At 35.7% G+C, this 288358-nt stretch overlaps 2 protein-coding genes across 9 annotated transcripts; one reads left to right on the top strand and one right to left on the bottom strand.

The window, feature by feature from the left end:
* Positions 1–69820: 69820 nt before the first annotated feature.
* On the bottom strand, positions 69821–250203 carry Vps13c (vacuolar protein sorting 13 homolog C). 8 transcript variants are annotated; one of them, XM_021727149.3, is made up of 85 exons: positions 249984–250202; positions 238515–238558; positions 236618–236660; positions 232500–232595; positions 231401–231502; positions 227486–227548; positions 221642–221707; positions 221258–221367; positions 217812–217871; positions 215051–215110; positions 214156–214236; positions 213298–213355; positions 211573–211700; positions 209630–209736; positions 208724–208895; positions 208153–208215; positions 207060–207186; positions 206444–206538; positions 187084–187226; positions 186092–186284; positions 184502–184616; positions 183741–183877; positions 181328–181451; positions 179599–179716; positions 177189–177318; positions 176288–176366; positions 175517–175656; positions 173645–173798; positions 172147–172226; positions 170588–170647; positions 168813–168972; positions 167963–168079; positions 166874–166977; positions 166514–166681; positions 166042–166346; positions 164140–164287; positions 163326–163434; positions 158664–158797; positions 156798–156954; positions 155737–155816; positions 155159–155218; positions 154220–154382; positions 152368–152484; positions 151212–151315; positions 150527–150694; positions 148611–148915; positions 147220–147367; positions 142700–142850; positions 140561–140673; positions 137631–137800; positions 135959–136206; positions 134585–134814; positions 133279–133371; positions 132150–132515; positions 131645–131731; positions 130188–130337; positions 129761–130025; positions 129192–129352; positions 128138–128259; positions 127119–127413; positions 125453–125842; positions 123581–123685; positions 122718–122882; positions 121104–121232; positions 120696–120829; positions 116776–116902; positions 112815–113050; positions 107755–107896; positions 106611–106751; positions 105673–105754; positions 105493–105562; positions 104773–104884; positions 104530–104643; positions 95556–95695; positions 93644–93725; positions 92550–92663; positions 91777–91852; positions 91339–91502; positions 90021–90066; positions 87055–87178; positions 86468–86582; positions 80886–80974; positions 74715–74838; positions 72059–72142; positions 69821–71743 (listed from the first exon to the last, which is right to left on the bottom strand). In XM_021727149.3, the coding sequence occupies exons 1-85, from the start codon at positions 250081–250083 to the stop codon at positions 71642–71644; spliced, it is 11253 nt and encodes a 3750-aa protein (XP_021582824.2). In that variant the 5' UTR covers positions 250084–250202; the 3' UTR covers positions 69821–71641. The 8 variants fall into 8 exon arrangements, with proteins under 8 accessions (XP_021582824.2, XP_077905653.1, XP_040131709.2 ...); XM_078049527.1 differs by having other exon boundaries at positions 227482–227548; positions 249984–250036; XM_040275775.2 differs by lacking the exon at positions 221642–221707.
* LOC101968084 (C2 calcium-dependent domain-containing protein 4A) lies at positions 250127–257989 on the top strand. The gene is made up of 2 exons (XM_040275295.2): positions 250127–256150; positions 256662–257989. Exon 2 carries the CDS (start codon positions 256706–256708, stop codon positions 257816–257818), a length of 1113 nt encoding a protein of 370 aa, XP_040131229.2. The 5' UTR covers positions 250127–256150; positions 256662–256705; the 3' UTR covers positions 257819–257989.
* The last annotated feature ends 30369 nt before the right edge of the window (positions 257990–288358 follow it).

Here is a 288358-nt window from a genome sequence, read left to right as displayed (position 1 = left end):
TATATCCTAGAAGCAGAAATCCATTTAGCTCAACCAAAAAGTGCAACTCCAGGCTCTTCTGGAACCAGAACTTGTCCTTTTATTGGCATTGTCTCCCTGCTCCTCACAGCCTCCAAGAGACCACCCCAGGGACCCCATAGAGAATCTGCTCTTCACCTGAGTTGCTCATACCTATTCGAACTTTTCTGAGTGTCATTCCTTGGTATATGGTGTATCCCACAAAAGTGTCTCCCTCCCGTCCCCCTCTCTCTCACAAAAGTCTTTGTCTCTGTCTCTGTCTCTCTCTCTTCCCCTCCCTCCACACACACCAGAATACCAGGAATAAAGCTCATCATGACCTTCAGTGATCCAGGAATGGTTAGATAGACTATGATTCTCACTCAATAGAAGAATATACAGTCATTAACATGATGTGTTTAAAGACTACAAACAACACAGTGAGAAAATATCTGCATCATGCTGTTGGCCAGAAACAAAGTTGTACATATAGTATTGTTACCGCTGTTGACCGGTGACGAGTTCTTGCTTCCCCAATGTTGAAGAATAACACCAAAGAAGCACGCTGAGGCAAGGTCAGAGTAGAAATTAGAAATTTATTAAAGGACAGCAGAAAAGATTTCTCCCGGAGGAAGAAGGGGACCCAAGAGGTGGAATCCGTGGAAGTGCGGTTGTCTCCCCTTTTTATAGTTTTGGTGATGAAATGTAGGTTGGAAGGACTGAGGGGTGGGACACAGGTGGGCCTAATTATCACCTTTTGGGATGGGATTATCACTTCTCTGGGATGGGCTATCTCCAAATCTGTTGGGACTGTTGGTTAACACTTCTTTGAGGTGGACTTTGGCCTAGGGCCTTTTTGGGACTTCATTAACATTCCCTGAGTCATTCCCAGCATGGCCTCCATTTTAGATTTCACTCGGTATTAGACCCGATTTACCTAACTACACTGACTACCTAACTTTAAATCTGGCTTCATTATTGTCACAATTAGGTTTTAAAATACACATATTTATATCAAAATGCATAAGAAAAAAAGACACGAAGGCACTACACCAAAATATTTGCACTGGCTAGTGTAAACAAAAATGTCATTTTAAAATTTTTTACTTATTTGCTTAATTGACAGATAAAATTTGTATATATTTATCTTGTACAACATGATGTTTTGATAAATGAGTATATTATAAAATAGCAAAATCAAGCTGGTTAACATATCCATTCCTCCAAATGATTATCATTTTTGTGATAAAAACATTTAAAATCTGTTCTTAGCAATTTTCAAATATACATCATTAGCTATGGTCATTATGTCACACAAAAGGTCTTTTGAACCTATTCTTCCTGTCTATTAAAGTTTGGTAGCCTTTTTTTGGGGGGGGGGCAGGGTACCGAGGATTGAATTCAGGGACACTCAACCACTCAGCCACATTCCCAGCCCTAATTTGCATTTTTATTTAGAGAAAGGATCTCACTGAGTTGCTTCATGCCTTGCTACTGCTGAGGTTGGCTTTCTCCATTCTCCTGTGTCTCAGCCTCTGAAGCCACTGGGATTACAGGCATGCGCCACCACGTGAGGATAGTTTGGTATCCTTTGGCCAGTATTTCCTTAATGTTCCTCCCATCTCCCATCCCCAGGCTCTGGTAACCATTATTTCACTTGTAAGTTTAAGTCTGTAGATACAATATATAAGTAGGATCATGCAGTTATTTGACTCTCTGTGCCTGGCTTATTTTGCTTAGTAAGATGTCTTCCAGCCTCATCCATGTCACCCTCATCCGTGTTGCTGCAATGATGGGATTTCTTTCTTTTTTTAAGGTTGAATAGTATTCCATTGTGTGTATATATACCACATTTTCTTTATCCATCCACCCATCCACTTAGGTTGTTGATGTCATGCATTGGCTATTGTGAATAATGCTACAATAAACATGGAAGTGCAAATATCTCTTCAACTTATCAATTTTATTTCTTTTGGCTTTGCACGCAGAAGTGAAATTGCTACAACATATGGAAGTTCTGCTTTTAATTTTTTGAGAGCCCTCCATGATGTTTTCCGTAATGACTGGACTAATTTATATTCCCACCAACAATGTAGAAGGGTTCCCTTTTCCAGAATCCTCTCTAAAACTTTCTCTCTCTCTCTCTCTCTCTCTATCTCTCACTCTTTTTAATAATAGCCATCCTAACAGGTGTGAGGTGATATCTCATAATAGTCACTTTAACAGGTGTGAGGGTTTTAATTTCTATTTTCCCAGATGACTGCTGGTGTTGTACATTTTTTCATATATCTGTTGGACATATGTATGTCTTCTTTTGAGAAATGTGTCTTCAGGTCTTTTGCTCAATTGTTAACTGGGCTATTTGTTTTCTGGTAAATGAGTTGTTTAAGGACCTTATATATTTTCGATATTAACTTCTTATCAGAATGCAAGTATTTTTCCCGTTCTGTGTGTTATCTCTCCACACTTTTGATTGGCTGTATAGAAGCTTTGTAGTTTGCTATAATTTCATTTGTCTGGTTTTGCTTTTCATGCTTTTGGGTTTATTTTTTTTAAAAAATTAATTACAGTTTCAGGTCTTACATTTAAGTTGTTATTTTGACTAGATTTTTGTAGTTGGGGCAAGACAAGGGCCTGGTTTTATTCTTCTGGATGTGGATATCCAGTTTTCCCAGCACTATTTATTGAAAAAACTGTCCTTTCCTCACTGTGTGTTCTTGGCACCTCTGTTGGAGATCAGTTGACCCTAAATGTGTGGATTTATTTTTGGGCTCTCTGTTCTGTTCCATTGGTGTATACATCTGTTTTTGTGCCAGGGCCATGCTGTTTTATTACCATAGTTTTGTAGAAAATTTTGAAATTAGAAAGCATGATGCTTTCAGATTTATTATTTTTGCTCAAGCTTTCTCTGGCTATTCAGGTATTTTGTGGTTCCATATGAATTTTTGGATCTTTTTTCTATTTCTGTAGAAAATGCCATTAGAATTTTAGTAGAGATTGCATTGAATTCATAGATCATTTTCAGTAGTTATAGACATTTTAACATTAATTCATCCAATCCAAGAACACAGGATAGCTTTCCATTTATTTGTGTCTTCTTCATCTTTTTTCATCAAAATTTTATAGTTTTCAGCATACAGGTCTCTAAACCTTCTGATTAGATTTATTCCTGCTCTGATAATATTATAAATGGGATTGTTTTCTTGACTTATTTCTTGAATTTTCTTTAATTTTAAAAAGAGAATGCTTATTTTTAGAACAGAAAATAATTTGGAAAAAAAAATACAAGAAAAAAGCAAATATATTCCTCATCATTAGAGACTCCAAATAATAAAGTTCAATCAAGGCTGAGGTTGGAAATTGGAACTAGGGGACAGAATGCCTGAAATTTAAGGGCAGAATCTTGGAGTCAGCTGGACTCTGAGGACTTTATTTAACCACTGGGTGTGTCTCTCGTACACACACCATGACTGTGGTCAAACTACTGGTGGAGTTTGCTGCAGGGTTGCTGTCCTCCCCATTATGCAGAGACAGGAGTGAACCTTGGAGAAACTGTCCTTATCATGGTCACCAGGCTAGGAGAGACAGAAACAATGGGACAGAAAGCCATCATGTGCCACTGATGTCCAGCCCTGGACCAACCCCAGGATGATCCAGGCTTGGGGGACTCAAATCTAATACAGTTTTCTTAGCACAAGCTTGAGAATACAAACTTAAGAATAAAAAAGAATGTCTTCATAAACTAAGAGAATTCATCAGAAATTAAATCTCAGAAATTAACAAATTCAAAGCATCACAAAATCCAGAAAAAAATGATTTTTTTCGCTTACTGCTTTCCACACCTCTATAATGTTAATTTTCCCACAGCTCTGACTGTACACTCTTTCATTACTTCTTCATATGACAAGTATATTTTCTATCTAAAATTGGAAAGATAGTATTCTATCTTTCCTCTAGCATGGTTAATTAAAAAATTTTAAACATTTTATTGTGAAATAATTTTAGACTTGCACAAAAATTTCAAAAATTGTACAAGTATTCACCCGTCTTTCCCAGATGTGAACATCTTATGCAGCTGGAGAAAAACACTCAAAAGTAAAAACATTCACCATTAGCACAATACTATAAACTGAAGTAGAGACTTTTTTTTCTTTTTTTTTTTTTTTTTTTTTTTGCTTGGCTTCTTTCTTCACTTATGTCCTTTCTCTGTTCTAGGATCCAATCCACATTGCATTTAGTAACTCTGCCTCTCTAGTCTCCTCCAATTTGTGATTGTTCTTGATCTTGACCCTTTTGAAGAACACTGATCAGCTACTTTGCATAACACCCTTCAGTTTGAATTTTTCATAATTATATTGGGTTTATGCATTACTAGAAAGAATTCCAAGAGGTGAGATGTCCTTGGTATATCATATCAGGGGGACATGATGTCACTGTGTCTTATCACTCTTTTTATGAACATTGATTATTTGGTTAAGATAGTGTCTGCCAGATTTCTCCCCCATAATTATTTCTCCTTTTTATTTAATAAGTATTTGAAATGAAGATATTTTTGTGAGAATGCAAAAATCCTGGCTTTCCTTAAATTTTCAGTTACTAATTTTATTATCCACTAGTAGAGCTTGCACACAGCAATTATTATGACTGGATTTTAATGGTTAATTTCTATTTCTCTAATATTTTCTACACTCACGAGGTGGAATTCTTCTGTATGGAATAGTTATACTTTTTATATTTACTTTTCATATGAATCTGAACCTATGGATATTTAGCTTATTCTTTGGATTATGAATCAATACTATCTTAATTTTCTTATTTCTCAAATTCTTCTAGTTTTGACCACTGGGAGATTTTTCAGATTGGTTCCTATGCCCTTTAGAGGTGCCTGACCCCACCCCTTAGGCTCATATTGTCTTTTTCCTACACTAACTGTGAACCAACTACTTCTGCAAGGAACCCTGGTTCCTTTTATTGAAGAATGATGTTTAAAAACTAAGATGTAGGTCTGATTTCTCTCATTTAGCAAACACATTTTAAGATTCACTCTTGTTGTGTAAATCAAGTTTCTTTTTATTGCTGAATAGCATTCCAAAATATGTATGTATCACAATTTGTTCATTCATTAACTGGTTGAAAGACACCTGTGTTGTTTCCAGGTTTTAAGAATACTACATGCATGCAAATACGGCTTTGAGTATCAACATAAGATTCATTTATCTAGGGTAAATACCTATAGCAGGATTTCTGGGCCATATGGTAAATATATGTTTAACATATAGGAAAGTGCCAAAAATTTAGCTATACCATCAGCAATGTAGAGTTTTAATTGCTGCGCCAGAATTCCATATTGGCCCTAAGTTTGTATCTTAGCCATTCTAGTATCTTGTAGTTTTGTTTATATTTTCCTAAAATTAATGATGTTGCACATTTTAACATGCATATTTGCTATTAGTGTATCTTATTGCTTATTATTGATAGTCTGTTTATATGAGCTTTTGTGTCTGCTTCACAGTTCAATATTGACACTGTCTGGTAAATTTTTAACATTGTTATAACACTTGGAAAAAACTACTTTATTTTATATATAATCTCTAAGATTTTGGAGACTTTCAAGTTTTCTCTGGAATAACTAATCAACTAATTTTTCAATTAATGACTTTATTGGCCATTTACCATCCATGTCCTTGTTGTAGTAATCTATAGTAAATTTTATCATCTTTGTTGATCCCAGTATTTTAATCAAAAAGATTAAATCTTTTTTTCATTATATTTAGATGACTTACATCATTAATTAGGTTAGCAAACAATTCAAAAACTTATTCAGTATTTCTTTCCAAAATGCTCCTCTTTTTTTCTTATGGAACTACTGCATTTAATAGAGTATGAAATTTGGTTACAATTCTGACATCAGGAAGTGAAGAATTTGTATTGATTTTATCATGCCTCTTACTGCTTTCACTTCATAATCTATTAGTCTTCACCTAAATTTTCTCCCAGTTTTTTAATAAAGATTTTTTAAAAATGTTCCTCATATAGGTTCAAATCAGGATTCTGTAACTTCTTATTTATTTTATTGATATGCTTCAAAAGATCTTTCCAAATTGTGGTCAGATTGGCATATTCCCAGTCAAACTTCCTTTAAGAAGAATCCCCAAATCTCAATGGCTACTCCATATCACCTGGACACAAAGGTAAGGATGGAGAAGAAGCTGCACTAGAAAGAGACCTGATCTTCATTGTAAATTTTACAAAAACATGTGAACACATTGCTGGAGCCTTGCCTAGGACCTGGGGTAAGATCTGAGATGAAGAGATCTGAAGTGTAAATGTCATTAGCTTCAAAGTACGTTCTTCTCCAACAGAGGCAGTAGCAAAAAATCCAGGGGATCTCAGAGCTTGTGGGTCAGAGGAGATAACTCTGTGTTCAGAGGTGACCCTGGAGACAACAACAGCCACAACAGTTAGACCAGAACTTCATGAGCCCTTCAACACACACAAGGAAACTCCACAACATCTTAATTTCTGAGTGGCCTCTGCTACATAGCCATCCTATCCACACTAGCCCCCTGACTGGCCTCCAGAGGCCAAGGCAAGGGTGACCTTGCAGAGAGGAATGGGAAGTAGAATAGGTGCTTGAAAGAAGGGAGCACATCAGAAATATCATCATCCTAAATATTGTGATTTGAAGTCATTTTTCACTGCTAAGAAAGAAAAAAAAATAGTAGTCAAGCCTCTGAAGGCAATGTTTACTCTTGCAGGGAAGAGGACATGCCAGAGAGCTTCTGACAAGGCTGTCAAAAGTATGCTTGGCAATTTAACTATTAATAATAGTAAAAAACAACAAATACAGCTTTGAATTAATCCGGCATCTTTCATCTTCACATATCAAAGAGCCTTGCCTATGTCCCTGATAACAAGATGTCTGTGAAGCATGGAAGTGACAGGCCTTGTCATTCCTCAGTGACAGATGAAAGAACAGAGAAGCTGTGACGCTCTTCTCCAGTGAACCAGCTGGGGCTTCTCCGAGGTATCCCCACTCCCCAGGGCTGCAGCAGCACTTGCTCTAAGGGATTCGGGTTTAAGAAGGGCTTGAACAAGAGCGATACAGAGTATCCATGGAAGGCATCCAGCTCTTCTCCAGAAGTGTGGCAATAAAATGCATATGCCAAGGTAGCTCTGTGTCCATGCTGGCGAGTTGGCAAAACACTTAAAGATCGCTCGCGGTTCATGGACCTGCAGAGGTGGCCCTGGGAAAACCATGGACCTCACAGAGCCAACCTTTGAAGAGTTCACAATATATGGGAAGAAAAAGGGGACAGATGCAGGCACACCCTTCAAGCCCTACAGCCCTGCCACAATAAGCAGCCTGTGGCTTCCCCAAACAGAAAGGCGTGGGTCTCCAAGCCCTTGTCTACGCTGTTCTCTGCGCTGAGCCCTACCACGCAAGCGCACCTTTCCTCCCTTCACATTTCACTTCTGGAGTCTACAGATTTCTTCCTGAAGCCCTAGGTTATAAGCTTTTGGGGTAGACTTGCTTCCATGTCTTTGTTCCCTACCAAGCTGTCAACTCTTTTTTTCAGGAGGAATTTCTCAATTTATATCCAAAACCCAGCACAGCTTTCAGTTCATACTAAATGTTCTGACATTGTTTCTAGAAAGAGGAAGAAGCAAGGAAGGAAAAAAGACTAATATTTTTTGAGCATCTATCCTTTGCCAGGCGCCATGCCAAGCAGATTCCTGTTCAGCATTTGCTGTGTGCTCCTAATCTGAGGGCTTGTATCTTTTCTTTCAATTTCAGTATCTTCTCAGCTTTTATCTTTTTGAAAACTGCTTTTCTCCCATCCCCTCAATTGTCTGTTTCTGAAAGTCCTATTAGACAGACACATGTTGGAATCCCTCAGTCTGTCCGCCACGTCTTTTGGCTTTTCTTTCATATGTTTCATCTCTTCATCTTAGTGCAACATTTCGGGTCAACTCCCCAGTGTTATCTCCCCATTCACTGATGTTATTTTGGGCACATCCAGTCCAGAGCTGATCTGGTCTCCTAAACTATTTTTATTCCAATTACTTGTTTTGGTCTTTTTTTCTCTCATTTCTGGTGTCTAATTTGTTCATTTTTCTTATGCACCTGTTCTTGATTTCTACCTGCCTGTTTTTGTTTCATAATTTCTTGCTCTTTCTAGGTGTTATTCCTTCCTTTATATCTTTGAGATACTTAAACATACTCGTTTTAAAGTCATTTCCAGATTGCTTTATTCTTCTCATTTCAATGGGAGTGAATTCTACTGATTTTTGAGCTTGATGGCTGTCTTTATTGGCACAAGTTTTCTCCTGTTTTGAAACTTTCTTTAGAAGGTTCATCTGGAGTATTTTCTGCTTCCCCCTCACCCCTATTCCTCTCCTCTCACCCCTCCCTTCATGAGAGCTGCTCAATTTCTGCTTTAGGATTCATACCAAGGTCTGGTGATGATGGTGGCTGGGTTTTCTTGCTCTCGGGTGACTCAGGAGTCATACTAACCTAGTCAATGAGCCAGCAGGTGCTAGTTGAGGTCTGGTTCCTCTTTCCTCTCTCTCTGGCATTCAACAGTGTGCCATAACTCTGAGCACTGATTGACATTTCTTCCATCTTCTGAAAAGGATGCAGAGAAGCATCTGCAGCAGCTCCCAGTTGTACTCAGTGATTTGGATACAGTCCTCAGCTGTGAGTCCAGAGCTTTTTGTCCCTATCATACCATGGTAGTCACCCCTGCCTGTTTTCAGGTCCCACAGCAAGTCTATAGCCTCAGTTGCTATCTACTACTGTTTTGTTTCTGGACCCCAAAGGTGTATACCTTGTGTTGGATGCATGCATGTATTAATTCTTTTTTAATTATTTATTTCATCATGCAATGCATTTAAAGTCAAAGGGTCATTTAACGTGTGAATTCTCAATACTGTCTTGATATAAAGAACCAGTCTAGACATTTTCACAGCATCAGTCTGTCCTTATATAATGATTCCCAGCTATTCAGAATGTACCGTTTCAGGCTCAGCTCTTTGGACTCAGGTACTGGACCCATGAAAGCCAGACTTAAGACCATGCATAGCCCCAGCCATGAGTTAGCAAGGCCTCTCCTCCCTGTGCACGTCAGAGCAGAGCCTGCCCCTGAGCTCTATAAGGGTAGTAGGCCACAAGTCCTAATAAAGCAAACACTTCACATTTGAGACCACACTGCCCAAGTGGCCCCTGTGGGTGGTGGGACTGAAGCTGAGACTCAAGGCCTTACCTAGAAGTTTCACTTTATTGACCTTTTAACCCCCACTTTCTTGACCTTTTAACCCCCACTTCTCTAGATTTGTATTTTAGACCCTCACTAAAAAACAAAGTAGACTCGCATCTAATGCTTTCACTTTAGTCTCAAGGTATGTTCAGACCTCTCCAATCAGACCCCTTTGACATGGCTCTTACTTGCATTGAACTTGAATCAAATATTCACAGATGGGTCAGACTCCAAGCCTCATTGCAAGCCCACATCACTCCTCCTGGCCTGTTCCCAGCTTGTGCATTTTTCCCTGGCAGGAGCTCTCACCCCCACCCATTTGGGACTGGGCATAGGATATGACCTGAGTGCATTTTCTTATGTCATTCTTATCACATTTGTGTAAATGGATCCTATTACCACTTTTATCTTTCATAACTATAATAATACTATATGCTCTCTGTTCACAAGCAGGGAGCAAAGTATCACATAATCCTTGCAATAAACCAATAAAATGGTTTCTATTAACATCTCTCCATTTTTTAGATGCTAAAAATGAGTTCTAGATATGAGACATCTCCAGGATCCCAGAGATACTAAGTACTGGAACCAGGATTTAAAGCCCAGTTCATCTCCATCCAAAGCCCATGTTCTTAGCCAAAAATGACCTTCCCAGATGTCTTTTGTCATTTGACACTGTCACCAGTTCCTTCCTGCTGAGAAACACCTCCTCCTCAGGCTTTCAAGACACTTCCCTGGTATGAAGTCCCTCTAATCTCTGTCTCTCATGGGTCCTCCTCATCCCACCCCCAAATTCTGGTGATCTAGGACCTGGTCATCTTTCTCCATGCCACTCTCTCCAGGCAATGTGGCATACACTTCTGCACTCAACTAGCTCCAAAGGCTCATCACTGTCAAACCTCCTTCTTCTTTATCTCCATCCCACCTCTCTCTCCCAACCCCCCACATTCTTAGGTGTACCACAGACTCTTCAAACTCAGCATGGTCAATTCTGAACTCACTAGGTACATCCTTACAACACCATCCATATAGTCTCCTAAGCCTGAAGCCAGAGTCAGCCCTACTCTTCCTGCTTCTTACCTTCTTCCCTAGCAGAGTAGCTTTTCTCTCCCCTGAATGCTCTAACTGAAGCTGTCCCTCCATCACACTCCTATAACCTATGGAATAAAGTCTACCACCCCCTCCCTGGAGAGGGTGGTAGACTTTATTCCATCCTTCCCTTTATTCATCCTTCCCTTCCACCATCCACATCCCCTGTCCTCATCTTCTCAGTCACCTGCCACTTCCCATGTGCCAGGTTCTCTGGCAGTAGCAGCTTCACCCAGGCTTCCCAACTTCTAGCACATGCTCATCCCTTGGAGATCCACTAATACGTTTGGCATCCCCTGCTTAGTGAAGTCACCATAAAGCCTTTCTCTCAGGTTCTGAGCAAGGACAAGTTGCTGACTTCTTTGCCTCAGCACCCCAAGTGGCCTTTCTGGACTTTTCTAGGACCGGCCTGCCCCAAGAGCAAGCTCCACCCATCAGGAACTCACCACAGGGAGAGTGAACACATGGATTCCCCTCTCACTTTGCACCCTGGCTCCAGACCCACTTCCAGCCTTCATCAGATATTTAAGTAATTAACCGGCAACAGAAACAAAAAGAAAACCGTACTTCCCCCCAATGGGGGTGTGTAATGTTCAATTCTGTTTTTTCAAGGAAGTGATCAGAAGCCTGCATGCACATAAGAGACATTTTGACAGAGGTGCCAACATCTGAAGTCAGCAAGGAGGCTTAAATGAAAGAATTGAGAGAGACGGATCTCAGCTAAGGAACTACACAGAAGGCAATGGTGCTACAATTTGCATTTCATGGGGAGCATGTGACAAAAACCTATCTGTCACAACTTGGACAGGCACATGCTCAGGTCAGTGGTGAGTGTCCAGGAACCCAGGCTGTATCTCTCTCTACCTATGCACACACACACCACCCTACATACACAGCCCAGACTTAGAGGAGCCACCACATCTCACACATGGGCACCCCTACATTGAGCCAGTTCAAAATTTTGGCCAACCCACCCCTCACAAGTGGTTGAACTTCATCTCTTACTAATCATCAGCCTTCCATCAGTGAGAATCTAAATGCTAAAATATGCAAGTAGAAAAGGAATCAAAGAACAAGAACAAAGTGCTATAGTTTGGGTCTTAACTATTCCAAAAGGCCCACATGTTGAAGACTTGGTTGCCAAACTGTGGCCCTATTGGGAGGTGGTGGAACCTCTGGGAGGTCGGGCCTAGTGAAAGAAGTAGGTCACTGGGGCATGCCCTTGAAGAGGTTATTAAAATTCTGGCCCTTCTTCTTCCTTCCAGCCACCATGAGGTGAGCATATCTCCTCTGCCACATGCTCCTGCCATGATGTGTTATGTTGCCGCAGGCCCCAAACAACAGGTCCAAGTGACAATGGACTGAAATCCCTAATCATGAGCAAAATCAAAACTTTCTTCCTTTTAAGTTGATCATCTCAGACATTTTATCACAGTACAAAAAAGCTAACTAAGACAAGGGATCAATAAATATTTTTAAAAATCAACCTCTACAGTAAAGAAATACAAATCAAAACAGGGTACCATTTTTTATCTATCAAATTGGCAAAATAAAATCAGTGATAAGCCTCCTTTCTGTTGGAGAGGTTGCTGCCACCTCTCAGCTATATCAGGTAGGAGTGCTAAAGCAAGCCTCCAAACCCCAAGGCAAAGAATGTCCTTTCTTTTGTCTCTAAGAGCCAACTCATTTGTGTCCTTAGACATTTCACTTGTTGGAAGAGCCTGGTTGAACATGGGGCAGGGTCATGTGTGTGAGAAAAAAATGGAGAGAAGAGTGGAGGGAAACCAGACCACCCGCCCACACTGTAGGAACATGAGTGGCACCATGATATCTCCTGCCTTGCCACACTGATAGACCAACGAGGGCACAGCAGCATCCTATCTTCATAGGTGTATTGCTGAGTAATAGAGTCAAGACTCATATCTGCATCAGCAGAAAACAGGCAAACAGAACTAGACGCTATCAGGAAAGAGAAAGTGCTGGGTACTTTCAGAAAGGAGATTATTTCCAACTAGGCCACTGGGGGTGAGCAAGATTTTGTCTCAGGTATGGTAAGAAAAGTATTCCAGAGTCAAAAGAAAGATTAAGTCATAGACAATGAAATATCCTTGTGCATTAATCTCATCATTGGGGTCCTGACAAGTCTATATTTTCCTAATCTGATACTTTCCCCCCTGTCTATTGGTGAGTTCCCACACTCCAGGAAAAGTACAGACACTACAGCTCCATGCCAGTCATTGTCCCCGCAGCCTACACAGGAAAACTCACCTGTAGGGTGAGGCCCCTTAGGCATAGTTCACAAAGGAGGAATGTGAAGCTCAAAGGGGAAGATGGATTCTCCAAGATCACAGAGCTGGTCTGTGCTGGGACTTCCGACATGAGTGACATCCCCATCCACCTGACTTGGAAGCCTCCACCCTCTATTCTTCCCCTCACTTCCACACCACTTACTGTTTTTAAGTCCCCAGACATATCTACACATTTAACACAATCCCTTTCGAACTCTCAGTAGGTTTTTCCACTTTTTCCACACAAATTAATGAGTTGGTCCTCGAGTGTATGTAATAATTCAGAGGATCCAGAAGAACAGAGATGCTCTTTAAAAAGAAGAACAAAGTTGAAAGACTCACACTTTACAACTTCAAAACTTACTACAAAGCTACAATAACTAAAACCATGTTGAATAAATCGCTGGCATAAGGATGGACAGATAGATCAACAGAATAGAATGAGAGTAAAGAAATCCATAAATTTAAGGCAACTGAGTTTTGATGAGGATGCCAAGACAATTCAATGAGGAAAAGAATAATCTTTTCAACAAATGATGCTGAGACAGCTGTATATGTGTGTGTGTGTGTGTGTGTGTGTGTGTGTGTGTGTGCGCGCGCGCGCGCACACGCGAGCGCACATAAGAGAAGGAGATTAGAACTTACCTCATACCATATGCAAGAATTAACTCAAAACAGACTAAAGACCTAAATTCCGTGTAAGAGCCAACACTACAAAACACTTAGAAGAAAACATACAGGTAAACTTTTATGATCTTGGATTAGGCCAGGGTTTCTTAGCATGTAATAAACAAGGAACCAAATAACTAAATTGTACTTCACTAAAATTAAAAACTGTTGTGCTTTAGAGGACACTATGAAGAAAGTAAAAAGACAACCCATATATCTGACAAGGATATAGTATCAAGAATTTATAAAGAATTCCTATAAGTGGTTAATAGAAAGATGAATAACAATTTAAAAATGGTCAAAGGATTTTAATAACTGTTTTACATTTCTTATGGTCCATAAGTACATGATATGGCCCTCTATATCATTCGTCACTGGAGAAAAATGTATAAAAACCACAGTGAGATACCACCTCGCATCCATAAGAATGGCCAGAATAAAAAAGATATATAGTAACAAATGATGAAGAGGGTTAGAAGAAATTGGAACACTTATACACTGCTATTGGGAATGTAAAGTGGTGGAGAGATTTTAGAAAATAGTTTTGGAAGTTCATTAGAAAGTTAAATACAGAGCTACCATATGCCCAGCAATTCCACTCCTAGCTACATAACCAAAATAATTGAAAATATATGTTCCCACAAAAAAATGTAGAAAAATGTTTACAGAAGCATTTTATAGTAACTATTATATAGAAATAATCCAAGTGTCCAACAAATAAAGGTGGATAAACAAGGTGTGGTACATCCATACAAGGGACTATTATTCAGCTATAAAAAAAAGTGAAATACAGACACATTTTATGACACAGATGAACAGTCACAAACGACTGTTTCTTATATGATTCATTTCTTAAAAATATCCAAGATAGGTAAATTTACAGAGACAGAAAACAGATGTGGGGGCAGCAAGAGAAATTCAGGACAACTGCAAATTAGCCCAGGAATTCTTGGCGAAGGGAACGTAAATGTTCTAAAATTGTTTGTGTGACAATTGTCCAAATGTGAGTATGCTAGAAAACATTGACATGTGCAGGTCACATTGGCGACTTACATGGCATGTGACTTATATCTCATGACATCTAGTTAGAAATAAATGGGTTAAAACAAAAAAAGAAAGGGAAAGGTGCACCTGCTCACTGAAAGTTGGAATATACAGAAAATTCAACAAAGGACAACCATGTCACTCTCCGATCCCAGCACCCAGAGGTAGGCATTGCTAAGATTTAGGTTTCTTTCATTACAGAATTTTTTCAATCGTCATTTTTTATGGTTGGAATTTGTGTATGTAGATACTATATTATGAGAAGTCATTTCATGCCTCAGAATAGCTATGGGAGATACAGTCCCTGGATCCCCTTCATCCTACCTCCCCTCACATACCCTGCCCCAGCCAGCTCCAGAGGACACATGTCCTCACCTATAATGGGGCCCTCTATAAGGGCCCTTTCCTGCTTGCTGGCTATCACTGTCCACCCAGATGTCCCCTCCTTATGGAACCTTCTCTGACTCCTTTAGGCCCCCTGTAGCCACTGTGTCCTTGGTAGCTGCTGTTATTAAGCCTTCTTTCACTGAATCGCCCTTCATCCCTGTAACTGGCATGTGCCCCTTAAAGCAGGTTCCTCGGACATCAGTTCCCTGTGTATTTCCACTTTAGGAAGAAAGGGGAGGTGGAGGGTTACTCTGGGGATGTCAGCTCTTCTCAAGCCCATCCTTCTACCTGATTGAGGCCCCTTCTGGGACACCTGAGAGCCTGGAAGCCTTATCCTTAGACCATCTGTGAAAGAGTTGAGTTTCCCTCCCTCCCTCACTTCTTCTTCCTGGATTTCCTACCTCGACCCCAATGCCCTTGGGTACTGCAGCCATGGCTGACAGCCCCCTTTCTCAGCCTGGCCTCCTCACCACCCTTACCCTCCCGCTAGGGCAGATGCCACTCACTGTCCCAGGGATGAACCTGTTGGGGTAGACTATGAAGAACCACAACCCAGGCTTGATTACCCTGCAGAGGTTACCAAGGAAACCACCCCTGAGGTTCCAGGAAAGGGGCCAGGTCAGTCACACAGGGAGGCTCCTTGTGTGCTGGCCTACCCACAAACATCCAGGTACAGTATATTAGGACCAACCCAAAAAGAACAGTGTCTCTCTACTTTCTCCACAGAGATGGACTTATTCTCAGATTGCAGGATGCAGGAAATGGAACCATCTCCTTGTTATCAATGTAAAAACTGAGCTGGGCTATTTGTGATCTAAATCAAAATAGAACTGTGTCTGGCAAACTCATTTTTCTCAGGCCCCAGCAGCTCCCCTAGATACATTGTCTACTGATGGGGGGGGGGGGAGAGAGACAATGGCAACTGCCAGGAGCCATTGATCACTTGTTTTAGGTGCAGAATGAATCCTTAATCACTGTCGCTTTGGAAAGAAAGGGGAAATTGAGATGGATTCTCAAGTGCCATAAGGCAGAGAGCTTGGTAATTGTAGCTCTTCATTAAAACTTTAGAGTGCAGTAAGTTCACTCATGGCTGTTTATCTCCACCTTGTAGGGCACAGACCCCACTGTGGCTCACCACTGAGGGGCCACCTGAAAGTCACTAGGGATCGCTCCTCATCCTGGGCTGGGGCTTGAGAAGCTCACACATTGGCTGGAATTGGACCTCTCAGCCTGTCCCTGGCAGGTCTGCCCCCGGGGACCAACTTACGCCTCCCCACATCCCTACTGCTCTTACCAGGTCTCCTCTTCCTTATTTGTTAATGGGGGCAAAACTCTGCACTTTATCTCTCACCCTATGCTATTTTATTCTTCTGTCCCACTTCTTGAACTAGTTCTTCTACCAACAATGACATTTATTTATGTGTTCATTTAGTTTGCAAACAATTATTAACTGCTTATTATGTATTTGATGGTTAACGAGAAGAGTTTGGTCTCTGCCTGCCTGAGGTGCTTGATCCAAAGCCTGCATTCTCAATGAGGGACAGTAGAGCCCCCCTTGGTTCTGATGGTGTGAAAATATCTTCCTGTTTTATATATAATGCATGGATATATGTGTAATATGTAAACAGATGTACAGCATGTTTTAAAATTTCATGGTGGGCCAGGAGGGAATGATTAGGAAAAAGATGTCTTAAAAGGACTCTTAGAGAAGCAATAATGAAAAAAGCCAGCTCCTGTGGCTCCCCAGAGCCTATTACATTTGCAGGAACTTTATGAGCCAGTTGTTAAATCATTAACAGTTTTAAGTTGGCCATGATGGAAATATTTACACCACTGAAATTGGCAAACATTACAAATTAGGACTTTTATTTCCCCCACCCCCGCTTTAAAACCAGGTTACCAGCATGGCACTCACTCCATGGCTGGCAAGTGACAGCCAGGGCAGGAATTTTTTTTCCACTGTACCATGCTGCTTCCTTACCATAGGGAGCCAAAAAGAAATATCCTTTTTTGCATCAAAAGATTTCATGTAGCATCTCAACTAATACCCCCTTTCATTTATTAGAACAGCTTTTCTCAACATTAGGTAAATTATTGTGAGAAAGGAAACTCAAAAACACTACCACTCTTGGAAACTTTGGGTCACTACTGCTCTCTAGGAGGCACAAGCTCAAGAGCCTCTTCAGAGTGCACTGCCCAAGGCCTTCCAGTTACCCTGCAGGGAGTCCTGCAAAAGCCTTACCAAGGCATTGCAATCTTTTGTTTTCCCATTTCTCTTGCAAAGACAGCTTTCATTAAGGCAGAGACCAAGGGTTCATTATCCTTTGGTCTCTAGAATGTGGCCCAATGCCTAGCATGCAGTTGGCAGTCAGTGGTTGCACCCATTGAATGAGATAATGCCCACCCCATCCAGACACAGCTCTTGAGGGGTCCTGAGAAATGCCCTCAGCAGATTTCAAACCAACTGAGTCAACCTCTAAACTCAAACAACTCGCCTAAATCCTTGACCCTTTTTCCTGTTCTTTAAGATTCAGGAAAAATTCCAATGCCTTGAGTGCTCTGGTTCTATGTTCCAAATGTTAAACATCTGTCTATTAGACAAAGGAGTTTGGATGGAACTCCTCTAGAATACAGATCTTCTCATAGTAGCACGAGCTGTAGCTGGTGTTTGGTCATGTCACAGTGTCATGAGGAACCAGTTATTCAGCATGTACATTTTACCATCCAGTCTCCATTTTCTGACTGCTTGACAAGCCAGGGAGGGAAAATATAGATGGCTTCCAGTGCATCTGGTTTTCTCTCACGTTAGGTTCCATGATGGGACCCCTGATTTAAGACCAGGAATTCAATCAAGAAGCTGTACGGATGGCACAATAAATAATAGGTAGATGTCAAGCCTGAATCGGTGTGCTGTGTTTGTCTCGGACCGTGTGCTGGGTCATTATTTATAATCAAGTAAATAATTATTTGGGTTTTCAGGAAAGGGCATCACGGAGGGAATTAATATTGAAAATGAAAAGAGAAGGGCTTGTAGGGGAGAAAGACTGTTCTCGTTGTGGAATAAAACTCAACAGGTTAAAATATTTTCAGTAGTTGTGTTCAAAATAGTTATAAGGGATAAGGGAGGTTTCCTTTTTCCTGGCCGCTTTTGCCATGATCTCTCCACCAAGGTCCTCTTGCAACTGGTAACAAGAATTGCAAGGATTTCTTATCATTATCCACAGTGATTAAATAGCCTAGACTTGTTTTGCAGCAAAATTCTGAAGACAGGCTGCTAGTCTTAGAAACAAAGATCAACCACTCAATTATACCAAAATACAATTTAATTCTGTAACTTTGTAAGACATATCAGCACATTCAAAAATCAGGGGGAAAAGTCTGTAGTAAACAGCAAACTCAATTTAAAAAAAAAAAAAAACTACTATGGTCTTCCTGTTTTTATTGACTCCTTAGCCTCTCCTTTACCCTTTTTAAATCTGCGTGACCACCCGTGCTGTACTCTGAGAGTCACAGATGCAGAGAGTTGACATAAATCACACAGCCTTGGGTCTGGGTGTCAGTCCCAGGGTCTTGTCTCTCAGTGTGGTGCTTCCCCACCCCTCCACTGAAGCCCCTGAGAACTTTCAGCCCCACTTCTGACACTAGTTCTGCCCCAGAAAGCTTTGCGCAAAAGGGTTCCCTGCACATACCCCTCCCCTCTTCCTCCTGCCGTGAATTGCACTTTCAGGGAAGCCAAGATTGTTCCCCTTAGATTCTGCCAACACCTACTCTGACTGGGAAGCCATGGGCCTGGGTGGCAAGGTAAACCCAGGATGGAAACTCAGTTCCTAGAGGGCAAGGGAGATCTTCTGGATGAACTGTCTATCCCACTACCCTCCACAAAGTCACCAGTATGGGTCAGAGTGGTAGGGGTTAGCATTCGTGTTATCCAAGTTATCTCCCAAGATGTCTACTGAGGAAGTGGAATCACCCCCACTTTTTAGTGTGAAAAGAAAAACTTTGGATGAGTTAAATTCAATGGAGTTTAATTGAGGAAAGAGTGATTCGCGGATCAGGCCATCCTCAGACCCAGAAGAGGTTCAGAGAGCTCCCTCCACCTAGTGGGCAGGCAGCATCTATGGAGGAAAGCAGAAGGGAAGCATGGACATGGCTCATTGGTTACAATTCACATTTGCCTCATTTGAATGAGTTGGCCACCTGTGGTTGGCTGAGTCTCTGCTATTTGTTACAAAAGCATGCTCCTTGGTTAGGCTTTTAGTTTGCACACCAAGGTGCATTTCATCACATAAGGACACCAAGTATGGAGATGTCTTCAAGAAAGTTAGCTTCATTTAGCAAACACATAAGGCAAATGAAGCTCACCAGTGTTAAGTAACTTGATGAAGGTCACAAAGTGAATGGCAAACCCACACCTCAGATCCCAAATTCCCTTGATTCTTCTGCAGGAATGAGAAGTCCTGGTATGGGTGACTTACAGTCTCCAGAAGCTAATTCTAAAGATCTGGGCCATTAGAATAACAGGGACCTCAGATGCCTTTGTTAAAAAAAAAAAAAAAAATGACTCTACTTAGACCTTCAGATGCCTATGAGCAGCTACTAGCAGGATAAAGCTTGACATTGCTGCCTTCATTTTGTATGTCTCCTTTATCTCCTTAGATTTTGGATTCAGTCCCTGCTCAGCGATGCACATAGATGTGATAGTCATCTAAGGAGTGTTCATGAAAGACCCAGAATGCAACGTTTACTAGCCTAAATTTATTGGACCTATTTTATCCCCCTTGAAAACTGAGAAAATATTTACAGTGTCCTGTTTCAGACTCCTGAAGTGGTGCCTCAAAATCTCCAGTTGTCACCCTCTTTCAAGATCACAGGTGGAATAGACAGACATCCTGAACAGCAAGTGGAAATGGTCCCCATTAAATAACAGACTTCTCTGGAGCCACCCCACAGAACCAGAACTAGAGAATGGTCAGCGAGACCACAGGTTGACAAAGGCTGCTGAATTCTGCACACTTCCCCCACCACCACCCCAACTCCTCCTCTGTTTAAACTTAAAGCTCTCGTCAGCACCCCAAAGATGGGGCTGAGGTGCTGGATCTCCCTTCGCCTTCCCAGTACGGCCATATTGATTAAAGTTCCCTTTCCTGCTTTACACTATTACCTTTCCTGCTTGTGTTTTGGGGGCAAGTGAGTGGATCTGGTTAGTTGAGACCCCCCCCCACCCCAGAGGCAGTCCTCTGGCCTTGGTCTCTAGAAGCAAGACCAGAAATGCTAAAGAGCCCTGGCTTAGAATGGTGGCAAGATCTTCCACCTGTTTCTCAATTCCTTCATTTCTCAAGCAAAGTCCGTGCCAGCGCTGTCATGAGGCCTATGGCAGCGTGCTGACCTCCCAGCGGGCCAAAGGGTGTGGATGGATGCTGCTTTCAGGATTTGGCATCTTGTTTAAAGCAGTAGCTCGTGGGACTCACCTCGTAAGGGGCAGGGTGGAGACGTGGAGATACACACACACACACACACACACACACACACACACACCCTGCACAGGGCGCCTGATGAGGGGCAGCCCCAGCTTATCCCCAGCAGTTGCTTTTATATCCAAGGAGAGAAAGTGAGGAAGCAAAGGTGAAGTTGACTGGGGACAAAAAGCTGGAGATGTAGCCAGTCATCACTTGAAGCCCAATTACCCAGCAGTTGAAGCACTGGTGACATCTGAGATCCCTATCAACCCCGAAATACTTTTGGATGCTGCCCAAGCTGGAGTTTTCTATCTAGGCAGTCAAATTAAGCAAGGTACAAGTACTATGGTGGCCTCCAGGGGCCATTTCTAGTACAGACCCACTAAGTCTCTGGCTCCTAAGAAAAGTACAGGCTCAGGCCTGCAGCAAAGAGGCAATATCAAGCAAGAAAGATACAGAAACAGAAAACAGGATCCTGGAGTCCATCCAATTAAGCCTCTAATTTAACAGGTGAAGAAAGCAAAGCCAGCAGCCGGACAAGCCTACCATAAATCACACAGCAAAAATGCAGCAGAGCTGGTGCCACACCACAAGGCCCGACCTTCCACCAGACCCCTTCCGGCCCTGCATGACCTCTTGCCCAGCTCTAGAAATGTGCTTCTGTCCTGTCATTAGCAGAGGCCTGGACTCTCTGAGAAGCCATTGCCAGCTTTGTAATCACAAATACTTGCTTTACCTGTCACTGTTTGCCCAAACTTCCAACATCTCTTTCATTAACCATTTGCTGGGGACTGACTGACTGAGATTTGTATGTTGAACGCCCAATCCTCAATGTGATGGTGTTTGGAGGTGGGGCCTTCAGGAAGTATTCAGGTTCACATGAGGTCACCAGGGTGCAGTCCCCATGGTGGGATCAGCACCCTTTGGAGAGCAGTCTACAAACCAGTGAGAAGACCCAGCACTTGGCCATCTGGCATCCTGATCTCAGAATTCCAGGCTTCACAATCATGAGAAATGAATGTCCATTGTTTAAGCCACCAAGTCTGTGATAACGTGTTCTAGCAGCCCTGACTAGGATGGTGCTCAACAGGACGAGGGGTACAGGCCAGCACACAGGGCTGCCCTTGGGGAGGCTCACTCCAGCCTTCCCAGCCTTGGTCATCTGTCCTATTCATTCATTCATTTACCCATTCATTCAGTATTTACTGACACTGAGCACTAAGGATCAAACAATTGAGAACAAAACTGCTTCTATCCTCTAAAATCTTCTAATTTATTGCTAAGAAATAGTCCTAAAAACAGGTGATTCTGATAGAGTATATTCAGGACTAGAAAACAGATATTCCCAAGGAAATATGGAAACCCAGACAAAGGATCCAATAGGAAGAGGGAGGCCACTTTTAGAAAAGTCTTGCAGGAGGAAGGAGGCCTTCCTGAAATTTTGAAGTGGATGTGAGCAAGTGAATGGAAAAGGCACCCAAGCAGGGTACAGCCTGATAAGAGAAAGGTGTGGAGTTAAAATGGAAAGTTCAGATGGGCAGGTGACATCATCTCTTCACCTCTGCACTCTGGTGACTCAGAATCTAAAGACACAGGTTCTTCTAGGTCACTAGAAGAATAGATGGTCCATGAGGGGCAATCCAAGAACCCCAGGGTTGCTGGGACACTGGAGTGCGGTAGGTGGACATAACCAGAGACCAGGAGAGGGGTGATGGGTCAGGCCAAGAAGGGCCACGTGTGCTGTGCAAGAGTCTGGAACTGGATCATGCAGGTCAAGGACTCAAAGTCCACAGGCTTCAGAGTCCCTGAAGTTGTAAGGAAAGTTCTATGCATTAAATCAGTTTTCATCAGGTTCTAAAAAGAAATCATGACCCAAACAGGTCCTTAGATCACAGGAACAAGTGTTGAAACAAGTGTATGAAGGCTGTGAGCCAGAGAGGCCAGTGTGACAATCTATTATTTATGTGGATCCCACTGATATGTGAGTACAGGGTCCTTGGCTATGACCAGACTTGGTGCGCATAGGCCTTCAACAGGGAAAAGGGACAGCTGTGTAGAGGCTGAGCTTGAAGGGGAACGACTGGAGACAGGAAGACTGTCAGGAGTCTGTTGGAGTGGACCTGGACTGGGGATGGGGCAAGTTGGTTGTTGGTATTGAATGAAAGTGATAATATATTTTGGGAAACATTTAGAAGTAAAATTAATAGAATTTGATGGTTTAATGAATATGAGAGGTGAGGGAAAAAGGAAAGGTCAAGAATGACTCAGTTTTCTAACTTGACAGCATAGCTAAATGGTAATATCATCACTGGAAACAGAGGAAACAGGAAGCAGTACCTGTTAGAAGTGGTTGGTGATTAGGCCTGCCACCTAGTGCCTGAGAGACACCAACTGGTATGGATCAGTGGATAAATGGATAAAGAAAATGTGGTATATATCCATACAGTAGAGTATTATTCAGCCATAAAAAACAAAATAATTATGTCATTTACAGGAAAATGGCTGAAACTTGAAAGCATTATGTTAAGTGAAATAAGCCATACCTGGGTAGTCAAGGGTCATATGTTTTATCTCATTTGTAGAAGCTAGAGAGATAAAAAGGTGTAGGGAGGATATCATGAAAATAGTATAGAGACCAGTAGAATAGAGGAAGGGAATCAGAGGGAGGAGAGGAGGGACAGGTGAGGTGTTATACTGGGGAATGAAACTGACAAAATTATATTTTTATATTATATGCACATAAAAATATATAACAAATTCCACTATTATTTATCCTCTATGATATGATACAATACACCAATTTAAAAAATCAAAAAATGAAAGAGAATTCATGTCAAAACATGATTTTTAAAAAAACCCTCTCCCTCCATGGTATCTAGTACAATCTGCTCATAAAATATGAGCATTCACTCACTTATACATTTAGTGTTTATTGAGCATCTACTACATGCCAGACACTGTTCTAAGCATTTGGACTAAATCAGGAAACAAAATAGACATATAGCCCTGTTTTCCTACTATCTAATTCTAGTAGCAGTGGATAAATATTAAACAAGGACGGTAATAACTAAATAAAGAACATAGTGTGGGAAAAAAAAGTGGCAGATGCTATCACAACAGTAAAAAAAAAAGCAGTACAAGAGGAATGTGGAGGGGTGAGCTCCAGAGGGAGCGGGCCTCACTCAGAAGGTAAGGTGTGAACAAAGTCCTGATGGAGGGAAGGAGTCTTCCTAATTGGTATTGGGGGAACAAGTGATCCAGAGACCAACTGTCTTAGTTTGTCTGGGACTGAGGGATTCCCTGAGATGTCACACTTAAACCAGCTCTACACCCCTCAGAAAGAGAGCCTAAGGTCCCCAAAGCAAAGCATGGCAAAGGTGTCCAAGGAAGAGCCTCAACCCAGGGTGGCTGCAGTGGCATGAACACTCCACAGCCAAAGGGTGGTCCATGCATCCAGTGCTCCTCAGCCCTGTGTGCCAGGTGCATGCACTGAGCCCAGGGAACATATAACTTAACCAAACAGAGGACAATGCAAGTACCAGACGGTGAAGACGGACTGCAGTGACTCCCAGTCCACATGATCACCTGGCAGCAGCCCTCTCCCGCCCAGGGTTCCCTGGACCACCTGCTACCCTCAGGAGCACTGCTGTACCTCCCCGACAGGCTCTCGGGGAAGAAAGTCCTGGTGAGCCAGACACAAAGACAAGCGTGGGACACCTGCTGTCACAAAATCGTACCAGCCACCGCCATCACCCTGACAGAATCCATTCTGCCGTCACTAGTTGCCCTTTGGGGAGAGACCTGGCTTCTTACAAGGACTCTCCAGACACTTGGTGGCCCATCAAGATGGTAATGAGGAGGGTTTCTTCTGAGCTTTCCAAGATTTCAAAAATGCCCCCCAAATAATACCCGAGAATTGTCTTCTGTTTTATAAAATATAAAGTTGTGTACACGTGGAACGGATTCCTAATTAGTTAATGAAATTTGCTTCTTTCAGAAACCCTTCCTAAAGCACAGGGCTGGCAAGGGGAACCGTAGTCCCCAGTGTGAGCAGACTGGGAAATTCTGAGTCAAAATTTCAGCAGCAGAGAAAGCATGTTCTCTGAGGAAAGCCATCATATTAAGCTCTCATCATTTTTTAACACTTGAGTGTAACTTAGCTGGCAAAATTAGCTATTCACCAATCAAAGATTTGAGGGGAGACCAGGAAGGTCAGCAGGCATGGCAGAAGAGACTAGGAAGCCAGGCAGTCCTGAGCAGGGAGCTGGACAGACACAGACCCAGGCTCAGAAAACCTCAGATTAAAATCCCATAAAAAGGATCACACTGCCCACAAAGTAGTTACCCATCTTCAACTTCCTCCATTCACCTCTCACAAGCCAAGACCAAAGAGTTAGCCTCATCCACCAAGAGGCATTGGACCTGCCAGAGCCAGACTCTGAGTTCAAAGTCCATTCTGGAGATCTACTAGCTGTATGATTTGGGCAACTTACTTAATCTCTCTGTGTACATAACATTTTGGTACCAATAGCACAGGGCCACTGGTAGAATTTGATGAGTTACTTCATGCAACTCTCTTAGAACATGTTTGACGCATCATAAACACTCCATTAGTGTTAGCTGTTATTGTATAAATGAGGATAACGAGACTTAAAGAGGAAAAGATACTTGGCGAAGGTTGCCAGCAACGACACAGCAAAGCCTAGACCAGTGTGACTGCACTTTTCCTGGGCAAAGAAATTGTCTTAGGAATGTAGCTATAAAATGCAGATTCCCCAGCTCCATGCTGCATATTCTGATTGGGCAGGGAGGCAGAGTGTGGGATGGCAAGAATCTGCATCCAGAACACGCACTGCCTGGGGGATTCTCAGGTAGGGGATTGGCAGGGGACAGTTTGGGAAGCACTGGTTTGGGACTCAGAGGCAACTCTGTCTTTACTTGCCCACTGTCCAGGAAACCCTGGGGCCCCACATGGCCCTTCTCCATCCGACTCCCTGACCAGCAGCTGGCCTGCAGGTTGACCACACAGGCACTCGCTCCTGGCTTGCCATGCATTTTCCTCTCCCCAGTTTGTAAGAGGGAAAAATCCCTTGCACAACCATCTTAAGAGAGAATGAGTTTTCTCCAAGACCAAGAACTTTAAAACCAAGCTGTGCTTCAAGGTAGATTTCACCACGAGGTTCTGCAATGGAAATGCTGACGTAATCTTAATTATGAGAGAGACTTTCTCTGGGATGGAAATGCGGTGACCTAGAAGACTCCATTTGCAAGTCCTCCTGACCCGTAAGAGAAGATGCCTGGTGGAATATTTTGAGTAATATATTATGCATCTACTTATCCTATGATCTCCATCTGTGGGCTTAGCGAGGCAAGTATTTTGAAGAAAGGGAGGAAAAAAAAAATATGAACACCGGGCTCGAGAACCCTCTCTTGGATCAGAGACCAGGGTGAGCTTTCTCTCTGCAGTGTTTTGCATTTCATATGAAATGAAATCTATTTCAGGTGCTGCTGAAAATGCAGGAAAAGTACCAGTGACTAGAGTCCTAGGAATTCAGCTGGCCTCAGTTCAGAGACGTGGAGTGGTCTCATAACCATCTTTTATGCATATTCATAATTTGTCAATGTGAAGAGGTCTTTGCTACCAAAAAAAAAAAAAGGAGAAAGAGAGAGAGAGAGAGGAGGAGGAGGAGGAGAAGCAAGAAAGAGAAAAAAAGACAGAGTTCCTTGGAAAGTATCATCTCATGGGATGAGGCAGTGCCTTCCCACCAACCTCGGGAGGCATCAGCCTGTGTCCTCTAGTGTTTGACCTTATGCCACCGCTGCCAGTCACTTTCTTGCTCAGATGTGAATGGTGTTGGCTCAAGGGTAAAAATATTACTCAGGCGCCCAGAAGAGGTGGTGTTTAGGTATTTAGCTTGTGGCTGGGATGAGAGGGCAGACCCCTAAGCCCCAGATGAGAAGCAGCCAAACCAAGTATCTTAACAGAAGGAAAGCTCTTAAGGTGGCTCCCTCCTGCAAGGGCTGAGTCCCTGTGGGATAGCGACAGGCTACCATTTGCCTGTGAATTTCTGACTACCCTCACCTATGGTCATAGCAATGCTTTTTTAAATGTACTATTCAATTTATTTTGACAAACATATACACCTGTGGAACGACACTCTAATCAGGACAGAGATGGCTTCCATCTCCACAGAATGTTCCCTCACGCCCCTCTTCAATATCCTTCCTCCTCCTCAGAGGCAACCACGCTCCTGATATTTATTCCTGTCGATGAGTTTTGCCTGTTCTAGAACTGCAATAACAGTGGAATCATAGAGTGTGCCCTTGCCTGGCTTCTTTGGCTCAGCGTCACGTTTCTGAGATTCAACAGGCCGTCACATGTGATCCTAATTCACTCCTGCTGTAGGCTGAATGTTGGTGCACCCCCGAAATTCATACGCTGAAACCTAATTCCCAGTAAGATGGTGTTTGGAGGAGGGCCAGTGGGAGGTGATTGGCTTCTGCTGACAAGAGTCCTTGTGAATGGGATTAGTGCCCTTATGAAGAGACCCCAAGCCAGGTGCGGTGGGTGGTGCACATGGATAGTCCCAGCAGCTCAGGAGGCTGAGGACGAAGGATGGTGAGTTCAAAGCCAGCCTCAGCAATTTAGGAAGGCCCCAAGCAACTCAGTGAGACCCTGTCTCTAAACAAAATATTATAAAAAGGGCTAGGGATGTGGCTCAGTAGTTGAATACTCCTGGATTCAATCCCTGGTACCAAAAAAAAAAAAAAAAAAAAAAAAAGGAGAGAGAGAGAGAGAGAGAGAGAGACCCCAGAGAGGTCCTTCATCCCTTCTGCCATGTGAGGACACAGCGACGGAAGGCAGTTGTCAATGAACCAGGAACTGAGCCCTCACCAGACACCACATCTGCCAGCACTTGGTTTTGGAAAACCTCCCAAACTGTGGGAAATAGATTTTGGTTGTTTATAAGCAATTCTGTCTGTAGAATTTTGTTACAGCAGCCTGAAGAGACTCAGACGGCTCCTGGTCACCATTTAGGCAGTGGGAACTCGCTCAACAGCTCCCCCACGCAGGGAGGCCTCCATGTTCCCTGTTCAGAGGCTCAGCTTCCCACAGGCTGGTACCTTCAGCAGCTCTTCCTCATGGGGGTTATGGCAGACATGGAGGTCTGGGAAGCCCATCTTTCCTCTCAGCAGGAGGTTCCTAGGGGTCCCTTCCAGTCCCCAAATGGCTAATGACCTAGGCCAGGGGGATGTGGTGAGGTGTGCAGAGGAGCTATCGGCCCTGACAGTGAGAGGTTTGATTAACTTCAGCGAGAAGGCGGCTAAGGGACCAGGGAGGGCCTATTTCCCGAGGCCTCCAGACTCTGCTAATTTATCCTTCCTCTTAAATTGCCTCCAAACTTGGGTAATAAGTACGCTCCTAGTTCGCTGATGAAACACATTCTTCCAAAGCAATTTTAAAATAATCGTACTGTATGCTAAACCTTAAAAAAGAAAAGAAAGAAAACCCTGCAGCCAAGTCATTCTAGACGGAGCGGTAACGACAGAATTTCATAATTAGGAAATGCAGTGTCATTTCTCAACGTTATTGCACCTTTGAAAAACAGTATCAAACCGAGGACTGAATATTTGATACCCGATTGATTTCAGATTTCAAGTCAACTGCAGCAAAATAATGAGCTCCCTCTGTCGTGAGCTGCTGAGCTCCGGCTTGGAGGGTCTTGGAGGGAAGGCTCGGAAGGGGGACGGGCCCCAAGGCCTCTGAAGTGCAGCCGAGGGGCTGCTGGGCGGGAGGACAGGCGGGATCCCACTGCCTCTGCATGGATGTGCTTGCCCGAGGGGCTATTTTTGAATTCTGCCTCTAAGTGATGAGTCCTTCTATTGTGCTCAGCAGCCCGATGCTGGGAGTCAAAGGGATCACAGCCTGGACAGGAAGTGGCTTGCTGGGTGCCCCTCACTTCTCCAGGGTTGGCCTCTGTGGAGGCAGAGCCTGATGCACAGTATGACTTCACAGACTGGGAAAGGACCCGCAGCAGCCCCCATTTCCAGCCCTTTACTGTCACCTCCACACTCTCCTACTCACCACCAGTGTATAATGGTCCATTAGTATTTCAGTCATAAAATTGAGCCTCTTGGACCCAGAGAGGAACAACATGTCACTCTCTTCAACCATCTCTTCCCAGCGTGTCCAAGACCTGGCCCCTTGAGCTCTGCTGCTGGGGATTGAACAGCCTTAGAAGCCACTGATTCATGGAGCTTTGAGAGTTAGGAAAGGCTTCTCCCCCTTCACCCCAAGTTTGCTTCCTGTCATTTTTATCCACTTTACAGTTCTTCATACATCTCAGGAATGTCACCCACAGCACACGTGCTGGGACCCCACCCATACAGTCTTCTATTACCCAAGACCTTGTCTCTGAGACCGGAATTCTGTTTGAAGCCTTGGAAAGACACCTGGACAAAGTCCTCAAAGAGAATGGACATGCATAATTGCCCCTGGACCCTCACCTGTGGGAGAACTAAGAACCTGTGTACCATGTCCCAGAGTTTCTTGCAGCATTAAACCCCAGTCACTCACAGAGGGAGCTGGCTGGGTACATACCCCTTACTCTCTTGCCTTCCTTGTCTCCCCTTCTCACACTTCTAGTATTTTCTGTACTTCTCAAATAAAGTGAACTCACCCAATCCTTGCCCCAGGGTTTATTCCAGAGGAACCCAACAAAGATAATGTCCTATTTAAGTTCTCTTCCCTAAGCCAACTGTTCCTCATGCTTTCTCTCCCACTCCTCATGTGATGTTGTTCCCAGACCCAGCAACCCTGGCTCGGTTTCTCCATGGTCATCTTACTTGCAAAGGTCTCTCTCTTAACGCCTGGGGCAGGATCTGATGTTGCCAGCACCTCTGTCCCATACAATGCAATTCCTATCATTTCTGTTGACCAGAGCACTACCCTGCTCTTCTTAGTCTTAATACTGCAATTGCTTTTTCGCTACATCCCTTTTTCAGATTATAATCTCCTTCTTGATAATATGAAATGCGGTGGCCCACGCTGTAATCCCTTTACAGAAGGGAGGTTGAGGCAGGAGCATCACGAGTTTAAAGCCAGCCTCAGCAATTTAGAGAGGCTCTAAGCAACTTAGTGAGACTCTATCTCTAACTAAAAAATGTTTAAAGGGCTGGGGATGTGGCTCAGTGGTTAAGAGCCCTCGGGTTCCATCTCCAGTACAAAAAAAAAAAAAAAAAATGCTCAGGTCTTCCAATTGGAACTGCTAATGCTTATTATTACTTATTTTACTTTGGACTGGATAAGCATGTTCTCTGTATTTTTATCCAATCATTTGATGTAGATGTTAGACAGGACGGGCTCAAAGGCCTGGCCCTACAGCATACCACTGGACACCTTTGGTTGGCAGCAATTCATTAATAAAGTCCTGTGGGCACAAGTTGATCAGCCACGACACATATATCTCCTCGTTCTCATCAAATCCACATTCTCTCTATTAGATCCGCAAGGATATCATTAGAGATTTTGCAAATGTCCTACTGAAAGCCAGACTCACAGTCCAAAACACTGAGTTTCAATTAAATTAAATCCCAGGATCTTTCATCATCCTGCCTTTTCCTGTCTCCACGTCTTTTGTCTTTTCCCGTGCTCCATGGTACTGCCTTGCTCAAATCATGCCAACATAAAAATCATTTCTCATACCATTTGCTTTCCAGGTTCTGACACATCTCCATATATCTGTTAACATAGAGCCACAGAAGAACTGGCCAAAAGCCTGGAGAACAGAGACCACCAATCTTTTTCTGTAAAGAGCCAAATACTAAATAGTCGAGTCTTTGAAAATCAGAAGTCTCTAACATAGCAACTCCACCATTTGAGCACAAAAGGAGCCATGGATGCTGGTGTATAAACGAAGGGTTATAACTGTGTTCCCATGAAAGTTTATTGACGGACACTGAAATTTGAATTTCATATCATTTTCACATGTCACCAAGTATAATTCCTTTTTGGTATTTTCTCCACTACCATTTAAAAATGTAAAAGCCATTCTTAGCTCCCAGAACATACAAAAACAGTTGGTAGGCTAGATTCAGCCCATGGCTGTTGTTTGATGGTCCTTTCTGCAGAGCAAGAGAAAGAATGCAAGCTCCACTGATGGCCTGAGTCCTTTTATTTCCAGCCACGGATCTTGGGCACACCCCTTACCCTCTGGCTCAGCTCACTTGCAAGGAGGAATAATATGGCTAGTGAAGGCAACAGAGAGCCCAGGGCTGGGGTGAAGCATGCCATGCACAGGTGTGCGAAACATCTGAAATCGGCTACCCCAGGACAGCTCTCTCACTGTGACCCTTTATCTCTAAGTGCTCAGACCACTAGCTTGTAATTTCTTTTATACATTGGCTGGGGATTTGTATGCAGTATGTTCTCTTTATGAGAAGCCAAACAGCTAGTCTATAAAGCTCTGACCCTTTGGCTATGTGTGATCTCTGTAAAATTCCTGACGGAGGTTCAGTGTTCACATCTCCAAGAGGTTCCAGGACCCTGAGCTGCAGCTGGACTCATCCTAGAGGACAGTAGATTTAAAGGTGCTCTGGGAAGTCTCTCTTATATACTTAATGTTTTACCTCATTTGGGCTAGAGCTATTTCTCCTTGATGAAGAGGAGAACAAGTGATCTGTACCCTAGTATACCGGGCACCCCATCTGCTATGGTCTGAATATTCGTGTACCTCCAGAATTCCTATTGAAACTTCATCTCCATTGTAATGTTATATGGGAAGAGGAGCCTTTGGGAGGCAATTGGGTCATGAGGGATATGCCCTCAAGAATAAGTCCTGTGGACACAAGTTGATCAGCCATGACACATATATTGAATAAGGTTGGAGTCCCGACAAAAGGGGCCCAAGAGAGGCCTCTCCTTGGACACATGAGAACACAATAGGAATTTAGCCACAAACCGGAAAGCAGGTCCTCATAAGGCACTGATTCTGCTGTCTTTGACTCTCCAGCCTACAAAACTGTGAGAAATACATGTGTATCCTGTGTAAGCTACCAGTCTATGATGGTATTTTGTTATCGAGTCCAAACTGACTAGACACCCCTCATCCAGTGTATGCTATGTGTTTCCACCATCACCTCCTGATGGCTCTCCAGTCTTCTTGGGACTCATCTTATAGGGTTTTAGTGTTCTTGTTTTTGCCCTTGGCCAAATACATGCCCTTTGTGGTGGTTAATTTTTTTATTGATTTAAAAAAATGACAGCGGAATGCATTACAATCTTATTACACATATATACCACAATTTTTCATATCTCTGTTTGTATATAAAGTATGTTGACACCCAATTCAAGTCTTCATACATGTACTTTGGATAATGATTTCCACCATCCTTGCTAATCCCCTGCCTCCTCCCTTTCCCTCCCACCCCTCTGCCCTAACTAGAATTCATCTATTCCTCCCATTCTCCCCCTCCCTACTCCACTATGAGTCAGCCTCCTTATATCAGAGAGAACATTTGGCATTCGTTTTTTGGGGATTGACCAACTTAGCATTTTCTTCTCCAATGCCATCCATTTACCTGCAAATGCCATGATTTTATCCTCTTTTATTGCTGAGTAAAACTCCATTGTGTTTATATGCCACATTTTTTTTATCCATTCCTCCACTGAAGGGCATCTAGGTTGGCTCCACAGTTTTGCTATTATGAATTGTGCTTCTATTATGAATTGTGCTTCTATAAACATTGATGTGGCTGTGTCCCTATAGTATGCTGTTTTTAAGTCCTTTGGGTCTAGTCTGAGGAGAGGGATAGCTGAGTCAAATGGTGGTTCCATTCCCAGATTTCCAAGGAATCTCCATACTGCTTTCCATATTGGCTGTACCAATTTGCAGTCCCACGAGCAATGTATGAGTGTACCTTTTTCCCCACATCCTCACCAACACTTATTGTTGTTTGTCTTCATAATAGCCGTCATTCTGACTGGAAAGAGATGATATCTTAGAGTAGTTTTGATTTGCATTTCTCTGATTGCTAGAGATGATGAGCATTTCTTCATAAATTTGTTGATTGATTGTGTATCCTCTTCTGAGAAGTGTCTGTTCAGGTCCTTGGCCCATTTGTTGATTGGGTCATTTTGTGTGTGTGTGTGTGTGTGTGTATGTTCTTAGCTTTCTGAGTTCTTTATATACCCTAGAGATTAGTGCTATATCTGATGTGTGAGGGGTAAAAATTTGCTCCCAGGTGTAGGCTCTCTGTTCACCTCACAGATTGTTTCTTTGGCTGAGAAGAAACTTTTTAGTTTGATTTAATGTTTCAACTTGGTTAAGCTATGAGGCCCTTGCTTGGACAAACACCAGTGTGGATGTCACTATAAAGATGATTAAGATTTAAATTAGTAGACTTTGGCTGAAACAGATTTCCTTCCATAGTGTAAATGGGCCTTGTGCAATCATTTTTAACCTAAGAACCAACATTGAGGTCCCCTAAAGAAGATGAATCCTTGAGACTGTAACATAGGAACTCTGCCTGTGTGTACAGCCCAGTGCTCTGCAGAATCCAGACATCAGATCACACAGCAACTCTTTTGTCAATCTCTGTTCTACGGGTTTCTGACTCGCCAGTATCCACAATCATGTGAGCCAATTCCTTAATATGCACAGGTCCATCCTATTGGTCTCTTTGTCTAGAAAACCCTGATCAATCCATTCTTTATCCCCTCTTTTGCAAGACTGTTCTGGTCCTATAAGAACATTCTCCATTTCTTTCTTTTTCGGTAAAAGATATGCTTTTTTGTCTGTTAACTTCTTCCATAATAAAATCTGGCCAGGCTTCCACACAGCAATTCCTACAAAATATATGTTCCTCCCTTACGAGATTTTTATTTTACTTTGTCATTCAATCCCTGTTGACTAGTATCTCTGAGGTACTACAGATTTTTTTTCCCTGACACCATTAATTTAAATGTAAAAGTATGGGCAAATATTTAGTCAGATGGTGTGAATCTTATAAAATCTTGCAGAAGAATTGCCAAGGGATTTCTGAACAAGATCAAGAGTGATGGTGAACATAAGTAGGAAAATGTAACAAAAAGCTGCCCCAATCAAAGCAGTAATGACAGTCTAATAAATAAGTGGATCAATGGGAAAGCACAGAGGGCATAGAAATATATCTGAGTCTCTATGGCAAGCTCATATATGATAAAAGTGGCATCACAGTTCCTGGGAAAACAGGATTCCTCCTCCCCCCAAAAAAAAGAAAACAAAATTAGACACCTGCTTTCCCATGGACAAAAGATCTAAATATTGCTTAAAAGCATAAAGTTATTAGAATACAATTGAGACTAGTTTTACATTATAAAGAAAGTCTTCTGAAGGGAGCAAAATCTGAAATGAATGAATAAATTTTTGCCACATCGAAATTAAAACCCTATTTGAAAAAAAAAACAAAAGAAAATAACAGATAGGATATAATGTTTACAGGGTTTACATCTCATGTAAAAAATATATGTAACAAATTTATAAGAAAAACACAATTCCTTTATAGAAGAACTAGGTAGAATATATGAACAGAAGAAATAATGGCCAATAAATAGGTGAGAGGGTGAATAAATTCACATGAATTAGATGATCAGTGAAATAAATATGAAAGTAACAGGATACCACTTTGCACTCATAGGTCCAACAAAAAAAAAATTAACAATAGCATCTAACAATAGCATGGGTGTGGAGACATGGAGTTGGAAAAATGAATTGGTGCAACCCTTCTGGGTGTCGGCTTTGTGGTATTTATGAAGATAAAAATGTGGATAAACTCTAATTCCAACACTTCTAAAAATATATTCAACAGAAAAGTTTGTACACATGTAGAAAGATAAGCTATAAAGGCCTAATAGCAAAGTGATCATATGTGAGTAAGTTACCAATAAGGGAAACCTAGAAAAATCATGCTGCATTCATCCCCAGAATGCTAGGGCGAAGCTGAAAGATCAAAGATCAGTACCAATGAGATGGAAGAAAGGAGGTCTAAATATATAGAGAAAGCAGTTGCAGACCCAAATGCACAGGCTGATTCCATTTATAAAGATGATTCTGTGTCCACACAGATACTTCTGCATCTCATGGGAGGAAGTTGGGAAGGACCCACCCCACACTATGGTCCCCTTGGAACCAGAGACTGCACAGACCAGGTGAACGCAGAGTCTCCTGTCCTATGTGATCATGACCACTGCCACACAATAGCAGTGGAGTTAGAAGACATTTTTCCCTTTTTGTCTTTTTCTGTATTTTTCACATAGATGTTTAAAACTAAAATTTTTCATTATAGCACCTGGTACAAACCAACTGTTCTTTCAAAAGGAGTAGCTATTATTTTGATCATTATTATGTGCTGTGCCCTGGTCAGTTTCCTTCTGTCCTGTTCTTTTAGTCAGCAGTTGTTATCCAAACTCTGCTCTTAGTTGGAAGTGGAGGCGAATCTCCCACCTTTCCCTGAAGATGCTGAGTTTCTGATTTGCCTTCTCCCTCCCCTACCACCCTTGGAGTTCATGTCCATTTGGCTGGTGGCATTCATTTCCCACATATCAGAAGAAAGGGTGGGTTAGACGACTGTGCCAAATGAGGGACACCCTGCAGAGGGACAGCTGACCTCCGGACAAACTATGCCAGTATTATTTGAAGCCTTCGTGAAGCCAGCCACCCACCACTTTGGGCTCTTTCTCCTGAGGCTTCTCTAGGGACACTGAAGATACCCAGCTCATCCCAGTTTGCCCAGTTTTAGCACTGAAAGTTCCACATCCCAGAAACACTCTCAGCCCCATACAAACCAAGACCTCTGGTTACTCTTTCGAGTAGCTGCTGTGTGTCTGGTGTCTGCTAAGCTTGGGCACAGGGAACAAAGATGAATAAGACACTCTCCAACTGCAAAGTCCCCTTGCAATGAGAGAAGGACAGAGTGATGAGCTGTCCACCCTGCCCTGATGAACTCAGGCGTAGGGGCGTAAACCACACGCTCTGGGGAGAAAGCAGAAATGAACTCTGCCTTCTGAGGGCTGGACACTCTCCACACTGTGAGGAGTCTCCTTGGGGCAGCACAATTTCCAGGGATCTGTTCTGGTCTCTCCTAGGCCATGCTCTCCCCTCCCCCCCGCCCACTCCTTCTCTTCTGATTTAGCTCCCAGGCCCCTTCCTGGCCCCTGGAGCTTTTCAAGAGCAGCGCCTCTCATCAGGCCAATCTCTGACAGGAGAGAAAAAGGCACTAGAATAGGCCTTAATTTCTAGAAATAGATTCCTCTGAAGGGCCACCCTGAAAACACTGCCATGGCAAATTGGTCTTTGGTCCCCAAAATTTCAGCTGGCCCAGCCAGGGTCCACCTTCCCCTTGGAAGCACACTTGACTCATTTGCACCACCTCCTGGGATCAAAACCAGCTTTCTTTAGCAAGCAGCTGCCCCTCTGAGCCTAGGCAGCAAGCTTTTCAAATGCATCCCTCACCTCTTGTCCTGTGTGTGCTGCCCTTCTCCTTGACCTTCCTTGTTAGCAGGGGCTCTCCTGGGGTCCTCACGAGATGCCTGGTAAGAGCTATCAGCCAGGCCCATGCTGGAGCTCTGCTGGCACCTGCACAGATGGGGTAAGACTGAATCTCACAAGGCACTCAGCACTGGTATCATTTAACAGCTCCCCAGGTGATTCACTGCTCACCAATATGGGACTCACTAGCCTTAAGCTGTTCTGCTTTGTTTAAAGGGTAATCCATGTCAGATGTGGGAAGTATAATTCCATAGGAGAATGGCTAAGTGTTCCTTCTCTTATTTAAACACTGTCTCCTTATTTATAGATCACTCCTAATGGCAGCACTTACCACGAATTCATTGGAAATATTCAATGAATCGATATAAAATCACCTAGCCCAATGCCTGACATACACTAAAAACACCACAATGTTAGCTATCAGTCACTCACTCTTTAGTATGAAACAATGCATGTTTGCCGCCTGGTGGGTGGTCTTGGAAGGGGAGCAAGAACAAGGAGTTTGTGAGTCTTGAGGATGGTAGTCATCTGGACCAGGGAAAAGGAGAGGGAAGGACCGAAGCCCAGATTTGTTGATGTCATAGACTTGGCTCAAGGATGTGACTTGCACTGATTTTTTTGTCACCTTTGGGGGGTCACCTTTCCTCTCTCTTTCCTTCTTAAAGGTAATGGTATTACTGTCCCCTTTGTAGCTCAAGGTGGGGAAAAACATGAGAATCAATGCTTTTTCTTAGGAAAATTATCAGCAGTCCTATGTTCGGGGGGCTCCTCATTCCTGGTTTGTGAGGTCATTCCCCTGGACAAACAGAGGAAACCAGGACTTGGCTGGAAGGGACCTGGAGGCACCAGGCCAGTTGTGAGCTCAGTTTAATTTCACCAGCCACAAATCTTTCTCAGTGTTGTCCAGTCTATTACAGGCACTTGATGAATATTAAACAATTACACCACAAATCATTCTCTTTATCCTGCAGAGTCTCCCCTGAACACCAGAGCCAGAACTTGCCTAAGGAACTTTTGGAAGAAAATCCTGCCTATCTCTTTCCCTCCTGGCAACCCACGCAGTGGGAGAGAGATCGCAGGCTTTGGTGAGCTCAGACTCACTGCTTCTACCACACCTGGTGGGCTCCAGGCCCCTGCAGAAGTGGGACAAGGCTCAGGAAGGAAGCAGGAGAAAGAGAGGTGGCAATGGCCCCCAGGTACTGACACACATGACCAGAGTCTTCATGCCTCGCAGTCAGTCCCCTGCCACCACCAGCAGCTGAAAGCCTCCTCCTCCCCTGCAGCATGCTGCCTCAACTTCCCCACCATCCAGGATTCCCTTGGCCTGTCCATCTGACCCACTGATTGTGATCGCCTTGAGAAGTGCATCAAGAAGGACTGTGGACTGGAGGCTGAGCTCAGTGGCAAAGCACCTGCATAGCATGCACACAAAGTCCTGGGTTCCATCCCCAGCACTCCAAAGAGAAGAAGAAGCAGGGCGAGGGGGAAGGAGGAGGGGAGGAGGGGGAGGAGAATTATTTGCTGGATAAGGCAGCATGAATCTGTAGTTCCAGCCCCAGCCACTCTCAGGGTTGAGGTAGGAAAGTCACTTGACTTCAGGAGCTATTAGCTGCCTGGGCAACACAGCAAGACCACCGTTCTTTGTGGGTAAGGGGTAAGGGCAAGCAAAGAAATAATGAAAAAAAATTGTGGGGTGCTTTCTTTAAGGTGGGATGATGCATCTCAGGAGCCTTCTGCATGCCCTTTTGTACCTGTTGGAATTTAGGATGTTCCCACGTATTACCTTCCCAAATTGGGGGAAAAATAAATTTAAAACATTTTAAAGGGAAGAGAGAGAAGCTGCATTAGGCTGCAAAGAAGGGAGAACCATGCTCTATTAGCCAAGTTGGCTATTGTGGGGAGATGGGAGTAAATGCAAATATAAAGAAGAGTTAATCCAAGACAATTTTTTTAAAAAAAATATTCAGATAAGACAGAAATCTAGGGAAACCAATGTTAAAAGGATGGAAAATGGAGAAATGTATCAAAGAATCAGGGTGAGGGGAGAAATTCAGCATTAAAATCAGTGCCCTCAGGCATCCAGGACATGCAGTGAATCAATGCAGTGAATGGTTCTAGTTATGAACAATCCTTGGAGAAACTGAGGAAATCATTGCTCGGATCCTCCTCTGTGTTCTGGGGTTCTGATGAGGAACCCAGTACAGAAGGACTGCAGCAAACAATCAAAAAGAGTAAATGGGCCATGTCCCAGAAAGACCAAGCCAGACACTCCCAAGGAAACAGCCCCACCCCTAGTGGCCCAGGACAGAAGCAAGGATGGCAATGGCAATGACTTAAGGATTGCCGCTTAATCATCCTTGCCACTTTAGTTTTCCTGTTTCTCCACTAGACTGGAAACTTCAGGGGGAAGCATTTTCTTGTTCAGGGCCCATTTCTCCAGCACCCAGCCCAGCCAGCACCTGGCACAGAGGAAGTGCTTAATAAAGACTTGCTGATGGGAACGAATGACAGATGGGCACTAGTGGAACCCGGAACCACCAGGGATGGTTGGTAGTGCTCAGCTGAGGGACTCCAAAACCTGTTTCATGAAGTCAAGAATGAGGCCTGATGTAAAAGCCAGTCTGACTCCCCCTGAGCTGATGAGCCCCAGAAACGCCAGGACCTCGTTCCAGCCACCACTATATACAGCAGCCCAGTCATGACATGGAAGCAGGAGACATCCAAGCGTGTCTGCTGACCTGCAGGCAGGTGAGCATCTCTGCATTCTGAGGAGACACCCAGGGAGAGGGGACATATTACTGTAAGTGACCACCTAGTGCTCAAATGGAGCAGGTGGAGAGTGACCCACGGGCAGAGTATCCTGAGTGTGTAGTTCTAAGGGGGAAGAGGAATTTCCAGCCTTCTTGGTTTTGCCATGGTACCCAAATATTAAGTTTCAGGCACCAGAGAAAGTATGGCAAGGTTTGGGAGCAAGTTAAGGTGCTTCCCCCACAATGCCCACATCGTCCCTTCAGCTTGATGGCCACCTCAGGAAAACTGAGGAACCTGTGGGTTGGGGAGAAGGGAATGATATCAGGAAAGTTGAGGTGACCACACAGGGACTCTGTGTGAGGGAGCATCTGGGCACCTGTCAGGGGCAGGAAACACAGGTAGGGCTGGGGAAGGGTGAAGTTTGCAGAGGTCAAGTTCAGTGACTTCAATACTGATGTGGCAGTGAGAGGGAATGTCCTGGCCGAGTGTTGAGGATGGATACCCTCTGGATGCTGCCAGTTGCTCCTCGCCCAGGGGAAGAGACTTGGAGCCAGAGGAAGGGAAAGGACTCCTGGACAGACAGGCTCACAGAAAAGCCTGTCTTTACCAATTCCCGTGTCCAGCATGGCCCCTAGCACAGACAGAGCCCAGCAAGAGAGTCAGCAACACCCTCCTCCCTGTTTTGCAGATTTGAAACCCCAGGCCCTGAGAGATGTGCTCACCTGCTCAAGGTCACCTGGCTAACCCAAGTCCCTGGTTCCTAGTCTTGCTCCTCAGCCTCCTGTTGTCCCTGAGGGCAAGATGTTGTGTGCTCATCCTCACTCAACTGTTCCCTCCACCTGTCTCCCAGGAAGGTCCTTTCAGATTGTTCCCTTTGTGCCTGGCTCGGGAACTCCAGGCTTGGGAACTGAACATGTGGCTGCTCCCTACACGCTTTCATCAACCAAGCAGGAAGAACCTGCGGGAAAGCACAGCTCCTGGAAGCCACCAGGACCTGGGCAGGATACCCATTGTCTCCAGGCACCAGCATGGACCTGAGTCTTGATTACTGGGCCAGGCAAGGCAACCTGGGGTTCCATGACCAGGGGTGCTCCTACACATGGGAGCTTGGAGCAGAGGTAGAAGAGAGTGCCCATGGCCCAGAACCCTCCAGGCAGGAGAGGGGTCTTTCTGTGCCTCTAAGGGCAGACTTTCCTCCAGGAGTTGATGATAAAACACAGCAGTGGTACCCCAGGAGGACAGTACCCCCGGCCAGGCAGAGCCACAGGCCACAACCTGGTCTCCTCTATCTTCATCCCACACTCATTTGACCAGAGTGATAGGTTCATTCAGGTTCATTCCAGCATCATTTACCCTTTCTGGGGCCATGATGGTGTGTGTCCCATCTCTTTAGGGCTGTGTCCACTCTCCTTTAATTTCCCACAGTAGCTGCTCTATAAGCACGAGATAGGTATTTGTAAGAAGGTATTTGTACATAGCTTTCTTTGGTTGATGGAGACAAAGGGATAGTAGCAATGGCTGTTATTCCTTGAGTTCTTTCTGTGGGCGCCGTGAGAAGCCCCTGTGCTTGTTTACTCCATCCCTGACCCAACATGCTGCTGTGGGCTTTGCCTCCGTCCACACACTGGAGGCACACAGATCCAAGAGCCCACATTCATGGCCATCTGAGCAGGGCCACTTCCCCATCACAAAAGAATGGATTCCCAGGGCTCTGACTTCTTCTCCAAATAAGCATGACTATTTGGTCTTAAATTCCTGGCACCCAGTGGGTGTGCTATGAGTGTCTATAAAAGAATAACTTCATAAATAATGCAGATGTCAACACAAAAACAAAAACATCAAATGAAGAAAGAAGGTAAATATGACACACGTGAGCAGATATAGCCCCTCAAATGTGGCATGTGTTGTGCATGGGATTCAAACACAGACAAGAATATACATCCCACATAAGTCTATGATCTTGAATTTGAGAAATTGAGAATTAATTTCTTCTATGAAAAAAATTCAAGGCTTTTCTATGCCTCTGGGAATGCTTGGCAATGCTGATATTCAACTTGCCTCTGCTAATCTTGCCAATGCTACTTAAACTTCTGTTATCTATACATCATGGCATCAAGGGTTTAGTGAAAGGCCACAGGTCTACCAGGTCATCAGTGCCATCTCCACTTGCCTCTGGGCTCATCAGCCCTGTGTGTAGAACCAAGGCTCACACATGCATGGGAGACAAGCAAGACCTGCTCCCTCAGGCTTAGAGGTCACCCTGGTCCTCTGTGTGTGAGTGCACAATACAGCCTGTACATCGCAGAGGGTCCAAACTCTTCCCAAATTTACATATTTTCTTTCACTAAATATTTTTCCCCTAAGTATAGGGGTTCAGAAATGGATTGTTGCCCCTTAGACATTATTCCCCCAAACTTAAATGATCCTTTTTAAGAAACAGTGAGTGAAAGAATGAGGACTAACAATCTGTAAAAGAAAATCTAGTTAGAAAGGGGGATAAAAGCAATTATTTTGCAGTTCCCAAGGTGAGCCTTGGCAGGACAGAGCTCCGTCATCCTCTGCCAACTAGTAGGGCCAAGGGGTGGATTTGATTTTGGCTGCCCAGTCCTTCTGAAGCAGCCACTCCTATGTCTTCAGAACTTAGCATCCCCTTTCCTCACAATCTCGGAATACTAACATTAAGAGTTTTCACAAACATCAAGCACACATTACTAAGTAAACTCTTCATAGGTTCATTTTGCTGACAGGAGCCAAGTTTCCTGTCTTGAGACCAAGAGGGAGGGAGAAACTTGAGTCACTGCGCCATCGTGTGGCATAAAGAAGAATTGCATGCTTTGCACAGGACCCAAAGCCAGGCTCTGGAACAATGAGCTCTCAAAGCCACATACAATTTTTAAATCCATAATAAGATGAGCACCTCCGAAAAGGCTCCACGGTAGCAATTAATTGGACTGGAAATTTCCTGCTTTCATACAATAGTATGTAAGTGTTCCTGTTTAAAGGAACTGATTCATCTATTTCTGGGTGCTTTTGTTCTACAAAATGTGTTAGAATCCACCCCCAGGTTTGTCTAATTACTCCCCTCAAGGAAGGACACCCTCATTCCATCTGGGAAACAAACATAGTTTCCATTTTATGAAGTGTATTTGGAAGGAATGTTACAATCTCCTGATAACATACCTGTGCATTTGAAGGTCAGGGACTCCAGTTTTTTCTAAAGTCAAATTCAAATTCCCACTGATGCAAAGACCTGAAGAAAATGTCAGCAATCCCTACTGAATCACATGGTATGAATTCAAGTTCCAATTTCAGCACTTTCTTGCTGAGCCTTATTGTTTTCATTTGTGAAGCGGGAGGGATGTGCATCATAATTTCCCACTGTGCCCTGGGCCTAGGGGAGTTTCAAATGACCTCACTTGTGCAGAAGTACGTCTTAAGGCTTTTGAAATTGCGGTGGGAATATAGTCCCTGGTTATTCTTAGCAAATGTTTCAAAGTATCAAAAGTAATTCATACAGGGCAGGTTGCTTAAAATTAGAAGGAAACAGAATGGGGCCTAGGAAATAGGATGGGGCAGGCTTAGGTTAAGGGGACTAGATATATCACAGCCTCCTGCTGGGCTTGGGGGTTACAGAGCACTGGGGAGGGGGAAACAGCAGCGCCAGACCCAGTGACCTGATGTTAAAATTCTTAGATCCGTGCTCTCCTTACCCATACAATGCCTGTGCAGAGTGACTCACGGACAGGAAGACCTGGGACTCTGTGACAGCTTCTCCTTTATCAGGGAAACTAAATTATGGATTTTTCTGGAGTTCTGGTTTCCAATGCTCCAGGCTGTTGCTCCCATGAGGACACATGTCTTGGCTGGGTTTGACATCTAGGGTTCAGGAAATATCCCCAGAGCCCCGGATCCATCATAACCCATCCCTGCAGCATCCTTTTGAAAGAAGAGACACTGAGGATAGAAAATGAAAAATCCGGGGCTGGGGATGTGGCTCAAGCCGTAGCGCGCTCGCCTGACATGCGTGCGGCCCGGGTTCGATCCTCAGCACCACATACAAACAAAGATGTGAACAAAGATGTTGTGTCCGCCGAGAACTAAGAAATAAATACTAAAAAAAAAATTCTCTCTCTCTCTCTCTCTCTCTCTCTCTCTCTCTCTCTCTCTCTCTCTCTCTCTCTCTCTCTCTCTCTCTCTCTCTCCCCCACTCTTAAAAGAAAAGAAAAGATCATCAGGGTTTTAAAGTCTGGTCCTGTAACGTGGGGGTCTCACGGTCTCCACCCTCTCCAAAGAGTCACTTCTGGAGGTTTCCCTGAAACCCTGAAACCGAGGCTGGGCCCTATCCCCCTGGGTCTGTGATTGGCAGGACCTGTCTGCTAGGCCCCAACTCCAGAGCGCAAAGGGCAGAATCAGAGGAGATGCCTCCTTGGAGCACGAGCACAGCTGGTGGCCGCGCGCCCTCTAGTGGAAGACTAGAAAAAGACAACCTGGTGAGAGGCAAAATGAAATGCGGCCAGGCAAGCCAAGTGGGTTTTGCAGCTGGTTTTTCTTTCCTCCGCTGCAGGACTGCCAGCATACATCTGCTTCCACGTTGACTGGGGGGCGGGATTCGGTGCCTTCGATGATCCAGTCCAGGGAATGACCTTCAATTCATAACAAATCACAGGAACCTTGGAAATTTTTCTAACAGCAGCTCTCTCCACCTCCAAGAAAAACAATGAAGTTTGGTTTGGGGGAAGCCTTATTCCCTTGATGCGTTTCACACATGGTTCTCTGGGTTCAGGGAACTTCCAAGTCTGGGCATCTAACCCAGGCAGAGCCCTTTCAAAAAGGAGGTCTGAAAACCAAGACAAGTAGTGGCTATTCCTTTTAAAGAGTCTCACTTCGTTGGCAGGGCATGTGGTCTTTTTATTAATCCCTTTAAAATATAAAATCCATTCTGCAGTGCACTTCCATTCATATAAACTAGATTCCTCAGAGGCTTCCAGCAGATGCACACAGTCCTATTTTGTGGTTATGTCCAAGAGGTGGGCCTACACTTTCACATAAACTAAAAGATGAAACCAAGATGGAATTATTTATGCACTATATAAGGATGATTTTTAGTTGTTTGTGATATATGCTTTGTAATTAATTTTTCTGTGTTTTAGAACTGATACAATCTACAAATATAATAAGGGTATGTGAATGTGGGCATTTAAAAGGAAGTTTGAGTCAAACATTATAAAACCAAAGAGCATTAGCTTTAAGGTATTAGCTAACTTTTATTTGGTTCCTCTGAGCATTAAGCATCACACTTTACACACATAATTCCATTTAATTCTCCTAACACTTCCATGAAGTAGGTGTTATTGTTAAGGAAACTAAACAGTTGCAAAATGACTGGGCAGGGATTCATACCAACCAGTCTAGTTGAAGAGTCTATGGTCTCTCCACCTTGCTTTATTGCCTCCTATTGAAGTGTTAAAAGTACTGGCAACAATAACCCACTCTGAAGTACCCTATACTTGAGAGTACGAGTAGAATTGGGAAAAAAGTATATGACAAATAGAATTTCAAATAAAAAAGGTCAAATTAAAGTAAATGCTTAAAAGGAAAAGAATGTATATAAACATTCCCCTAAAGGTTTTCATACAAAGATGCTTCTAATCCAAATTACATGAATATATTTGGAAACTTGAAGACCAAAATAAACTTGTACATAAAACAGTGGTAAGGAATCCCAGAAAGACACAAAATATAAATTTACCAAAAGCACAGCTTTTGAATAACAGATTTGAAAACACAAATAGACACTCTCTGCAAAAAGACTGACTTTCTTTGGTAAGATTTTAGTACTTAAAAAAACCTTCAAATGATTAATTAATCTTACACTTTACCTTTCCAAAATTAAATGCCTCTAGTTTCAGGGCATGGGTTCTGGGTCTGGAAAGAATTTAGTTAGCATTTATAAACTGTCAATGTAAATATCTTTTCAAGAAATCCATATGATTATTTTCACTCAAGAAGCCAATTCAGCATTTATAAAAGGTAACTAAATCCATCAGCATGCCTATCCATTTTTCTTTTTGCATTAATAAGATTTTGCTTCATAATTTAACTCTGAAGTACACAAATCAAGTGTGTTTAGATTAATAAAAATTGTGCATATATTAATATGTTTATATATATAAAACATATTAATATATATATATATTAGATTGTAAATTTACTCTATTACAAGAGAATTGAGGGAAATAAACTTTATTCTCCAGATTTCAAGAACAATCAAAATTACAAAGTTCAGTTCAATGTGACTGATTGTTTCTTCCTTACCTTGGTGCTCCATGGAACAAAAGGCCTGGATAAGCAAAAACAATTACTTCTGTGTTCCTAGTCTAGCATGGAGTTGAGCAAATGGTCAGGACTCACTAAATGTTTCTTTAATTGACCTGTGCTAGCAACTGCTAGGTTGCAGGTTTGATCACTGGAGAGATGAGTTCTAAATTTCACCAGGACAAACAAACATACCTGCATACGTGTCAGTCTTAAAAGAAAAGAAAAATACCTCTAAGCTCACTGCAACTTGTGTTCTTTAATGTGTGGAAGTAGGGCTTCCATTGGAACCAACCTACTCCATTCTCATGGACACAGACAAAGAGAGGCAAGGGTAGTTCCAAGAGCCCTGCCCAGGCCTGGTGCTCCTCTCTTCTGCCAGCATAGCTAGGGTCTCTCAGGGTGCCAACAGCACAGGATAACCATATCTCTTCTCTGCCTCCGGTGATTAGCCAACTGTCACATCCTCAGAGTGGCGTGTTCCAGGCAAACAGAGTAAGCAGCCCACTGGCCATACTGGATGCCAATTTAAATGACTTAGTCTTTCCTCCTGAGCAACTGAGAATGAGGGAAGGGGTAGATACAAAAATGGAATTTGGGGAATGTCTTAATTTAGGATATTTATGATGGAGAACACCCCTTCAAGAATTAGGAGACAGAAGATAAAAATAAAGACTTTATTGCATACATGTCCTGGGGTTGGGGTGGGAGTACATGGCATACCCGGAGGACACATGGAGGTCAGAGAACATGTGGAAAGAGAGAGACACCTGCAGTCCTATGCCTTTATTGGGCCCATACAAGTGTCTCTTGGGGACTTCTAATTGGTGGGCAAGTGGGTATGAGTTCCAGGAAGTCACACTGTGACCTAGAGCTTTCTGTGTCATATCTGCTCAGCCCATGGGGAGTTCTAGAGTGAGCAGGAGCAGCCAAGTAGCCTGTGCATAGCTGGCCCATAAGAACACTGTCACCAGAAGGAAACTGTATAAGGCAGATTTCTTCATGGACCACTCAGAGGAACCGGGTGGGAGATGGAGGGTTGAACTAGAAACCATGTCAAGGGTGACTAAGCCCTGCTTCTGGTATGGGAAAGTTAAAACTTGTGATGGCAACACACACCAAGACAATATAAAATTTTAAGAATCAGCTATAGGGGGATGGGAGGGAAAATCTAAAGGTGGGATTCAACAGAGAGAATGGGTGCTCTGTCGAAGCCACTCCTTAGTCTAGCCACTCCAGTGTGGCCTTGTGTGTCCTGTTGGGTTTCTCACTCCGATAATTAGCTCTGTGAAGACCAGAGCCCCTCTGGAGGACATCACAGAGTATCTCTGCAGAGCAACTCCCTGTGTCTCTCAGAAGGATAAAGCCATGGCAGAGTCCCCAGAGCAAACGTGTGGAGGCTTATCTTTCTCTAGGCGGCCACATCATCCCTGCTTATCTTTGTTTTGACAAAGATGTAGAATCAAAAGAAAATGTTACCAGAAGCAACAAGAGAACTGCCCAGAGCTCTGCTTTGTTCTTCTTAATTAATTAATCGGATCAGCCCTCAGTCATGCTGGCTATGGATATCTGGTCCTGCCTTAAAAGGGGGATTTCCAATCAAAATGCTTCATTAGTGGTTAAATGTTATCCGTCCAGGCCTGGCTGCCATAGGTAAATGCTAAATGAGTGTCCACAGAGGGTCAAAAGCGTTCAGAGTCTGAACTACATTCCTGTCAGGTGTGCTCAGGCCAAAAACATTTTTTTTTTTTTTTTACCCAGGAAACCTCATTAGTGTGAATTGCCAGAGTCATTCAAGCTAGGCCTCTGCTCTATCAATGAAATATAGAAGTTAGGTAGAGCTAATTAATAGTATAAAGTACCACTTAAATTACCTTTCAAGCATTCTCAATTACCTTAGAAGGAGCAATTGACAATCATTTGGTATATGAGATATGAATCAACTTTGTCTAATTCATTAAGGCGGGTCCCCCAGAGCCCTGAGCAGACCACACTTTGATAGCCTAGTTTAAGTGACTGAAACTATTTGTACCTGAAAATAATAGAAGTCGATTGCTTTAGAAATTCCATTCTGCACAGTCTGATTTTGTGTATTCTGCTATACCCTATAGCATTTCTATCTTAAAGGGGGAAAATACCTGCATTAATGTGCAGCTGAATCTCAAGTCTGACTTCCTTTCATTCCCCTCCCAGGTAGGCCCCTTGCTTGCCTGGGACTCAGCTCACCCTTCTGTCAAATGAGGGGCCTCTTCTTTGAAGTTCGTTAGCACTCCGAGTCCGTGTTCCCCTCATTGCAGCGGCCCTCAGATGTCAGAATCAAACCAAGCCATCTTGTTGGGAGACTCTCAAATGTCAAAAATCTCTAATGTCAAAAATCTCAAAAATGTCAACAATCTCTTGGGCAAATCAGTTTCTCCAGAGAAAAAAATACCCATGTATCTGACTTAGATTCTGTGCCTGACTTTCCAAGCTCAGAGCAGAGAGTGTGAGGAAGAAAGGGAGACTAAGGGTCTCCTTAATCACAATCTTAATTTTTCTTAAAACATTCCCACTTCCCAGGTGGCTCCTCAAACTGCCCACCCTGGGCCTGTGTCCCAGAGCACAGAAACCCAGGGCCGATTCCTCCAGGGTGACTGCCACCCCATTTCCCCACACGCTGCTATGCTGCTATGTTACCTCCTTTCCCCCACCTGCCCTCGCCAAGCAGGAGGAGCACTATTAACTGTGGGATGCTAGGGTGTCTTAAAATTGCACATTAAAAACTTTTAATCATATAGGTGACTGTATGACCAATGTGATTCTGCAACCCGTACAACTAGAAAATAGAGAAATTATACCCCATTTGATTCAAATGTATGAATTGTCAAGATCATTGTACTGTCATGCGTAACTAATAAAAAATTAATTAATTAATTTAAAAAACTTTTAACCAATCCTCTTATTTTCCCTTCCACTCACACTTGGCCTTCTCTTTACTTCATAATTAGCTTGTCGCTTATTCACACTAACACCTCCAAAGCCTTTGTTTCCCCATCTTCTTTGCTGGCTTCTCTACCTGCTCTTGCACCCTAGAGGGCATCCTGCTGTCAGTCTTTCCCTGGCTTTTGGGTGGGATGTGGGAAGAGCACAGGTAGAATAGGATGGCTTTTGTTTTGTATAGTCTCAGGCTTCCAGGGTCCTTCCCTCTCCCATCTCTCCCTCCTTACATTTGCCAGCACACAGAGTGACTTCAATACCTGCTGTCTGCTCTAATAGCCCCACCCTCATCAGGAGCTCTGGCTTACCAATGGATGCTTCCTCAGACACAAGGCCTGACTGCCCTCTGGGTTCTGCGCATCTATGAAGAAGAGAAGGAGGCTCAATTCCTGCATTAAAGTACTTCCCTGACAGTGAGGCCATACATTTCTTGTCCATCTCTACCTCTACCTCCATCCTTTAAAAAAAGAAAGAAGACTACAAGATGAACTGGTCATGGTGGAGCATTCCCATAGTCCCAGCAACTTGGGAGGCTGAGGCAGGAGGATCACATCTTCAAAGTCAGCCTCAACTTAGTAAGACAAGACCCTCAGCAACTTAGTGAGACCTTGCATTAAAATAAAAAATAAAAATCACTGGGGATTTAGCATAGAGGTAAAGGACCTCTGGGTTTAATCCCAATACTAAAAATAAAATAAGAGATGTTTCATGTACAGAACATATATAAAATAATCTTATAAGCATCTGTGTACTACCACCTAGATTTAACAGCTGTCAACATTTTGACATTTTGGCTAGCAATTTCATTCTTTTATTTGATGAACAAACCATTGCCAATAAAACTAAAACCCACCCTTCTCTGACCCCATTTCTTCTCTCATCTTCCCTTCTCAGCAATAATCACTTTCCTCAAGTTGGCATATGTAATTTTCATGTATGCCTCATGTATTATGTGCCTTAAATTTGCAAGAACTATATCTGAACATGAACTATATTGGCAACTGGTACTTTACACTCGCACTTTTTTTTAGATATTCTCTTTCTCTCTCTCTACACATTCTCTTCTATTCTTTAAATCCCCTCAAAGCTTATTTATAATACCTAATACAATGTAAATGCTATGTAAATAGATGTGCTATATTGTTTAGAAAATAATGACAAGAAAAACATCTGTACATGTTCAGTCAGTGCAAATACACATTTTCCCCCAAATATTTTCGATGTGCAGTTGGTTGAATCAAGAGTTGTGACAGTTAGCTTTTCATCACTGTGACCAAAATACTTGACAATATAAACTTAAAGCAAAGAAAAGTACATTTTGGGGCTAATGGGTTCAGAGGTTCGGTCCATAATTGGCAGGCTCCACCACTGAGCCTGAGGTGAACCAGAACATCAAGGTGGAAGGGCATGGGTAAGGAGAGCCACTTAGTTCATGACAACAGTGAAGCAGAGAGAGCATGAGGAGCCAGGAACACGCCCCCAGTGACGACTTCCTCCAGCCACACCCCACCTGCCCACAGTTACCACCCAGCAAAAGAGTCCTTCCAAATTATTAGCCCATCAAATGGATTAATTCACTGATTTGATTATAATCTCTCATAATCTATCATTTCTCATAATCTATCATACATACTCCTGTATTGGCTACCAGAAACTTTTAGGAGATATTTCATATCCAAACTCTAACAGATTTGTACCCCTCAAATATGAAGAGCTCATATATGGGACAGTCTCATAGTCTCTCTCTCTCTCTCTCTGTCTCTGTCTCTCTCTCTCTCTCTCTCTCTCAACATATTTTATTGCTTATGATGAACCTCCCTATTTTAGTATTCTTTTGCATATATTTAGTCCACTACCTATAGATAGCGGTTTGCACATTTTTGGTTTTATCTAAAGTGTTGCAGAGGAACTCAGGTGCTTAATTATTTTTGCTTGTATGAGAACCTCCCTCAGTTGGACATCTAGAGGGCACTGATGTGTTTACCTGCATGTGTTGAGCAGCATGTAGACACACTGGAAACCACCCTCAGAAAGTAATTTACCTCCCAGCAGCAGTGTTTCCTTGAGCATGTGTCACTGCATCCTGTGAAACACCAGCTGTTCTCAAACCTGACAGATGTAAAATTACAAGACATCTCATTGTTTCAATTTGCATGTTGCTGTGACCTGCGCAGCTGAACCTGAGAAACCAGCGAGAGGTCTTGGAGATTAAGAAAAACACACACACAGATATTGAGATAAAGCTGGGATCAGGCGGAACACTGCACTCTGATGGAGAAACAGTGACTGAAAGCTGGCCCAGCAAGTTTATTTATATAGGTTCTCATAATCAAGAATTTAAGGACTGCAGAGGCATTGTTCTTGGGGCATAAGAAAGTTAGAGGGCTAGAAACAGTCTTGTAGCTATTTCACTGTTGCAATGCTTGGGGCTTCCTATGGTACCCAGGAAGCCCATTGTTCAAAATCTCTAACATTGTAGTTACCTTGCTGTGCTCAGAATCCTCTATCTTTGGGAGCTGATGTATGAAATCTAGGTCAAGTGCTAAATGGCTCTGTGGCTAGCACAGAACCTCCTTTACAACAGGGCATCACCATGCAACTTGATAGGTACCATTGCACAGAGAATATTCCCAGAGGGGCATAGCCTCTGTCACAGGACGGTTACAAAACCCATCATTCAGTCACTGCTCCCAACAGCATATCCTTGAATAACTTTCAGGTTTCCTTTTCTGTGCATTTACCCATTTTCCTATTGAGTTGTTTTCATTTTCACATTGAGTTAAATGAGTTGTCTTAATTTGGATCTGTAATGTCCCCCAAAGTTTCATGTGTTGAAATACCATGCAGCGATGTTCAGAGTGGCTTTTTGAGAAGTGACTGAACCACTGGGGCTCTGATTTCATGAACAGATTACTTCATTGATGGGTTCATAATTGAATGGACTACTGGGGAGTGGTGGAAACTGTAGGAGGTGGGGTCTTGGAGGAGGTAGGTCACTGGGGTGTGCCCTGGCAAGGAATATTCCCCCTCCTCCTGCACTCTCCGCTTCCTGGCTTTTAGGCAGTCTTCCTCCGTCATAGACTCCTGCCACCATGAGATTCTGCCTTGTCTCAGGCCCAAAGCAATGAAGCCAGCGACCTTGGACTGAAACATCTGAAACCACGAGCCAACAGAAATCTTTCCTGTAAGTTGATTTTCTAAGTAATTTTGTCACAGTGTTGAAAAGCTGACTAACAGGAATTCTTCATATATTCCAGACAACATCTCTTTGGCAGTTGTACTGGTTGCAAACAGTCCCTTCTGATTCATGGCTTATATTTAACTTTTAATGTTCTCTTTTCTCCCAGAAACTTCTAGCTTCTCAAGACCATAGAGGTATTCTCTTACATTTTGTTCTACAAATTGTAAAGCACTGTTTTGTATTTAGGATTTTAATAAATCTGATGTTTATTATAATCTGTAGTATTAGGGGGAAATCTTAATTTTACTTTGGCCATATGAATAAAGCACTATTTGATGAACGCTTGCTGATTCAAAAGTTTTTTCTTGAGGCAAAATTCACATTAACAATTAAGCCAAAGCATACAGTTCAATTCACAAATTACAGTCACAGTGCTGTGCAGCCACAACATCTCTCTAGTTTCACAAGTTTACCACCCCAAAGAACACTTTGTACCTGTTAAGTAATCACTTCCTGTTTCCCTTTCTCAGAGCCCCTGTCAACCACTGGTCTGGTCTCTGTATGTATAGATTTGCCTAGTCTGGATGTTTCATATAAAAGGAATCACATAAGATACAGTTACCTTTCAGGTCTGCCTTCTTTAATTTAGCACATGGCTGAATAATATTCTATTGCATGCAGTTGCTAAAATTTGCTTATACCTTCATCTCTTCCAAGAGATTTGGGTTATTTCCCCCTTTTGCCTATTATGAATAATGCTGATAAGACTGAGTAAAATGTAATGCCACCTCTGAGGATAAATGAATTAGAATGTGTAAAACACTTTCAGAGTACTTTTAGAATAGTGTCTAAAACTTATCTAGCAGGAGCCATATAAGTTTTAGTTACTATTCTTATTATACTCCATATATATTGATATTACTCATATATAATAAATATATTTTATATATATAGTATAAATATAGATCATAAACTACTATATGACTTTTATTAGTCTCTATTTTGTTCCATTTTCTGCTTATCTATTTCTCTGAAAAAAGCACATTGTTTAATTACTTCAGTTTTATAGTAAATTTTAAAATCAAAGAATCAGAATACACACTCCATTTTATCTTACTCCCAAAATTGATTTGATTATTCTAGGTATTTCACTTGTACTTGTGAATTTTTAGAATCGCTTCTCAACTTCCATAAATTCATGGGATGGTGATTAAAATTGCAATTTATTGATGAATTTTCAGCATTATAACTTTTTAATTACCATCCCTGAACATTGTATAGCTTATCATTTAGGAAATTTAAACTTTGTTTCAATAGTTTTATAATTTTATTCAAAATCTTATAAAATTTCAATAAACTTCTTATGCACCTTTGTTACTATTCTAAATGGTATTTTAACTCTATCATTTCCCAATGTTTTGTTCCCATTGCTTTTTATGTTTTAGTCCCTCTTTATTGGTTCTATTTATGTTTTCCTGAAGAACATCCTTTAGTAATTTTTGAAGAAATTATCTGCAACTGGAAAACTTTGTCTTTTTAATTCTGAAAATGAGATTAATTAGTCCTCATATTTGAGTGGTAAATAAGCTGATTAAAAACAGCTAAATAATTAGGTTTTCTTTCAATAGTTTGAAGATATCCCATTTTCTCCTGAATGCTATTTTTTTTCCATAAGAATTCTTCTGTTAGTCTTAATTGTTGATCCTTTGTCAGTAATCTTTGTGTTTTTCTAATTAGTTTTTCTCTTTGAATTTTCTATGTTACAGTTTCAATCCAAGGCCTATTAGGTTTGGATTTACAGTACATGGTTCACTTTTTTCCCTGCATATATCAAATCTTATCTGTCATAAATTCTGGAACTTATCAGTTATGTCCTAGGATATGAATTAGAGTATGCTAGATATTATCATGTATCTTTTACATTGCTTAACTTTTCTATCATATCTTCCATCTCTATGCTGAATTTCAGTAAATGTATTAAATCTGTCATATTTTCCAGCTTACAAATTCTCACTTCAACTACATAAAATCTAATTTATGGCTGTCCATGGACTTTTTATTTCAATAATATTTTGATTTATAGAAGATATTGTGTATCTTATTTAAATCTGCCTCTTTTTAAAGAAATAATCTTATTTTAATCCATCTAAGTGTATCTATTAAATATTTTGAGTAGTTCTTATTTGAATTTCTTGGCAATCTAACAGCATTGAATCTGATGTCTTCTGCTCAAGAGAGCTGTATTTTCATCTTCAATGTGACCAAAGTGTGGAAGATGTGTATAACCTGGGTTGAGGGTTTATCTCCAGTGAGTAGTTTTGATTTTACCTTTGTCATTTATTCCAGGTATATTACTGTCCCCATATGTTTTATTTTTTATTGGTGCATTATGATTATTCATACTATTGGAATTCATTGTGATATATTTGGACATGCATGTAATATAATTTGTCAATTTAATTCCTCATTATCTCCCCTTTCCTTTCTTTCCTCCTTTTCCCTAGTCTTCATCTTCTCCTCTACTGGTTTCCCTTCTGTTTTCATGAGATCTCCCATTTCTCTCCTGTTTTTGCTCTCAAGCTTCCACGTATGAGAGAAACATATCACCTTTGATTTTCTGAATCTGCCTTGTATCTCTTAACATGGTGTTCTACAGTTCTATCCATTCTCCTGCAAATAACATAGCTTTGTTTTTCCTTATGTCTTAGTAAAACTTCAGTGTCTGTGTGTGTGTTTCTTTATTCTCCTCTGTTCACACCTAGGCTGGTTCCATAACTTGGCTATTGGGAATTGTGCTGCTATAAACATGGTTGTGCGTGTATTTTATAGCACTGTAATATGCTGACTTCAGTTCTTTGGAATAGATAATGAGGAGTGGTAAAATTGGGTAAAATGGTAGTTCCATTTGCAGTCTTTTGAGAAATACCATTACCAATTTTCATAGTGGTGGTATGGATTTACAATGCCATCAACAATGTATAAGTGTTCCTTTCCTACCCATCTTCTTCGGAATTTATTATTATTTGTATTCTGGATGATTGCATTATAAATGGAGTGATATGAAATCAGTGTATTTTTGTTGTTGTTTTGTTTGGATTGGGAATTGAACCCAGGGGCAATTAACTGCTGAGCCACATCCCCAGTCCATTTTACTTTTTATTTTGAAACAGAGTCTCACCAAGTTGCTTAGAGCCTCAATAAATTGCTGAGGCTAGTTTTGAATTTGCAATCCTCCTCCTCCTCAGCCTACCAAGCTAGCTGGATTACAGACATGCGTGAACTATCAGTGTAGTTTTAAATTGCATTTCCCTAATTGCTGAAAGTATTGAGCATTGTTTTTCATGCATTTATTAGCCATTTTTGTCTTTTGAGAAATATCTGTTTAGTTCAACCCACCATTTATTGACTGGCTTATTAGCTTTTTGAGTAGTGAGTTTTGGGGGTTCTCTATATATTTTGGATAATAAGCTTATGTCAAAAGAGTAGCTGAAAAGTATTTTCACCCATTTTGTAGGTTCTCTTTTTTCTCTAATTTATGTTTTTGGTATTTTCATCAAGGACTAGATGATTAAAACTGTGTGAGTTTTTTCCTTGTGTCTTCTATTCTTATTGTCTGTTTATCTGTTCTTATGCTAATATCATGCATATTTGTAATTAAAGTTCTGTAGTATGATTTGAAATGGTGTTGTGATACTCTAGCATTGCTCCTTTTGGTCTTTTATTCTTCTGTATGAATTTTAGGGCCATTTTTCCTAATTCTGTGATAAATGTCATTGGTATTTTGAAAGGAATTGCATTAATTTTTTAGATTGCTTTTGGTAATATGTCTATTGTATTAATTCTGCCTATCCAAGAACGTGGAGGTCTTTCCATCTTCTAATGTCTTCTTCAACTTTTCTTCAGTGTTCTATAATTTTCATTGTAGAGGTTTTTCATTAGTTAGACTTATTGCTAGAATTTATTTATTTATTTATTTATTTATTTATTTTGAGGCTATTGTGAATAAAATTGTTTTCCTTATTTCTTTTTCAGCATTCTTATTATTGGTTTAAAGAAAAGCTATTGGTTTTTGTATGTTGACCTTTTATCCTGATACTTGCTGAGTTTTCTTATCAAATCTAGGAGGTTTTTATATTATTATTATTATTTTTATTTAAAGTATTGGCTATCATCTGCAAACAGTGATAATTTATCTTCTTCATTTCCTGCTTGCATCACTTTCATTTCCTTCTCTTAATTGCTCTAATTAAAATTTCAGATACTAAACTGAATAGGACTGGTGTGAATGGACATCCTTGTCTCATTCCTGATTTTAGAGGAAATGATTTCATTTTTTCTCCACTAAGTATGATGCTGGCTTTGGACTTGTCATACATAGATTTTATGATCTTGAAGTTCCTTTCTTTTTTTTTCTTTTTTTATTGGTTGTTCAAAACATTACATAGTTCTTGATATATCATATTTCACACTTTGATTCAAGTGGGTTATGAACTCCCATTTTTACCCCGTATACAGATTGCAGAATCACATCAGTTACACTTCCATTGATTTACATATTAACATACTCATATCTGTTGTATTCTGTTGCCTTTAGTATTTTTATTATGAATGGCTCCTGAATTTTATTAATGGCCTTTTCCATATCTATTGAGATGGTCATTTTGTGATTTTTGTCCTTGATTCTATTTTATGTGATGAATTATATTGACTTGTTTATGTTGAATCATCTGTGCATATTGTAATGAAATCGACTTGGTCGTGATGTAGACTTAATGTGTTTGGAATATGATTCGCTAATATTTTATTGATTTTTTTTTACAGCTATGTTCATCAGGTGAACATCTTTGTTCACTTTTGTCTGGGTTTTGGTATTAGAGTGATACTGCTTCATGGGAAAAAATGTAACTGTTCTACTACTTTCTATTTCATGGAATAATTTGAGGAGCATTTCACAGGAGTTCTTTGAAGGTCTGGAGTAACTGAGCTGAGAATCTATGAAGCCATGAGCTTTTCTTTGTTTGAAACTTATTATTACTAAGAACAGAATAGGGAGGAAGAGCATGAGAAGAAGATCACCATTAAATAGGGACGAGAGGGGGTTGGGAAAGAGATCGAGAAGGGAAATTGCATGGTAAAGGAAGGAGACCCTCATTGTTATACAAAATTACATATAAGAGGAAGTGAGGGGAAAGGGGAAAAAAGAGAGAAATGAATTACAGTAGAGGGGGTAGAGAGAGAAGAGGGGAGGGGAGGGGAGGGGAGGGGGGATAGTAGAGGATAGGAAAGGCAGAAGAATACAACATACACTAGTATGGCAGTATCTAAAAAAGTGGATGTGTAACCGATGTGAATCTGCAATATGTATACGGGGTAAAAATGGGAGATCATAATCCATTTGAATCAAATGTATGAAGTATGATATGTCAAGAGCTTTTTAATGTTTTGAACAACTAATAATAAAAAAAATTAAAAAAAGAAACTTATTATTGCTCCAGTCTCATTACTTCTTATTGGTATGTTTAGGTTCTCTATATCCTCTTGGTTCAGTTTTGGCTGGTTCTATGTCTAGAAATTTATCTATTTCTTCCATATTTTCTATTTTTTTGGAGTGTACGTTTTCAAAATAGTTCTTAATGATCCTCTGGATTTCAGTGATATCTCCTTTTTCATCTCCTATTTTATTACTTTCAGTCTTCTTTCTTTTAGTTAGTTTGGCTAAGGGTTTATCAATCTTATCTTTGCAAAGAACCATTTGCTACATGGATCTGCTTTATTTTTTCTCATTGATTTTAGCTTTGATCTTATTTCTTCTACAGGTTTTGGAATTAGTTTGTTCTGAGTTTCTAGGATTTTGAGATACATTATCAGTAGTTTTGGATCTTCCTGTTTTGTTTTGTTTTGTTTTTTAATGTAGGCACTCATAGCCATAAATTGTCCTCTCAGAACTTCCCTCATAGTGTCCCAGAGATTCTAGTATGTTGTATACTTATTCTCATTTGATTTTAGGGATTTTTACATTTCTCCTCTGATTTAATCTATGACTCATTCATCATTCAAAAGTGCATTGTCCAATTTCTGTGTGTTTATGCAGCTTCTAGTTTTTCTTGCAGTTGATTTTTAATTGTGTTCCATTATGAACTAAGAAGATGCAAGAATATATTTATATTCTGCCTATCCAAGAACTTGGAGGTCTTTCCATCTTCTAATGTCTTCTTCAATTTTTCTTCAGTATTCTATAATTTTCATTGTAGAGGTTTTCATCTTGGTTAGACTTGTTGCTAGGTTTTTTTTTTTTTTTGAGGCTATTGTGAATGAAATTGTTTTCCTTTTTTTCAGCATTCTTATTATTGGTTTAAAGAAAAGCTATTGGTTTTTGAATGTTGACCTTGTATCCTGATACTTGCTGAGTATATATATTCTTGCATCATATATATATATACATATATATATATTTGGAAGTGAATTCAGGGGTACTCAACCACTGAACCACATCCCCCAGACCTATTTTGTATTTTATTTAGAGACAGGGTCTCACTGAGTTGCTCAGTGCCTTGCTTTTGCTGAGGCTGGCTTTGAACTCACAACCCTCCTGCCTCAGCCTACCAAGTTGCTGGTGCCTCTGTGCCTGGCAAGTATTTGTGTGTGTGTGTGTGTGTGTGTGTGTGTGTGTGTGTGTGTGTGAGAGAGAGAGAGAGAGAGAGAGAGAGAGAGAGAGAGAGAGAGAGAGAATTGCTTTGTGACCTGAGAGAGAGAGAGAGAGAGAATTGCTTTGTGACCTAAAATATGGTCTATTTTTGTGTAGACATTTCCATGAGCAGCTGAAAAGAAAGTGAATTCAGCTGGTTTTGAATAAAATATTATATAGATGTGTATTAGGTCTATTTGATTTATAATACTTTTTAGTCTAAATAGAGTCTTTACAGAGCTTATATCTGGGTGACTTTTCTATTGGTAACAAACTTGTGTTGAAATCACCAGTATCATTGTATTGGTGTCTATCTGATCTTTCATATTGAGTAGTATTAGTTTTATGTAATTAGGTGCCTGGAAAATGGGACATGAATATTTACTAGTATGATGTCTTCTTATTGAATTGTTCCCTTTACCAGTACAAAATGACCTTTTGTCTCTTCTGTTAATGTTGGCTTAAAGTCTTCTTTTTCAGATATGAGTCTTCACTTCTTGCTTTTGGCTCCATTTTCAATGAATATCATTTTCCATCCTTTTGTTTTCATTCCATGAATGTCATTGCCTGTGAAATGAGTCTCTTGAAGACAACATGTTGTTGTTGTTGAGTCTTGTTTGTTAATCCACTCTGCCAGTTTATGTCTTTTAATTGGAGAAATTAGCCCATTTATATTGTTGTTATGATTTGCTTATTGTTTCCTAATATTTATTTATAATGTTTAATTTGGTCCTAAATTTCATTGTTTAACTACTCTTCTATGAGATTCGTCCTTATGTGAGCTCTGAAATTTTTTTTTAATTTTTTCTGTGTGTAGCATTTCTTTAAGTTTTTTCTTCAGTTCTGGCTTAATAGTCATGAATTAGTTTTGTTTATGACCATCTTGAAAGGTTTTTGTTTCTTCTTTGATTCTGAAGGGTAGTTTTGCTGGATATAGCAATGGTTAACAGTTACTTTCTTTTGGGTCTTGAAACACATACAAATCCTCCTTGATTTTAGAGTTTCTGTTGAGAAATCAGATTTTATCTAATTGGTTTACCTATAAATGTGACCTGACATTTTTCTCTTCAGGCTTTTAAAATTCCATCCTTATTCTGTACACTTGGAATTTTAATCATAATGCTTCCTGGAGAAGTTCTTTTTTCAATATTGTCTATTTGGAGTTCTAAATCCTGTATACAGATATTCATTTCATCCTGATGTTCTGGAAATTTTCTGTTATTATTTCACTGAAAATGTTATCAATTTCATTAACCTGTATCTAGGTTCCTTCTGAGATTCCAATGAATCTTAAATTTGGTCTCTTAATTCTTGAGTATTCTGATCATGGTTTCTTCTTATTATTTTTGTTGTTGACCGATGTTCAAGTTCATATATCTTGTCTTCAGGGCCTAAAATTCTGTCTTATATGTGTTCTACTCTATTGAGGAAACTTTCAACTGAATCTCAAGACTCATTTATTGAGTCTTTCATTTACTTTTCTCTTTTATTCTTTTTATGAATCTCTCTTTTGAAATGCCCTTTCAGATCATGTATTTTCTCTTTAGTTCATTACTTACATCTTCTTTTAGTTCACTGATCATCTTAACAATCAACATTTTTAACCTTGGGAAATTACATCTACCTAAATATTTGTGAATTCAATTATTGGGGTATTATAACCTCTTGGAGCCATCTCACTGGCCTGCTTCCTCATGTTTCCTAAGTCCTATATTTCTGTAACTAGAGAAATATCTAGAGATAGACTTCTATCTAGAGATAGACTTCTCTTCTTCTTTTATGTGGGGGGTCATTTAAGGTGTGGTTATCTCTTTATAATAATCCTTGGGTGGGGGGTATATGTTAGCTTCAACCCATCTGATTAGCATAATAAAACTATTAACTGTAACACAAGTACCAGTTTCAGAATAGTCACCACAAACCATAATAATTTAAGAGCAAGCCATACATCAACATATGCTATAAAAGTTATTGTTAATAGCCAGGCACACTGGCACATACCTGTAGTCCCAGTGGCTTGGGAGGCTGAGGCAGGAGGATTATGAGTTCAAAGCCAGCCTCAGCAAAAGTGAGGTGCTAAGTAACTCATCAAGACCCTCTAAATAAAAAATACAAAATAAGTCTGGAAATGTGGCTCAGTGGTTGAGTGCCCCTGAGTTCAATCTCTGGTATCCCCTCCCCCCAAAATTTATTGTTAATAATCTCCACAGTTCTATTAACCAAAGAGACAGGTGGGTGAGAAATAAGGTAGAATAGGCTGAAAAGATTAAGGATAATAATAGTATCCTAAATTGAATTAGAAGAAGGAATACAAAGTAAGAGAAAAGAAGAGAAAGGAAAAAGGTAGGGAAGGGAAAGGACAACAAAGATATAATGAGGAGAATAAAGAATGGGGAGAAAAGGATGGTGATGGGAGAGGTACTGAAAGATGATCCAATTAATTTTAAAAATCCATACAATTAGAATGCCAGCAAAACAGAAATGTGGGGAGACCCAGGGAATCCATATACATCAAGCAATTAACACAGTAACTGTCATAATAAATTGTTTGTTGTTGCTGAAATTTTTAAAGTGGAGACTTTTCTTTCCACAGTTTCAATTTTAAAATCTCCCAATTATGAGTAAGTTATGTGGCACACATATGGAGCTATTTGTTCTCGGCTCTGAACCAAACTAGCCAAACTTGTTAGGGGAGTCTGTATGCTGAGCTCTGTCCTTCCTTTCTTGGCAGCTTTGTTAGGTGAGCACTGTGATTCAGAGCAGACTTCACCATCAAAATGGCTTTGCTATTGTGACCAGGGTGGGAATTTAATTCTGACAGGGCTGCTGGCCAGCCCTCTCACCCCAGATGCCAATAGACTAATCTGGATAGTTACTCCTCTCTTTTGGAGAGCCTCACTTTGTGTGGTGGTGGTGGTGGAAGATGTTGGATATGTTAGTCTATCCTCCAGACTTTTCTGGACCTAGGGAAGGTGGCATAGCAGAGTATCACAGGATCACTACTTTCCATCTGACCCTGATCCATCCCAGTTCCATCCCTTCAACCATGCTCCTTTTCACAGAGATCAAACCACCAGTTTCAGATAAAATTGTCCTTCACTCCTCTCCTCTGCAGATTGATAGACCAGCAATCAATGCTTCCATTGCTTACCTGAGCTTCTCCCCCAGTCTCTGATACAGTCCCACTGCAATGCCCAGAGACATTGGGACTCAATGTTCTAGTAAAAAAATCAAGCTTAAGCAGTTGTCTGACCATAAGTATTTGAAAAGTTAGTATATCAACAACAAGACAAATAAGAAAAAAATAGAGAATAGAAAACAAAGTTTAAGAAAAAAAAACTATGAATAAATGGCAAAGAGATCAATAAAGGGAAGGGATCAAGGGGTGGGGGAAGAGAAGGGGAAGGAGAGCTACTAGGGTCAAAATTAGAATATCCCATACTTATATAATTATGTCAAAATAGATTCTACTGTCATGTGTAACTAAAAGGAACCAATGAATGTTTTTTAAAAGAAGAATGAATGGTGTAATAGGCTACATTAACTTTGAGAATGGAATAAAGAATAATATAGAAAATTAAACAAAAAGAAAGAAAAGAAAAAAGTAAACTGCAGAGATTTCCAGTTTTCTGCTCAGAAAGTCTAAAAAGTCTTTTTAAGTTTTTGTTGCAGGAGAGTGCTGGCTCAATTCACTGTATCTGAGCTTATTTTCTGCTCATACTGTGAATTTGTTGGACAGCAGCACCTGCTTATTTTTAAATGAGTGTGAGAATTTCTTTTGGCTCAATGGAGGGGCAGTTTCCTTCCTGCACTAAGCCATCATACCCCCAACAATGACACCTATTCCTTTTACTAATTCTCTTTCTATTCCAGAAAATGGTATTTTTGGTTTTCACCTGGTTGCTAGCTTAGTTGCCAACCATCATTGTCCCACAGTCTTCTTTCTTCAGTGTGTGGCTGCAGCACTGTTTTAATTCAATATTGTAGATTCCCCTGATTGAATCCCTCCAGATGCTTTTAATGTTAATGTGTTTACTTGGGAGCTCTAGGACCACACAGGTACAGATTTTAATCCATAAACTCATGTGGAGGAGTGCAATGATTACACTTCTCAGAGGATAATTTTATTTTCACTCAGAATGCAGGCAAAACCATCTTTCTAATTTCCCAATGCCAGCAGGAATTTTTTTCTCATCTAACCTTGTTCTATAAAGAAGGTTCTAGACTTTATATGGGGTTCTGTTTTAGCTTTCATCACCAATACAGACTACCTGAGAAAAAAACAACTTGGTGAAAGGATTTATTTTGGCTCATGGTTTCAAAGGTTTAAGCTCTACTTGACTGACTCCACTGCTTTGGGTCTGTTATGGTTTGGATATGAGGTGTTCCCCCAAAGCTTCTGCATTAATGCAGGAATATTTAGAGGTAAAATGATTAGGTTATGAGAGCTGTAACCCAATCGCCCACCATGGGTGGTAACTTTAAGCAGGTAGTGTGTGGCTGGAGGAAGTGGGTCATTGGGGCCTGCCCTGGAAGTGTTCTTCCCTTTTGCCCTTTCCCCCTTCTTCTCTCTCTTTCTAGCCTCCATGAATGGAGGAGCAGCACTCCTCTTCCACACCCTTCCGCCATGATATTCTGCCTCACCTTGGGCCAAAGCAATGGACTCAGCCAAGCATGGGCTGGACCTCTGGAACCATGAGCCAAAATAAACTTTTCCTTCTTTAAGTTGTTCTTGTTAGGTATCACAACAGCGAAAAGTTAAGAGAGGGTGGAGGTGAAGAAAAACATCATGGAATTAGGGCATGATGGAGGAAAGTTGCTCATCTCATGGCAGCCAGGAAGCAGACAATGTGCAAGGAATGGGCTGGGAACAACATATACAATTCAGGGAATGCCCCCAGTGATCCACTTCATACAACTAGGCACCACCTCCTAATAGTCTATTCAACTATGAATTCCTCGGGAATAATCCATTGATGACGTTAGTGCCTTCAGGATCCAATCACCTCACAAAAGCCCCACCTCTGAGCATTGTTGCACTGGAGACAAAGCCTTCAATACACAAGTCTTTGGGGGAACACTTCATATCCAAACCATAACAAGTTTTAAGTTCTCTTCACAGGGTGCAAGACCTCGTCTCCTAAGTATTAAAATCCAAGCCTTGAAATTAATAAAATTGGGAGATCCTTCAGTACTCTGGGCTGCAATAATATCACATTTATTGATTTACTGGTAACTTCCCTTTAGAGTTCAGAGAGAATTCTTTTATATTCTTTAGAGTTCAGCTATTCATTTCAGGAATGTTATTGTCTTTCTTCTATTTCTGTTCCATACAAATGGCTTCCTTGTTTTTAAGCATTACTGTTTTTTTTTAAGAGAGAGAGAATTTTTTTAATATTTATTTTTTAGTTTTCGATGGACACATCTTTATTTTAAAAATATGTGGTGCTGAGGATTGAACCCAGCCCCTCACGCTTGCCAGGCAAGCACGCTACCGCTTGAGCCACATCCCCATCCCATTACTGTTTTTTATTTTCTTATTTTACACTTCATCTACTATTACCATTTGTTTGAATCAGATTGAAGAATTTAAATTTCAGACAATGCCACCTTGACTGAAAATTCTAGATTTCTATTGTTCATTATGGCCAAGGCAATAATAAATTTGAATAAGTATCCCAATATTCCCTAAAGTAAGTATGTGGGTATGTGAATTCCTAAAAAAGGTAGAAGAGGACTATGACAGACAATGGTGGTTGGTTACCAAGTAGTAGCCATCCCCCTTATTTTCTTACTGAAAGATACTTGGTTTTGTTTTGTTTTTCCACCCTTCCCTCGTTGTCTCAAGGGTAAATGTTAATTTCTCTATGTCATTCCCAGTAATACCATTTGCTTTGCTAGTGGTAGATTTTTAGCTTTGCTAGTGGTAGATTTTTAGAAAGAGACGATCTTGAACTATGGAGTCTGAGAGAGGTCTACTGGTGCCTTCTGAGAAATATTTCTTTGCTCTTAAGAAAAATAGGCAGAATTAAGCATTTGCATGGTAAATGCATCAGAGGATATTCAGATATGTTGTCTGAAACTGCCATGGGCATTCTGAGACCATGAGAGGAGATGCTCACCTAGCTGGGATGGCAAAGCAGAAAGATTCTGCCTTCTTAGATGGTGGTGAATTAATAACAAATAGATTCCTATGTCTTGAGATGCCACTTTCCAATGTTAGATAATAAATTACCTCTTTATTAAATCAGAATTTTCTATTACTTGCATCTGAAAACATGCTAATAGATTCAACATGGTGTAAACTTGTTACCTATTATTGGTAATAGTCTAAAAAGGCAAAAGTGAGCATGAGTTCATGACAACTGAGAGAATGCTTTAATCAGATGACTGGTTTAGTGGTACATGCATTCCTCTATGAAAACATATGTACTGACCTTGATAGGAGAAAAGACCCGATGATATAAAGCCTAGAGAACATGAAACTTTCCTATGGAAAAAGGGTAACTGAGAAGTTGAAGCCACAAGAACCACAGGATAGCTTTTTATCTTCTTGTGAAAGAAGTAGGTCAGATGAATACATCCTAATGCATGCATAGCTAGAATCAAAAAAATATCTCAAGCTGTATCCATGTTAGTTATAATTTGCTTCATCTATCTTGCTTTCTTCAAGCTTAAAAATGGTCTATGGCTGCTATGCTTATAAAGTAGTGAAGTGTGATAGAAAAGGACTGGTCACTTGGACCAGTTCCCAAGACCATACTTCCTAATTATGTGAAGTTGAGTAAATCACTTCTACAACTTTGTTTTTCATCTGTAAAATGGAAATATTGTTATCTGACATATGAGAAAAAATCTGCTATTAAGATCAAAAGAGTGAAGTATTTATAAACTATAAAACTCTTTACTAAGGCAACTCTTTTCTGATTTTGTAAATTAAACCATGGTTAACATTTGCATTACTTTATCCAAAACAATGATTCCATAAATTTCAAAAGACAGGGCTGGCCAGCAAGAAAGCCTTCTGAGTGGGTGATGTCTTATAGAGGGTGTAGGGGTGCAGGTTGGTTTAGTGTGAGTTACAACCACATAACACAGCACATATCCTCAGACACCTAAAAGGCACAGGTGAGCTCTGCCTGAGAAGGGAGAGCAGGATCCCACCTTCACAGCAATTGCCTGGCTCCAGACAGCAGCTACCTCTGCTCTCATGCCTCCTAGGGACTTGCTGCTGGGACTCAATTATACTGTCTCTACATCCAGACATGTTCACAAGAGAGGGCTAACAATCTCTCAGTTTCTCCTTTTCATTTAAAGGCTGCATTTAAAAAAAAACTAATTAAGAATATATATTTAATGTCTACTGGAATATTGTGAGAGGGGATAAAAAATTTTTCAAGTAACACATCTCACACCTTAAAAATAATTCTACAACTAATCATTTTATTGATAATTTTAAAATCCATGGGATCACAAAAAGGCACCCTTGGCCTAAAGATCTTATTTTCAAATGAAGAAACAGGCTGAGAGAGAGGTAAAGGGATTTTCTCAGGGTTGTCTGATTTTTAAATTTACAGTATCAAATTTATTTCTACTTTTAGTAAAAGTGGTAAATCAACAATATTACTACATAAAAGCTATGATATTGACAAATTATAATGGGGACATTTCACTTTATGTAAGTGTTTAAATAGGTTGAATTTTTACCATCAGAAAAGTAGTAACAAATATGAAATTATGAAATTGTTCAAGTATCACTCTTCCTCAGTGGAGTCCTTCATCACTTATGCTGATCAAGGTACCATATCCTAATATGGTAACATAATAAAGTACGAAAAAAACAAAGGGACACAATTATTATTACTATTTTAGGGGAAAGCCATCAAATATGTGGGATGACTCTTTGAAGTTATATCTAATTAGGGATGGCTTACGTAAAAAACAGTGAGAACTTAAATACTTACATGTTTGCTAAATGACTAGTAGGACATAAGGCCTGCCTTCAGTTCTCCTCAGGAACACAGCTACATACAGGTTTCCATATACAGCAAGAGTCAAGCTCAGTCTGATGGCCCCCCAAAATTTAGAATCAAGGGATGAATTTCACAAGAAAATATATGGAATACAAGGACCTCCCCACCATGAACTATTCCTGTAATAAAATACAATTAAAACATTATTTTATTTTTAATTAAAGTACAATTAAAAATAATTCCCAGGTGAATTATTATCTCCAAAAATGATAGTGATATTAAAATTAATCCATTTGACATAAAACACACAATAGTGTTTCTAAAAGAGCTGCTTTATAGTTGTACACTAGTCAATTGAGCATTAATTTTAAGTAGTATATACTCTTATCAGTCTAAGTCATTGGTAATTAGCCATTATGGCCCTTATCAAACAGTGCTTTCAAAGGTATCCATTTACCATTTACACTGTAATATTTAGACTTGCAAGATTTACCCTCTGTTTTTTTGGGGTCAACTCAAAAGGAGCATTTTCTAGGTCTCCAAACTTTAACTATATGAATATTTCACATAAGCGAGCAATTGTCTCCTGCTGTCAATAATTCCAAATACATTTGAATGTTCTACAGAACTTAGTTATTCCTGAACCTCTCAGGAATACAACTCTACAACTCCCTTATCTTGATTTAAAGAAAAAACAACTCCTACAACCATAACATAGTTGGATACAGATTACTCAAATAAAGAGTGTTCAGAAAATAATTTTTGAAAACATTAATCTTCTAATTCTTTTTTAGTAATATTTTTTAAAAGCATGAATCACTCTGAATGGAATGAAATAGGAAAGTGATTGGAAATATTAAAGTAGGTTAAGACTCTCTAATACGACTCCACAGGGAAAGGAAAGATGCCATCTTCAAATATGGCTGCTTAATTTAAACCATCAATAACTACTTGCCTAACTAATTTGCAGCAGCACCCTCTGGTGAAGCTAAAACTTTATAGCTACCATTCAATTGCAATTTCTGAACACCTGCTCATTTGTTACATTACTATAATCTATAATACCAGTACCATGCTCAAAAATAATCATTTCTTCTTTGGCAAGACTCTAGCCAGTTGTGATCAAGTTCATATCTTGGGCATATTTTCTCTGCTCTGGTAGCAAAACAATCTTAATGGTTTATAGTAGAATCCCTTATATTTGATTCTTAATTCTCAGAGTATATCAGCAACAGAGACAAGTTTTATGTCTTAAGTGAAAAAAAAGTTTTCCTCATTTTTATACCTCAAAAGCCACATATGTTATTAAACTGTAGTGGGTGATGTCTTACAGAGGGTGTAGGGGTACAGGTTGGTTTAGTGTGAGTTACAAACACATAACACAGCAGTAATGTTAGATCACATGTAAGAGTTCTCCAGGAAAAAGAGTAAGGTTTCGTTTAGATTGGAGTGTTACCATGGGAAATACTTATGTAACTGTTAGGATTAAAACATACACAGGGAGAAAACATGTAGTTGGGGAATAAGTTCATAAAGTTCTAAAAGGAATTCAAGAGGCCAACATTGGCCATATTCATTTCACCCAGATCTGAGTGTCCCTGTTTCTAGGTAGAGGAAGGAAAGGTGGAGATAGAGAGGGATGCTGATAAACATTGTTGGATCTTGATTTCAGTTCCAACTTCAGGATCTTCAATAAGTCACTTAATATCTATTTCTGTCCCATCATGTGATCAATTATATGGTAAATATGGGATAGGTAGACTTTTTCTGTAAAGGATTGGACAGAAACAGACACCACTAGTATAATAACTACTTAATAATGATAACTGAATAATTTTAAAGAGGTATCACAAAAATATAAATAAATTTAGCACAGGAAGACATAAAAGATAGCAAAAAGGAAAGTAGTTTAGCTAAGAGAAAAACTAGTATCATAAGGTAAATGTCCTACAAAAACAAAACCTGAAGACCAAGAACTCCAATTTATTTTGATGACAATTACATACTAAAATTTTGAACTTCAATTAAGAAATTTTAGACATTATAGTCAATCTCTGGGGAAGTCATTTGGAGTTTAAAAGAATTACTGCTAAAGAACTAAATCCTCTTTGTAAAGCATTCATTATCATCCTAGTGAATACTATTGACCCAGCGCACCATGTTGGCTTATTTTACCACCATTCTAATTATTTTCTTTCTCACTAGAGGTCAATTTTAAAAATCTTTCACCCAGAAGATGATATTTATCCAATATTCAAAAGGAATCGAAATCATGAGAGTCTTGTTTTATACTTTACTCTCCTGTCATAAATCCTTACGATTCATGATCAAATAGCAACATTTTAATCTTCTATATGTCAACATTAATTACTTTAAACACTTTTAACAATTTACCAGCATAACTGTAAAATAAAATAATGACATGGTCTGAAAAGGGAGAAAATTCTGTAGTTTCCCATGCTTCTCCTATAGTCTATGACTTTTCTACAATTTGAGAAGCAAATTTAATAAAGTGAGAATTCTGAGGATATGCAGATCTACAATCTCTTAATCTGAACCCCCTGGGGCCAGATGTGTTTCAGAATATAGAATTCCAAACTCAAGAAAGCAATGCAGTTCATAAAACATGCAGATCATACATCACCAGTGAACTCCAGAGCACTATTCCATAATCACATATACTGACATTATTACATCTTCACTTGTTTATACCAAAGAGAATAAAGAGTATGAGTGACCTCACATCAGTTTAGTACAGATTCGACTGCCAAAATAACTTTGTTTCAAACTTGTGAAAAATGTTTTTGTTTTCAGAGCTTTTTGAATTTTTCATTTTTAGATGAGGGAATATATATAGGCCTGTGGTATGTAAAAACAAAACAAGTCTTCCTGAAAATTTTCCAGTTCAAAAGGAACCAATTCAATTACTTGAATGACAAACGATAAGATACTTTCCAGTATGAATTCAAAAATGAGCTTAAATTCTTCCAGTGGAGAAAGATCATCAAGAGAAATGTGCTCCCTCTGCTTGGATAGTCTCAATGTCTATCCAGAGCCAATACACATGGTACTGTACTCCCTGGCATCAGCAATACTGGTCATTCTGGCAGCAATTCTCAACCAAACAGGTTTGTACTCAAGGACTTGGGATTCTAACATAAGCAACCACCTATCCTTTAAGAATCTTTGGTTTTTCTCCTCAATACAAAGATGGTTCTTGTAGTTCAAGTAGTAAGAGCAACTCTATATTTTAACTGGTACTATTCTCAGTAGAGCCCTTTGAGAATTTGACTATTTTATGAGCATTAATTTTTAGTCCTGGTTGTGTTTTAAAAATATACATGGAAGTTTGTTAAAAAATACAGAGGTCCAGGTAACAGCAGATCAATACATTTAGAGACCCAAAGCATCAAAGAGACAGCATTCTCATTTGTAGTTCAAAATAAAACAATACTATAGATAATGAAGTACATGTAAGGAAGTCTCTATTATATTGGATTTTTCATACAAAGTTTGCACTCTCTTCCAATGTTTTGGTCCCTTTTGACTTTGATGCTCCTGCTTTGTTAAAGTGCTCAGCATGAATCTCTTCTTCCTACTAGACAGTCTAGTACTAGATGAGCCTTCAGATTTGTAGTCTGAGTCCCCAGTAGGAGAGAAGGGGAAAAAAGAAAGAAACGGCGGGGCTGGGGTTATGGCTCAGTGGTAGAGTGCTTGCCTAGCATGTGTGAGGCACTAGGTTCAATTCTCAGCACCACATATAAATAAATTAATAAATAAAATAAAGATCCATGATTAAAAAATATTAAAAAGAGAAAGAAATGGAGGAAGAGAGGAAGGGATGGAGGAGGATAGGGAGAGCAAGAGAATGGGCAGAAGCATCCTAGGCTGCCATGCAATGTGTGAAAGATTCTGCAAAGTTCCTGAAGTGTCCTCAAGTCAAAGTTGACTATCAGGAGTTGTGAGTCTCCCAGGATGGGATGTTTAGTACTGTGCCACACTCTGTGGGAGATGAGAGAAACCACAGAAGGCATGGCCTCAATACAAATGATGCACTAGGCCTATGCCACAGATCACTGGTGTGCCCAAGGGGCTCAGAAGCCTCAGGAAAAAGCTTTTCCTGACTAGTGTCTTTTAAAGGCCTCTGTAACTATCAATCTACCTTCTCACTATTATAGGACTGCTTGAATATTTAACACAAACCCACAAAGTTTCACAACTGTAATGCATCAAATGTTTTATTTCTCTCAGTAGTTCATGGACAAGTAATTGACTGAAATGCGTTTTTAAAAAATGCAATATATATTACTAATGGATTACTTCTGTCCCAGATTAAATCAAACAAAACTGTTACAAATACTTGAAAGTTTAAGACAACTCAGATAATGAGTTTATAGGTTTCTATAAATTTCCTTAATTTAATGTGCTATACCTGTGTTTTGAAAATAAACCATCAGTGCAATATAATTTCTTCAATATTTAGGACACTATTAATAGTGGTGATTCATATGAAAAATCTAATTAAATATCCCAAATTCCTGATTAGGTCAGTTTTAAAGACACAAAATGCCAGAAATATTTACTATAGAATTGTTTATAATGCTCTTTTTAATAAACTACAATCAACTACTAACACAGAAATTATGTTTAAAACTAGAAGTTTTATATATGATACTTTTATTCACCAAAATAAAAAAGAATGTTGTTGAAAAGGCAATGTCTACCAAAAATCAAACACTCTGGGCATTAAACAATGCATTCTCTTCTGAGATTTAACATTACATATCACTAGGAAAATTTTTAAAAAAAATTATAGCCAGGTCTTAAAAAACATGAATAACACTAATAATTCACACATCACAAAAACAGCCAACCAAGTGAATCCACATCTTGAATTCATCACTGACTCAGTGATTTGAAATAAATGCTAAGTTCAATACTATGAGCACATCTAAAGGTTCATCCAAGGAAATTAAATACTTCTTGAGTATTTTGTTAAAGTTTTAATAAGCAGAACATCTCTGATCAGCATAGATATACAAAAGGCAAAAATTACACTGAATTGATTCTCATCATCTTGCTCCTCAAAGAATACATGGAACATTTTCTAATGTTGTTATACATTTATACCTTATTTTACTTATATAAAGCAACTGAAGATTTTTCATTCTTCCTACTAAGTATTTAAAATACATTACAAGTATGTATTATAACAAAATATTAATTTATGATGCCCTTAAAAGTCTCTCAACTTTTAATTACTATTTCTAGAAATACAAAAATATTGTATTTTACATATCTGAGTCCTGAAAAACTTAAAGTGCAGTGTTATCAGCAAATTTTAATTGTACCATATGAGCTCATCTTGAAAGAGCCTATAAATATCTTTCAAAATTTTATGACTACTACATCACAGACAGCCAAGTAGAGCTATTTAAAGGTTTGATTGACAATATCTCTTCTATTATAATGCAAGGAAGAAAAACAAGCACCAAAGTAAAAGTTATCTCATTAGGAGAAAAAACAATGTTTTCATGGGGTGGGGTGGGGGTGGGGGAAACATGTCATTTCTCCATTTAGTGGTTTTTTTTCCATCAATTACCTGGTTTACCAAAAAATGTTATCTCAGTTCAATTAATGAACAAATTACCTTTAGGCAAAATGTCAAAGTGTCCAACATTTTGTGGCTAAAACCATTCAAAGAACACTAATCATTCTAAACTCTTTCTCATTCTTTAGTTTAAAAAATTAATTAAAAATAAGTCTATTGCCATTTGCTTCACAATTTCAATATTAATGAAAATTTCATTCTGAGTCTCAAGTGGCATTTCTGCAAAGATCTCACTCACTTAAGCAGCAGTGTACAATGGGTTGCTAACACAGGCATGGTTATAAAATTAAGAGTCAAAACTATAGGGGGAGAAAAAAAAACCTAACACTAGCTATTCTATTACATAAAACTAAAAAGTTGCTTGCAAACTTCTCTCTACTATGGTAAATATGAATGATTTTTCCCCCACCAGCAGCCCTCTGGGATCTATAATTATGATGGTGTTTGAGGCCTGAGAAGTTTCTGTGATGACTGCTTCATCAGCTTTTGTTGGTGTCTCAATGACTGTGCATCCTCAATGGCATTAAATGCTCTCTGTAAAATAAAATATGTATTATGAACTGTGAAAACAAGTTCAGGTTTATCTGGTAGAAGAGGAAGGTACAGAAGAGATGGGACTCTCCCCACAGATCCAGTAGCTGAGAACAGAGCTTCTGTTCCATGTATCAATGCAAGCACTAACCTTCTGCCCCAGTAAGTCCACAGTTTATTATTTTTAAGTCTATACATTCATCCAATTTATAACTACAAGATTTGGGGGGATAAATAACATGTGTTAGTTATAAAACAGGCTTTAAAAAAATCTTTCAGCTCAAAACCTAAGGGGTATTCTTTAAATAAACAGTTTACCTCTGCTGTGGTGGTGTCCTTCAGGTAAATTTTCCGAAGACAGCCTAGATTGGCACTATCTCTTTTGTGGAACAGACCCTGCTCCTATTTCAAAAGAAACAATGGAAGAAAAGAAGAAAAAGAAAGCAAAACCTTTAATTGGATGTTTGAATGTCATCTCTACTTTATAACCAGTAGACTACCAGAACATACATATTCAAGAAAGATATAAAATAAATCATCTTGGTACAATGAGAGTGATTTCATATGAGTTTTTAGAACTTATGAAATTGGATGTGTATACATCTATCTATAAAATAATGGCTTTCTGCAGGCAATAATAAATAGCCTACAGAAACACCACTTGATAACTAATCACATCTGACAAATCAAAAAGCCCTTCCTTCATTTCCTTGGCTGACAGATAAAATTCTTATATAATGTAAAATATATTGAATCAATTCTCACCACTGATATGAAAGCAGAGTGATAACTGAGAAAACTGTAAAATATATGCAGAGTGACACAGTCTGCCCTAGCATGAAAACTGTTTCAATACACCAAGGTACTCTTTAAATTCTAGTACTGCTGAAAAAACAAATGGGTAGGGGAACATGGTAGTTCCTCTTACCTGTAAATTTCCATAAAAAGCAAAGTAAACACAAACTAAAGGTAAACAACCCAAAGTGGATCAAAGACTTAGGCACTAGAACAGAGACCCTGCACCTAATAGAAGGAAAAATAGGCTCAAATCTTCACCACATTGGCCTAGGATCTGATTTCCTTAACAAGACTCCTAAAGTGCAAGAAGTAAAATCAAGAATCAATAAATGGGATGGATTCAAATTAAAAAGCTTCTTCTCAGCAAAGTAAACAATAACACCGAGGAGAGAGCCTACAGGTTGGTAGAAAATCTTTACCACATGCACTTCTGATAAAGCATTAATCTCTAGGATATATAAAAGAACTCAAAAAACTTAATAACAAAACCACAAACAGCCCAATCAATAAATGGGCTAAGGAGCTGAACAGACGTTTCACAAAGAAGAAATACAATCGATCAACAAATATATGAAAAAGTGTTCAACATATCTCTAGCAATTAGAGAAATGCAAATCAAAACTACTCTAAGATTTCATCTCACTCCAGTCAGAATGGCAATCATCAAGAATACAAACAACAATAAATGTTGGCGAGTCTCACTCATACATTGCTGATGGGAGTGCAAACTGGTGCAACCACCATGGGAAGCAGTATGGAGATTCCTCAGAAAACTTGGAATGAAACCACCATTTGACCCAGCTATCCCACTCCTTAATTTATACCCAAAGGACCTAAAATCAGCATATTATAGTGACACAGCCACATCAATGTTTATAACAGCTCAATTCATAATAGCTAGACTATGGAACCAACCCAGGTGTCCCTCAATAGATAAATGAAAAAAGAAAATGTGGTATGTATACTCAATGGAATATTACTCAGCTTTAAAGAAGAGTGAAATTATGGCATTTGCCAGTAAATGGTTGAAGTTGAAGAATATCATGCTAAGCAAAACAAGCCGCTTCCACACAACCGAAGGCCGAATGTTTTCTCTAACATGTGGATGCTAATTCACAATAAGGCGGGGGTAGAGGGACACTAGGGAAGAATAGTGTTACCTTAGATTAGATAGAGGGATGTGATGGGAGGGGAGGGAAGGAATGTGGGAATAAGAAAGATAGTAGAATGAAACAGACATTATTATTCTATGTATATATGTGACTGCATGACCAATATGATTCTGCAACATGTACACTTAGAAAAATAAGAAATTATATCCCATCTATGTATGATATATTAAAGTGCATAAATACATTCTACTATCATGTATAACTAATTAAAACAAATTTAAAAATTTAAAAAAAGAAAAACAATACTCTCATCTTACTAAAATTTTGTGATAAAAACTTTCCAGAGCATTTCAATAATAGAGATAACATCACTATTATTTAGAAAAAAACAAAGATACTACAGAAATTACCATAATTAGAATGGAAACTATAAGTATTTTAATAAATGTAAATACATTTATATTATATGTATGTTATAATAAACATGTTTCAAAGTTAAGTGAGTCTGAGAATTAAGTAAAAGATGAGGTATCATTTTTGCAAATTACTAGGTGATTAAATAAAGTTTTTAGAAAATGATGTGGAGATGAGACAAAAAAAATTGCTTAAGTTGTATTAGCATTCTGTAAATTCCAAATAATATAAAACATAGCTATTTCTGACATATTATTTATTTTCACCAAGCACCTTGTAATCTTCTAAAAGAAGGATATTTTTCAAGAAATGCCTGATATTATAGCAAAATGGGTATTCATATGAAGTAAAAACAACAAAAACACCTCAGTTTCACTATTGCTTAAATCTACCAAAAAAGAAAGTATCTGTACATCAGCATCCTAACTTTTTTGTCAAACTGATATTTCACTCTATGCAATCAAGGATTGTCAGAAAATACAACTACACAAATAAATGGGTTGTAACTTTCTTTATATTTCAGCATAAAATAATAACAATAATGTTCCTTTTAATGTGTTGTGTAGTTAACTGAAAAATAGAGTCAGAAAGCGCTGGTTTCCACTCATAATGAATGCCTGGCTCTAGAGGTGTAAGTTGTGTTTTCTTACCTTAACTGAAATTTTCAGCAGATTTTCATCAATACTAGGAGGAAGTACAAAATCTTCAAAAGGACATTGCCAGTCTATGGACATATGGCCAAGGATTTCAACTTCTTTTATATATAGTACTCGCCTATTTTGCAAAAAAACAAAAAACAAAAACACACAGGTAGTGATAAAGACAGCTAATTATTCTCTCTACTAGTTCAATCTGTACATAGTACATGCAGTGCTCACTCAGTAAACAATGAAAACTGGCACTGAAAAGAGTATGCTTCCCATTAAAAGTCTTGATATCTGTCAAATGAAGAGAAATATGACACCTGTCATCTAACAAAGTAGACTCTCAAAAATTCCCCTTCTGCTAATCTTGCAGAATTCAGAAAAGTAAAACATTCTCTAATTGACCAAAAAACTGATAGTGAAATCAACTTTGAAACACATAAAGGACAGGCTGTACTCTCATCTGGGAAGCTTTAATGGCAGAAGTCCCTGAAAATGTTTTACTTGGGGAAATTTTTAATTATTCTTTACTGTCAGTCATTTATGCCTTCCAGTCACGAAGGAATGTGCAGGAAATGTCACAAACCTCAAATGTCAGCAAAGATTCACTTGAAGCCTACTAATAAATATCAGACTTGAACACTTTAACTTTAATGCACTGCATCACAGAGGGAGTATCTTATTTTACTCAATAGTAATAGAAAAAAAATAACAGAATCCTTAAAGGGCATCCACATTGATTTCCCAGTCTGTGATTCACATTAGTTACCAATACAACCATACTTGATTTTAAGTTTCTATTACAGAAAACAAAACTTCAGTAAAGTAATTGAATTGCTAATTCAACAAATATCTAGGGTGTAAGAGAAACCAGAAAGATAAGGTTTCTCTTTGAGAGGTACTCAAAGGCTAGAAGGGGAAATAATCATGTCAATAAAAGCCCCTGTACAGCAAGACAAGTGCTGGTGAAGCAAGTGACATGCAAGGAGATTCTCTACTTGAGAAAGGGGAAAGAGAGTCCAAAGGGAAGTGCATGCTGACAAATATAAGGATACAAAGAAGGGAAGACTTCTTTAAGGAATGTGGGGGTCTACAGCTGGAGTATCAGACAAAATACAATGATGAGACACTCCGGATGTGAAGTTTCTTAAGAGTCCAATCAGGAGGCAATGAGAGCCTCAAGTAGGGCAATGGCTGTAAGAAGGAGGTGTTTGGAAGGTAGAATTAAATGAACCTGGTGACCACTGGAGTGCAGGAAACTAACTGCAACAGGCCTTTGGAACTGCATTTCTCAACTGAGAAGCCTTTAAAACATTGGGCTTGTTTGGGACTGTGTTATGCCCTGAAAGAGGCTCAGGGACAATAGCCCCCAGCCTACCAAGTGCTATAATGCCAGGACACCAAGCTGCTCAAATAACTTTTAACAATCCCATTTGTTTCCAAATGTCTCTAGAAAGTAGATCCCACTCCCCCTACCCTAGGCCCCAGTTGAGATCAAATGATAGAGCTAAGAGTTAAAGCTGGCTGTTACAAATCCTTGTGCCCAATGTAACTCACTATTCTGTATATCTTTAAACTCTTCTTTTGACCACCAATATTATTGCTCTCCTACCACCATAAGTCTCCTTCACTCTCTTAATCCTGTTTCATGTTAATCAAAGTTTATTAAATCTCAGTCATTTTCTACTTTTACAAGGGGACTCCAAGATCTTGACTCCAAATTTTTAACCAAATTCCTATTGTTTGTCTACCTTTGTTTCCTTATCTACTGAGGCATCTCCACTTTGATGTCTCAAAGTTGTCAAAACCCAGTTAAGTTAAAAAAACAAAAATAAGACACACACCATTTTTTCCCTCAAATTACTAAATATAGCACCACCAATCCTTCTGGTGTTCAAACCCAAAGCCAAAGAGTCCTTTTCTATCCCTTTTTCTTTCATTTTCAGTCACCAAGGCCCATCTATTAAGCCTTCTCCTATTCAATTCTTATTCTTTTAATTTAGGCTCTCATCACTTTCTACCAAGATAGCTATCACAGTCTCTGTGGCAGATAAAATTCTAAGATGGTCTCTAAGATTCCCTATCCCTTCATGTATAGTTCTGAATAATCTCAGGACCATGAATATCACAGATTTCCTCCCATGATATAGCTTTGGTTATTAAGGCACAGATAACTAAGTAAAAATAATTCATGCAGCGGGCCCGACTTAATCACATGGACTCTTTAAATATAGAACAGAGATTAAAAAGTCAAATTCAAAGTGCCCTTTTTGGCTTGATGGAGGGAGACACACAGCAAGGAATGAGGTGGCTTTTAAGAGCTCAGTACAGCCCCCTTGCTGACAGAGTTCAACTGAATTCTACCAACATTAAATGAGCTTGGCACATTGGAATATTTGTTGTGCAGCAACAAAAACTACAAGCCACTGATTTCCTATCTACACAGACTCTTCCAATCTAGCATCTAGAGATGCCAGAGATTTTTAAACTACAAACCTTATCATATTACTTATTGTTTATAAGCCTTCAGTGGGAAAGAAAATAAAAAGCAAATTTTCATTTGTGTGCTATGTTCAAAAACTTGTGTGAGAAGCTGCCAGTAATACCACACAATAAAATAAAAGGCTATATCTTAAAAGAAAAAAAAAAAGAACTAGTCATTCTCCGTCACACTAATAATAACACCTAAACCTTAAGATAACAGAAGCAACCACAAATGACTCTAGCCTCATACCCCAATACTTTTCTTGCTAACACTGGTCCATCAGGCCATTGCCCTGATTTGACTCTTCCAAGTACCATTCCACTTTATATCTTTGCTTTGCCTCTTGTTACCAAGTGGCAGCGGACACATACTATAAGACTCAGCTCCAGGACCTTCTCCTACAGAAAGTTACTACTCTTCCCCTTGGCACTTTGGTCCCCACATCAATGTAATCAGAACTTTTCCTATGTCTTCAGAATCTCTATACATCACTTTTTCCTAGCACCTATCACACACAGTAATGTCACTGATGGTTTGTAGGTGCCCCTTCAGATAGTAGAGAGATACAGAGATGCCCCTTCCCTAACAGTTAAAAAATAAGTCAGCCCAAGGATCAATTTCCTAATAAAGATTACCAAAATAAACAATGGGGGAGTTAAGATCAATTAGCGGAACTACAACCTAATAAATTTAGGTTATGAAACGTGTGCTTTGTTTCTAAAACCACTAAGTAAAAGAACCTTGAAACAAATTTTGAAAGAAAACTCAATATATATTGGGAAATAATACATCGGGCAGAAAAAGCTAATCAATAATTTTTGCAAAAAAATCTAACCCCCAAAATATCCTTTATCCAGACTGGCAATAAGCAATAAAAATAAGCTATTTTTGCCAGTCTGGATAAAGGATATTTTGGTAACAATAATTTGCAAAGTAAATTCTAAATTCAGTGGGAAAAAATAAACCATTGAAAAATTAGAAGTAATTCACAAAATAGAAAATATAACTGGTTGATATACTAAAACATTCATATTCATCAATAATTAAAAATTGGTAATAAAAACCAATTATTTTCCACCATAACTAGCATCACTTAAGAAAGGACACATACAGCTGCACACAAAGCTAACAGAAACTTTCTGAAAAATGACTTGGCAATATATAAAAAGGCCTCAAAAACCTCAAAACTTTTAAGCCAGCAATCTCACTTTTAAGAATTTATTCCAAGGAAATAACAAGAAAACGATTTTGCTGCAAAGATATAATACACTATTGATAAAAGGGAAACTGAACAACAAATAGTAAGGGAATACTTGAATAAACTATGGTACATCCATAAATACAATACTATCTAGTCATTAAAAGTCAGGTTGTCAATAAAATTTAATGGTTTGAGAAAATGATTATACTAATATCGATATATAAAAACCTAGATTACCAAAATGGACATAATTCATTTTTTGCACATAATTTTTAAAAAATACATGTACTATAACAATCTGATAAGTCAGCTAATAGTGGTCAATCTGGATGGTAAAACTGTTGGTAAAGAATATTTTGTGGGTTAAATTTATTGTACATACCAGGACATTCTAAAAATAAAAGAGATGGCTCTTAATAATTATATTGGGACAAAAGATATAAACAAGAATGTCTAGTTAACTTTAATTATTTTCATCTTTTAAATTATCTGTATTGCGGGTAGGAAACTATGGCTGTGGAGCCCAATCTAGCTCAAAGCCTATTTCAATAAAATTTTACTGGAGTGTAGCCATGACCATTTTTTAGTACACTGGTGGTCATGGCTATCTTTACCATCACAAGGGCAGAGTGATTCAAAAAGCTGAGAAAGAAAGCACAGTCCTTGTATTTATATCTCACCCTTTAAAGAAAGTTTATTGATTTTGTTCTGTATTATCTATAAATGGATAAATATAATTAGCAATTTAAAAAAGCTATTTTAAAGAATGCTGTATTTAGAAGAAATGAGATAGATTTTTTTGGGGGGGGTAATCATAGGGTCAAAGAGATCAACATAATGATAACTATCTCAAAGAAATCCATGTTAGAATGTTCTAAAACTAGCAGGGGCAACTATGTCACTATAGTGGTCAGGAATACTGTTTTACTAACAGCCTCATAAAAAGTTCCCTAAGAGGGGCTGGGATTGTGGCTCAGTGGTAGAACACTAATATTATTATTATTATTATTATTATTATTATTATTATTATTATTATTATTATTAGGCACCAGGTTCAATTCTCAGTACCACATATAAATAAATAAAAAAATAAAGGTATATCAACAACTAATAAATATTTTTTTAAAAGTTCCCTTAAGAGACTACATAAAATTACTATTATTCTTCAAGTTTCTTGATGCAAAAAACAGGTACATAATGTATACAGTAATATTTCCACAGAACGCCTTACATCAAACAAATACTAAAAGTAATAATTATCACACACACACACACACAAAAAAAAAAACTGGATCCCCTTATCTACATAACAGGTATAATAATTTTAAAATTAACATACTGCCACTGTCAGCTAAACACAATATGGAGCAAAATAAACATTGTTTTTGTTTTAATCTAATGGAAACAATAACATCTCGGGCATACCAATGAGTGATTACTTGTTGAATTTGTAAAAGCTGTTTTTTAGATGAATTATTTTGTGTTAATTTTTAATAGATGTGAAGACTGGATAACATTCTCTTACATGACTGGTTAAACTTCTCTTTAGACAGACTTGTTTATCTCCAAGTCCTTATATTCCTTCCCATCCAGATGTATTTAAAGGCAATTCTGAGGAATCGAAGGCAGGGTCTTGTCTATCTTAAGTACTTTGCCTTAATCACTTAGAAAGTTCTGAAAAATTATTACTCCATAATAGTCATTTTGCGATAAATTTATTTCTAGGGTAAATTCCAAGAAAATAAGCAGATAGTTTAATACAAATCCTTTTCTTTCTTTCTTTCTTCTTTTTTATGCTGTTTTTTTTATAATTTTATTTTTTTATTGGTTGTTCACAACATTACAAAGCTCTTGACATATCATATTTCATATATTAGATTGAAGTGGGGGAGGGGGGATAGTAGGGGATAGGAAAGGTAGCAGAATACAACAATTACTAATAGGGCATTATGTAAAATTGTGGATATGTAACCAACGTGATTCTGCAATCTGCATTTGGGGTAAAATTGGGAGTTCTTTCTTTCTTTTTTTTTTTGAAAAAGTATCTAGCACTTAAAAAATGCTTAGGAGAGTGTGGGACAAATACACAGAAATAATGTCATCCCTTTAAAGAGATATAGTAATCACCTCAAATAAAACCCAGTAAGAATAAGTCACTCATGTTTTCACCTCTATAACTAGAATTGTAACTCATTTACAATGGTGCCACTACTGCTGGTGTAAAGCCCACTGCAGACTCCAATCTCAGGAGTCCTCTCATCTGGATTACTTCATAAACCATGCTAAGTCTCAGTTTCATCATCTCCAACATGAGGGCATTGGAACAGATGATCTTAAAGGACCTATTTAAATCTGTATTTTTGTGATTCTATGGCAATTAATATTTTTCCACTGCAGTACAGTCCTTTAAATCCTCATCCATTTCACCCTTAAAAATTCCTATGATCTATACAACTAAGTTGTACTTGAAAAATGTTGCCTAAAATAATACCTATTTGTAACCATCAGTACTGTTCTCTTGCTTCCAGGAATAACACAGTGGTATCGGTAAGTCTCTCCTTCCAACTTTTTGATATGATTCTGAAAAGGAAACAAGAGTTAAGATTTGGGAAGTTTATATATTCAAGTAATATTTGTGTAATAGCTAATTATAATAAGAACGTTGGAAAAATTTTATTAGGAACAAAAGCACAGTTCTACATATTGGCACACAAAGCTAGAAAAATACCCATAGTGTGTTTATAAGTTAACTTCCATTGCTGCCCTTAAAGAAAAAATATGTATTAAGTGCTTACCAAGTGATCATCTGGTATTTTATTCTGTGGTGACACAGAAATTTTAAAGTATCTATTAGAAATAATCACACATTTTAGGTAAGAAACATAAACATATGCTAATACAAACTGCTGATTTAGCATTACTGAAGTTCACAGCAAGGACTTTCAGGTTGATCTATGAACTGTCTAGCATAGAATATAAAATTTTTAAAATGTGGTGCTGAAACAATTTTCAGAGGACAGATCATGTGTCTCATCAGAATTTTTTGATGGAGGTCTAAAATCCCTCTCCAAAGTTAAGACCCAACCAATGATTTACAGAGAGGTAGATGTTATACCAATGATAAAATTCCAAAAGAACTGATGTTCAATGTTTTTAAATACTTGGTTGTATAGATTAAACATGCATTGAAAAACAGATTTATATGTAAAATCATATTTCTTACAAAAAGAAAATATAATGATGATATTAACATGAACATGGAGAATTTCTAAGATTTCAAAATAGTTGGCATAACTTATTTCTGAAGATGAATATGAGCATCAATAATATAATTCAAATACAATCATAGCACATTAAAATATTTATTTTCCTTCTCACTATCTTAAAATTATTGAATTAGTAAATATACCTTAAAAACAATAAATATTTTTATGATGTATGCTAATAAAATAATTACTGAATGTCTAGAATTCATGATTAAAGATCAGATGATAATATATAATACAGAACATAAATAACTGAATAAGACCATAATGCTTTACAACCAAGATTATTCCACTAATATTATTAAAAAGGACAATATAATCAAAATCATCACAAGCAGAGAAAGCACATTTGACATTATTTTAATGCTTAAATATACATTTTTAAAAGAAGTCTGGTTCCCAGTCATTCTTTGACAATTACAAATAGCCATGAACAGGGAAGAGAAATCCCCACAAAACTGGGGTCTCATCTGTAGGATGTATCTCACAGAAGAGCAGTTTTCACGGCGATGGTCACTTGTTTCAAGCCCTCCTATGGGAACTAGCAAAAAGCTTTTGCTATTTATAAAATGCCTCAATTTCTTCAAAGAGCAAAATGGGGAAAAACATAATAATATAGTGTATTTTTTTAGCATGAAAGTTAAATGTTAAAATATTTAGATATGCAAGTACAAGAAAGTCTACCGTCTTTTTATCTTTTATGCATTTCCATTAGTTCTTAGACTACTGTGCTTCAAATTAAGAGTTTTTAAAGTATAATTTATCACCATTAACACACTTTAGAAAACCATCTTTTTCATACACTAAAAATCCACTACAGTCTGAGATTCAGATTAAGATATTCAGTCACTGATGACAGCAGTGATTGAATATTCACTCCCCTTCTTCCCAAAATGCTACTTGAGTAAATTAACAATACTTTCAAAAGGCCATTCTCCAGTAATTATTTCTTAAAATTAATTATAAGTAAATAACACAAAACATGAAAAAGCAAATATGTTATCATGTTTATCAGAGCATTATTACTATTAGTAACATGAACAACTTTAATGTCAACTGTGAAGTATACAGTGTAAGGCTACCTCAGCAGATGGCAATGCAAGGGCTTAGTGGTAGAGTACTTAAGTAATTAATGTACTAAGTACATTAGTACACTAATGACTTAGTGGTAGAGTACTTGCCTAGCATGTGTGAGGTGCTGGGTTTGATTCCTCAGCACCACAGAAAAAATAAATTAAATAAAAAATTTAAAAAATAGATGGTAATACAAGAATTTTAAATGCTAGTGAAAAGAAAAAGCAATGAACACCATTTCAAATCTTGTATGATCACTAACATCTAAACCAAAATAGACATTAAATTTAAAAACTTGTCACATGGTGTGCAATATAAGCATTGTATGTAATATAAACAGTAAGATCTTAGGATAGCAGACAGGCAGAAGAGCATATCCTATGACATAATGGCATATGATTTAGGAATCCTAAAAGCTGAGTATTAAAGAACAAAGCAGGACTCAGCAGAAAGAATAACTTACTTAGAATATACCTATATTACAATAAGATCTAGGATTTTATTTACTCATTTTATTATACATGGTCCCTTAAGGTCAGAGTCTTTTTTTTCTTCTGTATATCCAGCATAGCTTTAAAAAAATCAGTAAATACTTTTTCTTACCCAACTAGCCAATCACAGCAAGATGGGTAAGGGTGAAAAAGAACACATATCTCAAGTATCAAATGCCTATACTTGCTACCCATGAAAAAAGCTACTAAATCCTCTTGGCAGTAAACAATCTATTTCTTTCAGTAAATGATAATACAGTGTAAAGGGCTGCGTAATCTTTTTTTTTTTTTCTTGTTAATGGGAATTTAACCCAGAGCTGCTTTACCACTGAGCCATATCCCAAGTCCATTTTATGTTTTATTTTGAGACAGGAAGGATCTCACTAAGTTGCTGAGGCTGGCCTAGAACTTGCAATCCTCCTGCCTCAGCCTTCTGAGTTGCTGGGATTACAGGTGTGCACCACAGCGCCCAGTAGGGATGTTTAATATCTTAGCAAAAAACTAATAAATACTACTATACATATGACTATATGTAGACAATGTGACTATACCTTTAGCTAAAATAACAAAGTTTCTTGAAGTTTTGTGCTTACTGACATATAATTGTAAGAAGGGAAATCACAAGGAAAGGTTTAGTAACAAAGAGATAAACAAAGTAAACAATAAGAAAAAAATCTTAAGTTCCCAAAGTTCCCAAAAGTTGTCTCATTTAAATTGCAATACACCAGGAAAATAAAAAATTACTGCATTTATCCAAGAGCTTTGGGAAGGGTAAGTATTGGTGATGATCAAGAAAGCATCTTTAATCATTATTGTGCTTGATTCTCATACAAAACTGTACATGTCATGACCTGCTTGCCTCACTTCAATTACCTAGGCACAGGAAAAGCCTGTCAGCTACTCTTAATACTTACATGTTTGTTATACTTGGTCTCTTACAGAAGTCTTTCTTTCTTTCTCCACCTCTCTCTCTCTCTCCTTTTTTTTTTTTTTGGTGGTGTGCCGGGGATTTAACCCAGGGCTTTCTGCATGCTAGACAAGCACTCTACTACTGAGCTACATCCTCAGCCCCTAGGGAAGAAGTAATATTTCTTCCATATGTCCAGCACAGGCTGGTCTTTCTTTTTTCTTTAAAGTGTTTGTTTTTATATGTGAAGTATTTAATTATTTAAATAATTGTAGTTATCAAAAAATATATAATCCAATTGATAGTTTCACTATCTTCAAATTTACAACACATTAGAAATCTAAGTTTTACTTTGGTTTCAATTTTGGGGAGAGTGTGAAAGTTGTGAGATAAGATATCTTAAAAAGAAATTCAAATGTAACTTACAGAATTAACTTATGGGAGTAATGATTTTAAAATGATAATCTATAATCATTATTATTTTGTTCTCATTAGATGAATCTTCCCTAAGAATTTTAAAAGCAAAAAGGTTTGGTTTTTAAAAATAAATACATATTCAAAAACCACATAATTTGCCTAATTACATATTCTACTTCTATTTATAAAAAGTAAACCAAACAATTCTGAAATAAGCATAATTGACAAGGAGATTTTTAAAAAATTTTTTTAAAACTCTAAATGCTTAAGGCTGAAAATGTATGTAACATAATTAAAAATTATTGCTATTTATTTAGCAATAGTACTAAGGGATTATAAAAGAAAAAAACAGAGGTTGGGTTGGGGATGTGACTCAGTGGTAGAGTGCTCACCTAGCGTGTATGAAGCCCTGGATTTGATTCTTAGCACCACAAGAACCAAGGGAGAGGTATGGAGAAATAGAAACACTGAAAACACTGAAAATAGAAACACTGAAAGAACATATTCTCAAAATTCATGTGCCATCTCTCATTTGAGGATGAATTCAGTTCAGTTTTAAAAAATGTACCCCAGTCATAGTCCCATCCTTGAGCAAATTTAGAGTGACTTGTGAAGCTGAGATGGGTGTAATTCCATCATCAGGACTCAAAAACATAAAAAAGTTATTTATTAGACTGGACATAACAACTATCCGCCTTTTCAACTTTACATGAAATGCACATGAACATCACCTGAAAAGGTAAGATTTTCAAAATAATAGTATAAATGTCTACTTCTGGACCCAGTAGTCTTTCTCCCATTAAATGGAGAACAGAGATTTCCTGTATTCTCTTATTTTTTATGGGGGCTCTCTTAACCCTGTATAAGTATTACCAGATATAATACAATTTTCATTTGTAGTCATTACTACAAAAAGTTGAGAAGGAGGTGAAAGCCATAAAGAAAATTTCACTAAAGTCGACTCTCAATCAAATTCACACACAATTAATACCACAGTTTGAGTTTTAAGGATGAAATCAAGTAGTAGTATAGGAAACATTTACTCCTGTATTTCCAGTTCTTGCTGTGTAGGCAGAAAAAGAAAGAAAAAAAAGTTAGAAACACACAAAAAGTTTAAACATAGTCATATATAATAAAAAGCAAAGGTTAAAAACAATTAAGAGGAACATATTTATCAAGAGGAACATATTTATTTCTTTTGGGGGAAATCAGTCATAGGAGAATAGCAGTTTATACATGTATATATTACTTTAAATATAATAAAGTTAAAACTAAAACAAAATATAAAAACTTTAATTTTCAAGGTTTAATGAGATTATAATCATATATACTCTTTTTTCTCTTCCTCCAGTTTTATGTACCTAAATAAACCTAGATGTACAAAGTAGCGCAAATAAATTAATTTGGTGGTGAGAAAAGAAAGAAGTGACATTCCAGTATTTACCTACAAAGCAGGAAACCAAAACTAACACCATTAACTACATGAGTTTCCACAGAAATAGATATAGCCTATGACATCTTCTGATGTCATCCTTCCTACACACACATAAAAAAGCTTTGTTCCCATTATTTCCATTTAAAGTGTTATGTTAAAATTAAAAACAGTCAAATTCTACTCTATAAATCATGTATAATCCTTCAAAAAAGTTCACGATTCAGGGACTTAAAGACCCACCCATGAATTCTCACCCTTGAAATCTTTCTTTTTTTTTTTTTTTTTTTTTTTTTTAATTAAGTATCACTCATGGGTTTGGGTTGTGGCTCAGTGGCAGAGAACTTGCCTCTCACATGTGAGGTACTGGGTTCAATTCTCAGCACCACATGAAAATAAAACAAAATAAAGATATTGTGTCCATGTATAACTAAAAAATATTTTAATAAAAAAAAATCACTCATGACTGTGAAGAATAGAATTTACCTCAAATAAGTCATAGCCCTCAGATTCTTGTCTATCATATGGACGAATGATACCATCTTCCTGAATCAGGCGTGGGGGACGGAGGCTAGACACTTCCTCAGTTGATTCTGCTGCCCTGAATAAGAAAGCAGAAAAAGGGTAAGAAACTAAGTGAGAATCTTTCAAAATAATATAATTATACATGCTGATTAGACACATAAATATTTTATAAAAATTATCAGTAATTTTAAATAACTTGTCCAAGTTAAGACAAAAAAAACATTAAATCCATGTTTATCTGACTCTAAGGCCCTCTTTTCTTAAGGAAAAGAAAATGTCAAATAGTAAAAGCACAGATTGGATTATTTACTCTTTGTATCCTTTGTACCTTCGAATCACAAGTATGAGCAAACATCTACTGAATAAAAGAGAAACTGAGCCATAAAAATTTTTTCTTATTACTTTCTGGTAGCACTTTACCTTGTAAAGCTAAAAAGCTTCCAATGAAACATACAGCCTTAAGAGCAGACAAAATATCTCATCTATCTATGCAGTCCTAGTACCAATTAGAACACAGAAACAGCTCACACACAACATGCTCTCCATACCTCTGAATGCCTTGGAAAGTACTACTGGCCATATCTATGATTCCACCAGTTGGACGAGCCACTGCACCCACAAGCCCTTTTCCAATTCCTTTAAAGAATCCAGCAGCTCCCTCCTTTTTGGCACCTTCAGAAAACCATAAATAATAAATATAAGATATTTTAAAATAAGCAAAGACCTGAGCCAAACTTGAAGTAGGACAGAAAAGCCTGAACACCTAAGGAGTTTTCAGGAAGCAGGTTTATTGACTGCAGTCAGTCCAAATTCTCTGATCAGAGATTTTGGCAATTCTTTGAACTTTATAGCTAGTGGGAGGAGGGGCTTGGAGTTTTTACATGACAAGTGCTTTACTTCCACATCCTCTAGACCAGGAGTTTTGCAAGTTTTGTTTTGTTTTGTTTTTTTTCCCTACAAACCTGGCATTTACAAAAAGAGGAAACTACCAACTACCATATCCTCTGCATGCAGAAGTTTTTTCTTTTCTTTTTTGGTACTGGGAATTGACCTGGGGATGCTCAACCACTGATCTACATATGAAACCCTATTTTGTATTTTATTTAGAGACAATGTCTTACTGAGTTGCTTAGCACCTCACTTTTGCTGAGGCTGGCTTTGAATCTCAATCCTCCTGAAGCCTAAGCCTCCTGAGCTGCTGGGATTACAGATGTGTGCCACCTTGCCTGGCTAGAAGTTTTTTCTGACATCCCATGTAAGAAGCTTTCTGAGAAAAGGGGGGGATTTACAAGCCACAAATATGGTGGGGGTTTCTGCTTAATTAATGGTGAGGGTCTCTCGGTAGGGGGTCTCTGACCTACTTCAAATCCAGAAAACTTCAAGAATTTGAAATTCTGAACAAGTTAAATTTAATCTTAATGTGATAAAATCGTGGTTCTCTAAGTGTTAAATGCAAATTCACCCTAGACCTCCTAAATCAGAAATTAGAAGGTGCGGGGACAGCAATCTGTTTTAATAATCACTTCATCAAATCCTTAAGGCATGCTCAAGTTTCAGAACTATTGACCTAAGAGTTTAATCAGCATTAGTGACTGGAAGGTCTAAGAACTGACAGGAAAACCTTCTCTCTCTCTCTCTCTCTCTCTTTTTTTTTTTTTTTGTGTGTGTATGACAACCATCAAGATTTTTCAAGCAGTGTACTTTTAAAAATTATAACAACCTTATCGCAAAAGTTTTCACATGAAAGAAAGCCTATGGCCATTAACAATCTTCCTCCATTCTCCATTTTCCCCTACCCTTCCTCACTTGATCCTACCACCCAGTTTACCTCCTTTCCCTGCTCCCTCCCCAGAGCTAGGAAACCATCTAGAGAAACTTCCTATCTTTATGAATTTTCCTATTCTGGATTTCAAACAAATGGAATCACTGAACATGTAGACAGACTACTGTACCTGGGCTCTTTTTGCTAAGTATCATGTTTTCAAGCATAGGTGTCTTTCATCTTGCAGCATGTATTAGTACCTGATTTCTTTTTATAACTAAACCCTATTCCATTGTATAGATATGCCATGTCTTAATTTATTCACTCATCAGGGGAGAGACATTTAAGATTTTTCTACATTTTGGCTACAGTGAATAATGCTATGAATATTCACATACAAGCTTTTGTTTGGACACCTTTTTCAGTTCTTTTGGATATATATATATATATATTTGAGAAGAATGACTGAGTCATATGGTAACTCCAGGTTTAACCTTTTGAGGCAAAGCCAGATTATTTTTCTCCAACGTGACTGTACTTATTTATATTCCCACCAGCGGGGCATGAGGATCATATCTCTCCACATTCTCTTTAACACCTGACTTTAGTAGTAAGTGTAATGTAGTATCTCACTGTGGTTTGATTTACATTTTCCTGTGACCAATGAAATGTGTTTACTAGCCATCTGTATATCTTCTTTGGAGAAATGCCTATTCATGTCCTTTGCCTATTGAGTTATAAGAGTTCTTCACATACTCAAGATATAAGTCTCTTATAATTTGCAAAAATTTTCTCCCATCCTGCAGCTCTTTTCCTTTTCTTGTTGGTGCCCTTTGAGAAACAAATATGTTAAAATTTGATAATGTCCAGTTGACATCTAGAAAGGCTTTACCTAACCCAAAGTAATAAAAATTTATTTCTATATTTTCTTTTGAGTTTTATACTTCTGCTCTTATATTTATGCATTTAATCTATTCTGAGTTATATAGTTTCTCTCTTAGATTTATGAATTTAATCATAAATATACAGTGTAGGTAAGGGTTCAATTTCATTTATCATGTGGATACGAGATGTCTCAGCACCATCTGTTAAAATGATCATTCTATTCTATAGAATGGACACAACCTAGTGTTCAAGGAATAGGCTTATAGTCCTAAAAGGAATGGGAACCCCTGTCAAAGATCAATTAACCATAATTGTAAGGATTTATTTCTGGACTCTCAATTGTATCCCATTGATCTATTTGTCTATACTAATATCAGTATCAAGCTTAGCTTACTGCAGCTTTATACTGTAGTCAGTTTTAAAGTTGGAAAGTGTAAGTCCTTCAATTTTGCTCTTTTTTTTTGAGATTGCTTCTGCTAATTTAAGACTCTCCAATTTATACATAAATTTTAGATTCATCTTGTCAATTGCTGGACAGAAGTCACATGGGCTTTTGATAGGAATTACAACAGAGAGCACATTATTTTTTTTAATGGGAATAAAAACAAATTAAAAAACAAGCCAATTGCTATTGAGGGCCCCAAAGAATCTAGACTGTCGATGGAATTGTTGAAAACTGCACTCAAAGTCTAAATCACAGACAGTACTTAATCTTTCTGCTTTCTGAGGAAAATATATTACAGTTGAAGACTATGTATATAAAATAGAGTCCGTACTCTCTCCATTAAACATCTAGTAGTAACAACATCTGCTAGTCAAGCATCAGCTCTTCCAGCTCTGTACAGGAAGGAGCCCTTCTCAACCTACCTTCCATAGGCTTTGTTATTATTCCCGTCATTCCACCAACAACTCCCTGAAAAAAAAAAAAAAATCAGTCACAGCCTTGACTGAATGAAGGGAAGGTGCTTTATTTCAAACCAACACTAGGGGTCTCTACACACATACTAGAAACGACTGCTTCTTAAAAAACAGGACTTGATAATGTGAACAACATGCACATATAAGTGAGCACTGTGATTTTATAAATATTAAATCACAGAAAATTTTAAATTAGAACACCTTACAGAAGTAAAATCTTATAATAGAAAGAGCAGTAAATAAAAAGATTCTAACTCTGGTTCTGGTAGGTTCAGCTATATAATCCAGGCAGTTGATTCATTATCTTTAAGCCTCAATTTCTACATCAGTAAAAATGAGTAGAGTGAAATATCTCTAAGATCTAATTACAAATTTTAATGAGATTACTTTACAAATTAGTGGAAGTGTAGAAAACTGAAAATAAAGGAAACTCCCAAGAATAGCAAGTAACCCTGACAAAGCACTTTAGAGTATATAACAGACATTAAAAGTCACTGGCTCAAACACAGCAGTTGCAGTTTCCTAAAATTATTTCCAAACTTAAAATATTAAAGTACTTACATGTTCTTAATAATTTCAAGTAATGGTAATAACTAAAATTACTTTTATATTCTGTAAACACATAGAAAGAGAACTGGACACACATTAAACTGAAAAGATTACATACCTCTAGAAAGCGGTGAGGGGTGATAAAGAATACTCTAGCTTTATCTATGTTGTTTTAATACTTTTTATTAAAAATAGAACTTAAGTGTTCTTGTAATGATTTGTAAGGAAAGAATTCACTCAGTACCTATATAATTAAGCAATAGTCATATGTTATCTACATAAGTTTAGAAGTTTTAAAAAGCAATGAAAGGCAGTTCCTGGTTTATCACTTAAGTTTAATACATTCCTTGCACAGAAATGGATGACTAGAGGACTAAATCTGCTTCTCAAGAGCCCTTCCTCCCTCTAATATCACCATTATCATATTCCCCTGCTGCTCACTTCCTCCCCTTCCACACTAGGGCTAAGGTGCCATCAATTAGAGATACCCCAGTCCAAATGGAAAACTATGTTGGGGATTTGGGAATAGCACTGGTGGAGCCAGGGAGGAAGGAGAGCAAAAAGGAAACCACAGCTCCCAAAGTTATCACTATTGCTACTCTGACAGACCTAGACTCATAAGTGGCATTCTAAGTTTCAAATGATAGCTAGAGTGCATATTTTAAAGTATACATATATAAAAGTCGAGGGTTTTTTGAAGAGTCAGCTGGAGACTTACTCGCAGAAAGCCCTTCCCTCCTCTGGCCAGGCTGTCTCCAAAATCTTTAGGCTGTCGACCCATCTCTTCTCTTCTTTTTTGCTGATATTCCTTGTCCATTGTAATTGCTGCCAAACCTTTCCCAACAGAACCTGTGATTCGAGATACAACTCCTGCTGCACCACCTACAAAAAGGCCCAGGAGAGTGAGTCACATTGTTTCTTTAGAAAACCACCATCACAGTACACAATATACAACTGTTTTAAACTAACAGGTGCTTAAAATCCTCATATGCAAAAATGTAGAAATTATTTTTTGCCATTTATCAAGAAGAGGAATAAACTTATTTAAATAAAGTACAGTGATTCAACACCATCAAGTTATACTAAAAAATCAGCAGGCTACTTTAATTTTCCATTTAAAAATAAGAAAATATACACACACATAAGTGATACATACCTACTGTATGTCCAAAGAGACTTCTTACTCCAATCACTAATCCTTCAGCAAATTCTTCAGGGCCTTGAACAGCACCCTGGCTCAAAGAAAAGTTTACTACTTAAAATTTAAATTAGTTTAAGACTTTCAATCTAATATTTCAGAGTTTCTGTGAAGACATAGAATGTGTTATGATCCATAAAGACTGGGATGCAACAATTTTTTCCTATATCCCAAATAATGACACCACATCCACTGTGATAGAAAATATTTTAAACACACATGACCTCAAAGGATTCCATAAGATAACAAATTTAACAGGTGTGAATCATAGGCTTTAATTACAATCTGAAGTTGGCCTTCCAGTACAAAGTTCCTTTAGAATGCTCAAACTGACTACACTAGCAATAGACTGAGTCCACATATTTTGGACTCTTTGTTCTTTCATTTATTCTTTCTGTGTTGTCCTATTAAAACTCTCACTATACTAGGCTCCTGAATAAGTCTGTTGAAAGCTTGAATATGAAGCAAAGTCAATTTTTAATGCCCCATTAATCCTTTTGTGGAAGACATGGGCACATTTATTGCACAGAAGAGCACTAGACATGCTCATTTAGTTTTAAAATAACCTTTCAATATCATCTCAAGTACTTTTAAATAAAAATGTAAAAATTGATTTTAAGTATTTAAACATTATTCAATTCCTAGATACAATTAAAATACGAATTATTATTTGTCAATAAAAATAGAATATCCATTTTTCTATATGTATACTGAAATTAAAAAAACAATACCTGGAAGGGTTCATAGAACAATGCTTCGACTCCTTCAGACAGACCTCTAATTAATCCAAATGGGTTTCCAAGCACATCTAAGCCCAATACAAGGACATACATCTGTTTTAAAAACTAAAGAAGAAAAAAAAACAGTAAATTGAGTTATTTACTGTTGACAGAAACAACATCAAGCCACACTTAATAGGAAAAAAGTGGGGATGCTGACTAATTAGGTTTGTGTTTTCAGGCAAGCTGTGTAGAACAACAACTACATACATTACCAGATCTTCAACATTGTAAATACAAGGCACTGTGTTACACTTTACATGGAACTCTCAAATTAGACAGAACTAAGTTTAAGGAACAGTCTGTTAATAAGCAGTTATGTGACCTTGGGCAAGTCATTTAGTCTCTATCATCCTCAGCCTTTTCATCTATTAACACAGGAGGTTATACTCATGTTGCATGGTGAGAATATATATTAAATGAACATGTAATTCAGTAATTGTTAGTTGTTTTTATTATTGTATTATCATCACTTTTACTAATGAACTCTATGAGGAATAATTATTAACTGAAAAAAATGGACAATATAACTTATTTGAACATATAATAATAATGTCTATACTACTATAGGTGAAAAGATCTTCCAGCACAAGATGGATAAAGAAATATCACCATGCAGCTCCATGGCACAGCAATGGTACCTGAGTGGCCTGAAACAACTATTTTTTGTATACACACCCAAACCATGAAGTGACTGATGCAAAGGAAGGAAACTGCTTAGAATTCCTCCTACAACTCCACTAGACTACATTTAGAAACTGCTGTCACCGAAGAATTTAAGTTAATGATTCCAAAGTTACTATTATTTCCCAAAGTTGAAAAGGTATTACTGCAAAGGGAAAATAGCATGGGAGTAAATTTTTAAAAGGTATATAAAGAGTGGTAGAAGAAAGAGAAATTAATCATTTAAGAAATCACTAAGTATTGAGATTACAAATTGAGGTAAATATGTAAACATTACCACACACTATACAATCACATACAAATATTTTGCTTAAATATTTTATGAAGTATATTCCTTATGAGCTACTACGATGGGAAATTACCTGCTCACTGTAATGCCGAACAACACACCACATAAGCTGATCTCGCTTGTAAAACTGGTATCGAATTTCATAATAAGCAAGTCTGGGAGGAGAAAAAGGAAAGATTCGATGATATTAAGATTATTTTCTGAACAAATGTATGATATATGATATGTCAAAATCAATGTAATGTTTTGAGCAACCAATAAATTTCTGATGTTTAAAATTTTAAAAAAGATTATTTTCTGAAAGAAAAAAGGATTTGAAATTTCAGCAATAACTGAAATAACTAGTCATAGTTATTTCTTTCACAATTAACTTTGTATATCTGCCACATACAATTTATGGTTGATGTCTTATCATTATGGTAACAAAATTATTATAAATATAGTATGGTCTCATAAGTTTGTCATAAACAAAAAGAGTAATAGTCTTAAAAAGTCAACAATCATCCACCCATACCATAATTTTTAAGTTTATTCTTCTCATTTCCCACTTTGAATTCTTTCTTTTCTGTGCAACTATAAAGTATCTAAAACATTTTATATGCCACTTTTATTCTAAACATTGTGCAAACATATTTCTCTATATCTTTATTCAAAACTCCTATGTCATCATTTTGAGCAGATGCCTAGCATTCCATTTTGTGGTGGTGCCATAAAGAACAATGGTCAGACATGCCCAATTTCTGGTTTAAAAAAAAACAATGTTACCATGTGTATATTTTATGTAACTCTCTGGTTGCATTTCAAAGTTTCTTAAACTGAATTCCCCCATGAAACAATTACTAAAGGAAAGATAACAATAACATATGTGTGATATATACAATGTATATATTTATGATGTAAATATAATATATCTCAACAGACACTCACATCCTTGCATTCATACCAAGAGAATAAAAAAGTGCACATTTCTTAGATCCAATTCGCTCTAGTACTAGGATTACTCATATTTTGAAATCTCTGACAAATTATATATATTGTAAAAATAAAGTCGGACAACTCCAATACCTGTCAATCATGATCTGTTTTGTAAATTATCTCTTATTTTCCTATGGCTATTATCTTTAAATTTTTTCATCAATGCTCAATATTAAGACGATTTATCACCTCTATCGTAATTATCAGTATTTTCCAGTTTTTTCCTTAATTGTTTTCACCAATTTTGCTATGAAGTGGTCTCTCTCTCTCTCACTTTGCAGCGATGGGTGTCAAATGCAGGACCTTGCACAACCTAGGCTAGAGCTCTACCATTGAGTTATATCTCCATAATTTTTATGTAGTCAAAATATCTTGTATTTTTTTTCTCAGTACTTTTAAGCTAGAAAGGACTTCTCAAAACTTGATAATAATTAACTTCTCTTAAGTCTCCTCACTTTGAATTTTGTATTTTATCCTTCATTTCTTCTGAAATTTAGTGCACATGTCAGATGAGAATACTCTAAATGGACTTTTTTGTATTCCCAAGTAATACAAAAAATACCTTAGTTAAATATTGAATTCAAATAATGATTGAATGTACATTTATCTGTCACACATAAACATTCTCACATTAAATGTAGCAAGGAGTTCTTATTTCCAACTTTGCTAAATGGTTATACTGAAATCTTTCCCAACTGCTACATATTTCTAAATATAACTATTTTAAAATACAGTTCCTTTACAATATTCTATACTAAAATAATTCCATTTTTATTCTACATTCATGCATTATCTAGATATGAGTATCGAAAAAAATTCACCCTTAATTGTAACAAATAAAATAAGCATACCTAAAGCACATAAAGAAATGAACCAAACTCTTCAAGTATGAGTAGTAAGAGTCATCTATTTTCTAGTCTAATGTGGTACAAATGGAGAGGATATCCAGGAACATAACCTTGGCACAAATGGTACAAATGCTTTCCAATGAACTTTAACAAAAGTCTTACTTGAATATAAGGTCATCCACATCAGTTAGAGTAGCACCTATGCTTTTCAACAGCAGGTTAATAGAATGAATTGCAATCATTTCCTGTTTTTCTTTGTCTGATTCTTCACCTCCAGAACCCAAAGACAGACTCAAATGCAACTGAAAGAAAAATCATGTTCAATAAATGAAACATAAAAACAAAAAAATTAAATACTTAGGTACCAGACTGACTGATGCAACCAAATGTATCCTTCAAAATTAATTTGATTCCCAATCAATCTATTCCTGTGAACATTACACAGAATATACTTTTGATTCTCATTTTTTGGATAAAATTACAGACTAACTCAAAAAGAAAGCTCTATTTGAAATATAAATACCATTTTCATATGGAGGAGAGCTTTCACAAAAATGGCATAATCATCTTAAGAAGAAAAACATGTCGCAAGTAGTCTGCCATCAGAACAATGGATATTATTTATTTTCAATTAAGGTAAATCATTTATGGAAAAATTAAGATAATAACTGATATAACTATGTCACAACAATAACATGACAAATATGGTAATAGTTAGCAAGTTGCCAAATAAGCTTTTAAAAGAGTAATAAGGTTTTCAACTTCCATAGATGCTAAGAGCCACAGCCAAGTAATATGATGCATGGCATTTTTGGTTGAAAGGTGATGCCAGCTAGCCATTGAGATGATATGATTATGTTAAGATTTGCATTCATATGGATATTGGACTCCTGATGTTCACCTCGGCCTGCTACAGGACTCCTGGAAAGTTCCCATTGGTTGGGGAAATGCAGTAGGAGGGAATTCCAGGGGAGGAACTTCCTCTGGGGTTCCGGGAGAACGCCGCGTGAGTGGATGGGCAATCTTCCCGGGCGCGGGCGCGTGCGGCGCATTGGCGGGCAGTTTCAAAAATAAAGTTTGTTCCTACTTGAGTGGCTCCTGATTTTGTGCCCAGCCAGACTGCGGCAATTGGTGGCCCGTACGGGGAACGCCTGAAGCTTGGAGGTGAGTAAAATTGCTCACCCCTGAGGGAAGGCAAGAGAATGGGTGACGATTTCAAAAAACAATGTGTTCTTGTTTTGATTTATTTTGTTTTTGTTTCAAGCTGCCTATCCCTAGAATTTTCTAAGGCAAACTGGGAAAAATGGTTGGCTCAAGGTTTGAAGTTGTTCAGCCCTGAGAAAGAGAAAATTGATACAACTATTTTTTGTTCCACTTTTGTTTCATTCTGTTTCGGTTTTGTTTTATGCTATCTTATTGGGTTGCGTTACCTTTATAGTAGATTAGAAACTAGTAAAAAACAAATCGAAAGACCGTTAAGTAAATTGTTAGAGGTCCAGACTACGGTAAAAAACATGTTAGGTCAAGCAAAAGAGAAGGTCTCTCGAGCTAGTCAGAGAAAAATTTGAAGAAAGCAAGCTTAGAGGAAAAACAACCATCAGGCGGGGAATTACAACAGGAGGCTGCTACTAACTCCGTTCTATCACCAGAGGGCGTAATTCAACCAACAGCTCCATCTATAGCTGAGCGGCCCTCAACTCCCATAGTTGATGGATGGAATCCTGAGGCAGGACACCAAAGATTAGTATGCCCTGTACTTGAGCAGGCAGGAGGGCAACGAATTCACCGTGCTTTAGATTTCAAAACAGTGAAGCAATTAAAGGAGGCTGTAACAACCTATGGGCCACAAGTACCCTTCACTGTGAGCATGGTCGAATCCATTACCAACTTAGACATGACACCAGCAGATTGGGCTAACATGTGTCGATCTGTGCTAAATGGAGGACAATATTTGTTATGGAAGGTTGCCAATGAGGAATGTTGCATGGAGACAGCTAGGCCAAATGCAGCAGCCGGTTACCCTCAAAGAAATCTGGATATGTTATTAGGAAAAGGACCTTATGAGAGTCAACGGCAACAAATTAAATATGATCCTGGCGTATATGCACAAATTGCTGTAGATGCGGTTAGGGCATGGAAAACTTTACAGGGGCATGGAGATTTACAAGGATAATTATCTAAGGTAATACAAGGAACTAATGAACCTTATGCTAAATTTGTAGATAGGCTTATTCAAATAGCTTCTAGAATATTTGGAGATACAGAACAGGCAATGCCATTTATAAAACAACTGGCTTATGACCAAGCAAATCATTGCTGCAGAGAGGTCATTAGACCATGGAGACATGAAGATTTAAACACATATATTAAATTATGCAGAGACATTAATGAACAAGGGCATGTCTTGGCAGCGGTACAACAGGCTTTAGATGCCAGGCCAAAAACATGCTATAATTGTGATCAAACAGGACATTTTAAAAGGAGTTGCCCCATAGGAGGAGGGTTTAACAAAGCTACGTATCAAAGGAATAGAATACCGGGTATTTGCCCACGATGCCGTAGAGGGAGACATTGGGCTAATGAATGCTGTTCTCAAACCACCATAGAGAGTATTCCGTTATCAAAAACCGGACAAGGACCAAGTGTTTACCCACGATATCGTAGAGAAAGGCATCAGGCTCCACTGCCAAAAAACGGACTGGAGGGCCCAATGCTCCGGGGGCCCAAAACCTCAAATATACGGGACAATGGAGGAACCCAGCAGCACCATCAAGGTAGTGCCCAGGACACATTATCCATTAAATCCCTCATCAGACAAACTAGAGGGAGCGCAGGGTTGGACATCTGCCCCTCTGCCAGAGCAGTACTAACTCCAGAGATGGGAGTTCAAATCATTCCCACAGAAGTAAAAGGACCTCTTCCCCAAGGAACAGTAGGCTTATTATTGGGACGCAGTTCTTCTACACTAAAAGGACTTATGATAAGTCCTGGGGTAATTGATCCCGATTATGAAGGTGAAATAAAAATTATAGCTAGTTCTCCAAGAGGTATATCAGTAATTTCACCAGGAGATAGAATAGCACAGTTATTAATAATACCCAGCCTACATGATAAATTTTCCAGTCGTACTGTAGAAAGAGGTTCCAGGGGATTAGGCTCCACAGGTGTAGATTGGGCTATGCTATCTTTAAATTTAGATTCTCGCCCCATGCTAAAACTAAATATTCAAGGACATGAATTTAATGGGCTACTGGACACAGGTGCTTACCTTAGCATCATATCTCGTCAAGAATGGCCAAAACATTGGCCATTACAACAAGCCACTCAAAAGCTTTGAGGCCTAGGAGTGGCGACTAATCCCCATAGAAGTGTAATGGTATTAGACTGGAAGGATCCTGAAGGATGTGAAGGAACTATACAGCCCTATGTATTGGATCATCTTCCTATAAATTTACGGGGACGAGATGTCCTAGATCAATTAGGTTTGACATTAACAAATAACATCAATCCTAACGTACCCACTACTAGGGCTAGACAAGGCTTTAGGAAAGAAAAAAGATTAAGAGAACAAGAACAAGGTATAAAAAATTCAAATAGATCAAGGAATAAATAGACATGGATTGGATTTTCAGAAAGGGCCACTGAGACAATCAAAATTACTTGAAAATCAGAAAGACCAGTGTGGGTTCCTCAGTGGTCCCTAACTAAAGATACAAGTAGCCCATGACCTGGTCAAACAACAATTAGCGGAGGGACATATACAACCTTCCGTATCTCCCCATAATACTCCCATTTTTGTCATTAAAAAGAAATCTGGTAAATGGAGATTATTACAAGATTTAAGAGCCATTAATAATGAGATGGTTATTATTGGACCTGCTCAATCAGGGATTCCCCAATTGTCTGCTTTACCAAAAACCTGGTATGTTTTAGCTATAGATATTAAAGATTGTTTTTTTCAATTCCAATTCATCCTGAGGATAGTCCACATTTTACATTTACTATCCCTGCACTAAATCATGAAAGTCCTGATCAGAGATATGAATGGAAAGTACTCCCTCAAGGGATGGCTAACAACCCAACTATGTGTCAAATTTATGTTAACAAAGCAATCCAGCCACTTAGAAATCAAAATCCTGAACTATAAACATTTCACTATATGGATGATGTATTATTGGCACATAAAGATAAAAACACATTGCTAGAATGTTATGCCACACTTACAAATTTATTAAAAAATTATAATCTAGAGATAGCAATAGATAAAGTACAATTAAATCTTCCAATTAATTATTTAGGAGTTCTATTGTCCTCAACCATGGTCCGTCCACCAAAAATTCAAATACGAGTAGATCAACTCAAATCACTTAATGACTTTCAAAAGTTATTGGGAGACATAAATTGGATAAGGCCTTATCTAAGCATACCAACAGGAGAGATAGGACCTTTATTTGATATCCTAAAAGGTCCATCAGATCCAAATTCACCCCGCATGTTAACGCCTGAAGCAAGAAAGGCATTAAAAATCATTGAAAAATATATGGAAAATATGCATTTGGATAGAATTGATATAAGTTTGCCTTTATTACTTATTGTACTACCAACAAAAAATATTCGTACAGGAGTATTTTGGCAAGAAGGTCCATTATTGTGGATACATTTATCTTATTCTCCTAACACTATTCTTACTAGATATCCTGAGACTGTAGGACAATTAATACTCAAAGGAATAAAAGCAGCAAAGGGAGTGTTTGGGATTTCTCCCAATAAAATTATTACTCCATATACTATGGATCAAATTGATGAGTTAGCTAATGAGTTAAATACTTGGGCAATAATCACATGTAAATGTGATGTTTCATTTGATAATCACTGACAGTCTAATCCTTTGTTGTCTTTTTGGTCTAAGCATCCTGTAGTTTTTCCAAAAATGACAAGAAAAACCCCTATCATGAATGCTCCAAATATATTCACTGATGGGTCAAATAATGGTACAGCAGCAGTAGTTACCCCTGATCAAACTTTTACATTTTTAGTACCCAATCAGCTCAAAAGGTAGAGCTTAATGCAGTATTACAAGCTTTTATGATGTTTAAAGATTCTGTATTTATTTTCTGATAGTCAGTACGTAGTTAATGCTTTAGTATCCCCTGAAGATGCTGGTAGGATTTCCCCTTCTTCTACTGTTTGCTCTTGGTTTTCCACTTTACAAAGTCTAATCTGGGACAGAAAAGATCCATTCTTTATAGGACATATCAGGGCACATACAGGATTGCCTGGAGCTCTTAGTTTGGGCAATGAATTAACAGATAAATCTACACATGACATACATATTTTATCCATAATAGAAGAAGCTATAAATTTTCATAAAAGGTTCCATGTCAATGCTAATACTTTACAAAAGCACTTTAAAATAACTAAAGAACAAGCCAGACATATAATAAAACAATGTCAAAATTGTGTAACATTTTTACCACAAGCTAATCTTGGAGTCAATCCTAGAGGACTGATACCTAACCACATTTGGCAGATGGACGTCACACACTTGCCAAAATTTGGAAAATTAAAATATTTGCATGTTACAATTGATACTTCTTCCGGATTTTTGATGGGCTACCTTCATGCCGGAGAAAAAACTAAAGATGTTATAGCTCATTGCTTACAAAATTTTGCCACTATGGGCATTCCAAAACAGTTAAAAACAGATAATGGTCCTGGTTATGCTTCTACCTCTTTTAAACAATTTTACTCATTATTTGGCATTAGTCACATAACAGGAATTCCATACAATCCACAGGGTCAAGGCATAGTTGAAAGAGCTCATCAAACTATTAAAATGTACTTATTAAAACAAAAGGAGGGAATTGGAAAGGGGTATATATCCCCCAAAGATAAACTTAAAATAACCCTTTTTACTCTAAACTTTTTAAATTTGGATTCATCAGGGCTTAGTGCTGCAGAAAGACATTTGTATCCAAAAAATGTACATAAGCCCAAGGTACTTTGGAAGGATATTCTAACAGGACAATGGAAAGGTCCTGACCCAGTGATTGTCTGGAGTCAGGGCTCTGTTTGTGTTTTTCCACAGGGAGAACAGCAGCCAATTTGGATTCCAGAGAGATTAACCAAAACAATTTCTACAGACCAAAAAGAAGATGATTTGACTCAAATCCATATAACAGCTGATATCCAGAACTCCAGCTTGGCTATTCTTACATCTGTGACAGTGATTAATCAGGATGCTTTTTTCAATATCTATTTTATTATTTCTTTTTCCCACATCATAAAGTTCTATTTTATTTTTGAACTCATACAGACCTAGGTTAATGTTTCTCTGATCAGTTTTATTTTTTGACTATGGAGTTTTTAAACATTGCAATGGAGATTTCACCTAGGTAAAGCTACAAGGCCTTTACTATTATCTTATGTGTTGTATGTTATGTGTGCACACTTCTGTTTTGTGTTGTTTGTATGTGCGTATGTCCATATATCATATATGAGGAGCGCTCATGAATAAATGGATCCAAATTTTTTTATTATTCACGTTATTTTAATGGTTTAATTTAAACTGGGTAAACAGCTGTTGAGGATTGTTTTAATATGTGTACAAATAAGCAGGTTAACAGATCTGTTTGTTTACTTTCACCTTTCCTTTTCATTATATAATGAATATTTCAGGATAATGTAAATTGTTCAAAAAATTGTTTTCTTACTACCTGTTGAAATGTTACATAATTTTTTTTTAGCATCATTGTCATAATTCCTATCTTCATCCCAGTGCTGGTGAAGACAAGATGAAACCAAACTATAGTTTCTTCGATAGTTATCACAACAAACTGTATAAATTGATGCATCAATGAATAATAACTCAACAAGTAATGCTCAATCACTGAGTCGATTTATTTTGGGAGGAAATGGACATATTGATAGATTCCTCTGCTTTGAACTGCTTACAAAACTTGCCTGGACTATGTATCACTTGTATGCATTGTGCTCTATCTGTTGATGCAATGAATTATGGTAGTGCTGGCATATCTTTGCTGATGTGTCACCAGTGTTGCAATTTTTCCTAAAGAGCCATCAATTGACTTGGTGTCATGGCATCTCTGTATCCTCCTCCCTTCTACTAATGATGGTCTAATTTTGGGGGCCAACAAAAGTGAGGCAAAGAACCTCACCCCACCCCCACTGGTACATAGGCCTATCCACAAGTATGGCTATATGCTGGACCGGTAGTCAGTGAAGGGTATGATCCAATTACAGTGGTATCAACCTAAGACAGGAGGCTGACGCCTAGAGGTCAGTTTTCCGATGACGGGTAAGAACCATATGTTGAACTGGACAAACCTAACAGGCACGGTCCCTAGCCACATTGCTTGTTGCTTAATTAAACAGAGGGGGGAGATGCTAAGAGCCACAGCCAAGTAATATGGTGCATGGCATTTTTTGGTTGAAAGGTGACACCAGCTAGCCATTGAGATGATATGATTATGTTAAGATTTGCATTCATATGGATATTGGATTCCTGATGTTCACCTCAGCCTGCTATGGTACTCCTGGAAAGTTCCCATTGGTTGGGGAAGTGCAGTAGGAGGGAATTCCGGGAGAGGAACTTCCTCTGGGGTTCCGGGAGAACGCCGCATGAGTGGATGGGCAATCTTCCTGGGCGCGGGCGCATACGGGGCATTGGCGACAGTTTCAAAAATAAAGTTTGTTCCTGCTTGAGTGGCTCCTGATTTTGTGCCCAGCCAGACTGCGGCACATAGACACTCCCACTGATTACTTAAATGTGGGTTTTTCCCATTTCCATCTGGCTTACATTCTTTGCAGTATCAACACTGGTGTATAGTGCAAGAACACATATATAAAAGATAATTCAACATGACAAATAAAGTTGATCACTCTCCTTTCTCATTCTGCATTTTTCAGGCATTTTACCTAAATGATGTAGAGCTCGAGTAGAATGGACATAGGGTGAGGCCAGGAAAACCTGGTTGTTTTTTCTTTAATGTGGATTAACCATGTGTAAAGTCAGGGAGTGTTGAGGTCCAGGAAGATAATCTCAGGTGGAGAGAGCTCCTACCTTTCCCTAAGGCAAAATCACTAAGCACTAAGAAAATAACTGTGGCTCATTATTCGACTTCATGGCACAATTCCCAGTGTGCCTAAAAACATGAGTAAGTAAATCACCTTTAATACTCCTCAAGATTATAAATTCCATGAAGTTATTTTGTACCTCCATGGCAATTTTATAACAGGCATTCAGTAAAATTTTGTTGAAGGTATTGTTTAACCCCATAAATAACTGATTTTCATTTACTCGTAAGAAATTGTGTATAATATATCATATAAAACAATATAAATCTTACACTTGATACTGTTGCTATGTCTGATACCATCAAACTAATATATAAATTTAAAATAATTCTATTTTATAAATCCATTCATTTAGCTGAATAGATTAGAAATGAAACTGAAACTGGTATCAACAGTTTTTGAGAATGTAAAGGATCATCAATATTTTAAAGAGTTACTTAATTGTAAATCTGGCCCATTACACAAGCTCAGAGCATTATGGTTGATAGCATTTGTATATTTGCTAGCTGTAGTCTTCCCCTGTAAAAGCAAAAACAACAAAAAGGGAAAAGGATATGGGTTCATAAAGCACAAAATCAGGCAAGTGAAAGGTATCCAATTTTCCACTTCCTTAGTTACAAACAAATTCTGGAAATGAGAAGAACACCCCATGAACAGTATACTACTGACTTCAGCGTTTTCACATTCTGGTCAGAGCACTCATAGCTTACTGTTTAGACAGTGCTAGTAGTTACAAAGTGCAACCAAAACATTAAACCTTGGTGAGTACTGCTATGCTTAATTAAGAAGTGCCTTTGTTAGCTTCTTCCTTGAATAAAGAGGTGATTAATTCAAGACTAGAGAACATGATCTGATAGTTTTTCTGTGAGAATTACGACTGACATATGTTACAGAGAATTGTCTTAATTATTATGATTAATCAAACAAAGTTCCTGGCAAATAATGTGATGAAACAAATAAGAAGCTACATTTAAACACAGACCCTTTAAAAGTTCTAAAACAATTTCACTAAATTTTCAAGATAATTATTATAACAAACCTTAACAGGAGATATATGGAAATGTTCAAAGAAACTAAGAATTGACATATCAGTCATTGATGTCTCCATTAATTCTGTGTTTAAAGCATCGATATCTTGTTGGATTAATTTTGTCTGAAAGAAATTAAATAGAAAAATGTAAAATTTTTTATATACTATAATTTGCTTAGAAACTTTTTATCTACTATAATTTGATTTAAATTTTTTAACTTTATATTTTTCCCAAAGAATAAAAATCATTACCCGTTTTCTTTCAGCTTCTGGATCAGTTGTTGGGGTGAACAGTGCAATAATAGCTCCAAGAAATCCTTGATCAACTTTTAAGGCCATTTCTTGAATAAGGACCATAAAATACCTTTGGGAAAAAAAATTAAGATGGAAAAGGGTTTCAATCAATCCTGGTGATTTTCAATGTTGAAACTATGATTTTATCAAAGTCCATAGTAAGATCTTATTTCTTTGTCTCTTAAAAACCATGTTAATAAGATTGAAGTCTACTTAGATTGATACTTTCAGTACACTAAAAACTTCACTGAGGTAGTACAGAGGTACTGAGTAATACTGAGGTAATATACGGTATTAACATCACTCAGAAATCACAAGCATTCAAATGTATCATGTCACAGTAAACATAATTATAATTAGAAGATGCAGCATGAATCACCCAGTTTTTAAAGTGTATAGCAAGTGCTTGAAAGAAGACAAATACATACTTCATTTCTTTTTCACTATTTTATATTCTAATTGTAGTTACAAAGAGGAGAAGGTGTTTGAAGGAATTCTACATTTTAAAATATGTACAATTATATAAATATTTATAAAAAATTACTCAACCTAAAGTACATTAATAGGTTCAGTTGGAAAATAATTTTTATACAGAAGTCATTTTCAAAAAGAGTAATATTTAGTTTCAAAACAGATTGTTTTAAATTCCTTTAGATAAACAGCAGAAATCTTTCTTACTTGAATTGTAAGACTTTGCTGTACTCATTAAATCGTGTGATGATACTCACATCAATGAAAGGTTTGGGCTCTAAAAGAAAAAAAAAAGAATAAAGGTGAAATTATCAAAGCTTAATACTAGGTCAAACTAAGGTCTAACTTCTATGAATAAGGTATACCTGTATTTCTTTTGTTTTTTACCTGAGTCCAAAGCAATAGATTTTGGAGGGGCCACAGGATGAAATACAACAGGGAACATTGTACCTGGTAACTGATTATCAACCTGAAAGAAAAGGAAATCAACTGAGCAAAATTTAAAATTATTTAGACATAAACTTTCAGTTTCACATGTGTTATGAAAAACATTAATTTAATCTTAACTATCAGCACATACATATGGTACCAATAAAATTTTTACTTTAAATCTGTAAAACTTTTTATACACTTCAGAAAGGACAAGCCATTATATAAAATAACAGCTTAAGAATTGTACATCATTAATGCAAATATCTGTATCTGGATCACACAGGATTTCAACGTTCTATAGTTTAAATAAAATACAAGAACAGACTGAACATGAAAACATAGGATAGGCAGAAATAAGAAAAAGAATAAAAATGTCCTAAATAATACTTAATGGTTAAAAGGAAGTACAGAAGGGAGGCTTTGAGACAGTAAGCAAGCAAGTCCCCAAAAATAACTTCCAATAAAGCCCTGCTCTTTGGTAGGAAGAATGAGTGAACAAAATCTTATTTGGAATCCCTTAAAAAATTTCAAGAAAAATTTAAAAATCACATAATTTCAGTCTAAGAAAATACTCTTGGCAGGTTAAATGGTCAACTCAGTCTCACAATGGTTACATGGTCTCTGGACTTGGACTGTGGGTGAGATGCTAAATCCATGGAATATAAAAACGAAAAGATACAACTTATGGGTTGTATTATGTATGTATGTATTTATTTATTTATGTTCGGAGGACCTCACACATGCTAAACATGCACTTCACCACTAAGCCACACTCTCAGGCACCCAAAAATTGCCTATTTCAATATAGATTATAACAATATAAAAAAGAAATTTCATTTCCAAGATTCCCAAAGTGATTAGAACATCCATTTAATTGAGGATGACAATCTTACCTGAAGCCAATACAACCTGGCCCTTAAACTTCTCTGGTGAGGAGACTGCTTAAATTCAACTTGAATTCCTGATAAAAAGTCTCGTTTAATAGGGCACCGAATAGGGAGACGCATTTCCATTGGAACTTTACCAAAATTAACCTAGGGAGAAAAAAGCACATTTTTTTTTCTCGGATGAGTTACCCTATTTTAAATATCTGTTTCTTCATCAGGCAGAAAGAAAAGGTTTTTTTTTATCTCAACAAAAGAGATAACTATATTAAGGTGATCTATTAAGATTTCTGAAGTAGAAGCCACCACTTTTCTAGCAAATTACTAGAAAAAGAAGAATTCTATAAGTTTTCAATTATAGAATACTTAAAAATTATTTATATAAAAAATTTAACAGTAAAGGAAAATTCCAGCTAATTCTAAACAACCTTTGTTACACAGCAAATAATTAATGGCTTATTTATCCTTGACACTAGTGATATAGTTTATTTTTCACTGAAGCACAGCCAATACTAATTGGGGCATTCACAGAGAATGTAACAAACTCAATCTTCAGATATTAAAGACAAAGAGAAGCCAAAGTATATGACTAAACCAGATTGAGCTAAAAACCGCTGTCAAGCTTCTGGGAGTCTTCTTGGAGTAAAGATGACATTTTATTTCAGCTTTGTAAGGTATCCTGGAGAGCACACCTTTATTTGTGGATATCTACCCACATCCAACAATCATTCAGTAAAACAATTTAATTGAGCAGGATTCATTATTTTTCATCAATGAAATACATAAAGCAGTCTTTATTTAACAATATACAGGTATCATTTGAAATATAAGAGAAAAAAATTTCAATAAGCAATCATGATTTCCCCACAGTATTACTAAAAACAAGTTCCATGAAAATGATTTGTAAATAGAACAAATTGTAAAAACAAAGACTTAAAGCATGCTTAATAGTATGAGTTAATAACATTTTAATTCAAAATACACTAGCAATCCTACTACTAAATAAGAGTTTATTTACTAATATGTAAATTAATTTCTGCACACAGTGAGCTTTAAAGTTTTCTTTATTCCAAACAACAAAATAAACAAAGAAAAACTATAAAACTATGAACTACAAACATATAATGCTTAAAACAAAAGTCATTTGGCATACCTCAAAATTACTGTCTAGCTTAATCCAGCCACGGTCTCGTGATACTTGATATTTCTGATATGACTGTTCCAGTAAGATTATCTGCTTTTGACTAAAAGGCTTCCATTTCTGCTTTGGTTTCATCTCCCAAACAACACCAGAACTAAGATAATTCACACACAAAAAAATTAAATTAGAAATACATATATTTAAGTTTGTGGAACTACTATTCAACTCCAGATTAATGTGACTACTAGTTAACCATGGAAATTGTATTCATACAAGAGATTTTTTAAATACCAAATTATAACTGTGTAAAGATACATAAGGAATAGAGTCAGGAGAAAATATTTTTCAATCACACTCTGATATTAATCAATTCAAGTATTGGCAAACTTTTTCTTCAAAGGGCAATGATGTTTTTAGGTATTGTGGGCTGACACAAAATCAAGATTATAATGTATGTAGTTAAGTATGAAGAAAAAAAAACTTCCAGAAATTTTCTGAGGAAATTTAAAATATAAAATAACAATTGAGTATAATTTTTTAAAACAGAGGTCTATTAGATAAAAATATTATTCTATTAATGTTTCTTAATATTAAAATCTACTACAAATATTCATCTGTTAATGCTGATGTGTAATGAATATCTACAATGTCTTTTCACACAGATATTGCTGAATACTGATATTAATATTTTATTTTTTAATTACTTTAATATATTACCTGAAAGGCATTTAAAAATTCTACCTATTTCTTTCTCTTGATATTTGCTTTTTTAGCCTATTAATACCTTACAGGTCAATCATTTCCAGTGGAAGATTAAAGATTCTCAATTGCAAAAATTGATTCTGAAATGTAAAAATTTTTTTGAATTTATATTAAAATCAGAAAAAAAATGTTGCTGGAACTGAAGGTGCAGGTCATAAATTGAATCAGACATGATTCAATTAATTCCTTGTTGGTTAAAAACTTCATGGGACTGATGATGATTAAGTCCAGGGCACTTCATGAAGTTCACTATTGGACACTACGAGTTTGACAACACATGGCAGTTTCAAATATTTTCCATAAAAATCTGCTGACAAATATGTAATACAAAACATACACTTGAAGTGCTTCACATTTTGAAACCTTTGTCCAAGTCCTTTTCTGCTCCACACATCTTTTCCCCATAATAAGTTTTATCTCAGAAGATTCTACCTAAGTTGTACTGAATTAGTATTTCTTCAACCTGTTTGAAAACATTCTTGCATATAAATATTCTATGTGAACTACTGATAAAGAATAAATCTTTAGTCACTTCAAACTCAGCACTGACTTCTCAAATATACAGCAACTGAGTAGTACTAGGAACATCTGTTGACTCATCGGGAGCCATGGAAAAACACTCAGTATCATTTGCCCTGCTTTTTAACTGACTATTGATGTTGCTCTGAATGTCCTCAATTCTTTATGCAATTGTTCTCATGGAAAGGCTAATGGCCTTAGACAAGTTTATTTTCTGTGGACACATTTCTTTAACTGCCACAATCAGACATGATTCAATTAACTCCCTATTGATCAACACAAATGAGTCATTCAGAAACTTACTTTGATTATAGCCTCATTTCTGTTGTTTTATTTTTGTGAAGAAATTCTGCTGCTATGAGATATTCTGTCATAAATTTTCTAATTTTTCTGGTCCTGGTTTTCCTGTGATTTGGAAATGCTGTCATGTGTGCTTAGTATGAAAATGTCAATATATTTGGTATTACTTTAGCACAGCTATAATATCATAATTTAAAAAAAGCTTTTGATTAAGAAGATAATCCATATTCCACTACAATGTAGAAGAGTGACATTCAAAGTCCACTATTCTTATTTTTACATGATGGATGCCCATTGAGCATCTTTATATGCAGTAAAAGCAATGTGTACGTCAATCACTCTGATCAGTAGTATACTGTGCAGCATGGCTATGTTCCAGTAAAATTTTATTTATGAGCAAAAAACTCTTCATATAATTTTCATGTATTACAAAATATTTTTCTTTTGGTTAAAAAAATCTCCTTTACATTGAAGGCTATATAAAAATATGCAGTGAACTAAATTTGGCTTACTGACCATACTTTGCTGACATGTGCATTAGAGAATACCGTTAGCAATATGGCAAAATATGAATTAGTAAATTTTAATTTACATTGTTGATATTAGTCGACAGAAAGTAAACAATGTCTTCATTATATAATGTGTTTAGGGCATGCAGTCAGTGAAGGTACTGAGTAAATATAAATTTGTTGTAGTTGTTGATATAAATCCAACAACTACACATAATAAAAACTCTGAGAAAACTAGGAATGGGGGGGAACTTCCTCAACTTAATAAAGGGCATTATTAAGATCAGGAATAAGGCAAGGACATTCATTCTCACCCTCCTATTTAACATTGTACCAGAAGTCCTAGATAGTGTAGCTGGACAATAAAATAAAATAAAAGGTCCAAATAATCTGAAGGAGCAAATAATCTGAAGGGAAAATAATGCTACCTTTGTTCACAGATGACATCACTGTAAACACAGAAAATTTCAAAGAACTAACAAAAACATTCCTGTAATTAATAAGAAATTATAACAAGGTTGACAAGAAACAAGTTTAATATTATTCAAGTCAAATGCTTTGATATGTTTCCAAAAAAAAAAACAACTGGAATTTCAAATTAAAAATAATATGATTTACCCTAGTACCAAAGAACTGAAATACTTAGGTACAAACAAAATATGTACATGATCTATATATGAGGAAAACTACAAAGGCTGGTGAACAAAGTTGATGATCTAAGTAAACAGAGAAATAAACATGGATATAACAACTCAAGATTGTTAAGATGTCAGTTCTCCCAAATTAATCTACACATTCAGTCCAATCCCAATCAAAAAAGTATTTTGTGGATATCAACAAACTGATTCTAAAATTTATATGGAAAGGCGAAGAGACTTAAAAGATAAAATACTAAAGGAGAGAACAAAGTTGGAAGAATGATACCCTACTTTAAGAACTCAAGACATGGTATTGGCCAAAAAAATAGATGAACAGATCAATGGAAGGGAATAAAAAGCCCAAAAATAGACCCAAACAAATACAGTCAACTATTTTTTTTAAAGAAATAAAGGTAACTGTGGAGAGAGAATAGTCTTTCCAACAAATATGTTAACAACTGATCATCCATATGCAAAAAAAATGAATCTAAACATAAAGCTTTATCTTTCAAAAAAAACTTAAATTGGAATGAAGAATTAATTGTAAAATGTAAAATTAGAAAACTCCTACTGGACAAAAGATGAAAAATCTAAGTGACCATGGGTATAGCAATAACTTTTTATACACAGCAAAAGCACAAACCATGAAAGAGAAAAATGATAAATGGACTCCATAAAATTTTAAATTTTTGCTCTTTGAAAGATACTATTAAGAAAATGACAAGAAGCCACAGACTAGGAGAAAATATTTGAAAAATAGATATCTGACCAAAGTCTGGCATAACAAATAACCAAAGAATTCTTAAAAATCCACAAAAAGATAGGAAACAACTGGTTAAAAATGGGCAGAAAAGATCCAGAGAGCTGAGGAAAAATATATTCAGTTGTCAAATAAGCCTATGAAAGGATGGTCAACATCAGGGAACTGCAATTTAAAACAAAAAGGAGATTCCATACGTATAATTTGAATAGCTAAAGTCAGTAGTTTCCAGAAGTTCAGGAAGGAGAAAGCCAGAGACTGACAGGCTGAAAATAGGAGAGGTTAAGGCACTATATGACACTATAATGGAGAATATGTTTCCATACATTTGTCACAAACAATTCAAAGAGCAAACCCTAATGGAGACTATGGACTTTAGATAATAAAAACATATCAATATTAGCTGTAACAAATGTGCCACACTCTTGCAAGACCTTAATAATAGAAAAAACTTGGGAGTGTGCAATGCAGAGAAACTCCATATTTACACACTATTTTTCTCTAGTTCTAAAACTGCAAACAAATAAAACCTATTTTAAAAATTATACAACTTAGTATTCCTTTGAAACTTAGATGTTACTGAATTTGTATGATGATTTTAAAAATCAAGTTATTAAGATGAATTTTACAAATGTCCTTTAAAAGGTCAACCTAACAAAATATCATAGTGTCTATAATACTAAAGTATAAAGAAGTTATATCAAAGAAATAAAGAGAAGGTAAAATTGAATATATAAGACTAAAAAAATATTTTCATATTTAGTTTAAAAATTCTCTGTAATATTGAAATGTAAGGCCTTAATGGCATATGTGATACCATGTATAGTTCTCATAGGTGTTTTGCAAAGTATGTTACATGCATTATCTGTGTTCTTATCTAATTTTACTTCCTACTTAGGGTTAGGGTTAGGAAAGTAAAATTCTCAACCTATGCTGGTTATATTTGGTATCATAACTATCGTAACTATTTCATTTAATATCCCCAGGAAAGAATGAGTCTTTTATCAAACTCAGTGTGATTAAATAATAATAATAATAATAATAATAATAATAATAATATAATGTTTTTCTTAAGTAGGTATAAACAGAACCAGAAAAAATAACTGTTCCATAAGTATTAAAAGTTCTCAAATGAAAGATTACCCATATCAAATCCAATTTCCTTTATGAACCTTTTTTCTAATTTATTTCTGTTGGCTTTTCCCGACCCATGCCATTTTCTAGAACCTCTGACAAAAATGAATAAGTTAGTTCCACCTGTTTACATTGCAAATATATATAATTCTTTGTAGCATTTCTCAGTGTTTTTATAGTTCATTTAAGAAAAACCACTCAATAAGGAAAGAAGAAACTACTTTCTTCCCCACCAAATGACAGTGAGTATTGTGACAGTAAAAACAATATCTTACTCATCTTTCTATCTTTGGGGATTTTCAGCCAGCTGTTTAATTATTTGGTAAGTTTTGCTGCATGAATGTACAGCATAACAAATTCAGAAAGAGTATGTTTACGCTTATCAAATTGAATATTATGAACTCAGTGCCTTTTAAAGATTTCTGATGTTTTATCTTTCTTCTTGTATACCTGGTTATTCCAATGTATGAAACTTCCTGCTTATTTTCATTGTTCACTAATGAGAGCCCAAGACTGTGGAGAGACAAGGTAATTTCATGATCAGCCTGTTCCATTTCTTCTGCCTGCAGTGCTTTGGAAACCAAGGCAACATCATCGGTGAAAAGCAAAACTCTCTGGCGTCCATCTAGGAATGATACCCAATGTATCTGGATGTTTGCATCATATGGAAACTGTCCACATTCATCCTGAAAAAAGAAAGACTTTTCATTAAGGCCACACATATTTATTTTATTAGTTGTTCAAAACATTACAAAGCTCTTGACATATCATATTTCATACATTAGATTCAAGTGGGTTATGAATATTTTTTTTTACTATTTAAGGTCAAATGACAGTAACTGAGAAAGATTAGAAAACTGTTGTCAAACCCAGCGTCCAATATTGAACTTCATGAAGTCCCCTGGACTTAATAATCATCAGTTCTATGAAGTTTTTAACCAACAAGGAATTAATTGAAACATGTCTGAATCAATTATGACCTGCACCTTCAGTTCCAGTAACATTTTTTCTCTGATTTTAATATAAATTCAAAAGAAATTTCTACATTTAGAAAACTTTAAAAAGCATGCTCATAAAATGGAAAACTCTTAACCAACAAATTTATAAATAAAACTATAATCTATGTTAAAATGTACCATTTTTTCAAACAATGACAAAGATTAAGAGTACTTAGCATTTTTATATCTTAGTTTGTGTTGTCCACTTAATGCTCAAAGGGCACTGAGCAGAAGCAAGAGAATCCTTTGCTGGCACCAATGCCACAAGATAATTACTTGTCTTCAAGCTGGAGAACAGTCTAGTTCAGATGTTTATTAGAAAAGCAACCTGATGCAAAACTAGCTTGATCTATTTTTATGTTTTAATAATTTATAACATAGCAAATATTTATGTAAATCACACTGCTAAATAGTCTAACTATGGTAATCAGTTTGAACTAAGTTTAAGAATAACCTTCGTGGCTAAAGGTTTTATATAGCACCTAAAACTATGAAGTTTGATTGGTTAGTGTTTTAGGAGACTAAATTTATATATTATTAATAAAATCCTTTTCAAAATTTTTATGCTAAACATAAACTTAACAGTTCCTTTCAACAGGCAATAAAAGTTCCTATTATGTGCCTTTTCACCTTGTGTTTTGTTGGGGAAAAAAAATGATTTTACAAAAAGCACATTTTGTTATTGTTTAAATTTTATTATTACTTTAAAAATATGTTGTATGGCAAAATTAACTTGTCCAATTTTTTTAATGTAATTTTCAAAGATGCCTATTAATAAGATGAACTCTTTGCAAACTATGAAATTTGATATGTATTTTAGTTTCAATCTCAAATTATCATTCCAATGTTCTGTTTTCCATCTACATTATCTGTTAAAAATTAAATGAAAAAAATAAATAAGGTATCTTAAACTCCAAAAATGTGTTTAATTAACTTCTAGCATTTTAATGCAATGTTATTCACGGCATGAATACTTGTGGTGACCCCTCATTTTCTGTCATATTATGACAATCCAATAGTTGTGCTTTGGATTACAGTTCATCAAAACTAAAATGCAACAATTTGCCATATTTTTTTACTTCAGTTTGCCTAATAAATCTTCACTATCTTTTCATGCTTAAAATTTTCTTGTTGGTTAGCTTAAGACAGATTTCTTATAATTAGAACATAGTTAGATACAATATTCTTTTTAAAGAAACACCATCTTACTGTGTTGCCCACACTGGCCTTGAACTCCTGGCAAGTGATCCCCCTGCATCAGCCTCCCATGTAGCTAGGCCACAGGCACAGGCCACCACAACTGGCTTCAGTGTTACATACTGTTTTGTTTTGTTTTTTTCCTTTTTTTTTTTTTTAACTTAATCTGAGTATCTTTGTGACTAGAAGAATTTAAAGCATTTTCATTTACTGAAATAACTGCTGGGAAGCATGGTCTAGAAGGAAAAGTCTAGGACTATGAAGCCAGACAGAGCTGATTTTGAATCCCAACTAGCAGTCCTAAGTTATTACTATAAAAATTAATGATAATACATGAAAAGTATCAAGATATAATAGGCATTCAATAAAATGTTATTTGTCACTTACTACACACTTTCTTACATTTCTTTCTTAGAGCAAAGTTTTCTTCATTGTTTTAAAATCCCTTAACTCAAATGATTTTTTTAAAAAGACAATCTTTACTCCATAATTTCTCTAATTAAAATTTAGGATTAAATGATATACATATTCTATGCACACAATATATTGTTTCCCACTCTGTTTTCATTTTAATTTGTTGTCATTTTTAAAAAATTTCCCCCTTGCGTTCCTCTTACTTCTGTTGTCATATCTTTATAACTTAGTTGAGAAGGTATGGCATATATTTTGAAATTTTTCTTCTGGTAAACAAATTTTCTAAGGTCTAACTTACCTTCTCAATATGTATGATAATGATTCATTTTTCTTGTAAAGTTTTTTTCCATAAATCCTATTGATTTTTTTCTGTTTATTCATACTCAGTTGAGAAAATATCTATTTATTTACTTTTTTTTTGAAAGATATGTTTATACCTTATCTAAGTTTGTCAACAATAAATGGACTTTCTTTGGACTCCCTTTTCAGGACCACTTACACCTGGGCAGAACTCCCTTCTCACATCAACTTAGTGGACAAAGAAACGGTCCATTTCCTTGTTTCTAGATCACTTTTCAATACCTAGTAATCTATCTACTGAGTAGTACCATCTGCTTTTTCAACTGCCTGCTTCACTAACAAAAAATAGAAACAATATTAAATAGAAACTGAAATCTGTTTAGAAACTGACACTGTCCCTGGGCTTCTTCCTAGACCTGCCTCTGTACACAGACCTTCATAGCCTTCTCCATAATGCTTCTGCCACCTTCTCTCTGTGTCTGCATGTTAGTTCCTAAAAGTTGTGGTTGTTAAGCAGTATCAAATTTCAGGAGAGACAAAACAATCCCAGATAAGCATAGGGACTCCTGGTAGAGTTCCTGAGCATGAGTCAGAAAGAAAAAAGGATGGGGCAACTAAAGTCTTGTTCTTCCGATGTAAACCTGAGAATTTGTTATGAAAGTAAAGCACATGCAAACCAACAGAGTGCCACCAAACTGTCTCAGTGAAAATCACTCCAAGAATCTCATAACATAGGAACTAGCAATCTTATTTTTCAAAGATTGAGTCTTTATCTTTTATAGACATCTCTGAGAGAATATAGGAAAAGATAATCCAGTCACTGTTGCCCAATTACAACTTCAAAGTAAACATCAAGAAAGCCTTCTTAACAACTAGCATTATTGGACAATGGAATATGACACTATATGAACCTTTCGTCATGGAATATATCTCTACAGAAACTGGATAACGTATCACGAATGTAAGAGCAATTCCAACATCAAATAGGAGGCTGGTAGATGAATTCTTAGGTTCTTTCCAGAGTCTTATATCAGAAACATATTTGATTAATTTAGCTATCTCAATATTACTTCAACAAATATTTCTTATGAGATAATTTATATGCTATCAAACTCCACTGATTTTTAAAAAATAGAGCCTTATTTAGAAAAACATGCTGAAAAACCTCAGTAAACAGTGGTACGGACATGTTTAAAATAAAGTTGTTTTTCACCAATCTTAAAATTCTTTCCTTTTAAAAAAAGCTAAGAAGGTGCTTTACTTAACTTGGACAGGAAGGAACAGAACTACTTTTTAAATTGTAAATTTAAATTATTTTGACTCATCTACGATAAAATATTCAGTATAAACTGTTTGCAATCAAAAGTTACAAAGTAACTTATTCTAAAAATATTTCCAATTCACTTTTAGTTCAGTAAGGACCAAGACAACCTGGTAAACTAGCTTGTTTATTTCCCAATCATCAGGAAAACCATATAGCACCTGATCCCATCAAATGATACCTTTAACAGATCATGTTCCCCAAGATTTGCTGCATATCTCCATGTAAGTTTTCTTGTGCCAGTTGGATCTGCCCAGGCAAAAAGTCGAGCTTGTTTTGGCAGCAATTCTACTTCCTCCTGTGATCCACTAAAATACAATCAACAGAGGGAAAATTAGAATATCTTGGCCTTTAGAATCCCAGATCTGTAGTTTATTGAGAAGGGGATTTGCATACAAGTACAATGAAAGTGCTTCAGTTAATAAACAACAACTCTACCTAAAAATAAATACCTGAAAATGTCCAATAGACTAATACTTTTGAAGTTTGGGGAAATGGAATACTGTAGTATAATTTTCTTTCTAAAGGTTCATTGAACTATGAATTCATCCAAGAAGAAACATACCAATGAAATCCATTAAGGTAAATAAATTGGTACATAAGTGTTCACCTACAGAAATGACTGTGATAGTAAATATCTTTAGTAGAAGAACTTCACTCAGTGCTGAAGTTTAAACTTTTGTTAATCAAATGCATACTTAAGATGTATTATGGGTCTCAGCATTAAAAAAAAGAAAGGTCCATGTGAAACAGCAGCATTTCCTAGGGACTTGCTGGAAACGTAGCCTTGCAGCCAACCCATAAGTTTAGAAACTATTGGTCCATATAATACAAAAACATTTAGAGAGAAGTGAAATAAAAAGTAATCCAACCAGATTTTGATCCTTTCTGTACTTGTAAATCTGTTCCTGGATTCAGATTATGAGAAATAAGAACAGAGAAATCTTTAAGGAATTTACATACTACATATATATACATATGTGTATATATATATAAATATATATATTTATATATATATATATATATGCATGAATGCATTTATAAAAGTATTACTATGTAATTTAAAGGCTTAAATTTATTTGTTATAGCATTAAAGAAAGACATCATCAAAATGACAACATAAAAGTAATAATAAAATTCCAGATATAATAATAAATTCAATCTCTCTCTCTACTCACTGACCTCCATTTAACCTTTTATTATCCCTAACCAAAAAACTAGATTTCATTTATAGGACAAGACTAACTGAGCATTACCAGATTGCAAATGGAAGGTAATACTTTAAAGAGTTTGTAAATATACTTTGTATACAACCAGAGATATGAAAAATTTGTGCTCTATATGTGTAACATGAATTGTAATGCATTCCTCTGTCATATATAAATAAAAAAGTTAATTAAAAAAAAAGAGTTGCACAGTTCTTTATCAGCAATCCGAAATTCAAAGGCTCTAAAAGCCCAAAAACTTTTCTGTAAGTTTGTTGTCAAGAAAAGTTGGCAGCAGAAAGAGAAATTAGGAAAACTACCCCATGCACAATAGCTTAAAAAATAAATAAATAAAATGCTTGAAGCCAGGTGTCTGTAATCCCAGCAGCTTGGGCAGCTGAAACAAGAGTTCAAAGCCAGCCTCAGCAAAAGCAAAGCACTAAGCAACTCAGTGAGACGCTGTCTCTAAATAAAATACAAAATAGGACTGAGGATGTGGATCAGTGATCGAGAGCCCCTGAGTTCAATCGTCAATACATCTAAATAAATAAATACATAGTTAAATAATTAAATAAATAAATAAATAGAGTACTTGGGAATCAATCTAACAAAAGAGGTAAAAGACTTCTTCTACAATGAAAATTACAGAACACTAAAGAAAGAAATTGATGAATACCTTAGAAGATGAAAAGACCTCCCAAGCTCCTGGATAGGCAGAATTAATATTGTAAAAATGGTCATACTACCAAAAGCATTCTACAGATTTAATGCAATTCCAATTAAAATCCCAACAACATTCTTCATAGAACTAGAAAAGGCAATCATGAGGGGCTGGGGTTATGGCTCAGTGGTAGAGTGCTTGCCTAGGATGGTTGAGGCCCTGGGTTTGATCCTCAGTATCACATTAAAATAAATAACCAAACAAACAAACAAACAACAACAAATAAATAAAGATTAAATTCTTAAAAAAAGAAAAAAGCAATCATGAAATTCATTCAGAAAAATTAAAAACTCCAAATAGCCAAAGCAATCCTTAGCAAGAAGAGTGAAGGAGGAGGCATCATAATACCAGATCTTAAACTATACTACAGAGCCATAGTAACAAAAACAGCATCATATTAGCACCAAAACAGATACGTAGACCAAAGGTACAGAATAGAAGACACAGAGACAAACCCACATAAATATAGTTATCTCATACTAGACAAAAGCACCAAAAACACTCAATGGAGATAAAAAAAAAAACCTGTTCATTAAATGGTACTGGGAAAACTGGAAATCCACATGTAACAAAATGAAATTAAACCCTTATCTCTCACTCCACACAAAACTCAAAATGGATCAAAGACACAAGCACTAGACCAGAGACTCTGCACCTAATAGAAGAAAAAGTAGGCCCAAATCTTCACCATGTCAGCCTGGGATCTGACTTACTTAATAAGACTCCTAAGGTGTAAGAAGTGATTCAATCAATAAATGGGATGGATTCAAACTAAAAAGGTTCTTCATAGCAAAGGAAACAATAACGTGAAGAGAGAGGCTACAGAATGGGAGAAAATCTTTACCACACGCACCTGAGATAGAGTATTTATCTTAAGGATATATAAAGAACTCAAAAAACTTAACACACACAAAAACCACAAATAATCTGATCAATAAATGGGCTAAGGAACTGAACAGAAACTTCACAGAAGAAAATACAATCAATCAACAAATATATGAACAAATGTTCAATATCTCTATCAATTAGAGAAATGCAAATCAAAACTACTCTAAGATTTCATACTCACTCCTGACAGAATGGCAATCATCAAGAACACAGGCAACAATAAATGTTGGCAAGGATGTAGTGAAAAAGGTACACTCATACATTGCTGGTGGGACTGCAAATTGCTGCAATCACTATGGAAAGCAGTATGCAGATTCCTCAGAAAACCTGGAATGGAACCACCATTTAACCCAGCGATCCCAATCCTTGGTTTTTAACCAAAAGACTTAAAATCAACATATTACAGTGTTGCAGCGATATCAATGTTTATAAGCAGCTCAATTCACAATAGCTAAATTATAGAACCAATTTAGGTATGTTTTAATAGATGAATGAATAAAAACAATTTTGGTATATATATCATATGTATAATACATATACACATATATATATAATATGATATGTGTGTATATGTGTATGTATATACTATATATATAATATAATGAAATATTAATCTTAAAGAACAATGAAATTATGGCATTTGCTGATAAATGGATGGAGCTAGAGAAGATCATGCTAAGTGAAATAAGCTAATCCTAAAAAAAACCAAAGTGGAATGTTTTCTCTGATATGAGGATGCTAATTTGCAATAGGGGGGTCGTTGTGAGAAGAATAAAGTTACTTTAGGTAGACAGGAGTAAATGGAGGGGAGGGTGTATGGGGTAGGAAGAATAGAATGAATCAGACTTGATTACCCTATATACATATATAACTATACAACCAGTGTGATGCTACAACATGTACAACCAGAAGAATGAGAAATTATACTCCATTATATATGATGTATCAAAGTGCATTCTACTGTCATGTATAGCTAATTAAAACAAATTTTAAAAATTAAAAAAAAGTTGGCAGTAGAACCTAATTTGAATTGATGTGAAAAAATTAATAGTTTTAATTTATCCCACCTGGTGTGAATATTCCCAAGTTTTCATGCATAAATATTAATGTGTTTCATTATAGAATACTGTCTGTCTCAAGACACGACCAGGGTATTAATTAGAAGCAACACATGCTCCATACGACCTTTCTAAAATCTGAGACCATCTGGTATGTGAAAGCTAAATGTATCTCAGAAGGTACTGTGGCCCAATAAAAGCCAGAGTTTCCATCAACCCCCTTTCATACCTCTGTTTATATGTGAGGATGTCCCATGGTGTATGGTTTATTATCAGGGCGGGTGCAGATCCCTCATGGTAATCAGAAAAGGTTATGACAGTTGAATGTTCAGCAGTGTTAACATCCACCAATATACCTCCATTCTGTTGCAGAGGAAAAAAGTACATATGTCATGTATTGGTTTAACCTCACTTACATATTTAATTTCAATCAGTTATGTAAATACAAAGGCTTTTTCTTAAGTTCTCACTGAAAAGCAAACTGGCTCTGATTTCTTACAAACATACATAAGGCATTATATATTGATATAGCAGCATCTTCAAGTAATTAACACTAAATTTTTATAGCATGGTTCAGTGAAATGTGTGAAGCAAAAATTTTTAAAAAGACATTTTATTTTAAAATATAAAAACTTACAAGATCTTCTAAACTCAACAAAGTGCCATTATCCTGTTGGTTATAAAAGAATGGTTTGGAGGATCCTTCACAGCCCACCACTCTCACACAAAGTTTGCCTGACAAATTTTCGGGCCAAAATGGAAGGCACTGAAAACACAAAAATTAATATCAGTCTTAAAATAATGCTGTGATATAAATAAGATATTGGCTAATTAAGTTTTTACCTCTGAATCTGATCTTGATTAAATGAACACCAAGTTCCTTAAAACATTTCCTCTATATCTCATATTAAGACCATTGACAACATAATGACTATTATGTTCTATTTATGACTATTAACATTTACCAGAATACAGATAAATTAATCCATCTATATATAATGTCATATTAACTCTATCATATTTATATGTTAAAATATGATAGCCAGCTATCCATCCATATGTACAATATGAGAAACCAAAAAGCATGTTCAGTAAGCATATCTCAAATATCTTGAATAATTAAAAATTATAATATTCATAACATTTACTTTTGTGCATATCCCATTTTACTTCATTAATGCATGAAGAATTCTTTCATATACTATTTTATCTGAGATAAACCAGAAAGAGAATAGAAGACAGAGATCATCATTAACTTACTGAAAGTCCTGATATCACCTTCCTAGCTATTTGAACTTAATCAAAAAGTCATATAGTTCTTTGAGCCAGTTTCCCTATCTATAACACTGGGGTTTTCATTCCTAACATTATAGAAAATGTCCTTCTGTTATAGAATACTGGGTAAATTTTGCTTCTGAATAAAAAATACTACTGTTGTCAAATCTACATCAAAGACAAAAAAATAAAATAAATAGTTATTGCTAATACACAGAGATCATTTGAAGTGTCTTGAAGAGACCATGCATCTTAGAGCTCTAAATACATTTTTACTGAAATAAGAATCCTTCCTTTTGAGTCTTTTGCTAAATACTTTTAAAAATAATTTCAGAATATTTTTTGAGCAGTACTAAAAATGAACTTCAGCTATCCTGAAGGTCAGCTAGTTGTTCAGTTCAAATCCCAACTGTTCCACAAAGCTCAACCTTTTGATACAGACCACGAATGCCCATCAATTCAATTATCAATGACCTTGTTGATCCTGGAAAAGTGTTAACCTGATTTCTTTTCTGTAAAGTGAGAGAGCTGAATTGCAAGAAAATTCCATCTTCCCTACTCAGAAATTCTATAACCACTTATAACTTTGTTTACACTATCTTTCTCTCCATTTGTTAATTGATATACAGCTTAATCCTTGCCTATAAGATTATAGTTTGAGTACAGAGACATCATCTTGACAACTGAGACTATATAGAGTATATTATCTCTGTGTACTTTTCACAATACATAGCAATGGTTTATATAAGGATTAGAGAAGGACAATTAATCATTTAGATTGAGATATGGGCAAATATCAACAATTATCCTCTTTTTTTAAAAACACATACATATAATATAAAAATCTTTTAAAGCTGGCCATCATATTTTAACACATAAATATGACAGAGCGAATATGACAAAGAGATACACAAAATCCTTATTTACATGTCAATACTGATTTCTATACTGTAGGAATATGTAAAGGAAGACTTACCTCTGAAGAAGCAATATAGTTCCATTTATTAGTTGGTATTGAGCCATCAGATGCAATTTCACCAACTTCTAGTTCTAATGATGACTTGTTTGTAATGGTACAAAAGGGAGTTAGAGTAACTATTCGTGAAAGATTAAAACTGCTCATTTTGATGCTAACACCAACCTGTAAGAAGGAAACAAGTTTATTTCCCAATATTTTATGCAATCTCTAAAACCTACACATATTCCTTATTCACACACTGATTCTTAAAATATTTTAAAATAAGAATTCTTACATTAAGTAATGAACATATGCTATGAACATAAGATAATGAGTATCTTCTCACTAAAAAGAAAATTTTTTGTTCCCTAATATGACTCTATCAGAAACCAATTCAAGAACTTCAATCAGGAATTTAATGACACCTTGCAAGGACAGATTTAAAGTGTCCTCTGTTATTTATTAGACTCTTTAAATATTCCAAACATAGACTGATTTATAATTAGTGGAGAGGCTCAAGTTTTGTGGCTTTATTATCTGTCATAAAATAAATAAAATAAAAATTTTGAAGTAGTCATAAAACAGTTCAGTTGGTATCCAATTATTCAAATTTATGCTTGGCAGGGACTGTACAGAATGAAGATTCTACAATGCCATCAATATTTACCAAACTACTCACATGGGTAGATTCAACCCACTGTATTAATCTGTGACAAATTCTACTTCTGCTTTATTAACAGTGATCGAAGAAACTGGTAAGAGAGACCTCTCCACATAATACTTTCAATTCTGATATCTGTACTCTTTAGGACCTAAGCTATTTAACTGAATTGTGGGAATGGTGAATGGAGTCCAGGGTAAATAGGCAAGTCGACTCTTACCAGGTATTCCATATTGCTGGCAGGACACTTCACACACCCATAACTTCCCACTGTATCCAATGAGAAACTATTGGACCAAGAACTAGTTGAAATTTTTAACTGAACCTGTAACAGAGAATAAAATCATCATAAATTTTGTATAGCAAATTATACAAATGAATAATTTAAATGCATTTAATATTACTTTTGATATTATCTTATTTCATTATATTTTAGGATCATTATCAACCTTTATCAGAATGATTTTAACTAATGTATGAAATTAAATCCCAATGGTAAACTTACTTTTATGAATAATGTTTAATGATTTAGAAGAACAAATTCAATTATAGAAAAATGTTGTATAGAATATATTTTTGAAACAATATTAAAATCACTGTTAATAGAAAAAAAATTATCATATAAAAAACCTGAAAGATGATATTCATTTGATTTGATGAAAAGAACTACAAGAAATTTCTTCAGTATCATAGGACACAAAAATACAATGATAGCCATACTGCAAATGAATAACAGAACCACAGAAAACACTATGGGATGACAACCACAGCACAGCTCTGATTTTCCCATTTACCTAAGCAATGAGTATAGTGAACTGAAGAGACTTTGTTTTTTTTTTTTTTTGAAGTTGTAATGCAAAATGATATGTTCCAGTGTTAGATTTATTATATAGAGTTAACAGATTCTTAACAGTTTGAGAACTCTGAGAATTCATCTTTAATACTATTCAGCAGGCACTAAATGAAAGGTATTGTGAAAGTAAGAATGGGAGAAAGGAGGACCCACTTCCTGTCTTCAATGAGCAACTGGACCAAACAGAGAACAAGAAATACACACGAGTAATTATGATGCAAGACTCAATGTGACAAGAGCCATACAAAAGGTACAAAATGCTATCAAGGAGAAGATAATGACACTAGGATTTAGATAATGTCTTACAGAAGAAGACATACCTGTGCACCAGATTTAGTCTCACCCATATCTACCCAACTAGATTATTTAAAAAAAAAAAAAACTGAGGATAACCAGAGGTCAGACACATAAACAGATAAGCACCACTCCAAAACAGTGGATCTCAAAGTGGTCCTCAGACCAGCAGCATCAGCATCACCAAAGTATTTATTAAGGATGTGGTCTCTCAGGCCCTACTCAGAAAGACTGAATCAAACTCACTTTGGGGGACATAATTCAGTAAATAGCTTTAAAAGCCCATTCTAATGTATAATGAAATTTGAGAACTATTCTGAGAGAACATGAGTGGTATGTCCAGATTTATTTAAAAGAGTCAGAAAATCTTCACACATTATCAGGCCTAAGCAGAATGCCAAAGGTCAAACTATAGATAACCAGGAAAGATGAGGGAAACAGGAAAAGGGTAGGGGAAGAGGCTGTCTAGGCAGAAGGTGAGGCATATGCAAAAGCCTAGAAGTGAGCACCTGGGAAAGTAAAGAAGGCAGATGTGCATCTGAAGAGGAAAGAAGGGACCAGGACATAAAAGATCAGGCTCAAGCTTTAGGCTTCTCTTCCCTAGTTTAATGCTTTGCCCACCGAAGACTCAGCTAATATAAGTAAATTCAGTCACCGTATCTTTAGAAATGCCTTATCACCAGAAAAGTATATGAAATAAAACTATTTTATCTGTCATGAATTTAAGAACAGAAGTAATGCTACAGATAGGAGAGAAAGAGCAACTGAGTCTTAGCAAACTGCTGTTGTTCCTACCATCACACTTGATTTTGCACTCCTTAAAGTCCCACTGGACTTAATTCATACCAATGGTACTTAAATAAACAGGGAAGCATAGTGTCAGGTTCCCAAGTTTCTAGAAAAGAGATTCTCCTATTTAAACTTGCTTTATGAACAGAAACATACCTTGTTTTTACTAAAAATGTTCTTCTTCTTAAAAGAGAATAAAATAATGTCCCTAAAATCAGCTGGATGTTTCAAGTGAATATCTTCTGAACGATACTGAAGAACACGAGAAGTCTTGTTGATCAACCAATAGGGACTAAACACAGAGAGCACCAATCGGCTGCCAATTCGCCTGACATGTATGGACAGATCGACTGTCATCACATCTGTGGAGTCGGAAGAAAAGCACACAACAAAGAATTCGGGAAGTGTATCACATATGCGGAAATGTCCATTCCAGTTTTTGCCCAGGTATTTCACCAGGACTAATTCCATGATCTCTCCACTGATTCGTGAATGTAAAACATCAGCAGTACTGCCTTCTGTTAGTTCATGAGTTTCTGCTGTTCCCTAAAAATAAACACACAAAAAAATTTGCTCAGCAATTTTTGAAACTTTTGAAATAGCAAAATCCATGTTTTATACAAATGCTAAATTAACTACCAACTCTTCAAACAAGAACCTTGTTCATGTGTAATGTTTTGAACGACCAACAATAAAAAAATAAATAAATAAAATAAAAAAGGATTGGGAAAAAAAAAAAAGAACCTTGTTCAAATATTATGACAACCCAGTAATTATTAAGGACAAAAAAGAAAACACTATGCCATAGCCACAAGCAGCACTGTCTTTTGGCCATTAATAGGCAAACAATCATAAATTTTGATAAAATACTCATATCTATGTCAAGAATCCTGGGCTAGATTCAGAAATCCTGGCTATTGTCCACCAGAGCTACATCATTAAATAAGCCACTTAAGTGCCTGGGCTTCAGTTTCATCCTCTATTTAAATATTACACCTGATGGTTCCATAAGGATGGAATATGGAAAGTGATATTGAACTACTCTGACAAGTTATCTATGGTGTAATTTTTTCAAAATAAATAATAGCAAAATATAAATCAGGGTTTCTTACTAAAACTGTCTTTTGTATAAATACTATTTAGTTCATTTAATTAATTTTTGTCTGCACAACTCAGGAATAGCTCATTGTTAGATTAAAAAAAAATTGAGGTTCCATACACTATGACTTTAAAATATCATAGCATGTATAAATTCGAAAGTATTTCTCATACCCCACTACTAGGGAAAATATTTCTTACTATTTAAGGCAGTAATTATTTTTGTATTCATTAGAACTATAGAACAAATAATCATAATATTAACTCTTTTAAATAAAAACTTTAAGATGAAGTATTTTCTCATTGACTTTTTCACCCCTTTAGATAATAAAATTTTACTTAATGAATGAAAAGATGACTATGGTTCTGACAGATGTAGTAAGGACAAGTATTAGGGATTGAGGAACTAAAGTGCCTAGGTTTAAATCCTGGCTCAAATACTAAGTGGATATGGATTGGTGGGCCAATCATTTAACCTCTCCGTAACTCAGTTTCCTCATCAGTATCTACTACAAAAAGTTACTGTAAAGACTGAACATGCCAATACATGTAAAGTACACAATACAGCTCCTGACATATGAATGCTATGCTGCTTTTTGCTATCATTAATATTATTAAAGCATTATCAACTATGCTATATAAAACACGGACTTCAACTAAAAATGCTATAAAACAAAACTAGAGTTCATTTTATACAATAATAAAAGTTAAACAAGAAATATACCTCAAGTAAATATCTTAAAGAATAGGGGAGAAGATTCCGCAGAGTGAGAGGAGGGTAAAGATGAATAATGTAAGCTGGATCCCAATCTTCCCCATGTGTGCTGATATAGCTTAATTCATCAGGCACAGCAACTGTATTCACTATGAGAGGTAGGAAGTTGACTTCCACTGATGGACACTGCAACCTGCATCTGACTTCCCTGCTTCTGTGAAGTTCTTCTTTCCAGGAAATATAAGTGGTAGATTCTTTGTACTGATGCTCTAAGATTCCAGCTGGTTGAATAAACAATTGACATCTGCAGAAAAAGAAACCAGGGAAGAAAAAGTTTTAATTGAGATATAAGAAAAATAATCTCATTAAATCTTCTTGATAACTCTACAAAATAGGTACTATTATTCTTCTCTTTACAGGTTAGGAAGTCTTAGCTAAGAAAGGTTAGGAAACTTGCCCACAGTCACACGTCTAACTCACAGAGGAACTTTCTGGGAAAAAGCACTCTGTAAACAAGGGCAATGTAAAATTTTTTTCATTTCAAATACAAAGGTAGTCAGATAAATATAGATCTCAGATAATTCTAAAACATCAAATATATATAAAAAGAAGGCATTTCATCTTGCAAGTTCATTAATAATATAAATGTGTTTTTCTGTACTTAAAAACTGTCTTAAACCTAAAACTGCTTTTATAGCTCTTACATTATAAAAATATAAGGTTATTTTTTTCCAGAAAAAAGATGCCTAGCCAGGCACAATGGTGTATGCTTGTAATCCCAGAGACTCTGGAGGGTAAGGAGGATTATCACAAGGTCAAGGCCAGACTCAGCAATTTAGTGAGACACTGCCCCACAATAAAAAAAGAAAGAAAAAGGACTGGGGATGTATTTCAGTGGTAAAGCACCTCTGGGTTTAATAACCCATACCAAAAACCAAAAACCAAAACAAAACAAAAAAACAAAACATAAAATTCAAAATATATATTATAAAGTTTTTAAAGCTTTATATATTCAATGAAATATCTACCTATATGAATTTAAAGGAACATGGAACTCCTCTTCAGGTCTGGCTATTCCAATGCGCTCCAATAGCTTAATATTCTTGACAAATTTATAGATGATAAATGCAATAGAGAAATGGTTTTTAATCTGTTAGACAAAAGGACATACAATAGTTTAAAAAGGATAAACAAATTAAAAAGCTGCACATAATTACTTTTAGGTCTAGAAGATTTCAAACCCAATATTGGAATTTTCATTGGTAATTGAAAATTTTAGGATAGATAAGTGCAATTTATGTATATTAAACTTGAGATCTAAATAAAAATTAAGATATTCACATACTCCTATAATTACATGCTTATGTTTATTTTAGTTTATCATACTAGCTTTCAAATATGCATTGCTCTTTGACAATTTCAGTCAGATTTTCTCCATTACAACCATTTATGTATGCATCATATGACTAAACTAAATAGAAGAGCAAAAGCTATTTGAGAAGTACAGTATAAGTCTATTCTTGACTACAGTATATTTTCTGGAATCAATAATAAAGAGAGATTAATTGCCAAAATTTGAAATCTTTTCAATTTTATCTGATGTTATGGAAATGAAGAAATGTCCTTTTGCTGATCATATATTGATCAGATCCCAAAATATAATAATGTACAAAAGAAGAAAAATGTTTAATAAAGCTTTAAAAGTAAAAAATATTTATAGATTAAAATGCTAAATTCTTTTCAGGAAAGTAGATAATTCTAATATTTCTTCATATGCACTTGAAAAATGTGATTCCAAATATTGTACAAAGAGAATGAAATATTATCCTATTCTACAACTAACTATAATTACAATATTCCTCAGTTCTGAATTTTTAAAAGAATACAAAACAATTTCATTAATTTAAAAGCAGGAGATAACAAATGTATCAGACATTTAAAATAAAGAATAATACAAAATCAAGTTATAGAGTAGGAGCCTTTTCAGTGCACTATAATGAAGTTCTACTATATATTCTTCTATTTGGCTAAACAATATTTTCTGCTTTAGAGAAAGTGACACAATTCACTCTAAAGCATTACCTGCAGGGGAGAACGCAGGGTAATTACTTTATTCCCTTCAGTTGCATCAATCTGTACCAAGACTGAATCAGAATGACTGACATTGGGATTCCGTACATTGTACAATCGTCGTCCAGGTCTGGCAACAGGGATGTTTCCAACTTCTGTGTATCCATGCGGTACTAAGACAGAGCATAAGTGAAAATAAGTCCAAATATTTACTCATTAATAATCATCAGCACCTTAAAATAATGATGAATATTTTATAGAATTTGAGAAAGTAGTAATTACTGTCAATATTTTAGAACTTCAGAATATCATTATTTTCTCTCATTGAAATCTTATTCTTTTTGAAGCATACTATAAGTTGTATTACTAAAGAACATTGAAATAATCTAGTTTTGCAAAGTATTTCTTGAGTTTAATCTTTTTCAAGTTTAGAAGAAAATAAGACATTAGTTTATTAATTATTTACTCTAAGCCTTTAGAAACGTTGTCTCCCAAGATATCTGCTGCAAAATGTTTCTTTATCTCTTATCAAAAATAAGCCCACAGCAATTCCTAAGACACTCATAAAATAACTAGCATACCAAAGGTCAGTGTGAAGAAGGAGCTTTCTTGACGGTTGAGTACACACACTTTCCCCTGATGTAAAGGTTCCATGCTGGCATATTCCAGCTCCAAGTTCTGACCAGCATCCACATCATAAATGCCACTTTTCTCAGGGGGGCCCATCACTCTGAGATTACGATTTGGTTGTACCTTAATGGGAACACCTACAGCATTTTTTACCATAAAAGGAGCCCTGTCTTTTAAGGAGTAGTCAAAAGTAGAAGCAGCACCCTGTGAAAAACCCTGAAAAGGAATAAATCATCATCATTTTTACAATATGTATATTTCTTTCAAACATTTTACCACTACTACACATTTTTTAACTAATTTTGATGACAAAAAATATCCATACATGTTTCATTCTCAAATTCTATTTAATATATTCCAAACAAGAATCAAACATACTTTTGCTAAATTGTTGAAAACACTAAGACAACTTTTGGATATTGTTATATTCATTGTATCTCCTGAAGAAATATGAATTGCCATTTGTGGCTCAGGAATAAAATCATCTCCTGGCATCAAACTTTTATCTTGTATTGGGTTCTTCTTTACCTGTAATTAAACAATATAACAAATTTAAGTTATCAGTCAATAATAAAATTAAAATATAGTATTAAATTCCTCTAAATTGGTTGCTTTACATTAATGCTTTTCAAGTCTCACTTTTCAAAAATATTCAGAGCTTCCCACTGACTTAGTGCAGATGAGAAATCTTTCTTTCAGTGCATAATCCATGGGAAGATGCTTTTTAGAACCATAACATGAAACACTCAAAGTCAGCTACTAGATTTGCCTCCTGTGGATCTCCCAGAGTACAACTAATTACTTAGTGTGGCCTAAGCGATGATTATGTGTTGATTAGCAACCTAAGACAGCCCCAAAGTCTACATTAGTCCTTATATGGTGGTATCATCTGGAAATAAGTTTTTTCCTTCTGTTTTCTACAATTAACACATATACAAAAGTAATACTAGCTTTCAACCAGCCATCAGATTCAACCTGCTGCAGTATCACAATCATGTTTTTATTCTAATAACATTTCAAAAGGCTGTAAAACATTCTTTGTTAGCCTCTTTACATCAGAGAGACAAATACCACTTCTACTTCATTCAAAGAAAACTGGGATTACAAGTTAAGTGAGTTCTCAACTTTAAGAAAAGAATTGGCTATGCCAGTTTCAGTGCACAACTCCTCAGTCAGGAGGCTTCCTAGGGAGTTTGCATTGACAATTTATTCAGAGTATATAACACCTTCCCGTTATTCTAGAAAAATGTGCTTTGGTATATAGGCTTCTGAAGTGCTCTCAAGTAATACCATAAAGAAATAATACAAAAGACTTGTTCATAAATAATAATAAAATTCTCTCTCCACTTTTTTGGTCTGTCTCTTAAAAATCACTGAATATCTCAAAGAGCTTCTAAATTTATCTGAGTTACATCTACCTATATCCACACTATTCAAAATGAAAATATAGGATTTTAATACACATTTGAAAATATTAGATTTAATTATTTAATGAAAAATAACTATATAAAATATATAAGTAGTGAGAAATGGGGCATTTACAAATCTCTTCAGCACCTGCCTTAAGAGATGAACTCTGATTTCTATTGTACTCAATCAGGCTCAATATTGTATTCAAGAAGTCCCTTGGAAACTCCATAGTTCATTCATGAGAGAATGAAGACAAAAATGATATGTTATGCCTGAGTATTACCATGAAAAGAGTTTTAATCACATGGACCCCTTGAAATGGCTTCAAGGATCCTAGACTGCATCTTGCGAATCCCTGAACTAAAAAATATTAATAAATATACAGAGTGTCACTCTATACAAAAAATATTTTATGGTTTCCTTACATTAACCTTTAAATTCCATTGTCGCTTCTCCTCCACTCTCTCAATCAGTGGCTCCCACACAGCATGGATTTCATTGTAATAGTGAACCTGAAAAGTCAGAATTATAAATTAGTCTTTCAACTTTAATTATGTAACTCTGTAACCAGCATAGAAAAAAAATGTCAAAAACCATTTATAAACCCCACTGAAAGATACAAAAAGTGTCAAGTGTATTTCCCTTTATTCTTTCTTTATTGTCTTAAACAAATTATTTAGCCAAAGATTTCTTAAAATCAATTCTCACAATACAATTATACATAAATTTATACAAATTAAATGTTAAAATATATTATCTATTCATATATGTATTTGTTGTTACCATGCATAAACAAAAAAATATATTATCTATTCATATGTATTTGTTGTTACCATGCATAAACAATAGCAACAAAAAATCTCATCTCTTGATTCTGCAATTTTACTTTCAAGAAGTTGGCTCTGAAGGTTCTAAATGATGTAGCCATACCTGTAGTGTCATGTCAGCAGCAGCAGCCATCAGAGAAGTCCAATTTTTAATACTGCCTGAAAACTTAGACTCTGCCAATAATAAAGGTACTGTTCGATGCCCAAGGCCACATTCTAAGGTAATCTGAACTGACTCCACAGTAATAGCACAATTTTCCTCTATCCGTGGTTGTTCACTGTCTCTGAAATTTTCTGTTAATTCTGTTGCGAAGTCAACACCAAGAAACCAAGAGTTATAATCACTAATAGATCTGACATCCCAAAGATTTTCCATTTCCTTAGATATGTCTTTAGATTCATCTTCTTTTGCCTTTGGAGACATAGCAGCCATGATTGTCATCACAGTATTAAGAATTATGGGTGAGATCTTTATAAAGGAAAGCAGAAAAACATTTAGAACAGATTCTTTCCCAGATGAGAAGAATTAATACATATATGATAGAGCATTAAAAATTAATTAAAATTTTAAATACATTAAGTTCACAGCTAGAGAAAACATATTATTGGCATCAACTATCTAATTTTTGTATCCTTTGGAAAGAAAGAAAAATGGATTTCAGAAAACATTCTGAATTTCCATTTGTAACTGGGCACAAAGTCATATTTAAAGAATCTGAATGCCACTGAAGAATAGAGAATTTTTTCAATCCTTTAAATTAAAAAAGCAAAATATAAAAAGTTATTTCTAGCACATACCTGTCATTACAAATACTTTGTAAGTCAAATAAAGCATTTAATCACTCACTTATTAAACTGATTCAAATTTTATATCAAATAAAAGTCTAAAAGTAATTTATTTCAAATGAAGTAATGGCAACCTCATCTCACCACCCTTTCTTCCCTCTTTTTCTCCCCATTTCTCCTCTCCCCTCCACATGCATGCAAATATAATTGAGAAAACCACTCTGATCTTTAAAAAATATTAAAAAGTATCCTTTCAAAGGAAATCAAAATAAACATTTACATTAAAGAAATGTCTTTTAATGTTAGAGGTCTTTGATTTTTCAAGATGACTAACACAATGCTGGAGTGTTAACAGACATCAAAAGATACCATTTTAAGTAACTGCAAATACACAACATCGTTAGAAAAATAAGAATTTACACCCAAAGAACATGATAGGTACTAACCTTAATTATAAATTCTTTAACCATAATGTTTATGTTTTGTTTTCCTGAGGCCCATGTACATTTTTCCATAAATAATGAGCAGGGCTGTAAGACCTAGAAACAAATAAATGAAATTCACACTTCCTCAGTAACAGTTTCAGTAAATGTGTAACAGACCCTTATGAGAGCTACCTCTTACTCAAGCTTACTATTAAAAGCAAAAAAGGAAATCAAATTAACTAAGAACTTTGTAGGAGGGCTTCTGTGAACTATGACAAACCTATGAACATTGTTAAAGAACACTTAACAGTTCTCATAACTTTTTTCATTCTAAATTGTTAAGTAACAATGCAACTTTAATTATTAGAAGTTTAAAATGTTTCCTTTTGCTAAAATATTTTCATTGATACCCTCTGTAAAATATATTTTTGAGATATCTATAAAAATGAACTAATAACTGTAGTAAGGTAGATAAATGACCATTTTCAGATAATTAACAATTTAGTCTTGAATACCACCAAAAGTCCTTATTAGAATGAATCTCAAATCTTCAAAACTGATTAAAATGATGAAGTCTATATTCTTATTTACAATTAAAGAAACAAAATAATTTTGCCCCAAACTAAATGGGGTAATTACTATGGCATAATAATTTTGAAAAAATTAGGATGAGCTTTCAATGAAGTGATTACTATAAGCCTTCTGTGACATATCAAAAGATGATCTGTCAAAGAACATTTCATGATAAAGTATAGATGAAGCCTAGAACTATATTTTTATGCAAATCTCTCAGCCCACAAATTTTTAAAAATTTAAACTAACACTGCCAATGAGTCAAATAACAGTGGTCCTTTTATCATAAAAATTATCACTAACATTAAAAAATAATTGGTGTTAATTGTTAATTAACTAAAATCATATTTTTCAATAATGATATGAAAATAACTGAAATTAATTTTTAATAACAGAAGAACACCATCTATTTTGGTTCTCTGACTCCAACTAAATTTTTCATTTCAAGATTAAATACTCATTCATTCTCTTATTGGGCATACCACAGCGAACAAAACAATAGCTAAAACAAAAAATACTGATGTGTACTACAATTCAAATACTATTTAATAGAAGATAATATAAAGAAAACTAGTCTGAAGGCAACTCCTATTTTTATTACCAGCAGCTATAATTAAGTTATTTAACATCTTTGGAACTTAGTATCCTTATCTGAAAAACCCCAAGGTTTTAGTAAATAATCTGTAAAGTCCTTAAGAGCTCTCCTACTTAGGATTCTGCCCTTCTCAAAATTATGATCCAAGGTAATTCTTACTGTGGTAATGTTTTTCCCTCTCTTTTCTCTGAGGAAAGGGCAAGCGAGTACTTTCAGATCTCTCACAGAAGCTTCCATCATTTGCTCAAGTTCAGATGTTGACAGAGAGAGGTTACACTGGAAGGAAGCTGTCAGAGCAGGAGCATCAGCCTTTGTCAGGTTGGCAACAAACACCACTTCCGGATCTGTGATCATGGCCTTTAAAGTTATATTTGGTCTTACAGAATCATCTGAAGAAACAAAAAAGGGAACAAAAATTTTTTTAAGTAAATTTTCACTTATCTACACTTCATTTACTAGTTACTAAGTTGTTCTCAATATTCTTAACATGATGGATATGTTGAAGTTAATACTAGTAATTGGTTTATCAACACTAATCATTAAATGATATTATCAAATGCTGATTGTACAAGAAAACATAATTTGAAACCTGTTTAAAAAAGATCATTCTCACTTTGATGTTTGATTTAGTTGGGAATAATGGTGTTTTGGAATTCTTGGGCCAGAATTAAGGTATGTGCTCGTATCACATATGATAATGTATTATGCTATGCTGAAGCAGCAAGGAGGGGAAAACTAGAGAAAGAACTATCAGGGGAAAAAAAGATGCTGGTAAAGCAGTTAAACTGTTGTCATTTGGTTTCATCCCAAACTATATAATCAGTATCATATAATGTATAATATAAATATATTTAATGGGGCTAGAGATGTGGCTCAGTGGTAGAGCACTCATCTAGCACATGCAAGGCCCTAGGTTCGATCTTCAGCACCACATAAAAATAAAATAAAGGTATTGTGTCCAAATTACAACTTGAAAATAAATAAATAAATTTAATATGTAAATAACTACACAGTTATCAAGAATGATTACTACTTAAGAAACATTAAAAGTAAATGGAAAAATAACATTTGACCTTGCCAATAAAAGTTAGTTTTCCAATCTTGTTGGGTGCTGCACTGGAAGAAAAAAATGCCTGATCTTAAATAATTATAAATGAATACAGAAAATCACTGATTTACTTGGTAATGCTAGAATATAAAAAATTACAGAGTTGAAAGTGACTTCAGCATACATCTAGGTCTGACACTGGTAAATTTTCTGACACTTTAAAGTATTAAAAGGTGATAGGGTAGTCATGCTAGGTCTCATTTTATCTTTTCAATTGCTCTTCAATGTGCTACAATTCTTTAAAGTCCAATATATTTCTACTATACCTTGCTCTTCAAAATATTTTCTCACTAAAGTTTTATATAGAATATGTTTAAATTAGAAAGTCTAATTTACTTTCTCAAATCCTTACTACTCTTTCCTTCTGTTTGTAACTTTTGTTAAAAAGCACAAGTAGTCATCTCTAACAGGTAAATTCTGCTAACCTTTCTCTATCTTGACTTTTCCTGTGGCAGTCTGTCTTGGTGGAATCTGTATTTCTTTTGCCATGTTTTCAGGATTCTGTGGCATGGCTTTGATAAAGAAATCTGCCACAGTCATCAGAAACTCCACACTGGCACATACATATAGCTTGTCAAGAACAGCTTCAATTTGACTTCCATTTTTGTCTTGTTTGTAACTTATATCAATCATAGAACTGTTATTATCTTGGTCATTCTTTTTGTCTATCATCCTGAAACAAACAAACAAACACCATTCATTATTTTAGTTCTGCTGAAATAAAAAAGATGAAAGTTTTCCTATACATTTTAATGATCTTTCTTTCACCTTTCAGTTTATAATCTGAATAGAAAACAGGACAGTGTTAACTGGTATGTAATTACCTAATCAGCAACCAGGACATGGTATCCTAATCCCCAAAGTAAGATTTATGTGATTAAGCAATAACAGAATATTTTAATTAGAATGCAATATTAGAAACACCAATGATTGGGGCTGGGGTTGTGGCTCAGAGGTACAGCGTTTGCCTCCCGCACATGGGAGGCTCTGGGTTCCATCCTCAGCACCACATAAAAATAAATGAATAAAATAAAGATATTGTGTCCAATTAAAAAATAAATATTAAAAAAATAAACAGCAATGATTGCTGGAAACAACTTTAGGCAATTAACAAAACATATCAATGTGGTTCATAAAATTTATAAGACAACCTCTATTTTATTAAATAAAATCTTGCTGAAGGAATTTATTTCCAAAGATTATCCTATGCACTTTGATTTGAAAGTATTCATTGCAACTCAAATCAGCAAGTGTTTATTAAGTGTCTTCACAAATAGTTCTTACACATCTTCACATGGTCTAGGAAGACCAGACTGCCAAACAGATGGTGGCATTTATCAACCTTACCTACAGAGTTGTAGACTGCTAGATATGAAATTTAAAAACTAGAAAAGGTATGTGCATAAAAGCACTCTTTCTTCATTTATTAATTTCTCAGAAAAATAAAGAACTCAGAACTATCCAGTATACATTCAGTGAAGTCCAAGTTTAGTAACACAGGTTTTTTTCCGTTAAAAAAAAAAAAAAATCAAGTACAAAGTATTATGTGTCACATTAGAGAAAGGAATATAAATATAATTAGACTATTATAGTCAGGTATTTTTCCTCTTTATAGCAGGCTGATCTATAGTTAAACTTTCAAAAACTACGTTGATAATGTTATCATGTTAGGGATTCAATTCCTATTAAAAGTAAAACAAAATTTGCAGAATTGTTTTGAAAAACACAGGCCAAAAAAAAAATATATATATATATATATATATATCCATAGCTTTAAGACTGCCTATAGGAGATAATTTGGGAAAATATATTACCAACATATCACTCATATGGATTTAACAATTAAAATTCATATTTTCTTAGTCCTCATTTTCAAGATGGTACTCCATTTTACTAATAAACTTCCCTTTCATTTAAACGAAATTAAATCAAATCTAAAGCTAAATCTGATATCAGCACTACTTCTTAATGCAATTTAAATCACAAAGTATGACCAGAAGACAGAGATCTCTTTTGATGATCCCACGCCCAAATGCCTGGTAACAATACCAAATGCAAAGTCAACCTTAATATACAGCAAATTCAGGCCTGACAAACCTTGATGTTGCTCTCTCAATGCCTTCTCTGAGATCATCAAGAGTGCATGTCTTAAGTTTAAGGCTGACATTCACTGAACCATCCTTGAACATCTTCCCTGCAGAGGCCATCAGATACAGTCTGAGCTCACCAAGACGGAAACTGTCATTATGAAATGCAAGTTTGGATTCCTGTGGTGTATTTTTCAAGCAAAAAAAAAAAATTATCTTTAAATATTACAAACTTATTTTTAAACATATTTCTTAATTCAGAGCCTAAAAACAAATAAATTTTACAGATTTTTAAAAGTATTAGTGCTGGAACACACAAATGGATCCAAGAATAATATGCATGTTTACGAATATAGACATGTATACAAGTAAATACATGTATGTATGTGCTGACATTCAACAATGGTTAATATATAAAATTAACTTGATACACAGTCTGATGGAAATAAAAATAACCATGAAACATTTGTGTCAGTTAATCACATGATCTACTAAATATTTAAAGAGCTCTTCTATTTAAAAAAAAAAAAGTGATAAGAACTATGGAGTTTATGAGAAAGGACCAGGTTGATAGGTGATCTCCATGAGCTTGCAGATTAAAGAAACATCACAAAAACACAACTGTAAATTGTGAATGATAAAATACCTTGTGATAAATAGTAATTTTATTATTATTTATATATTTCCACATTTCAATATTATCAAACATTGGATATTAATTCCAAATTTATTCAATATTAAGTGACTAGGTAAAGAATATATATAATGAAAACTAAAAAGTCAAATAGATCATTATGGGATAGGAAAAATTCATGGAGAAAGTGAGAACTTCACTGCACATTGGCGGCTAAATGGGATTAAATAGCTAAGAGGGTAGAAGACATTCTACATTGGGTAAAAACAGTTGATGTTTCAAGATGCGTTTCAGGGCACCAAGTAGAGTGATTAGGCTTGAACATTCCAATTAAAGGATGCGAGGGAATGAAATTAGAAAGAAAAACAGAGGCCTAATTAAGATCTCAAATCTCACAATAAAGATTTAAACTTTTATTTATAAGAAAAGGGGTCTCAGTTCTTACTCCACCATAACACAAAAGTCTAAGTACTCTAAGAAAAACGAGATTTCATAAAGAACAGATCCCATCTGAGAAACCAAAAGCAAAAATACTTCATGGAAGCAAAGGACATCAGTCACAGCTTCTCAGTTGGGTCCATGGCTTTGGTGAGAGGTATGCTAGTGACATGCAATCCTTGGCACACTGGTTACTCTACACTTTCGCTATTCCAGACAGTTTATTACATGCAAGTAGGTCAGAATGACATCATTATTGGGAAATTTCTAATACATTTAACTTATAAAAATGGAAATAATTCACAAACTTCTGTTCTGTAATTATGGTTAGAAATGACCTGTGACAATATAATGATCACAACATATAATGTTTCCTAATACAGTTACTGATGTAGACAATTTAGAACCACTGGATGTATCTTTGTTGTTGTTGTTATTTGTTTTTTTTTTTCCTTTTCATAAAGGGACACATACATAAACACTGAATGTTCCTATGTAGAACGGGAATTCGCAAATGGTTCCATGGATTCACTTAGGACACTGAACTTGTACCAGTGTCTAGGATGGATGAAAGGAAGCTACTGCAGTACATGTGTGAGCCACTAAGGGTCTTAAATAAAGCAATGTGAGAACTGACAGAACAGAACAACATTCAGTCAAAAAAAAAAAAAAACTGATAAAACTCAGTGTTTAAATGAATAAGAAAAGAGAACAAAGAAGAAGCAAAGAAGATAGCAAGATTCTAAGTCTGGGGAACCAGCAGATGACCATCCTTAAGGGAAATGAAGACCGCATTTAACTGTCCATTTTCTACTAGGTCATTTACTAATGTTTTCATGAATATTAAACATTAGAAATGAAGGCAGTTTACTGCACAAATGACAGACATTAGCACAAAGCTCAACAGCAACAATATATGAATACTATCTAATTTTTAGAAAACATTATGAAATATGAATTTGTGTATAAAAATGAAAATTAACAACAGATACAATGCCCATACATTATATGACATATATTATGGATATTAACATGATATAATTAACTGATATAAAATGTTTTTAGAAGACTATATATAATTAATAACTTTCTAAAATACCAACAATATATTATTTAGTTCAAATCATTATGGCACTAGACTTCCAATTTTTTAATTGGAATCCTTTTATTTTTTTTTAAAGAAAGAGAGAGAGAATCTTTTTTGTAGATGCACACAACTCAATGCCTTTATTTTTATGTGGTCTGAGAATCGAACCAGGGTCCCGCCCATGCTAAGCGAGTGTTCTACCACTGAGCAACAATTCCAGCCTAATTGGTATTCTTAATATAAATCTACCATATATAACATCTATTCAATATAAACATAATTAATGCTTATATCATAGATAATCATTAATTTAAAAATAATCATCTAAGGCTCCAAAGCCACTACTAAATTATTTTTATTAAATAGGTTTATATACATACAAATAAATACACAACCTATGTAATAAAATTGAGCGTATAATTAATCACTCATAAATAAAAGTCCTCCGTTAGTAACAGTGCAAAATGTGCTTTGGTGCTGATGTTACTTAAGAAGAAATGAACCCTGAATGATTTTCCTTAGCATAATAAACACTAAAACAGTGAAGACCTATTAAAAAAATTTTAAAGGGTCATATAAAAAAAATGCCAGGGGCTAGGGTTGTAGCTTAGTGATAGAGTGCTTGCCTCACATCTGTGGGGCACTGGGTTTGATCCTCAGTACCACATAAAAAATAAATAAAAATATGTGTCCATCTAAAACTAAGAAATAATATTTTTAAAAAATGCCAATATTCTAAAACAAAGCAAAGAATTTTTCTCTACAGAAATTTAATACACACCTGATTGATATCATTGTTATAAAGGACAATGGAGAGAGATTCAAAATGAAAGTCATATTGGAGAGTAACATTCTGGCCCACAGAAGGCTTCGAGTCTGTCAAATGTTCTTGATCTGATAGAACAAAAAGAAACATGAATATGAAATCTAGCAAGATTTTAAGTAGGTATATTGCTTTGTACATATTTAAAAGCTGGGACAATGATTTATTATTCTTAGTTTATATCCAGCTTCCTAATGTTCTTTAACTCATATTATAAGACAATAAAAATGACAAGGATTATTCCACATATTTAGTACAGAGCAAAGTGGCAGAGGCAAATTATTCACAGCTTTAAAAAAGAGACACTATCTTATACAAAATAATCAAGACAACTTTTTAAAAAGTCCCTCCAAAGTTAGACTTACAACAGAGGTATAATTATAAAGGCACTTTTATCTAACTGATTCAAGCCATTCTCATACTTATAACAGAGTTTATAATTATAAAAGCACTTTTATCTAACTGATTCAAGCCATTCTCAAGTGATTAAGAAGCTGGAGTACAGAAAAGCCAGATTTTTTGCCCTGTATTAGAGAGCAAAAGATACTCTGCTAGTCAAGCACTCTTCTCATTATCTTTATTTATCTGTATTACCTATTACCTCTATAAGAACAGAATGCAACTGTATTACCTATTACCTTTATAAGAATAGAATGCAACTCAATAGCAAAATATGTCAGGTGGGGAAGCCTTTGGAATTTAGTGAAGACATTTAGGGAAATATTTTAGTCTTTTGTCTCATCTTCAGACAGATAGGACAGATGAAACAGATTCTGCTTTCAAACACTTTTATAATATGATTCTATAATCCTTTTGGAAATTGATTCTAATTTTTCGATCATTCTATAGAAAAGGCCACTCTTGTATAATTTTAACAATGTAAGGCTTCCCCAAGATGGGAAACCCTAGTTTTTTTTTTTCCTCTACTTTTCCTGAAAATAATGTATATTCCAATCTTCATTATTTTGCAGCTTCCACCTGAATTCACAAACTTTCCCAAGGGCCACATCAACCATATAATAAGAACCAGATACAAAATTTGATCACAGCTGAACCTTATAAGATCATTAATCACATAAAGTCTGCCTGTCACGATTTATTCATCTCTACATAGTTTTGGTCTATAACAATGATCTGCTCATCTAACATTTGTCTACATGGTAGCACAAACCCAACCTGGTGAGGAAATGCTGGCCTCACCAAGCTTATGTAACACCACTGTCTACCAGAAACCTTATTTTGCACACTGTTGTCATCATACGTTTGTGTAATTCCAAAGTATGCCTGGCCTTTCTATAGAAGAAGTAGTGTTGGTGAAATTCTATTAAGTGGCAGCTTTACCAAGTAAGCTGATGGTATGAAAGCATTCTAAATGCTCAAGGAGTAGCCTGTGACCATGTTAAAGACAAGAAGCATTTCATCTCTTTTTAGCCATTTAAATATTAACCTATTTACAGTTTAATAAAACATTTAATAATACCAATGACTGTCAATAAAAAACAAGTAAAAGCATATTTCATGTAATTTGCTTAAGAAAGAAGAAACATATTTTAGAAAAATTATCATTTAAAAATGGTTGAATTTGAAAGCTTCAGTAACTTTTAAAAGTTCAGTTTTAGTAATCTGAAGATTCTCTGATATATCTGATTATATCATTTTCCCATAAAGTCAGATCTAAAGCAGTTACTATGAAAGAATGCATTCCTTTCTCATGGTTCTGACCTGTTAGGATGATTATATCACACAAAGGGCCTTTTCTCTCTACATTATTTTCCGACCTTACTTCACTGTATGCCCACTTTGATTTTTCTCTCAAGGTATACACTACCTCAGTGCCTACTGAATTCAGCTTCTAACAACTATATGCAAATAAGCATCATGCAATCAAGGACAGATAACCTTTCCTCCTGTAGCATACAATGGGCATACCCGCTTCTCCAGGGGCTTAAAGAAGTAAATCTGGCCCTAGCAGATTTTCCACGGTAAACAATACGATAATGAATCAATTTATACCACATTATGCTGGACAACTAAAATATACTAAATATAAATATCACATGGACAATAATCACTGCAAAAATCTTCATGGATTTATACCTTTGAGGAAGACAGGACCACTCAGAACATCTTTCCTCACTCTTACAGCCTCCTGTACAGATTGTGTAGGGATTGGCTGTGAAGAAGCTTCTCCAAGATTTTCCAGCAAAATTTTCATTAAAACTGTTAAGTCATCTTCACTGAGAGCAACCTAAAAGCCACCAATAATTTGTTAACAGAAAGTAATAAAAAATCCAGAATATGATGTCTATCTCAATGTATGGTTCCTCAAATTAAACAACTGTTCATGTCATTTATTTATTTATTTATTATTTTTAGTACAGGGGCACTTAACCAAGCCCAGATTGTTGGGTTTGTTTTTTTTTTTTTTTTTTTTTTTTTTTAAGAGAGAGTGAGAGAGGAGAGAGAGAGAGAGAGAGTTTTTGTTTGTTTGTTTTTGTTTTTTTCTTTTTTGAAGACAGGGTCTCGATAAGTTACTTGGGGCCTCCCCAGATCTGCTCATCTGTCTTAAAAAGAAAGACAAGAAGCTGTGAGAACAAACATCAGGAAAAAAAAAATGTGATCTTGTTTAGTATGGGACTTCCTCTCTGTGTAAACAAATTTTTGCCTCTTCCCACAGCCCAGTCCTTGCCTCTGCCACTCCCACACGCTTCCTGCCTGGCATGTGACTCTGCTGCTCTGTTCCTAGACATGAGCTGTTCCCATTCCTGTCTCTCCATTCTGCCTCTCTTCTCACCCAGGACTAGCTCCCTCTTCTGCATTATTTACTCCCCTCCATATTCAACATCAGGAGAGTCCTGTTCAGTTTCTCCTGTTATGTGGTTGTATTCTCAGTACACATTCATCTTGACATACAAAAACAATCTATTTAATTTATTAAAAGTAACACCTCTAGAATAATAACAAATACAACTAACAAGTATTTTTTTAGACCAAAACATACACCAAGAAGGCAACATCCTATTAATCTTTTACCTTTACAAAGGGTATGAGTGACCCCCCCCTACCAAAAAAAAAAAAAAGGACAAAGCTGCCAAGTCAGGTAGATCCCTATCAGCTTTACCAGATTCAAGTTTTGCTGTGGCCAAGATTCTCAGCTTCCTCAATTCAAGTCTTTTATTCTTTAAAATAGGAATAAAAGTATCTTCCTCACAGGTAGTTGCAGAATAACGGGAAGTAGCTCGAAATTTCCACGTCCATTAAGACTCATTAAATTAGTATTTCCTGTGAAGCTGCTTATCCTTCCACCTTTTGTAAATTTTCCCTACAGACACAGTGGTCCAAAAGGTTTAAGTTTTCATACATAATTTTACACAAGCAAGCATACATGCACAGTACTTTCTCCTCTGAATGCCACAGTAAACTCTGTCCCCAGAGTTAAACTCTATGGCCTGGAAAATTGGTACTTCATTGCTTAATGGAAAATAGAGAGATATTTTAGCACAAGGTAATGGTCAAGAATTTGTTTGTAGCAAGCCCCAGTCCTCAGATAATAGTTGTGACACTGGTACCTCAGAAATTCCATTCCTGAATTTGAGCCTTGCTCCCTTTTCCCTGTCTCCTGTTTCCCTATCTCCCCACCTCCATTCAGCCTTTCCTCTCAGCAAGTACCAGCATCTTCTACATTATTTATTCTCCTTCAAATTCAAATACAGGGAGAGTGCTATTCAGTTTTTGGCTCCCACTAAGAAGTAAAAAGATTTTCTCAATTTCACATTGCTACATGTAATATCTTGTGATACCAACCAAAATATTACAGCTGCCTGAAGCTACTTCAGGATTTCCAGTTTGCTGTGGATAAAATGAACAACTGTATTAGATGTTAGACTGACCTTCAGTAAGTACAAATTACAATTATAAAAGGTAGCCCTACAGTTCTCTGAGAAAAGTCAAGCGGATTCACTGGAAACAACCTGTTGGTATTGGTCACCTAATGCTCTTTCTTAGCTACTCCTCAAACACAGGAAAACTATACAGTCCATGAACAAAGAGTATTTAAAGAAACCTAGATCATTGACAATTTAGGCAGTGAAAACCTTATCTGCTGTGGCTGCATTGTTGCATTAACAAGGGTTATCTTTGGGCTGAGGATATACAGCTCAGTTGTGCTTGCTTCAGAGTGCTTGCCTCCCATGCACAAGGCTCTGGTTTCAATCCCCAGCACCACAAAAAAATAAAAAATAAGAAAAAAAAGGTCACTTCGGTTAAAGTCATAATCACACTTTGATGTTAACATGTTCTGCTACCTTTTTTGTTTCTTTTAGAATATTTCAAGCACAAAGGAAAAGACAGAGTACACTATAATCAATCCCTATGTATCTACCACCTAGCTTTATCGAATCTTATCAAGTTGCTAAATTTCCTTCAGATCTTTATCCCCTTTAAAAATACAGTTGAAGTCCCATGTGTACCTCTGTAAGATTATACTCCCTTCTACTTTCATCCCCATGGGAAGACACTATGCTAAATAATTATTTACTACTGCATGCCTTATAAACTATATATGTACATATATATGTCATATGTACCCATACACACACACACACACACACACACACACACACACATATGTATGGCATTGCCATGCTGCAATTTTTAAATAATACAGAACTATCTTATCATTTTGCAATTTCCTTTTTTTCATTTTTGTATTTAACGTGTATTCATCTGTTTCATGCAGCTCTTAGTCATTCATTTTATATGCTTTACAATGTGCATACAGGGAAAGATTCTCCTACTGATAAGATATTTAGGTCTTACTTTGGCTTTCAGTAAACTTATAACTACATAATTTCTGCAAAGAGGGGTCAAATATTAGTCCTGGAATCTACTTTCTTCTAAGAGAGGATACTTATACTATGAAATAGAAACTATACAAAGAATATCCCCAAAAGACATAATTCAATAAATTCTTTCCATATACTATTTTGACCAATACATACATACAGAAACTTTCATTTCCCCAAGATCCAATTTTAATTTCTTTCCTAGTAGAATTGTACTACTTTCACTCTTCCTATGTTATCTCAGAATCAACTTGAAAGTAATCACAGATATCAAAACTACTAAACTACTAAATTTGCATACTGTTCAATCACTCTCTTATCCCAATCTTTGCTGTTTGGCTTCAAACTGTTTCACACCTAAGAATCACAGAAATCTTATACTTCCATGATGACCTTTGACCAGGCTCACCTACTTCTGTGAGCTGAACCTAACCAGCTAACTTACCATCAAAAATACTGCTGCATTTATATGGTTACCAAATAAATACACTTGCCTATTCAGCATAATGTTCACTTTTCTTACTAAAAGGAGGTTTTTACACATAAAAATACTACAAAATCACTGTTCTTAATAAGTACAAATATTTCCAATCAAAAATTTTTTTTAAAAAAACACAACTAAAGTGCTTTTGAATGTGTTTTATGAACACCACTCTGCACTCTCTTACAATTTAGCTATGTTATGACTTTAGTAAAATTTTCCAAAATTTAGACTAATATTTTCAGTAGACTCCAATAGATCTGATTTATACTTTTGGCTGACTTTACCAAATATCTAACTAAAATGAAATAAAGAAAGTCAGAATGACAGCTATTATGAAGACAAGCAACAATAAGTGTTGGCAAGGATGTGGGGAAAAAGGTACACTCATACATGGCTGATGGGACTGCAAATTGGTGCAGCCAATATGGAAAGCAGTATGTAAATTCCTTGGAAATCTGGGAATGGAAACACCATTTGACCCAGCTATCCCTCTCTTTGGTTTATACCCAAAAGACTTAAAAACAGCCTACTACAGGGATACAGCCACAACAATGTTTATAGCAGCACAATTCACAATAGCTAAACTGTGGAGCCAACCTAGATGCCCTTCAGTGGATAAATGGATAAAAAAAAAATGTGGCATATATACACAATGGAATTTTACTCAGCAATAAAAGAGAATAAAATTATGGTATTTGCAGGTAAATAGATGGCCTTGGAGAAGATAATATTAAGTGAAGTTAGCCAATCCCCAAAAAAACAAATGCTGAATGTTTTCTCTGATATAAGGAGGCGGACTCACAGTGGTGTAGGGAGAGATAGCATGGGAGGAATAGATGAATTCTAGATAGGGCAGAGGGGTGGGAGGGAAAGGGAGGGAACAGAGGATTAGCAAGGATGGTGGAATGTGATAGACATCATCATTCAGAGTACATGTATAAAGACACGAATTGGTGTCAACATACTTTATATACAACCAGAGATATGAAAAACTGTGCTATAAACATGTAATAAGAATTGTAATGCATTCCGCTGTCATTTATTTTTTTAAAAAACCAATTAAAAAAAAGAGAGAGAGGGAGGGGATTTAAGCTAGGGACAGGCCGTGAGAGGCACAGGAATAAACAGGGACTCAAACAAGAAAAAAAAGAAAGAAAGAAATGTGTGGGAAACAAGAATGACCTCACTTGCAGTTAACAAAATATTCCTTTTTAATACACACTAGAACTGCAGTATGATCAATGATAAAAGCCTATCTAGCAATTTTATATTTAATACTACATACAAACCTGCATAGGTTTTAGTTTTCCTTTTATCTCCATCCCTGGAATCTGTACATACCACGTTGCTGATAAATTTCGTTGTACAGACAAAAGCATGTTGACTGGTTTTAGAATTTCAATGTCATATGGTGGCAAGCCAGACTGCAAAATAGTTCTGAAAGAAAAACAAAAATTTATTATATATTTTAAATATACATTTTTAAATGAGGACTTTCATACTGTGTAACAGCTTCTACATAGACCTTTCCTAAACACTTAGAGACTGGGACCATAATTCTTTTAAAACATATTTCTTTAAACAAATCAGAATAAATCAGGTTATATGCAGTTATCTAAAATAAAGCCTATATAACACTGATTTCAAAGACATGATTTCCATAGTTTATTACATTACTATCTTTTACAAAGACTGTTTTATATAGCAACTAGCACAATGTTATACCAATAAAATTTAACTCTTCTAAAATCGAAGTATAAAGGAAGTATTGGTATATGTAGCCCATATATATTATTGCTATTCTCCAAACTCAAAGGAAAAACACACCAAAGCTTAAACTAAGTGAACATATGGTAATAGTCACTTTTAGCCTATCTGCTAACAACTATTTCCACAATCAAATAAGTACTGTTGCCATTCAACACAACCAATACTCTCCCATCAAGAAGCAACAACCCTTTAGATACCTCATTCAAAATTACCAAATGTGACAAGATTTGGGAATGAGAAATCTTAAATCTTACATAATTTAGGAAGTTTTATCCCACCTACAGAAAAGGAAATAGCTATGTGTTTAAAAGAAAGAAAGAAAGAAAGAAAGAAAGAAAGAAAGAAAGAAAGAAAGAAAGAAAGAAAGAAAGAAAGAAAGAAAGAAAGAAAAAAGAAAGAAAGGAAGAAAGAAAGAAAGAAAGAAAGAAAGAAAGAAAGAAAGAAAGAAAGAAAGAAAGAAGACAAACCATAACAGAAATAAGGAAGAAAAACCATAACAATAAATTAAGTATTACTAATTAGCCATATTTTCTCTATTTTTTTTAGATGAGGTCTTGCTATGTTGCCCAAGCTGGTCTTGAACTTGTGAGATTCTCCTGACTCAGTTCCCAAGTAGCTAAGAACACATGTGCACCACCATGCCCAGCCAGTAAACTGTAATTTCATAAGTAACTTCTATAGAATAAAAAAATTCATATTCTGAATTCTGTAAAACAAAACACAGACTGTGAGGCACACTACTATAAGCCACTGGCCAAAAAAAAAAAAAAAAAAAATCAATGGTCAGGCTTCCTTAGTTAAAATAAATAAGGACTGGGATCACAAATTATTAGACCATTTTACCTCAAGCCAAAATTCTATGAAAATCCTATGCTTAGTTAAGATTCACAATTGGATTATATATTTATACCTGGACAGCTTCAACTGAGTGAGCTGTACAATCATCGTATCAACAATGGGGGGAAGAGAATAATGTTCCATAGGAACCAAGCTAAATTTGTTTTCAATTCTGATTAAACCCAGATCTGCTATAATAGCATTAGGTGATACTGAAGACTGAGGAATAATGATAACTGGTGCTTTCAAATTGATATCCATCAAAAGGCGGAAACTCTTTTGAGCCAAGTCTTTCATGCTGGAAGCAGCTCTTTCTGCAGCCTGGACTGTGGCTGTGCTCAAAGCTTCTTTGGCAGTTTGGAAATTGTTGAGAAAGTTCTGTTGGAAAAGAATGATGATCAGATAGTTCCCAAAAAAAGGCTTATTTTTTTTTGTACCACAGATTGAATTCAGGGGCACTCCACCACTAAGCCACACCCCTAGCCCTATTTTGAATTTTATTAGAGACAGGGTCTCAGTTGCTTAGCGCCTCGCTTTTGCTAAGGCTGGCTTTAAACTCAAGATCCTCCTGCCTTTGCCTCATGAGCCGCTAGGATTACAGGTATGTGTCACTATGTCTTGCCATGAACATTCATTTTTAAAGAAAAAATTTCAGAAAGTATTTACTCTTAAAAAAAAAAACTAAACAAAAGAGATAACATAAAAGAGATGTTACTTGTGACTATGTATACAGAGAAGAATAAAGTCATTAACAGTTATCTCCAGGAAAGAAGAGTTCTTTAACTTTCATTTATATTTTTCAAAATTATTTGATTTTATGATAAATTTTCCAACTTCTCAAAAAATCTTTTTTATTAGTAAATGTTAGTCATGTTAAATTCAAAATTTAAATGAAAGGATTGAGAGAAAGCACCTTATTGCTCCAAAAGTGGGTTCCATTCTATTACTCTAGATCACAGGAATAAAGATTATTCTTAGAAACTAAGGATCTGGCAGCTTTAAAATTTATTTTAAATGTACCAGGCATGAGCACACATTGTTAATTATGTATTACCCTGGAATCATTAATAAGAATCAAAACTTCTTTGTTTATATTAAGAAGCATTTCATCTCAATTTCAACTAAAAACAGATTTTTCCCAATGGAGAAATGATCATTCTTAGAAGCAATATTCTTTAAACTTTCTTCTTTCTCCCAATACTAGGGATTTAACCCAGGGACTCTGAGCTACATCCCTGGCCTGCTTTATTTTTTCATTTTGAGACAGGGTCATACTAAGTTTCTGAGGCTGGCCTTCAATTTGCAATCTTACTGCCTCTGTCTCCTGAGTTGCTAGGATTACAAAGATGTGCCACAAGCCTGGAAAAGCAATATTCTTAATGTTCATCCATTGATAATACAACAGAAACTTCTTCCTAGCTCAAAATAAATGACTTTCTAGGAAAGTGAACGTGATGTTTTGGAAAATTCATGACTGGTAAGTTGTAGTTGGCAGCTCTGTTAAGAGGCACAGGCAGATTTAAAATCTTTAGTCCATGACACTTACATGGATATAGTAAAAATGAAACAATTTCATGGTCTTGTTGATCAGAAATACAACCAAAATCTGTAAGTTTCAATATTAGTTTTTCAAATAGCTGATGAGTTTTATTAGAAAGTTCTTCTAGCTAAATACCCTAAGGTATTTCATCAAACAAGTAACACTGAAAAGCCCTAAATTAAAATTACAAAAATACTTTTAAAATATGTAGCAATATGTTTAAAATATGTAGTTAAAATGTTAGAGAATGGCAGTTTCTATGTTTAAAACAATGATTTAAAAATCAATTTGGTTAACATTATATAAAAGATCTCCTTAACTACAGAATTGTGTTCGGCATCAGGGTGTTTAGTAGATAGCCTGAGAAGTGAAGATTTTGACTATCTAAGGTTCAGGTGTATAGACAAAATATTTAGGTCTCAATAAGAAATAAATTCATATAAACTTACCAAAAGAGACATGAAGAATTTATGAACATAAACAATTTGAATACAGCCCACTTTGAGACTAAGTTTGCCATCCACTTTAGACATATCTGCATAAGCCTTTCCTTCTGTGGCATCTGGATACAGAGTCATTTGAAATCTGAAGACTTCATCTCCCAAAATAGAGACAGCCTAAAAGTATGCAATACCTAGGCATTACTGCAAATTCCTTATTGCTCTATCCCTTATTATGCAATCCTTGATATATGAAGAAGCAATATATCAATGTAACCCTAAACAATTTTATGAAAAACATTTTATTTAGCAAAAGCTTTTCCTATTTCTATAAAAAACACTTTTTTGTTAATAGAAATATCTTCGTTTTTGTTTTTTTGGTAGAGCTGGAGATCGACCCACAGCCTCAGACATACTAAACGAATATTCTGTCACTGAGCTACACTACACCCCTAGCCCTAATTATAAAAATATCTATCTGTTACTGAACTGTTCAGAAGTAACTTTTCAAATCACTGTTTAGCAGAAGGCCTGGTATACATACAACATGAAAGCCAACTGTTATCAGCTGTAACAAAATGCCCAACATGTGACAGACAACTAATAAATGTATACTAAATACACTTATGAATATTAGCATCCCAAAGTCAAAGAAGAAACTAAACTTCAATACAAAAATCTATTTTTTAATTACCTTTTTGTGAATGGACAGCAAATCAACATTTGTAACTATGATATTCTGAAGTCTGGCAAACATATCAGTCTGCTTTGGCTTCACAGATACAGAGGCATCCATTCCTAAGGGAGACATATTATTTATAAACTTTTTACTCCATCTAAATGAACCAATTCAGTGGCATTTTAATTCAATAATATACTACCAAGATATAGAATGAATAAAAAAAATACTCATTACTAAACATATTAACAGCATCAACTTCCATGTATGAGTCATCCAAGAAAGTTTACAAAACCTTTAAATGCTACATGCATCTCATATATAAAAGTTGTGGAAATGAAAACAAAAACTGTACTTTTTAAAGTACAGTCTTCTAAGATTTCTCTTCAAAAAAATCTGTCATCATAATGTCTAAATGTCTCATAGTGTCTTAAACTGTCCTGCATCTGTATTCCCTATAAAACAGATATATGGTGATATCTGTTGAACCGTGCTAATTTTTTTTAACCGTTTAAAAAACTGCTTACTGTGTACCAGTCACTTTTCTAAACATAATGCATAAACTTTTTTAATGCTCACCAGAACCCCATGCATAATTATTACTGTCTTCATTCTATAGAAGAAGAAACTGAGACATAGAAAAGTTAAATAATTTGCTCAAAGCTGCCAGTATTAGTTAGTTAGTTAGAACCTTGGCAAATTCTCCAGAACCTATGGACCATAATAACATGCTACCCCATTCTTATATCAAACTAATATAATGGAAATCACTCAATCACTCAGAAAACATCTTTCAGAAACTTTTCCAATTCTATGTGTGTACAAAAGACAAGGGGAAATAATGCTAATGGTATTCTTTTCAGTCTGTGAAATGTTATGATATTCATTTCTCTGTCTAAAGTGATATTATTTTAAAAATGCACACCAAGAAGAGACTAAGCCTCAGATATTCTGAATTTTTTTAAGTACATAAGGAATGCCTCAAGTCAGTAAGGAATCATAAAAAATATACTTCAAACATTTGAAAGTACACCTTTACAAAGCTTGCATAAGTCTTCAACATAAGTAAACCATAATATGGCTCAGAAGAAATCCATTGTGCACAAGCTCATTTTCCCTGGATACTTATGCAAAGAAATATAAAGACCCACATCAAAAAATAATTACTTACCATGTATTTTAATATCTGCTATGTTACACTTCTGATCACAAACAAAGATATTAAATGCATTTAATTCAGCTGTGACCTTTAAATCAAACACATCTTCTTTAGAAATAGTGCTAGATACTGAAAATCAAGAGAAATTTTGTGATCAGCAAAGTAGAAAGCTGATAAAAGATGCAAAATAATATCAAATCCACCAAAATAAAACTACATAAAATATTATAAGAAACCCAGAAAGATCTCTGTTAAGATAACATAGTTAATATGAATTTGAATCAATTTTCAAATACTAATTAGACAAAAACTAGCATGTTCCCCTTCAAATGAAGAATAAAGGCAATAATAAGACCTTCATGTACTATTTACTAAATAAAATTTTTTTTTCATCTTCTAAGAAAAAGATAACCCTCTAAATTCAAATTCTAGAATTATTTTAGTTGAAAACTTTGATTTTGAGCTCCTTTTCATATCACATATTACAGCAAAGAACAATTAATGAAATATTATAATACTGATGAAGTTATTAAAATTCATAGTACTGTTATTTTAATACATGTTATTTAATTATAGAACCAATTCATTTCTCTATATTATAAGCTACTGTTACTGCTTCATAAAAAAATTGTACAACAAACTCAATGAAACATGAACACAAAAAGGCTGACGATTAGGGGGAAAACACATAAAATAAGATGTAAGAATCACAACTGAACTGATTACCTTAATCTACTTTAGTGCAGGTCCTGATTAATAAATTTAGAATATACTTTCCTACAAATCTGTCTTACCTGAAGAAAACAGAACCTTCCCACAGAACTGCCAGAGCAGGGGGGTATCAGTCCTGAATCACCAATATGATGACAATTTTTTTCCTTAATATTTATTTTAGCACAATCAAACCATAGAGACCAAACATGAAAAAACAGATAATTTCTTTGGGTTAATAGTATTTGTAATTCATTCTGAATCTAAATACTAATTTTTCACTGAACTGTACTTTGTATATGTCATATAAATGTTAAATAAAGAAGAGGTATTTCTAAGGATATTATCTCTTAAAGATATTACTGTGGCAAGAAAATACTTAAAGACAAAGAAGGTAAAACACTTTTACTGCAGTTTTAACAAAATAATTACTCTGTTCCATGATTTTAAAAAAATCAGATCCCTGTATCAGATCTAGTAGTACTAACAGTTTTATACTTAAGATGCCAGTAATTCAGATGTCAAACTGGTAATGGTCTAAAAATTAAATTATTCGATGCTAGACATTTAAAATATACAATATGAAAAATTAATTCAATGATATTGGCCTAAAACCAGGCCAATGTATCTTTATTCACTCAGGATACTTCCATCTCTAACATTTCACAGCACAAGTCATATGTCTGAGGAATATGTGCTCAAATTTATGTGTGATCAAAATATGGATTTGGTTAGAAACCAAAGTGAGTGTCTTTCTTCTGTGACATTCCTTCTTTGGTACCCAAAAAGCCCTTATAATTGTTGAGCACAAGGCAGGACTAATGGACCTTTGTTCCATGCATGATTGTATTCATATTTTAACTTTTCTCACTTTCATTGAACTAAAAACTGCAAAAATATGTCAATGCAAATTATATACAACTTCTATTTAATAAAAAAGCTAAACAGTAAAATTGAATATAAATGATTAATACTAAACATTTATTCAAAAATCCTTCAATAAATTGCCCTATAATTCCAGAAAGATAAAATTTGCTTTCTCTGAAACTAACCTGACAGACCAGTTATAATATCAAAATGTTGAATATTTATCTTAGCTTAAAAATGTAAGTTTATATATGACAGTATTAGACATTAAGGCAAAAATTAATACCAGTTTTGATGGCAATACTTCCAGATTCCCCCACAAGTGGTTTTTGCTCAGATTCCTTCTCAGAAAAGGAAGACTCAGAGGATGGAACAGCAGATGATAGAAAATCCATAAAGGAAAGTAAAGCTTCCAAATGAAGTACTAAGTCCAAGGATGAAAATGAAACCTAAGATAATGAACAATTAGAGAGGCAGATTCCAGATATGCAATGCTTTTACCTTAAACCTCAACATATACGTATATACAACTAATTAGCTTAGTTAAAGGGCTTTAAATTTTTTTTTTAAAGAATCACTATTACCATGTTATTCCTTAGGATTACTATTGCAATGTTAATCCTTATCAGACAACAACCTGACAGCCCACTCCCATGTGCCACTGCAATTCTAAACTCAAAAGGATTTGATGAGTTTTAAGATATAGTAAGCATTCCAAGACTGAGTATATATTCAATAGACTGTGAGCAATGTCTGAATAAGGCCATGCTTTATTCTTGTGCCTAGACTTGTTCTAATCCTAAAGCAATACATAATTCAAATGTTTAATATGTCCATCAACACCAAGTCAAATAACCATGGTGAAAGAAAATTCCCTTTAAAAATATACAATCAACAAGTAATAATTCACATCTGAGAAACAAATATTTTTCTCAGAAATCAATTCTTCATCTACCTATTTTATTTATTTTATACTACTTTATTTTACATATTGTGTGTGTGTGTTGCTGCATACTAAACCCAGGGTCCTGCACATGCTAGGAAAGCACTCTACCACAGGGCTACTTCTCCAAGCCCATCCACTTATATTATCTATAAAATTAAATCTATTATTATTGTCACCCTTATTCTAATTTTAGAACTTACAATCTTCTAATTGAAAATGGCTGTAAAGCTACATTTACTCATTATGAACCCAGCCTTATAGTGAATTATAAAAATTTACCTTCAGTCTCTGTTTGGTATTGTCATGAACAGTGTTAAATTCTGGCCCATCACTGTCCGCCTACAAATAGTGAATAATTAAAGCATTAGGTTACAAACACTAAAATGTAATGCATTAAAAACACTTTATTTTTTAAAACTGTTCAAAGTGTGCTATTAAAACAGTAAAAACATACTACTTACAGGAAAAAAAAAAAAACATGTCCCCAAAACTGACCACATAAAGCATGTCTCACATTCTACAGATGCAAAAACTCAAATTCCTCACCCTACTCTGGAAGAAATGCTAGTATATGTAGATTAGGTGGACCAAACCTAAATGCAGGAGAAATGCTAGTCTTCTAGATTATAACACACTTCAGAATACAGCAGAACTACGTATTACTCATATTTATTCAACACCAAAGGATAACTCAGAAGGCTAATAGAGTATCCAGGATCTTAAGATGGTTGGAAAATTCACCACAATCAACCAATTTAGAATGAAAAAAAATGAAAATTGGAACATTAAATATGAGAGCAATATATATTACTTCATATACTTAAATATTTAAGAATTCTAGAAATGAAACCAGGTACCTTGATTAGCAACATTTTCAGGAGAGGTTCATCAGTTACATTAGAAGAGTTAACAATGTGAAGAGGTTCTCCTTTAGAGTCTAGAAGGGAAAAAGACAAGGTAACATCTCTTCAACACTTCAAACCATCTTTTAAGACAGGACCAGCCAGTTACAAATATGTATGCTTATCAAAACTCACAGAAAAGGATGAATTAGCTTTACTATATAGAAATGATGTCTCAGTAAGCCTGGCTTTGAAAACAGAAGCTCCATAAAAATAAGAGATAACTGAACAAACCTAGCAGTAGTCAATTACAACTGTTACAACACTTGGTACTACTGATATTACTCTCATTTGAACAAATCATAATATATTAAGGAATGAACCTAAAAAGTTTATGAAAAGTAAGAATTACTCTCAATGTAAGTTTGCTTGTAAGATATTTCAAGAGTTTCTATAAACTTTAAATTCTCATAAAAACTCTGAAAGTTGGCTTGCTATAATTCAGAAAGTGAATTACAAAGGTCCAGGATACCCACTAAAAAATAACTTATGTTTATTTGGGAGGAAAGGAATGAGACTACAAGATAATGTTAAATTGTTCCTTCTTTATTTTTCTGTATTATTTAATTTTCATTTTTACAAGCAAGCATTAATGTAACTAACAACAAATTTAAAACCTCATTTAATTTAAACAGATTTTTAAAATAAGAAATCATGTTTCCTTGTAAATTAACTTTTCAAAAAAGTCCATGGGGTCTGTACCTGGTTTCTGATTTCCTAAAATGTCAGTTCTAATGGCATAGTTATGTTGAAATGGTGCCTTTTATAAGTACTGAAGTGTTATATACAGACATGGTTAATTTTTTAGGTATATTCCATTTTACGTTAAATATATACTTAGATATATTCTTTGTTTATGATAATTACATGAGGTACATTTTTTAAATATCAAATTCCTTGTTATCACTGTAATAAATTTAATCTAAATAACTATGGTGACATAAATAAATGTTTAATATTGATAAAAGGACCATCTGCCTAATGAATGATTGACACAAATAAAACTTCACACTCACCAGTAAAATCAAAGCACCGCATACTAATTTTTTTTAGATAAGCTTTAGCAGTCATTTCATATGTTTTAACTCTAGCTTCTACTCCAAGCTGCAGAACATTGAGTTCATGGAAAGGCCTTCCTTTCTTTTCTGCTTTTTTCATCAGAGTAATCACAACCTAAAAGGATGCATCAGTATTACCACAAACAATCTCATTAATATGCAATGTAGATAAATCAAGAATTTCATAACCATACAGAGTGATATGACCAATAGATTCAAACAATGTAAAAACATTTATTTCCATTTGTGCCTGAAAATTGTTTATTGTTATTTACCTTAGGAGGCACATATAACTGTTAAAACTTTTGAAGCATCACCACTATTTTCTAGTGGTTTTCAAAGGTAAAGTACAAAAATGACAATAAATAGCAATTTGGCCTAATTCCCAGATAATCTAGTCTGATGGATGGCTTTCATTTGAAAGTCTGAGATTAACAGCTAATTTGTATAGAACTCCTAAGGCAAGGAAATCTCAATAGTGGCACTGCTGACATTTTAAGCTAACAAATATGCATAACAGGGGGCTGTTACAGTCCTGTGCACTTTAAGATATTTGGCAGCATCCCTGCCTCTATCCACCAGTTCCCAGTAGCAGCCTCCCACTATGTAAGTAAGAACCAAAAATGTTTTCAGACAACATCAAGTATTCACCTGGAGGATGCAAATTTCTCGCCCTCTACCCCAATCACTGTCCCAAAGGACAGGAACTATCATAATATATATTACAAATGATATTAAAATGACTTACAGGTTTTTTACATAGACACATTAATTAAGAACTTTGGAAACAGAATTATTTATCTAACAATGTTTGAATTGTCAAAACTTAAAAATCTTTAGCAATTCTGATATTAACCAGAAAAAACACTGGAGGTTTAATATAACAAAGTTAGTTTCAAAACCCTTTTAGCAACACTACAAGCATGTATTTCAGTTCAAAAACACAGAATCCATTTGTATAAAAAGCTTATAATTTTTAGCTCAGAGAACACAAATATTTAATGATGAAGGGATTTTAGAGGAAGGTGCTTGCAGGTCCCTAGATCTACTGCTTTCTTACTTATTCAAAACTTTATGCCTATTCCTTTCTATCCCTACCCTAGCCCCTTTTCTGATCCCCCATTTTTAGACTATTTATTTTTCCTTAAAAACTCAACTCAAATGTCACTTCTTCTAGGAAATCTTCCTAACCCTATTAGAACATCCCCTCGCTACCATCCATACCACAAGCTCCAATGTCATACACTACTCTGAGTACATTTTAAATGAAAACATAAATACTTCAATTGTTTGAATTTGCATTCTGCCTCTGCTTCTTTGGCATCTAGCACATACAATTTGTTCAATGTGTGAATAAAGAAGAGGAAAATCCACTTATTCTTTCCTCAAGAATCTGTAAATGGAAAGCATATGCTATATAGTAATAAACATTTAAACCATATAGTATTAAACATGTTTTAAAGTGTAGACATACTGTATTTTATTCCATAAGAGTTTCTAGCATTTGCAAAGGATTTCTCAATCATTATTTCCTTTTCCTGCCTTTCTTTTATGGAACTGCAAAGCAAGCCACATTCCAACTGTCCTAGAATTATAATAGTGAAAAAGCAAGTTACATGAAATACTATCATTTTTAACTATGAAATAATATACACCCTATATATACTCATTCTTAATAAACCCTCAAATTTGAAAGCACCATTGCTACATGAAAACAAATTGTGTAAGATTTTTCTCTGCCTATTATTTACAAGTTTAAGAGGTAATTCTAAGTATCCATTATTTATCTACCTCATTTTACAAGAACATATGAAAATTACATACCTCTTTAATTTCAAAATTCAGCAAAATATTAATGATATCTACAGATCTAATTTCTTCCATTCCAGCTGTTAAAGTATCTTGTGAAGCATGTACATCTTGTGATATAGAGGTTTCACAGGGCTCTTTAATTTTACCTAAAGATGTTCAAAAGAAACTCATTTCAGACATTTCTTTCACAGGACAAATATCAGTACTTTGGATCTGGCAAAGGCCTAAAAATACAGAAATCAGTCATCTCTCTAGCCCTTAGAAAACTCATGGTATAGTACAAGACACATATATTTAAAACACAAGCAAAACAAGCAGACCGCACTTATTGACATTAAGAGGGCAAATGTTAATAAAAATATATAAAATGCACAGAAAGCACAGAACAAGGTTTAACACCATTACAAGTAAGTAAAGAAAGGTTTAACACAAGAGGTACCATCCAAGTAGAGCTCAACGACTTGCACACAGAGAAGATATTCCAAGAAAAAGGTAAGAAATTGGGGAAAATCGCAGAGTAATGACATGGGAGAGGTTTTATAAACAACAACTACAACAAAAAAGAAAAGTCACATGAATATGATGCTGTCTTTCTCAAATTAGCACATCCTGAAATACAGTAAAATTGCTTTTTAAATTGTAATACACAAAATAGCAGTTGTCTCTGCTATGAGTATACTTGGGCACCAGATATTGTACTAAGTCTTATACAGGGATGGTCTCATTTCGTTTTTTTTTTTTTTATTGTTGGTTGTTCAAAACATTACATAGTTCTTGATATATCATATTTCACATTTTGATTCAAGTGGGTTATGAACTCCCATTTTTACCCCGTATACAGCTTGCAGAATCACATCAGTTACACTTCCATTGATTTACATATTGACATACTCATGTCTGTTGTATTCTGCTGCCTTTCCTATCCTCTACTATCCCCCCTCCCCTCCCCTCCCCTCCCCTCTTCTCTCTCTACCCCCTCTACTGTAATTCATTCCTCCCCCTTGTATTATTTTTTCCCTTTCCCCTCACTTCCTCTTGTATGTAATTTTTATAATATTCCTTGAAGGTAAAACTTTATTGTCCTCAAAATGCACATAAAAATTGTATGAAATATGATATGTCAAGAGCTATGTAATGTTTTGAACAACTAATTAAAAAATTGAGGGTTTAGACTGATTCAGTACCTTACGCAGTGTCACACAGATTACAAGGGGTGGTGTCCAAATTCATCAGTCTGATTTGATTGCTTTCATTTCAACCAACCCTCAATATCATTACATCATTCCTAACATTATCTTGATCACTGAAAGAGCAAACCAGAACCCTGAAATCTCACCTACACCAGAAACCCATATAGAAAACCACTGCTATTTTTACCTTTAAGAAAGCAATGCCTATGGCAAGGTTTCTTAATTTTCATTGTTTTCCAGCACTGCTCCAAACATAATTAGCCAGGAGTGTGGGGTGGTCCTAACAAATATTTTGCTCTTACAAAACAATTCCAGGAATACTCAAAAATTTCTTAAATATTAAATACAAAGCACTGATCATTTTTAAGACAGTAAATTGGAGTTTATTAAAGTTAACAAAGTCTACTAAATTCTATTAATCAAAGGACCCATGAGAGTTAAAAGGAAAAAACATTTCTACACATATACCAACACATATATTTAATACAAAAAACTAGCAAAGGACTCGTGTCCAGGATGAACAACAATAACAAAAAACTCCTACTTATCAATAAAAACAATGAACACCTTGGTAAAAATGACAGAATAGACTTGAAAAGTCAGGTCACAAGAGGGTATCCAAATAGCCAATATCACCGCCCCCCATACACTTTTTTTTAAAGGTGTTCAACTTCATTAGTTATTAGGGAACAAATAAAAAACATAGTAAAATATTACTGTATATCCACCAGAACGACTAAATTTTAAAACACTGACAATTCCCAAGTAATGGTGAGAATACAACACAAATGGGACTCATATATTACTAAAAGTAAACTGGTACAAACACTTAGAAAACCATTTGATATAATATGGTATAAGTTACTAGAGTTAAAATGAAAACCTAACATAGAACCCAGTACTTCTACTCCTATCTACATATCCAAAAGAAAAAAAAAAAACATGTAAGTAGAGTAGCCTCTCCTCCTCTGAGGGGGATATGTTATAAAACACCTAGCAGGAGCCTGAAACCACAGATAGTTCTATACATAACACACCTATGATAAAGTCTGACATGTAAATTAGGCACAGTAAGAGATTAACAACAATGATTTAATTATTTTTTTTTAGTTGTTGATAGAAGTTTTTTATTTTTTATTTAATTTTTTGCAGTGCTGAGAACCTAACCCAGTGCCCCACACATGCCAGGCAAGTCGCTACTGCTGAGCCACAGCCCAAGCCTGATATAGATAATTATAAAAAATAATCTGTAATAAAATTGCCACCAATGAGTTTCCACTACACTTGAACTTCGTGGTCATGTTAAATACTAAGGTCATTTGAATATAAGCACTGGGATAGCACAACAATCTGCCTGATAACTAAGACAGCTATTAAATGAATGACAGAAAAGTAGCATATATCATGTGGATATGCCAAGCAAAGGGATGATTAACGTCCCTGGCAGAGCAGAATGCAATTTATAACTTTTAAGTTATTTATTTATGCAACTTTCCATTTGACACTTTCAAACCACTATTGATCACAGCTAACTAAAACCCTGGAAAGCAAATCCACAAATAAAGAGAATTACTATATGCTAAAAGATATATACAACAACATAGCAACTTTATTCACAGTAGTCAAAAAATAGAAACAAACCAAATGTTCATCAAAAATAGAATAGATAAAAAACAATTCTGGATACATTTTTATATTTGAACATTACATAGGAATAAAAAGAGCCAACTACTATTAAGTACAGTATCAAAAGAATTTCAGGAAGTGTTGAAAAAAAGCAGCCACATACAAAAGAGTAATTTATTCATAATTCCATTTACGTAAAACTCAAGAAGAGTTAAAATAATCTATAGTATTATAAGTTGGAATGATAGTTACATCTGGTTGGATTTGGGGGCACATGGTACTGACTGGGAAGGGACATCAGGGAGGCTTTCTGAGATGCTGAAGACATGCAGCATCTGTATCATGGTGACAGAATAGTTGTATCTACATGTAAAAGTTCATTAAGTTGTACACTTAAAATTTTTGTACATATATGTTATGTTATAGTAAAAAATTAAATGATGAAAAAATGTAGTGAAATATCATCTTTAACTCAGCAAATGAGCAAAAATTTTAAAATCTGACAATACACTATATTAACAAGTTATAGGAAAACAACCTGGTGCCGGGCATGGTGGTGCACACCAGTAATCCCAGTGGTTCAGGAGGCTGAGGCAGGAGGATTGTAAATTCAAGGCCAGGCACAATAACCTAGTAGGCCCTGAGCAACTTAGTGAGACCCTATCTCAAACTTAAAAAAAAAAAAAAAAAAAAATGAAAAAGGGCTCATTGGTTAAAACACCCCTGGGATCAATCCCTGGTACCAAGGGGGGAAAAAAAGGAACAACCTGGTACAAGTACAAAACAGTACAAGTCCTATGGAAGGTAACTGATAGATCTATCAAAATTTTAAATTATGTTTTTTAAATTGTATTGATTAAATTACTAATTAAATTTAAATTAATAAAGATTACATACCCTTTAGCTGGTATTACCCTACAAGTACTTGTAAAAGTGCATGTACAGGATATTGAATGCAACATGGTTACAGTGAAAAAATTGAAAGCAAACTAAAATGTTTATAAAATGGAGACTTGCTAAATCATGAAATTTCCACAGACTCTAATACCAGGTAGTCATTAAAAAGAATAAAGGAGATCCATACATAGAACATATACCAATATAAAATGAACACAAGACATAATTTAGAAAAAAATGAGCAAATTGCATATACACACAAGTGCTACCATTTTTTGAAAAAAAAATTATATGTGTGTGTGCATGATACATTCATGTATATACATATGTGTAAAACAGCTTAAAATTTGTACTATAATTACTTAATTGCTAAATCAAAAGGGATGCAACTAATAATTTAAATTCTCTTCATTTTATTGCAGTATAATTTTTCAGTATCATCAGGGAATGGTACTTTATCAGCAAGTGCAATTCTTAAAAATATTTTACTACTAAGCCTTACTTAAAAATCACAAGAAGTATGCTACCATAAACAAGGACAAATTAAATATTTTTTCTGTACATGTAAATATAATAATTATCCCAGGAATCCACAACTGAATATTGACCCCCTTCTTAATGTTCTTCAACCAACTTATATAATTTAAAAAAAATGTTAAAATGACAATGGATTGACTGCTTAACTAAAAAGAATCAATCATCTCCAAATATAACTTCTTGTTTGCTTTCTTGGTAATACAAATTACAATTTGTAAATTATATTTGTTTACTTCTCTTATATTGTCTCTTTCAGGCTAAGGATACATGTAGATGAGTGATATAGACTCTGTGCTTTTAACATGCACAAGACTCTAGGTTTGCTACCCAGCACCACAAAAATAGGAAAGAAAGAAATTATTATCTACTAAATTATAAAATAAAATAGACACATTTACTATGTCACCTATTGTCAGACTCTTACCTGTCTCTTGTATTCTTGGTTTCACTTTATCTAAGTCTTCAGTAGCCTCACCAAGATTTTCTCCTAATATTCTAAATAAAAGATTAAGATCTTCCTGATTTAGACTAACCTGTGAGATATTATGTTAAAAAAGAAAAAAAGGCATTTCATTGTACAATGAAACAATTTAATGCAGAAAACAAATTCTCAGTAATAAAACACAAAGGACAATATAATCTAACAATCAAAAATTTATATAATTACTATCCACTCAAGTATTTCACTACACATTTCATGTAAACATTTTTATTTTCAAAGAAAATATTTATAGAACAATTTATAAGTCAATATGAACCACAATGACTTATCTTTATAAAAAGTTAATTATGATTCAAGAAATCTGATCTTTTAAAAGTGACAAATTTTGAAAATGCACACACTTCACTTTTTAAACAATAACAATTCCAGTGAAATAAAGACTGTTCTTAATATTAAAAATAGGCATTTCCCTCAATGCTATAATTATCTTTGGAGAACCTTAGGTATTCTAAAAATAAAAGTATATGTTTATAATAAATAGTATCAAAAGGAGTATGTTAATAGTTTACACACAGATCTCTGCAAATGCTTATAATAACAAATATGAAAGTTAAGTAACACTATCTGAAGATTAAATTGTACTGAAAAGAATAAAATAACCCTGTTGTATATCATCTGGCTGGAATTGTTCTTATATCATTCAGTAAAATATTCTACCTTTTATTTGAATATATACTAAGAAAGTCTCCAGAGTTTACAATTTCAATGATGAAGGATTTTTCTCTCATGTACTCACATTCATTGAATCAAGATGTCCTTTAATTTCCACAACAGGCACTTTGTGGTACCAATTTGCAGCTAGATTTCGATTTACAGAAAACTCCAAATTAATTGGGTGCAACAGCTGAATATCAGGATGGGAGATGCCTGGCTGGATTATTGTCCTAATAACCAACAGAAATGATACATATGCAAAAATATAGGAGGAAATGCAACATATGATTTTAAAAAACAAAGTGAAGCAGCTATCTTCCACTCTAAGTAATGACTTTAAGCTGATCTTATAATTAAATTAATTTATAATCCATTGGCAAGGACAGATTAAAATATCTGATAAACAATGAAATTATTATGAATACCTTTATCTTTAAATAGCAGACAAGGATAACTGCAAACATTTTAAAAACAAAGTCACACTCTTAAAAACATTGGAGAAATCATCAAATTGTTATTCAACGATTAAAAATAGTTATGTGCCAATAATGATGTGTCAGTGATGGACCACATATATCACTGTGGTCCCTTGGGATTCCTCTGGCCTAGGGACTCTGTAGCTATCATAAAGACAGTGCAATACATTATTTCTATATTTGGGGTAACACCAGTATAGATAAACCTACTACACAGCCAGTCATAAAAGTACAACATGCTCAATTACAAACAGTACATAATACTTGGTGATAATAAATGACTGTTACTGGTTGATATATTTTCTAGTCTTTCACTACTTAAGAATGTACTCCTTCTACTTAAAAAATGTTTACTATAAAATAGTATGTCATGTTAAATTGGCTGAAGCCTCATACATCATATGTATCATGTTTACTGTGTATCCTGACCATATAGATTCTGACCAAGAGATTGCATGGAATGATTGGCTGATACCACCAATGTTTGTGTAAGGACACTCTGTGATGTTCATACAATGATGAGATAACCAAATGTGCATTTCTCAGAATGTATCCCCATCATTAAGTGAAGCATGACTATATATTTTTAGGTACAAAGACTAAGGAAAACATTAGCAAAATGCATGCTAACAACATTTTCTAGGGAGTTTCATAAAGTTTTTCTCCAGGACTGTTTTCTGAACTTGCTTTACAATCATTACTTTTTTATTCTGGATAAAAATCTCATTTGATAGGGTAGAAAATAATTTTCTAATCTTCTTGTGTTTTTATGTGTCATGTGTGAGCACTGATGATATAAAATTACTTACAAAGTATTCCTGCCAATAATGTCTAAGCTCCATCAAACCATGATGAATCACTCAGATAAAACTAAACTGGGAACTGTTCCAGGAAGTAACCAGACTACACTCTTCAAAACCACCAAAATCGTGAAAAATACAGAAAGGTTAAAGGACATTCCAGAATAAGTGTGTATTAGTACAGAAATCCCTCTTAATAGTACAGAATGCAATTAAATGCCATGTGTGATTCTGGTGGGGGGAATTTACTGTAATGGACATCACTGGATCAAAGGTATAACCTCAATATTGAATGCACATTAGATAATATTATACCAATACCAAATTTCCAGAATTTGATAATTATATTATAGTCAATATAACTGACCTTGCTTTCAGGAGGCACATTATAAAATATTTAAGGGCAATGGGTCAAGATATCTATTCTCAAACCAGTTAGCAAAATATGATTTAAATAATAATACTATGTATACATATATTAAAGCAAATATAAAATTGGTAAAACTACTGAAGTGTATAAAGTACACTCATGGTACTATTTCTATAATTTTTCTGTAGGCTTAAAATTTTTCAAAATAAAAAGCTGTTTTAAAAACAGCTGTATGTAATATGTAATAGAAGTTTGTTAGGTATGAGTTTCAACAATCACAAAATTTCATCGCAAAAATTAACATAATACTTAAATCCATAACTGCAGAAAGAGCATACCTAGAAAGCTTGAGTTTTGTGAGCTGCACATCCATTCTATCAATTACTGGAGGATTTAAGGAGTCTTCACCAGACACCAGACTAAATTGATTTTGAACTCTGATTAATCCAAGATCTACCACTACAGCATTGGTGGAAATGGAAGACTGTGGGATGATAATAACTGGTGCTTTCAAATCAATGTAGAAGGAAACACGAAGGCTCCTCTGAGCAAGGTCCTTCACGCTCGTGGCAGCCTTTTCTGCAGCCTGGGCAGTGGCAGCACTCAGTGCCTCCTTAGCTGTTTGGAAATTGTTCATGAAGTTCTGTGGACACAAAGTATAAAAGGAAAAAATAGACACATCAATAACACTTTCTGTATATATATATATATATGCTTATTATTTTCAATGACTTTATAACATTTGTTATCATAATTATCAGATTTATTTATTTCTAAATTGAAAACTCAATATTTAAATTATGATTTTACCAGAAGTGACATTAGGAATTTATGAAGATAGATAATCTGAATACAGCCAACATTCAGTGATAGCACAGCATCCACTTTGGACATATCAGTATACAAATCTCCCTCAGTAGCATCTGGATACAAATCCAAATTAAAACGAAAAACTTCATTTCCCATTATTGACACGGCCTGAAAAACAGAGTTGTGAATGTTCTGTAGCCAGGAAGTAATGACAAAATAAAATCCCATTCAGAAAATGTTTTACATTTATAACCTTTATAAAAATAAATATTTAATTGAAATATATTTGTTTTTAAAAAATAAATTATAAAAATTTCATATACAATCATCAAAAAATATTATCTGTTTACTATTACATACTTGTTTATGAACTGTCTTAGGATCAACATCTGTGACAATAATATTTTCCAGTCTGGCAAAAAGTGATTGCTTCTTTGACTGAAGAGAAAGGGAGGAATCAAGGCCTGAAAAAAACATGTTATTATTATAATTTCTACAGATCTGTCATAAATAAAATACTTATTTCCATTGTATAAAATTATTTTGAAGTTTTAATTTTTTAGCAATGTCTAAATCCCAATGAATAAAGTTCTAATATTAGATATTTTTTAGCTTTATAAACATCAAACCTATAAATTTATCAAAAACTAATTATCTGAAAAAAACACATTTAGTATATCTCAGAATTACACAACTCCTTTATACTTTAGGTCATTTTTATGGAGCCTGTTAAGGTCTCATGAACCAAATTCAGAATAGTAGATGTACTGCCAAGCCAAGACAAAGAAAACAAAACAAAAAAGAAAAAACCCAGAGCTTTCTGTTTTTTTTTAATTCTTAAAGAATTTCATTAAACATATTACACATATTCTTTACCTTTACCAGATTATAATAAACTGACAAAGTTAAGGCCAGGAGAAAACCTAGATGAGTTTAGCAGATTTGCCTAAATGAACATAATGGGCTCACAGATTTTCTTCTACATTATAGGTTTGCTTTGCCTAAAGTACAAATGAATAAATATGATGTTCAATTATATGATTATATATAAAGATAATATGAAGCTTAAAAAGGTCTAGTAATGATGAAGCATTACATAGACCTTCAACTGAATTGAACTGATGCTTCTCCCAGCCCATCAATGGTATTCTAACATTAACATTAGTATTCCTTTCCACCTCCTAGACAACTCTCAGAAGGCCATAGCACATGTGTGTGGTTCAATTTTAAGGTCAAGTTGTGACTAACTTCTGCAGTCCAAAAAGAAAGCATCCAGTCTAATCACACACTGGCAGGCATTTCATAGCTCAGAGCACTCCATTTGTATACTCCCTGGTATTGACAAAGAGAGAGAGAGAAAGAGAGAGAGAGGGAAAGGAAAGAAGATCACAAGAGAATGAGTGTGCAGGCTTATCTCTTAATGAATTTTTAGTACTACGAGATCTTTACCTTGAATCTTGATTTCAGCAATATTGCTCTTCTCATCACAAACAATGACACAGAAAGCATTCAACTTGGCAAACAGCCTAAACCCAACAACGTCACTATCTTTAGAGGACACAATCACTAAAAATAAAACAAAGAATTCTATCACTGTGAGATTCCAGTAATCTAAATTTTGTTAAGCTTTTTTCTCCATATTAACTGAACCACAATTCTGCTAAATATATGTAAATACACATTTTTTAAATTCTCAAACTCTCTAAGATCTCAAATACTTTTGTTTTGGATATCCTACAGAGGTATGTAGCTTTTATAAGTTAAAAGCAAAAAAAAAGAAAGTAAAGAAAAAAAACGCAAAATAAATAAATAAAGACACTAGACATTACTTAAGGTCACACACCTTAAGTAAAAGAGTCAGAATTTGAGTGGAATTCTTTCTGATCTAAAATCTGAACTTGTTTAATTAGATGCTGTCCCTGAACCCCTTTCCTTTGGTCTCTGGGTCTTGATTTCCACATGTCTAAAATGGCAGGGAAGACTGAAATTGAACCTCTTCAGGAGCCACTGAGAAGGGAGGGAAGAGCTCAGAATAAATACAGATCTTATTCCTCTACTACCCTCTCAAAGGCAACCACCACCAAAATAAGAGCAAAAACAAACATTTTCAAAAACAATAGCATGGGTTATATTTACCCTATAGATCAGGTGCTCACATATGATTCAATTTGAAGAAAAAGGCACAATGAGGGGGAGGGCATGCATTTGAATGATTAAATTAGATGATCTCTAAGATTCCTCATTTCACCCTAGAGTACTAAAACCCCTGCTAACAATAAACAAAACACATTTTTCATACCTTTCTGCAAAGGTGAATTTTTTTGTTTTTCAGTTGAAATCTGTACCTCCTTGACAACACTCACATTTTGACTATCTGATGGAATAATGGTTGTCAGGTAGTTAATAGAAGAGAGAAGTGCTTGTGTTTGCAAGAAGAGATTTAAAGATGAAAAGGCCACCTAAAAAGATGTTTTAGGAAGAAAATTAGTTTTATTTGACCATTTATAACTTGTACTCCACACAGTGACCCACCCCCCACCCCGCCCAGAGGCTCCCAGCAGACTTTCTACCACCTGGAAAGAAAAGAGGAAAGGAAGGTTCAGGACTCTATAAAGTAGGGAGTACATGGAAAGCAAGTTACACCCACACAGTTGAGGGGTACATTAGAATACCACAACAACTTAATTACTCCATTCTCCAAGCATAATGACAACGGAGTTTATAATCTGCCTCTCATGACCATCCTGATATTCAACATAAGCCATCCTTAATGCCTTACTGGATTTTTTTAATATATTTATCTTTTGGGTGTAGATGGACACAACACAATGCATTTTATTTTTATGTGGTGCTAAGGATCAAACCCATGTCCCGCCCATGTCCCACCTGTGCTAGGCGAGCGCTCTACTGCTGAGCCACAATCCCAGCCCCCTTACTGGATCTTAATGGCACAAATTTATTATGATTATTTAAAAGATATAAATCAGAAAATAAAACTCCAGAACCACTACAAAACTCCAGGATCACTATGAGCAACTAATATGTTTAGAAATGATTCCAAAAGTAGCACCAATAAAATTTAAATACATAAGATACAATTGTAAGTTCCCAGTTACTAAGTGATCTCCAAAAACCACAATAATGGTTCCATCATTTAAAAAGAAACACAGAATATATGACTTGTAAGAAACACGTACTATATGTTTTAAAAACAAAGACTCTTTAAAGCGAAGGTAGGAACACATATTAATTCCAAGAATGTGTGGCTTTCTAACAGCACATTTAAATAAAATCAAAATCTGTTCACAGAAAACAATTTTTCATTTCCTCAAAACACTAAATTAATACAAAAACCACAAAAAGGAAGGTTTTGAAGATTATGGCAGATTTTCCCTCTCTCAAAAGCATTCATTTAAAGTCATATCTCTCATTTTCATTTTAGTGTAACACACAAGTACTTTTCTTCTTCTTTCCTCTACAGTACTGCCTAAGAAGTAATAGCTTCAAAATTACTTACCACCTTTCTTTATACCTTATGCACTTCTTCACTCCTATATTACAAGAAGTTATTTAGTTTGGTTTGTTTAGAATCCTGTTAGTTTTTTTATTAATTTTTTATTTATATATGACAGTGGAATGCATTACAATTCTTAATATACATATAAAGCACAAATTTTCATATCTCTGGTTGTATACAAAGTATATTCACACCAATTTGTGTCTTTATATATGTACTTTTAATAAAATGTCCATCACATTCTACCATCATTCCACCATCATTTTGAATTCTGTTAGTTCTCTACATATCAAAGTTACCTTTTCTATAGGACTCCCTTCCCTAGAAATAATACTGAAATCTTAGAAAAGATTATAGTAGGATATGATACAGTAAGTCAAAACAACTGCTTTAATAAACTGAATCACAGACATAGAGCAAGCTAAGTATATACAAGGTTAATTTATAACTTTCAATGGTCTCATCAAATAACCCATCAATATTCCTCAGAGGACAGTGAACACTTCCAGAATAGGTTATTTTCAAAAGGAATATATTTGTTTAATAAAATCCCTTACCTTGACTGTTTGTTCCGTTTTTTCAAAAGTAGTTTCAAAGCTTGGTCCATTCCTATCAGCCTGAAAAAAGAAAGAAAATTTCTAAGGAACGAATTAAGACCAAAGCAAATAAATCCTTTATTTATAATCTCTGATTAATTTATTTATATTTACCTATAAATATATTGTATCTATATTATATATTTAATTTTACTGTCATTATTTTAATGTTATATCCAAAAAACTTATTGTAATAATGTAAATATTTTTTCTTCAAGCCTGGGATGATATTCATTAAATTCTGGGAAGAATTCTGAAGGCTGGAGAATATAAATTCCATAGAGTCCATCCATTACTTAATGCTTAAATTCCTCTATAAAGTCTTTGGCAGAGGTGGGTATGATGGCACATACCTACAGTCCCAGCTACTTTGGAGGCGAAGGCAGATGATTGTTAAGTTCAAGCCCAGCCTGGGAAACTTAGTGAGACACTCTCTCAAAATAAAATAAAAAGGGAAAGGGAAGTGCTTGTTCAGTGGAAGAACAAGCACTTGCCTAGTATACAAAATCCTAGGCTCAACTCCAATTACTTAAAAAAAAAAATGGCAAATATAAATATATCTCTCCAGTGAAAGAAATCTTGTCTCCCTACAAGGAATTGCAATCTTTACAGAATGTTTTGTTTCAATGAGTTCTTCATACTGAGTAAAAAGCAAACAAACAATAAACAAAACATTCATCTCCCATCATAACCCACATAACCCACCCCTTGGTCCTAGTTCTATATACTGGGAATAAACATAGTAAATTTAAACTCAAAAAAATTACCACCTGTGAGAAACTTTTTGGCCAGACTAGTTTTCCTAACTTTCTGCTCCTACACTACTTTGTGCTTTTCTTTCTTAGAGAATCAGTTATGCTGTCCACCAATCAATGTTATATTTGGTTGTTTCCTTGCCGATCATGTCATTCTAGTATGTAATTTCCTTGAGAACAAAGAGTATTTCTCATATCTGTATTCAAGTACCTAACAGTAAAGGCATTTGATAACAGACATTCAATAAATAGCTGGTGAATACTAATTAAATAAATCAACTAATCCTGAATGCAACCAAATACCATCAGTTTCTTCTTCAGCATTTTTCATGTGATCTATTTTTCTAATTTTGTTGTTTTGCTTTTTCATGTGATATATTTGAGTCTCTTGTCAATCCTAGCAGTTTCCTCTAACCCAATCTAAGTTGACTTTTCCTTTTGATGAAGAATACTAGGCCAAATGTCACCTTTGGATACAGTGAGTGGAGACACATGAATATGCCCCAGAAGACAGAAACAGGACCAACTTCATCCCAGGCTTCCACCTTTGGGGATTAGTAGCTTAATGATTTCATAAAGCCCTGTACTGAAGGGCTATTACAGTGAAAGAGAAAGAAGGTACACAAATGGAAGAGGAAATAGTAGTTATCCCTATAATTAAAAATGAAAACACATCCAGAATCATTAGTAATACACTGTCATCTTTTTTCCTCAGAGTATAGTTTTGAGTATACAACAAATACACAATCATTCTATGGTCCTTACCTTAATATATTCCACTTTTAAAAGATCTAATCCAGGTTTGTCAGAAGAACTAATCAAGTGAAGGGGTTTCTTTCTAGATCCTAAATTGAAGAAAAAGGAAAAAGGGCTTTCAAATAAACAGCTCTTCTAAAATTTTGAAACTTTCTAGGTATCATTTTATTTTCTAAAAATACTAGTTAAGCTTTAAAAAAATATCTGTTCACATTTTCATGGTTACTGAAAATTACAAATCTTTATATAAGAAATACAACTTACTTTAAAAACATTCATATTTACTTTTGCTTGATATTTTCTTTGTTTTCAAAATAATAAAAACATCTCCTACATATTTTTAAGGCTGTTTTGTGCATGTCTAGGGCAGCAGAATAGACTACAGGTTTAAGAATCAGGAAATATAACTTCTAGTTCATCCCTATCCTTACCAAAGGCTACTAATTTTTTTTTCTCAATCATATAACAAAAAGGCTGGACTAAAACAATCTAATATGCTATTGCACTATAAAATTTTACAAAAAGTAATTTATTCGAGAAAATTAAATAATTTTCCTTCATTTAGGCTGAGAGTCAATTTACATAGAAAAGGTTTTTTTAAGGAAGGAGAATTATTAAAACTTTCTTTTTATCTTAAGAAGTTCTATTAAATGTCCTCTAAATCCTTATGTAGAAGTGCCAACGTACTGCCGCCAAAAGCTATGCAGAGAGGACTGATAGAGCCACCATTTCATCCACATTTTACTATTCACAATCTATCACTCCTGCTTCTAAGACATCTAATTTTCCCTTGTCCACTGAGGTCTCAACCTTCCCTTAAAAAAAGGCTTAGAAATACATTAATTATATATTTTCCCTTAAGGCAGTAATGTAAACTCTGTATTAAGACAATACCTACAGAATATTAATAACATAAAACATTTTTCTTCCAAACAAAGGCTTAAAATTATAAAACATAGGTCTTTATATTTGACAAAAGCATTAGGCAAATATTAGGTCATTTTAATTATGTGGATTTATCCCTTCCTTCATGCCTCAAAAATATGAGCACACAAGGTAAATGGTTAACAAACTACAAAAACTTCTAAGAGTTGACTTTGCATTCTACCATTTTAATTTGGATAACTGGTGCTTCTTGTTGATACATGAACACAATGAAATAAAACAAGACATTCAATATCATAATACCAGAGACAAATTCTATGCTTTTGCCATTCATGAGTTACATGATATTGAACTTGGCAATCAGCCTAAAGCCTACTTATCAGTTCATTCATGGATAAATTATATGACCAATCTGACCAATCTATGACTTTGCTAGATATCAACTGGAGATAATAATGCTACCTATTTCACAGCACTGTTATAAAAATTGAAAGTTATTATTTGTAGTGAATACTGTAGAACAGTATTTGCTATTATTTATTATGTAAATAAAAGTGCTTCAAACACACAAAAGTGCTATTTTTATTACTGGCCATTATTTCTATCTTTTTTAAACTATTACCTTGAATTTCATGGTAATCCAAGCTGATTTTCTTTAAATAAGACACTGCAGTTAAGTCAAATGTTCTTACTGTCGCTTCTGTTCCTAACTGTGTAACATTAAATACTAGAATTGAGTCTTCTTCTTTCTGTTGTTTAGTGAATTCCAAAATCACCTAAAAGAATTATCACATCCAATAAGAAAATATTTATAACCTCAAGATTGTTTAAAAAAAAAAAGTCACACTGGGAAAATATTTTCAAATAGCAATACTATTTTTTCCTTCAGTGTCTGGCTGTTTTTCACTTTACTTCATCATTCAATATTCAATGAAATATTTACTGGGTATTTTCTAATATGTATCAGGCTATGCCATCAATCAAGGACACACCAAGGAAAACAGACCAGACATGGTCCTTGTCCTCGTGAAGGATATATTCTAGAGAAAATGAACATTGCTATCGTGTGTTGTGTGATCAAGACTTTGCAATAAGATGACATTGAGCAAATACCTGAAGCAAGTAAAGAATCAAGCCATGCAGGAAAAGGGTGTCCCAGGCAAAGGAAAAGGCAAGCACAAAGAATGTGCTTTGGTATACATAAAAAGAGAAAAAAGACAAATGTAAACTCCATGAGGCAGGAACATTCCTCACTATTGTTTCCTTCATGTACAATGACTGGTACATGATGGTACCTGGATACATACTTATTGAAGGAATAAATGAAATGTGACTGCATCAGAGTGAGCAAGGTGGGAAAGAACTAAAAACAAAGCCAAACATTCATGTGGGGTGACCTGTGGAAGGCCTTATAGGCCATGGTAAAAACTGAGTCATTACTCTGAGAAAGATATGAAGCCAGGGGTTTTGAAGAGTAGTGATATGATTAGGGTTTCACTTTAAAAGGATTACTTTGGCTACTGTATGGAGAACATAGTATTCGATCGAAATGAAGATAGTGAAGAGGCTACTGCAATGATCCAGGTAAGAGATAATGATAACTCAGTATGGTAGCAATGGAAGAGAAGAGCCATAATCTAAATGCATTTGGAAGAGTCAAGGGACTGACTGATATTGTGGATCAAAGTATAAAAGAAAAAGAGAAGTCAAAGAAGGCTAATGGTAGAAAACATACCTCTTTTTAAAACAAATACCAATAATACTTATATTTGTACACACAATTCATATCTGACATTATTTTAGATAAGCTCTCACTTTAGGATATAAACAATCAATAAGAAACATCTCTACTATGTTTTGTTTTCTGTTACCAAGGTAATATAAACTTATTATCAAACTTCAGAATATGAAAAAGGAAACAGGCAAAAATGAAAAACTATAATCCCACCATCCAGACATGAACACTATTATTAACCAAAGAAAATGTATACACATAATTTTAAATGGATTTATAATCGTTGGTATTATAATGTTTTTTTCTCCAGTTTTATGTTGTAAATATCTTTCCAGGTTTTCTTTTACTATATGACTTTAAAGGTAATAAAAAAAAACCACATTGGTAATTTTAAGTTGTTGACATTTTTCCAAATTATAACCATGACAATAAATAATATTATTCAGCACAAAAGTAGAAATTACAAAAAAATAAATAAATAAATGTCACAGAGATTTTCTGCAGAAATGCAAATTCTAATTAATAGTCTTAGGCAATTCCAGAATAGATCAGATTATTCCCATGGGTCATCCTTACATTTTTCTTTAAAAACAGTATTTCATTTTTCAAACAGTCCACATGTTTAAGTGTAAGCATGCACATGTACTGGGCAATAAGAAAGGCAGAGCACATTTTTAATATACTTGATACCTGGGTCTAGCTTATAGTTAAGAAGACAGTAGGAACAAAAATATATTTGTGGACAAAAAGTCTACGTACTTCCTTAATTTCAAACTTGAGTAGAAGATTAATGAGTTCCTCATTTGGAATCTCTGCAGCTTTTTTAAATTCTGTTCCTTTGATACTTTTAGCAATCTGTGAGTCTCCATCTTCAGCATCAAAATACTCATCATCAGACTCTAAAGGAAAAAGATATTCATTTAGTCTTACATAATGTCCACTGCAAACTGCACAAAACACTCAAACCTGAATTTCCCAAAAGTAAAATTCATTAGACATAAACTTCATATACAGACTCAAAAGTCTGAATTTTAAAAGTTCCATAAAGTGATTTAATTTGGCATGTGACAATCAAATTAAAAGTCAAATAGCACTACTATTTTCACTTAAATAATTCTGCTTTTTACCTTATTTCATTTATTCAATATGCAGTAAGATATTTATTGGGATCACCTATCTTTCATCAAAGTGCCCAGGATAGACATGATCTTGCCTTTTCAAAGCTTACATTCTAGTTCAAAATTAAAAGAAATCAGACCAGGATAGAAAAAAGTATCACAAAGAGAAGGAAGCAAAAACTAAAATAAAGTAACTTATTTAGAATCTTAAGTACTGTCAATCACAAACTGTCATTCATCCAATGAAGACAGCTGAGCTTAAAAAAAAAAAAAAAAGTGACCCAAAGTCACAGCATTCGTTAGTAGAACCAATAAATTACTATAATACTTTCAGAATTCCTTTATTTTCTGAAAATGTTATCTCTAGATAACAATTTATAGGCTTGGCTTGGCAACAGTTTATATTTCTTACCCGATTCCACTCCATCTAGCAACAGTGAAGTACCAAGTAGACCTTTGGTCCCTTCTGAAATAATAGGAATTGAGGATATCTGGCAAAGAATATAAAAAGCTTTCTTAAAATTACTGATTTAGCAAGACTAAACATACATAAATGAGGCAAAGAACAAAAAGTAATAAAAGACAGAGATGAAAAGATACATATACACAATACACAAACTTTCTAATAAGACATCTCATGTAATCAGCTAATAATTGGTTAGATTTTATAAATTATTAAGATTAACATCCACATTTACAAAGACAAAACTAAATATAACTCCAGTAGGTAAGTCTATTTCATCATTCTGTGTCGTTTAGTTGCTGCCAACAACAATACTAAAATGCACATTTATACAGGTCCCTGCAAAATGGTATCACCATCAGTGGACTCTCTGATATTTCATTTCAAAGTAAGTAGAAATACAACATTTCTTTTATGCTACAAAAATCATTATAATTAAAGTGACCTAGAACTTTTAAGTCCTACATATAAGAAAATTTTATATCATTAGTTTATTTGCAATTTAACAAAGAAGATTTCTAATTTTGGCTCTATTTAAAATGTTTTACAAATTGATAAAGTTTTTACTTTCATTTCTTTATTTCTTGTCCTTTCAGTCATAAATTCCATTAATCTAACTTTCTATGAATACTTAAAAATAATAATTTTCTAATCAGGCGTGGGTGTGGTGGCAGAAGATCAAAAGTTCAAGGTTCAACCTGGGTAACATAGGGAGACCCTGTCTCAAAATAAAATTTAAAAAGGGTTGGGTATGTAGCTCAGTGAGTTCAATCCCCAGTACAATGAATGAATGAATGAATGGAAGTTCTGTGAAAAGAGAAGTTTCAGTATATCTATTATAACCACTTACCTGTCTCTCTGCAGACTGTGTAGATGATTTCTGTGGCAAAGGTATACTGTTAATCAAACACAGCATATCTTTCATCTTCTGGTCAGAAATTCTCACATGCATCAAAGGAAGTCCTCCTGATACTTTAAATCTAAAAATATAAATTAACTGTAAGGTTTCAAAGTCAGCTTCTCTGTATTGTGAAGAGGGGATCAATTTGAGAAGGGACTATATTGTCAAGTCAAAGTTGCTTTGGACATGTTTTAATCTAATTCCACTCATGCTTCATTTAGACAACATTATCAAGGAATGGAAAGTTCTATGTAAGATAATTTAAGTGTTCCATTCTTATGTAGTTAGAACTTTTTACATTAACTAATTGTTATGACAATCCTTCACAACTGTCTACTTTTTAAAACCAAAATCACCACACATACTTTATTTCCTAGAATCTCCGATTTCTTATCAGTATCAAAGAACACCTACCCATTATTCTCTATCTTCTCACTTTTATTTTTTATATGTATGGCAGTGGGAAGCACCTGACATATCGTTTGTACAATTGTTTATTTTGGTTCTCCTGATTAAAATGTAAGCTCCATGAGGACATCCATTTAACTAGTAAATCACCAAGCCTGTATTTATCTGTCATGTAAATTTGGGCAGCTGCTCTATTCTGTTCCTTACTCAATACAACTGCATGACATTTGTTTGTGTCAATAGCTTCCTGGCAGCTATTTGCTGCTCATAGAACTCTTTTAGGTTTATGTTTGGCTTCCTGACTAAACTGTGAACAGTTCAAGTTGACAGATGCCCAATTGCTAGGTGGATTATTGGGGTAGAATAAAGCAGTATTTATGGAGAAATTTATAGTACTAAATGCCTATATCGGGAAAAATAAAAAGCCTCAAATTAATTACTTTAGCTTCTACCGTAAGAAACTAAGAATGAAAAGCAAATGTAACTCAAAGTAAGCAGAGGAAAACAAAAATAAGCAAGAGAGTAGAAATCAGGAAGATTAAAAAAATAGAAACAAAATATAGAAAATAATTTAAACCAAAAACGGGTTCTTTCAGATCAACAAAATTGATTAACACTAGTCAGATTAAGAAAAATAAAGAAAAGACATGAATTACAAATATCAGGAATGACAGAGATAAGATCACTTAACTTAGAGATTTAACACCTTAGAGATTCTTAAGTGTTAAAAATGTAATATGGAAATACAAAAATAACTTTATGCCAGTAAACTCAATAACCAAGATGAATATATTTCTTGAAATATACAAAAAAAAATGACTGCAAACATACTTCAAATCCTTGCTCAAAACAACTAAAATACACAAAAGAGCATTCTAAGGAATAGATAATCTGAATAGAGATGTATCTACAAGAGATACTGAATGTGTAGTTAAATTTATCTCCAAAGAAAATTCCAAACTGAGATAGCTTTACTGCTAAATCTACCTAACATTCAAGAAAGAAAGAATACCAATTCCACAGATCTTCAAGATAACCAACATTACCCTTATAACAAAACAGGAAAAGCACAAACCAATATCCCCCCCATCAACATAGATAAAAAACTTCATAACAAAATTTCTGCAAGCAAAGACCACAATGTTTTAAAAGGTTAATACATTATTTCCAAGTAAGCTTTATCTGGTAAGGAAAGGCTGGTTTAACATCAACCTGACAAAGGGTATCAGGAACTATTTGATACATGCAACAATATGAATGAATCTCAAATAAATCATGCCAAAAGTAGCTAACCAAAAACTCTATGATTCTATTCATATTAAATTTTAGAAAATCCTAACAAATGTAGAGTGTCAGAAAACACAAATATACAGTGTCACCTAGGCACTAGGGGAAAGGAGTTAGGTGAGGAAAGAGAGACTTGGAGGTGATAGAGACATTCAGTACGTTGACTGAGATAATAGTTTCATGGAGCTATACATAGGTCAAAACTTCATTACATTGGACATTTTAAATGATATAGCTTATAGAATTATACCACAATAAAACTGGTTTTTAAACAGCAACATAATTTCACAATTATCTATTTAAATTCAAAATTCATTTTCTATTTTTTTCCCTATATTTCTCACAGTTTATATGGTTTCAGAATGAAAATAGCCTCTAATTTTTTTAAGATTTTATTTTATGGATATTGAATCCTGAATTGAATCCATTCAAAAACATGGATTATCAATTTTCATACAACATTCAAATAAGAATTCTAAAATGAGATATATGAGATATAATTCAAACAAATGTCTTCTTTAAAATGTTATTTCTGCTCCAAGACAGAATATTCAGTATTTTTCTGGCTCGAAGAGACACATTTTTTGCTTCCTTAAAATTTAGTAACTGATGGAGATATAGGTCACTTTGTTGATTTCTAATACAAAAGAAGTGCATATATTACCTGGCCATTCTAGCGTCTTTCTCTACCATTGCCTTGGCCAATCCAACATGGATATCCATTGGTTGCAATATATGCATAGTTGATGGATGCTGAAATCGACACTTTTTCCAGTTTTCCTCTTTAAAAAAAATAATTTAAAATATTATTTTTAAAAAATTATCAGATATTCTGTGGAAAACTACTCTGAGTTACTAAAAAAGAGTTATCAGAGTCAATGAACACCAATTTTTAAATCTTTCAGAAAACAAGTTAAATAATCTTTATTTTCAATATAGATTGACAGAAGTCAGTCTGTGATATAAAAATGATTCAAGATGTTTGGGGAACATTTATATGATAATACCTTGCATTTCAAAACAAAAAGGGGAAAAAAAACAGGCGTTTATTACCTCAATCTACAATTGGTGATCAAGGTGAGTGGGCATAGTGAAGAGAGAAAACACAGGTGAAAAAAAATAAGTTTATGGTTCCTAAGTGCAATAGATATACAAGCTTAGCATTTAATTTCAAAGCAAAAATATTTTATCAAGCTAAATTTTTTGACCAAAAAAAAAGTGTAATAATCACCATTCTTCAAAAAAAGAGATCTGAAAAACAGATTTCCCAGTGGCTAACAGGATCCTATGCAGATCTTTATTGATGGACTTTTACACCTTGTAAGTCAAACAATTATTCACAGATAAGTATAAGAGAAAAGGCAGTTTTAATCATCTGTTTAAGTACTTCCCCTAAAGGAATTAACAGGTTCCTAATACATAAAATCCAAAATTTTCTTTATGTTTTTATAAATCCTACAAGAATATAAATCCTGCTTTTAGAGATTATGTCTGTACCTTCCTCCAATGACTTATAAAGGACTATACTCAAGGATGGTTTATACTTATTGCCTCTAGAAACTAAAGTACAATGGACCAAAAATCTATACTTAAGCAATATAAAACACAAAAGCTTTAGAAAAATAATTATCTTTAAAGTTTTAGGACTATAGCTACAGTACCCCTAACTCAAAATGTTTTAGACCAGAAGACATGCCTTGGATTTAGAAATTCTGGGGGATGTGGGAATATTTTCATATAGATAATTAGATATCTTGGGGATTGGACTCAAGCCTAAAAACAAAATCCATTTATATTTCATATATACCTTAAACAGGTAAGATGAAAATTAATTTTACACAACATTTTAGTGCATGTTCATTTTGACTATAACCTGTCACATGAGAGCAGGAGAATTTTTCACTGTGGTGTCATTTTAATGCTCAAAAAGTTTCATATTTTGGAGCATTTCAGATTTAGGATGTTTGGATTACGGATGTTTAACCTGTACTATATTGTAGATATATATTTCTCAAGTATCTATAAAGCAGAAGTTAAAGTAGTACTGAAATGAAGCACAGGCTAATACAGCAAAATACTTAATTATAAAAGTAATAAGGAAAAACACTGAAACATTCCAAAAGCATTAGGACAGAAGCACTTGAACCAAATGAAACTTTCATTTTGTATTCTGAGCTGATAAAACAGCTACAATGCAAAAATGAGCTTAGATAAAAATGTTGCTAGGTAAATTTCTATTTCTAACTGTGATGGTGATTTGCACTGGTAAGTCCTGTTTGGTGTTCTACGGGCTATATATGAAAACAGTTGTCAGAACTCATAAACATATACATATGTACATACACTACTAAAGCTATTCAACCTAAGACGTTAAAGGATAAGCAGTGGTTTACCTGCTCTTGCAAAGAGTAGTTGCACACTCTTTATTTCAATATCAAACTTGTCATATGCTTTATCCATTATTTCTTCCAGAGATGAATTAGTAGTTTTCTGTAAAACTTTATCTTTACTGTTGAGCTAAAATGCAGGAAAAAATTTCTTAAATTTTTCACAAGAGGAAAGTACTTACATCAACACTTCAGTTATGGGTGGAATAGGCGAACTCTAGATAGGGCAGAGGGGTTGGAGGGGAAGGGAGGGGGCATGGGGTAATTAATGATGGTAGAATGTGATGATCATTACTATCCAAAGTACAGGTATGAAGATATGAATTGATGCAAATATACTAATGTATACAACTAGAGATATGAAAAATTGTGCTCTATATGTGTAATAAGAATTATTATAATGCATTTTGCTATCATATTTAAATTTTAAAAAATTAAAAATAAAAAAAATCTTACTAAAATGAGAAGATTACCCTTAAAGAATCCAGACTTCACTTAAGTTATTGGAAATTATTTACAGTACTTTATTAGGAGTATAATATTTTAGCATACATCTACTATGTTTGAATAATAGGTGCCAAGCACATTTTCAATAATTAGATCAGTTACTCAGCTGTCTGCCTTAAATAACCTGACTAAAAAGGAAACTCTTCTTCCTGGCTCTCAGAAGGTATGGCTTAGGGCTCAGCTCCCCTACACCTTGCATCCTTCACCTAAATAGCAGGGTTCTGTTCCTTTTCCTAGTGATGCTATGAAAGCAATTAGGCCATTAGAATTCAATTCCAATCTCTACTTTCTTTTCCTCCTTCCCAGTGAAATTTAGGACTACACTTTTTAAAAGTGTCACCTTTTCCAGAAGATTCAAAATTCAAAATATAGGAGTTCTAATTGCTAGAGATGAGTTTTTTCATATATTTGTTGACCATTTGTATTTCTTCTTTTGAAAATTATCTATTTTAGTTCCTTTGCCCATTTACTGCTTGGGTTGTTGTTTTTGTTTTTGATTTTTGTTGTTAAGCTTTTTGATTTCTTTGTATATCCTGGAAATTAACACCTTATTTAAGCTGTGGGTGGCAAAGATTTTCTCTCATTCTGTAGGCTGTGTCTTCATGCTTTTGATTGTTTCCTTTGCTGTAAAGAAGCTTTTTAGTTTGATAAAATACCATCTACTGATTTTTCATTTTACTTCTTGCACTTTAGGAGCCTTGTTGAGGAAGTCAGTTCCTCAGCTGACTCGATGGAGAGTTAGGTCTATATTGTCTTCTAGTAGGTGCAGGGTTTCTGGTCTAATACCTAGGTCTTTGATCCACTTTGAGTTTAGTTTTGTGCTGGGTAAGAAACAGGGGTTTTATTGCATTCTACTACATATGGATTTCCAATTTTCCCTGCACCATTTGTTGAAGAGGCTATCTTTTCTCCAATGTATGTTTTTAGCACTTTTGTCTAGTTTGATACTATTAATGTGGGTTTGTCTCTGTGTCCTCTATTCTGTTCCATTAGTCTTCATATATGGTTGGTACCAATACCATGCTATTTTTGTTACTATAGCTCTGTAGTACAATTTAAAGCCATGTATTGTGATGCCTCCTGCTTCACTTTTCTCACTAAGGATTGCTTTTGCTCTGGGCCTCTTATTTTTCCACATGAATTGGTGCAACCACTCTGGAAAGCAGTATGGAGGTTCCTCAAAAAAACTAAGAATGAAACCACCACTGGACCAAGTTATCCCGGTCCTCGGTATTTATCCAATGGAATTAAAATGAATTAAATGTCACTACAGTGACACAGCCTCAATGTTTATAAAAGCACAATTCACAATAGCTTAAGCTATGGAACCAATCTAGGCGCCCATCAACAGATGAACAGATAAAGAAAGTATGCTTTATATATACAATGGAATATTACTCAGTCATAAAGAATGACGTTATGATATTTGCTGGTAAATGAAAAGACCTGGAGATTAGCATACTAAATCAAATTAGACAATCCCAAAATATCAAAGATCAAATGTTCCCTCTGATATGTGGATGCTAACACACAACAAGGGGGTTGGGGGAAGAATACTTAATTACTGACAGTAGTTAAAACAAACCCATGCTCCTAGTGTACAATTTCCTAATGTCAAAATATATTAGCAACAGTAACACTGTATACTTAAACTTTACAAACCATGAAAACTGTTTGTCTCCAATTCAGAAAAGACGAAAGTAGTCCAGTCCTCAAAGTCAAATCACCTACGATTATAGAAAATTCTGGGGTGTTTTGTTTTAATCACCATATAATATATATAAAATATTCTAAGCTAGGCTTGAAAAAGTAAGTCTATGTTTAATTTAAGTGAACTGTCAGGGAAAAAACTGCAAGTTATCAGATATCAAGCTACCAAGCTTATCAAAAACAAAAATGCATATATACATACCTGAAATGTACCAAAATCTAAAATGAGAAGATTTGACTTTTTTTGGTGAAAACCTGTCTGTGGAATTATTAGATAAGAAGGCTTTAGATTTATCCTTAAATCAAGGACTTTTCGAGTTTCAATAATATGTGTAAGTCCTAAAGAAGACCAAAAAAAAAAAATGATTAAAAGTTCAAGTTAAGTATTAGTGATCATACTATTAACAATAAACTAAAAATTTTACTTCAAAAGCATTAGGAAGAGTGTCAATTCTTCTCAAAGATTCTCAATTCAACATATGAGGTGAAAACTGAATCTATTCAATAGGATATGATCACATCAGCACACATAAGTAGAGTAAACCCAACACAGCTACAATTTTATCTAAAGACAGAATAATTTACTATTTCCCTGGTTAAGCAACCAGATAAAATAGCTGACTTGAGTTTAGAGGCCACATTATACAAAACCCCATATCTTTAAAATTAGTCATTCAACTTCTTAAGAAGTGAGATGAAGGGATATTTCCACCTCAAGCCCATTCTGAGGCAACGTTCCTATAAGTAATGCAGGTAAGAACCATGTGTGCCAGATATTATTCTTTCTCATCTGGTGTAGAAAGTATATTTGGCTTTGGTTAAGCTATGTCCATTAAATAATACAGCCTGAATACAAATCAAAGAAGAAAACAACCTATATGATTTTAAATATAATATTTACATTAGATTAGACAACATTTTCAAAGCTTAGTTGATGCTTATATAGACACTCAGATTCTTTACCTGTAGCTGTTTTCTCTTTAATTTCTTCCAGCTTCATCAATGTAGCTGATGTTATCTGCTCAAGATCTAATCCCCTATTTGACTGAAAGAATTCAACTACTGCATTTATGGTTTTCTGTAAAAGAATTTTAAAATACAACCAAGTTATACATAATTCTTCTATATTATAGACTGGGGGGGGGGAATGGGGATTGAACTCAAAGGCACTTAACCACCGAGTCACATCCCAGCCCTATTTTGTATTTTATTTAGAGACAGGGTCTAACTGAGTTGCTTAGAGCCTTGCTAGTGCTGAAGCTGGCTTTGAACTCATGATCCTCCTGTCTCAGCCTCTCAAACTTCTGGGCTCATAGGTGTGCACCACCACACCGGCTATATTATAAATTTTAAGGTTTCAACTCAATTCTAAAGAACTGTCGCTTTGAACTGAGAAACCTAAAGATATTCTGAGGTGAATACTACATCTTCCTCTGGAGAGGCTACAGATTAGTACATATCATTAAGGTGCCAAATATTTTCTATAGTGACATATGTATCAAAAGACATTACTTCTGGCTTTAGCCTCCAATTAGATGGTAAAACTCCACTTATTGAAACTGTAATTGGATGTTTGAATTTTGAAGTTTAGAGCAATAAGGAAAGCTGTTCACCTTTACTGGCATGTAAAATTAAAAGTAAAAAAGAAAAATCAGGGAGCTGGGACTGTAGCTCAGTGATAGGGTGCCTGCCTTGCACATGTGAGGCTCTGGGTTCGATCCTCAGAACCACATAAAAATAAACAAATAAAGCTATTGTGTCCATCTACAACTAAAAGAAAACATTAAAAAAGAAAATAGAAAAGAAAAATCAGAGATTTTGCAAGATGAAAAAATTTTTGGAGATCAGTTGGATAACAGCGTGACTGAATGTATCAGTACTGAAGCATATACTTAAAAATGTTCAAGATGGTATTTTTATGTGAATTTAATGACAATTTATTTTCTTAAAACATTAGAGAATACAATGAGTTCTAGAGTCTATATAGATTGCTTCTCACATACACTGTTAATCTAGCTCAACTGTAAAGTAAAAATAAGTGATGGTAGGGCCAATCTGTAAGTGGTGTGAGGAGTAGCAAGCCAGGCTTGTCTTGCTGGTGTGAAGACTTGACAGGCAGAATCAAGGGCACAGCCACAGATTTAGAACCTGAGCCAACATTTTCAGTGACACCTAGATGCCAGTGCTTCTCCCCATGTAAACACTGAAATTCTTTTTCATCACTCCCAAGCCACTCTGAATTGGTTCTAAACATTGAAAGCAAAGGAACTGGAGTAGGAAGTCAGTATGAACTATCTGGTTGAATATGAAACTCTTTCTAATATACTAGTATTTTTTTAAACTTAACATACGCAGAGATAAATAAACTTTATGGTAGAAAAATATAAGAAAAATCAAAATAAATTGCTAATTGTGCACTGCTTTTGAAACAAGAAAAAACTGTTTCGAAACTTACCTATTAATAAATGTTAAATATGAAAGAGGAGAAATAAGACAAACATACATCAGAAATACAAGATGGTTTCAATAGAATTACTTTCTCCTTGTACTTACAGCATCATAGATGACCTCTACAGGCTGAGACTGAATGATCAGGGTCTGGTCAGCAGGACTATTCTCCGGATTAGTTTCAAACTCAATTTTAAGCAAAGATGATGCAGTATCACCAATTGAAGCCACAAGTGATGGTATAGAATCTTGCTGTCTCAGACCCGTTATATACCAGTGTTCTAATTTTGCTTCTATCCTACAATCAATGTGGGGTGGGAGGGAGGAAGTAATAAGATCCATTACAATATAATGGGTTAAATTACAAGTTTTCCTTAAACTTCTTCAAAAGCCAGGTTCATGTCCATTACCCAGAGTTAAAATGCAATCTCCTTGGCTTGGCATTCATTACCTATACAATCTGTTTTTGTTGCTGCTGATGTTGTTATTGTTATTAACTCCATATCACTCACATGGAAAACTCACTTTAGACAACCCAAGAGTACTGCAGAGGTTCTGCTCACTGCTACATAAATAAAAGCACATGGCCCATGGACAAACTCATCTCTTTCCAAGTGACCTGTAATATCTACCATCGCATCCCTACTTCTCCTAGTGTCCTGTTCAGCTAGTTTAAGTTTTCTCCTGGCCAAGTTATTCTCTTCTACAACTGAGCCTGTGTAGCATTGACTACGAGGTATTTAATTTTACATTACCTTCTCACAGTGAGTTAATATGCTACATATTTCTTGAATTATGATCTTTTTTGCATATCCTCTCTTATCAACTTGAAATGCTGGACCTATGCATACCTTTCACAATATGGAGTCTATAGATTAATAATATTTGTGAAGGAAAGGAGGGTATGTAGAAAAAATGATGAACTAGCTTTATAGTTTCAAAATAAAACAAGCAAATATAAAAAAGACTATCTTGGCCTACATAAAGGAAAAAAGTTTTTACTAATCAGTTTATTTAATGCTGAATAACACTCCTTCTTTGGGACCTAAATCGTAATTAGAAATAAAAACAGAAATAATAAATTTTTTAAAACTTACTTCACTGCTTGTGCTCCTGGTCGCTGAGATACTTGAGTGCCAAGGCCAATTATCTGAATTTTTAGTATTTCCGGAATATTTTTACTTTCCCTGATTACAACAGAGGTACTTATCAACTTCAGGGTCATTATATGGGCAACATACTGAATGGTAAGAAATAATGAAAATTGTTAAAGTTTAAGTAATTATTGCTTTAATAGTTCTTCTTAATTAAATAGTTCGAATTATAAAGTGATTCAATAAAATATGGTAGATTCTGGCATCATATACTTACAATAAATGAGTATTAGAAAATTCCATAAATTAGCCTGCTCAATAGGACATTTACAAAAGATCCAAAAATTCATTTCTCTTAGTTTTAAAAGAGATTAAGAAAAATGACAAAACACTGTATAGTAGGAATATTCAACTCATCATCTTTCACTAAAGCAAATTAAATATTTCAGACCATTCTCTAGCCAAGACAAGAAAAACTATAAAGAACATCTTCCTTACAGCTATGAATATTTATAAGACACTGGGGGAAAAAAATGTGACCCAAAAACTATTGAGTGAAATTGAAGGTAGGACAAACACCAAAGAGATGATCCTAGAATCTAGGAATGTGTTTCCCCTAGACACATTTAAAAATTTAAGTGGTTGCAGCCTGAAAGCTAACAGCAAGGGTGGCAGGTTCAAAGCAGAAAACCAGGTCCCACCAAGGGAGCGTCTAACAATACAACCACACAGAGAGAGTCAATTTATTTTCAACCAAGGGGCCAACTAAGGACTCGATTTGCATATGGAAAAAAAATAAATCTTCACTTCTGTGCCACTCTAAGCACAAAAATTAATTTAAGATGAATGCAAAACTAAATATAAAACCCAGACCACCATAAAATTTCTAGACAGAAAACAAAGGCAAGTATCTTTGTTAACTTTTAGTAAGCAAAGATTTGTTGAACAGATCTAATATTAGTACCAATCATATAAAAATTTTAAATTATTTTTTCTCATAAATAACCATCATTAAGAAAATCAACAGACAAGTATACAAGCTCAGAAATGACAAATGACTGCATGTACTATCTTTTTATGTTCATACGACAAGGCTTATAAGCTGAATATTTAAAGAACTCCCTTAAAACAATAAAAGAATAAACAAAAAAATTTTAAATCGGCAAAAAGCACTGTGTAACACTTCACAAATGAACATATAGAGATGTCTAATAAGATAGAAAAAGATGTTCAACATCATCAGCCATCAGGAAAATGCAAATTAAAATTTATAGTGGAATTTCTACTAGAGTGTCTTAAATTAGTAGTTTAAAAAAATCAAATGTGGCAAAGAAGAGGCACAAGAGAAATAACTGGAGTGGATATAAAATATTATGACTACTCTGGAGAATTATTTGCCAGTTTTTTAAAAAGTCATATATGCATCTGTCCTGTGACTCAACAATTCCACTCCCAGGCATGGAAAAATTAACAATTCCACTCCCAGGCCACTGTAAACAGAAAATGTATGTCCACAAAGCACTTGTACAAGAATGTTCACAACAGCCTTATTTGATAATAGCCAAAAATTAAAACAACAAAATATTAAGCAACAGGAGATGATTTACAAAATGAGGTATATTAGAACCATGAACTACTATTCAATAATTAAAAGGAACAATCTATCCATACTCACACAACATGGATGAATACCAAAAACATTATGTGAACAATAAAAGCTAACAATATACATAAATGCATGAACAGGAAAAAACCATTTGTAGTCACATAAGACATAAAGTGGTTGCTTTTGGAGAGCAGGAGAAGAAAAATGACTAGAAAAGGTCAGCAGCAATGTTTGAGGGATGGAAATAGTCTCTATCTTGGTTTGGATAGCTATTACATAGGCATACTCCACTATCCAAATTCATCAAAATGACCTTAAGATCTGAGTGCTTCCTTGTACATGAATTCTACCTCAAACAAATTTTAAACACACTATTTATAACAAACCCCCCAAAAGATGTTCAACATATACAAAGAAAACCAGAAAACATTATTTAGGAATAAAATGTTATGGTTTGGATATGAGGTATCCCCCAAAAGCTCACATGTGAGACAATGAAAGAAGGTGCAGAGAAGAAATGATTGGGTTAAGAGAGCCTTAACTCAAATCTGTGAACTAATCACCCGATAGGATTTACTTAGTGATAAATGAAGGCAGGTGGAGTGTGACTGGAGGAAGTGGGGCATTGGGGGCATGGCTTTGGGTATATATTTTGTATCTGATGAGTGGAATCTCTCTACTTTCTGAGCTGCTTCCCCTAGCCATACTCTTTCCACTGTGATGCTCTGCCTCACCTTGAGCCCCAAAGAATGGAGCCAGCCTTCTATGGACAAAGACCTATGAAACCATGAACCCTAAATAAACCTTTCTTCATCAACAGTTGTTTTTGTTGAGTCCTTTTAGAGTCACAGTAGCGAAAAAAGCTGACTAAAAACAGGGCATATGCTTTATTTATGGATCAGAAATTCAATACCATAAAAACTTCAATTTTCCCCCAAATTATAGATTCAATAAAATGGCTATCAAAATCTTGCTCTTTTCATACAAACCAATCATCTGACTCTAAAATGTATAGAGAATTTAAAGGGTCAAGGACAGAGGTAAAACAATCTTAAAAGAAAATCAGAGTGGAAGGATTTACCCAGCTAGCTTGCAGGACTGATTACAAAGTTTAAGTAACTTACTACTAGGACACACATGTGGTAAATGTAACACAACAGAATTTCCACAAATGTACAGACACCTGACTAGGGATGAGGGGTGAGAGCAGTGAGAAAGCCTGGTCATTTCAATAATGAGTGCTAGGCCAAGTAAAGGGCCATAAAAATAGACCATAGGTCTAACTATATAAGTCAAAATAATGTGAACCCTCTGGCAGAAGACTAGGTGTATGACCTATTGCAGTAAGGATTTTTTAAATTGGACACAAAAAAGCACTAGCCATAAAGGAAAAGATTAACAAATAAAATAACATTGAAAATAAAAATATGTCCCCATTAAGAGATAACATTAAGAAAGTAAAAATGCACATTACACTGTAGGAAAAGATATTTTGCAAAGTAATTAAAAATTAAAGACAATCTACTTTGTTGTACTGGAAAATAGTTAACAATCCATCCAACTAGCAAAGGTCTCATATACAGAATATGTAAAGAATTCCTGCAAACCAACAAGAAAAAGACAACCTAATAATGATTAAGAGATGAAAAAGCCACACAAAAAAAGAATGTCTAAAAGGTCAATAAATACATAAGAAAATGCAAAAGCTCTGTAGTCATCCAGTAAATACAAAATAAAACCATAGTGAAATACAACTGCATACCTACCATTAAGAATGAATGAAACTAGAAAAGGCAGAAGATGGCCATATGGAGGGGTCGCTTCCCTAGTGGCTCCATGATGAGAACCAAGAAAAGCAGACAGGCAGCTTTTCAACAAGGTGGGTGAATGATCAAGAATTAGGAGGGACTTTACTGGAATTTAATACTGAACACACAAAACAGTTCAGGGACTCAGTAGATCTTATAAAATAAAATAAGGGGGAAGATCACCAACCCCACATCTATGATAGCAGCCAGAGGTGCAAGCCAGAACAGTCCCTAGGTGAATACAGTAAAGCAATAAAGGAATTAAAGGAAGCCCCATTACCAGGAAGACTAAGGCGTGTCAGGGTACGGAGAACTTAGAGATAGGAGACACTGTTCAAAAACACAGTGAACTGTGCTACACAGTATCTATGTATAGGAGTGAAGCTGCATCTCTATCAGTGGCATACCTGAAGGACAGCAGAACCATTTTGCAGCCATGATACAGGGACTGGCAGCTCAGGGAACTGATTACTGGCAAACCCAAGCCTGGCCTGAAAAACAAACTGGGCAAACCCACTGGTTGTAGAAACCCACTTGGCTACTCCCTCCTCCTCCAAACTGGCTGCTTGCAAGACTGGCGGGGAGAGAAGCACATGACCAGGAATTTGAAAGGTTGGGGACAGGAGAGATACAGCTCAGAGACTGAATCAGAGACCAGGAATTGTGGGGTCCACAGGCAAAGTATGAGGCTAAGCACAAACTCCTATACCATACAAGTGGAAACCAAAGGAGATTCCTGGGCGCAGTTTTCCAACATGTACTAGCAATTGCTGGGCCTTGGAGGTGTACTGCCTTAAAATTTCCAGACCAACTGGCACCCAGCTAAGAGAGAAGAGCATACCTAGCCCTATATCCTGCCTCCAGGAGCTTTACATCCAGGACTAACCCTCTCACCCTAGCAACCCCAACCATCCTGAAGGTGGAGCTAGCATCAAACTCCAGACAACCCCACCTAACTGCTGAGAAGAGAAGCTCAGAAACTCTAGAACTCAAAAAAAAAAAAAAAAAAGTTCAATTTTTTCACTGAGACCGTTTTCCTTTTTCTTTTCTTTTCTCTCTCACATATCTATCATTTTTGAAACCAAGTATTTTTCATGCATCAGTTTACTGAGGACTAGGATTTCTGAATAATATAGTATAGTTTTGTTGTGTATTCTTTTAATAATACTTTTTTCTATTTCTAATTTTTTTTATTTTTACTATATATACATTTCCTCTCATTTATATGTTTCCCTGAATTCTCTTTCTCTCTTTTCTCCTGAAAACAGCCAACCTCTATTAATTCCTCTTGCATATTTCCTATAATTCTTTACTTCTATATTCTCTCCTTCTTCTTCATAAACATCACATCCTACACCACTTCTATTTCTGCTTTGTCCACCATTTGAAATTGTAAACTCTTTGCAAACTTACTGTTTATACTGTAGAACAATAATTGCATACATCATTTTTGTCTATTGCAACAAAACTATAAACATCTTAATAGGTGCTATTTTAGTTAAGGCTGTAAACTGTTTGCATTGGGTACTGTGATTATTTATCTCCCCCTTAAAGGTGAAGTACAGGAAAACTTCAAGGGACTCTATACATCCATAACACAGAAATTGTACTGCCTCAGATCCATACTGCTAGATGGGTAGACACATAAACAACATGAAAAAACAAGGTACAAATTGCCCTAAACAAATTAAGATAGTCCAATAACAGAATACAATCCACCAACACCACAGTAGAAGCAATGGAAGAGAAGGAGTTTATAATATACACAGTTAAACTAATATGTGATATAAAGGATGAAGTAAGGAATAAAATCAGAGATAAAACTCAGGAGATGAAGATCACTTCAATAAAGACATAAAGATTCTGAAAAGAAATCCTCAATAAAGAAAGAAATGAACCAATTATAAATTCAATGGAAAGCATGACCAACAGATTAGACTGCTTGGAAGAAAGAACTTCAGGCAATGCAGACAAAATATATAATCTTGAAAACAGACTTGGTCACAAACAGAAGGTGTTAAGAAAACATGAAGAGAACTTCCAGGAATTATGGGATTACATAAAAAGACAAAATTTAAGATTTATCAGGATAGATGAAGACACAGAGATACAAACCAAAGGAATGAACAATCTTTTCAATGAAATAATATCAGAAAATTTCCAAAACCTGAAGAATAAAATGGAAAATCAAATACAAGAGGCTTAGAGGGCCCCAAATGTTCAAAATAACAATAGACCCACAACAAGGCACATTATACTAGAAATACCTAACATACAGAATAAGGATAAAATTTTTAAATGTGGTAAGAGAAAAATATCAGATTATGTATAGGGAGAAACCAATTAGGATCTCAGCTGATTTCTCAACCCAAACTCTCAAAGCTAAGAGGTCTAGAATAATATATCCCAAGCACTGAAAGAAAATGGATGTCTACCAAGAATTCTATATCCAGCAAAATTAACCTTTAGATTCTGAGATGAAATCAAAACCTTCAATGATAAACAAAAGCTAAAAGAATTCACAAATAGAAAGCTGGCACTACAAAACATTCCCAACAAAATATTCCATGAAAATTAAAAGGAAAAAAAAAAAAGTAAAGACCAGCAAAGGGAGGAACTAAACTAAAGGAATACTCAAAGGGGAAACTAATTCAAAGTAATAATCAAAATAAACCAAAATTACTGGGAATACAAATCATATCTCAATAATAACCTTCAAGGTTAATGGCCTAAACTTATCCATCAAAAGACATAGACAGGATATCCTGACTGGATTAAAAAACAAGACCCATTTGTTGAAGAGCCTATCTTTTCTCCAATGAACGTTTCTGGAACCTTGTCTAATATAAGATAGCTGTAGTTATATGGGTTAGACTTTCTGTCCTCTATTCTGTACCACTGGTCTAACAATCGGGTTAGGGTTAGGGTTAGGGTTAGGGTTAGGGTTAGGGTTAGTTTAAGGTCTGGTATAGTAATGCCACCAGATTTACTCTTCTTGCTAAGGATTGCTTTGAATATTCTGGATCTCTTATTTTTCCAGATGAATTTCATGATTGTTTTTTCTATTTCTATGAAGAATGTCATTGGGATTTTGATCGGAATTGCCTTAAATCTGTGAGTGCTTTTGGTACTATGGTCATTTTGACAATATTAATTCTACCTATTCAAGAACAAGATAGATATTTCCATCTTCTAAGGTTTTTAATTTCTTTCTTTAACATTCTGTAGTTTTTGTTGTGGAGGTCTTTTACCTCTTTTCTTAAGTAGATTCCCAAGTATTTTTTTTTTTTGAGGCTACTGTAAAAGGGGTAGTTTTCCCCATTTCCCTTTCTGTGGATGTGTCACTGATGTATAGAAATGCCTTTGATTTATGGGTGTTGACTTTATATTCAGCTACTTTGCTGACTTCATTTATTAGTTCTAGGAGATTTCTGGTGGAATTTTTTGGGTCCCCTAGGTATAGAATCATACTGTCTGCAAATAGTGATAATTTGAGTTCTTCTTTACCTATCCATATCCCTTTAATTTCTTTCATCTGTCTGATTGTTCTGGATAGAGTTTCAAGAACTATGTTGAACAGGCTATCTTTTCTCCAATGTACGTTTTTGGCATCTTTGTCTAATATAAGATTACTGTAGTTATGTGGATTAGACTCTGTGTCCTCTGTTATGCCACAAAGCAAATCTTAGTAAATACAAAAATGTAGAGATACTACTCTGCATTCTATCAGACCACAATGGAATGAAATTAAAAATCAATGATAAAATAAAAAATGGAGACTAAATAATATGCTTTTAAATGAACAAGGGGTTGCAAAACATATCAAGGAGGAGATTAAAAAATTCTTAGAGAGAACACCAATACAACATATCAAAATCTCTGAGCAAATCTTTACCACAAAAACATCAGATATATAAAGCACTCAAAAACCTTAACACCAAAAAAACAAATATCCCAATCAATAAAGGGGCCAAGGAATTGAACAGATACTTCTCAGAAGAGGATATCAACAAACATGAAAAAATGTTCAACATCTCTACCAATTAGAGACCAAATAAACCAAAATGACTGGGAATAAAAATCATATCTCAATAATAACCTTCAACATTAATGGCCTAAATTTCCAAGTATGGAGATTCCTTGGAAAACTTGGAATGGAACCACCATTTGACCCAGCTATCCCACTCCTCGGTTTATACCCAAATGACTTAAAAACAGCAGACTACAGGGACACAGCCACATCAATGTTTATAGCAGCACAATTCACAATAGCCAAATTGTAGAACCAACCACATGCCCTTCAGCAGATGAATGGATAGGGAAACTCTGGTGTATAACATTTCACAATGGAACATTACTCAGCATTAAAAGAGAATAAAATCATGGCATTTGCAGGTAAACAGATGGAGTTGGAGAATATAATGCTAAGTGAAGCAAGCCAATCCCAAAAAGACAAAGGCCAAATGTTTTCTTTGATATGAGGATGAGTCATCATAATGGTGATGGAGGCAGGTAATGGAGGCAGTGGGAGCATAGGAGGAAGGGGGAAACTTTAGATAGGGCAAAAGGGAGGGAGGGGATGGGAGGGGGCAAAGGGGTAGGAATGATGGTGGAATAAGTTAGACATCCTTACCCTAAGAACATGTATGAAGACACAAATGGTGTGAAAATAATTTGTGTACAATCAGTGGCTTGAATATTTGTGCTCTATATGTGTAATATGAAATGAACTGCATTCTGGCATCATGTATAACAAATCAGAATAAATAAATAATTTTTTTAACAAAAAAAGAGCCAGCAATATGCTGTCTCCAAGAGAATCACCTCATGGACAAACATCCACAGACTGATGGTGAAAGGATGGAAAAAACATATCATTCACATGGATTGCATAAACAAGCAGGGGTTTCAATCCTCAGATAAAGGACATCAAACCAAAGGTAATCAAAGGGATAAAGAAGGATATTTCAAACTGCTTAAGGGAATTATAAATCAACAACACAAAACAATCATAAATATTTATGTCCCAAACAATGGAGCATGTATGTACATCAAATAAGCCCTCCTGAATTTCAAGAATCAAATAGACCACAACACAATAATATGTGGACAAATTTCTAGAGACATGCTCTCATACCACGGATACATCCTCCAAACAAAACTAAACAAAGAAACTATAAAACTAAATAATATGATCAATAATTTAGACTTAACAGACATATAGACAATATTTTATCCATCAATGAGCGAATATACTTTCTTATCAGCAGTACATGGATCCTTCTCTAAAATAGACCATATCTTATGCCACAAAACAACTCTTAGCAAATATAAAAAGCTACAGATACTATCCTGCATTCTATCAGATCATAATGGAACGCAATTAGAAATCAATGACAACATTTAAAATAGAAGCTGCTCTTACACCTGGAGACTAAATAATATGCTATTGAATGACGAATGAATAGCAGTATAAATCAGGGATGAAATAAAAAAATACTCAGAGGTAAATGAGAATAGCAATATAATATATCAAAATCTCTGGGACACTATGAAGGCAGTGCTAAAAGAAAACATCATTACGTTGAACTTATTCATTAAAAGAATAAAAAGTCAAAAAATAAATGATTTTACATTATTCTCAAAGCCCTAGAAAGAGAAGAACAAATCAACACCAAATGCAGAAGACAGGAAAAAATTAAAATCAGAGCTGAAAGCAATGAAATTGGAACAAAAAGAAATAATTCAAAAAACTGACAAAACAAAAAGTTGATTCCTTGAAAAAATAAATAAAATTGATAAAACCTTAGCCATGCTAATGAAGAGAAAGAGAAAACTCAAATTACTAAATTTTATGATGAAAAAGGAAATATCACAACAGACGACTGAAATACAGAAGATAATCAGAAAGTATTTTGAAAATTTATATTCCAATAAAATAGAATATCTTGAAAACATAGACAAATTTCTAGAGACATATGACCTATCCAAAATGAATCAGAAGTACATACACAATTTAAACTGATCAATTTCAACCAATGAAATAGAACACACCCAGTGGCTCACGCCTAAAATCTCAGCAGCTTGAGAAGCTGAGAAAAGAAGATCACAAGTTCAAAGCCAGTCTCAGCAAAAGCAAAGCACTGATCAACTCAGTGACAACCTGTCTCTAAAAAAAAAAAAAAAAAAAAAATACCCCTGAATTCAATCCCTGGTACCCCTCCCAAGAAAAGAGAATATCAACTAAGAAAAGCCTATGACCAGACAGATTCTCAGCCAAGTTCTACAAGACCTTCAGAGAAGAATTAACACCAATACTGAAATAAAAAAAAGGAGGGGTACCTTCCAAACTCATTCTTTAAAGCTAGTATCATCTTGATACCAAAACCAGACAAAGACACATCAAGGAAAGAAAACTTCAGACGAATATCCTGGATGAACATACGTGCAAAAATCTCAATACAATTCTGGCAAATCATATACAAAACAATTACCATGACCAAACGGGGTTCATTCCAGGAATACAAGGTTGATTCAACATACTGAAATTAATAAATATAATTCATCATGTCAATAGACTTAAAGACAAGAATCATATGATTATCTCAATAGATGTTGAAAAAGCATTTGACAAAATATAACAACCCTTCATGTTCAAAACACTAGAAAAACTAGGGACAGTAAGAACATACCTCAATATTGTAAACCCAAGTTCAACATCATTCTACATGCAGAAAAACTGAAAGCATTCCCTCTAAGAACTAGAACAAGATAGGAATGCCCTCTTTCACCACTTCTATTCAAGGTAGGCCTTGAAACTCTAGCCAGTGCAATTAGACAGAAGAAAGAAATTAAAGGAATACAAATAGGAAGAGAAGAACTCAAATTATCACTATTTGCCGATGACATGATTCTATATTTAGAAGACACAAAAATTCCACCAGAAAACTTCTAGAACCAATAAATAAATTATGCAAAGTAGAAGGATATAAAATTAACACCCATAAATCAAATGTGTTCCTATACATCAGTGCTGAAAGAAAAGTCAGGAAAATCATCTCATTCACAATAGCCTCAAAAAAAATAAAAATGTTTGACAGTCAATCTAGCAAAGGAGGTAAAAGACCTCTAATGAAAACTATAGAACACTAAAGAAAGAAATTGAAGAAGACCTTAGAAGATGGAAAGATCTCCCTGCTCTTGGATAGGCAGAATTAACATTGTCAAAATGGCCGTCCTACCAAAAGCATCATATAGATTTAACGCAATTCCTATTAAAATCCCAATGACATTCTTCATAAAAATAGAAAACGCAATCATGAAATACATTTGAAAAATAAGAGACCCAGAATAGCCAATGCAATCCTTAGCAAGAAAAGTGAAGCAGGAGGAATCATGATATCAAACCTTAAATTATACCACAGAGCTATCATCAACAAAAATGGCATGGTACTGGCACCAAAACAGGCACAAAGACCAAAGGTACAGATTAAAAGACACAAAGACAAACCCACATAAATACAGTTGTCTCATACTATACAAAAGCACCAAAAACATACACTGGAGAAAAAATAGCCTCTTCAACAAATGATTCTGGGATAACTGGAAATCCATATGTAGCAAAATGAAATTAAACCCCTATTTCTCACCCCACACAATACTCAACTCAAAGAGGATCAAAGACTTAGGCACTAGAACAGAAACCCTGCACATACCAGAAGACAAAGTAGACCCATTTCTTCACCAAATCAGCTAAAGAACTGACTTCCTTAACAAGACTCATAAAACACAAGAAGCAAAATTAAGAAACAACAAATGGAATGCTATCAAATTAAAAAGCTTCTTCATAGCAAAGGAAACAATCAATAACATGAAAACAAGAGCCTAGAAAATGGGAGAAAATCTTTGTCACCTGCACCTCAGATAAAGCATTAATCTCCAGGATATATAAAAAACAGGGGCTGGGGTAGCTCTACCAGGCTCAATAGTAGAGCGCTTGCCTCATATGTGTGAGGCACTGGGTTTGATTCTCAGCACTGCATATGAATAAATGAATAAAATAAAGGTCCATCAACAACTTAAAAAATATTTTTTAAAAAAAAGCAAAAAACACAAATAACCCAATCATTAAATGGGCTAAGGAACTGAACAGACTCTTCAGAGAAGAAGAAATACAATCAATCAACAAACTTATGAAGAAATGTTCAACATCTCTAGTAAGTAGAGAAATGCAAATCAAAACTACACTGAGGCTGAGCACAGTGGCACATGCCTATAATCCCAGCAGCTCAGGAAGCTGAGCCGGAAAAGCACGAGTTAAAAGCTAGCCTCAGCAAAGCGAGGCCCTAAGCAACTCAGTGAGACCCTATCTCTAAATAAAATACAACAGAGGTTTGGGGATGTGGCTCAGTGGTCGAGTGACCCTGAGTTCAATCCTTGGTATTCCCGCCCCTCCCCCACAAAAAATACACTGAGATTGCATCTCACTCTGGTCAGAATAACAATCTTCAAAAATAAATGGGGGAGATCTAAGATGGCAGTGGGTAGGAAGTTAGCACCCCAGTGACCTCACCGCTGCGCTACCAGTTAGCAAGTTCAGAACAGCTGGATGCTGTCTTGTCAGGAATATTCAGGGAAGTTGGGCTACAATGAAACCTAAGGAAGAGTTTAAATATCTGAGGGGCAGTGATGTGGCTCCGAGGTGAGTGAATCTGAGCCAACTCGTTTGTGGAGGTTCTGGCCACAGCTGGAGGTGAGTGAGCACTTCGGAGACCTGCCAGCAGCACAGAGAAATGGAACTTCGGATAATGTGAGGATCTGCCAACTGCGCCTCTGCAGGGCACCAGACCGAGATATGAAGTTGGGACTTAGGAGACAAACAGCCTAGATCCACCCTCCTCACCGGACACCCCGGCAAGGAAACCGGCGACCACCATATTTGAGAACTGATGTCATCAGCCTTTGGCGTTTCGGCGACAGAACAGGTGTATGACCCTCAGCAACCCCCCCTCCCAATACAGCTGGGAAAACTCAAAAAATCTCTCCCCAACCGGTGTGAATATCAGAGCTGAGGGAAACAGAAAAAGGCACCTGACCTCCAACTCTCCCTCCCACTAGCGGCAAAAATCAAAACCTTTCTCGCCAGCTCTATCTTGTAGCTATCAGAGGAAATCCAACAGAATAGGCTGCCGGTTTCCAACTCCTGCACTCCACAACCGTGAGGGCTGGGTGATCAACAAACAAAGAGAGTGCCCAGTCGTTCAAGAGAGCTGGGCATCCAGGAAACTGCAGGCCCAGAGTGTAGCTAGAGCTGTGGAGAAGTGCCCCAGTAAGTAGGGCCTGGCTGGCAGGAGAAGCGAAGGGGCTAGAGACCAGGAGCAACACTAAGCAAAGCAACCGGGATTAGATAGACACCCTGGCGGCTGCGGAGGGAGAGCTGCCTCACACGGATTGTTTCCTACATCCTGACGGCAGAGACTTAATCCAGAAAGCACAGCTCCACCTACTGAAAGAGAAGAAAATAGAACTCTAAGAGTGCATTTTTTTGTTAATTTTAATTTTAATTTTTTTCTTTTTTTCTCTCTTTCTTGATTTCTTCCTTCCCTTTCCCCTACCTTTCCTCCCAAGCATTACTACTTCTATTATGTGTAATTTACTAAATGCAAATAGGTGAATATTCTGAGGCTGTCTATAGTGCTCCTAAGTACTTAGCTACCCCCAAATACTCCTGTCTATTCTCCTGTGAATATTCCCCTTCATGAGAGCAATCCTCCAAAGAAGCTAAGACATACTAACCCCCATACCATCACATCTTCCAACCTAAACATAAAGTTCTAAGACCAAACTTCAGTTCTCTATATGCCATCAGAATCTGTATGCCTTTTATGAAACTAATGAATTTACTTTAAATTACAATTAAACCCCACATCTCTAGACATTGTCTCCCATCACAAAGGAGAGATCTCGGAGCTACACAAAACCAAAACAAATTTATAGGAGAAAATAATAACACAGCAGTCAAACAGAGTGGAAAGAAACTCGAGAATCATGAAAAAACAATGAAGAAAAGGAACACAAACAATGCAGGATAGCTTAAATTTACAGGAGATGCTAGATGCCTCTTTATCATCAGATAAAGAATTCAAGACTTGATTCAGATGGTATGGAATCTTAAAGAGGACATTAGACAGCAAATGCAAACAATAAAAGATCACTTCGACAATGAATAACATAAACAAATTCAAGAAGCAAAAGAACAACTCTACAGGGAGATAGAGGTTATAAAAAAATCAAACAGAAATGAAGGAAATTATAAACCAAATTAAAAATTTAAATGAGAGTATCACCAGTAGAGTAGACCAAGTAGAAGTCAGAACATCAGACAATGAAGACAAAATATATCATCTCAAAAAGAGTCTAGTCAACTCAGAAAGGCTGGTAAGAAACCATGAAAAAAACATCCAAGAGACATGGGATATCATAAAAAAAAACAAACTTAAGAGTCAATGGGATAGAGGAAGGTATATAAGTCCAAATCAAAGTAAGTAATAAGCAATCTGTTAAATGAAATAATTTTATAAAACTTTCCAGACATGAAAAATGAAATGGAAGTCCAAATCCTAGAAGCCTACAGGATGCCGAATGTACAAAACCACAAGAGACCCATACCAAGACACATTATTATGAAGATATCCAATATACAGAACAAGGAGAGAATATTAAAGGCTACAAGAGAAAGGAGGTAAACCAATTAGGGGTAAACCAGTTAGATTAACGGCTGATTTTTCATCACAGACACTGAAAGCGAGAAGATCCTGGAACAATGTATTTCAAATGCTGAAAGATATTGGGTGCCAACCAAGAATATTGTATCCAGCAAAACTGAGCTTCAAGTTTGACAATGAAATAAAAACCTTCCACAATAAACAAAAGGTAAAAGAATTCACAGCCAGAAAACCAGCACTGCAAAGCATTTTGGGCAAAACACTACACGAAGCAGAAACGAAAAAGAACCAAAACCAACAGTGGGAAGTACCTCAGTAAATGGGAGGTGGGGACTAATTAAAGAGGAAAAACAAATCTAATTTAAAAATAATAAATAAATAAATAAACAAATATGACTGGAAGTACAAACCATATATCAATAGTAACCCTAAACATTAATGGCTTAAACTCACCATAAGCGACATAGGCTAGTAACCTGGATTAAAAAAATAGATCTAATAATATGCTGCCTTCAGGCAACTCATCTGATAGGAAAAGACATACACAGGCTGAAGGTGAAAGGTTGGGAAAAATCATACCACTCACATGGACCTCAGAAGCAAGCAGGGGTGGCCATACTCAAATCAAATAAAACTGACTTCAAGCCTGTTAATCAAAAGGGATAAAGAAGGACACTATATACTGTTAAGGGGAATCATTCATCAACAAGACATAACAATCATCAATATATATGCCCCGAACAATGGTGCTGCTATATTCATAAAATAAACTCTCCTCAAGTTCAAGAGACAAATAGACCACAACACAATAATTATGGGTGACTTTAACACATATCTCTCACCACTGGACAGATCTTCAAACAAAAGTTGAATAAAGAAACTATAGAACTCAACAACACAATTAATAACCTAGACTTAACTGACATATATAGAATATATCAACCATCATCCAGCGGATATACTTTTTTCTCAGCAGCACATGGATCCTTCTCAAAAATAGACCATATATTATGCCATAGGGCAACTCTTAGAAATTATAAAGGAATAGAGATTATACCAAGCATCTTATCCAATCATAATGGAATAAAACTGGAAATCAATCATAAAAGAAGGAAGAAAAAAATCCTACATCATTTCGAGAATGAACAATATGTTACTAAATGATCAACAGGTTACAGAAGACATCAAGGAGGAAATTAAAAAATTCTTAGAGATAAAGGAAAACACAGACACAACATATCGGAATCTATGGGACACAATGAAAGCAGTTCTAAGAGGAAAATTCATTGCTTGGAGTTCATTCCTCAAAAAAAAGAAAAAAACAACAAATAAATTATCTCATACTTCATCTCAAAGCCCTAGAAAAAGAAGAGCAAAAAAACAGCAAATGCAGTAGTAGGCAAGAAATAATTAAAATCAGAGCTGAAATCAATGAAATCAAAATAAAAGAAACAATTGAAAAAATTGACAAAACTGAAAGTTGGTTCTTTGAAAAAATAAATAAGATCGATAGACCCTTAGCCATGCTAATGAAGAGAAGAAGAGAGAGAACTCAAATTACTAGCGTACAGGATTTTAAAAGGCAATATCACAACAGACACTATAGAAATACAGAAGATAATTAGAAATTATTTTGAAACCTTATACTCCAATAAAATAGAAAATAGTGAAGGCATCTATAAATTTCTTAAGTCATATGATCTTCCCAGATTGAGTCAGGAGGATACACACAACCTAAACAGACCAATGTCAATTGAGGAAATAGAAGAAGCCATCAAAAGACTACCAACCAAGAAAAGCCCAGGACCAGATGGGTATACAGAAGAGTTTTAAAAAAACCTTTAAAGAAGAACTAATACCAATACTTTTCACACTATTTCAGGAAATAGAAAAAGAGGGAGTACTTCCAAATTCATTCTACGAGGCCAACATCACCCTGCTTCCTAAACCAGACAAAGACACTTCAAAGAAAGAAAACTATAGACCAATATTTCTAATGAACATAGATGCAAAAATCCTCAATAAAATTCTGGCAAATCAGATACAAAAACATATCAAAAAGATCATGCACCATGATCAAGTAGGATTCACCACTGGGATGCAAGGCTGGTTTAATATACAGAAATCAATAAATGTAATTCACCACATCAATAGACTTAAAGATAAGAACTATACCATCATCTCGATAGACACAGAAAAAGCATTCAACAAATACAGCACCCCTTTATATTCAAAACACTAGAAAAACTAGGGATAACAGAAACTCAACTCAACATTGTAAAAGCTATTCATGCTAAGCCTCATTCTAAACGGAGAAAAATTGAAGGCATTGCCTCTAAAATCTGGAACAAGACAGGGATGCCCTCTCTCATCACTTCTATTCAACATAGTTCTCGAAACACTGGCCAGAGCAATTAAACAGACAAAAGAAATTAAAGGCATAAAGATAGGAAAAGAAGAACTTAAATTAGCACTATTTACGTATGGCATAATCCTATACCTAGCAGACCCAAAAGGTTCTACCAAGAAACTTCTAAATCTAGTAAATGAATTCAGCAAAGTGGCAGGATATAAAATTAACACACATAAATCAAAGTCATTCCTGTATATCAGTGACAAATCCTCTGAAATGCAAATGAGGACAACCACCCCATTCACTATATCCTCAAAAAAATTAAAATACTTGGGAATCAACCTAACAAAAGAGGTGAAAGACCTATACAAGGAAAACTACAGAACCCTAAAGAGAGAAATAGAAGAAGACCTTAAAAGATGGAATGATACACCTTGTTCATGGATAGGCAGAATTAATATCATTAAAATGGCCATATTACCAAAAGTACTCTATAGGTTTAATGCAATGCCAATCAAAATCCCAATGGCATTCCTTGCAGAAATAGAAAAAGCAATCATGAAATTCATATGGAAAAATAAAATAAAAGACCCAGAATAGCTAAAACAATTCTAAGCAGGAAGAGTGAAACAGGTGGTATAGAGATACCAAATTTTAAACTATACTACAGGGCAATAGTAACAAAAACAGCATGGTACTGGTACCAAAACAGGCAGGTAGACCAATGGTACAGAATAGAGGACACAGAGACCAATCCACAAAACTACAACTACCTTATATTAGACAAAGGTGCTAAAAGCATGCGATGGAGAAAGGATAGCATCTTCAACAAATGGTGCTGGGAGAACTGGAAATCCATATGCAACAAAATGAAATTGAATCCCTTTATCTCACCATGCACAAAAGTTAACTCAAAATGAATCAAGGAGCTAGGAATCAAACCAGAGAGCAATAGAAGAAAAAGTTGGCCCTAATCTCCATCTCGTGGGGTCAGGCTCCAAATTCCTTAATAGGACACCTTTAGCACAAGAGTTAAAATCAAGAATCAACAAATGGGACGTATTCAAACTAAAAAGTTTTCTCTCAGCAAGAGAAATAATAAGTGATGTAAATAGGGAGCCTACATCCTGGGAACAAATTTTTACCCCTCACACTTCAGATAGAGTTCTAATCTCCAGAGTATATAAAGAACTCAAAAAGTTAAACAACTTTAAAACATATAACCCAAACAACAAATGGGCCAAGGATCTGAACAGACACTTCTCAGAGGAGGATATACAATCAATCAACAATTACATGAAAAAATGCTCACCATCTCTAGCAATAGAAGAAATGTAAATTAAAACCACTCTAGATACCATCTCACTCCAGTAAGATTGGGAGCCATTATGAAGTCAAACAATAACAAGTGCTGGCGAGGATATGGGGAAAAAGATACACTTGTATATTGCTGGTGGAACTGCAAATTGGTACAGCCAATTTGGAAAGCAGTATGGAGATTCCTTGGAAAGCTGGGAATGGAATCACCACTTGACCCAGCTATTCCCCTTTTCAGACTATACCCAAAATATCTAAAAAGAGCATACTACAGGGACACAGCTACATCAATGTTCATAGCAGCACAATTCAGAATAGTTAGACTGTGGAACCAACCTAGATACCCTTCAATAGATAAATGGATAAAAAAAAAATGTGGCATTTATACACAATGGAATATTACTCAGCATTTAAAAATAACAAGATCATGGCATTTGCAGGGAAATGGATGGCATTAGAGCAGATTATACTAAGTGAAGTTAGCCAATCCCTAAAAAACAAATGCCAAATGTCTTCTCTGATATAAGGGGGCATGACTCAAAACAGAGTAGGAAGGAAGAGCATGAGAAGAAGATTACCACTAAACAGGGAAGAGAGGTGGGAGGGAATGGGAGGGAGAAGGGGAATTGCACGGAAGATGGAAGGAGACCCTCATTGTTATACAACATACATATATGATGGTGTGAGGGGGAAGAAAAAATAGAGAAATGTGTCATAGTAGATTGGGTAGAGAGAAGTGATGGGAGGAGGAGGGGGGGATGGGGAGGGCAGCAGAATACAACAGACACTAGTATTGCTGTATGTATATACGTGGCTGTATAACCAATGTGATCCTGCAATCTGTACACATGGAAAAATGAGAATTCATACCCCATTTGAATCAAATGTATGATATGTCAAGATCACTGTATTGTCTTGAGCAACTAATTTTTATAAATAAATAAATAAATAAATAAATAAATGGGGGGATATCTCACAACAACAAAGCCAGACACAAAAGAATACATATTTTATGAGGCCCTCTACAGAAAGATAAAAATGTTCAAAGTAAAATCATAGTGTTTATAGTAGAAAACAAAAAGACATCAAAGACGCAGTTACCATAAAAATCATGATAACTGTTATTGTTGAAGAAGCAATGATGGGAAGATCTAGGGGTGTCTATGATGGTGGCAATTTTGTAAATCTTGACACTAATAGTAATTACATACCTTTTCCCTTTCTAATCAATCAAATAAGCAGGAGTACATTCTGACTTTGAATATGCTGTATCTATACATATGTTATATATCACAATAAAAAAAAATTTTAAAGACTCAGTTTAACACTATAGAAAGGCATTTTTATCAGATTATTCCCCCATTCTATAGCAACTAAATCTAAAATTGAAGAGAGAATTTTAATTGATAAGACCTGACCTGAAGAATTTAACAATTAAAGTAGAAATTAATAATGACATATTTTCATTAATTACTTAAAAAGCCAATAAATTACATAATTCAAGGTAAAATAATAAAATGAAACAAAACACCTCTTAAGACACCTAACTAATTACCTGCTTAGGTAAAGTTAAGTTGTGGGTGCTGTCACTATAACCTATAGCAGTGAAGAGTTTATCTTTTTCCTCTGGAGTCATAAGGTCATCAATAGCTACAAAGAAATGATAATAATTTAAGAAATTAATTGCTTTAGTTTTCCAGATATAATCAAGAAGTCAAACCAAACTAATAAGTGTCATGAAATCAATAGACTCAGATGCTACAAAAAAGTCAGCTAGGTAATTTCCTCTAGCATTCTACTTTGACTAATCCAAACAAAGATCTTGTATTTGTCTATTTACATTAAAAAGCAAAAAGATGCTGTTAAGAAAATTCAGTTCTTGTTTAAAGATTTTTAAATTCTCTAAAAATCTTGAAACTTATCATTAAACATTCATGTAAAAGGTAACTATGAATGCTAAATGTTGAGATCTCTAAATTTAAACATAATGTATCTAATCTGCCTTATTTGCTTATAGTTTACTGTACAGAGCTGATCTTATTTGAAAGTATTTAAAAATAAAATTCAACAGGCTAAAGTGTAATGTGCATATTTTTTGTTGTTGTTGTTGTTGTTGTTTTGGTTTGGTGTTTTTTACTCAATTACAACAAATTACCTGACTTGGAACTTACTTTCAGGAATTAATGATTCTTCATCTTTTTTCTTAGACTCCTTTTTGCCCCAAAACCCACTAAACCAGCCTCCACGTTTCTCGCCTGTGTCAGATTTTTTCCTTAATTTTTGTCCTGACCGAATCACCTAAAAAAAAAAAAATTAAAAATGGATTCAAGGATAAATTCCCTCTTCAGTTTCAGGTACATCAACAGTCAATTTTTTATCACAACATTAGAGTGAAACAGTCAAGAAAGTCAATTCCTTCCTAAACAAGTCTCATGGGTATGATTAGGTTAATTTACAGTCCCCCTATTAATTTCCATTCTATACCTATTGACAGCATTTTGACAAGGTTGCACTATATTAGCAATATAGTTAAAATTTCAAGTAAAATTTTTCTAAGGTAAAATTTTTTCTCTATAAAAAGACTCACAGGATACACAGAAAGATCTGAAGACCAATTACATTCTGTGTGTAAAGTAATATTGTGATAATAAGCGTTTCTATTTTCTTCTGTTGATCTATATACTTTCTAACTTTTCTATGATGAGATGTATGAATATGTCATTTATTTTTAGTACCAAGAAAATCCAGAAATGACATGGGACAATGTACCAATTAATAAGCAACTATGAGCCAATATAAACAGATCAATTCCAATTTGGGGAAGAAAGAGAACAAAGGAAAATAAAAGAGAAGAAATAATAGGGGCAAAAGGAGAAAAGAAGAAACAAGGGAAAACAAAAGAAAAAATGAAAGCAATAGGTAATAAAAGGCCAAAGTAAGTAGATATGGGAAAAAAACTTGAAAGTCTACAAGTAAAAATGTTGGCAGGATGAAAAGTGACTTGTATTTACTTTGTTTTTGAGGTTTTTCAAAATTTTAGTTATAAAAATTTAGTTATAAACATTTTAAAGATTTCCCCCTTCATATTACTGATTTTTACCAGTACTCCCACTTAGTTTTTTCATGAGACTAAAGTAAGCAAGAAAAACTTTAATCTCTATTCCCATATGCATAAATCTCAACTGCTTCCCATAAAACTTAGACTTCTTTATCCTAGGATGAAAGGAATGATATTAACATAAATCAACTAATAAAACTGATTACCTCAACTTGTGCTTGTTGCCTTGCTAAAATTATGTTAAAAACATCTAGAGTCTTCTCCAAGTCCTATAAGAGAAAGAGATAATTTCAAACAAAGAAAATACTCAACAGATGAAAAATTATTTTCTTCTTTGATTTCAAGGTTCATTATGTACTTGGAGTGTGTTTTCTTTTAATAGGGGGTAACTAAGACAACTCCTTTTTCATGGAGTAAATTCAAAAATTTACTATTTTTTAGTAAGACTCAGAACTCTTAAGAAAGTTACTACCATCTGACTATGGCACTTTCACTAACAAACCAGACATAAATAGCTAATAAACATATAGTTAAATAGGTTTGATAATTATCTTCTAAGTATTATAATAAAAACAGACACATTTCCTCACACTGGTTGCAATAATTTTATTTTACTTGTTATTAGAAGGGGAGATAGTTTAAAAGAATAAATACATTTTCTTATAAAATTCTCTCTCAAAGAGATGAGTTCTGTTCTTTTTAAAATTATATACTCATTAAAATTAATATTAACGGGTGAGTTTTAAAATAACTCTCTCTACTATATGTAAACTATACCTGAATTTGTTTCTGTATTTCTTCTGATACTTTGGTCTGGGTTAGCTTGCTTTTGTAGACAGTTTTATAACTCTGAAGCAACTGCCTGTGCTTTTTTATGTTACTCCAAGACCACATTCGTGTATATCTTCTTATGTGAACTTCAAGAACAGAATTAATTGCATATTTCCACCTGAAAATCAAAATTTATAAGTAGCCATTTAAAGTTTTAAGAAAGAGCAGGGAAACAGTTTCTCCCTTCTCTCTCCCCCTTATTTTTTCTCTCCTATCTTCCTACACTGTTAAAATTTTTGTTCTTCTTTACTATCTTTCAGTAAGAGCTCAGTATAACAGTGCCAGTCCTCAATAAATTCTCAAATAGATTAAATTTAAAAACTCTCCAGGAAGGCAATATGGCAAAGCAAAATCATAAAGGCACAAAATGACATATACCATGGAAATCAGTACAGTCAGGTTCTGTGGAGTAACTTTTTGGTAAGCAACAGACCATATTAACCCTGGTGGTCCCACGATTCTTATCACCTAGAGACATCACAACTGATTTAGTTCATGTAAAAGTACACTCCTGATAGTCACACAACAACAAAATCATTTAGGGTTGCATTTTTCACAATATATCCTAATGTTAAAGTACACATGACTGTATGCCAGCATGTTTATCATACTGAGTCCATAGTGATGCCTAATAAGATTTTTCTGAAACACTGAAAGTCCTGAATGCTAAGTTAAAATTTGGAAATCTAGGAGCAAGAATACAAGAGGATGTGTTTAGGAAAAGATTAACAAAGACATCTCCTTCTATCTGCTCCTTTTTAAAAGTGGCTAGACTACATGGTTTTAAAGGTCTCTTAATTTAATCCCTAATATATTTTATGTATCTCATAAAATAAACAAAATCTAACTTACCACTGTCGACTGTTGGTATGAAGTGGTAAATAAGGTTTGTATTTCCTGTAAGGGGCATTTCTAACCATATAATCCACTGACTCCAAAAGGTCAATCATACTTAAGTACTATTAAAACAAAAATAGAATTATGTTTTACATTGCACATATGAATAAAGACCAGATTTTATTCTATTTTTCAGTCTACCAAGATTCCAAAACAATGTTGCCTGGTAACTCAAAAATGCACTATATTGTCAAAAGTACACTATTATTGGAACATCTCTGTAATCCCAGCAGCTCCAGAGGCTGATGCAGGAGGATCACAAGTTCAAAGCCAGCCTCAGCATCTTAGCAAGACCCTAAGCAACTTAGAGAGACCCTGTCTCAAAATAAAAAATAAAAAAGGGCTGGGGATGAGGCTCAGTGGTTGAGCACCTCTGGGTTCAGCCTCTGATATCAAAATAAAATAATACACTATATTTAATAAAATTTAAGATAATATCATTTATACACTGTAACATAATTTTTAGACTTCAGGGGCTGGGGATGTGGCTCAAGCGGTAGCGCGCTCGCCTGGCATGCGTGCGGCCCGGGTTCGATCCTCAGCACCACATACCAACAAAGATGTTGTGTCCGCCGATGATTAAAGAATAAATATTAAAGTTTCTCTCTCTCTCTCTCCCCCCACGCCTCACTCTCTCTTTAAAAAAAAAAAAAATGCCATCTACAATTAAAAAAAAATTAAAAAAATAAAATAAAATAAAATAAAAAAAAATTTTTTAGACTTCACTACAAAAAAAGTGTTGCCAATTAAACTTTCACATCACCAACAATAAGTATCCTACTTTTAGATATGTTAAAATGTAAAATATACTCAAAAATAATGAGATATTCTGCCTGTAACTACTAATATGAAATAATATTTTTAAAATAACGTGTTTTTCCATTGGTACATCATTTCAGTAGTAGCCATTAAGAGTTGATTTTCAAAATGCTTTAGAAAACTATTGAAAAGATAAAGCTATTTAATTGCCCATCACCCACTAATTCAGCAACACTGTGTGGATCCCACAAACAATTCACCTGAAGCGAAATACAGGCACAAGAGTGGATAACATGTCTTCAGGCTAGAGAAACATGCAAGTCTAGCTTCTTCCTCTCTCATTTTTCCTAATGCAATTCTAAGGATTACCTATAAATATGACCCTTCAGTGCTTGAAATATGTCTAGTCTGAATTTAAATGCACTTAAAGTGTAAAATATATCATAGATTTTTAAACTTAAGGGGAGGGAAAAATATAACATCATCATAATTTTCTATGTTGATAACATTTTGAAATGATATTTTGGAAATGATAGGTTAAATAAGATGGATCATTAAAGTTAATTTCATAATTTTCTTTTTATTTTGTTAATATAACTACTAGAAAATCTAAAATTACAAAAGCAAACTTCATTATATTTATTGGACAGCCCTGGGCTAAAATTGCCATTAGTGAAATCTCCAGTCTTCCTTTCAGTTTATTTTTTCAAGTGTGCTATCCAAACCCTCTGGGCATATAACCCCACTTGGGAAACACATGAAGGAAAGAGTTGCCCTCATATCTGTTCTAAAAATAAAGAAACAATATTTAATATAAACAGTGTCTGCTATTAAAAACTGTGAAGGAAAAAAACACATTAAAATGTTCTACCAACTGTGAATTAAATGGAAATAATGTCATTTCCATTGTCTAGTTTGATACAATTTCTAAGATTTAGGAAAAGATCAGATAAAGAAAAATATTTCTTAAATTTGAAGGTTTTTTTCCTTTAAAAAAATTTTTTTTGAAGCTTCCAATCTCAACATAATGAACCACAAGAACCACCAGACAATTATAGAGAAAGAACAACTGCAAAGGATAAAAGCAATCAAGACTCAATAAGACTAATCAAAGCTAAAAGTGTCCCCTTGAATCTTACCTGGGGCTTAGTTAGTTCAATGGCAATATTTTGGACTTCTATGTTGCAATCCAGTTTGGGTGTTTTGAGTTCTACTTCTGCATAAGGATTCATGTAAAGTTTCGCAGAGGCAGATATTGGCTGGAAAACTTAAATCACATGGGAAGACTTAAATAAGATGTTTATATGCTCTTGCATAAAAATTACTGTAAATAATTATGAGAACTCTGAAATAAATAAACATACATATGTATATATAACAAAATCACTAGCAAAAATATTTACGCCCCTACTCATCTGCATACTACCAACTGCCAAGCTCTATGATTAAAGTAGAATCTGCAAAGAAATTGGAATCCTATATTTCTAGAAATGTTCAAAACACAGCTAATCTGTATAAAATTAGGTTTCTCTTCCTTGCTATAAGATGTTTAATGACTTTATTATTCATTAAAAATACCAATATAGGGAAGGAAATAAAATGTAATTAAATAATCAGTGGCAGAATTTTGGAACAGAATCGTAAATAAAATCATCCCAGGAAAAATGTTACTCACCACTTCATGATTCTCAAAATGGTCATTACATATATAATCTTAGAGTTAACAAAAAACAGAAAATATTCTTGAATTGAGTATTCATATAAAAAGGTATATTAAGGTAGATGATAGAGCAAAGTATGGTAATAAATTTTAACCGGACAGCCTTAAAACTATGTAAGTTGTGACCATGTATGATAATTACAATTTTCTTGGTGTTATAAACAACTTAACTAACAGGCTATTTATAAAAACCTAAGAATAAAGTTGTAGATTTTTCTGAACTAGTTCTTTTATTGATGAAACTAAATGTTCTCACAAACTGTCAGTACTTGAAAACATTTGTTTATTAAATAGAGAAGTCTATAAACAGAGACTCTAAGTCCCAACATCCAATGGCAATTAACTACAACAGAACCTGAAGAAAACAATAGTGAAGAGAATAATATGGAATAAGAAAGGATATGAATACAAAAGCTGAGGGCAATCATAAAGGAGTACACTAAATAAGAGCAAACTGATAGCTTTAGAATGAAACTGAAATGGGGGGAAAAATTGGATAGAGAAGTAAATAAGCAGGCAGATTTCTCAGAGACCTATTTCTAAAATAAAAGTGAGGCTGCCAAGAAACAGAAAAAACTAGTTCACTTAAAACAATGTCTGGAGTGGTTGGTTTATCTTAACACCACAACAGTGATATGCTAGGGATTTCAAAAAATGTTTTTCACACTTCTGAGTTAGCAATGTACCAGTTAAACAAATGACTGGTATCCCATCGTCATTAAGAACCGTTTTTATTAACCACACTTAGAGAATGTAGGTTATTTTTCTGAATACCCAGACCTCAGAGGCTTTTAAAGAAGGAAAGGAGGAGAGGAAGCAAAAAAGATGGGTACAGAGTAAAACCCTAAAATAAAAATAATTCAGTGTTAAGCCAGGAAGAAAACATGCTGGTTTTGACCTTCTTTGGAAGGCTGGCTGCACAGAGTGAACTGCAGCTACACTGCCCATCCCTCCCATTTTCCCCTGGCATCCATATTGTGATCTAGGCCCAAATAATTAGTTGTAATCCAAATATGTTGTATCATAACAGTAAGGTATAAAATTAACATGCTCTATTTGTCAAAGTAATTTTTTAAAAGGTATGTTAAAGTATTTAATTACATGTTTGTTCCTATAATATGAAATAAATTATAATCATACTTACTATATTGATGGTTCCGGGGTATATTTCTACTGGTAAGAATTTCATTTTTCAACTGATCCTAAACAAAAAATCTGAATTAAATGAAAAATAAAATGTACACATATGCAGTGACACATAACAGAAAACAATTTGGTTCTTACATGGGTATCTGATTCTTCTTTGTAACTATGAGTTCATGAGAAAAATACAAACATTATTTACAGGTATATTTTTTAGTATAAAGATAAAGAAGTAGATAATTTGTAAACATTCTAAATATCTAGAAACATCATAATACTATGTTCCTCTACATCTTTGGAAACAAATACAAATACATCCATAAATTTCTAGTCAAAAGCAAATTATCTTTTATATCTTTAAGAGATAGAGCCTTGAAATTTACCAGTTCAGAAAATTTAACTGGTATTCCTTTCTCCCCTAAGTAAAGAAACATAATTAAGATTGGCTTAGCACACTGAAGCACTGAATTAATCTCTCACTTTTCAGGAAACCATCACAAATGCTAAAAAAAACTGGCCAAGGATATACGCTTTAGATCTGAAAGTAACTTTCTTTCTTATTAATACTCTTAATCATTCTCATATGAAATACCTCGATGTAACAGGAATACCATCAAAAAAGACCATAATGAAGTTTTAACCTTGATTCTCACATCACCATCTACTGAATGATTTTGCAAATACCCTCAAAATCAAAAGTGTTTTCTTGAAGACACACAGTGAATTTCAAAAAATGTTTTTCACATTTAGTGATGTACCAGTTAAACAAATGACTCGTATTCTGTCGTCATCAAGAACCTGTTTTATTAAACATACTTAGAGAATGTAGGTTATTTTTCCAGGAATGATTTGAAATTACCAAGATCTGCTCCCTTGATCCATGGTAAGACATGCAGCAGTTTACATTCCAGTAAGCACTAAGACTATCCAGCCGTATAAGCTGTAAAACAAAAACGAAAGAGGTCAAAGAAACAAACAAAATGAAATCATAAATCAACATAAGATTATTCTCATGTTCACTACTCCAGAATTACCCAGCTGCAACTTTCAACTTTTAAAGGAAATAAAGTAATGCAAAAATGAGGCAAAATATATACATAGACTTTATTTGTAAGTTTACTATTTGCTAAATTGGACTTCCAAGAGCACAATTTCCAAGAGATTCAATTATCAAGTATTTATTGGGAATTTAGCATTTAACAGACCTGATAAATATTTTATTTAAAAAGAAAGACATGATCCCTCCAGCAAATACCAATGGCTATTTCCAGAGGAGGATGCTGGAGGAGATTCCATGATTAACAAGATAGAAAAAGCTACGGATTAAATACAGATCCTTATTGGAGATACACAGTGTTATTAGCATATTTAAACTACTATAAGTCCTGTAGTTTAAAACAAACTGAAATACACCTGTTTAATATGTTTAGCTTAGAACTTTAATAAGTAATAACAGGAGGATATTTTTTCTGTAACATCTCAGAATATCTCAATTACTTGTTGCTTCTTAAAATTCCACTGAGAAATATTTTATCCAGTTTCTTCACTTGTTAGGTGAAGAACCTAAACTTCAGAGTATGTAAACAATTATATTAGGTCATACAGTTAGTATGAAGCAGAGCCAAAACTAGACTCTAGGCTTAATTCACATCAATGGCAAATTCTGTTTCACCAAAGTTTCTTCAAGAAAATATATCAAGTACTTACAGCCAGGAAACTAAAAAGAAATGTACATTCTAATGATAATATAATACCTTGTATATAATTTTTTCTGCTTCATTTAATATGCATGGAGTCCAGTGTTCATTTGTAGTCTAAAAAAAACACACAAAAAAATAACTGTGAAATGTGATATGTCACACAACAATTCTCTATTATTTGTAAAGATTAGCAAAATAATGTAGGCATAAAAGACATCTATTAACAAATGTTACTAAAGTTAGGGGATTCTTTATCTATTTACATAGCAAATCAAAAGGACAATGAAAAACAGAATTGAGGATGTTCTAATTTAATGAAGTTTATTCATTCAGAAAATAATTATTGGGCTACTATGTGCCTGAACTGTGGAAAGAACTGGATATGAATTAAAACGGAGAACTAGAACTAGTAAGAAGGTACACATTATTTAAAAAAAAAAAAAAGTGACTGTAAAGTAGGAAGACAGTATGGAAATCAGCACAACCATGTTTCCAGAAGACACTGAAGGTGGCAAGGCCAATACTGACTTATTTAACAGCAGGGGCATTACTAATGAACTTGCTAACAATGGTTTCTGTGGAGGAGCAGCGGGAGAATCATTGGGAAGTGGGGAAAGAAGCTAGCACAAGTAGAAAACTCAAAAGGTCTGACTGCAGAGAAAGGGAAGGCAGTAGTTACACAGCTTGTGAGAGGTAAGGGATGGTTAAGACTTTTTATTGTGTAAGAAGACATCTGAATGTGTTTAAATGCTTACAAGAAGGAGTCTGAGGGGAGAGTCAGGGAGGGTAGGAGAGAGTGATAGTTGAATACTCAGGAAATGTCCTGAGAGGGAGATTGATGCAAAGAAGGAGGAAGGAAAGAAGGAATAGATTCTTGAGGATAAGGGGGACGATGAGATCCTGAGAAGAGGTGGGAAGAATACTTTAGATTTTAAAAAGTTAGATTGTACTTGGAAAAATGGGGGAAAAGAAAGGCATGGATAAAAAGCAGGTAGAAGGTTTGCTGTTATTGTCATTATAATAATCACTTGTACTTGAAGTGGCTATTTCAAATAGTATTTGAAGCAGGAAATACCTTAGCCAAAAAAAATGTAACAAGTGTTACACATAAAGTACCTCATTTAATCATCATAAAAACACTAAAAGGTAGGTACTACTGTATCATTAAATAAATGTAGCCTAGAAAGAGATCAACATATATATAACCAGTATAACAGTACGTTATAGGTCTTTTACAAAAATGCAATGGGGAGCATAAAAAAAAGGAATGGTAAATTCTAAGAGAGAACAACAACAAAAAAAAAAAACAGAATGAGAGAGACAAGAGAATAACTCATATATGCATTAAAACCTGAGTAGACTCACTAAGCAGACAAAGAGAATAAAACAAGCAAATAAAACAGTACAAAGAGCCTAAGCAAAGACGCAGAGAGCACAACAGCACACACTATGGAAACTACACTCACACACTACTCTGTCCATTAGACTACAAGAAGTACATGCTATTTTGTACTTTTTATTTTGTCTGTTAGACACCTGAAGTTAAATACTGTTCTCACCTATGGCCACTATTGTTAGACTAAGTTTTCTGGAACAATCACCACAGAACTCAGATTCTGGTCTTTTATGAGATATTACTGTATATTTCTATGCCTTATCAAAAGCTACTTCAAGTGCTTTTTGGATAAACAGTATCTGAAACACTAGCTTCCTGACTCCCTTTCTTTTGTTTCTCTAGCTCTTTTTCTTTGTTGCTCTTGCCTCAACATCAATCTGTACTTCTCTATATGCACATATAATTCTTAAGGTTGCCACCTAATTCTGTCCTTGTGCTTCTCTGCCAGTTCACCACCTTTCCATTTTTCTTCCTCTCATGTCTTCCTGAAACATTCTGCATTTAACCAATCATCAGGCAAACTGTGAGCAGTATGATTTATTGCTCACTACCCTTAACTTTGAAAGTATTTAAGTGAACCACATTTTTTCCCCCATAGAAAAACCTAATCTAGCTATGTTCCTTCATTTATATGTCCCAAAACATGTTTTTCATCATTTAATTGCCTATAATGAAAAGAATGTCCATTCTTCATATGAATAACTCTCTACCCATAAGAACTTTAAGAGAAAAAGCAAACTGCATTATAAAATACTTTATCAAAATGAATAACTTTACATACAACCCCACGTAACTCTCTCTCTCTCTCTCTCACACACACACACATACACACACACACATACCTATACTTGTATAAGCTATTTGGGGGGTGTATTCCACTTATACCACCCTCCAATACCAAGTATGAGTACATAATTCAATAGTAATTTGTCTAACCCAACTTTTCTCACATATTTAGATTACAGGTTTTATTCCTTTCAAATAATTTGATATTAATATTTTGATGTTAATGAATGACAAAATAATTAGAAAATGTAGCAACAGCATCACTAAAAATGTTAAACTTTTAGAAAGCTACAGCAAGATAATTCATAAAATTTTTAATATCTGGGCTGGGGTTGTGGCTCAGTGGTAGAGTACATGGGAGGCACTGGGTTTGATTTTCAGCACCACACCAGAAAGAAAGAAAAGAAAGAAAGAAAGGAAAGAAAGGAAAGAAAGGAAAGAAAGGAAAGAAAGGAAGAAAGGAAGAAAGAAAGAAAGAAAGAAAGAAAGAAAGAAAGAAAGAAAGAAAGAAAGAAAGAAAGAAAGATCCATCAATGGCTAGAATTTTTTTAATTATAACATCTATCTGTGGTAATATTTGATTCTAGGCAATTCAGCTTGTAACTTTGAAATAATAATTTACACGTTCCTTACCAATAGACTAAATTCTCCCAATGTGACACCAAATGAAAGAGGCCGCTCTGGATCAGTGACCTACCAAAGAAAAGGGACATTTAAATATACCGATGGTGAGGACAAATCCATGCTCTACCCTTTACAATAGTCAGCAGAAGGAACTGTTTACAAACAAGTCATACAACCCAACTGTACGTGTTAAGGTCTGTAGACAAGTCAAAATAACACGTGGTATTTTGCCAGGGGAATGTTAGAGTTCATAAACAAGTCTGGATGGTGCCTGGCAAAATGCCAGAGGGAGTGGTTTGAGAAATAACAAAAGCAAGCCATTAAGTGTGGAGATTCCTTATTGGTTGACTGATGTATCTAGTTTATGTTAATTAGATAAGCTGTGTGAAATGTATAAATAGCTCTGTTGTCCTACAATAAATGGCTCCTATTCCTGTTGTATCAACGTACACAAGTTATTTGTCACCCCCCGGTTATTCTGCTGCAGCCGGACCCCGGCAGGTATGTGTGGAAAAGAAAGGAGAGGAAAGAATAATATGGGTGGCATTATCAATATTTTACAGGTACAATATACTAAAATAGTATTTTCCAGTGGAAGTCTTTTTCTTACAAAAAATAAGAGGATACAGTAACTATGACTAAAGAGACTCTTCTCTAGATAGCTGAAAGAGAACAGTCCTTCTATCTCATTAAAGATGTCCTTCATATATAAAACAAGGTGCTACAGATAACACTGCCTCTAAATAGTTTTTAAAACATTTAAGATGTTCACACTTGGAAATGTGAACTGTCTTTTTAAACCTTTAATTTCTGGAAATTTCAAAAATGCTTTATTAGGAAAAACTCTTAGATTATAATATTTAATTTCCTCAATCACTTCACCCAAAACCTACCAATGTGAAGCTGCTGTTGTTTCTGATCTTCAGTACCATGGCTTTGTTTATACATACTACTTAAACTACCACAGTGTGTCCAGCTTACTGCCTGACCCATCACAAAGATGCTCAAGCCATAGAACTATCTGCTTCTGACAGAAATTTGGAAAAGTAGGGTGAGAGGAAGAATAGCTTTCTAAACTATCCACCTGGGGCTCAAATTTTGTCACATGGACCTTTGTCAAAGAGGATGTGTGCACATACACACTGGCTTAAGGAAAAAGCACTACAGCTTTATGAGCCTGATTTTGTCATTAATATCAGATCTCTGGATTTGTAGCAAAACATTTTCCTTTTTTCCTACACTCATCTTTACACCAAAAGATGACTGGTTCAAAACAACTTGCTGCAATTTTAGAAGGAACTTTAACAAATCCCAACTCCACAGTTGCTAATATACTACTTAAAAATTACAGCAATTAGGGGCTGGGATTGTGGCTCAAAGGTAGAGAGCTTGCCTTGCATGTGTGAGGCACTAGGTTTGATCCTCAGCACCACATAAAAATAAGTAAATAAAATAAAGGTATAAAAAAATTACAGCAATTATTTAATGAGCATCTTTATGATAAATTATTTTATTTTTCCCATTTCTTACATTCTATATATCTCATAGCCTTCTAGATACAATAATTAAGGTGATCACATTGAAAGAAAGAAAATACAAGAATCATTTTTTCTTTTTAATTTCATTACTTTTAAATTATTTTAATACATTTGGTCACTGACAGCAATTTAAATGATTGATGTTACTTATCCCACTCTTGTGCATCTCTATTTTTTAATTAAATAGAAAGAAATAATGTACCTTTCTAATTGTATTCAGTCAGGAGACAGCTCAGTTTAGATTCAAATTAATGTTCCCATTTACTAATATGTCATTAGGAGGTTTTTGTTTTTTAACTGACAAATAAAAATTACATATTTATGGAGTACTGTACGTAAGAATCGAAGTAACTAACATACCCACCACTTCCTATTCTTACCGTTTATTTCTGATGAGAACATTTAAAATCTATTCTTATAATTTTGAAATATACATTGTTATTATTAACTATAATAAACTTACAGTACAACAGAATACCAGAACTTAGTCCTCCTATCTAACCAAACCTCTGTACCCTCCGACCCACCTCTTCTCTTTCTGTCCCCAATTTCTGAAAACCATCCTTTCACTCTCTACTTCTATGAGTTCAGTTTTTTTAGATTCCATATATCTTGCAGTATTTGTCTTTCAATACAGCCTATTTCATTTAATGTAATGATTTCCAGTTCCATCCATGTTGCTGCAAATGACAAAACTGCCTTCTTTTTTTAAGGCTGAACAGTATTTCCTGTGTACAACATTCCCTTTATCCATTTAGAGGCACTTCAGTTGCTCCCATATCTTGGCTACTATGAATAGCACTAGAATAAATATGTAACTGCTGACATCTCTTCCAAATACTTATTTCAATTTCTTTTAATATATACCCAGAAACAGAACTGCTGTATCTTATGGTAATTCTATTTTTCATTTTTGAAGGAAACCTCCACAGTTTTCCAAAATTAGGTATAATTTATATTCCCACCAACAGTGTATAAGGGTCCCCATTTCTCCACATAGTTTCAGCAATAATTCTTTTACTTCCATGATGTGCTGAGCACATTTTCCTGAGTTTGTTATGAACATGGACGTTAGAAGTTAGATTTCTGTTAAATGTTTGTTAACAAAATTCACTTTAATAACACCTTAAAACCAAAAAGATAATATAAATATAAAATATAATTTAAAAAACTACAAGTGTGTCTTACTAAACACTGTTATACAGAGGACTAGGGAAGGAAAATAAACTCTAGTATGTCCACACTGCTTTAATTCAATTCAAACTTAAGACAAATTTAATATAAAAATGCAAATTCATTTTTAGAAGAGATGGAATAACATTTCTAATTTCCTAGGTCAATGACAAAATTCAAGGCTTCTTTCATATGTTTCAAACTTTTAAAGAACAATACATATTAAGATCAAGGGATCTCATTTTAACTAAACTAATCATTATTAATCAACTGATATTAACCTTTGGTTTTAAGTAAAGTTTGGTTTCTAAATATATTGTAAGTAGCTGTGAGTAGTTCAACTATATGAAATATAAAGAGAACAAGACTGTAGTCAAGTGAGGAGGGTTTTAGACCCCTTTCTGCCAACTACCATGACCACTGATTATTTCATCACCTTTTGGAACTAATTTTATTGTCAATATAAAAAGAAAAGTAGTTATTTAACGTTATAAGTATTATTAACACATAAAACAAATTTAAATAAAATAGAGGTCAATCCACATGATAATTTTATGCTATATTTACATCTGGAGACGGCAAATAAAAGCAGCCCACCACAGGAGATATGATAACATACTTCAAAGACAAAAATCAATCTTAGATTTAAATTGGGTACAAGTAATCCCTATATGAAAAATGAAGAAAATCATTAAATATTATATCTAATTACTATCTTAAACCAAATAATCTGAAAAAACTTACATCATCTTCATATTTAATGTGAATATCTGTGATTTTTACTTGTACATTTTTTATTACTTGCGTTGCCAATTTTTCCAAAAATGTATCCTTTTTGGCTTCTTTTGGCTTATCTGTTAAAAAATAGAAAAATACAAGCTCAAGAATTGAAATTCACACATACGTTACAAGCAATGACCAAAGGAGAGCTAGGATACTACTCAATGGAAATTATGCCTATTCTAGTGTCTTTATATTTTTTTAGATTTTAGATTTTAATATGCATTTTCAACTTAAAACTTACTTTTGAAGTTAAACTGTAATCTAACATTAATTTTGCCTTCCAACACAAAAATCAAGTGGCAGTGTGTATAAACAACACATGGCATAAAAACTACTTTTACCTACCTTTTGAGCGATCAAGACCTTTAAAACGTTTCTTAAAATGTTTTTTGTGCTTTTTACGCTTACGTCCTTCTCAGTGGAAGCATTTTAGTGAGAAAAGGATAAAATTCATGTTAGCAGACAAGAGGACAGAAAAGAAAATAAGAGAATTCTTCCTGAGAGCAAATTCTGGTACAACTTACTTTACCTTATTCTAAACTGATCTATTATTTTAATACAAACACAGATTCACAAACTTTCTTTGGTCTAGAAAAACATTCTTCAGTAAACAATAACCTACTTTAATCTACAAAATAATTTGGCAGGTTAAATTATAAAAAAACTGGATAAACTATCCATTTGCAATGATCTCTGTAATATATATAACTTTACAATATGAAGTTTCATTTCAATTTGAGTCTGTAATCAAAATATTGGAAATGTAATAATGACAAAAGGAACATAAATGAAATGAATGAGTATGTTGCCAACAGATGAACTCCTCTGGATGCTATACTTCAAAAACAAAATTATTTAATTAGTTAAAGATATAAACAATATAAGAGCATAAACTATACATTGAACTGTTTTTAAATTAGTTGTTATTACTTTAAAATTATATCCTCTTTTTATTTGGCACTGCCTCAGTGTATTTTGGTGTTATCCAACACCTGTCTTACCCAATTTCCAAATCTTTATATTCAATTGCCTACTAGGCATCATCTCTAGAACTCTGAGGCAGTCTCTGAATGGTCTCCTGTCCTCTAATCTCCATCCTTATCTCCTATTTAAGGTCCTTCCACACTGCTACCAGAATGTCTTCTAAAATATTACTCACAGATTGTTAATCCCGTCTTCAAAATCGTTTAGAGGCTCTCTGAAGCCAGCCAGATAAAATCAAAAAGTATCTGCATGGCACAAAAGGTCCTGCCATTCATCCTTGCACTAGAAACTACCAAAATACTACTTTCCAAAACAAGCCATACTTTCTAATGCCTAATGTCTTTCTACACATGGTTCCCTAAACTTGGGCTGCCTTTCCTGAATTTTTTTACTAGGCAAACTTCTAGGTTTCCAAATCTCAGGTCCAGCTCTGCTGCTTATTATGAAACCTTTTAAACTCCTCAAAGCAGCTCTAGGATCTGCATCTTATATAAAATTCCAATAAAAAATGATAACACTGTATTTGAAGCATCTGCACAATTCTCTTGCCACCAGGCAGGAAGCTTCCTTTAGGACAGGGATTAATTAATGTCTGGGCATAAAGTACACAATATATACCTGTTCAAATGAATTTTTAAAATCTATACTTGAACATTCTAATAAAATACAAACTCAATATTATTTAAATTTCAGAGAATACATGTGAAATTTAGCTTGAAATTTCCAATTTGTTCTTTATACCTGCAAACTTCTCTACTGTAAAGTTAAGAATCAAATTTTAATTACAAAACTAAAACCTGAGTTTCAAGAAAAAAAAATATTTAATAAATATATAAAAGAATCTAGGGCTGGGGATGTGGCTCAAGCGGTTGCGTGCTTGCCTGGCATGCGCAGGGCGCTGGGTTTGATCCTAAGCACCACATAAAAATAAAATAAAGATGTTGTGTCCACCAAAAACTAAAAAATCAATATTAAAAAATTCTCTCTCTCTCTCTCTCTCTCTCTCTCTCTCTCTCTCCCCCCCCCCCTCTCTTGAAAAAAAAAAAAGAATCTGGACAGTTCTAATATCATTGTTTTCTGCCACAAGGACAGTCACTAATTTTATTCCAGTCATAAATTAAACATACTGAGTTTATTTATGAGACTGAGTTCTCCAAGAAATACCATTTGAAAAAGGACAAATCAAAATAGCGACCCCAAAACAATTTCATTTGGCTAGAATTGCTTTTAGAGACAGATTCTGATTCTCTTCAGATCTAACTTGTTGTCTTTCTAGTTACACATTTGTTCTAGCCCTATGTTCTGTTTTTGATCCAATGTTAGATGCACCATGTTTGACCTTTCCAAATGGGTTCAAAACTAAGCTGAGCACTGCACAGCTCTTTAAAGAAATAGTCTAATAAATCTGATGAACAGTAAATGATGATTCTCAATCATACTCTAAAGTAGTTCCCAAATATCTTGATCTTGGAATCCTTTGTCACACTTAAAACCTAAAGATTCTAAAGTGCTTTTCGTTTATATGGATTATAACTATTGATATTTACCATACCAGAAATTGAGAATTTCTTTAAATATTTTTGTTAATTCAATTAAAATCAACAAACCATTTCATCATCACATAGATAGCATATAGTTAAGAATGATAATTACATATTTCCAAGCAATTATAGTACAAAGACTCTTAATCACTTTACTTTCTTACAAATCCCTTTAATATCTGGCTTAGTAGAAGACAGCTGGATTCACATACCACCTTCTGTCTTTAAACTGTTGAGATATGTGGTTTTGGAGAAGTATATGATTAAAGTCTGATTTAACTACAGATATACAACCAGAAAAGGGAAGAGTATTTTCAAGGCCTTTTCATATCTACAAACATGACATCAAAATTCAACAAATGGCAGTTTGTAAAAGGTAGATCCATCATGGAATATGAAACCTTGTAAATGAATTTTTCCTCCAAAAAAAAAAATCAATGCCCCATCTTACATTTTAAATGAGCCTTTTACACATGCATGACCTTTTATCATTCATTGTTAATACACAATTTTGCTTAACCGAATTAGGCAAATCTTCCAAATATTGAATCATTTCATTACTTAACATCAGAAGTCACATTTGTTAAGATCAAATCTCATCAGAAAGTCTTTAAAGACTGGGAAGCTGCCCAGCTCAAGGTGACAAATACAAGTTTTCTAAAATTCTAATTTCTCCTCAAAAAGCTCAAATTTTATCATTAGCAACAAATATTACTAGTTGATTTTACTTGAAGTTGTTTTGCTGAAGTGTCTACCACATATCCAAATCTGAATGACAGCATTCTGTCAAGTAAAAATAACCTTCTTAAAAAAGCAACTAGTTCAGCTCACAACTCAATCAAATGCATCTTCTTTTCCTTGAGATAATCAACATCCTTCTTTGTGCAGAAGTGTTTTTATTCTCTTTTGTTTCATGGAATACTAAAGAGACATACACTCAAAAGTTAAAATTCATTAATATTAAATTTTTCCTAATATATAAAGACAGTTTTTCAGTAAAACTGACATTCATTTTGGGTTTTGTGTACTCTGAGTGGATGGTAGTGAAGAATATAATGACTACCAGTACAGTCTGGTGTACTGTCTTGGATCACACTAAGGCAGCCAGCAATTTTATTAACCCCTGCCTCTGTACAAGCAATGCAAATGTCAGCACAGTTAAAAATCCAATAATGTCATAGGATTATTATGAAACTGGTTCAAGAACCACTGCTCTAAGGTAAGAAAAACACAAACAATGACAATAAAAAACTAAATTCAAATAAGGAAAGAATATACACTCAGAAACTAAAAAGAGGAAATGATCATGAAGTATACATTAAATCCTAGCCAATGAAGATATCATAAACAAAATTAACTATTGTCATTGTAGAATCACCAACATTCTGAGCCTCATTTTAATCCATGCTAATGCACCTTTTAAAAAGGGCAGAGGAAGGAATGAAGGTTCACTGGATGGGGAGAGTTTCATTAGGGGGATAAGAATGGGAAAGATACTAAAATGAATCTGACATAACTTTCGTATGTCCATATATGAATACATGACCAGTGTAACTCCACATCATGTAGAACCGCAAGAACAGGAAGTTATACTCCATGTATGTATGATATGTCAAAATACATTTTACTGTCATGTATAACTAAAAAGAAGGATTTTTTAAAAAAAAGGAAACTGAATTAATTAGCAACTTAATTAGGTTTTCCTTTATAAGTGTCCTTGTTCTGCTATTTTTTAACAATGCCCAGAGATTTTGTTAAGATATTTGAATGGGTCACTGGAATTCATTTATATGTTAGGGGTAGGTTACTTCTAAAAGGAACAGAAAACACAGTAGCAGACTACAGAAAACTGGTTCAATTATAGCCTACAAAATTACACAGTATGTATCTCCATGATACCTTTTATATTAAAGTAACTATAAGACAACACAGTCAAACACACTTATTAAAGGGGTAAATATGTTAGAAGGGAAACTGCTTTCAAGATACTTAATGCTGTGAATCTGCCATGCAAATTCTTCTTCCATTTATCAAAATGAATCTATATATTAAAAAAGTCGATAGTTGCAGATGTAACTCTAACAGAATGTTTAATGTTTAAAATACAAAATACAAAGCAGTATGGAGTTTCCTTGGAAATCTGGGAATGAAACCACCATTTGACCCAGTGCCTTTCAAATGCTAGGCAAGTGCTCTACCAGTCTATATATACTCAAAGGACTCAAAAACAGCATACTACAAGGACACAGCCCCATCAATGTTTATAGCAGCAAAATTCACAATAGCTAAACTGTGGAGCCAACCTAGATGCCCTTCAGTAGATGAATGGATAAAAAAAATGTGGCATATGCACACAATGGAATTTTACTCAGCAATAAAAGAAAATAAAATCATGGCATTTGCAGGTAAATTGATGGTGCTGGAGAAGATAATGCTAAGTGAAGTTAGCCAATCCCCAAAAAACAAATGCTGAATGTTTTCTCTGATATAAGAAAGCTGATTCATCTTGGGGTAGGGATGGGGAGCATGGGAGGAATAGACGAACTCTAAATAGGGCAGAAGAGTGGGAGGGATAAAGGAGGGGGCAGGGGATTAGCAAGGATGATGGAGTGTGATGGACATCATTACCCAAAGTACATGTATGAAGACATGAATTGGTGCCAACATACTTTATATACAACCAGAGATATGAAAAGATGTGCTATATATGTGTAATAAAATTTGTAATGCATTCTGATGTTGTTTATTTTTTTTAAAATCAATAAAAATTTTTTAAAAAGAAATGTGACTAATTCAAATATAAGTAAATAAAACACAAAATATAAAACGCACTTGCCATTCATTCATCATTAAATTAATATAGAAAGTTCCTGAAGACTTATATAAAGTTCAATAAATCCAAGTATTAATTTTTAATTGATTGCTGTATTTGGACAACTTCCTAGTATATAAAAGAATCCTACTATAAATCCTAAAGCAAATGGCCTTCACTTTGCCTTTGTGAAGTTTCAAATCTCAATATGCTGAGTAGGATAGTAGTCTAGATGCGTCTCTGGAGTTACTACAAAGGTGAACAATCCAGAAGGATATGAGCAGAAACACAAGTACTTATCAAGGTTCTGATTAAAGTCTTGTTCTCTCCCGCCTCTGAAAACAAAATCCACTTTATTGCTTTTTAAAAATGTGAAAATCACTGCTGTAGGAGAGAGGAACTGCTTAATTCAGAAATTATTACTGTACCAGAAAAAAAGGCAGTCCAAAATTGACATATGTAGATCAAACTGTGAGATTCCCAAGAGCAGTGAATCATGTTTGTATACCCATGCATATCTGGCTTTAGTCCACTGCTTCAGATACACTCAAAAATCTTTTATATTCATTCTTATTAATGATGGCTATATAGCATTTACTATTTCTGTCCCAAATCTAACCTAACCTAGACATCAATGTACTTGCCACAAGAAGACACTCAAATACTTAGTGAATGAATGAATGGATGGATGCAAAAGGTAGGGAAAAGGGAAGATGGTAAACGGTGAAGACATAAATTACATTTCCATATTTTTCTAAAGGATGGCACACCGTCAAATGGACTTCACTATACACAAGCATGAATAAAAATATATTTGTATATAGTTGAATATAATTAATCATGCATACCCACCAGGCTTGACGTCCTTGTAAACAAAGTTTTCCAAGCCATATATGAACTCCCCTGAATGTGCGCCTGCATCCGCATGGCAGCATAACCAAAATGCAAAGCATTTAAAAGACACCTTTAATCTCAAATGTAAGATATACCTAAACCTAATTTTATAGAATTAGAAATCATGTAGCAAGATAAATAAAATTTAGTGACAACAAAACCACTTACTTCTAATATTCACAGTAATACCATTCTTATTCTTTCAACATACAAACTTTGTTTTCATAATATTAAAACAAAAATTCTTAATAATTAAAATTATAATTTCTTATTTCAAATTAAGCAAGGTAGTCAAATATCAATTATAGCTAATGCTCCTTGAAATCTTTAACAAAATTTCAAATAGAACAAAAATTTGTTTTTTGGTTCTCTTTTTGCCTGCCATTTTGCTCATTTTTTGGAAAAAAAAATATTATGTAATATTTGACATTGAGTTAGGTGAAATGACTTCATTTTACTTTAGTCCTCTGCTTCAGATACACTCAAGAACTCTCTATATTCATTCTTATTAATGATGGCTATATAGCATTCACTATTTCTGTCCCAAATCCAACCTAATCTAGACATCATTGCAAGTTTAACTTCCTAAATCACAGCTCTGATGCTCTGATTAGTGGCTTCCTAGATTTCTTCTCTCTCTCTCTCTCTCTCTCTCTCTCTCTCTCTCTCTCTCTCTCTCTCTCTCTCTCTCTCTCTCTCTCTCTTTTATAGCAGGGATTGAACCCAGGGGCATTTAACCACTGGGCCACATCCCCAGCCCTTTTTTTTTTTTAAATATTTTTAGCTGTAGATGGACACAATACCTTTATTTTTTATTTACTTTTTAATATGGTGCTGAGAATCGAATCCAGTGTCTTGCAAATGCCAGGCAAGTGCTCTACCACTGAGCCACAACTCCATCCCCAGCCCTTTTAAAATTTTTTATTTTTGAGACAGGGCCTCGTTAAGTTGCTGAGGGTGGCTTTGAACTTACTACCCTCCTGCCTCAGTCTCCGGAGCTACTGGAATTACAGGCATACACACTGTGGCCAATTCCCTATATTACTAAAAAAAGGGAAAAGAGAAAAGTTACTAACTCTCCCCCTGGCTACAGACTAAAGTTCACTATTGCAGAGTTAAGAATATACGATCTACAGCCAGACTGGATTCAACCCTAGCTCTGCCATTCTTTCCCTATGTGATTTAGAACAAATTATGTAACTTTCAACATACTCCCCCACAAAATGGAAACAATAACAGCACCTATTAAATGAGTTAATTCATAGAAAACACTTGGAAGAGTGACTGGAAAATATTAAGTGTTCAATAAGTGTCAGCTATCAATGTCAGTATCATTTTATCATCATCTTTAGGACATTTAAATCTCTTCAAATTTACCTACACTTAGCTTTCCAACCTTATATCCAAACACACCACAACAAACTCCCAAAGTGTCAGCTGTTCTCCACAGATAATCTACACTTTCCATCTTCACTATCCACTCTCCTTTCCATATTGTTAACATTCGGCTGGATATATAACTTCATAGCATCTGCCCTGATCTCTTTGGCTGAACCCAGTATGCTCATTCTGAACGCTCTTAACATTCTATCTGCACCTCTTTGATGGAACTCAACACTTTATCCTAGTTATCATTATGTCTTATTTGCTCAGTTAAAATGTAAAGTCCTTGATACTCAAGTCCAAGGATTTTCTAATTTTTGTGTTTCCAACAATGTATAGAGCAGACTGGCATGAAACTATCCAGGATATTGATACTAGAGGATATTGCCTTAAAAATTCTAATTTTTAACCTAGCATTGTATCCCCAGACAACATAAGTGGAAAAGTAAAACATAAAGGCATCCAGCTCTGAAAGAATTGTCAAAATTATATGCAGTACATACTTACTTAAAAACTATAAGATGTGCTCCAGAAAAAAAAAAAAAAAAGGAGTAATGGAGTAATTTTAGAAAAAAGAAAAAAGAAAAAGACCCAAGACCCAAGAAAGAATGAATTAAACACAGAGAAGCAAGGAGGATCGGTCCCAAGATGAAAACTGTGTAGTTGGCCTAAAAGCAACCAGTGCAGAGGAAGAACTCCAAAGAAAAAAAGGGGTAGGTGGAGAGAGCCAACAGATGGGTTTGGGTAACTCATGGGCTGGGGGTATAGCTCAGTAGTAGAGCACATGTCTAGCATACCAGATGCCCTGGATTCAATCCCCAGTTCAAATAAATATGTGTATGTGAGTGTGTGTGTATGTATAAGCAAATAAAAAAGGAAGCACTTACAATTCAAGAAAAAAACAAAGACTGCATAAGAAAGAAGATATAATCATAGTATATCATAATGCCCTAGTAATGTAAATATCATCTAATAGTTGGCCAAAAACTATGATATATCCATATTATGAGAAGAAGAAATCTGTGGTGAAAGGAGACAAAGACATAAACTCCTTAATTACTAATTATCTTGGAAGTCCTAGATAATTCCTTAGATTAATAAAATAGACAATGATAGAATGTTAATATTGCAAAAAATACAGTTCCCTTTAAGGAGCAGGTCAGAAGAGTAGTAAAAGTGGACTGCCATTTTTTATCCTAAATTTTTTTGGCAAAACTATTTCATTTTTAAGTGTGCAAATATATTACTTTGATAAAATTAACATTGCAGATATAGAATCTAGCATTTAGTAATCTTCTGACTTTACCATGAATTAAGCTTTCCCTTTATGATAGCCTTCACAAGAAAATAAACTCACTCCAGTGAAATGAAAGGAAAAAACTATCAAAGAGTTTGTTAAAGCTAAATCTTCAAAAATGAAATCAGTTATATTTTCATTTTTTTCCATAATATTAAGCAACACTCCAGTTTAGCAAGTGAAATAAATAAAAATACTTTTTTTAGAGCAAATCAGCATGAGGATTTTATTTTTACTTTCATGTACTGCTGTTTACACTTTAATCATCTTCTCTTCTTCCTGAGTCCCTACATGTGTGCAATAGTGCTTTCATGCTTTTAAAATCAAGAAAGAAGTAGAAAAATAAGTCTGAAAAGAAGCAACTAAGCAATAACTATTAATTAATAATGTCAAAATGTAAAGCATCTAAAGGTCAGGATTATCTTTTATCATTCACATGACTACTATAATATGAATATGTGACCTATATCCACAGAAATTAGAAAAGAATATTGAAATGCAAATTGAGGTTACTATATTTCTTAACAATTAAGGAAAAATAATTTATCTCAATATAGTAAGAAATAAACTGAATGTTTAGCAAAGTCCAACTCATCACTCTACAGACTTTTTTTCTCAACATTCTTACATTATAAGCCAAAATCAAAATTTAAACCAACAAATCATCAGATCTCTTTCAATAAAAACAAAAATTAAAACTTAAAGTAAGATATTTAAACATTGATACTGAAAGAGTCAAACTTTTTTTAAATATCCCAAACAATATCAAGAGAGATAACTAGAACTAGAATGACAAGAGAATTTCTACTGAACATATTTCACTATAATAATGTACTTAAACTCATTATCTTGCAAGAACACAGGTAAAAATGCACCCAAAGAAATTCTTAGGGCTTGACCAAAACTGCAGGAATTTATAGAATTTGAAAGTCTTCTGATAGCATAGTAAAAATGACTGGTTAAGAAAAGTGTGAAAAACAAACTGGCAGAGAGAGAAAAATCACACAGAAAAAGTCAGTCTTAAATGTAGTTCTTTAAAAGTTTATAATCAACATCTTGAGATATAATTTTAAAAGAAGATTCTTTAGAACTACAGCTTAAGAAGGCTTATGAAACATCCTCTTTAAAGGACATTAAATATATCTAAAATATATAGGAATATTTATATTACCTAAAACATAAATTTACTATACCTTTCTCTGCTGCTTTTTGAAGGGCTTCTTCAATTCGGGAAAGTTCTTTCTGCTTAATATCCTGCAAAGATTTGTCTTCCTTCTCAGCATCATACTTAATACCTAAAATACACAGTTAATTGTATAAGAAGAAGTGGATTTAGTAAGTAATTAAGTGGAAAAATTTCAGCCTAATTGCATAAATCATATACAAAAATTGTTTTTAAACCTGAAAAACACTTCTGCATTCTTTTATTAATATTTATTTTTTAGTTATAGTTGGACATAATATCTTTTTAATATATATATATATATATATATATATATTTTTTTTAGGTTTTTTCAGGTGGACATATATATTTATTTTTATGTTGTGCTGAGGATTGAACCCAGGGCCTTGCATGTGCCACACGAGCTTTCTACCACTGAGCCCCAACCCTAGCCCCAACTTCTGCATTCTTAGTTTTACAAAATGTTTAAACATTAATGAATCCCATTTTCTTATAAAACATCAAAAAGAAGGAAGGAAGGAAAAGCTCATAAGGAAAAAGAAGATAGGGAAAAGGTGGAAAAGAGAAAGTAAGTAAAACAGAAACAAAAAGAAGACAGAAAATATATCAGACTATTGTCAGTTATTATCTGAGTTATAAAAATTTTTAGTAAACCCCAAAATAATTTTATATCCAATACCACCTGGTATCAATAAAGGTTGATAAAAAAAGACTTTCAGAGTAATTCAAGAATATGTACCAGCAATCATAAAATACATATACCCTTTTTATCTAGTACATCTTTTAAATTTATTACATTCTCAAATCTGTCTAATGCATCTCAACAGGAAGTGTTAGATGCAAAATAATTACACATAGAGAACAGCATAATTTTAAAATAGGCTGAATTTACTCTGTTTTCAACAATAACACAAAATATTTTATAAATAAATGTGACAATGTAGCATTCATACATATGTAAGATGTGTATTTTGCATAAATATATGTGATTAGTTTATTTATATTACCTTCTAGCTTACTAAATACATTAGAATACTTAGCCCAATTTTTGTTACTTAGGTAACAATTAATTTCATTGTGATGTTACTGACATACATAAAATGACATACTTGCTCCAGGGACAACAAGCAGGTATAATCCCTCGAGGGTAGCAACAACTGCTTCTCCATAAAGGTTTTTCCAAGGAATCTTCAAAGTTAATTTATCTAAAGAAATATAATTTCAATCTTAAAGGTTTATTTGACTGCTCAAGTAGATAATAAATTTCTTACTTTCCATTAAGAAAAAGTATAACAAAACTCTCCATGCATATTGTGTTTACATTGCTCAGAAAAAAAATGAAAAGACTCCAAGATTCAAGTTAACAAAGATATTTTCCATATAATAGTACCATTATAAGTAAATATTCACATTATGCTTTATCTTTATACTCTCCAAACTTTTTGAGAGCTAGTATCTCATTTAATATTACAAAATGAAGGATAAATGCAGTGGCTATTTTTTCAATTTTGAAAAATAGGAAATTCAGCAGGCATGGTGGCAAATGCCAGTAATCCCAGCAGCTCAGGAGGCTGAGACAGGAGGATGGCAAGTTCAAAGCCAGCCTCAGCAACAGCAAGGCACTAAGCAACTCAGTGAGACCCTGTCTCTAAATAAAATATAAATTAGGGCTGGAGATGTAGCTCAGTGGTAAAGTGCTCCTGAGTTCAATTCCTGGTACCTCTCCCCCCAAAAAAAGGAAATTCAGTCCCAGAAAGGTTAGTCTCATAAGCTTAAGTCCACACAGGTCATTAGCAAAACCATATAAAACTTCAGGGGTAGGAGAGGTTTGGACATAATTCTAGTAGTAGTGTGGAGGGCAGACTGGGGGCTGCTAAATATTACATATTACATACAACATATTGCATACTAAATATGGTTTGCTGGAACCAGAACTCATCTGAATATTGCATATACTGTTATATTCACAACAACAACTAAATCTCTAAAAATAATATGTGTACAAGATCCCAGGAATTGAAGTAGCAACATAGAGAAGGGTCCAAGGAATAGATCTTTGACAGTATATAAAGTTGTTAGGACAGCAAGAGGTGAGCTTTAAAAGAAAGTCATAACTGTTTTATGGTGTTATATTAATATGACTCTATTATTACATAACTCAAACTGGTTATATTCCAAAAATCTACTTATAAGTCACTTGAAAGGCAGAACACATTTTCTCTCTTAGAAACAATAGTATTAGTACCAGACCCTTCAGGAAAGAGTCCACAGAAACTCTCACAATGCAGATAAACTCTGGCTCTAATATTTACATATTTAGGGTTCTACAGGAAAAAGAAAAAAGGACAGAAAAGAGAATACAGCTAAATTTTGAGAGGGAAAAAAATCTGTCTTTTGTACTTTCTTTATCCTTTCCCATCTCCAGTTATCCCTCTTTCCAGAGCTCCAGGCAGCCCCCAGTCTGCCCTCAACACTACTACGAGAATTCTGTCCAAACCTTTCCTACCCTTGAAGTTTTATATGGTTTTGTTTTTGTTTTTTTGTTTGTTTGCTTGTTTTATTTTGGTAACAGGATTGAACTCAGGGGCACTCAACCACTGAGCCATATCCTCAGCCCTTTTGCATTTTTTATTTAGATTCCAATGTAAAATACCTTCCATATCATAATTGTAAAAAAAAAAATAACATGATAAAAGCTGCAGTTCTCTCAGTGCTTTTAGGAGAACAGAATCTGATTCAACTCATGCTAGTATGTGAATGACTAAGTCACTTACCCTACCAGAAACACTAGCATTTTTAAATGAAGATGCTCAAAGTGCAAAGACTTGATAAACAATATAAAAAGATGAAAAGGAAATAAAATAATGCTATGTAAAGTGTGATATTTTGGTCATCTGGACAGTTTTACCTGGGAATCTATTCCAGGGTTAAAATATCAAATTATTTCTCCATTTAGATTTTATTTTCATTTCAGCCTATAAACCTGGTGAGTTTCTTAAATGGCTCCCAGGTCAGGGGAGTTTAGAGGTAATACTAGTATACTTTTGGGTCACTTCTAATTTTTATTGTTTTATACTAGGCATTGCATATATTTATAACTGATACAATCTGTAATTATCTCATAATCTTGTAACCATTTATTTAACTGCCTTCTCCATGAGCATAAGACTGAAATAGTGGGAAATGTCCCTTTAAAAATCTATAACTGAGGGGCTGGGATTGTGGCTAAGTGGTAGAGTGCTCACCTAGCATGGGCGGGGCTCAGGTCCGATCCTCAGCACCACATAAAAATAAAGGCATTGTGTTAAAAAAAAAATCTACAGCTGAGGTATAATATTCTAACCTGAGAAGAAATTCAACAACTAATATAAAGACTCTAGGGCTGAGGATGTGGTTCAAGTGGTAATGCGCCCACCTGGCATGCAAGGGGCACTGGGTTTGATCCTCAGCACCACATAAAAAAATAAAATAAAGATGTTGTGTCCACCGAAAACTGAAAAAAATATATTAAAAAATTCTCTCCCCCCCTCTCTCTATATATATATAAATTAAAAATAAAAAAATAAACACTCTATTAACCAAGATAAAGGATGAATATGCTTTGCATCCCTTATTATGTAATGGGTCTCTTGTAACTGAGCAACTCTGGAGAAGCTATTAAATCCTTATTATACTTTAAAAGTTATAAGAACATATTTATTTTATTTTTTTTTTAAAGAAAGAGTGAGAGAGGGGAGAGAGAGAGAGAGAGAGAGAGAGAGAGAGAGAGAGAGAGAGAGAGAGAGAGAGGGGAATTTTTTTTTTTAATATTTATTTCTTAGTTCTCGGCGGACACAACATCGTTGTTGGTATGTGGTGCTGGGGATCGAACCCGGGCCGCACGCATGCCAGACGAGCACGCTACCGCCTGAGCCACATTCCCAGCCCATAAGAACATATTTAAACCACTAGAAAAGCTCCTTCAACATATAAATCTAATTATAAGAATATAGTAAATAATGCAAAATTTCTTTAGTCTACTATAATTTATCCAATACACTGGAAAAACAATTTTACTATATGTCCTAATTTTAGATCTCTATCACATCCTTGAAAACAAAGACATCATCTTCATTCTTGATTCTCCCACAGTACTTGATTAGACATATTCAGCATGTATGCATAAATATTTCAAAGGTAAAAGGATGAATGAATGGCTACAACATTTATACTCTTAAGATTTCAATAAAGCACACAGGGCCACAATAATACTTCTAGAGCACTACTAGAACAATACTACCATAGTTGGCAGTACTTAACAAACAAAAAGATGGCACATGTCCCATAGATACTTTCAACTTCAGGTAATGACTTCTATTACAAATGACAAAAGCAAACTCATGTTCCTTTATATTAAAAGGATACATGTAATTTATGTAAAATGGACCAAACAGTTGTATCCATGTAATTGCTAAGAGATGATAAGAGTATAAAAGACAAAGCCTTCCTAGAATTCAAAATACTAAATCAAGAAGAACAGCAATGTGGTATAACAGCAAGGTGCTATAAGTAGGATCAAGGACATTGTATAAGTGAAAATTATAAAGAGTAAGCTATTTAGGGTTGTAAATATGTAATTTATGTTTACATATAGAGAGATATACATTAAGTAAAAAATCAGGTAGCATGAACTAATTGGGAGAACTTTGTAAATTAAATTTTCTGTTAAAAACTTTCTTCTACAAAGATATGTGTTTAGTATCAATGGTCTTAATCAAAGAGTGTAGCTGCAAAGAAGAAAACTTTGTACTTACCAAAATATATCCTCCATACCACACTGCGGCATAACATATTAAGTGAAAATGGTTGAACAAACTTGAGGAAAACAAGCTATATTTTAAAGTTTATTTAACAGAGTTTGCAAATTATTCTACTCGCACATATACAGAAAAAGCACACAAGTTATGAGTTCTGAAAATGAAGACATATTTTGTGCAGCAGAATCTAAGCCTGAAGAACATGACTGCAGTTCACATACCTTTCATTTTAGAAGGTGATTTTCTACCCTTTAAAAAAAATACTTAAGTATATAGGTATAATATATAAGCTTAGAACTCTAAAATTAAGATAAACCAAAAATCTCTCATGTTTTAATCAAGTTAAAAAATATTTCTTAGATTAAACAGTACATGCAAAATAAAGAACTAAAAGGACTAATAATAATTCAAATGAAGAGTGAAATACTTACCAATTTGGCCAGCCTTGACTTTAAAAGGAACATCCAATTCACTCTTCAGAAGGAAGAAAAAAATGTAAATGACATCTTAAATTATTAAGCAATCCCCCCCAAAAAAAAAAAAAATTTGTATCATCATTTAAATACACTCACCTAGTAAGAAAAACAAAACAAAAATTCTCTATATTTGAATAACTCATAAACTGTATGTTTTATAGCCAAAGAGTTTTATTAAACTTTGACTTACAAAAATGGAAAAGAGTTTGTAGTTTTATAAAGTAATTGGATAAACTGGTTACTTGTTCTAATAAAACAAATGAAAATTCCATTAACTTAAACACAGGAACATTGTTTATCCAAAATGCTAGAACAAGAAAAGGAATAGAGTACTGTCACATAAATTAGTTGGCTATAATAACTGAATAATTGCCTCAAATCAAATATTTCTTAAAAGAATAAAAGTTTTTAAAGTAAAGGTAGATTCCCAACATATCATTTACCAAATTAGCATTTCCTGTAAGCTGAAGAAAAACACGAACCAATAATAAAAGATTTTCACTTATTTAGATTCAAACTATTAGAAAATTCAAATTACTTTTTTTATTCACAGAATACTAAACAATAACTGATATTCATAATGACCACCGGAGTCTTCAGAATTATTAATAACTAAACCAGTCAGTACAGACTTCCCAATAGGCATTACCTTAATATACGAGAGTAATATGAAAATGTGGCCACAGAAACACAGTACTTTAGGTTACAAGTAACTAAAATAATCAATTTACATGATAATCTGATTAATTGAGCATTCTAAATGAATGGGAACTGAACAAAATACTAATCATTTTTAACAGAAAAATCTTTTTTAGACCAAAAAACAAACAAAAACTCTTCACTGGCAATAAAAGCAATTCTGCCCTCCCAGAAGACAGAAAAGGTAAATTCAAGGGAATTCAATCTAAACAGGATACAAACCATAACTACCTACTTCTGAAACTGGTTTCATGCTCATTTTTGGCCTCTTAAAATAACTTTTACACCAAATAAATGTAAAGAACCTATATCCAAAGTTAAAACCTCACCAATGTGGTTATATTGGGAAAGGAGTCTATTTTGACAATTAATGGAGAATAAATCACAAAATATTTAATTATACCCAAAATGCAAATTAGGCTAACACAAATTAGACTAATGTTGGATTTATCTTCTAAGTAGGTGATATATACTCTGTCCCCACATTATATTTATGTTCTTATAAAATATTGTCAAAAAATAAGCTTTATTCTAAACTCTAGCAATAAAATCATGAGTTCTAAATTTTTAAAGGAAATTTTAAAAGTTGTGACATACTATATAAAGGAAGAAAAGAAAATTTTAAATTATTTTGAGTATCTACTGTGTGCCAGGTTAAACTTCTCATCTTATTTAAGCCACAAAGAAACAGATATAGGCTAAATATAAACCTAATGGGGAAGAAGGTGAGTCTCGTTTTTAGCTCAACAGAAAATGACGTAAAGTATAAGACACAGAGTAAAATTACTATTTTAGCTCTTAATATTACCATAATACCATAAGACTAGGAAGACTGTTTAAAATCAAGCCCTTATTTAAAAGATAATTCTGAAGAAAAATGTTTCTGTAAAAGAAAAATGCAGACTTGAAAAGCTGTATAGTCAAATTAAGGCAAGAAAAAACATTGCATTTTCGAAGATAGTATATTGATCACTACAGGAAAAATATTCCAAATCTTTAATCTCAAATTTTCCATTGATTGTTAAATAAGTAATCTTGCTTTGAGTGACTCAATCACTTTATCTTGTACCTGGTACCAGATGCCTAGTAACCAAAGGTTTCTAAGAGCTTACCAAATTAACTGAATTTTTAGCATAGTTTAAAACAAACTTACCAGAGCATTTTCTTTTATCTGTAGATTATCTAAAGCCACATTACCTGTTAAAAAAAGAAAAAAATACAACATTAAAATACCAATTAGCATAACCTATCATGACAAAGTACCAAATTCTAAGAACATAATGCTAAGAGTTAAGATTACATGGCAAAGAAGGGACCTAAAGACCCAAGTGTCCAGCAAGGAAGAATAAATCATAATACATCCAAATTACAGAGCAAAAAAATGTAGAAAAACATGGGAAAATGTTCACAAAATATTAGGGGTTTTTTGGTGTGGGGGGAAGTGGAATATCAGGGATTAAACTCAGGAGCACTCGACCACTGAGCCACATCCCCAGCGCTATTTTCTATTTTATTTAGAGACAAGTCTCACTGAGTTACTTAGTGCCTTGCTTTTGCTGAGGCTGGTTTTCAAGTCATGATCCTCCTGAATCAGCCTCCTGAGCTGCTAGGATTTACAGGCATGCCCCACCACACCAGGCAATACTAAGATTTTTTTTTATTTATTTTATTTTATTTTATTTAAATACATGACAGTGGAATGCATTATTACAATTCTTATTACACATATAGAGCACAATTTTTCATATCTTTGTATATAAAGTATGTTCACACCAATTCATGCCCTTATACATGTACTTTTTTCCTTTTTTGCATTACAATTCTTATTACACATATATATCACAATTTTTCATATATCTGTTGTATATAAAGTATGTTGACATATAATTCGAGCCTTCATATATGTACTTTGGATAATGATGTCCATCACATTCCACCATCCTTGCTAATCGCCTGCCCCCTCCCTTTCCCTCCTACCCCTCTGCCCTATCTAGAATTCATCTATTCCTCCCATACTCCCCCTCCCTACCCCAAGATGAATCAGCCTCCTTATATCAGAGAAAACATTTGGCATTTGTTTTTTGGAGACTGGCCAACTTCACTTAGCATTATCTTCTCTAACGCCATCCATTTACCTGCAAATGCCATGATTTTATTCTCTTTTATTGCTGAGTAAAATTCCATTGTGTATATATGCCACATTTTTTTATCCACTCATCCACTGTAGGGCATCTAGGTTGGCTCCACAGTTTAGCTATTGTGAACTGTGCTGCTATAAGCACTGATGTGGCTGTGTCCCTATAGTATGCTGTTTTTAAGTCTTTTGGGTATAGTTTGAGGAGAGGGATAGCTGGGTCAAATGGTGGTTCCATTCCCAGATTTCCAAGGAATCTCCATACTGCTTTCCAAATTGGCTGTACCAATTTGCAGTCCCACCAGCAGTGTATGAATGTACTTTTTTCCCCACATCCTCGCCAACACTTACTGTTGTTTGTCTTCATAATAGCTGCCATTCTGACTGGAGTGAGATGATATCTTAGAGCAGTTTTGATTTGAGTTTCTCTGATTGCTAGAGATGATGAACATTTTTTCATATGTTTGTTGACTGATTGTACATCATCTTCTGAGAAGTGTCTGTTCATGTCCTTGGCCCATTTGTTGACTAGGTTATTTGGTTTTTTTTCAGTGCTTAGCTTTTTGAGTTCTTTATATACCCTAGAGATTAGTGCTCTATCTGATGTATGAGGGGTAAAACTTTGCTCCCAGGATGTAGGCTCGAATTGGATGTCAACACCTCACAGATTGTTTCTTTTGCTGAGAAGAAATTTTTTAGTTTGATTCCATCCCCTTTATTGATTTTTGGCTTAATTCTTGCACTACTGGAGTCTTATTAAGGAAGTTGGGGCCTAATCCCACATGATAATACTAAGATTTTCAAAAGGCTAAAGAACACACAGATTGATCCAATTTTAGAAGTTTATATATATACACACGTGCATGTACACAGCACCCACGAACAAAAACAAGTGTTAAAAAAAGACACACACAATGCTCATTTCTATACAATAAAGTTCATTTTCTATGTACATGCAGTTTTCAAATTTTCTAAAATACTTTGCTAAAAACAATAAAGGAAGAGAAGGAGGTAAGAAACTTCATGAATGGGTAGAAAATATTACAGCATTATAACAGGAAGGAAGGGGGAAAATACAAGTCAAGCATCTTCTAGAATATTCTAAAGAGAAATTAAAACTTGAAACAAGGCCATAACTTCAAGGTCATAGAGGTGGAGTCATAGGGAAGACTGATTTTAGAGGCAGAACTGACAGGATGCCATCACTGCTGAAAAATGAAGTGACTGTGAAAGCATGTGTTAGGCAATTGGGGGATTAAAAAAAAAAAACCTTGAGTATTAACAATGCTCTAAAATCACACAAAGTGAACCACTATTTCCCAGTTTAATTCTGTAACATGATGAATTACACTAAACTGAAATTGGCAACTCACATCAACTAACAAAAGGTATCTGCATAGACATTACAGCACATTTGAAGCCACTCAAACACAAGATCAAAGGTCCACGTGGAGACTTTCAAACCTGAGTTTTTGACTGTTCTACTCAATGGTGACTCAGGTGTCACCAGAGATAGTTAAAAGTCCTCTGCATTGGAGATGAAATTTTTATAACATTTGTTAAGGCACTAACATAATATGTAAAAATATAAATGTTCTTATAAAAAGATGGCTGTTTGTCAGGAGCAGTGGTATACAACTGTAATCCCAGCGGCTCAGGATGCTGAGGCAGGAGGATTGCAAGTTCAAATCCAGCCTCAGCAATTTAGCAAGACCCTATCTCAAAACAAAAAATTAAAAGACCTAGGGATGTGGCTCAGCAGTTGAGTGCCCCTGAATTCACCTCTGGTGCCAAAGTAACAAAAACAAAAAACAGCTGTTTGCATTGCAGTGAACTTTGGTTCTTTGATAAAGTAATACATGGTATTAAAAATGTGGAATGCTTGGGGCTGGGGTTGTGGCTCAGCAGTAGAATGCTTGCCTAGGGCATGCAAGGCCCTGGGGTCAATCCTCAGTACCACATAAAAATAAATAAATAAAACAAAGGTATTGTGTCCAACTAAGTATTTAAAAAAAACAAAGATGTACAATGCTGAATGTGACAATTTGGTTAACAGACTTAAACATGTCTATTTAGAAAGACTGACAGAGATTATGAATTATTATTACTGGGAGGTGGGATTAAGGATGGCTTTTTTAATAGTGGTTTTCATTATTTTCTTGTTTTATTACTCTTGTATGAAATTACTATACAAATTACAATATGGGAAACTAAAACAAGTTTTAATGTCAATATGATATCAATATTTTCACATAAATCTTTCCTACCCCTAATATCCACATTAATTACAGACTCAGAAAAATAACAAAAGACCTATCAATTTTGCTACCTAGAGTCTAACAAATAAATGCATACTTCCTCTCTAAAACGTATCAATGTTATCTAAGTTATTTGCACTGAAGGAGGAGCTGCTAGTCTTAAACAAAAGGAAGGGAGGAACAGCAGCAGATTTCAGACTAACACCAGCTCTGGCCTAAAGAGGTAAAAGTGCATTCATTCCTTCAACCAGCAGATGAGTGCCCTAACTAGGCAAGGCACTGTCTAGCAAATGTTCACCACATTGCACACTGCTCTGACAGCAACAGTTTCATGCATATCTTATGAATGCTAAAACCACCATCTAAATAAAAATAACTAAAACAGATAATTAACATCAACCATTTTATATTTAGCTGAATACTGAAAAATGATTTAGTTTTCTTTCAAGATAACCTAGTAACTACTGCTGAAGCCAGATCACCAGGACTAAGAATATGCAGCACTCATAGGAAGCTCCTGAAAACCTAAAGGAAGAATAAATATCAGTGGTTAATCTTAAGAGGGGAAAAAAAACAGACATGATGACTAACAATTGGAGATAAATACACCTGACTCTGCCAACAAGGAAAGCACTGAAGCCAATCCTACAGGCAGATGGCTCTTAAATCTTAACCCATTCAAAGAGACCAAGAAGATGGGCAACATGGAAAGCTCTGTGAAGTAGTGTCCTATGCTGGACTGTCAGGTCTAAAGGATGAGAGTAAGGAATAGGTATAGTCTGAGTTTCAGGGAAGACTCCACACAATTCTCAGGAATAAATTACAAGCATTTTTGGATGAACACACACTACTGGAAAGCTACATATAAAGTATCAAAGTAAATCCTGAAGAATATTTTAAGAAGTATCCTAAAATAGTGAATCCTGAATCAAAACTTATCTGATAATCTTTCTTAATGAACCAGAAGATGGAAGTGAAGTTAAATTCATTAAATTAGCAAATGATACCAAAAGTTAGTCATTTAGAAAATAAATAAAAAAGAAGTACTTACTAAATTACAGAAAACAATAAAGTTAGTATTTTTATGAATAAAAATCAAATGAAGCTGACAATAATATGGAACAACTTTGCCTAAATCCAGGAATGATTTTGAAAACACATAATTGCCAATAAAAAAATGTAAGAAATATAGTGCTGATACTAAATGCCTCCAGCTGAAAATAATCCTTCTGAACTTTCACAGAACTTTAGGCTATATCATTCTTATGATACTTAACACTTAACTTTATATAAATCTCATAGGTTACTACTTATGAAATTCTTACTAATTTTCCTCACAGGAGGCACTTAATAAATATTGACTTAACTGATTTAGGACAGATACAATATGGGGTGGAAATAATTACAATAAAAACATAAACTTATATTTTAGAAAACACTTTCACATCTATTATATTACTGAATCCTCGTAGCTTCCTGGGCAGGAGGTGGAACATATATAATAAGAAAGAGAAACTGAGGCTTAATGAAGTTACACAGTGATCTAAGAAGCTATGACAACCTAGCAAGTGGCAGAGCCAATGCTCAAATCTTCTGATGCTTAATGGTGTGTTAATAACACCACACACTCTTCAAAAAAGCAAAGCAAAAAGAGTATAGGATTTCAATTCAGATGGTAAATATACTTTCTTGGGATTGGGGGCGGTGGGGTTAGATGCCAAGCAGAAATCAGACATAACACTGAAAGACCTATATATCTGTAGGTTCCACTACTGTCTCTGCATTTCAAAAGAGATGTGAAAAAAATCCAAAATAAAAAGAGTAACCAAAATTTGTACAAAGGAATTATAAGCCAAAAGTAGGATAGAGGCAAGGAACTATCAGGAACACTACCAGAAGAAAGAGTGCTGCAGGGGGAAACTTGGCAGGAGATGGCACTACAAATAGGTCTTTTTGTTATGATTTAAAAATTTACCCTTTTCTTAAAAGACAGAAATTTACAAGTTCTGCTTTAGAACTATTCAAAACCAAGCAGATCTTTAAATTTAATCCCTCTCACAAATACGAAGACTTCAGTCTCAAAAGATGAGGTAATTTGTCCAAGGTTATACAACTTCTTTGTGGCAGTACTAAGAATAGAACCTATGACTCCTAACTCCCTGGTCAATGATCTTAATATAAAACAGAGATTAATTCAAAGCTGTGGTTAAAAACAAAAAGTGATGAACTAAAATTCATTCCCTAATCCATGAAACCAAATTTGCATATTGTAAAACAGTGGGGGGGGAGGAATATATAGTACTATGTACTTATTTTTATTTAGGATTTCTATCATTTTAACACTGCATTCATCACTCATTTGAGAGTATATCAAGATGTTAAAATACATTCATTTTTCAAGGAAGTGAGCTAAAGTAAATTACTGAAGTCTTTTAAACGATGAATTAAATTATTTTAATGACTCATGTTTTAGTAAATACTGAAGAAAACAGTGAAAAATATATTCATTTCAAATGAATCTTGCTATTCACACCAAATTATCCAATCCAGATTGCTGTTAACAGAAGGTCGCAATGACTGCTGGGAGAAGAGATTGGAGAAAAAGGGAATAGTATAGACTCCTACTTTTTCCATTTCCCTATTGAAACAGGAAGTCTTGGTGGAAGAAGAAGGAAAGCTACAATGTCACCACTGAACTTTCTCCTTTTCAACACATCATAGGGATCTTATGATATTGAGTAATGCAGAGGAGCTTTCTAGCAGAATGGTTACCAAAGTATTAACTCTCAGCTCTATTTCTAAAAATGGAGTGAATTTTTAATTAATGATGGTATTTAAATATGTGGAAAGTGTTTTCCAGCTTAAACTTTTAAGCACTTCTTTAACTAATAGTATACTATTCTATGGTATTAAACTCTTTATTGTTGTTTATTTGCTACCGGACAAGTTAATGAGAAAGGTGGCCTCCATTATATAAAGCATTTGCCTGGAGAAAAGAATTATGTTTAAAAACTCTCTCTACAGGCTTAGAAATATGTAAATACTAAGGTTTTTTTAATATGTTAATGCAAAGGAAAAAATATTTCTTTCATTCTCAAGCTGTCTTACACTAGCGTTAAGACAATGTAATATTAGATTTGGATTCACAAATACCAGCATGAACCGTGTTAAGACAATGTAATATTAGATTTGGATTCACAAATACCAGCATGAACCTATGAACTATCTTGTCATACTCTATGACTGTGAAGTATGAGTGAAGTACTCACCATTACCAAGTGAAGAACACAAATGAAAAATAAATATATTTCTTGACTACCATTTCTCATTATGAATGCAAAGGCAGTGGCAGCACCACTTACTAAGAAAGAGCTTGGACTGCTTAGGCCTAGTTCAACTCACAGAAATTTAAATCCAAAAGAGAAGAAGACCTGGTCCAATTCTTTCAATTATAGATAAGAAACAATTAGTCAGGCTGGGGATATAGCTCAGTTGGTAGATTGCTTGCTTCACATGCACAAAGCCCTGGGTTCAATACCCAGCACCACAAAAAATAAAAATAAAAGAGAAAGAAACAAAAGAAAAAAGAACAAGTAGTCATTGGTCGGTGACTTGTCAAAAAACACATAACTGGGCAATACCAGAGTTGAAGAATTAGAAGGTAGGTTTCCTCATTCCTGGCACTGGTCTCGTGCTCATTCTCCTTCCTTATGTTGCTGTACTCCAAAAATCAGGCTGAACATCCTTAAACCAAAATTTGAAATCCAAAAGCCTCCAAAATTCCAACACTTGAGGGCTGAGATGATGCCACAGGCAGAAAATTCCACTCCTGACCTCATGTGACATCAAAGTCAAAACATAGGTATATTAAAAATACTATTTAAAAATTACATTCAGACTATATGTCTAAGGTATATATGAAAATCAAATGAATTTTGTGTTTAGACTTGAGGCCCATCCCCAAGAAATCTCATTATATATATATATATATATACAAATATTCCAAAAATCTGAAAAAAAAATCCTAATTACAAAACAATCCCAGTCCCAAACATTTCAAATGGGGGATACTTCACCACCCACTGGCAGTGAAGGGTGAAGTAACAAGGATAGGGTAAAGGACAATACAATAAACAGTATAGGCAGAGCCTGCCTTACAGAGCTACAAAGTGAATGCACACTACCTGGTAACAACAGCCACCCTTGCATCCAACACATCACAGTCTCTAGCTTATTCCACAAGCCCAAGGGACGGAAGAGTCATAGAGTTCTGAAAGGAAAATTTTCTTGCTCCTCCACAATAAAATCACTTTGAAAAATCAAATTAACAAAGATTCTACATTGCACCAATAATATTTAAAACAAATTGCAAAAGACCTAGATTTCAACATACCTTTTCAAATATACGTTATTCCTAAAACAATTATATCCTGGACACATCTCAAATAGCTAAAGGCTGTGCATTTTATCTCCTGGTACCAGCTTGTGGGCAACAAAAACCTAGATAAACGTTCCTATCTGCATAAGCAACACTTGCCTATCAGGCACTTTTCTAAACCACTGAAAATCTAACTTACAAAGCAGCTGGTAAATAATATAAGTATTAAGTTAAATTCAAATACAAATAGGTTATTTAAGAAATTTCAGGGATAATAAATGTTTAGATTTGTACTGTTAGCTCTACAACTATTGAATATAAAACCCCAGAAATCTGTAGTTAAAAGAAACAGACTTGTGAAAATAAAAAAGAACAAATAAAGCTGTTTCCATCACTACTATCAGTAATATTAACAATTACAAAGGATTTTCACTTCATTTATATTACAGTGTTACATATCCATTTTATAGGTTAGGAAACTGAGGCTTACAGAGTTAAAATGTATTGCCTGAGTTACCCCAATAAATAATCAAGGCCTCATTTTTCTACAACAGGAAGAGTTTTTAAAAGAGCATTCTGCCTAAATCATTTTTAACAATTCAGCGGAATCATTTGGCATTAATTTTTTTATTTAAGGATAAAATAAAAAGAAAATAGCAGGGGGTTTGGTTATTTCGTTTGGGTGCTTTTGCTTGTTTTTTGTTTTTTTGCTTCTCCAATTTTATAGCAGTATCTGGAGTGTACATCTGATTCTAGACATTTCAAAAATTTGCTCCATCCTTCTCACTCTGCAATGTTTCCCTAAATATGGATTTCACTGTGAATGCTATATGTGTATGAATGTATACACAGCACAATCTTTCAAGTTATGGTAACACAATATTTACTTCCTGAGATCATCTAAGAAAATATTATGAATTTTTACTGAGATGATACCCTTTAGTAACTTTTAAAGACATCTGTTTCTTTTGGGTTAGATATTTCATAAGAATAATATATACTTCCTCTAAATCCATTCTTCACTTCTTACTAAGATGTCCAGCTTGCCTATAATTGCAAAAAACATTCCATATTCCCATTAGACCAGGGTTTCCCAATTTACATTTGACGCTGAATAATTCTTCATTACAGAGAAATGTCCCCTGTACTGCAGGATGTTCATAAGTGTCCTTGGGGTATATCCACATGCCAGTGGCACACCTCTGCCCACAGTGTGACAACTAAAAATGTCACAGATATTGCCAAATACCCTCCCTGGGGAGCAAAGTCACCCTAATTGAAAACCACTGTCTTACACTAGGCACTCCAATTAGGAAGTATCAATGTTTTATATCCTGGATACATCAATTTCGTTTATCTCCAAAGAAACCAAAGAAAAATAATATCAGTATATGAAAGTTCTACAGGATGAATTTTTCTTTTTCAAGACTTAAAAATTCAACAAAAAAACTGAAAAATCAAACATGTAAACCTTATTTTGCTAATGTAAATAGTTTTCAAGTAAAACTATATAAAATGGTAAATTCTTTTTGAACCTTATTAACACCACAGTTCCCCAAATACCAACTATTTTATCAATTTTTAATTTTCCCATTTATTTGCCCTAAAACATTTAATATAAATTTCTTCACCTTATTTTCAAAGAACAGAAATAACCCAACACAGACATGTGCCTTTATATTTTAAGAGGAACTACAGCTATTAAGACAATATATTGAGAAATAACTGTAAAAATTCATGATTACTCACTTTCTTTATAGCAACTACAAAAATTAAAGGTAGCAAAACTTCATAGACCCAGAGATGTGGGCTGATAGCTGAGGGAATCCCTGATTGGACACTGGACACAATATGTGAAAGAAGTGATCAGGTCTATAAGTTAATACTGATTGAGGGGGGGCAGGCGGAACAAGATGAAAAAGAGTCTCCTTTCCTAGATGCTACCAAGCTTGGGGTGGGTAGGAAACAATTACATAAAATCAGGGTACCTTAATTTCAATTCTAAAAAAAAGTTTAAAATCTTCAGACAGTATTATCCTCAATGTCACAGTAAAAACATTTACAGTCAGAATCACAGAATACTGACACTGGAAAGACCCTCAGATGGTACCTAGTAAAACCTCTAATTTCAAAGAAGATTTTGTATGAAAGAATCTTAGACTCTAACCATTTTATTTCTTTGTTTAAAATTCAGGGGTAATTATAGCACAATATTATTGCTTGCTAAAACTGGTATAGAAGTTACATGGAACTATCATATTGTCTGGTATGATTCAAACTTTTCAAAATTTGAAAACATTTTTTTTCCTGTAGTTTAAATTAAGATAATGAAACTAAGGCTCATGAGATAAATGGCTTGTATATCACAGCACACTAACCAGCCTAGAACCAAGTGCTTTTTCAGATTTCAAATGTTTACAACCTACAAGAAAAAATTGGCATTGCCATCCATATTATGAAGAAAACACTTGATTTCTGCAAAAGACACTGGGTATTTAATTCCTTAAATGTAGCTTTCATTTTCCTTTCTTTTACATTATATTGGTGGGGGTTAAGCAAAGTATGTACTGTTGGGCAAACCCCAGTGAACCAATCAAATGATGAGTTAGTAACCTATGAAAACAAACTGGGCTCCCATACAATTCAGAGCAGCACTCCTGGTTCTATAACAGCATTGCCTAATACGTGGTCCACATACATAACCATAAATTTTAGGAGCCAGGCTAAAAAACAAAGTAAAAAGAAACAAGGCAAACAAAATTTTAAATAATATATCTAATTTAACCCAATATATTCAGATATCATTACAACACATAATTGACATAAAAAATTAGTAATGAGTTGTTGCATCATTTTTCTTTTTCTGGCTTAGAGAAATGCTCATATTCAAAACACAGTGTGTATTTTATACTTGGAGTACATCCCAATTCGCACTAGCCATACTTCTAGTGCTGAACAGCAACTGGGCTGGGAGTTACCTATTAAGATAGGGTATATTCGTTGAATAAATAAAAAGCACTTTCATCCATATGAGCCGTTTTTCGGATTTTCCCCCAAAGCTGGCAAAATACCCAGCTCTCGTGTAGAGTAAGAACATATTCCCAGCATCTCCAAAGCTTAACACATATTTTGTGTAAATGATGTTTTTGGAAATTGCACAAGCATACTACTCATTATCTACTTGTATAGACTTAATCTCCAGGATAAAACGTTGGCAATACATCCCTGGGCATGAAACCAAGCAGGCACCTAATTAATGATGTTGCTGCTTATGACTTGAATCTCTCATGCTTTCCACACGAAACTGAAAGTCTTCTTCGTGTTGAAGAAAAAAATACTCAGAGGGAAAAAAATCACTTTCAGGAGCCAAAAGCATTAAGAGGAAGAGTCCCTATAGACATGCCTTGCTTCTTAATGACCTTCCCCTGCCAAACCCCCCCTCAAACCTTGCTATTCTGTAGAGAAAAAAATCCAGTTCCCGCTTCCTAGAATGGTAAGGAAGATAACTGAGAAAAATGTCTTTTTCTTTGGTGACAGCGTTTATGACCACGGTCACTCCACCAGCAGACGCGGCTTTTTCTATACTGTGAAGCCAAAAGGGACCCCGAAGTGGGCGGGGCAGCGACAGTAGGGACCGGAAAGGTGGGAACTCCAGAAGCGGGGACCAGCTCCAGTGCATCCCCCGGAGCCCGAGGTGGCGGCAGGCATAGGCCGCCTGCGCCCCGCACCTGTCGCACCTGGGGCCCCTCCAGAGCCCTGTGAAGCAGAGTCTCGGGCAGCTTGGGACTAGGGCCTGGGCAGGGGCCGGAAGACGGGAGCCCGTGGCGTGGGCCCCCGCGCCCTCGCGCTTACCGCCCCAGATGCCCAGCTTCAGCTGGGACTTGTTCAGGTTCTCAACATAGTCCCCCAGGAAACGGTTCAGCAGGTCCGCGACCACCGACTCAAACACCATGGTAGGGCCGTAGCGGAGGGAGAAGGAGGAGCCGGAACCGCCAGGCGCAGCTGAGGGCGGCGACCCGCACCGCGAATGACAGCCCCTCCAGCGCCGGCCCGCCCTCCGCCGCGCGCGTGACTTCGCCCGTGCGCAGGCGCGCCGCCGCCGCCGCCGCCTGAGCACGTGGGCCTGGCCGGACTCCTCTGCCACCGCCTCCAGGCACCCCCGAGCGGCGAGCGGAGGCATGTTCCACGCGGATCCTGTCCACCGTGCCCTAGCGGCCTGTATGAGAGGAGGACGTTGGAGAAGAAAAAGGAGCTCAAGGACCTGTACGTAACCGCTCTGCCTTAGCGCCTCTGCTGCCGACCTTGGGCCCCGCGGAGCCCACAGTACTGGCGAAAGCAGCTCCGGGTCGCTGGTCCCCGCGCTCCTGGGCCTGTGGTCCGCTCTGGGTGTGTCCCGAGCCACCACCCCTTCCTCCAACCTTCAGGCGGAGTGAATCCACGAGGTCTTATCCTGCTAGCTTCTGATTCCGCCGGCTGCAAGGCCTCCGCTTTTTTCTTCTTGAAAACACACTTTAATAATTTAAAAGCCAGAGGAGGAGGGGCAAAACCGCACCAAATGGCAGATAGAAGGGGAACTGAATATGCGTGGAAATAAAGATCATACGTAGTTCTTTTTTTTTTTTTCTTTAACTCTGGGTTGCATGTTGTTATATATCATTTTGGCCATTCTGTCATTGAATTCTTATACTGTGGCAAGATATTCAAAGCGCAGCTTTTATACTGCAAGGACTTTCCACCCTATGAAATGTAACACCCCCCCCCAAAACCAGTTCTCCTTAAAGAACTGGAGGATTTCTGACTTAAGTATATTTCAAAAAACTGTTGCAGTACAGCATACAGAAACCTAAGACAAACAAAGATTACTTGTAGCCGCAAGCATTTATTAAATGCTTTGCTACAAGGTAGAGGTCATGTCTTAAAGACTGTGTTTGTATTGCTTTTGAACATCCTAGGCTCGTATTGGACCTAAAAGAAAAATAATTTCTCTGAAGAAAACAGCTACAAAGAACCATAGTACTAGCCAGTACTATGAGCATCTACTTCTATCTTCCACTTTGACAGAAAGCAAAACCTTCACCATTTGTTTTTCTTTGCTGACACACAGACAAAATACTAGAAGGCACTTTGGACTTCCATCTTTCATGTACGATCTATTAACAGCCTGTCTATTGTGCTTTTGCCATATTTTCTAAATTCTTGTATTCCCCATGAGCTGAACAGTTAACCTACTAAATGGCCTCCAGTTTTGCCTTTCTCCAATCTTTTCTGACTGAATTTCTCCATCACAGATAAACTCAAATTAGTCACCTACTCAAAAATCTCCAATAAAGTGTTTAGAACACCCTATTCAATCTATCCCCAAATTCTTTCTAATCATACTCCTTAATAATCCCTCTCCCCTTGTACGTTCACATTTACTGTACACTGAGGCAAATGTAAAGAAAAATATAGTCTTGTTCAGATAAGGCATGTACCATAAAAAAAGAAACCAATGCAAGGATGTATGAATAACAGTGAAAGACAATATGAAAGCCAGCACAGGCAGCATGGCATGGTCAAGGAAGTGAAAAAGAAAACATAATCTTGTGGGAGAAGTGAGCAATGCTAATAATGCCTTTTATATTAATCCTTTACACTTCTATATTACTTCACAGTTTTGAGAGAGTAACATAAGTGTGCTTTTATATGCTTCATTCCATTTCATTATGTTTTTAGTTAAAACTTTTATATTATTAGGGCAAGGTGGGCATTGTTCCCATTAAGAACAAAAATTAAGCTCAGGAATGTTAAATGAGTTACCCAAAATACACACCAAGTATTGATTTCCTTACCTTCCCTAAAGCACTGCCACCCTTCCCTCTGTCAATAATTATTCAGTTTAATCATTACCAGGCTATTAGTAATTCTCAGAGATTTTGAAGGCAAAAGGCAGAGTAAAAATTCTCAAGGTGGAATAGTCAGCTCAAAAACTTTAGTACAAATAATGTTATTGTCAAATAGTACAAACAAACTTTACCATATAGCTTTTAAATTTTAACGTTTTCCATTTTGGGCTTGTTTTTGATAAATTTGTATATGCCTGCAGAAATCATCAATTTATGGTCCCAATTTAAAACAAAACTAATGTCAAAAAACACCACTAGTACCCTAACATACCCAAAAGAAATTTGATGCAGAGGCTAACTGAAGAAAATGAACATTCTAGTAATTATAGTTCTTACCTTCAGTCTAACTTAAGAACAATGAATGAGAAGGGGCTAGAGGTGTGGCACTATGTAGAGCACTTGTCTGGCATGCATGAGGCCCTGGGTTCAGTCCCCACCACTGCAAAAAAAAAAAAAAAAAATGCGAAGGACAACAAAAAGGTAATTACTGCAGTGAGGAATGAACAGCGAAAGCAGATTAGTAAAATGTTATTTCTGTTTTTAAAAAGTCAAAAGTAAGGGATGGTTTAAAAGTTAATAACTCTTAAAATTTTGTTAAAAGAAATATTAACTTCATACTATTACACACCCATACCCCATTCCCCAACCAACTCTATGGGTTTCAGAGGAAAAAAGGGGAATTTAGAAACTAAAGGAAATACTGGAGAAAGGTAGAGTACAAGACATGAGAGAATGGACTATATGAAAACTTAGGAAGGAACTGGGCATGGTACCCACCTGTAATACCAGCTACTACAGGCTGAGGTAGGAGGAGGATTGCAAGTATAAGGTTAGCCTGGGCAGTTTAGCAAGACCTCCTTTCAAGAAATAAAGAGGGCTGGGTATGTAGCTCAGTGATAGAGCGCCCCTGGGTTCAATCCCCAGTACTGCCAGAAAAAAGAAAAGAACAACAATAAGGAGCAGGCCAGGAGTGGATCGGAGAGGAAGGAGGAGAAGAAAAAGAAAAACAAAACTTAGAAACTAGGAGAAAGCACAGGGGTGGGTAACACAGTATGTGCACCAGAGGGAAATTTAAGGATCATCTGGTTAATCCACCCCCTTTATTGGACAAGTAGAAACACTGAGTGCCAGGAAAACCCCCATGTCTTGACTCCTAAGATGTTTGTTCCAGGGCTCCAAGTTCTATATTCTATTGGGTTGGATCAGATTTATGAGTTAAAACACCAGTTATTTTATTAATTGTAAACTCCCTTCTTGTTTTCCTTAACACCCAATCTGTGTACTCTTTTTGTAAGTCTGCTGTTTTATTCTAATTTTGATTGACACATAGTAAGTGTACATTTTAATGAGGTACAAAGTGATGTTTTGATTAATACATACATTGAGAAATGATGAAATCAGGGTAATTAGCACATCCACCACCTTAAACTTTTTTTAATCAGTTTTCTTTTTTATGGTGAGTATATTCAAAGTTCTCCTCCTAGCCATTTTGAGATATGCAACGCATTAATTAGTGTTAGCTATCACTCTTCTGTGCCATAGAACACTACAACTTGTGCTTCCTTTCTTACATTTTACTCATTCACCAATCTCTCCTAATCTCCCCCTTCCCATTAAGTCTGCTTTTAAATGTTTAGTTTTCTTTTACTCTGAAGAACCACTAGCCTCAATGATGTGTAATCTATTTATGTTCACTTCACAGAATTGTTTTTCATCTCCATTACTGGATGTTCCTATGGCTATACCTGTAAGCTCAGAACAACCACAGTCTTCCTCTGAGTAGATTTGTGTGTTCCAGGCAGTTGGCCTGACCTTATTACACCATCCTCCCAAGTATTGGTAGCTTCATGTTGTTAAGTGAAACATAAGGCTTAATGTGGTCAAAGAGGACCAGGAACATGAGGGCACATCTCTGCTGTTTTCAGGAAATGTTGTACAGGAAATGCTTACTTAAGGAATAAGTGAAGAAGGTGAATTGTTAAAAAAAAAAAAATGCAAATCTTCTTTGCTTGGCTGGGCAGAGAAATGTTTTTAATGGAATCTTTGTGTGAATCAGCTAATCCCTGGCTAAGCAAATGTGTATAATAATAATATTATAAATAGCAGCTGTTAGCCAGTACTTGCTACCCATCAAGCATTTTCATACCTTTTTAGCCCTCATAACAGTCTTATGTGTATATATTACTACTCCATTTTATAACTTGGACTCAAACAGATTATGAACTTGATTAACAATTTATCCAACTCAGACGGTGAACTATGATTTGTGTTCATCATTTTAATCAAAGACACTGTGCTCTTACAGAACTAACAGTATTTTGTCTCTTGAGTAAAGTTGAGTCAGAACACATACACATGGCCTTGAAGCATATAATTTGATAAATCTCCCACAGATTTTTCCCTGACCCAAGAATTTTGACCAGGAGTAGAAGTGATATCAAGACAAAGAAGTAGTTAGCCAATGGCATGAAAAACCCAGGGACCTTCCAATTTTGCCTCCCAGATTAAATATATAGTGTTCAATAGTCTCTTCTCATATCTGCCTTAGCTATTTGGAATTCAAGTATTTTATCTTCATCATTTCACTCCTCTTCTGATGAATGTACATAACTGATATGATCTGGTGCAGCCTGGATCCACCTGCCCAGTATGGTGGCTAGAACCCAGGGTACATTCAATAAATACTGCTTTGAATGAATGAATGAACTAATGAACATTTTTTTCTGCAATAATAAGTATATCCGACATTGTGAAGGACAGGCTTTATGTCAAACCCTTCATATGCATTATTTCATGTTTGTGACAAGGCTACAGGTAAATGCTTGACGCTTGAGCTTAGATTAAGTAACCCACCTATCATGGAATCAAAATCAGATATAGTTTCAGACCCAATTTTCTTGGCCACTATACAATATTCCTGCTGTCTTCATCATTAATAATCACTGCTTTTATGCATTTAGCAGTTTGTCATGTTCCTGCCATGGTGCATAGTATTTTTTTATTATTGTATGAATTTAACCTCCAAAAAATGCATTTACTATCCATTAGTAGGTATTATTTATTTCTTCTATCTCCCACCACTTTGTGACCATAGACAAATTATTTCGTCTCTGAAACTCAGTTTTTCACCTATAAAACAAGGATGATCAGAAGTCACAGGGTTTCTATGACAATTCTAGAAACTATGTAAATTATCTAGTATAGTGCTTGTATGTGCTGGAAACAAAATACACATGCCCTACCCTAAGTCCCCTTTGCATGAATTCAGTTTACTTCATACAATACTATTTTGAGAAAAAAAAATTGCAAGGCAGTATCTTAGAAATATTATACAGCCAGACCCTAAACAAAGTGCCTCAGATCTCTTTTCAGCCCAAGCTATCCGCTCTCTTACAGAATAGGCACAAGTTAAAGGATGATTCCAACAGTCCATATATTTGGCAGTATATTTTTCTAATCCAAGATCAACACACATGGTTTAAGAAATAGGTTTTGGTTTTTCAAAATTGAAGTATTATACAGTAAAGTGTCTAATCTCAAGTATACACTAGAAGATTACACAAGGATACACCCCTGTAACCCCACCCAGGTCAAGATATGGAATGTTTCCATATCTTCCCCCTAAAATCATAGTGATTTAAAATCAACAAAGATCATCTAAAACCAGAACTGAAAATCGGAAAACAAATAAAGAACTTCGAAACCTGGGCAACGGGATGGTTGGATTTGGAAAAGGGTATTAGGTAAGAGTAAGACAAACCCCACGCTGGTCTTCTTTTGAAAAGTGGATGTAGGGAGCTTCTATGCATTCACGTTCATTTTGTCCATTGAGCCTCACAATAATTCTGCGATATAGTCAAGACTTAATCCTTTTGAGCATCGTGAGAAAACGAACTTGTTCAGGGTTGCCGAGAATACCGTCACCCCAAGCAGAAGAAAGAATATGCTTAGCAAATCCAAGCCACGTGGCAGAGGGACGGAAGAGCCTGGCATCAGGTTACCAGGCAGCTTCGCTCCACCGCGGGTATAAAGACTCAGACCAGCTGTCCTTGAACACGGGTGCTGAACTCCGCCGCGGGAGCTTTGAATTTCTCTGAGGCTACCTTGCAGGAACCATCTGACCCTGAACTCCAGGTACATAAGGGGGACCCAGCGGCGTGCTTAATTCCACTAGGGGACGGGGAAGCGGTTTCCTGAGGATTTGGGCTTTTAAAAGAGGAGAACGGACTACAGTTTCCTGAAGGGGATGAAAACTGTATTAATTATAGCTGATGATTGGAGTGCAATAGTTCCTTAAGGATTCAGGAAACGAATGTACAGAGCAAAGCACCTCTTGGCACCGAGGACAGAGCGACGAAAGTTAGAAGCTAACATTTTTGAGAATTTCTGTCTTGCGTTAGGCAACAGCAGAGGAAAAATAAAGCAACAAGCTCCTTAAGTGTATTTGACAATGGATTTGAGATGGGACAGGGAAAATGATTGTTTTTCAATCAATCACTGAAAAATAGTTTGCATTAGGGAGAGAGATGAAATTTGTCTTGTGTGGCGGGAGGCTGGGCAAAACACCCTAAAGTAGAAAAACCGCAACAGAAATTGCGGGACTCTGCTGGGCTCGCTGTCAATTGATGTGCATTTGTGCTTGCAGGTTATCTCTAGCACAGGGTCAAGGGGATAGGCACCTGCCACCAGATGTGGTGTCTGGAGAGGCTACTGCGCAGCAGAGAGGGGCTTCTCCTGAGTAGGTCCCGGCGTGCCAGGGCCCGCTCGCCCACCGCTTGTGCCAACGTGCTCACTCCCGACCGTATCCCGGAGTTCTGCATCCCACCAAGACTTGCGCCCAACCTGGCCTTGGCTACACTCCGGAATTCTTGGGGTGAAGATACAGCGATTGACGAGGGCGCTGGCCTCACGGACTGGGACCCGCGCTCACAGGCCGCGCTCTCGCTCCCTCACTTGCCCCGCGCGCTCACCGCCTACGGCTTCTGCACGCTACTGGAGAGCCCGCACACGCGCCGCAAGGAGTCGCTCTTTCTGGGGGATCTCGGAGCCGCGGAGCTCCAGCGGCAGCCCGCCGCCCAGCCAGTGCCCCGACCCAAGGCGCACACCTACGGCCGCGACGAAGGAAGAGACGTCCCCGGCTTGTTCCTGCGAGCCCAGGACGTAGCTCCCGCCGCGGCACCTGTCTGTCCTTGTCCGCCCCGGGACGCTATCTGCCCGAGGCCCTGCGGTCGCCGCCTCCTGCAAGCACCCAACATGCTGCTGAGCCGTGCGTTAAAGGCTCGGAGGAGTCGGGGCTTGGCTCGCGCCCGCTCAGTCTCCAACCGGAACGAAGAGGAGGAGGGCGGCGCCACCTCTCAGTCCACAGCTCTGGCCCCGGTGTGCCAGTTGCCGGCTCCGGGCCCACGGCCCAAGCTCCTGGAGGCCGAGGGCAATGTGGCTCTGGACTGCGCTGGCTGCGTCCTGCGCCTGGCAGCCGAGTACTGCCTGGATAGTGGGCGCCTCCGCATCAGGCTGCTGCGTGCCGAAGGCCTGGCGGGAGGTACCCCCGAGCCACGTGCGGTTGGTTGCCGCATCAGCCTAATCCTGCAGCCGCTGGGCGCCACGCTCAAGCAGAGCAGCTCGGTGCTGCGACGGAGCGGCAAGTTCTCCATAGACCAGGACTTCTGCTTTGAAGGGCTCACGGAAGACCAAGTGCGCCGCCTGACAGTGCGCGTCAAGGCGGAGAACAAGGGCCGTGGCCTGCAGCGGAGCCGCTTGCTTGGCCAGGGCGAGCTGCTGCTGGGCTCCCTCCTGCTCTTCTGAGCCCCTCCCTCGTGCGAGTTTGTCATGCTGGGGACTCTTGGACACTGACAGCAGCCTTGTACAAAATAAATGTGTATCTGTTTTTCTAATTAGGCCTTCGTTTCAGTCCACTATTGTCAGAGATGATATTGGATTGACTTTCACAGTAAAGGAAGTTATTTTTTTGGTGTAGTTTGATGTCTTGATAATTCTTTTCACCAAATGGAATGATGTTCTTCACTTTCCTAATGATATAGCCCAATTGCATCTCCTAAATACCACACACTTCTGTTGGGAAGTGCCGTGTTAGGTTTTTCTCATTTTAAAATTTGTTCATTTCACTACATCCATTGAGACCATCTTATGGATGTAGTGAAATGAACAAATTTACTAAACAGTTCTAAAGCACTGTTTAAAACCCTGGATATGAAAATGAAGTCAAGAAAGATAAAATGGTGTTTCCATGGTTAACAGTGAATTGCCTGGAACACCAATCTGATACACTTACCTACCCAGCTTGCTGGAGAAAATGAAACCATTTTAATATTCTAAGTTTAAGTAATAATCATAATAGTTTTACAAGCATTAACTTACTTAATTCCTGAAGAAAAAAACTCTAAATAGTAGGTACTGCTATCCCCATTTTACAGATGAGGATATTAAGGCATAGAATGAAGAACAGAGTCAGGGTTTGAAGTTAGACTTTCAGTATCTCATCCATTACTCTCATATAAGTAACACCATAGTATCTAAAGTGCTGATCTCCTTAAAGAGGGGATTCAGCAACCTATCTAAGATTGCTGACTCTGAGGTTGGTGTCTCCTCACATTCCTCATCCTCTTCTGGAAAAGTAAATTAGTTGAAATGGGTCATTAATTGATTCATGCATTAAACATTAAGCACTGAAATGGGCTGGTATGCCTGAGGCTTTGAAGAGAATTGGACTCATAACCACAAAAAACTGGTGCCTCTCTTACTGGCTGGCACCAGCTGAACTAATCTGCCAGAACAAACAGTCTGGAGTGGATGTATAACAGTGTTCTACCTCTGGCTTCTGATAATAATAGATTTACTATGTTTTAAAGGATGCTTTATTCTTCATACTTCATATTCATCAAGCATATTTATTCCTCTCTGATGCATATAAGAGGAAAATGTATTCTAAATGAGAGTTGAAAACATTAAAATATGTGGTGTGGTGTTAACTATCACTACATTATCATTCTGGATTCAGAAATGGTTTCTGTTTTTGTCAAATTTATTGACAGTTTTAACCACCAGTGCTCATGAAAAATGCTAAAAAGATCCTCAGTTTCAATCACAACTCAAGTATAAACCAAAGGTGAATTATGGTGATAGTTATTTACAAGATGATTATTGAACCATCATGTATAACTGTGAATTCATTGACTATCAAACTCAATCACATCCAGAAGCTTGCAGTCATTGGCCAAATGAGTGATGACATCCTAGTAATTCACATCTAATTTGTGCTCTTTTACCTACTCAAAGCCACTATTTACTTGACCTTTAGGCCAATAGTTATTTTTTAAATGTATAATTTTCTTCATGACTTTAGAATTTGGATAGGGTAACTAATACTGAGATCACATATATCATGCTCTAAAACCATTTATCTATGTGTAAGTTGTGGGGTTTTCTTTATCTTTTTGTTAAATTTTTTAAAAGATTGAATTGATTATTTAAATAGCAAACCATTATTCTAGAAAATGGTACAATCACTATTGTCACTAGACGATACGTATATATGTCATTTTATTAAGCAGATTTCTCCAAGCAGGTGAATCAACACATTTCATGAATCTAAAATTTCCATAAAACAATAGTGGTGATTTCCAAACCGAATCACCATTAATGCCAAGTTATGTCAGGTCAAATTGTCCAATCCAAAATATTTTTAAAAGATTGAAGTAGAATAATAGATCATAAAATCATGGAATTTCAGAGTTGAAAATAGCGTTAAGAATATATTCTCCAGCTCTATCAATTTACCTGCAGATTACCATGATTTTATTCTCTTTTAATGTTGAATAATATTCTATTGTATATATATACCACATTTTCTTTATTCATTCATCTACTAAAGGGCATCTTGGTTGGTTCCACAGTTTAGCTATTGTGAATTGTGCTGCTATAAACATTGATATGGCTGTGTCTCTGTAGTATGCTGTTTTTAAGTCCTTTGGTTATAAATGGAGGAGAGGAATAGCTGTGTCAAATGGTGGTTCTATTCCAAGTTTTCCAAGGATTTCCATACTGCTTTCCATATTGGCTGCACCAATCTGCAGTCCCACCAGCAATTTATGAGTGTGCCTTTTCCCCCATATTCTCGCCAACACTTATTGTTGTTTATATTCTTGATAGCTGCCATTCTGACTGGAGTGAGATGAAATCTTAGAGTAGTTTTGATTTGCATTTCTCTAATTGCTAGAGATGTTGAACATTTTTTCATATGTTGTCAAATGATTGTATATCTTCTGAGAAGTGTCTGTTCAGTTCCTTGGCCCATTTATTAAATGGGTTTTTTGTTTTATTCGTGTTAAGATTTTTGAGTTCTTTATATATACTAGAGATTAGAGCTCTATCTGACATGTGTGTGGTGATATTTTTTTCCCAATTAGTAGAATCTCTCTCACTGACTGTTTCTTTTGCTGAGAAGAAGCTTTTTAGTTTGAATCCATCCCATTTATTGATTCTTGATTTTAATTCTTGCACTGTAGAATTAAGATCAAGAATCTCCTTTATAGCTTCTTAAATACCATCTAGGCTAGTTAATATCATTGTACCTGGGACAGATGTTGTAGCTTGGTTCCTTCAACCCCTAGTCCAAGCAGTCAACACCCAAGAAGTTTGCTGATGATGTCTTTTTAACCTCTCCCTCTTTCTATTGAAATATACAAGTTGCTTAAACTTTGAACAGGGGATTGCTGAGTTGATGTAGGAGCAAATGAAGATTTGGGTTCTATTGGAATTGAATGGTTGTACTTTGCATGTGAGAAAAACAGGAATTTGAGGGTGTGGGGATGGAATAAATTGGACTAAATGTGTCCACCCCCAAACTTGCATGTCAAAATTCAGTCCTAAGATGATGATTTTGGGAGGTGGGCCTTTGGGAGGTAATTAGGCAGAGCTCTCGCAAAAACAATTAGCACCCTGTGAAAGATACCCTGAGGGATCCCTCACCCCATCCTTTTGAGTTCCTGGCGACTTATACACTCAACCCTGCCCACCCAGGGACTCCACTTATCCCGTTGCACGTGACTAAAACACTCAGGGGTCACTCCAGGGGAACTGGGCTGTATAAAATAACCACACAAGAGACAGAAATGCCTTGTCTTTGGAAGTACTGTGACCGCTCCTCTGACCTTAAGGGTCTGAAGAGAGAGAGAGAGAGAGAGAGAGAGAGAGAGAGAGAGAGCCCATGCTGACCCCTTTTATTGAGGAGAAGCCATTCAAATGAGGCAAGGGGTTAGGTTTCAAGGGGCTGAGTCTAGCTTCATGATGTCTGTTGTCTGCAGATTGACTGACATCTAGGAAGGCCATACCCAAGGGCACAGTAAGAGAAGGGAACACACAAGGGCATTTCCATGGAACATTCTATCCCAAACAAGGTAAGGGGTTATATCACAAAGGATCAGGTAAGCGTAGCTCAATCCCTGGGGATGTAGGAAGGCATGCCCATGCACGAAGACACATTTGAATTTTCTCTACTCTCAAGATCGGGCTAATGTCTTCGGTTACTTAAAAGCAACCAGATCACAGGGTGACGGGACAGTGCCCCAGCCAACCATGAGAGGAAGCAAACGCTGGTCACATGCTATGTCAGCCTTCCACACCCTCCAAAACGTGACTTTACAGTGAGAAGGGCACTGACTGGGAGGCACGGGGCCCTCACCAGACACTGGATCTACCAGGTCCTTGAATTTGGACTTTCCAGTCTCCCAACCTGTTAAGAAATAAATATTGGTTGTTTAGGAGCCATCTATTGCCTGCTGGAAGATATAAGTTGCTGGAGAAATGTCAGTCATTAGGAAGGAAGGAGAGGGATTTTGATTCCTCAGTAATATCCTCTGTGCCAGCTCTGGACAGCCTCTACCCCAAATTCATGTCAGTGAGATAAATGCATCCTTTACTTGTGTTCAGATATACATGAACACAATCCTAAGTGATGCAATGTCCATTTTACAGAGAACACTTAGATTCAGAAAAACTTGCCTTAGATCACACCGTAAATGAACCATGAATTTAATTGCAAACCTCTTCAACTTCAATGTTCACTGCATTTTCCACATCTCACGGCCTCCTCCCCATGTAAGCCCATTTCTTTAAAAACTGTTTTTTGAAGTAGAATTGAAAATAAGGTGCACTTATTTAAAGCACACAATTTGATGAGTTTTGGTAAGCATATTCTTCCATAAAGCCATCATTTCAATCAAGACAGTACATGTATGAAAATTTGAACTGGGTGTCAACATACCTTATATATAAACAGAGATATGAAAAATTGTGTTATATGTGTGCATTAAGAATTGTATTGCCAAAAAAGTACATGTATAATGGCATAAATTGACGTGAACATACTTTATATACAGAGATATGAAAAATTGTGCTCTATATAATAAGGGTTGCAATGCATTCCACTGTTGTCGTATATTTAAAAAAATAATAAAATCAATTTTAAAAAAAGACAATGAACATATCCATCACTCCTAAGAGTTTCTTCAGGCTCCCTAGTAACCCTCTCTCCTACACCACATCTCCTTCTCTCTCCTGTCCCTGCTAAATTACTGATTTTTTTCTATAATTATACATTAGGTTGCATTTTTAAAAATGTTATATAAATGGAAAAATAAAGTATTATTCCTTTTGAGAAGTCTAGCTTCTTTCATTCAGTATTACTATTTTGAGATGTATCTATGCTTTTGCCCATATCAATAGTCTGCTCCCATATTACTGAATGGATAACTACTGAATAAATAAAACACATTTTTTAATTCATTCACCTGTTTGTAACTGTTTTGTTTTCCTTGCATTTTTTATTTATTTCTTTTTTTTCCTTTTCTCTTTGGTTTTGCATTTTCTGGTTTCAATTGAGTATTTTGTATAATTCTTTTTGACCTCTCTTAGCATATATTTCAATTATATTTCTTTTTACATTCTCTCTAGTAGTTACCTTAGTATTTGCATATGAATTTGCAATTAATCTAAATCCACTTTTTTTTGTGTGCGATTGAACTCAAGAACACTCAACCACTGTGCTGAGGGCCATTGCCAAGTAGGAATGACGCATCGAAATCCTTGCCAGCGTACCCCATGTTAAATGGACTTGCCTTGGAAATTTGCTGTGACCTTGCATGTGTGTTTGAGAAAGGTGACTCTGCTCGATGACCAGGGTGGATCCAGGATTAGGGTGTATCCTGCAGGTTTGAGGAAGTATCTCGGTCCTTGGGTTTAGGGCGTTCCCGGTTTAAGACAACAGGAGTTTTAGAGAAGTTGGAGGTTGAAGATTATTGCTGCTGGGAGTAGGGTGTGCCTGCTGCCTGAGTTCCCGCTGAGTTCTCCTGGAGAGAAAGTATTTTAGGACGTGAATTGTGCGGGAGAGGGGGGATTTCCTCTGAGCGTGTGTGGAGGCTGGTGTAAGATCGGGAATAAAGAATTGCTATTTGAACCTACAAAGCTGTGTGGTGGCTCGTGATCTTATGCCAAGCCGAGACATTGCCACCACTGAACCATATCCCCAGCCCTATTTTGTATTTTATTTAGAGACAGAGTCTCACTGAGTTGCTTAGTGCCTTGCTTTTGCTGAGGCTAGCTTTGAACCGAGATCTTCCTGCATCCACCTCCTGAGCCGCTGGGATTACAGGTGCGTGCCACCACACCAGGCCTAAATCCACTTTCAGATAACACTATATTGCTTCATGGTGTCGACCTAAAATAACAATCACAGAAAGAATAATACTTATTTGGGGACAGCAGAGCATTCTAATGGGAAGACACATGCCATAGTAAACTATAGGCATATCCAAGGAGGTTGAGGCAAAGGGAAGTTTTAAAAGGCAAAATTGTTACCGCTGTTGACCGGTGACGAGTTCTTGCTCCCCGATGTTGAAGAATAACACCAAAGAAGCACGCCGAGGCAAGGTCAGAGTAGAAATTAGAAATTTATTAAAGGACAGAAGAAAAGACTTCTCCCGGAGGAAGAAGGGGACCCAGAAGGTGGAATCCGTGGAAGTGCAGTTGTCTCCCCTTTTTATAGTTCTTTCAGTGATGGAATGTAGGTTGGAGGGCCTGAGGGGTGGGACACAGGTGGGCCAAAGAAGTAGTCTGAGCAGGAAGGACCTTTGAGATGGGCTTATCACTTCTCTGGAATGGGCTATCTCCAAATCTGTTGGGGGCTGTTCATTAACACTTCTTCCAGGTGGACTTTGGCCTAGGGCCTTTTTAGAACTTCATTAACATTCCATGAATTGTCCTATGTTGTCCCTGAGTCATTCCCAGCATGGCCTCCATTTTAGATTTCACTCGATATTAGACCCGATTTACCTAACTACACTGACTACCTAACTTTAAATCTGGCTTCAAAATGAGGATCACATAAGATATTTGGAAACAATAATCTTTGTCTACAAGAATCAATAACAAGGGTAGCAGCAGTCCAAGACTAAATAAAGAGTTCTCAGGTAGATGTCATCTCTATATTATTTCTTGTGTAAGGTCATGGTGGCCGTTGTGCAAGGTTATTTTTCTGGCAGTGTTTTGTGATAGTTCTTGTTATCAGTCATACGTGCATGGGATCCCCTCCTTTGTAATCTCTCTGATCCATTTATTTGTTTGTGTGTTTCTTTGCTTGCTTGCATTTATTAGGACTTAACAAAAGTAACTTCATTTTGATTCTAACAACTTTCACAATGCATATTGCAGGGGTATTATAAAAGAGTATTCCCAATTCGTCCCTCTGATCCCTTAAACTATTGTCATTCATTTCATTTATCTCATGGTTAGTGCCTGTAACTCATTTTGGAAAACTTTTCCATTTTTACATCAAATACTTCACTTTCTCCATTCTTTTTTAGTATTCCTGTTACTCATATTCCACACCTTTGAAATTATCACACAGTTCTTAGATATTCTGTTCTGACTCCCCCCTTTTCTTTTGTACTGAGGGATTGAACTCAGGGGCACTCGACCACTGAGCCATATCCTCAGCCCTATATTTTGTATTTTATTTAGAGACAGGGTCTCACTGAGTTGCTTAGCACCTCGCTCTTGCTGAAACTGGCTTTGAATTCTCAATCTTAAATCTTCCTGCCTCAGCCTCCCTAGCCACTGGGATTATAGACGTGACCCACGGTGCCTGGCTGTTCTGGCTTTTTCCTCATCACTTTTTCCCTTTGCATTTCCTTTTGGGGATTGTCCATGGACATATTTTCAAACTGATCGATTGTTCCTTAATCATGCTCCACTGCTTCAGGAAGCCTTTGAAGCCCTCCTTCGTTTCTGTTGCAGGGTCATAAATTTCTAACATTTCCTTTTGACATTTTAAAAATTTACATCTGTTTTTGTTTACAGCACCCCCCCCCCCGCATGTTGTCTACATTTCCCATTATCACCCTTTACACATAAAACAGAGTCAGTTTAAATGCCTTATCTGATCATTTCAAAATCCATGTCATATCCAAGTCTAGTTCTGATGCTTGCTTTGTCCTTTTACAAGGTTTTCCCCCTTGTCTTTTAGTATGCCTCATATTAGATAAAATGTACTAGATAAAATGAACTGAATCACTAGATATTTAACATGAGGATTTGCATTCATCTGAAAGAGTTATGCTGTAGTTACGGTTTACTGTAACTGCAGGGGTTTGAACTTTCAGTTTACTTCAGTATCGTTTTTATCTCCTCTGTTGTGTTTGTATTTCCTTAAGAACACTTAGAATATTTAACTCATAGCTCTCTCATATTGCAGCCCTGGGATGTGTGTTTGGGGAGGAGAAGCCACCTATAATTTTATGATTGAATTTCAGTCTTTTAGTGGAATTTTATCCCTGGGCTTCGATGTTCACAAATGTTTCTTGGTTGTTCCCTCCTTGAGTAAAATGGGAAGGTAAAAGGGGTGGAGTTGGGTCATTGCCCTTGCACCAAGTCATAAGGCTCTGGTAAAGCCCTTTTCTTCTATAGAGTAGGTTTTGTTATGGAGAATGCTTCTCTGGAAGTATTTCAAAATAGTTACTATTGAGATTTTTTTTTTTCTTACCTCTCCCTCTTGAGAGCCTACTGAGGATTCTGGAGATAAAACTCATAAATGTATATCACCTACAAACCCCTACCTAGCCCCAAGACTGCAGATTTCAGGAGATTCTCACATTCATCCTTATTCAGCCTCCAGCAATTTGTCAAAATGGACAGTTAAAAATCTTCCTCTCAGTCAAAGGCTCGGCAGCTTTTGCTGCAACTAAAGCTGATCTTAACTTCATTATTTATATTAGTTTGTCTGTCTCTCCAGATTGCAGGGTGTGCTTTTTCCTGCTGCCTCAAATCTCTGATGGACCCAAGAAAAGTCATTGATTTTTAGTTTCTTTCTTTTTTTATTATTATAAGAATGGGAGTGACTTCTGAGCTGTTTACCTATTAGAGCTCATTCTAGCTTAAATAAGGGAAGCTAGACTCCATTCTAGAATCTATCTTCCAGAATCAATATCCATTCACCTATTGATAGATATTTTGATTGTTTCCAGTTCAGAATGATTATGAATTATAACTTATTATAAGAAAGCTATTATGAATATTCATGTACAAGATGTTGTGTGGGTGTATAACTTCATTTCTCTTGGGAAAATACCTAGAGTGGAATAGCTGCATGATCTCAGGGCAGGTATACATTTAACTTTTAATGAAAATGGCAAACTCTTTCCCAAGGTGCGTGCATCATTTTCCTTTCCCAAGAACATATAAGAGCTCTGGTTGCCCCACATCCTCACCAGTACTTGCACTTTTTTCCCTTTGAAGGAAACATACTTAAATTTTCATTTTTTGTTCCTGTGTATTGTTACAACCATGTATAAAATGGTCCCCTTAAAAATTTGACTACTATATTTTCACAGTTAAAAAGTGGTAATAAAAATTAGACAAAAGCCACATTTGGGAAAGAATATCAAAGTAATATAATCATTTTTGTTTTGGTATAAGATATCCATCAAATATCTGGGATCATTTAAAAATCCTGGAATATTCAGTGCTGATTTAATAGCTTTAGAGTTCAGTAAGAGTTAATATGTTTTTTCCATGTAATATGTTTCTCAGCCATTTTAAACCAATATAGATAAAAGAGATCTATTATAGACCAAGATCAAATTTTGTGAGAGTTAATGAAGGAGATACCAATTCTACCATTAGAGAAAAGTCTGAATGGAGATGGGACTCAGAGATGAACTTGCTTTTCTTCTAGTAGGTTAACAGAGATCCCCTCTGTCAAGGAGCCGACAATCCCTCCTTTCCTTTCGGTATCACCCTGCAGCTGGTGGAGCAGAAATATGAGATATCTAGTGACATCAGAGATAGAACACTGCTGCAGATCCAGTTTCTAACAGTGTCTAGTCAAAGGCACCACTCCATTGACAAATTTGGGATTGGATCGCTGGGTACTCTGTAGCAACTCTACAGTAGGATTTTGGTTCCAGGTCTTAGCTCTCATTTATATCTGTGCCTCTTGATAATATCAATTGGCCTTTGTATGTGCCATTTCTTCATTAGCAGAAAGGGTTAATATTACCTACCACATATGATTTTTTACAATTTTTTTAGTTATACATGGACATAATACCTTTATCTTATTATTTATTTTTATGTGTTGCTGAAGATTGAACCCAGAGCCTCACATGTGCCAGGTGAGTGCTCTACCTCTGAGCCACAACCCCAACCCCCCAACATGTGATTTTTGAAGGATGAAAGGAGATAAGTACTCAAAGTCCACACAGTAACTAGTATGTGGATTCACTCAATAAATACGTTATGGTTTAGATATGAGGTGTTCCCCAAAAGCCCATATGTGAAAGTGCAAGAATTTTCAGAGGTAAATGATTATTAGCTTATGTGAGATATGACATAATCAGTGGATTACCTGGGTAGTAACTGTAGGAATGAGAAATAATATGAGATAACAAAGTAAGTGATACAAAAAGTAGTACCATAGATGAGGATCCTAACAGAGGAAATCAAGAAATGAGAAAGGTTCCAAAATGTATTTAATACTATGTTCCAGGCACAGTACTACACAACAGGTATATGAAGAAATGCTCAATATCCTCATCATCAGGGAAATGCAAATCAAAACTGCAATGAGTTATCACCACATTCCAGTTAGAATGGCTTTTATCAAAAAGAGAAAAGACAACTGCTGGTGAGGATGTAAAGAAAAGGAAATCCTTACACACTGTTGGTAATGTAAATTAGTATAGCCACTACGGCAATCAGTATGGAGGTTCTCAACATAAATCCAGCAGTCCCACTACTGAGTATACAACCAGAGGAAAGGAAATCAGTCTGTCAAAGAGATATCTGCACTCCCATGTTTACTGCAGCCCTAGTCACAATAGACAAGATATGGAATTAACCTAAGTGTGCATCAACTAATGCACACTTAGGTTAAGAAAATGTAATACATATATACAATGGAATACTATACAGCCATAAGAAGAATGAAATCCTGCCATGTGTAACAACATGTACAGAACTGGAAGATATTCTTTTAAATAAAATAAGCCTAGCACAGAAAGATAAGTGCCATATGCTCTCACTTGTATATGGAACTTAAAAAGTTGATCTCATAAAATTTGAGAGTAGAATAGTGATTACCAGACTTGGAAGGTAAGCAGGAGAGGGCGATTTGGAAAGGTTGGTCAAAGGGTATTAAGTTAGAGTTGGATAGAAGAAAGAAATTCTGATGTTCTATTGAAAATCAGGTGACTATCACTTATAGTAATATACTGCGTATTTCAAAAACTACAAGAAAGGATTTTAAATATTATTACCACAAAGAAACAATAAATGTTTGAGGAGATGGACACGCTTATCCATATCAGCTGAGTATGGAGGCATACGTCTTTAATCCTAGCAACCTAGGAAGTTGAGGGGGATTGCAAATTTGAGGCCAGACTTGACAAGTTCAAGGCCAGCCTGGGCAACCTGGTGAGACTTTATCTTAAAAAAAAAAAAAAAAAAAAGGCTAGGGTTGTAGCTCAGTGGTAAAGTGGTATCAGATTCAATCCCCAATACCATACACACACACACACACACAATGTTGTCTCATAAATATATACCATTTTTGCATGTCAATTGTTTTATTTAAGATGCAAAAAAAAAAAAAAGAAAAGAAACAAAGAAAGTCATTGATGTATGCTGAGCACTCAATATGATCTTGGCACGTGTCAGGCCCATTAACAATGCAAGGAAAGAGTGATGAACAAGAATAAGAAGCAGGGGTTCAAATTCTGGCTTGTAATCCATGAGCAAGTCATGCTCTCTTTGGGCCTTAATTTCCTCTTCTGGAAATTAGAGGGTTAAAGTAGATCCAGAGCAAGAGGGTTTTTATCTCAGGTGTAATACCACTGGCCTTATAGTTGCTGCCTGGAGTTCTGTGGTGAAAAGAATTCTAAGACAAAGCCTGGGATCAGGAGCACAGGCAGATCTCCCAGTTGGTGAGCTGTGTTTGCATAGGTTCACACTGAAGTGGGGCTCCTAATAGACCTTGGGCTCATGAGCTCCCCAGCCTTGATATATGTTGATGTTCATGAAGAAAGATTCTTACCTTAAGCAACTTTAACTCTGATTGAGGAGATAAGACCAACAACCAAAAATTACAGTGAACAAATCAGGATAAAGTAATTACAAAGCTTAATTTTTGTAGTAAAGAATATAAATATCAGGGGCTGGGGACATAGCTCAGTTAGTAGAGTGTTTGCCTTGCATGCACAAGGCCCAGCCTGGGTTCAATTCCTAGCACCACAATAAATAAATAAATATTTTTTAAAAAAAGATATAAATATAAAAATCCAGAAAATAGGACAATCAATAAAGATGTAAGTAGTCAAGGGTATTTTCTTCTTTTTTCTTTTTTTTTAAATATTTATTTTTTAGTTGTAGTTGGGCACAATATCTTTATTTTATTTATTTACTTTTATGTGGTGCTGAGGATCGAACCCAGGGCCTTGCATGTGCTAGACAAGTGCTCTACCACTGAGCCACAACTCCAGCCCCTTCAAGGGTATTTTCTTGAAGGAAAAACTCTTGGGCTGAGTCTTTAAGGGCAGGGCATAATAATTTTATATATATATATATATATGTATATACATATATATATATGATAAAAATACTAAATATTAAAAAGATAACATAAATATTTATAATGATATAGCACCTTAGAGTTTACACATTACTTTGGCATGTTATTAAATTTTAAGAAGATTTCAAATGTGTTTATATTTTCTTATGTTTTATAATTTACAGAGTGTTCACAGTCATAACATTCAATCGTCAGAATAATCCTAGAGGTTGGGTGTCATTAGCCTCATCTTATAAATGAGGAGCCTGGAGCTTAGCAAAGTCAGGTAACTTCTTCAATAAATGTCACAAAGTTTTTAAGGAGCATAGTTCAAAAAACATGTAGAGGCCAAACCTAGACTAAAGTAGGAACACCAGTCAAGGTTGAGCATAAAAAAGAAGTGCCCACTAATTTAAAGAAAGACAGATAGAGAATTACGGTAACAAGAAGTCATCAAAACTGGTTTTAAACTTGTTCAGTCAATCAACAGCTTGCTTCAGTGAACAAACATGCTTTTGCAAGACAAGAAATCAACAGGCTCAGAGGGTAACCATTTTTGCCTCTCAAAGTCCTCCAGTTCCTGCCACCCATGCTTCCTTCCCCAAAGTCTGATATAATAGCAGAACATTTTTTTTCTGCTCAGGAGAAAATGTGCCTGATCAACAAAGCTCTCCTTGCTATAGTAAAAAAATAAACTCAATCTTCCCCCTTCTTCTCTCTTTCTGTTTTGATATTTTAGATATTGAATGAGGCTCTTATCCTTTAATGCTTCCATTAGTTTCCACCAATGTCATTTGAAGGCTGGCTTGGTAGCATTCCATAGGGCTGACATATCAACACCTGTACTCATTGAGTCCCCTCTGCCAAAACTCCATTTGTCCTTCAAATCTGTTGCTGAATTGATTTCTATGAATTCTCATTGCTGATTATAAGTAAGTGGGTCTTTATATAACATTGCTCAGGTTAGGTCTTTTTATTTACTAATTATTCTACCGTGCATACAGCACGCTGGTTTCATACAAGAGGCTGGTAGCATAGAAGTTAACTAGTGAGATCAAAATAAACACACAGACTCAATTACCTTTTTCTATGACCACACGTCCAAGACGGCTCTCCCCTCTGGCTCCTGCCTCGAGGGAGTGGCCTTTTATTGGGGAACAAGAAATTCAGGGGAAAATTTCATCCAATGAAGATGGAGGGGGATAGCATTCCAAGGTCAGGGTCAGTGATTGGCCTCAGGGTCAATGGTCAGTCACACCCCCACACGGACAGGCTCTCACACCTGGAGAGGGTGGGGATTAGCTCCGACACAGTTTGGCCAGAACGCCTCACACCCAATCAGGGAGGTGCCCAATCACGTGCGAGAATGGCTCCCCACAAATTGTACCTTGTGTCTCAAAAGTGTACCATTTGATAAATAATTAAAACCAGGACTATTGTTTTGAAGGTATATCATTGGATATTTTTACCATGAATTTTCTTACTACGTGGTTTGGTTTGCTTCCGTCATTCGTGGCTACATGGAGAAAATCTTGTTTTGTATGTCTTTGTTTTAGTTTATATTGCCTCTTTATGATGAATATATAAGGAAGAAGTCCATAAAGAACAGATAGAGGCATAGACCTAATAAGTCTCCAATCCAAACTGGCCTTGTGGACAGATGATTGAAAATTCTTAAATCAGTGACCAACTGGTAAAAAAGTAACTGGTCAAAATTTGCCTCAGATTTCCTACAAAACTCTGAGGTGGGGAGGAGTCTTCCTTATGTTATCATTTTATGAAAGAAGGTGGGTTTTTTTAGTCCTTCCCTAAGATCAAGAATTGAGGGGAAGGGAGGGGAGGGGGGATAGTAGAGAATAGGATAGAGAGCAGAATTCATCAGACACTAGAATGGCAATATGTAAATCAATGGAAATGTAATTGATGTAACTGATGTGATTCAGCAATCTGTATACGGGATAAAAATGGGAGTTCATAACCCTTTTGAATCAAACTGTGAAATATATCAAATTAGATGTAATGTTTTGAACGACCAACAATAAAAAAAAAAAAAAAAAGAATTGTTGGGTTGTTGATCATACAATCATTTCAAATTCGGTTTGGGCAGGATTTACAAGACACTGTTGATGCACACCAAAGTGGTCTCTCATTTTTTGTCAAGAGTTTCCTTATGTCAAAGTCTCATCTTCCCCTTCAAAGAACTTCTGCTTCTTCTGTAAAGCCATTTTCTTAACCCTGGCCAAAGGCAAAACTTTTTGACTTAATAATGGCCATTATGGGGAACTTGAGGCAGAAAACCAAACAGTCCCTATTTCTTCTTTAATTGGAATGCCCAGGCTTCAAATCAAAGCCTAACTAGTCTTTCTTAAAGACCTTGCAAACTTTTGACACCTACTCTTCTTTCATTTCACTCTTTCTACTCAACTTACCTGACTTCATTAATGAGCTACACTTTCTTCAGGGTTTTCTTTGGAAAAGAACAACCAGATTATAAAATTGCTATGCAGAAAGCAAATTTAAAAACTCAAATTAAAACCTTAGTCTAGAACCTAGTCAAGGGTTAAAATTAAGGAGTTTTCTAAACTTCAGAAGACAGGCAAAAGTGGCTACAGAATTCAGAACTTTGTGAGATATTTATTATCTGGGATAATAGTTCACTAACAAGTAATTTAATGACTTGTCTGCCTGCCAGGTGGAAAACATACTTAAAATCAGCAGAGAAAGAAAGAAGAGGTATAAATAATCCAATAAAGTGAAATGCCTTAAAAAGAGAAAATACACCAAATAAGACAGTTTTAGAAATGTTTTGTGGTCACATTAAATTAAGATTCAGAATTGTGAACTAGCTAAAAATGAAAACAGACTTCATAAAATTTTCAAAAAGTATTCTGACATAGACCCAACACTGAAGTAAAATGGAACTTTGTCCTTTCCTTTTGTAAATGGGCTTAAATGTGAATGAGGGGATTTAATAAGAAATAAATAAATAAATTGAAATATTAAATTGCCAATTTTTATATATAACCATTTCCATAGCCATAGTAAGCAAACAGAAACTAGTACAATTTATGATCTTTAGATAAGACAATTAAAAGGCCCCCTCTTCTGTAAGATGAGCCTATATAAGGGTGCCTGTAGTAGAAGAGCCATTGGAAAACCAGTGTTCCACATTAGCAACAATCAAAAGGACAACATTTAAGAATTTGTATACTGTTGCCGCTCTAAGAGACTCAGGAAATTTCATTCCTTCCTTTAATTCCCAAAGGGAACTTTCTGTGATTATGGATAGACAACAATATAATTTCCTTGTTTATGTAGATGCCTATTACCTACAACTACATTATGTACTCCAACTACCATGACTATATAACATTAGATTGTTCAGAGAGAAACATTTTAAATCTGTTTGAACTTCTAACATGCACAAGGGCCTGGGTTGGATCCCCAGCACCAAGGGGAAAAAGGAGGGTTGTTTGAAAGGCAAAAAGGAACCCAAATTGACATAGTAAAAAAGGAAGAGAGATAAGGAGGAACAATGTAGTTTAAAATAAAAATGACTATTTGAGCCATCTTGGAAAACATAACAAAAATGATAAAAAAAGATAAATTTGAGGCTATATATAATAACTGCAACTGATACTTTGTAAATACCATCAAAAAAATTTATATGCTTTCTATATAACATCTGCATATTTAATAAATGGAATCTACTTCTAGAGAAAATACCCTATATTCCTATACATGATTAAATTATAGCTGATAGAGATATAAGAACACTTTCACTATATAAGAAGCTACTAAAACTTATTTTACAATCTCTATGGCCAAAAACTCCATGGACAAGATAGATTAATCAGGGCAAGAAGTGGACCATAGAAGTTCACATTAATTCTTCCTAAATAATAAAAACTTTTCTTCTTATAAAAACATGAAAAAGCAGGCCAAGCTCTAGGGATAAATGGTCTTTTGTCTAGATCAGCTATAATCCGATCATGTGTAGGAGCTGCAGGACATTTTGTCCAGAAGTATTCTCCTTATTAAATATGTAGGTATAACAAGGATAAGAACTCAACCCCATGGGGTTCATCAAAGACCAATTGCCCATAAAAACCTAACCTTTTCATTAGTAACAACTACTTAGCCAGTTTGCCTCAGAGCAATTAGAGGGCTCAAGTAAATCATTTAAAACATTTTCAGAATTTATACCTCACAACATATAATAAATCCCTATTGCTAACAGAAATCTCTCATGTTTCTACGCTTCTAAGTGCTCAGCTAATTATGGATTACTGGGACTTTCTCCTTACATTCCCATTCTCTGATATGGACATCCATACTTCATTCAATGAAGAAGTTTTCTAGGATTGTGCTTCTATAATTCCAGAATTGTTCATGCCAGGAAAAAACAAAAACAAACAAAAAACCTTTTGTGTGCTTGGATTTTTCCCCATGCAGGAAGTAGCCCACAACATTGTAAGCACTTCATATTGTACCTGGATTAACTCTGCAGATGAAGTAAAACAATTTTATTAAAGCTGAAAGAAGAACTGACATAGACTGAGATAGATGCAGGCAGACTCTAGGACTTGTTTTAAAAATCTTGGGGCATTGTTCTGTAGGGTCTTCCAATTCCTTTTTAGAATATACAACTGGTTCTGCTTATTTGTCTCTAATCCAAATTCTTAGATGATGTCTTAGTTGTTTAAATTCTTAAACACTTCTAAGAAGGCACTGTCAGAATTATTTGACCAATCATTTTGCCATGCATGAAGATGGGATGAAATCACACTGATCAATTTGCAATCAGATGTCCACCAGCAAAACTTCATCATTAAGGACAATCAGTAACAGTGCTGAAGATCTAGACAATCCTTAATGTTCTTTTCTACAGCTTTAACTCAATGAGGACCAGAAAAGGGGAACTCAAATAAAAAAGAATATATTCCTGCAAACATAAGAAAGAACAGATTGATCTGTGGCCTTAAAACCACAAGGCACTAAAACTGGTTTTAAACCTGTTCCATTGATCAGTTCTTTGCTTCTGGGCCCATACTCTTGTCATCCAACCAAGCAGCATCAACCTTCACTTTCAGAAGTCAGGATGAACTCACTTTATAGGCCTGCCTCAGCACCATCAGCAGCCTCAGAAAGTAATCATGCTTCTGCAGGTGAAGTTAACACATCTATCCCTTAAAAAACAAAAAACAAACAACAACAACAACAACAAAAGAAAATCCAAATCTTCTAATCCCCAAATTCCACATTTCCCAACAAGCTTATTTAGTATTAGTCTGTTCTGCACAGGGAGAAAATGCCCAGCCAACATGGTTGCCCCTTACTGTAATAAGCAATAAACGTAACTTTTTTCTGCTTTCTGTTTTGAAATTTCAATATACTGAATGGTGGTCTCATCACCCTTTGATAAGGCCCAGTCATAAAAACAGAAACCACTCTGAATATTTCAAAATAAGCTAACACAGTGAATTGCTTACACAAGGTTAAGAACTGTGACAGCAAGAGGGGGATAGAGAGGTAATCCAGAGCTTACTATCTTTAGATGAGCTTCAAACTTATAAACTATTAGTTAAATGAAAGGGTGTACTTTGTCCATGACAAGCCTTCCAGGCACTGGTATGCAGCAAGGAGCAAGACAGACGACGTCCTGGCTCTCATAGGGTGTGCGTTCTTGGTGGGGCTGGAGAGAGATGGTAGGTAAATCTTTAAAAATAGATAAACAAGGTAAATTCAGATATGATAAGTAATGTGAAGATAATCCAACAGAATGAGGAGTCAGAGACTGGGGATGAGGCGAGACTGTTTTAGCAGATAGATAACTTGAGGCAGCTCAGGCCAGCTGTGCCGGGCCTGGGACAAAGCATCCCCGGCAGAGGCAACAGCCATTGAAAGTGCCCTGACTCCTCATCCTAGAGGGAGTGCTTGTGCTCTTTCCTGTCACCAGTGTCTCTGTGTCAAACTCCTTTCATACCTAGACACCAAAATCTTGCCAAGATAAGCATCTTGATACAGGTCTGTGGAAGCTTACTTTCTTTTTCCGTTTTATTTAAGGCTAGAAACAGGACAAAGTCCATAAAATGTGTCTCTGACTGGCTAGATGATTAACCAACTGTTTCCCCCATAAAGGGAAAAGAAGAGGGGGAGAAAACACCTGCTGGGGAGGAAAAAACAGAACAGATGGAGATGTTTACCACCTCATTCACCTTTGCATATGTGAGAAATGCTTGCGAAATTTCTAGGAACTGGGCGTTGTCAGAAGAAAAAAATATATATATAAAAGCTAATTACTAGTAATAACAACATCAATAAGCTTAATCACACCTGGGGTGGTTGAGCTAGAAATAGAAAACCCAGCTTATCACATCCTTACAAAACTGTCACTGGTGGTAATCAGAGCTTCAAAGAGAGAGGGGGCCAGCTCTGTTACCATTTCTCAGCAGGGAAACTCTTGAATAGACTTAATTGCAAAATGCTGCATCTTTAAAGGTGAGTGTGAAGATTTAAGATAGGTGCAGGGACAACATTTGGGGGGAATGGTAAGTGAGAAAACAACTGAGGGAAGCTGAGAGGATAACTCAGGAGAAACAGGTTGTCCTCTGGTTCTGCTATGACCAGATATTCCTCTAAGCCTCAGCTCCAAGGGAGATTGGGCCTCATTGGTGGTTTCCAAATGTCCTTTTTTTAGTGCTTACTCTTCTCTTGAAATACTATCTTAGGGCTGGGGTTGTAGCTCAGTGGTAGAGCACTTGCGTCCATGGTGAGGCCCTGGGTTTGATCTTTAGCACCACATAAAAATAAATAAATAAACAGTATCTTACACAGAAACCCAACATCAAAGGTAATTTTAAAGATTAAGTTGCTCTGGTTGCTGAAGAGGCAGTAGACCTGGAAACCTCTTCAGTCATTTATTGGTTTCCTGATTCAACAAACTCTTCTTGGAACAGTTTTTGTGATGCTGTATTCTTACTGCCAAGGAAAATCATTCATGAGCAAAACAGACAAATACTTCAGCTCTAATGGAACTTATATTCTAGCAAGAGGACGTAGACAACAAATAAACATCAGTCAGCCAACAAATTATATGTCCAGGTGGTGGGAGAAAATGTGCTAGAGAAGGGAGTCAGGGAAGGCCTCAGGGAGAAAGCAGAGTTCTAAAGGAGACTTTAGAAGAGGGTGGGGGAACTACCAAGCAGACAGCTGGGAGAAGAGCATCCCTGACCAGGGATGCAGTGGAGCAAAGGGCCTCTGTGGCAACATCTCCACACATTGGAGGAAAAGTGAGGAGGCCAGGGAGGCAGGAATGAGTGAATGAGGAGCAGAATAGCAGGAGACAAGATTGGAGAGGAAATGGGAGCTTGATCCCTCAAAGCCTTCCAGAGTCTAGTTGGGAATTTGGCTTTTGTGCTGAGTGAAGTGGAGAACCCTTGCAGGATTTTGAGCAGAGAAGAAACTCAAGGCAACTTTTTTTTTTTTTTTTTGGTAGGGGAGATTGAAGTCAGGGGCACTCAACCACTGAGCCACATCCCCAGCCCTATTTTGTATTTTATTTAGAAACAGGGTCTCACTGACTTGCTTAGCGCCTCGCTTTTGCTGAGGCTCCCAGGTGAATTCTGTTTTAACAGGCTGGTTCTTGCTGCTGCATTGAGAACAGCCTAGCCAGCCATGGCAACAGAAGCAGAGACCAGAGAGAAGGCCAGTGCCTACTTCAGCCTGAAATGAGGAACCAGGGCAGTAGCAGTAGCTGGTGGTAAGAAATGAGTCAAGGGTCCTGATAGGTTTTCAAGGCCCAACACTCAGCCTCCTCTTCACTCCCATGTATGTTTCTAGGAACCTCTTGGAATTCCTCAGGCTTCTAAATATATTCTTTGCTACCCATGGGCCTGAGGACCTGCAAATCTCCCTTTTTCTGGCTCTGGACTCCAGCTCCAGGGAAGCCAGAGCACTAAGGTTCAAGGAGCTTCCTAAGAAATGGTGTTGTAACAGTGGGCCACTTTATGCTTTGACTATAACCCTTGTTGCTCTGCCACTGCAGTTTATTTTTTAAATGGACATGTTTCTTTTTCTTCCTCTCTACCTGCTCCTCACTGACCTCTCCCCCTCCCTAATCTTAGGGAAACAGGTTTAATTTTCTATCCCCCCACTATCTCCCAAATTAACAAGTGAATTACGACTCCCACAGAGAACACCTGGAATGTAGCCTTTGCATCACCTCTTTAAAAATCCCCTCTTGGAACTGGGGTTGTGGCTCAGCCTTACAGTGCTTGCCTCCCACTTGTGGGGCCCTGGGTTCCAACCTCAGCACCACATATAAATAAAAAAATAAAATAAAGGTATTATGTCCATCTATGGCTAAAAAGTATTTTTTAAGTATTTTTTTTTAAAGCCCCCTGGTTCTTGCTAATGAGCAGAATTACAGCCTTTGGGATAGGAGTCCCCTGTGTTTCTCCTTTGCTAGCAAAGCAATACACCTTCTTTTTCCTTTTTCTCAAAACCAAGTCTTCGTTGGTTATTGCATTGGCATCAGGGAAAAGGGCGGAGCTTTCAGCAATAGTGTGATTGGCTAGGCCTCATTTCCTCACCTCAAACAAAACTCTTGAATTTTGGATAAAATAAGAAACATTTTGTTTTATAAATCATCACTAGTATCTAGCCCAAGCTCAGCTCCATACAAGCAGTCTGGCTTTGAGGGCAGCCTGATCTGCCCTAAACCGCAGGCAAAAGGTCTAGTGAGCACCACAAATGTGCAATGGTTCCCCCCATGTGCATGTTCCACCCCTTCTTCCTCTGGATGACACATATGGCCTCTGTGCTGTCTGCACTGTGTTTTTTGTGATAACTAGGTGTATTACAGAAAGTGGATCATCAAAGGGAACAGGTGGCATTAATTCAAATCAGTGCTAACAACTCCACATAAAAACAGTATTATAACTTTTTGCAAAATTCGCAAAGAGTTGCAAAATGGATGGATGCTTACTTCTGTCCACTCTAGCCAGGCTTATGTGACATAATCTGAAGGGCTTAGAGTACATACTTACCTAAATTATCTACTTCCACAGGCTTCTTCTATTGCTGGAATTAGCCAAATGTAAGCCAGCACTCAAATAGGATCTATCTCAAATACCAAATGTGATCAATTAGTAAAGACTGTCAACAGCAGTGTTTGCAAATAGAGAAGCCACATCCAGGTTCAACTTTGGCAGCAATAACAGAACTGTAATCAATTAGTAATGTCTACCATGGACATAGGGGAAGAAAATATTGTCACACATTTCACCTTTCTTCATAGTAAATGGCCCTCTATTCAGAAGACACCAGGCAAAACAGAGACATGAATAGCTGGCTCTGCCATAAGGAAGTAAGGTGGATATTCATTCAAGTTAACAAGTGCTGTGCATATATTTTGAGGGCTGAACCCTACTTCCTAAAGTATGGATCTGAATCCTTAATTGAATGTAACCAGCCAAAATCTGTGTGGTTAGGAAATAATGTTGAATGAAAATCTCATGCCATTCAACCCAGCTAGCTGTTTTGCCTGTTGTCTTTTGGATTCATATCTTTAGAGAAAGTGACTTTTTGAGCACTTACTACTGTTTCCAAGGAACAGTTAGGCACTTTCCATATATTCTCTCACATTCTCACCACACAGCAAAATAATAAGCTTCAATTCCATTTTCCAGAGGAGGTTCTGGGGTGTCCCAGTGCTACGGGTGGTAGGTAAAGGTTCTAAATCCCTTCTGCCTGTTAGGTAGTAGTTAGTAGTAAGCAGTGAAATGTGAATCGGTACCATGGCAGGGTCACAGGTTTTCTTCAAAATTGCCTTAGTGAACAATCATGGAACTTGTAGAACAACAAACATACTCACCCTGAGAATAAACATATGGAAACAAAGGGAGCCAATTAAGAAATAAGTCAAGAAAGGAAGATCAATGGGGATAACTCCTGGCAGGGTCTACTGAGGTCATTGTAAAGTTAGGCTTTATGGCCACAGGTTTCTTAATGAATTTCAGAAGAGAAATTTCTTTAGTAGTACAGGAGTTCACTAAGATAGTTTGTGGGGCCATTGACCCAATTGATTTGTAAATGAAGCCCCCTGAATAGGATGGCCACCAAGACAGTTCCCAAAATGACCAACTAAGGTCAAAAAATGTCTCCCCCCCTCCCAACTTGAAGGAAGAGATAAACATCTGATTGGTGAAGAGTGCAACAAGGCTTCCTTCATTGTTCTCTGCTCGGAGATAACCCACTCTCTCTTTTTCTCTTTTTGCCTCTTTACACGTACAGTAAAGTTCTTTTGTTGGCTTTTTGTGCCTGACTTAAATTTTCTTTCACGGGAATGCAAGAACAGAAGTTTGGCGCTTCAGCTCTCCACTCTTTTATGACATCAGAGGTCTCCTATGACCTCTAATGCCTTATTCTTTCCTACTTTCAAAAATTTGGAACCAGCCCTTTGTGCTTAAGCATAGCCTCTTGCAGACAGGGAAATGACCTACTAATGGAGTCACCAAGTGATTGACAAATGACGTTCATCTCAAAGACAATTCTAGTAGCTTCAGCCTGGTGATCTTTGTGGCTTCACTAAGTAAAGCCCGGAGGGCAATTAGCACTGATTCAATAAAGATCTAAGCCCTCACCCAATCATTTGTTTGCATCCCTTCAATAAAATGAAAATGTCAGTTGGACGTGACGCGCCTCATTCTGCTGGTGATATTTTGAAAGAGATGACTGTTTTCCCAGAGCTCATATTTCTTCTCCACGGGGCCTCCCCTTCTAACTCCTCCCAGGGCCACCTCCAGCCTGAGTGGTTGCCAGGAAGAATGTCAGGTGTCTGGTTTCCAAATGCTGAGCCAGGCGTGGGAAGTTCCCCAGAGCTTGTGCCTGATTTTCAGGTCTGCATTTCTGGTCTTTGTGGGCAGGAACGTTTAATTGCAGGTTTGCACTGGCACAGGTATTTTGAATATAGGTTGTAAGAAGCAAAATTTTAAAAGAGCATGTATTTTTTGTTTTGTTTTGTTTCGCTTTATGTGTTTTCAGTAAGGCTCTTTAGCTCACAAGTTCCTACTGTGTGCTCTACTATAGTAGTCTCCTATCAGATGCATGGAGAACCAGAGAACCAGGGCAGACAGAGCTTAAACTCTATCTGGAAAGGCAGGTACTGTGCCCAAAAACTTTTGGAGAACATCAGGATAATAACAGCTAATGCTTACACAGCAGTTTCTCATGGAACAGATCCTACTCTAAATGTGTGAACTGTGTTAACATTAGAAGACATTACAACAACATTAGAAGTTAACATTACAACAACATTAGAAGTTAGGTACTATTTTTTAATCTCATTTCCAAATGATGAAACCAAGGCCGAGGTCACACTGCTAGTAGGAAATCACGTTACAATATGAACCTAGATCTTAACCACAAAATGTACTGCCTCTTGCATTAACTGCTTGGTAAAATGGCCACAAGAGAAAATATCTGAGCCAAGGGGAAGGCAGTATGGCCTGTGTGATGAAGGAGGGCTTCATGGAACAGGTGTGGATCCCTGTGTCTGCTTCTGTCTCTCACTGGAAGCTCAGAAACCTGGCTGAAGCTCTGGGGTCACACTTTTTCAGTCTGAACCCTGGCTCTACCTCTTACTGACTTTGAGATCTTAGGACACATTTTTCAACCTTTCCGTACTCAGTTTCCTCAACTATAAACTGGGGTTTGTAATTGAAACTATATAAATTCTGAAGTAGTTGGGAGAACAAAACATGACACCAGGGCTAAAGGGCTCGGTGTAACTTACTGTACCATCCAGGTTCAGTGAGCGTTCGCTGTTATATTGTTATTATTGTGGACAATGGGGGATGGGGTATGAATAGTTCTCACCTTCACACTGGCAATAGGTGTACACAAGAGTGTGTGTCAAGCACGGCAGAAACTTGGATCTTTAAAAGATGCTTGGCCTCAGTAATAACCGTCTGTGATTCTCCCTGTCTCTCTCTTCATTTCCTCTACTACTATCATTGGGTTTCTTAGCAAGTGGAGGCCATGGCTGCCAACATCTATAACTTATATCAAGCTAGCCTAATGATCCCAGAAGACAGAGCAGCACAATCCCCAAAGAAGCCTCTGACTGGCCAGGTTTAGTCATGTGACCTTCCTGGGTCAATCACAGGGGGCCACTTCTGTTGGCAGTTCAAGGAGACTTCATGGAGGGGTAGCTTCTCAAAGCAAGAGGGGTACTGTCCCAGAGGAGAGGACAGGGATATTGGCAAGACAAAAACAACAGATGTTGGTCCTCTAACACCCACCCTGGTACATAAAAATAAGCTTGCTTTGCCACACATGGGTACATTGCTTTATTAATAACCAAACGACATTCTTTGTGATGAAAAATCACTATGTAGACCAACGTGGGAGTTTAAAACTGAAAACAACAAAAAAGAAAGTTATAAAATGAACAATTATCTGCCAATATAAAACAAATTTTAAAACATTAATCAGGTTATTGTTCATTTTATAACTGACTTTTTTCAGCTGCCTAGATGTTTATTCTAAGTTGTGGTAACTTGTTAAATTTTCTTGTCCTACAGAATTCTTTAAATAGCTTTTGTTTTTATCTGGGAAGACAGAAACCTTCTGCTATAGGTTTGGTGATGCATGTTGTCAGAAATAAAATTTGTAAAGAACATGATTTTAAAAATCTTGCCCTTGTTTTATGGTATGTAATATTATTATAGCAAATTTACAAATAATTTGACTTATTTTTGATGATTTGGGGTAAAGCAGTAATGGAACTGATAATGACTTGCAGATGACTTAAAAATATCTTATGTGCTTTTTTTCAAATTTTTATTCTTTAATTTCATAAATATTTCTTGAGATTTCACTGTGTTATTTATTTATTTACTGACCAATTTAAATGAGATGTGTTGGAGTGGGTAGTGAGCACAAGTCAGCACTGTTCCTATATCCTACGGGCCCTTATGACTTGTTCTGTGGTCCCTTGACTTAAAACACTACCAGATACCTGACAGCAATCAGATTAGAGTTAGGCTTATTGGGAAGCCAAAACAGGATATAAAATATTTAAAATATCAATGAATAGATGGTTACTTCTTCAGGGAGAGGAAGTGGGGTAGTCACTGAACCAGGGATCAGGAGGGCTTCTGGAGTGTTAATCATTACCCATTTCCCATTTTGAAATTAATTTTAAAATATCTTACAGTAAAATTGACTACTTTTTTCTTTCAATATACAGTTCTATGAATGTTAGCACATATGGATATTTGTATGTTCAGTACCACAACTAGTACTTGGGGCTTCTAGCCTTTGATAATCACCCTGTCTAGTGTCAGTTGACCCATGACCTTCACTGATCTGTTCTCTGTCACAACAATTGTGTCTTTCCAAGAACATCACATAAATGAAATCATATAGTATGTAAATACATGTCTTCTTTCACTTCCCCTAATACCTTTGAGATCCATCTAAGTTGTTCCCTGTTCAATGTATCAATAGTTCTGTTTTATTGTTGAGTAATATTCCATTGCATGGACATACCAGAACTTGTTTATTCTTTCACTCATTGAAGGATATTTTTGTTTCTAGTTTTTGGTTATTTTGAATAAAGCTCTTTCATATATAAGTTTTTGTGAAAACACATTTTATTTCTTGACTGAGTGATGGGTACATAGCTGTGTTGTGATTAATCATTGAGTTGTTCCTGCTTATTCTCTTGCTTATTTTCTATGCATGTTATATTTTATAATGAAAATTTAAAATATCTTTAACACATATTTGAGTCTGGAAAACATCATAGACGATAAATGTTTTTGAAAACTATATTTCCTCTTGGCCTTGCAACAATCCCACAGACATATAATCCTAATGAAGACCACCACATCCTCTTGCTGAAAAAGAGGTCAGATATCAAAGAATTGCATCAGCCACCATGACAGGCCTTTACCTTTACTAATTGTGACAAAAACTTCCGAGGCCTCTGCCCAAAAGACTGGCAAAGATCAAAGCTCTTTCATATAAAAGCTCTGGACTTAACAGTGAAACTGATGTGTGATCTCTTCGAGCATTATGACAATAACCAGGTGGCTGTACTCTATTCCAAAATCCCAAGAATAATTAAGAGGGACAATCTTTGGAGAAAGTAGAAAAAATCTGAATTATACAGTGTAATGCAACGATCCATGTACATATTAACTTCCTAATTAGTGATCTATAGTTTGATCTTATAGCCACCCAGCTTCTAGGAATTAAGAAAGGAGGACTTAGAATACCATTCAACTGATTAGATGATTTATTGTCTGTAGGACATTGGTAAAAGAACTTTCTAGGCCTGGTGGTTCACACCTGTAACCCCAGTAGTTCAGGAGGCTGAGGCAGGAGAATTGCAAGTTCAAAGCCAACCTTAACAACTTAGTGAGGTCCTGTTACAAAATAAAAAATAAAAAGGCTGAGAAGGTGGCTCAGTAGTTAAGTGCCCCTGTATTCAATCTCTGGTACCAAAAAAAACAAAAAACAAAAAACAAAAAAAACCACACATTGAGAAAAAGGATATGCTTTGACTCTTATGGTATTTCCCCCTCTACTGTCATGTGAAAACAAAGGCATAGCAAAATCTGTGCAATGTTGCCATAATGCTATGCCAGAGGTTAAAGAAAATCTAGCTAAAGTTGGTATTTATCCAAGCACAATTTTATTTCAAGACTAATATTGTTAATACCATACTCATTTAAAAATACGATAATCCATTCAATGGTTGTGATTCACATTATTAAAACATTCTGATCACATCAACCTTCCTCAGCTCACAAGCTGAAGCCCACACATTGGCCACACTAACTTAGGGTCACTTATGTGTCAGTCTCCCTTGGGGATATGCAGAGGAAAGCTACTGGAGTGTTCCATGAAGGAGTCAGCTCTTCAGTGTCTGAAGACTGATTTAACGATGTAAGAGTCATAACCAGACAGTGAAGTGTCCATTGACTGTGGCCTGTTAGGAATAGGAGCTCAAAAAGAGATGGGAGGAACTGGCACTCACTGTTAGGGGCAATGGGGATCACTAGAAGTTCTCAGTCAGGGAATAAAGTGGTGAGAGATATAGACTATCAGTATGAAGCATTGTGTCTCAAGAATTGTCGTGCCTTGGCTTCTTAGGCAAAGAAAAAAAGACATTAACTTCCAAAAAGCTCTTGGGGAAACAGAAAAAATGCTACCGGGATATTTTTCTTTTTCTTTCTTTTTTTTTTTTTTCTTTCTTTTTTTAAAACAGGCATTGGGGATCAAATCCAGGGTGTTATGTATACTAGCACTCTACCACTGGCAAAAATTGCTCAGGCTGGCCTTGAACTTGTGATCCTCCTGCCTCAGCCTTCTGAGTAGCTGGGATTATAGGATACATTTCAATTTTTTAAAGGTGATAAAGATTTAAAAAATGAGATGTCAGTTACTAAGATAAAATATATCCATGTCCTAAATGTTCCCCTTAGTCATTCCATGAAAGAAATGAATGTTTGCTTATCTTTAACCACTTATCATTTAAACTGTCTTCCTGTGTCTCAAAATTCCCTTAAGTCTGAGGTTTGATAAGACTCACAACTTAGCTCTCACCACAGAACCTGAAAAGGCAGAGCCATTTCCCCAGCCCTCCTTGTTACTAGGGGAGACACCCTCGCCATAGTGTGGCCAACCAGAAGTCCTCAGATACGGCCTCATGAAAGCAGGGCTAGGTTGACAGAAATGCCCAATCTCCTTGGCAGCAGGGGCAGCAGTGCCAATCAATATTAGCGCTGATGGCAGCGACATCAGCATCTTCATGGAGCTGGTTAAATGGCAGATGCTCTTGGCAGTTCTTCTGGCTATATAGATTTCTTTTGTTTCCCTTATTTCCCAAGCTTGGTCTTCTAGCCTTCCTAGAGGTCCTATGAGAAAATAATATGTTGTTAATAAATTCCTTTTCTGCTTAAATGTCTAGATTTGGTTTGGATTGCTTGCATCTGAGAGTCTTCACTAGTACAGTGTAGGATCCCACACCAATCTTCCTAATGACTTTTGTATTGTTTGCTCATCTTTCTGTTTTGGGGATGACTTTATTAGTGTACTATAATCATGAGAGCAGTACTGAAAAGCTCCTCGAGGAAAATATGATGATTGCATTTATATCCAAGGACTAATTAAAACCATCAATTTTCTCTTATTACAAGTTTATAGTCTCCCCCTGAGAAGGGCACATGCTGTGTGCATTGTTAGCTGAAAAATGAAAGGCCATCAACCAGGAAATCACTTTGAAGAAAATGCTCAGTAGCATTCTTTAAAAATGATGTAACTTCTAATTGTCCCCAAGGTAAAATAGAGTCCCCTAAAGGCCAGAGGATACAATATCCCAGCAAGAGCCAGACTGCAAAGCTGTTTGTTATGTAGAAGGATGATTAGCACCACCCACCCCCCAACTTTTTTTTTTTTACCTAAGTTGCCTACATCTTTCTTTGTGTCCTCCTTTCTCCTAGTTACTGTGATACTGATAGAACACTAGTGGAAGCCCTTTTGTAAAACCAGCTGCAACAAGATTGAGCAAATTATCTCACCTCAAGTCACTAATCTGAAAGCAGCAGCCAGGATAATATATAGCACACTTTCTTTTCACACATTAAATGACAAGTTTCTGAAGAAACCACTTCTTGATCCTTTTTCTATTTCCCTCAGTGCTGAGCATAGAGCCTTACAGGAAGCAGTTCATCAGTGGATGGTTATTAATTTAATTCACAGTTAAAATAATTAGAGTCAGCAATGATAAGGATACAGCAGTGGCCTGAATTATACAGACAGACAAGATCAGGGCTGCCTCTCTGGTTCAACAGATTGTGCACTGGAAGAGAAGAGGTGAGATGAGGAATATTCACATTTAAGACAGTCCAGGTCCCTAGACTTCAATATCAGTGAATGACAACATTTTTCTACACACATGTCCAGTGTTTACTACCATATGGGCTAGCAGTGGCCTGGTTAATACCTGGATATGGAATTGATGAGAGGCACTCAACTTGATGAGTTGAAATTACTGGGACAGGGATAAGTCAGAAAAAGGAATCCCCTTGAATAAGTTGTTATGCTTGCTACACTTGGGGTACAAGGTTTAGGAGTCAGGGGGTTGCATCATCTCTGCTCCTTACTCCCCCTAGCTCATAGTCTTGTGTGTGGACTTCATGCTGCTTACTGCCAGAGAGAGGGAGTAGGTGAAAGAGTGGGCTGCTAATGACATGCAGAACCACAGCAGTGGGTCACATCGCCACAACAAACAATATCTGCAAAGTGCAGGGCAACAGCCATCAGCTCAGTTACTGGGGTTGCATCCAGCATGAGAGAGTGGAGGGGAGAGGAGCTCTGTATGGTGCAGCTGGGCAACAGATTAGATAAATTTGTGTTTAAAGCTGTGGTTCTCAAAGAACTGATAGAATATCTCAGGAGGCATATTGCTAATTTGAGGGAGAGTTTTTGTTGAGCATAATAATTATAAGAACTCTTTGCACATTTACTGGGTAGACTAGAGATGCTAAACAACCTGTAATAGGCAGCACAGTTCCACACAACAAAGAATTTTCTCAAGTCAGCCATGACTTTCGAATGCTCCAACAGGTAATCACACGATGGGAAAACTTTGTATACATATAACTAAATTTTATATACAACATTTTTGCATTATTTTAACATATATGCTGATTTTACAAGAATATAATAGCCATGTGAATTAGGAGAAGTTTGTATTTGTTTTGTTTGGAAATGTACCAAGAATTGTTCACCATGGTAGAGAAGCATGCCATGTGCGTTGGGTTGCACACACCTGCATTGATCTGCACTTGTTGTCTCATGTAAAAATATAATGGAGATTTCCAACTCCAGATAGCAGATTTACCAAATTATTGGACATATTTATATCCAAATATTAAAATAAGAATGTACATTAAAATACAAGAATCTCATTACATATCATTAATAAAAGTTTTTTTATATTTAAACGGTTATCATTTTTTCTAATTTTTAAAACAATGATAAGGAACCTAGTATTGAAACTATTCTACCCATTTATTTTAGGGTTGCCTATTTTTGCTTCTTATCCTAATAATCACACTCAATGTCTACTCCATTGCTTCCCAAATGATTCCTGTTTTTCAGAAAAATCTTTAATTCTCTTGAAGTAAATATATATATATATATATATA

The sequence above is a fragment of the Ictidomys tridecemlineatus genome, chromosome 5 (genome assembly GCF_052094955.1).
Source record: "Ictidomys tridecemlineatus isolate mIctTri1 chromosome 5, mIctTri1.hap1, whole genome shotgun sequence".
Taxonomy (NCBI): domain Eukaryota; kingdom Metazoa; phylum Chordata; class Mammalia; order Rodentia; family Sciuridae; genus Ictidomys; species Ictidomys tridecemlineatus.
Note: the sequence above shows the minus strand (reverse complement) of the source record. Positions and strands in the feature narration are given on the sequence as shown.

Coding starts and splice junctions, on each gene's coding strand:
- Vps13c (XM_021727149.3), bottom strand. CDS start 250,083: ATGGTGTTTGAGTCGGTGGTCGCGGACCTGCTGAACCGTTTCCTGGGG. Junction 207,187..208,152: donor GGCAACAAGCACAAGTTGAG/GTAATCAGTTTT, acceptor TTTTTTTTTTAG/GTGATTCGGTCAGGACAAAA. Junction 134,815..135,958: donor AAAAGTCAAGATAGAGAAAG/GTTAGCAGAATT, acceptor TTGTTTCTTCAG/ATGATTCTGTAAGACCAAAT.
- LOC101968084 (XM_040275295.2), top strand. CDS start 256,706: ATGTGGTGTCTGGAGAGGCTACTGCGCAGCAGAGAGGGGCTTCTCCTG.